General features: G+C 48.8%; 3 protein-coding genes across 3 annotated transcripts; all 3 read left to right on the top strand.

Moving 5' to 3' along the window:
• The first annotated feature begins 297 nt into the window (after nt 1-297).
• On the top strand, nt 298-81,128 carry LOC144721734 (disintegrin and metalloproteinase domain-containing protein 8-like). Its single transcript, XM_078599613.1, has 23 exons — nt 298-379; nt 6,377-6,495; nt 11,622-11,698; nt 17,111-17,189; nt 18,309-18,388; nt 20,692-20,989; nt 37,483-37,548; nt 41,479-41,550; nt 44,490-44,659; nt 47,435-47,516; nt 48,897-49,045; nt 49,251-49,428; nt 53,167-53,256; nt 56,955-57,150; nt 58,154-58,259; nt 59,705-59,882; nt 61,715-61,792; nt 62,433-62,517; nt 63,131-63,230; nt 65,868-65,961; nt 69,471-69,863; nt 72,253-72,309; nt 73,269-81,128. The coding sequence occupies exons 1-23, from the start codon at nt 313-315 to the stop codon at nt 73,332-73,334; spliced, it is 2,880 nt and encodes a 959-aa protein (XP_078455739.1). The 5' UTR covers nt 298-312; the 3' UTR covers nt 73,335-81,128.
• Nucleotides 81,129-82,122: 994 nt separating this feature from the next.
• On the top strand, nt 82,123-131,549 carry SPEF1 (sperm flagellar and cilia associated 1). The gene is made up of 7 exons (XM_078599611.1): nt 82,123-82,497; nt 84,623-84,734; nt 85,461-85,665; nt 86,388-86,424; nt 120,576-120,633; nt 123,797-123,905; nt 130,996-131,549. Exons 1-7 carry the CDS (start codon nt 82,272-82,274, stop codon nt 131,110-131,112), a joined length of 864 nt encoding a protein of 287 aa, XP_078455737.1. The 5' UTR covers nt 82,123-82,271; the 3' UTR covers nt 131,113-131,549.
• Nucleotides 131,550-184,477: 52,928 nt separating this feature from the next.
• LOC144721732 (uncharacterized) lies at nt 184,478-191,501 on the top strand. The gene is made up of 3 exons (XM_078599610.1): nt 184,478-185,818; nt 188,302-188,426; nt 188,927-191,501. The coding sequence occupies exons 1-3, from the start codon at nt 184,718-184,720 to the stop codon at nt 191,040-191,042; spliced, it is 3,342 nt and encodes a 1,113-aa protein (XP_078455736.1). The 5' UTR covers nt 184,478-184,717; the 3' UTR covers nt 191,043-191,501.
• Nucleotides 191,502-215,555: the final 24,054 nt, after the last annotated feature.

Genomic DNA, 215,555 nt, shown 5'->3' with positions numbered 1-215,555 from the left:
GGGGGTGACGAGGGCTGCAACACACCCCATCACATCCCCTCTCGTTTCTCCATCCTCTCCCACTCAACCCGAGACCACCGTGCATCGCCAGCCACTGCACTCACGGCGCAGCAACTGACTTCAAGTCTGCACCCTGGAACATCATCATCATCATCGTAGTCGTCGTCATCAGTGCTGAGGTTCACTGCTCCTCATCCTGTCGCGCTACCGAGAGGGCAGGAGCGAGGAGCGAGGAGAAGCAGCAGCAGGAGGAGGAGGAGGAGACGGGGGTCTCGGGACGGGGTCCAGAGGGGTCGGGGGGTCAGGGGGTTCATGGAGCCCCTGGGCCCCCTGCTGCTCGCAGCTGCGTGCAGCCTCTGGCACGTGGGGCAGGGGGCAGGTGAGGATCAGTGTGTGTACCTGTGTGTCAAGGTGTGTGTGTACCTGTGTGTGTGTGTACCTGTGTGTCAGTGTGTGTACCTGTGTGTTAAAGTGTGTGTACCTGTGTGTTTGTGTGTGTACCTGTGTGTCAACATGTGTGTGTACCTGTGTGTCAAAGTGTGTGTGTACCTGTGTGTCAAAGTGTGTCAGTGTGTGTACCTGTGTGTTAAAGTGTGTGTACCTGTGTGTTTGTGTGTGTACCTGTGTGTCAACATGTGTGTGTACCTGTGTGTTAAAGTGTGTGTGTACCTGTGTGTTCCATTGTGTACCTGTGTATTAAAGTGTCTCTACCTGCGTGTGTGTGTATGTACCTGTGTGTCAGTGTAAGTGCCTGTGTGTTGTGTTGCCTCTGTGTTTCAGTGCACAAGCCAACACTCTAGACCAGTGGATACACGTGCGTGAAAAGTTCAGCGTTCAATATATTTGTCGAGTTTGAGAATTCACACTTGTTTTGGCATTGTGTCGCCATGTGTTTCAAGGTGTTCATTCCCAGTGTGTGTATCTGTGTGTGTCAGGGCATGTTCCCCTGTAGTTTAGTCAGTCTCTGTTGTGTTGTAGCACGCGGACCTGGTGCTTCAGAGCTTTCACTGAACACACCTGTGGAGTTCTCTGTGTATAGTGTCGCCGTTTTAGTCTGCGACCATGTTACATGTTATGAGTGTACTTATTAACACGTCTGTGTAGTTGGAACTTGTTATTTACACCGTATGCTTTCATTCTGTTCATGTACCTCGTGAGGTTTAGGGACACAGACCTCGAATTAGGGCTGTGCAACTGTGGAGCGATTTTCACGTCCCTGAATATTTCGGTGGGAGGGGGGGGGTCATGAGTATCCTTCATCACCAAAAATAAAATTATTTACTTGACGTTCATCTTCTTGGTTCTTTCGGTAAAGTCACGTAGAAGGGAAGTAATAAAATGATAAAAACTAAACGTAATAAAATAATATAATATAATTTTTTATCATTGTATTACTTCCCTTCTACGTGACTTTACCGAAAGAACCAAGAAGATGAATCCCTGCAGTCACGAAAGCTTAAAATCGAAATTTACTTGACGTTTTGGGTAATTACCCTTTTTCAGCCAGTTACGGTGGCTATGAGATGTTAACTACCTCGCTTGGCATACAAGGAGGTCGTGGAATCGATCAAGACCCTGACGCCTGCTGCTGTATATTTCGACTTTGAACGTCTCTCTCCCCGTGGTCGCGTGGATTTTTCTCCGGTCCCCCCCCCCCCCCACATTTAGAATCACGCGTTTAGAGTAGGTGGCAGCTGCTACAAATGTGCACGTGATAAGTCACTTCTTTGAGGTATCATTTGTGGTCAGGTCGGACCTTACCTGGTAAAATAAAAGCTAAAATAGTTGAGTTTCCACTGTATATATGTTTGATTTTACAGAATGAGGCAATGCTCAAGTGCTGTGTTTTGTGATTGGGGCTTCTTCACAAACTGCCAACACAGCAGTGCCTTCATTATGTCCGTGTAGATGTTGGGGCTGCACACAGCTCTTATGTTCGAAGTACTTCACGGAGGATGTGCAAACCCAAGTTGTGCTCGCTGCTGACACCTGTGGGATTTCACTGCGACTCAACTTTCATTGTAAAGTGTTGGCACCAGCAGCAGGCCGTTCATGGTTCATGGAGCGTTCCCCACGCGGGGACTCTCAATGGCGATCAACACGACCCCACGGCACTGACTCACGGGTGTCGTCAGCGTGGCACTCTGTAGCAAGTTTTTAGATCATCGGTCCACAACTTCACCCGACTCCTTCACGTACTGCCGCAGTTAAAATCATTACCGGACCTGCTGTCTCCAACCTCAAAGATATGTATTTAAAATCAACAAAAAGATTTTAACATATATATTTCCAGTCAACCGCCACCCTTGAAATGCATGCACGTGACTGACAAAAATATCTTTAACACGTAGGCTTTCGCGACCAATATTATTCATAATCAACGTGTTTGGGTTTAGATCGGGTGGTGGAGGGTTACGACACATTTATAAATAACGCGATCTAAACCCAAAAACGTTGATTATGAAAAATATCTTTGTTTCGAAACAGTTTCCGTAATTTTCATCGGGGCAAGCTTGTGCATGTGACTCATACACGCGGTCCAACAGCGCACAGTGCACACGTCGTTGTTGTAGTGAGGAATAGACCAAGGCCGTAGCCATGGAGTCAACATTGGGGGGGACCAAATCTTCCAGGGGGTCTGGGGGTCCCCCCTTCCCAGAAAAAAAAATCTAAATTTTAAAACGAATTTCCTGCCTAAAATATTTTTAAAAAATCACTAACACATGGGATGGACGTTTTAGTAAATTTATTTACAATAATGTTTAATGGTGTATTGTATTACATTGCTCTGTTTTTTCTTTTCTTGTTTCATTGTATGTAATGGCAGCGATTATGGACTAATAAAGTACAACCATAACCACAATCATATGAACAGAAATCTATTTTATAGCCACACTCGTTTGCAGTAGGAAGTATTGTACATTGATGTAATTTGTGTCTTGCCCTTAATCAAGATTTAGTGGAATGGTATTTCTGTGTGAACTTAAAAACGGTCAGCTACACTTGCGACAACAAAAAAGATGGCTAAGAGAAAAAAAACACATTTCTCCTTGTGGCTCTCAGATGGAGTGTTTTCAACTAGAAAGCGCGATCGTGAATACTGATCAGGGCAGAGAAAATAAACGTGCACGGTGGCTCATTAATGCTTCCTTTCGCGGTCACATGAGGGTCAGTGAATATCACAAACTCAGCAGAGATGATGTGCAGTGAATTGTTTTAAAACGAGAACACGTGCAATTTTTTTGACCTATTAGTGGTGACCAAAGGGCCTTGGGTGATAACGCCGTGGCCCTGTCAGAGCACCTCCGACGAGCACGGTGAGCCATGTACGGTGCCAAAGAAGTCCAAAACACTGTGCATGAGGCAAGGATTGGCAACCAAAAAAACAAGAAGAGACATTTTTTTTCGAATTCTGTTTAAAAAACGAACTCAATAATTCAAGAGCCGCAATGATTGTGCTGACTCCGAGATGGTGGTGGTCCTTCATAAATAACGTCCACAAAGCAGCAGCAGCAGCAGTCCGTTAAAGAGAGCCGCAGTTTGCCGACCCCCGCTCATGAGCAACACGGCTCCGATCCTGGGATTGAATTGCGCGCTTGTGGGCAAGACAGACCTGTTGTAGAGAAACTAGAAATTGTGTGAATCGTTGTAGATGGCGTTGTCTTCCCGAGTGTTTGGCCAACGTGTGCGAGGATGCTATGCGACACAGTGGGCACGAGTTCACCCTGAACCCTCATTGGTTCTGAAACCCAGGGATGGGTCATGACACCAACAATTAAAAAAAAATCACGAATATATCCAAGTTAGTTTTGTTATAGAGTCTTTTCAAGGTTCACATATCAAAGTCGAAGATCGTGAGATCAAAGGGAATGCAGTACTTTGATTCTCATGCCCACATTGCCTGGAGAACCCCCACACGATGTGGACATACTCACAAGTTCAGTCAGCGACGAATCCCTGTTTTTACATCGCAGAACTAGAGAATAATTTTAATAAGACATACCTTCAGAAAACTTAAACTGTGTATAGTTTGCAATACTTGCACTCTTTGCATTAACATTTAAACAGGGCGAAGGTTTCCTCAGATTTCTTACAGCTGTACATTGATTCCGGCCGAGGAAACGTAAAAGGGTAACAGGAAGTGGCTTTCTCGTCTCATTTCAAAGCCCGCTGTAATTTGTGCAAAGATTTTGCAGAATGCAACCAGCCATTTAGTTCGTCTTGACATAAATAGGTAAATTAATGGAGCTATTTTAAGCTTGCCGGAATAACACCGCAAAGTTATGCATATTACTCTTAGAACAAACACGGGTGAAGGCAAATCAGAAAATAAATACATTGTAATGATAATAATGATTGGTAGCTTTGCTCATTTGTAGGTAATTGGACTAGCTGATTTGCGAGACTGGTTATGACCCAACGCACACTGCCCATAATGCAATGGATAGACACTGCACGACTGGAATTTGCAATGCATCTCTGCTTTATATAGAACAAACAAAAATGGCTTGGAACTTCAAACCAGGGAATAGGCGTGCAAGAATGGCAATCACGTGACAGTACTATAAAATGTCTCTGACTGGAATCGTGTCCGAAATCATCATAGCATTCGAAATGCATGACTCTTCCTACATGCAGTACAACACCACTTGAGTTGCTTCTCTTGTTTAAAAGGAATGTATAAAGTGCCTTGCACGATGCACTTTGCACAGAATTCACAACGGTACAGGTGTGTGTGTGTGATGGTGGCGATGAGGTGAATGAAATAGATGAAAGGAAGCAATTGGGACAAATCTGTGACGCGTGAATTCGGTGAGAGTGAAATTGACGGCAGTAATGACGATGAATGGATTGAATGAATTGGGGAATGAGTGAAAGCCGCATAATAAGAGTATGAAGAGGGAAAAGTAACGGTGGCGGTTATGAGGGGGAAATCAAGGGGTGGTGGGGTGAGCTCGAGAAAAAAAAGTGCTGAAAGAGGTCGTCCTTCCCACAGTGAACATTTCCCAAACACAAATGGCCAAAGAATGTCCCATGACTGCAGAGAGGACAGTGTTACCAAGAGGCACGGCGATACTTACATAACGTAATTGGGCAATGATTTAGGTTTTTGGATATGACATTGCAGACTCCGGATGCGTCAGATTGTGTAAACGAGATTGAGCATCTTTGATGTGTATCCTGCTGACGCGTTTGCGATAACATTATAATTCCAGGGGACTACTGCACTAAATAAAATAGCATTCATTCCTATATGAGCTTCTTATCGGGTAATTGTTAATGTTGCTGCCTGTACTTACATGGACCTCGTGAAATTTATGACACAAGAGGTCTTCTCTTAGGGGTGAATGTTTAGCTTCGAATTGCAGCAATTTTGTAGTGGACTTAGTAGATGGCATAGAGATTGAACAATCATGTTCATGAGATACCCACCCACACAGCGATAAGCTGCTGCTAGGAGGCAGTGTATCAAGCAGATGTTTCATTCTGGATGTGCGTGCTCTGGGTTTGGGACATTCTCAAAACCACCCGTGGAATTAGCCGACTGTCCTCAATTGTGACCTTCCTCTGTATGTATGAACGTACGTGTGTAAAAGTAACTTCTTTCGCACCGTTCGTTGCCAACCGTGCTATGGTTTGGGTAAACAAAGAATAACGATCATTGTATTCATCTGTAGCAACAGCTGTAGCGGCTGGGAGACCCACGGTTCCCTCCCTTCATCCGGAGAAGTCGTTGTGCAGGGGAAACTTCACGTCTGAGTGCCGAGCGCGTGTTTATATTTGGAAAGTGGCCCCTCCCGGCTCAGCGTGCGTGAGCGAGTGGCTGTCGGCAGGAAGACGGGGTCGGGGTGACGACGACGACGAGGAGAAGGCGTAGGGAGCGCGAGAGGAAGTCGAACAGACCTGTCTGTTGGCACCGCTCTGCCGCCGTCTTTAAGAAACAATGCCACAATCTATTTTTTTTGGTTTCCCACCTGCATGCATAGCCTCCCCACGCCTCCGTTCCTCATCTGCCTCGCTCGTTATTCTTCATCAGCCCTCTGCACCCACCCACAGGAGACGTCTCTCACCTTGCAGCAAAATCTGGGGCCTCGAGGAGCCCCGCAAATATTTTAAGAATCGACGCTGGAAATGCGATCTGACTCCTGAGCGTTTGATCTTAGAACGCGCCTTCTAATTCTAATTCCATTTTGCTTCCTTTACCTCCGAAGACTCGTTCTGCTGCCTGCGCCAGACCTGCCGAGCAAAAGATCTGAGTTTAAGCAACGGCGTTCCCACGCACACCAGGCTTGCTGCTGGCGGTGGCTGCCTTCTTGTCCTAACATTAAATTTGTACTCGGCTCTGGTTTGTGACTGCCCCCCCGGCCCCCACCAGGCTTTGAAGCTGAGAGTGTGCACAGCGGGCCGCTCGGGCGGAGGAGCGGGCGAGACGTGTTCGTCCCACGGCGCATCGGCGAGACCACCGCGCCACCACGGCTTCCCCACGTCACACAGGTAGAAGCACCGCGCCCACGTGGTATGGAGCTCCTCCCAGAGGTAGCCCCCTGGAGGTCGCAGCCGCGAGTGGCGTTTGGGAACTCGTGTGGAAGCTGGCGTGGGACGCGACGTGGTATGGTACCCGGCAGCGCGCTTGGCTATCTTTGTCTCCCCAGTGCCAGTGCTGACACATTATACCTGATGCTCATGTAAGTTCGACTCGGCAAAGGGGAGGTGCTGAACACCTTCAGATGGCTATTGCCACCGATGTACATGGCTGCAGCCTTTTTGAAATTTCAACAAATGAGCGCCATGCCCTCTTTTCTCTCCATCTGAACAAGACCGCTTGTGTTGCGATCGAAACGTCGTGGGTTTTTTGCTTAAAATTTTTAGTTTTGTTTTCTACCTACGTGACTTTACCGAAAGAACCAAGAACATGAGCGCCATGCTACTGCATCTTAAAATTAATAATGCCCTTTATTCAGCTCAAAAGCCTCATGAGGTGTCAACACATTTTCAGAAGGGTCCTACATTGGGATGTTTGGACAATTCCATGAATGAACGTTGAGCATGTTGGAGGAAACTTGAGTATCAGGCAAACATCAACACGTTCGAGGGTAGCAGTTAAAGCTCCGCACAGATATATTCAACAATTCATCGTCGCCCGGCCATCACCCGGCTAGCTCACAGCCCAAGCGTACAACACCAGGGGTATTCTCAGGCAGCATCCAATCCTCTATTCGATTGTTCGAATTTTTACTTCACCATGTTAAGCCCACTGAGCTATCAAGCTCTTTTTCAGAAGCGACCTGACCACAAGTGATAGCTCAACCAAGTGGATTATCATATGGATATTTCTAGGAGCCAAATACTCTAAACGTATGTTTCTAAATGTGGAGGGAAAAAAACGGAGGACCCGTAGAGAAGTCTGCGCAACCACGGGGAGAACATGGAAACTCCAAATATACAGCAGGCGTCAGGGTCGGGATCGAACCCACGACGTTCTGTATACCAGGCGAGGTAGTTAACATCTCGCCACTGTGGCGCCCTTATCTAACCAGGCTTAACCCTCTTTAGCTTCCGAGAGCCATCGGAGGTCGGCGTGTCTCAGGTAAATCAGGGATAGCCAACAGAAACAAAGTAAAAACACTGAAAGCAAATGGCAAGGATTACAAGGGTCTCTCCTGCCCCACTACAGCTCACAGCCAACGGGCTATTGGATCGCTCGCTGCGATCGTTACGCTCCAGTGACATCCTCACCCTAGAAGCGGCGTGCCTCTGGGAGCCGAGGAGGTTCCAACGCGCGTGCATGGAACGTGCAGCAGGGCGCGTCGCACGTGTTCCCCCAGCTGTGGGCTGATGTCACTCTTTGTTCCACGATCGCAGCGAGCAGCGCTTCGAGCGAGCACGTGGCGGCCGCGCCGTCGGCTCGGGCAGGGCGTGTGTCTCGTTTGTGGTGGGGACGGTATCCACGGAGGGGGGGGGGCACGGAGCACGCGTGCGGTGCGAGAGTGGCAGCCGTGGCTCGAGGGGGTTCCTGCAGCCGGTACTTGGTTCTCAGCCGGGCTACTCACCACTGCATTGGTACTTGGTTCTCAGCCGGGCTACTCACCACTGCATTGGTACTTGGTTTTCAGCCGGGCTACTCACCACTGCATTGGTACTTGGTTCTCAGCCGGGCTACTCACCACTGCATTGGTACTTGGTTCTCAGCCGGGCTACTCACCACTGCGTTGGCAACACAATTATACCCACGTTTGGGTTTTTTTTAATCAAGCTCCACCGTCTTTGAGGGATACAATGTGCACCTAAATTGATGGATTTTTGGAAACATCACTGTGATTGTATCATGGCGCATCACATTCTAATCTTGTATAAAGGGCCTTTCTAGCACCCTCAGGTAAACTCCCAAACAGAGTTCATTGTGCACTTCTTATAACTCACAGGCTCTGAACAGCATCATCACCATCATACCTAGCACTATAATTGTTATCACCAGCATCATCATCATCAGCAGCAGCATGGAATGACCCCAGTAGCACAGTAGCCCAGAGGTCGCAAACGGGTTTTGATTCCTTACCCGTACCCGTACCCGGCCGCACCAGGGTCGCAAACGGGTACCCGTACCCGTACCCGGCCGGGTACGGGTAGCCGGGTATCGGGTAGGGTATGGGTATCGGGTACCCGGTTGCGACCTCTGCAGTAGCCACAGCTCCAACCTCCGTCATCATCCTCCTCTGGCTTGCGCAGCCCCTTGAGCCAGATAGCGAGGCATCGACTGGCGAAGGAATGCCCTCTCACACCAATGAGGTGAAGGTTGTTATGGTTCCATGATAGTGATTTGACTGGCAGCACATATGGGAAAACTGTGATGATAAAAGCCAGAAAATTGTACTTTTAAAAACGTGGCTGTTTAGTCACAAGACAATTTCATGATTTAATGACCATTACATGGCAAGAGGAAATGGCTTAATTTGTCATCGAACGCAGCTGTGTGGCATAAATAATGATGGTATTCAGTAATCATTTTAAGTTTATATACCATCTTGATTTGAACCATGAATGAGAAAAAATACGGTTCACATTCATATAAACTTAGGCGGGCGAGCGAGCTGCCACATTGGGGTGCCTGAAGAGACGAGCGCTGAGCACGCGGCACTGAGAGCATTGAGCCCCTTGGCAGCCACCCAGCAGCAAGCCCTCGCTGCCCGGCCCTAGCAAGGTGACGGCCTCAGCCTGGCCGCTAATGGCCGCGTTAAACAACCGCCAACACAATTAACGCGAAATTAGTTCTCGTTTCCCGCGAATCAGACTGACTTGGATGATAAGAGGAAGCTTCAGCCGCAACCTCAGTCATACAGATGACGCGCGTGCACGTGTTGTGAGTTCGTGTTATGCGTCGAACTCTGAAGGGTGCCAAGGGAAGAGCTGTGGTGTCATTTCCAGGTTATTCCACGCGGTGATGTTTGGTTTTGATGTTGTCGCAGATTTCGCAACTGTGAGCGTGCTTTGCACGGGAGCATAGACGCTCACAGACGCAGTTTAGCAGTCGTTTGTGAACCGTAAGCACGCATACTCTGAAGGCTGAACGCGCTGCTGCCTGCCTTTAAGGGAAGTTGCTGGGTCGTGCTGCTCACGGAAACAATTACAGTCAAGCACTGGGCACAGGATCGCATTGGCTGTCCAAGACAAACTTGACAAATTCCGCTTGGTGAAATTGGTATCCGCAACCATTTTGATGTAAAAATAAAGAAACAATTACCGTATATATTTCTTAATTTTATATATCCAATTTTTTGCATCAAAAAAAAGGAGAGAAATGGCATGACGTGTATTTTATATTTCCTGAACCAAAGAATGCACGAAAGCAAGAGGAGACGTGCATCCAGGGATATGGGTCAAAGTTTGCGCGTGGAATCCAGCAGTGGAGGCCTGCGGTGTGAGCGTGCTTCCCAGCGGGACGCTGTCCGTGTTTCATCCTTCATTCAAGTGGACAGAGTGTTCGTGTCTTTTCAGTTTTGTGTGTTTGCCTGTGGCTCTGCGTTTCACAACCACAGCTGGGCAGACAATTTACGGCCGCTCATTCAAGATGAGGACCCGCATTGCGTTTTGATGCTCTATGAATAGAGACAGCGTTCTGAGAATCAGGGTTTGAATCTTTGGCTTTCACTCAAGAAGAAACCAGGTTCTCCAGTGTGTGAGCTTGAAGACCTCAGTTTTCTGGTTGACGAGAATTCGAGATAGAGTTCAATGTGACCTATATATGAGGGTTAAAATTATCGTGTCCAAATAACGTATGATGAACATATGGTGAAGCACTCCACACATCACAAAGGAATGCTTCCTGACGAGTATGGCGACGGAGGCTCATTGAGTCTGACAGGCCTTCGGGAAGGGCATTAGACAGTCCACAGCATTAGCAATGTTTGTGAGAGAGTAACGCAATTACATTTTGAATGGATTTTATTTGTAGATGTTGCTGAAGCAGCATTAACACGTTGTTTTATTTGTGTGATTTATTATAATAATAATGTTCGGTGCGTTGCTCAAACTTTTAGGTGGCTGGGGTCTCGTGCCTCCAACATTCATGGGAGTTGATGGCAGTAGCTGGCTGTGATGCATCTTCGACGACCCCTAATTATGAGGGTTAGAGGCAGTGATTCTCAAACGGGGGACTGCATCATGATTTCCTTAAAGTCCTTTAAGACAAAAGATTGTGCAGTATTTGTAAGCAAGTTGAACCTAAAAAGGTCAAAAGAAGTCACCGCTGTCAATGTTGTCAACGGCGCTTCAAATTTCCATCGCTCTTTCCGTTAAATCCCACAGTTAATTCCCACAGCTGCTGTGGGATTTAACCATCTGGGTTTTCTGCTTTTCCGTTGGTCACTAACCTCTCCATGCGATTAGCGCGCTCGCATCGCCAGTCTGCCCGCCTCTAACGGGCGTCCATGCCCCTCCTGTCCCAGCCACGTCTTCCTGCCATGCTTCAAGATAAACTTCAATGTTGCCCGCTCTTGCCTGACGTACAACTCTTAGTCTCTAGTCTCTACCGCATGCAACTACATTGAACATGCGAGAGGTTCATATTCCTGTTACGTTGTTAATGACATGCAATCAGGGCTTTGATTCATATTTTAAACTTTCACTGAATATACCTCATGCACGAGACCGATATTATGCCGAATCTGAACTTGTTAATTCTGATTCAGTCTCGTGCAAGAAGCGGAGTATATTGCAGGCCAGCAATCGCTCGCTCACAGCACTGCCGACAAGCCCCCCCCCCCCGGCACCTCTAGTTTGTATTTGCCGACTCTTCTCTGTTGACGTCTTGTGAGGCGTGTGAGCACCCACACTTTACCCCACTGCGCGTGCCCTCTGCCCATCGACTATAACCGCGGTCTACCCATTGACACTGCTGCGTGGGCAGAGGCGGGCGTGGGGATTTAGGGAAATCCCTCCGTTTTTTCAGCTGCCTCGGGGTCGTGAGTTCAGTGTGCTGACCAGTGCCGCCACGGCAGCATCCAGAGGAGTGCACTTGCTTTGAATACCAAAGTGAGGAGAAGAAAGGATTAAAACTTGCCCGGTTGAGTTTTGCGCGGGCAACTTTTCACCCAATGCCACATGGCGGCGGTGCGTGTGAACAGGCGGAGTTTCCAGCGGCAGCTCGGTACAGCGTGCGGGTCGCGGGACAGCCGCGCGTCCTCAACCTGCAGAGGAACAGGTGAGCAGCCGTGACATTTCAAACTCCACGATCATCTCACCGCGTGTGTTGTGCGTACGTGCGCATGTTGAACTCCGTTTGGACCGGATGTAGCCAACCGTGCTCAAGGTCAACACAAGTCGCCTGTTAAAAATTGACCAGGTTGTTGCTTGTAAGTCACCTGATCATGCATATTTATTTAACGGGATTGATATTTCTCTCCGCATCTCCAGATGGTCACGACTGGACGTCGGAACTTAACACGACACTGTAAAATTGTTGCAAAGCCTGCAGATGACGCACCATCGCATCACTATTTTATTTCTTCTGTCCAAATTTCATTAACTTATTGTCTTCAGCTTTGCTCAGGCAAGAAAACACACGGCCCCAATTTATAAGTTAAAGAGTGTTTCTATATTTCCATCTTGTGGAGGAATCATGCCCACGTCTCCACTACCAATAACAGGCAAATCTCCATGGCACAATGTCTTACCCTCCTGTTATCAAGATGTGAATCTGGCCCATACAACACAGCAAGTGCTGAAGTGATTACTCTTTGAAAAGTTGCCTTTGCCTCATGCTAATAATGATGGTGGTGATATTAATATATAGCATACGATTTTAAAACAATTGCTGTTTAATGAAAAAGCTAATAGAATGAGCAATTACCCATGTTACTGCGAGCCTTGTAACAGATTTCATTACAGATTACCTAAGCTCCAATGTAATCAGTATATTGTTTACTTTAGAAGTTTCCCTTCCAACACTGGGTTCCGTTGGCAGTGGGAACTCCTGTCCTGACTGTGTGCCTTGTTTTATTAAGTACCGATCTAATTACATGTTCAAAATGAGCATTAGCGGCGCTGTGGAGAGCACTCTGCAGCCGAGGGTTTGTGGATCGCAACAATGTTGCAAAACTCCCTCGCTGTGGGCGCTAAGGTGCCATACCTTTGCACCTCCGAATAGCATGGTTGGCTATGTGCGGTGCGAAAGAAGGCCAACGTACATGCATACATACCTTGGCTTGCAAGGAGAAGGCGGTACAGCATAGCGCGGACTAATATCAGCCGTCCCTTCTGCATGGAATAGCGCGTTTCCCCCTCGCGCGAGTGAGTTCTCTCTGGGTGCTCCGATTTCCTCCCACGTGTTTCGACCCTCATTAATTGGCTGGATGCATCTTCACATGTAGAGGACTGCAGAGCTTGGGCCATTGTTGGCACTGGCTCACCCGCCTGGCTGCCTTCCAGCTTGTCTGTGGCTCCTCGCTGATTGGGAGATGGCTATTTGCATGAACGCCGACGCTCCATACAACAAAACTTGGAGTGTTTGAGTGAGAGAAATTGATTGCACTTAAAAGTGATGGCCTTGGTTAGGAACCGTTACAGTTGGCTTTGGATATCTTTACGTTCCTATAACTCGGGTCAGAGTTGGGCATGGGAGTTATTACTAGTAGGAACCTCCTGGTTACACCAGCCCACAGGGGATTATTGTGTCCGTCCGTCGTGCAGGGAGGGGCTGGGTGGGGAGGGAGGGGCTGGGTGGGGAGGGGAGGGTGGGGAGGGGCTGGGTGGGGAGGGGCTGGTCACCCCGTGGTGCCCTTATAAAACTCAACGTTTAACCTACTCACGCCGGCTTGTGCCCACCCTCACAGTCGGGCATATTTGCGGAATACACCACGCCGCCATTGACCCTGGCCATTGACCGAGCAACCCAACGTTCCTACCAGCTCCCTCCGCAGGAATATGTTTTAGTGGCTGGTGTGCACGAGAATTAGAGCTGAGGAACAGCGGTTACGATTGCGATGTGGGGCTCGATTCGTGGAGAAGGGCTTTCGTTGAGGTGGGTTCATTGCGTGAATTATGATTGTGAAGCGGTGCCGCTGTGTGTGAGTGGCGGGCAACAGCGGCGAGGGATGGGGTCCTTGCCGTTTCGTGTGTCGTGACATTGGTCAGCAAGGAGGAGCGGTAGCGCAGTCGGGCACCATTGCACGCTGCACTCACACGGCTCCGCTCGCTGCACACCGCACCGCACGTTGCTCCGCTCGCCGCACTACCCCGCCGGCATTGATAAAAGGGGTGAAGTCACGGGCAGATTTAAAATTCAAATTTGGCACCGGGGTGAAGCGGTCACTGAACGCTAACCGTAGTGGCACTGACAAACGACGTTTTAGTGGCGCTGGGGGGGGGGGCGAGCCGCGTCGACTCGCTGGAGCACGCGGCGGTTGCTACGATGCGGCGCGGCGCAGGGTCCGGCTCCTCCTCCGCGGGGCCGTCGGCTCGGGTTTCCTTGCCAGATGTGCCGAGATTCCTGGCGCCGCCAGTCCACCAGCGAAACGAGAGCGTCATCCGGTGAGGGGCTCGCAAAAGTTTGGAGCGTCCGGTGGGGGTCTTTTGCCTGTTCGCTGACGACAGCCGCCTGTGATGTCGAGCGCAGCTGCAGCAGCAGCAGCAGAGCTCCGCTGCAAGCCACGGCATCTTCACAATAAAGCGTCGAGATGTTATGCTAGCCAGCACGCAACTTTTGTGCGTAAAAGTTGAATGGTGACATTGTTTCAATGCGAACTCCTTTCCTCTAAGAATCGATATCATCAGGTCCTATTTTTTAGGAGTATTCTTCATAATCGAACATCAGATGTGCTGTGTGATTGGTTTAAGTGCCACGTGGCCTCATTCATGCCTAGAACGTCACTGTGCTCAGACAAGAACCGTTTATCAAACAAAGCAATCGCCTCCATGCTCATGCTGAGAAGCACAAGTGATTGGAATCCACACCCAACCAGAATGCGATGCTGGTGATCTGAGAAAGACTACTGTTGCCTAGCATACATCATAAATGTAGCGTCACGACTTGTGTTATTGTCGGTGACCTGTGTGTGACACTTGCCCTGCAATGTGCAGCACTCTCCGGGTTCACAGCCAAGGAGGCCGCAATAAACAAGCAAAAATGGCTTATTTTTAATTCGACATTATCCAATGTTTGATAAGTAATACATTGAATTTGAATGACGACACTCTTACTCCCAAATTCAAACGTGACCTTGTTGCAACAAGCCACCGTGACACTTAAAAAAATAGATCCCATAACGCATTGCGTCTTGTGACATCAACAGCTGTGGCGTTATTGTTTCGGAGGTTGTGTGGGTGTCGCGTGTTCAACATTTGCCAGAAAAACGTCGCGGTTTTCCGATCAGCGCGTGAATGTCAACATTGACGCCTGCTCGCGTGCATCAGTTGCTCCCAAACGGTGCCTGGACTCGAGATCCAGACGGTGGCACACTCTCTGCTTGGTATTCAATGGGGCAAGTGCACTTTCCTCACAAAAGCTCTTACAAACTTGTTCCGCACGGCGATACGAGTTTCGGCTGGCAACGTCCAACGCTGCACAAAGTAACGAGCACTCGTTTCTCGAGGATATCCCTTCCCCCGAATCGCTCGCTCCTGCGCCAAAGGCATTGCCCTTGAACACTGTGAATCGTTCAGCTTAGAGGACAAGAAAAACAGAAGGAAGGCTTTTGGTTCAGCAGCCCCTCGTAATAAACCGCCTCGCCGCTTTGCGAGCAACAGCTGCGATGGAGCATGTGCGGATTCACTGCCACGTGGGCTGTCGTCAAGGGCAGACACCGGGAGAGTGTGGATGTTGCCATGGGTTCAGAGGTCAGGCCTCTCTGTCTGTGCTACACCTGGCCGACAGCTGTGCTCAGAGTTGAGGGTGATGATGATGATGATGAAAAGCCACCACATGGCATTCATTTCTTCCCGAAAGGAGACGGACAAAGCAATTGTGTTCGTATCTTAGCCCGGTCCAATCACAACACTCAGTGTCCCTTAATCGGCTGATAGCCTGATTAAAACAGGGCGGCGGTGTTTTAAATTCATCTAATTAATTACATTCACTGGTTGACTTACCCGTGGGCACACGGATATTCAACGAATGGTTGTGATTCGAGGTCATTATTTAATTGGATTTGTCCGTTTTTTATTCTCATTTACATTGCTTCTAGTTTTTGTTGTTATTGTTATCGTTGCCATATTTGTGCAAATAATTCAGTTGATTCATAAATGCATCATATTATTCGATGCGTAGAGTTGAGAGGGCCCAGGGTGGCAACTGCCTGCTGCTGCTGCGTACGCGACCCACAGAGAGTGGAGGAGGAGTGGGGATGGTGGCGCGCCCCGTGCCACTTTGCCACAGCGCACCGGGAGGGGAAGCACGCGTCTAGACTGCTCATCACGAGTTATAACGGGAGTCGCCGGAGGCGTTTTGTTTAGCTGGCCGACACGACTGCTTTGTTACATTCATTAATTCTCTATTCATTCTCCGCTGTCACCGCGATATTCTGCCCTGCTTCGAAACGTTCTCCTTTTCTCGGTTCTCACCCTAATTACCTCCCACGGGAACACATTATTTCAAAGAAATCTTAACTTTGGTTAAATATAACACTGTGAATGTGCGCTGTGTATTCACTTTTCTCGAGTCTCCTGCAAAGTGCAGACGCGCGACGGTCGTTGCGTGTGGAAATGTTTCAGGGCATCTGTGTGCAGCCACTCGCGATTCGCGTTCGATCCAGACCGGGTTTGAAGAAATGTAAACACCCAATGGGGTTAAACAACAAAAGTGATTTGGTGCTGCTGCATTGGCAGTGGTGCACGAGCACAATGAACAATGCAACTCAAAACATTCGTCAACAGCACTGCCTTAAAAGCACAGGGCAGCACCCACGTGATAGACCAGGAAATCACGCACGCCCATAATATTCATTAAAACATTCTGCGTGTGAATGTAATCTAATAATAACGTGTCGTATTTGGCATGCCTGCAGGACACCCATGTCTGCCATGAATACTGTCGTGTATAACGACTCCCTGCATTTCTCGTCATGGAAAAATAACATTCTGAACGCTGAAAGTGCCACACAATTTGACATCAATTCTGCAATTTCCACAGTCGGTGTTTGTGCTCTAAAATGTGTATGAGGCATCCATCATTTGCTCGGCTGGTAGTGTGCAAGTTTGCTTCGAAGTGGCCCTTTAAAATGTCCACTGGCATCATCGTCATCGTGATGCAGGTGCCACAGCATGGAACTGCATTCATGAGCTCTCGCAAAAGAGACGGTCAATATCCACGGACTCTCACCTGGAGAAACAAAGGACTTCACAAACTTGTTCCAAATGCAATCGAGGTGTTAAATCTTGAACTAGTTTCCTGTGCTGCTAATGAAAGTCTACAGATGAGCATGGTAACATGTTTTATGTTCTCCAAACCTTGCTCATATCTTAGCAATGTCGTGATTCTTACATCTGTGATATTCTTTCGAACAATGTGCATCTGTGCGTGACAGCGCACGTGGTCGAATGTGTGCGCTTACGGGTTGCTCCTCCGTGTGAGGCTGTCTGCGCGTGCGGCTTACGCTGCGTCTCCAATTGTGCGTCGCAGGGAGCTCGTGTCCCCTGGGTATGTGGAGTCCCACTACGGGCAAGACGGAATCCTCCGAAGCAGCCGACCCAACCTCACAGTAAGAATTCATCGTCTTCGAAGATCCCCCCCCCCCCCTCCATTAAGTCACGCGACTGTTGGGCCAATTTCTGTGAGTGAGGGCCCATAAGAGGACTCACACGAGCACGTGGTGTGTAACCTGTAGCACACACACGCACACTTGCCTATCTATTTCAATATATTTATACAAAAACTGATATTTAATCTAAATTGATCTCGTGGAAGCCCAGATCAGATGCAGAACCGGGCATTGAATCCAGGGATGGTCACTTTGCCAACACTCACTGCACTCGCGTGGCCCCGCACATAACGCCCTCTGTAAAAGCGGAGCGACTGTTGGGGAACTGTGGGTGGGGAGCGCTACTCATGGCCAGCCTAGAAATTAATGGGAATGTCGGGATAGGCGCAACGGCTGGCGGCCTTGATCGACGCCCCTTTCGAGTTAGACGCGATATAAATCCGTATAAGATGACATCTCTCCAGCGATGATGTTGGTCGTGCTACTCCAGTTACGTTTTATGACGAGTCGAGCTCGGTTAACCCAATTACGATCACTCGCCTCGGCCTACAGATCATTCTCACCTTACCCTAATCCTTTCCACGTGGCATCTACTCGGGAAACAAAATCCTTCTGTTAAACTACCAATAAACCTTCTTTAAATGGGAGGTCACCCCTTCTCTGCTACCCCCTACTTACGTGTGAAACACTATGTACATATATATACACAAAATATGATTAATGTGTTATAGCGTCGTTCACAATCACCAAGGAACTGTATGTATGCATTCAAGTTGAACTTTTCGCACCGTACGTAGCCAACCGTTCTAATCGGAGGCGCGCATACACGCGGGAACAATCACCAAAGCTCTGTCTTCCTTTGTAAGTTCGGGTGTTATCGGCCACCAACTGCATGTTTACATGTTTGTATGTTTGTATGTTATCGGCCGGCGACTGTGTGTTTACATGTTTACATGTTTGTATGTTATCGGCCGGCAACTGCATGTTTACATGTTTGTATGTTATTAGCCGGCAACTGCATGTTTACATGTTTGTATGTTTGTATGTTATCGGCCGGCGACTGCGTGTTTGCATGTTGGAGCTGGGCTCCAGTGGCTTTCCCTCTCTCTCCGTCACCAGCGGCACTGTTTCTACCACGGCGCCGTGGCGGGCGCTCCCGGCTCGTCCGTCTCTGCCAGCACGTGCGGCGGACGCCTTCGGTGAGCGGCGCCCGTGGAGTGGCCGCTCCTCGGCTTTTTCATCGCTCGCACGCGAAGGGAGAGAGCGAAAGTCAAAGTGAACTAAAACTAAAAGCTATTTCTGTACTTTGTCAGGTGAGGCCCCACTGAGCCATGCAGCGCTCTTTCAGAAGCACCCTGGCCGTCACAGACGATAGCTCGACGGAGTGGCTCGTCACGTCCAAATTTATCGCAGGCAAATACTCTTGAGCGCACATCGGTTCTAAATGTGGAGGGAAAAACCGGAGGACCCGGAGAAAAATCCGCGCGACCACGGGGAGAGAAACACCGCAAACTCCAAACATATACAGCAGCAGGCGTCAGCGTCGGGATCGAACCCACGACCTCTTGCACGTCCCGCCACCGGACATACATGTGGTAGCCGCTTCCCGCAGTTGCGCACACAGACGGGCACGCGCGGAAGAATGCATTCAAGTGTGCACGTGTCCACACTGGCGCTATAGATGATGGCACGAAGATGTCTCCTGTTTAGCCAAAGTAGACTGTGGGGACGAGTGCGGTTAGCGAGTTCCGATTACGACCGATAGGCAGTCGAGCGGGTGGCGTGGCCACACCGAACCAATTACTCGTTCAAGGCTGTGCCAGTCGGAGGGAAATCCACGCCACAGATGTCTTACACGGTCAGAAATTGAAAAGTTGCATTAGCCCCACTTATTCTTAGTTTCTTCAGGCAAGGGTTGTGAGCACTTGTTATTAAAATCTTACGGCTACATGTACATCGTGCATACGTCCTAACGTACTGCTATGTAATCCGCACGCATGTGCACGCTCATTCAAATACAGTACGGTATGTACGTAATGCACAAGCATATCAGCACACTCCCACTCTAACACACTGTACATGGCACGCACACATGCTCACCAGATGCAGGCATACAAAACACACACAAAGTGAGTGCAAATATTCATCTATTGCAGTCACACACACCTCCGTTATATAGATGCTAGTAGACCAGAGTTTGACCTTCCCCTGAGATTTAAACCCTTGACGCTTGCACTGCGAGTGAGTCCTCTACTACAACAACACCCTCCAGCTGAACCACTTGGACATTATTAATAATGAAAGTCTCCCCATGCCGTCTGGGTCATGGGTTCGTCTGACCATACTTCACCACAGTGGCACATCACGTGTCACTGATGTGAGCCATTGCTAGGGATCAAACTTCGGTCGCCGGACAGAAATTATTATTCGTAACGTGCAATCCCATTAAATAGACACATTTGTCCGGCCCAGATGTAATAGGGGTGGAGCGGTGGCGCAGGAGTTAGCGCACTGCGCTATCAAGCTGAATGTGGTTACCAGCCGCAGCTTGTGTCGGTGGAAAATTATATCTGAGCTGGTCAGTGTCCCCCCTTTAAACTCCCAATGACCAGCATGGTGAAGTATGGTCAAGCAACCCTCCAAGCCAAAATTTCATCTGGGTGGAAACAATCTGAGTCGGCACTGACGACAATATGGGTCTAATTCCAGGGCTCTTGCCCAAGATAAAACTGGGTTCTCAAGTCGAGAATATACCTCAATAAACCGCGAATACCAGATGTGGGTATGGTAGGTTCATGCTTACTATTTCATACCGCACTTAGTTTGGTCAAGCCCTGCTCTTACGGTTTGTTCGGCAAATAGACTCAAAGTTAAGAGCATCTTTGGTGTGCACAGATGTATGATGCAATTCAATTTTAATCCTTTAAAATGTCTACAGAAGTAACGTGACATTCAGGTCACTGTGTAGCCCAACATGTGGCGTAATCAAGAGTTTTATTTTGGAGAAGAAAACAATCATCCCGCTCTATACCAAGATGCCAAAAGCACCATTCACATAATTTGAGGTTATTAGCCAGAAAACTGAGGCACGAGGAAGTTTTTTTTTTTAAGGAATGCACGGATTTGAGATGTTTGCCCAATTTCTATTTTTGGGGACTTTTCGTTGACGAATAAAGTGGAGTTTCCACAGGAAAACTCAAAAATGTGAAGGGAAAATACTGAAGACAGTGGCCAACTGCTTGCTCACGCCACTGCTGGCAGGAGGGCCTCCACGACAGGAAGCTCCTAAGGAGCCGCTACGAGGGGGTATTTTGCCTACTCTTCCACACTTAGCCAGACATCTCGGAAGAGGTGGGAGTATCCACGCCTCACCTTGCCATGCCCAATCGTTGGGAGGGGGGGCGGCGGGCTCGCCGCTAACACCGCAGCAGCACCCTCGCACGCGGTTGACCGAAGCGTTGTCCACCTGCTGCCCCGTGTGTGTGCCCCGTGCTGCCCGCAGCGGACTGGTGGTGCTGGGCGGGCTCCCGTTTGCCCTCGAGCCCCTGGGAGTGTCAGGCACGGGGGTGATGCACGCGAGCTACCCCGCGGAACGCGCGCTCGCTCGCGACTCCCGCCGGCAGAAGAGGGGGGGGCGGCGGTGGCGGCGGGGCGCCGGGAGATCGTGCACCGTCGCCGCGGAGGTGGAGAAGTCGGGCCACAGGTGGGGCTCCTTGGCCAGGCAGGAGGGGGGCGGCAGCGCCGCCAGGGAGCAGAGCGGGGCGGGAGCGGCGGGCACGCACTACCAGCATATGGAGAAGGTAACGCGTGCACCAAGTCGACTGCTATCCCTTTCCCGTTACGATGACGCACCTGTACGTCATCGGAACGGAATCAGAAAAAAAAAATAACTTTGTCGGTATCTAGGCTCCCACAAGGCCATGCGGGAGGGTGTGTGGCACAGTTTGTCACCAGCTATCGTAGAGTGCGGTCGTGTCGCTACGGTTCTATGCGGTGGGTACAATGTCTTTAAAAACAAGGGTGCTATGCCTCTCTAAATAAAATTCACGTGGACCGCTCACACGTTTCTGAGATTCAGCGGCGAAGAAAACACCCACCCTGCAACTTGCAGCGATATCGAAAACGGTGACGACATCACAAAAGAGTGTTTCAAACAGCCTACACGACGGCCTTATGCTGCATAGTTTCAGCAGCATAGGTACAACACAAGCAAACGCAGGACCGGTTTTGCCGTTCACGTTCTCATCAGCACACCGGTGTGGAGGGATGGACGTGTATATATGTGAGGAGGCGTATTTATTTTGCTCGCTATATCCTCCGCAAGGACGCTGACGATTATTTTGTACAATAAAATATGTCACTGCATAAACATAAACACACGAAGAATGTGTAGTTAGGTTGTTATTGTTAATTATCCGCTTCTGTGTTGGCCCTTGAGACAAATGAACACTGCACGGCATACACACTTTGGCCTTGAAGCGTTGCCATCGAGGCTGCGTTTTGGTTTAGCCCGGCGTGATCAGCTGGAGCAGTGATGCACGCCAGGAACCGGAGACACTGGCCTCCTCCACAATGACAAGCCCCGGGTACACAGGAACGTAACAGACATACAACGACCTCCGTGTAGCCTCAGCAGTCTCGAGGGGGCAAGTGCTGTTAGCGAGCACCTATTAAGGCCGGCACGGCACACGAGGGGTCGCCTTTGTCTCCCCGGTACGAACGATGTTTACGCAGTGCCGGATTAAGCTAGTGCGGGGCCTGTAGCATATGTTATAAAGGGGCCATGAATTAAAAATGCATAAATATAGAAAATGGCCTTTCATGGTGAAGTAATTGTATTTTTTCATTTGATATACAGCCAGATAATACGACAAATCGCTAACCTTAAACACCCAGTCGTTCAGAAAAGTTGAAGGCAGTATAGTAATAGAGCAAAGTGCAGAATCACTGAACCAGAATTGATAGTTTGAAAGAATTTAGCGCGGGGCCCTTGAAAGTGAAGGGCCAGTAGCATATGTAGCTACTTTTGCTACTAGGATAATCCGGCACTGTGTTGACACACCGCACCAGGTGCTCGTCTATGGCTGGCTCGACCGAGGGGAGGCCCATCAACGGTTCAGACGTTCGTCACCGATGGTGACGTTGAGCAGGAATCGAACTCTGGCCGCCGTCTCCGTAGGGAATGCACAATCACGTACAGGGACACACACACACGCTGACATATACAGGAACACACACACAAGTTAACATATACAGGAACACATACAGGAACATATAAAAAGAACATTAGTAGGAAATGCGCACGTGGCATTGTATATGTGCCTGCCCCAAGCACCTGGGTTTAGCAGCCTGAGTTGCATGCAACAGTGCCCTTGACACATGTCTTGGCCTTTCGTGCAACAAACGTGGTGTAAGTCTGGTGACACCTACAACATTTTGTAAATCGATGATAGTAATAATCCTCATCGTTTACAGCCTGTTGTCAATCCGTGCTGAACGAAAGTTTCCTTACATCACGTGGGGGCGGGGGGTGTTGGTGGACTCTACCTCACCATGTTGGTCAGTGGAGATTGGCGAAGTGGTTGGTTCATAACCGTTTCAGATATTTTACCGGTTTGTCAATCTGTGGCCGGGAATCGAACGCAGGTTCCTGCGTTTATAGCTTTACGTGATCCACTGCACCATTGAATCGAGTCATGACTTAGGAGTGAATTACAATGTTGGTCCATAACCGCAATGTGCGAGTTTGTTTAAAGTTGATGTATTTTTCAAGGAAGGACGCCTGGATGTACATATACAAAGAGAAAATAACATTGTTTTAGAATTAATTTTTGAACGGCCTGTTTCTGCAGGCCTTAGAACCTGGTGGAAAAAACAACTAACCGTGAACGTGTTTTAGTAGGCCTCATTAACAACACTTCACAACATGAAGAAATCCAAAGCATGAATTGAAAAAAAAAATTTGAAAGTGCAATATTGCAGCCTGTGATTCAAATAATGTCTGTATTAGTATCCTTGGTAATAGTCTGTGAACGAATGTGAGATTTTTACAATCGGTTCCATGTTCGAGTGGCCATCTTGGACTTATTTTTCTAAAGTCTGACCCCATGACCATGAGCAGATAACCACCGATTTTCCTGATACGGTAGAATTGCATGCAGTATTGTTTTAATTTTACAAATTACGTTTGTAAGTTAAATAAAGAAACACAATTCCTGGTATAATCCATCTAAAGCGTCCCTCAGTGTGTACTGTATATTTATTAGATTTCAATAAAACCAGATCATAATTTGTAAACAGGCTGTGTGTGGGAAATTTTAACAAAATATACATGCTTAACAAAATAAACTAAGAAAAAAAACAAATTTGAGATTGCTTTAATATAACCAAGTTGGCCAACCAAACTTATGGCATAATGAAATGTCTGATTGATTGCCAAGTTGAAGTAATTGTTATTACTGCTGGAAAAATAAACTATTCATGCGTGCGTGTGATTAGCGAGGGGTCCGATCCTTAAAGTGCAATGTGTGCACTTGATATTGCACATATGTGTTACGTTCCTTGCTTATAAATCTTGTGAATGCATCATTAACATCATCCATGGGTTGACTCGCCCCACAGATGTAAGTAAGAAATATAAATTTAGACATCCCACTTGTCAGACTTGTGGACCGACAGGACCAAGTGCTTATGATAAAGATCTTGGGTTCGATCGCGTAAATGTAAACTTTATGATTAATAATATTGGTCGTAAAAGTCTACGTGTTAGAAGCAAGTTGCTATAAGTCAGTACCTATTAAGCCGTGAGATGACATGCATCATGCCTGCCCATCTTTGTCTCGCCAGGGCTGATGTGTTTTCTCTCTACTGTAACCGGGTGTTCATTTTAGATCAAGTCGACCTGAGGTGGCATGGGTCAAGGCTGATATTTTATGTTCCAGTGTTGCTTTGCATCGACAGCGATGGGCCCAGGTTTCACTGAGAATGTGGTGCGGTGATCCTCGCACCGCTCCTCACACAAGTACACACGTGCGCATACCGCGCCGCTCTCGCGCTCACTCACTGATCGAAGCCTGGAACGCTGTTGCACTGAGGAGACACAACATTAAACAGCAGGAAGCCTGCTTCGCTGTCCAAACCGTAGGTGGACTGAGACTAAACTCCAACACACATATGGCGGTTGTTGTTCAGGGCCAATTGAACTGGCGAACTGAATTGATAATGATTTCGCCTCCAGAGTATGCATATTGCAATAACTTAGATATCAATTGGCCTCGAGCCCATACCATGCTGTTGAGCAATTTCGACAGAGATACTCAATACTAGTCAAACCGTTGCCAACACTTTTAATAATATTGTGCAAGAGCTGCAATATTTTTGTTCAAGTGAACCGTTGCTGTGTGCACTTTTTGACCACAGAGCGAGGCAGACACACTGATTGGTCTCAGCCATCCATGCCCCATCCCAGTGTTTTGAATACCCCCATCATTTCGATGGCACCTGTTGGGAATAGCAGCGGCAGATGTGTGTTTGCTTGCTTGTGTTTTGACTGGCACAGCATGACTGCATATATCGAAGTGCTTTTGCAATACTTTCAGTCAGTGGCGGCTCCTGCAAAATCTCTCAGGGAGGGCAAATGTCTGGATGATTGATAAGGATAAGGACCACCCATGCAATGGATAAATTAACAGCTTAAGCATGTAAAGGCAACTTCACTTCTTTAATATTAATGAAAAATAAAGTGACTCTTACAATACATCTTGTTTGTTTCTATACTCACTATTAAAACAAACCACTCAAGTTTCTTTTATTAAAGATTCCACTAGGTGGCGACAAATTATATTGTTGGATGAAACGTGCTTACGTATGATGACGTAAGCACGTATGATGACGTAAGCACGTTAGGGCGAGCCCTCCCGGAAGCCATAGAGAATGCATTGCAGCGCCCCCGTTCGAAAAAAAACATCTTTGAATGTAAGTCTATGGGACCACTCGGGGCGATTCTCAGCCGGAGTGAAATCGCCCAAAAAGAGGCGGTACTCCACAGAACGTGACATGACGCTGATTGGACTATATCCAGAGGCACAGTGACGGCTAGCGTGACTCTGTGGTTGAATGACATTGGTGGTGCGTCGCCCAATCGCCCTAATGAAGAAACCGCCCCTGCTTTCAGTGTTGTCTGCAAACCTCTGGCATGCAGAGATGCGTGCATGTTCACTACCAACATCCTGAAGTCCTTTGGCATTGGTGAAGGGGGTGGGGGGGGGTAGAGGCAGGATGCGGAGTTCGGGGAGTTGCCTAGGGGGACGGACGAGGCTGTTGCGATCCAGGGAGCACTGCTCCGTGTACGCAGGGGGCACTCAATATCGACCCTTGTTATTATGCCCTCTGGCCACTCTAAGCCTGGGCAGGGGGTTTAATGCAAACCAGACCTTTTTTTCTGTAAAATGACCGATTCTCTGAAGAACGAGCGCACTTCCTTTGACGTTAATTCAGGCGGCACGATGCGGGCCCGCGCCGTTGGCTCACGCAGCGGCCGCAAGGAAATTCACGGAAATCCTTTAACCACCTCACGGAAATTTGCCGTGACTCTACAGAACATCTTTTTAGGGTTTTTTTGTCAGCAGGCACAAGACATCCCCCACCCCATTCTCTTGCTGGCATCTTGAGAGAAAAAAAAACAAAGTAAAACATTGGTTACATTGCAGATGGTGAGAGCTGGAGACCTTCATCCACCAGTGGGTTAACCCTGGCTACTGAACCAATTTTTTTTTGCAAAAAACACATTGTAGCCGTTGATACATTATTCATGGCTCACAATCTTCCGTAGGAATTCCAGCCCCCCCCGCCCAACCATGACAGTTTGAGAAAATCTAAACACTCATGTGTTTTTCATTCACCATGGTTTGGTGGTTCTGTGTTTATTTTCTCCCACAAGGATATATTACGACTGCCAGTAATATTTATCTGCATATTCACATTCTCCCATAAATACATGCCCTTTGGCAATAAACAACAGGTCATAACAGACAACGGTGATTGCAGAGTTCATGGCCCACAATCTATTGGAGTTGAGCTCCAACTCCATTGTTATGGGGTCAGACTTTTCGATCCCTAGCATTGGGGAATAGTTATTTCGCAGTGATGAGTTAAGGTCAAGGCTCCATATCAGCTGGGCCTGTGCAGGCCCGGCACGCCACGCACAGTGTACCTCTGTGCTTGAACTGTGGCTACGAGTCACGGACCTACTCCTATGCACCAGCGTCCAACAACCTGCAAAAATATTCGGTGAGATATTGAGCCCCGTTTACTGTAATCAGATTAGCGAAGGCAGGTGCCATAATATCACGTGATTACATGTTGGCAGCGTGTAATCAGATTATCTTGACTTAGTGTGGCCCAATTCATGGAGTTTTAGGGTTGCCGTTCTCTAAACAAAGAGCAGCTTCAGTTAATGGGCACACAATGGACCTACTTGTTTTCAATGACGTCGGAGGATCTTCAACGTTCACTTTGAAACAGATTGGGCGTATTTCATCGTTGATACATGCGCAGTGTTAACCAGGGTGAGCTGCTTGGCTTGAACCGTGAACCGCCAAAAAAAGTGGCTAACGCGCTATTGCTGGTCCATAGCTATAATGACTAATATTTTTGTTTCAAAATAGGTTTGCAAAAACATTAATGGGTTGCAAAATATATCTAATCCAAAGCTATGCATGGTATTTAGCGAGCGAAAGCTTTCTGCAGAATTCTGAGCACTGGCTGAATGTCCTCGTGGTTAGAGCATTAATCTCACAACTGGAAGTCTTTAGGTTCAAATTCCGGTCATTTGTTAATTCAACCCTTCACCCCCCTGAGGTTGATAAAACGAGTACCACTTTGGAGGTTGTCAACAATGTGTGTCCTGTGAAGTGACTGGCCCCTGGCACAGGCATTTGTAATCTCCACCAATGCCTCAGGGCAGTGAATGCTGACAATCGCTGCACAATGCTTGCTTGACTCACCAAGCCAGATCAGATTGCCTCGTGGAGAATTATATGAGTGGGAAAGAAACGTCCCGAGCAGGACTGCATGACCGTGTTGGGTTTTTAATTTGTAGCAAGTTTGGAAGAAAAAACTAAATGGAAATTAAAAGCCGATGTAGTATCTGGAAATTTATAATGTTTTGTTAGGTTAAGGACACCCAATATTTTATCAAAAACAGTGCGGCGAATCTCTGCGGTCACTGACCACGTACGTGGGAGACTTCTACGGCTCCCCTTCGGCCTGCTGCGCCGATGCGGACGGCGCTTCTTCGGATGCCAACGCCGATGAATCACAGCGCTTCTGAGGCAGGGCTCGAGCATGCAAGCCGACTCACGCCATCCATCGCGCTGGCCTGTGGTGGCGCGCCCTGGGTTTGTTCGGCGGAGGGGGCTCTGGATTTATATCTGTTTTTAATTGCAGGCGCCAACATGTTTTATTTCGGTGTGTATACGTTGTATTTTTTAAATTCCTTCATAAACAAGAGATTACATTTGCTCTGTTGGAGTTGCGGAAATTAAAGAGGTGAGCGATTATCTTTCTGGTATTTTACAAATATTAGAGGAATGTTTTCCCTTTACGATGACACCATTATGTCAGTGTCACTCCACAATGGTGTTCAGTCGTGTCTGTGATCCAGCACTGTGGAAGCTGCGAGGGTTGGTGGCTCACACCCAGTTGTTGTGAAGCTCACTTCCCGTCGGCGTCGCGGTCGACACAACAAGTGTGGACCCCATCTGTGTGGGATACAGTATCTCCCCCTCGCATGTGTGCATTTTGATTGGAGTGATCCGGTTTCCACCAACGTGTCAGCGCTTGTCAATTGGCCGATAACGACTCAATATATGTCGAGGGCCGCAGAGCTTGGCTGACTCGCCGCGTGGGCGACTCTCCCGCTCGTCCGTGGGTCCTCATCGCTCCTCTGAGTCATTCGCTCACCGAGCCTAGGCCATGAACAAGGCTAATGATGTCATGGGACCTCCTTTGCCAGTACCAAATATACTAATAGGGTTTTTCCCCTTTTTGCTGGCAACAAAACTGACACCTTTTGCAAGGAATAATGTTTACATTAACCACAACAAATTGCAGTCAAATGAAAACAAAAAACAATACTCTGATAATTTATGCATTGTCCTTGAAACTGATTTGACTACAAGTATTGTGGTTAATGTAAACATGATTCCTTGCAAAAGGTGTCAGTTTTGTTGCCAGAAAAAAGGGGAAAACCCCTATTAGTAAGGCTAATGATGCTTTGATACTTGCAGTATTGCCTTTGTTACTGTTTGTCTTTTGACGTTCTCTGGTCTAATTAAACTAATCTATAAACTAAACTGAAAGACAATAAAACCGGTGAGACAAGGCAATAAAGAAGACTCTCTTTGCTGTAGGACTAATCGTTTTCAAAGGCAATGCGTAAACTATCAGAGCACGTGCGTTTGCATGTTTTGCCACAAGTACGCGTAGCTGATGCAGACTGATGCCTTGCAATAGCCGTGCCTATATGGCGTTTAAACATCTTAACACTTCCCGTTTTGTTGCCAGAAAAGTGTGAAGCCTCTTCTTCTGTTTGTTCCCCCCCACCCTCAGCAATCATTGCACCCACATAGACATCACCCCCCCTCCCGCCCCCGTGGGCCACCCACACATCTCGTGCCAAATACTTCTGAACAGAGGCCGTCCGAGCCGAGAGACGTGCTCTGTACGTATGCACCTCGAACTTCTCTTGCTAGCCGCACATACAGTCAAGGGGAGCGGGGGGGGGGTCACCCGTTTAGACTCCGTGGTCTCCAGCCCAATCCCCCACTGATGGAAGCACCCCGCGTGAATGCGATGCGCGTGGCCTGCGCACACAGATTGTGAAACCTCCGGCTAACGCAGGCTCCTGCCAAGAGGAAACAGTCGCCCTTCTGTGTCTCAACGCTCGGCCCTGCCGCCCCTCGGTGACTCGCAGCCCTCGGCAGCGTGGCTCCCCCCGCTAGGGCTCGGCACTTGCAGCTTCCCTTGATGTAGCGGTGACTTGGGGGTCACCTTTAGGAAAAGATAACACGACGGCCGACGATTTGTAATGTGAAAAGGAACGCTAAAGAGAAGAGAGACCTTTCCCTGCTGTGCCGGGCTTGCTCATGGATCTGTTCGGCCCGCTAAAGGACGTCTGTCTCCTGAACAGTTGTGCTGCTAAGAGGAGTCATCTACAATCTATTTTATTTGGAAGTATTAGAATAAAATTTACTCATTTAGGGCTCCAACACCTCGCATTCGATTCTATATCGCTCGAGGCATCTAATCATTCAACATTACTTAGCATTTGTTATAGGCAGTAACCTGTATCCTCCAGGTTCAATTTTGCAATAAATTACGTGAGACATACGGGTTAATGATGGCACCTAAATTTTAGAGGGTCGTTTCGAATGCGTTTCTGCATTTCGAAAACACTCTTCACCGAGATGGAGGAACCTGAGATGGAGGAGCTGAGATGGAGGAAGCTGAGATGGAGGAAGCTGAGATGTAGGAGCCTGAGATGGAGGAGCCTGAGATGGAGGAACCTGAGATGGAGGAACCTGAGATGGAGGAGCCTGAGATGGAGGAACCTGAGATGGAGGAACCTGAGATGGAGGAGCCTGAGATGGAGGAACCTGAGATGGAGGAACCTGAGATGGAGGAGCCTGAGATGGAGGAACCTGAGATGGAGGAACCTGAGATGGAGGAGCCTGAGATGGAGGAACCTGAGATGTAGGAGCCTGAGATGGAGGAGCATGAGATGGAGGAGCCTGAGATGGAGGAACCTGAGATGGAGGAGCCTGAGATGGAGGAACCTGAGATGGAGGAACCTGAGATGGAGGAGCCTGAGATGGAGGAACCTGAGATGGAGGAACCTGAGATGGAGGAGCCTGAGATGGAGGAACCTGAGATGGAGGAGCCTGAGATGGAAGAACCTGAGATGGAGGAAGCTGAGATGTAGGAGCTGAGATGTAGGAGCTGAGATGGAGGAATCTGAGATGTAGGAGCTGAGATGAAGGAGCTGAGATGTAGGAGCTGAGATGGAGGAATCTGAGATGGAGGAGCCTGAGATGGAAGAACCTGAGATGGAGGAAGCTGAGATGTAGGAGCTGAGATGTAGGAGCTGAGATGGAAGAACCTGAGATGAAGGAGCTGAGATGTAGGAGCTGAGATGTAGGAGCTGAGATGGAGGAATCTGAGATGGAGGAGCCTGAGATGTAGGAGCTGAGATGAAGGAGCCTGAGATGGAGGAGCCTGAGATGGAGGAACCTGGGATGAAGGAGCTGAGATGGAGAGCCTGAGATGGAGGAACCTGAGATGGAGGAACCTGATATGTAGGAGCTGAGATGTAGGAGCTGAGATGGAGGAGCTGAGATGTAGGAGCTGAGATGGCGGAATCTGAGATGGAGGAGCCTGAGATGTAGGAGCTGAGATGAAGGAGCCTGAGATGGAGGAGCCTGAGATGGAGGAACCTGGGATGAAGGAGCTGAGATGGAGAGCCTGAGATGGAGGAACCTGGGATGAAGGAGCTGAAATGGAGAAAACTGAGATGGAGGAACCTGGGATGAAGGAGCTGAGATGGAGGAACCTGAGATGGAGGAACGTGAGATGGAGGAACCTGAGATGGAGGAGCCTGAGATGGAGGAACCTGAGATGGAGGAGCCTGAGATGGAGGAGCCTGAGATGAAGGAGCTGAGATGTAGGAGCTGAGATGAAGGAGCTGAGATGTAGGAGCTGAGATGAAGGAGCTGAGATTAAGGAGCTGAGATTAAGGAGCTGAGATGAAGGAGCTGAGATGAAGGAGCTGAGACGTAGGAGCTGAGATGTAGGAGCTGAGATGAAGGAGCTGAGATGAAGGAGCTGAGATGAAGGAGCTGAGACGTAGGAGCTGAGATGTAGGAGCTGAGATGAAGGAGCTGAGATGAAGGAGCTGAGACGTAGGAGCTGAGATGAAGGAGCTGAGATGAAGGAGCTGAGATGAAGGAGCTGAGATGAAGGAGCTGAGATGAATGAGCTGAGACGTAGGAGCTGAGATGAAGGAGCTGAGATGAAGGAGCTGAGACGTAGGAGCTGAGATGAAGGAGCTGAGACGTAGGAGCTGAGATGAAGGAGCTGAGATGAAGGAGCTGAGATGAAGGAGCTGAGACTTAGGAGCTGAGATGTAGGAGCTGAGATGGAGGAATCTGAGGTGCAGTCGCGCTGGGAACCGCCGTCACGCGTGCCTCACATCGTGAAGCGCAGTCGCAGCCGTAATGTGAACATTGAGAGTTTGCTCCAGATGAATCATTGCACGATGTCATCACATATTCTGTGTGGTCACGTTTCACGACGTGGCTCATGCTTCCCCCTTCCCCCAGTCATTTTCTGCGAACAGTCTCAATTCAATATAATTAGCAACAACAACAACAATGTTGAACAAAATGTAATTAAAATGTTCATATATCCGGTTACCTAATGGGCCAATCAGCTTCGCATCCTGATCATTCAACACTCGGTGAAAGAAAGTGAACCTACTTTGTACATCTACGTGGATTCCGACATCGGAAATGAAAAGCACGTGAAGATGTTTTGAACGTGAGCCCGAAATGCATCCAGCAGACGTCGAAGAGAAACATCTATGCCCACAAATGCTCTGCCGCATGACATCAATTGTCTCCGTGTAATCTCGGGGCTTTGCGACCTTCACCATTGACTTTTGGTCTCAGATAACGAACGCTAAGTGCCCCTGCTGCTGCTGCTGCTGCGGCAATTTGTGGAGCCCTGCGGGAGAGTGGTGGCTTCGAGACGCTCGGCCGGCTCCTCATTACGACGGATCCCTGCTATGATCCAGTTCTTGTGCATTGTGCGTGCACAGCCCATTGTCAATCCACTGCTAGATGAGGGCCTCCCCACGCCATGTGGGTCATGGGGGTTCGAGCGCACTGAAGCGCGTCGGTGCCTGGTCGGTCATGGTGGTGAGCGAATATTTCGGAGCGGAGGAGTTCAGTTCAGCGGTGAATTTGAATGCCCTTGCCCTCTTGAGTATGCTTGGCTTGTTTCTAAAGTGTTGGGCAATTTGTCAAGTTGTGATGGTGTCGTAGGATGTATTGGCCGAACCAATTACGTAGATGGTCATGAAAACAACACAATTTTTTTTAATTGTGATGCTGTCGTAACTCACCGACAAGATTAAATATTCTGCATGCTCTGTGCTTTTAGTATTGTAAACAGGTAGAGAGGGGATTGGCAGACGGCTGGTAACAATGATTGTGGACTGTGCATGTGCGCGTTTGTGTCTTTGTGTAGTTTGTGTCTTTGTGTAGTTTGTGTCTTTGTGTAGTTTGTGTCTTTGTGTAGTTTGTGTCTTTGTGTGGTTTGTGTCTTTGTGTAGTTTGTGTCTTTGTGTAGTCTGTGTCTTTGCAGCTCAGGCAGACTTCAATGTTGCTCCGAGTGATTACATTTTTTTGGAAAGCTGTGCTTTCCAAGACGCACACGTGATTTTGTACAGAAATTCCGATTACAAATGCAAACAGGAGTTTGTAACCATATATCAGTTTTATTTTTTTAAACCTGACAAATGGTGCGCTGTGGAATTGTGTGTAATTATGATAATCCCCTGGTATGTACAGTTGTGTGCACTTAGAGGCTTGGGATGATATTTCCGTACACTTTTGTAAACTGAGATGGGACGATAATTTTCCGTGCATTTTTATTAAAAAAAAGGATCAGAATTATAAGCTATGAATACTCCATGGAAGACATTCAGGAGAATGCTGCCTCCTCACACAACGCTGTAAGATCTGGGGCACAATTATCCCGGATGGATTTGTGTGTGGCAGAGAGTTCTGTTGGTGGTGGGAATCTATTAAAACTAAACTATTCAACAATTTTTATTATTTTACCAGGTAAGGCCCACTGAGCTAGTTATCTCTTTTTCAGAAACGACCTGGCCACAAATGATAGCTCAACGCAGTGGCTTATCACGTGGAAATTTACAGCAGCCAAATACTCTAAAAGCACGTTCATTCTAATTGTGGAGGGAAAACCCGGAGGACCCGGAGAAAAAGCCACACAACCACGGGGAGAGACATGCGAACTCCAAATATAGAGGGGTCAGGGTCAGGGTCGAACCCACGACCTCCTGTATACCAGGCGAGGTAGTTAACATCTCCTAGCCACCGAGTCACCCAACCTCTCTGGTGGCACCCAAACTCTGTTGTACGGCAGACGTTTGATATTGAAGGTGGCGCTATCCACACACTTCAGCCCAGAGGCACTGGCCAATCCTAAATGAGGGCTGGAGCAATAAGGGAGTTCCACCTCAGTATCATGACATCCTGGCACGGTTAGCCCGTCCCAAGGGCAAGACCGAGCGCTCAGGGCTCCTTATTCACCGTGCTGAGTGAAATGGTCCCACGAACAACAGAACCATCCAACCAAGGACGTAGAAGATACATTGGCCATGCAGTGGAACGATTCTAATTCAAGTGCCTCATCCGCTCCGCCGTGTGATTTGTTATTCCCCCGGTAGTACGCGCCGTCAGCGGAGAGAGTGTGAGCATCTGTTCTTTGGATTTAAATGAACTCCGCTTGCCAGTCTTGGCCGATAGACTTTGAAGCAAGCGTAGCGACGTGTCATAAAAAATCCGCGGAGGGCAATCGAATGCCATTTTCTGCGAGCTAGCGAGTATATTGTTTCGAGTGCAGTGGAGTACTCTTGAGCCTACCGCAACTCCTGCCTGCCATGAAAGCTCTCGTCTTGTCGGAGATTGGTCTCACAAACATGACATCGCATCGTGTAGCTATTTGTGAATCGCTTCAAGAGGCCGGATACCACTCAACACCAGATCTTCCGTGCGTGTGTCAGCAATTTGATATATTCGATAAGATAATAGGTGTTTCCCCTTTTTTCTGGCAACAAAACAGGTGTTAAGATGTTAAAACACCAAACTGAAACCTTTTACAAGGAATCATGTCTGCATTAACCACAATACTTGTGGTCAGAATGCAAACCAAAAACATCCTCTGATAATATATGCATTGTCCTTGAACTGGTTGGTCCACACCAGAGACAGCTTCCTTTCGAGCCTCGTCTCAAACGGTGTTAGACCACAGGATAATAAATGCATTGTTTCAAGGACAATGCATATATTATCAGAGTACGTTTTTTGTTTGCATTCTGACCACAAGTGTTGTGGTTAATGCAGACATGATTCCTTGTAAAAGGTTTCAGTTTGGTGTTTTAACATCTTAACACCTGTTTTGTTGCCAGAAAAAAGGCGGAAAATCTATTATCATATTTTGGTATTGGCAAAGGAGATCCCATGATATATTCGATAAGGGTTTACTCACTGACCTGGGCTAAGTTGACTGAATTTAAGACACACATTGAGTGGGTTTTCTTGATGCGTCAGTGACGAGGCTGAGGGCTACCGACTGTGCACACTTTGTGTGCTCCTCTTTAACCACACGTGGTTTCTACGATTTGAACCGAAGTCTCAGGACAAATATTATTTAACCATGAGCACCTATGAGCCACCCCGCGTGTTGCCATGTCGTGACAGTAGAGCATATGCTCTTCGAGGACAAATATTATTGAACAGTTGTCCAATATTTATTTGTGATTGTAACCACACAGCCAACACATTGTGTACGTCCTGTCTCACTTAACCGCGGCCTGTGACCCTAGCACGGGGAGTGATAGATTACACTCCGCGCATTTACCCCACATGCACTTCCCGAGGTGGTTGCTAAGTGAATAAATGCACGAGGTTACACTGTGATGAGCCTGCCTGCCTCTGAATGTGCGGCGAGTGGCGCGCGGTCTGGAAAGACGCTCACAATTATTGGCGGCTGAGTGTGGGTTTTCGGTGATTCTTAATGTCCACTGTTGCTGAGATTCCTACCCAAGTCAGAAGTGGAAATGCCTCCTTGCCAAGGTTTTACGTTCGGGTGGTACTGAGTGAGTGAACAGCGTAAATTAGACAATTTGTGGTTGGGGCAATCTCTGTCTCTCAAAGGCAAATGAAAGCCTCTCGTTATCAAGCGGTTTTAATCATTTCCTCTCGTTCTTTTGCAGTGGTTGTTATAATGTCTGGTTTGTGTTGCATACAACCTGGTTTTCGGGAAAGCCTCTTCCAGTGTCACGATGAATAACTTTGGCCAAAGTGTGTCTCCTTGTCTGACTCCTCTTCCAAGAAGTGAAACATTGGGCAAAGAAAATCGAACAAAATCTGATGAGAGTGCAGAGAAGCATGGAGAGATGTACGTTTGGAATGGCACCGAGAGACATGACGAGGAGTAGTACGGTTCAGAGAAGGAATGCTTGAGGCAAGTGCTGTTAACGAACACAAGCGGGGTGGGTGGTCAGCACCACGCCCGGCCGCCTTTGTCTCCCCTTGTGGTGCCATATTCACGTCCCACAAACTAGTATCTATTTTATCACCCGGAGAAAATATGGCCAGTCGACCTTCCACCCGACCACCAATTCAACTTGCACCCTTCCGATAGCGAGCGTTGCATTCCAATTAAAGCAACAATCGACTGGTATTACATATGATTGTGTAATTATAATTTAAATATACTGCTGTATGATTATAGAATAGTGGGTCAAACACGAGATGTTTTGCTACCGACGGACAACGTTACTGCTTTGTAAAGGCCACATCCTGATCCAAGCAACGTCACATGATTAACAACATCCATCTAAGAATGTTTTCTTTCAAAAACAGCGCACGATTTATGTTTGTAAAAATGCCATGATCCAGGATGCAAAAAAACAACAACTATTTGAGTGTTCTCATAAACAACGTATGTGCTTATTGCTCGGAAATCCCCCAAAAAATATGAAGTGAAAAGGAAAATTTTGGAAAATAAATGTTTTTCTTCGAGTGAATGTTTTTTTTTCCAACAGGAAAACAGTTTAATTATTTAACTCTTTTCACTGGGGGAATGTTTGCGTGTACTTTTCAGCTCTTGTTAATTGTATAATTGTCCCTGGTTTTCTTCCGTACATCATATCTCTCTGCCAGTATTACACTGAGAGACAGAGAGAGAGAGGGGCACGTGGATCAGGGAGCGAACATAAATCAAAGCCATCGATGATTTATCAAATGAAAATGAAAACGTGATTGTGAAGGGAAGTTTATAGCGCCAGAAGGGACGGGAGCCAAATCTGGTGACATAATGGAATGGCAGCCAAATAAAAGAATGTGCATGAGAGGAAGACCACCGCTGAGATGATGGTGGTGGTGATGGTGGTGGTGATGGTGGTGGTGATGGTGGTGGTGATGGTGGTAGTGGTGATGGTGGTGGTAGTGGTGATGGTGGTGGTGGTGGTGATGGTGGTGGTGGTGATGGTGGTGATGGTGGTGGTGATGGTGGTGGTGATGGTGGTGGTGGTGATGGTGGTGATGGTGGTGGTGATGGTGGTGGTGATGGTGGTGGTGGTGATGGTGGTCGTGATGGTGATGGTGGTGGTGATGGTGGTAGTGGTGATGGTGGTGGTGATGGTGGTGGTGGTGATGGTGGTGGTAGTGGTGATGGTGGTGGTGGTGGTGATGGTGGTGGTGATGGTGGTGGTGGTGATGGTGGTGGTGATGGTGGTGGTGATGGTGGTGGTGATGGTGGTGGTGGTGGTAGTGGTGATGGTGGTGGTGGTGATGGTGGTTGTCGTGCTTCTGTGAGAGCACTTTAGATGGTAGTATCCTGGCTTGCACTCACTTTTGCGCACCAAGGGAAAGGGAATTACAAGAACATAAACAGCATTCTTTTCGGAGACGTTTACAAAACATTTTAAGTTGTTTGTGGCCCTGTGCGGAGCGACAATTGAACTGTTTGAGAACTTGTGCGATTACAGTCGTCTCAGAGAGATGCCAGCGTTGGTTTGAAGTCAGCGCAGGTGTTCGGCAGCGGTAGAGTTTATCTCGTTCAGCGCTACAGTCACCCCTCTTGTGTTCTGAGCTCTTTGTACATTCACCAGGACGACGGATGGGGCATTACGGTGGCATCAGCTTTGTAAAACAAGCACTTTCAGGGAAACTGAAAGCTTTAGAGTTATGGTGGTTGTATGAATACCGTGGTGCCCCTTAAAGAGATCCCACATGCCTCACATTCATCACGTGCCAATGAATGTTACAAGGAGCTTTCCTTGTAAAGGCCACATACCAAAGTATCGACTCTGAGATGCGTATGGAGACGTCATGACTATAAGAGTGGGTGGTTGGTGGGGGTTCTAGTATCCAGACGTATGATTTGCTGATGTTAGTTGGTACCCTGTGTATCGTGTGCACAGGACCCCGCCTGGGTGCTGCAGGACACCAAGTATGTGGAAATGTTCATGGTTGTGGACCACACAAAGGTGAGCTGGAGACACGCACCCCTGGGGCACACGCTCAGTCACACCATAGTCACTCACCCACTCACTCACCACACTGCAGGTCCCAACACCACAGTCACTCACCCACTCACTCACCACACTGCAGGTCCCAACAACAGTCACTCACCCACTCACTCACCACACTGCAGGTCCCAACACCACAGTCACTCACCCACTCACTTCCCACACTGCAGGTCCCAACAACAGTCACTCACCCACTCACCACACTGCAGGTCTCAACAACAGTCACTCACCCACTCACTCACCACACTGCAGGTCCCAACACCACAGTCACTCACCCACTCACTCACCACACTGCAGGTCCCAACACCACAGTCACTCACCCACTCACTCACCACACTGCAGGTCCCTATAACAGTCACTCACCCACTCACTCACCACACTGCAGGTCCCAACAACACAGTCACTCACCCACTCACCACACTGCAGGTCTCAACAACAGTCACTCACCCACTCACTCACCACACTGCAGGTCCCTACAACAGTCACTCACCCACTCACTCACCACACTGCAGGTCCCAACAACACAGTCACTCACCCACTCACCACACTGCAGGTCTCAACAACAGTCACTCACCCACTCACTCACCACACTGCAGGTCCCTACAACAGTCACTCACCCACTCACTCACCACACTGCAGGTCCCAACAACACATTGCTAGGCTGTAATCACTCCCCACCCACTCCCTCAATGAATTAATTGCTATTATTAAAGTCATGAATCAATTATTTTTGCTCTTGTGCCGCACGTAGACTTTATATTTGCGTGAACTTATAGGGGCTACAATATCAAAACTATAAATAAATGTAAATTTAAAAATAATCAATGTTTACACACATTATTCAATCAATGTGTGTATGGCGAGCATAGCAATCAATTGTAATGAATGATTCATTACGTCCCTACTGGATATGGATCCAGCCCCTTTTCCAGAGCACATGGCAATGCGTTCAGAGCAAGGCGCTTACAAAATCTCGAGCCATTGCAGTTGTGACTAGAGCTATTTTCCTTTTTCTGTCCCAGTTAACCTCAATCATTCCGCTGGCTTGGTGCGGGGTTACATCACTGAATGGCCTGCAGACTGCACTCCAGCAGAAATAGCCCAATTTGGCTGAACCTTTTCATAAAATAAACACACATCATGTGCGTTTTCTTTTTTACCGTTCTCTGTATGTTATACCCATCTCCGTCACGTCCCAATTGTTATGAAGAAAGCGCCACCGCTGTCCTGAACTCCTAACACAACATCCCCCCTAGACGTTTCCCCTGGGTTAATAATAGGCAAACAGTTCGTTAGTCCAAATAAACAACTTCCCCCCCCCCCCGCTATAAAAATGTCAGTGCCCTTCCTTGATCTTGAAAAGGCTTGGGCGGCGTCTCGAGACATGGCGGCGTGTAAACATGTTCGCGCTGTTGCGGTGCGGTTTTGCTGCCGCAAGCGCGTTTCAAGGGGAAGAGGATGCCCAGCGACTGCGGAGACAGCGCGATGTGCAGGCCCCGCCAAAGTGTGCCACGGCCGCCGTGCCAATGTCAAGCGACTGCTTTTCTCACATTTCGTGCATTTGTAACTTTGGAAGTGGGGCCCACGGAACGCCGTGGCCACCGCTCTGTGTTTCACGCGGCTTCATCTGATGTTGCTCCTCCTTCGGCACTCGTCGGCCAACCTTTAGACAGTTCGGCAAGAAAGTTTGGCACACTTACTGTATATTGCCTTGCCTCTTCCGCTGCTGTTTTGACCTCTGCAAACGATTACTTATTTCTCCATCCCATCAATATTTTTAGCATTTTGTGAATGACTTTCCCGAAGCTGCGTGATGATTCTTCTCAGTGGTACCACCGAGTTCTGAGGTTTTGTATCAAAAGCTGGCGGCAAACCCAGCTCTACCAGACCTTCTAGGCCTGTGCATACTGTGGATCTACCATCCTTCATCTGGTGCTGAACCCATGCTGTCTCCCTACCATCCTTCAACTGGTGCTCAACCCATACTGTCTACTTACCGTCCTTCAACTGGTGCTCAACCCATACTGTGTACCTACCATCCCTCAACTAGTGCTGAACCCATGTTGTGTACCTACCGTCCTCTAACTTGTGCCCAGCCCATATTCCTGCGCGGGACTCCCCTTACCACTCAGTCAACTGTAGAGAATAAACTCTTCCTGTCCCTGTGCTTTAGTCAGCATCTTCAACTTCCTCTGCCTGCTCTTGTTAACAATCACTCACTCATAACCCGCCACAAGCCTCGGGCACGGATGCTGGGCACTGGGGTCTTAGCGTCGTGGCCATCAAACTTGATGCCAGTGGTTATTGATGGGTCCCAGGAACCTTCACATTTGTCAGCAAGAAGTGAGAATGTGGATGTAGTAAACATTATTTTTTGCATTTAGGAAGTGCATAACACACGGGGTTGTGAGTATGAAATCCGACTTATTGTGATAGTTTAAAGGGATTTTGACAGACTCACATGAACCACTTTTTTTAGAGAGTAGAGATGTCTGAGTTACCGTTTTGGTCAGAGTTTAACTCTAACAACGCGAACAAGAAAAGAACGTGAGACCTTTGAATAAGAGCTGGCTCAGAAACGTCGCGTGGCCAGGGAGGGTTGTTGGATATAATGCAGGAAGGAAGGAAGGGTCGTGAAGGGCCCGATGCGTGCGTAGGATGGAGGAGGGTGGGTTACTGAGACAGGCGTCGGAGGGGCTCCGATAGGTCAGCGACTGAGGGGAAGACCAAACTCCAGATGGTAGGCGACCGTGAGAATGGCCCTTGAAGGGCGGGTGTCAACTTTACGACAACTGTGATATATAGAGGAAGGAAGCAATGGTGAGGTGTGGTGACATCAAAGACGTTGAACACGATGACCTTTTGACCTCTTGTCTGGAAAGTGTGCAGTGTTTGGACAAACGTGGAACGCTGTGGTTATAGACCGAGTTACCTCATCGCTGTGTTCTGGTTCTCTCGTCTCACGTGACTCGCCCTCAGCTGTGCCCCTCGTTAAACAGCCTGACGGAGCCTCGGCAATTAACACCGAACCTTAACGGTCCTTCAGATACGTTCCGCACGCTTTGAGATGCACTCCTGCGACCGTCTGGAATGCTCTCCCTTCCGATATTAGGAAGCCGCTTGAGCTATGCACTTTTAAATCTAGATTGAAAACTCATTTTATTTCAAACTGCTTTTTTGTGTTTAGTTTGTTGTCTTTTCCCCGCACCTCCGATTAGCACGGTTGGCTATGTACGGTGCGAAAGAAGTTCTACATGCATACGCACGATCTTAAAAATGTCTCGTCTTAATTTCTACATTTTGATTGTTTGTGCGTATCGCACAGTACAGAAGTCGATGCCCTGAGCTCGCGCTCCACGCGTACTCGATGTGCGTGCTGCAAGGCCACGTTGCCTAGTTACAGGAAACGTAATTTGTACAAGACTACATTTTTACTCTGAAAGCTGCGTGTTGCGGATTTCAGAAAGAAAAACAAATCCACGTTAATTTGTTTTACTTTGTGCAGTCATTTATGAGCGGCCAGGCTAAAGGCCGTCGTACGCATTGGAAAAGTTGAGCAAAGTTTATTGAGGGTGGCTTCCTGCATTCAAAACCCAGCTGAGTGCACTGCAATGGAGTGAAAGCCCTTCAGCCACCATCCTGCCAACTCAGGAATCACAGCTGTCATGTACGGCGTTTCATATTGCTTGAGTGAATGTCTTCTTATGAAATGAAGAAAAAAATAGCAATATATTTTGCAATAAATATCGGCTTATATGGTAATGCGGACCTCTTTTGTCTGGCACTTCATATCATATGTTGTACAAGTTCACCGAAGGAGCAGCTTGTTGCTGTCACGTTTGCCGCGTCTGAGCCGAGCGCCGTGTTGCTGTTGCGTGCTCCCCACAGTACAAGATGCAAAACAGAAGCATGGAGCGGGTCCGACAGCGGATGCTGGAGGCTGCGAACCACATGGACAAGGTACGGTCACCGCTCCACAGTCCGTGTGAGTGTGCAGGTCCAGTTCGGAAGCTCCTGTCCACCACCAGCCAGGGGATAGCGGCTGCCGTAGAGAGATGCACGATATGTATGCAAACGTCTCTTCATGCGCACTCAAGCACCCTTCTCTATGCTTTACGTTAAGAATGGTGCACCACTCTGTAACACGTGGGCCACTAACTTTTGTACCATTCCTCATCGAGTGTACATCCCCACCGAGCTGCGAGAACCAGGGCATGGCGTGAAGCCATCTCCTTCCTCGACTCCGACAATCGTTGGAGCAATGTTTCACAAACTCTACTCCCGCTTACCCCCAAAACTACCGGGCGTGCGTACAACCTGCAGTTGACCTTTGGAAAGCCACGGTCACCGTGCAGAGGTGCCCGAAGCCCCCAAAAACCCAAGTGGCCGGAGACGAGCGGCACTGTCCAGAAAGCCACGTGCTGTGGCCTGCAGTGCTACGGTTGGACACGGTATGGAGGCGTTGAAAGAGTCAGTGTGGCAGACCGAGTCCTCAGCACGGGTGGAAGGAATCAAGGAGTGCAGTTCGTGGGAACGGTAACCACATGCTGCTGTTCCCTTGTGCAGCGTAATGAGTTGCCTGCCACGTGTCTGTCGTCTAATTACTTCGGCTGTTGCTACATTTACCCGCAGAACTGGAGTAGAGTAAATAATGTGAACAAAGTGATCTGATGGTTTTGTTGTGCAGTCATCGGTAACTGCTGAGACTAGCAGCTCAATACATTTCATCATCTGGTTCATCATCACACGACTGCCTGGGATTGAACCCAGGATCTCAGCTGGGCTGTTCCCTGACACAGGATATGATGAAAGCCCTGAGCCTCCCAGCCACTCTGGAAATGTAATGTACATTTATTAGTGGGAGCCAGTCTCCTTACAGGACATCAGCCCTTTGACTAAGAGAGCGTTCGTCTGCCTTTAAGAGCACGCAATCGAGTATAATGGTACATGTTTACGTACAAGGGTCTACAAACATTAGTGCCTCTAAGAGCATGTGTTGGGGCACGAAGGCCCATGTCGCCGTTTAATAAGAGGGCAATTGACTGGTACGGGACAATGTACAAGGCTCAGCCAGTGAGCAATTCCCCCAGGCAAAAGCACACTTGGCACAGTGCGTTGCTCTGTAGTAATTCCCTTCTCGTTTTCTCTCGTCTGCCACCCCACACCCCTCAATCGTCACCAGCCCCCAACCACACATCAAGCCACTGTGGTGCTGCTGTGTGTGTTACTGCTGTGTGTGTCAGTGCTGTGCGTGTCCCTGCCGTGTGTGTTGCTGCTGTGTGCTTCTGTTGAGTGGTTCCGGGTGAACGCATTGAACATTCTTTCACAATCGTACATTGTGCAACACAAGACCGTATTCCTTCTCTCTGAGCCATTTCCTGGCTGAGTGGTAGCATATATTTCGTATTGTGTGGAGGCTTACTCTTTGCCCACATCATTACTACATCCTTGAGATCCATGCTGGACGCCGTCCTCGATGTCTGGATGTTACAGCAACTGAAGCTGAATGGGACTTGCGATGTGTGTCCATCAGTGAACTTCATTCAGAGCTACTGAGAGCCCCACGTGCAAAAAAACTACGGATTTCTATTTTTTTAATATTTGGATGAAGTAGTAGTTCTGTGATATCAACTTCCACCGACCATTCTGTAACATGGCATGGTCCATTGTTGTGCAACACAGCATGGCGCCCATAGCACAGCTGAAATAGAATTGGGAAAAGGCAGAAACACAACATCCAGTGACTACTTCTCATGCCTAGTCTGCCTTGAACTCCAATCTTGTGTAAGTATCCACACCTTCCTTGCTTGTAATGATGTTTAACCTGAACAAGTTCACGTATCATCTGAGTATTAAATGCCGTATATGCATTGACACATTTCTCTCCCTCTCGGTACAAACACACTCAGCTACGTGGCATTAAATACAACCAAGAGCCAGAGATTCGCGTCTATTCCATCTCCAGAATAGCAACGAGAACGTGCCGTCCCACATTGTTGGCCCTGCAGACCGCTCCGTCTCCAGCAGCGCTCGCTTAAAACGAGAAGGGGGAAAAAAGCCGGAGCGTTTCGCCCTCTCCGAGTCTCATCAGCACGGCGTGGCCCGCGCACGTTGCGCGTGCGTGCTGCGTGTGCGTGCTGTGTGTGTGTGCTGTGTGTGCGTGCTGCGTGTGCGTGATGCGTGATGCGTGCTGTGCGTGGTGCGTGATGCGTGCTGTGCGTGGTGCGTGATGCGTGCTGTGCGTGGTGCGTGATGCGTGCTGTGCGTGGTGCGTGATGCGTGCTGTGCGTGGTGCGTGATGCGTGCTGTGCGTGGTGCGTGATGCGTGCTGTGCGTGGTGCGTGATGCGTGCTGTGCGTGGTGCGTGATGCGTGCTGTGCGTGGTGCGTGATGCGTGCTGTGCGTGGTGCGTGATGCGTGCTGTGCGTGGTGCGTGATGCGTGCTGTGCGTGGTGCGTGATGCGTGCTGTGCGTGGTGCGTGATGCGTGCTGTGCGTGGTGCGTGATGCGTGCTGTGCGTGGTGCGTGATGCGTGCTGTGCGTGGTGCGTGATGCGTGCTGTGCGTGGTGCGTGATGCGTGCTGTGCGTGGTGCGTGATGCGTGCTGTGCGTGGTGCGTGATGCGTGCTGTGCGTGGTGCGTGATGCGTGCTGTGCGTGGTGCGTGATGCGTGCTGTGCGTGGTGCGTGATGCGTGCTGTGCGTGGTGCGTGATGCGTGCTGTGCGTGGTGCGTGATGCGTGCTGTGCGTGGTGCGTGATGCGTGCTGTGCGTGGTGCGTGATGCGTGCTGTGCGTGGTGCGTGATGCGTGCTGTGCGTGGTGCGTGATGCGTGCTGTGCGTGGTGCGTGATGCGTGCTGTGCGTTGTGCGTGATGCGTGCTGTGCGTGGCGGGTGCAGCTGTACCGGCCGCTGCGCGTGCGCGTGGCGCTCGTGGGCCTCGAGGTGTGGAGTGCAGGCGACCGCGCCAACGTCAGCGCGGACGCCAACGCGACGCTCAAGGGCTTCCTGGCGTGGAGGCGCCGCGAGCTGGCCCCGCGCGCCACCCACGACCACGCGCAGCTCGTCACGTGAGGGCCGCGCTGCGAAACGTCGTGCGACGGGGCCGGCATCGAGCGTTTGCGGAGCGCAGCAGCAAGTCGCGAGGCACCGCAGAGTGCTGCATTCGGATTAAAGAATGTTTATTTGTACCGCGGAAGGAATCCGGTTAGCTCTAAAGCTCTTTGTCGCAGATGTCCAGTAGGAGCACGGGGTAAGAGCGTGACAGCAACAAACAATGCAAAAACATGGCATTGGTGCAAAGTACAAGTAAGGTAAACAAATCACCCAAACACAAACAAATGAAACTGAGCCATCGCCATCCTACCAGGCAAAGCCCACTGGGGTATTCGCTTGTTTTTCAGACGCGACCTGGTCATCACAAATGGTAGCAGCGAAACGAAGTGGCCCCATCACATGGACATTGATAACATTGCACAGCACGGCGATGTCACAGCACATGGCAGTGCGGGACTGTGAATGTGCTGCATCGCACAGCGCAGACCTGCGTTGCGTGGCACAGCACGATGTTGCACGGCATTACACACCTGCGATTAGCACGGCTGGCTATGCACGGTGCGAAAGAAGTTCAACATATTCTTTGATTCTATCGGCAAATCATGTAGATATAACAAATATAAAAATAAAGTGAATACAAATAAAAAAATAATAAAAAATAAGACACGACGTTTCGATCGCAACACAAGCGGTCGTTATCAGGACGACCGCTTGTGTTGCGATCGAAACGTCGTGTCTTATTTATTTTATTTTTTATTATTTTATTATTTTTCTATCTACGTGACTTTATCGAAAGAACCAAAGAATATGAATTCCTGCAGTCACGAAAGTTTTAAGTCAAAATTAAGTTCAACATACATACGCACACACACACGTGTGGCACTGCGTTGAAGAGTACGTACGCAGTGTACCCACGTTGCGTGGTGTTCAGGATAGACAGTCGTGCCCGTGGCGCCTGACCGGCCTAGGCTAGACAAGTAGGAGCGTATTATACATGGCTACAGCTACGTTCATATGTAGCCATAGCTTTATTCTAGAGTATACATGGGATGGCTACCTCTACATGTATCATTGGCTCCGTTTACATGCAGCCTTGCATTGGCATTGTAAGGACCGTGTCTGGGCTTGCCTCCACGAAGCCATGCAGGTACCATGGGCCATCCGTTGTTGCGTCAATACCAGCATTGGGGCGGATTCAGTCGATTAGGCATCAATGGTGAATTACCATTCTGGCTGGCTGGAATCAGTGATGCTTTGCCAAGTTAAGCATAGCCAAAGCTAAGCTAGAATCGTAAAAGATTTTCAATAGAATCTCATTCTATTCCAAGAATCTTCAATGGCAGAATTCCTGTTAGGGTCCCACGTTCAAATGTTCGTTTGAACACGGGAACGGCCCTTGGCATTCCTGTAGGAATTATCCACGGTGGAATTGTAGGCGAGGAATGACTCATGAGGGAATTACCCAGCGTGAAACCTCCGCGGCAATCCAGTGCACAAACATTGGAACGCTCCCTGCCGGCATTGCTGCTGCTGCTGATGTTATTTGACCGGGGCCGTTTCCTCTCGTGCGTGTTACACGTGGCCGTTGCGTAGCGTGCATGGCACGCACGCGCGTGCGCTCACGGCCGTGTGTTACGGACTGCGCGTGCAGCCGTCGCAGCGGCGCTCACAACATCCCGGACGCGTCGCGTCGACGGCCACAGAAATTACCGCAATCGGCGTCCTTACCCCACGAGCGCAGGACGTAATCGCAAGGCACCGCCAGCTGAAAGTCATTAGCGTGCATTTCTATGATTGCGGTTTAAATGTCTCAAGTGGCGTGTTGGTGTTAGCTTTTACAAGCGCAATGACTCATAAGTTGTTTGACAAAAGTCCCGTGCTGTGTTGGGCTCTGGCACTCGTTTATGTTGGTAAAAGTCCTTTTGCGGGGAGGGGGGGGGGGTGCATGGGGAGGCTTTTCGAAGACAGGCGTTGGAGTGGTGATGGGTCTGTGGCTATTTTGTTGGGCTGATGATATTTGGTTGCCTCGATCATGGGGAATGTATCTGTGGAAACTTATATTTCGCCAACTGTGATGAATGAGTCCATTAAGCATAGAAAGTAAATGAGCTCATGACAATGTACGTAACATTGTTATGCATACATACATACATACGTGCGCACATACGGGAACGCTGCTTTTTCCGACGTAATGTTCAGTCAAGGCTGGCCGGTCACTATTTTTGTTGAACTAAATCTTGGAGAGAAATTGTTCACCGATGGAATTGCCCACTGATGAAGCATCGACAAATGTAGTTCCACCTCACGTCACCGCGCGCCTGACCGTGGGGCATAACTTTGAGTCTGCGCGTGCCCACTCACGACCCTACGGTGCTGCTGGAGCCTCTGCCTGCACACCATCGCCCGTGAGCTGCGTGTTTGCTGCTGCACTCCTGTGCCACCAAAGTTGAATTCTTGGCTGATGCACATTCTAATCAGTGGCAATTGACATCTTAAACTCCATAAGGTCGTGGTAATATTCATTGGGTCTTTCGGTAAAGCCACGTGACTTTACCGAAAGACCCAAAGACTATGAATTTCTGCAGTCACGAAAGTTTTAAGTCAAGAAATATAATATTATCAGTCTCCCTGTCAAGTTGTCTATACAAATTGACGCAAGCGCGTTGTTTGCCTGTCCACCTCTTTTTGTTTCTTACCCTTCTAGCTTATTACTGGCAGCCCTTGTCCCTGCAGTCTATAGGCTGAAGCCAATGGCCTTAGCATGTTGCGTCTGTGTGTGTGTGTGTCAGTGGTGTGCAGTTCGAGGGCGTGACGGTGGGGCTGGCGCCAGTGGCTGGCATGTGTGGGCAGAACAGCGGTGCCGTCAGCGAGGTGAGGCCCTCCGCACTGGCGTGATGGCTCACGGCCCGCGGTGTGTCTGCGTGTGCTGCACAATTCAGAAGTACCGGGTACAGGCAGAAAAACAGAAAGGCAAGCGGACTGTCCTCTATTCAACACAGGCAATAGCCCCATCGAGGCAGCACGTTTAATTCGGAAGGAATTTATTAAGTGTTGTGTCAGATCATCAAGTCAGAATGACACTGGGACCTTCCATGGTCTCAGTGGGCCCGCCCTTGCTTCCAAATTAAGTTCAGAAATGAAATCCCACGTTGCCATCCCACTGTAAAAAACAGAATTGGTTGTGTAATGGGTTGATACTGTCAGCAGTTATTAAAGACTGAAACATAAATCATCGTATAAATGAGGCTTTTTGACTTAATTCGGTATCGCCAACAGTTGAGTTCAGTGCTATCGTGTTGCCGAGCCTGGCGACAGCTGCTTCGTCAGCAGCAGCAGCAGTGCAGAGGGAGGGCCCTGAGGCCACCGGCGACTCTCGCCAGGGGCCCTCATCAGCAGTGCGCCACGCGGTCTGTCGCTGGGCACGTCCACAGAGTCGGGTCACGTGGACCCCGGGCGTGGAGGTCGGCAGCGGATAGACCGTGCCGGGTACGGAGCTTGAAGCGAGGAAGACGAATGGTCGGGGAGGAAGAAGTGGCCGTCGATGTCTAGGGAGGACAGTTCCTCTCGCCACCTTGATCACGTGGACGAGTGCCAGTGTGACACCTGGATCACGTCGTTGAGCACCAGTGTGGCACCTTCATAACATCGACAAACGCAACATACCACGTGTGACACAGCCAGTCAAAACCGTCCATCTCGTAACGCCTTGCCTCTTCAGTCATCAATCAAATAAAAGTGTCACGTGTGCTTTATCACGCCAGTCTTATTGCTTGCTAGTGCAATTTTTCCCAACCGAAATACGTGGTCTGACACACAAGATCAATTCCAAATCATATTGGCTTCAAAAACTTACGTGTTAATTTTGTGAGATGTCAGTAGTGATTGTCATGTGGAGAAAAGCGCAACTGCAATGAAAATGTGGAATTTCCATCTCTGGCCGAAGGCCTCCAGCGGAGATGAGCAACACGTAACGCTCACTTGAGAACGGAGACAATGTGACTTGACGTTTGACTCGGGCCTACCTTAAAGAGCAGGGCACCGAATAGGGGCATCGATGTTGCAGATGTTTGCGTGGGATTTTATGTGTGCATCGTTTTTATTTCCCATTAAAAAGACACGAGACTTCCCTCTTGTGCCCACGCCATAGCCTCAGGTGTACCGTTGCCTACTTGAGCTGAGCCTCACGCTAAAGTGCAGAGCGCCTCCGCGTCTCCGTGGCTACAGAAGGCACAATGTCCGTGCGGCGAGCAGGACCACAGCTACAACGTGCTGGGCCTGGCGTCCACCATGGCCCACGAGATGGGCCACAACCTCGGCATGAGCCACGACTCGACGGAGCGCCGCTGCCACTGCGAGGCGACGGAGGAGCAGGGAGGCTGCGTGCTCGCGCCGCGGCTCAAGTCAGTTGACGCGCGGCGCACGCGCTCGCTCGCAGCACGAGTGTACACAGCACGCACGCGTCACGAGCACACGCTGACAGAATGAGTGTACGCTTCACGCACACATCACTAGCACACACGCGCACACATCACGTGTGCACACGTCACCCGTGCCATACGTCACGCGAGTGATGTTATCATAAATGATCCACGTGTGTGTGTGCAGGCACGGCTTCCCCGTGGGTTTCAGCAGCTGCAGTGTGCAGGACCTGCATGGCTTCCTGCAGGCCGGTGGGGGGCCCTGTCTCTACAACGAGCCCCTCCCGGACGCGCTCTATGGGGGGCCCGTGTGCGGAAACCTCTTCCTGGAGCCCGGGGAGACCTGTGACTGCGGCACGGTCGAGGTATGTACTTATGTGTGTACGTGCGTACGTTGAACTTCTTTCGCACCGTATGTAGCCAACCTTGCTAATCGGAGGTGCGAGAGGAAGGACAACAAACTAACACACAAAACGCAGTTTCAAAAAATTGTAATTCTTCAATCTCGCAGTGAAGCTTTCATCGTTAAAACGGTGGCGGCATCGGCACCGTTATTTCAGACTTTCAGATGTTCCACGCCAATCCAACATACAATGTCAAGAGGTCATCACGCCCAATTGCATTCCTGACAAAACTCGTGACCTCCGAGGCTTGCTCTTACGATGTCCCATCATCTGGCCTTTGGGTTTATCCCTTGGTTAGGCTACAAAACCACACTTGGGAGTGATATTGGTAACTATGATTATTGTAACAACAATAATATCCATTTCGATTTAAAGCTGTCGTGACTGCAGGGATTCACCGAAAGAACCAAGAAGAATAATATCCATATTCAGTACCATTTTCCCCATCATAATTTATCTTCAAAGGCACAGGCATAGCCATCGTCATTGTCATCACCATCGTGTCTACAGTTATCATTAACATCTATAAAATCATCATCATCATCATCATCTCCAGTCTTCATTATCTCATCAAGAAAAGGTCTTAAACTCAACTAGAGCCACATTTGCAACTGTGACATGTACTCAAATTGTAAATGTTGTGGTTTCACGCTTCAACACACCGGTGGGCTAAAGCAGTGAACTATTTGTCTTTTGTCAACGTGACACTTTTTTACTGATTGGCCGTGTCGGGTGGTGGAGGGTTACGACACATTTATAAATAACGCGATCTAAACCCAAAAATCGTTGATTATGACATGCAACTGTGTGATATGTAACAATGGATTGTAACTACGATTTGACAGCTGGGAATTTGCAAGTGCAATCTATGCTTCGTATAATTTTTTGTTACTTATCGGGTTTACTTATTTTTCTATACTCTGTTTTGTTCGCGTTTGCGTGTGATTGTCTGATGTATCTCACCACGTCACTGCCTCCGTAACTTATCTGCATTGCCGACCCCGGCTTGCGCTTGACACCTGCAACAGCGAGCTGCTTCAGAGCTCACCGGGCCCTCCCAGTTTAAATCAAACGCCTCTGTCCATCTCCTCGACCACCATTACCGTCGCCATAACCACGATCGCCGTCGGCGTCAATCCCCAACGGACCGTCATCTTCGAAATCGCGGCCGTTCCCCTGCCCTTACTCACCGGTGGCGTGCTGAAAGCCGATACCGTGATGAACGACCTTCGATATTTCATCCGCGCCGCTCTCCGCTTGCCACGGGCCGTATATCGCGCCGTGGCACCGCGTGCACGACCTCCGTGCGGGCACAACCACGCAGTTCATCGCCAGCGCCAGACAACTTTGTTAATGGGAGTGCCGCGCTGTTCACTCTGCACGTTGAAGGGTGTCTCCCCGTGCAAGGTGAGGCCGCCTGAGTTACAGCCGTTGCTGGGACCGCCACCACCCACTGCCCTCCAGTACGTTTGTTTCTTGTCAGTATTAATCTTGGTAATGGATTTTTTTTCCCAATGTATTTATGGAAACTCACTAAAAGTGTTACGCCCCGTTAATCTGTGTGGTGGGGGATGCAGACGACTTACAATCGGCAGGTCTACGGTTCGATCTCCCTGGTCAGCACTGCGGAGACGAGAGGGTGGCCGGGCGTGGTGTCGGCCACACCACCCTCTCGTGCGCCGTGCTCACCTTCTTCATAGGTGCTCGCTGACAGCACTTGCTCCAACAGCCTGTATAGGCTGCAGGGGGGATCTTTGTCTTTGGGGTGGTCTGCCCATCACATTTACTTTTTTTGCCATGATGATTAGAATCTAAACTTGGCCTAGTTTAACTCAGTCTAAAATAAGAATTTGGTGCAGGATAGGCAGCATTAGCCTTAAGGAAATAAGGGTCGGCACGACATGATGTTGACAATACCTTTGTATCTACGTATGTTGAACCTCTTTCGCACCGTACGTAGCCAACCGTGCTACCTGTTTACTCGTCTTGATATGTGCTTGCTGACTTGCACCGATATTCTACAAGTATGTGCGTGTATACGCTTCCATATGCGCGGCTGTAACCCGTGGATGCCGTTCATCATCGTCAGTCGTCAACACTCTGAGCCTTCCTCGGCTGACCACTCTCACCCAGCAGCGGCCGAGTTAACGGTGCCCTCCGCGTGGCAGCGCGGCGTCCGTGGTGCGCGAGAGCGATCGAGACGTGAGCTCACGATGCCAACCCCGCCGCCACCTCCTGCACAGGGGCGGGCGCCCATCCGTCACGAGCACGAGCGGCGGCAGCGCCTGAAATCTCATTCCGCTAAAAGCCGCTGTCAGACGCTATGGATCGCACCGTCTGGTTATTTTAGATTGCGTGGTTTTTTTTTATTCCGTTTCATTATTTGATTATTTTTTCCCCATTTGGAGTTAACGAAGTTATGGGCGAGAGGGCCTCGTGACAAATGAGCGGTCGGAGGAGCTTGAGGAATAAAGGACGCACGAAAGTTGCGTGCGGCCGTTTGTGCGCCGCTTTGTAGAACGATGGGCAGAGTCACAAAGTGGGCGAGATCGATGCGTCCGCAGAGGCAGGGCGTGCCCCACTCCCTGGCGCTACGCCTGCAGCGGGAGACTTCACGGTGCGCTCAGGTCTCAGCGAACGCATTCTCTATTCTCACACAATCAAAGGAGGACATAGACCCCCCCCCCCCCCACGTCGACTTGTGGAAGCGCCTGCTCTCCGCGAGCGCCTCGTAACGAGGAGTGCTGCCAGCCAACATTACGTCACGATCCCCCATTGCCAGCGATATTGCTTTTGCAGCTCCGTTGGAGAAATGACTTTGAATGGGCTGAAGTTGCAAAGGGTGGAATGCGAATGTGATTAAATGGTTTGTGAAATGAAAATGGGATCACGTTTAGATTGCAGTGTGTGTTTTGAAAAGTAACATCCCTCACCAAAACGATCTTCCACCACGAGCAGAAACAAGCGGCACTCCTAATGCCTGCCCGGTACCCCAAGGAGGTAGTGTGGTTGGTACGATGCTTGGCCTCCTTTGTCTCACCGGCACCGATGTTGATCGCACTACCACACCAGGTCATCATTTTAGACTGAGTGAAGCTAGAGGAGGCACGAGCCAAGTCCAGACACCAGACTTGCGTTGCACAATCACGCCAACAATCGTCATACGTGCACTGCCAGGATCACGGTTCAGTGTTAACCACTGCAACACCGCTCCCACACATGCATACAAAAAAGACAAAGATCGCCCGTGTAGCCTCAAACAGACTCGGGGCAAGTGCGGTGAGTGAGTAGCACCGATGAACGCCGGCATGGCACACGGAAGGGGTGGGTGGCCAGCACCACGCCCTGTTGCCTTCATCTCCCCAGTGGCGATGTTTACGCATCGCACCATATACTCGTTTAAGGCTGAGTCGACCTGGGGGATGCCAAGGAACAGTTATTGGTCACGAGCGGGAATCGAACCGGGGTCGCCGGGTTCGTAGCGCAGCACGCTAACCGCCGCATTTCCACTCCCCGCTGCCGCATTGCACTTACGGCCACAGATGCACATTGCATACGAGCTGTGGCGCATGGGCGTGTGCTCATGTTTTATTGAGCGTTTTCCCGTGTGCGTGTGTGCGTGTGTGTGTGCGTGTGTGTGCGTGTGTGTGTGCGTGTGTGTGTGCGTGTGTGTATGTGTGCGTGCGTGCGTGCGTGCAGGAGTGCGACAACCCGTGCTGTAACGCTACGACGTGTCAGCTGGTGAGCGGGGCGCGGTGTGCTCACGGAGCGTGCTGCTCGCACTGCCAGGTGAGCTGCTCCCCTCGCACGCTCGTTCCATGGCTCTCTCAGTCGCACGCTCGCTCGCTCTCTCATTCGCACGCACGCCACCGCGCGCTCCTGCCCGCAGCATCAGCGGAACCCTGCAAATGCCCTTCTGGTCAGGAGCTGGCGATGGGAATACTTACGGGGGCAACCCGTACATCTGTTTTTTCCAAAGCAGTATTTTTGGGTTTTACTAAAATATTTAAATGCACACGAGACTCCAAGGGCACAACCGGTGAAAAAAGCAAACAAGCGCAAATAAAAACCATCCGTTCAATCAAAGTGTGCCATCGGTGTAAATGTAAGATTCATTTGATTGTGGACAATTGTGGACAGCATGCTAAATACTTTCTTTCATATATTGCCCATGATTGAAGATATATACGAAATACGAAAAGTGTGTGTGTATATATATAAAACAAAAATCAAACACATTATGAACGCGGGTGGAGCTTCACGCGTTCATTTCAAGTGTCGCGCACGTTCTGAGCTCGCGTGTTGGGTCTGCAGCAGAAACCGCTCTGCGATTGCATCAAGGGGCATCTGTTAGAGTCTGCGGCGACCAAATGCTTTACGTACATTCAATACATTCAGTCTGTCGGAGGGCTCCCTCGACCCCCCCCCCATCGTGTAGAGCCGACGCATCCGCAGATTTCCACCAGCGGAACGTCAGAAACAGAAGGCACACACACACACATTCACACACTCACACACACACTCACACACTCACACACACTCACACACACACTCACACACTCACACACACACTCACACACTCACACACACACTCACACACACACTCACACATACTCACACACACTCACTCACACACACATTCACATACACACTCACACACACTCACACACTCACACACATTCACGCACACTCACACACACATTCACACTCACACACACACACTCACACCCTCACACACACATTCACACACTCACAGGCACAACGGCCTCGCACAGTCTCTCTCACACGCAGCAGGCTCCCGCTGCGGGTAGCGGGAAGGTTACTGCTGCACGCTCCCCTGTGTCGCACCATCTGCTAAACTAATCGCAATAAGCGGCGTATCCTTCACTAGCATCAGCTTCGCGCTTCTCGATCAATGCCACTCCACACAAAGCCCGGCAAGCACCACGCCACACAATGGGCCGCATTGTGTGTATGTTGAACTTTTTTCGCACCGTACGTAGCCAACCGTGCTAATCGGAGGTGCGGGGGAAAGACAACGAACTACACACGGCAAGAGGTCCAGCTATTCCTTCATGCGGTTCACGAACAGCCCTTGCCGCAACGGTGTACAGATGTTACACGTGTGTCCCCGTAGTTATGCTGATATTATGCACACTGCATGTGATTGGCTATCGATGGGTGAACTCTCATCAATCTTTACGTCTGCCGCTTTACTCACTCTCATCGATGTCAGCGATCCTTGCCTGTTCCCATGCGCGTCACCACTCATGCACACCATGCAGTCAGCAAAGACAAAGATCCCCCGGATAGCCTTGACAGACTTTTGGGGCAAGTGCTGTTAGCGAGCAGCACGTCTGAAGGCCGATACTGCACACGACGGGGTGGGTGGCCAGCACCACGCCCGACCACCTTTGTGTCTCCAGTAGCGATGTTTACACAACGCACCAGGTACACAACGCACCAGGTACTCGTTTGAGTCGACCAACACACACACAGTAACACACCATGCGGCCAACACACACACGAGCACACAGCGACACGCACCAACACTCATACACGCCATGCAGTCGAATGTCACCTGGCTTTCTTCAGCCGCTGTTACCGAGACTTCCCCACACGTCCGCACGACACGGTGTGAAAGCCTGAAAGAAAGGGCTTGCGTGCATGTTCAGCTGTGCACCTCCTTGCGTTATGCTGCATGCGCCAATGCTGTATATGCGCCAATGCTGTATATGCACCAATGCTGTATATGCACGCGTGTGCGCGCACTCATGCACGCGTGTGCGCGCACTCATGCACGCGTGTGCGCGCACTCACACACGCGTGCGCCTTGCTGCGTGTGCGTGATGGGACCTCGGTCGGGGGCACAATTTGTCCGGCTTCCCTGGGGGGGGGGTCGCCCCCCAGTTGTGACCCCCCCCCCCTTTCCCCGCACCTCAAGGGGGTGCCCACAAATGCTGCTCCCGCTTCCCCGCGCGGCCGTCCCGCGCACGTGGCATGTGTGCAAATATTTAGAAAACCCGCGAGCAGAATGCCCGTTTTTGTTGCTGCTAGCGGGCAAAAAAAAAACGTTAACAACGACTCCCTAGAAATGTCTGCAGGATTCCATCATTATTGAATTTAAATGAACAGAAGAGTCCAGTGTGGTGCTGCCAAGTCGCGGCACGACCAGGCGGTGTGCCGCGCGGCAGGGGAAGCGACCGTCCCGGCGGTAGTGGTGAGGGGCGCGGGGCTTGGGGCTGCTTCCCGATCTCTGCGCTCAGCCATCGAGAGGATCATCTTCGTGGCAGCGACCCACCCGCCGCTCCTTCCCCTGCGCTGACTTGGCCTAGCGCAGACAAAGCCCCTCGGCTCTTCAGGGAACAGAATGTGCAGGGCTGGGGCAACCTCGCGAGAGGCACAGAGCCTGCCTGGGTTGTCGTGGTTCCACGCTGTCGTATGGCGGCAACAGAAGCTGCATGTCAAGGTCTTCTAGACACGAAGAGGGCTTACAGGGGAGAGTTTCTGTAGTTTGGCGATGGCATCTTTGTAGTGGTAATAGCCCACAATGTAGTTTATTAAAATGCTGGAAAACCAGCCCTCAAAGCAAACCTCGATTTTGCGAAGGGGATTCCTATGCCACATCAGTATATGCAAATAAATTGGAATATCAGGATGCTCTGCATATAATAATATTATTATGCATGTGCACGTGTGTGCCTTACCGCATGCGTGCGATGTTTAAACCATCACAGATTTAGCCACAAGAGGACTCGACTGTACAAAAATACACAAATGCTCATAGTTATGGTTATACGTAGACACACACACACACGTGAACACACACGTTGACACAAAGAGATATAGCCTTAACAGACTGTTGGGGCAAGTGCTGTTAGCGAGCGCCTATGAAGGCCGGCACGGCACACGAGGGGGTGGGTGGTTAGCACCACGCCTGGCCGCCTTTGTATTTCTGTCCACGCAAGTGTGGGTCGGTGCTCACCCATTTCCAGCCCTGAGTCAATTCCATATTCATATGGCAGAGGTCAGTCTCCCCAGGATGATCATGTGTTACTTCCCACCAAAGTAGTGGTCTCATAGCAATGCTGCTACCATGATTTATTGCAGCGTGTCCTAGGCGTGCCTTCCCACCCGTCACAGTGACCTGATAGAGAAAATTAACACGAAGCAAAAACTACATGTCCATCCAAGCATGCGAGTATGTGAATTCATCAACATCGTGTGCTTGTGCCCATGTGTGCTTGGGTTCAATCACCGGCCAGCGTCAAGTAGCATATGACCCGGTTCTGGGCATCCCTTAGGTCAACTCAGCCTCAAACGAGTACCTGGTTTGCGCGCGTGAATGTCCGCGCTAGTTCTGGGGGCCACGCCACCTACCCCTCTCGTGGGGGCCGCGCCGGCTCGCGCACTGCGCCCCCAGGGTGTGCGCGCGCACTGCGTGGGGCGGCCGCGTCTCTGAGCGAGTGCCGCGGTGCGTTGCGCAGGTAGCGGCCGCGGGCGTGCGGTGCCGCGAGCGCATGCACGAGTGCGACCTGCCCGAGCTGTGCGACGGCCGCTCTGCCCGCTGCCCCGACAACCTCTACCTGCTGGACGGGCACCCGTGCCGCGGCGGGGCCGCCTACTGCTACGGGGGCCTGTGCCCCACCCTGGACGCGCAGTGCGCCAGCCTGTGGGGCAAAGGTGCTTGCGTGCGCCCACATGCACACACGCACGTGCGCACACGCGCATGCACGTGCGCACGCACACACACGAGCGTGTTGCTTGATGATCACTCGAGTCACTCGCTCTCCGTGCGGTCAGTCACCGCTTTATCGTTCTGACCCCGTGCCCCTACTGGACATCTGTGGACAAAGAGCTTTATAGCTCATCGGATTCCAACAGTATGAGTAAATAATTCTGATTCTCATACTGCTCTTCTATCGCTGGTACCGTGGTAACTGTAGTCGTGATCTTCACCCGTGTTGAGGACTCGGTCGATCAGACTCAAAGTTTCCTCTTATCCACATTTTGTTCAACCACCAGAGGTCAAAACACGAATCTCTTTCGGACTCTCTTTTCACGCTGCTCAACTTTGGAGTTCCCTCTCATCGTCTCTTTCCCAGGTTCTTGTAACCTCGCTCTTATCTATTACGACTTTAACAGCGCTGTTTGTTGCTGGTCGTTTGGTGTTTTGGCTCTTTGGGCCTGCACTCAGGCACCGTGATGAAAAAAGATACGTGGAGGAGAACGGAAATTTCCATTACTCTAAAATCTCTGCGTGGTCATTGTAGCAATATTCATAACGACGCTAGAGCGGCTGGTGGTCTGTGATAATCAGGTTTCCCAGCCACCTAGAATCTGCAGTGCGTCATATTTTGCTTGTGTATGTATAGGTGTGGAGAGTGGAAGTGTAGTGCTTAGCACGCTGGGGACCCGAATTCGACTCTCACTCAGCTAATATCGGTGACAAATATCCGAGTGGACCTCCCCTAGGTCGACTCAGCCTGAAATGAATACCTGGTGCGGTGTGTAAACATCAGCACTGGAGAAACAAAAGCGGCCGGGCGGACGTGGTACTTACTACCCACCGCCTTCGTGTGCCTTGCCGGCCTTCGAAGGTGCTCGCTAACAGCACTTGCCCCAACGCTCTGTTAAGACTACATGGGGGATCTTTGTCTTTGTTGCTTTGTGTGTGGCCAAACAGGAGCCTCACGGGCGCCCGACGTCTGCTACTTCCTGGGAAACCAGCGTCAGGACAAGTTCGGGAACTGTGGGCGCACCGAGCACGGCTTTGTGACCTGCGACCCAGGGTGAGGTCCTTCACTCTCCGTGAATATCCAGGGCCCCCCGGGTGACTGCTCGTGTAGGCGGCGCGTCGGCCCGTCGACGGCACGCTCACCTCCGGAGCCACTTTGCAAATGCACAGTCAACGGTCGCATGGCAGTGCCCAGTAATGTTGCAGAGGGCATTACGATCGTGTGCCGATTCAAGAGCCGAATGGCTCACAGGGCTATACATAATAAATTAACTTGAAATAAATTAACTTGAACTTGAGACATTTTCAATTATCATTACAAGTGTGCTATCGGCATTGTGTCACGGGATGAAAGCAATTGTATCCGGAGCATTGACGGTGAGCGGTGTAACTTCTTATCGTGTCGGCGATTGGTCCCAAAAGGTGATATCACCGCTGTCTTTTGGAGTTGAATAACACAAATTAAATAACACATACAATGGAATGCTATGGTTTTATTATGACGTCATTGGTGATCAAGCCAAGACCATCACTCCGTACACTAGGGGACATGGGTTTCGTCATGGGTACCTGAAACTCGAATTATAACCAAGGATTAAGCAGTTTAGCTTATAGCTTTGATTTAAGTACCAAGCTAGTTTGTGCTGTCTGCTGTAAAGCAGAAAACAAAGACCTTGTGCCATTATTCACAAGAGTAGAGGAGGTTTCCAGCACAACATCTGTGCGCGAGAACAAGATGATGCAGAATATTTCCGAGTTTCGTGGACCACCGTAGCCTGCCTAAGGAGTCATTGCAAACTGTCGAGTTTAAAGAGTTTGATGGTAACCTCCTGAGCTGACATGCACAGCTGCCTTGCTTTTCCATAATGCTGAGAAGCCTGAATGTTTGCATGTTGGCATGAGTTCAATCAGATGGCTACGGTGGCAATGGGAAGGTCGTGAGTTCAAATCCCAAAGTAGCCCATCGTGCTTCCAGAATCGATTGACTGAGATTCACTCAGCAGAATAGTCAATGAGTAGTTTCTCCTCTGGAGCGACTTGGCCCCGCATGAACCTTTTGCCGTTACGAGGCGTCTGCGAGTTGCTGGGTGGGTGTCCCGTTCACCGCTGAATCTCGGAACGCACAAGCAGCTCAGCGCCGCTGTCGTTAAAGACATTGTACTCACCGCGGAGAATCGTAGCGAGATGACCAAACTCTATGATAGCTGGCGCCAAACTGTGGTCACACGTCCTCCCGCATGGCCTTGCTGAAGCCTCAGTAAGGATGAAGTTACTTTGTTTTTTCTTCCGATTCCGTTCCAATGAAGTACACGTACGTCATCGGATCGGGAAAGGGTTCACAACGCTGAACTCTCACCGCCGGCTCGGCGCCGCCAACGAAAAGCGAGCACCGCCCCCCCCCACGCCCGTCTGAGCGAGGCGGCTGCTTTGACGTCGAAACCCTTGCCTCGTCGCGTTTGACGAAGGCGCCGCTTGACCACGCTGCCGTGTGCCCGCCAGGGACGTGCTCTGCGGGCAGACGCACTGCGTCGGGGGCAACAAGCACCCGGTCACGGGCGTGACGTACACGCTCACGTTCGGGCCCGTGCGCTGCAAAGTGGCCGGCACCAGCGACGGAGACGACGCCGCTTCGGACCCCGGCCTCGTGCTGCCCGGCACGCGCTGCGGCGACGGCAAGGCGAGTGTGCCGCACCTGGCGCGGCACAGCACCGAGCCGCGGAAGCCGTCCGTGTGAACGGCGGCTTTTCTGTGTTTGGTTTGTTGTACTTCCCCCGCACCTACGTACGGTACGAAAGTTCAACACACACACATGCAGCGCCGCTCGCTACACGCCGGTACCACACCGAGTATGAGCAATGTTGCTCATGCTCTATTGTTTTCCCCGCAAGAGGAGAACATGTCTTGCTCTGAAGCTAATCCTTCCATATTTATCATGCCGAACGATTTAACTGCAAGAGAGAGATACGCGTTTACTGTTTGAAACATTCCAATTATTGTGTAAAGGCATGTCCAGCTGGGTGGCATTGGTAAGTGCACAATATATTCCTTCATGAGCAAAAACTTAACAAGAATTCCGGCGTCCTTTACATAACGAGATGACATCACAAAAAAGTCACAATCTTGAGGAAGTTGCTGCCACAGAGCAGTGCGTGGAATCATAATAATTACTTTTAACGCGACAAATTTCTCTAACGAAGGGCAGAGTTCGAGTACGACTCAGAGGCGACGCGGATACCAGCTCGGCATCGGTTGAAAGCGAGCTTGAACAGGTGCGCTTTTTGAAAGTAGTCGGTAATTAATTAGACGACTATGTATCTAACGCGGGAATGGAGTTCCGCATGGTAGCAGCAATCACGGAGAAGCGACGGTCGGCCGCCGCGGTGGGCGATCGGGGCACGACGAGCCGATCGAGAGACATTCTGCGAAGCGCCGTGTCCTCAGGGACGGGACAGAAACGACGCCGAGTATCGTGGGAGGCCAGAAAAGAGGGAGCGTTGGCAAAGACTCGCAGCCTTACATTCGATCCACAATCTCGGCGGTGATGCTATTTTGACTGTTATGCTTTCCGCAATTCATCTCACGCGTTTTTTTCTGTTGTCGGCGGCTTTTTGGATCACAGATCTGCGCAGGTTTTCACAGTCGTGTCGCACAGAACTCTCCGATTGTGCTTCCAGGTTGTCCAGGCGATCGTTTAGCACGGTGTCACAACCTTATCGCTCTCCGTGCTGAGCACGTGGAGTTCCTAATGAATGTGCAAGCGCATGGAGCAAAACGTCGGATACCGTGCCTAACAAACGCGCTGCACGACCAGAAAACGCAACGCGGAGCGCAAACTTTTGTTTGCGTAGAAGTCGTCGTTCGTTTCCATCCATCTTGAGTGTATTTATTCTCGCTGTCGAATTTCCCCTTCGTCTGGAGAGAGTGCTCTCACGTGGTTTATTGTTGTTGCCCTCAGGCCGTGCAGTAAACGAGTGGAGCTGCGTGACCATAGGCCCCTCGGGCACAAGTGCAATCGCGCTCGACGACGATGGCGATATAGTACCGATTGGTCCGAAGTAGCGTGGATGAAACTGCGACGCGATTGCCTTGAATTCAGAAGGCCGTGAAGCTCAAATACCAGACGAGGGTCAACAACGCATCATTCCTCCTGGGCCAGGCAAAAATAATTCCACTTTGCGAGAAGTCCAGAGCTGTTGTCCGGTGGAGACATTACCCCCCCCCCACCGACTCTCTTGAGGAATGTGCGATTTCCACTGCTGGCTCAGTGGCGCCAACAGAGATGAGCGCCGGCCTAGCCTCGCTCGCTGAAGCCTCGCGGCGCTCCGACTCGTAGACCACCCACTCAGCGACGTGCCCGTTACACTATTTCCACGCTCGCGATGATCTTCGCCGAGTCTTCCCTCTTTCACGATACACTAATTTCCCACCTATATCCGACTCTCCTCTCAAACTCGCCAACCCCGGCTCCCCCAATCTCCCTGAAACCTCCTCCTGTCCTGCTCCTCACAGGTATGCTACCAAAACCGCTGCCAGGACGCGTCTCTCCTGGGCGCCCACAACTGCTCCGCAACATGCAGCGGACATGGGGTGCGTGCGTGCCTGCGTCCTCCACCCTCTGCTGAAAGCACACACGCACCGCTCGCCTCTGTAGCTCCTTCTGCTGGGGAATTCCAAATGAGAGAGGGGCAGCAGAGGTGAAAGAGTGACCTGCCACGGCCATAGAAATGTGGAATTTCCACCGTCCAGCCTTAACTATGTTGACGCAGCCTTAAATAAGTGATAACATTCTTCATTTTGTAAATTGCCTTTCGTAACGAAATCTGAAAGTGCGGTACAAAAAAAACGACACTCCCAAGTTGGAATACATTCTAAACGAAATACGATAAAAGCTAAATATAACATTAACAACTACACTCATAATGCAGATAGCAGGACCTACTATAAAAAAAACAATAATACATTTACACAGTTTTGGTAAAATCCTACCAAACTACAGGAAAAAGTACCCGGTGCAATGTGTCAACTTCAGCACTAGGGAGACAAAGGTGGCCGGTAATAGGTGCTGGTCTCACCGTGCACCGTGCCGGCCTTAATAGGAGCTTGCTGACAGCACTTGCCACAAACGACTTTCTGGCTGTAGGGGGATGTTTATTACTGCTGATGTGTTGCGCGCGTTCTGCGTGTCTGTGCGTGCACTACACGTGTGCGCGTGCGCGTGTGTGTGTAGGTGTGCAACAACAAGAGAGAGTGCCACTGCGACTACGGTTGGGCGCCCCCCTTCTGCAGCAGCCTAACCCCACACATGCGCACAGGTGCCGGCGCTCGCATGCCCCCCGCTCTGCTGTGCTCCGTTGTCGTGTCGACTGCAACGCGTGTGAGACGGGCACTTTGACTGTGACATTTGGGCCTAGGGTGGTGTTCACCACTCTCGGAAGCGTTCGTTCCGATCGCAAAAGCCAGCCTCGCCGGAGTACAATCACTGAGTTAGGCCACGTGGTAGTTTCATGCCAAAACTCTTGTACTTGAGCCTCTACCACCCGACAAGATTGTGACATTATTATTTGTACGTGGCCAAGGTGTGCATCAAATACTGACCAATAAAGTGGCTCTCCGGTGGCTTAAGAATTTCCATGACGAATTAACACCAATATAGTACCGTGTTTCACTCAGTCTGCTTTATATATATATGTATGTTGAGCTTCTTTCACGCCGTACGTAGCCGACCGTGCTAACCGCTTGACTACGTACGGTGCGTGTTGGAATCGAGCTGAGACAAACCACTTAGGAAGCTACCCCAGGCACAAACCCCACGATCTCGGTGGTGTCCACTCTGTTCTCTGACGTGAGCATTCTCAGTCCCCTGATCCCTGTGGCCACCGCAGGTTTTAATTCTCCACTGCTGCTCATCTGCGACTGCGTGTGCAGTGGTTCTGGCGCTAGCGCTGGCCCTGGGAGCAGCTGGAATGTTGGCGCTGGTCGCTGCCGTCTGCCACTGCCGGAGGCGCAGGAAAGCGGCGCACGAACGGTGATCATGGGAGTTGGGTATTGGCGATGGCCAGTGATACCAGCTGGTCTTCATTAATACAAATACAATGACAAAGACCCCCCACAATTTTACTTGTAGATCATCGGGGCAAAGTGCTGCTCGTGAGTGGTGTTACAGCAGACGAGGGGGCGGTGTGGCTGGCGTGACGCACGGTTGACTCGCTTTGTCTCCCCACTGCTGCTTATGAGCACACCACACCAGGCATTTATAGCAATATGAATATATGTAGGAGAAGCCTAGGCCTAGTCACATGCACATGGATGTGCATGGCCAGCACCTGAACCAGGGTCTCTATAATTGTAGCATAGATTGCTAACCGCTACACCATTGCTCTAAATACTTCACACCTGTACATGCACAGAACATTGTACACGTCACTGGAGTGTAGAATGCATGCAAGTTTGACCTCTGTTAATGGAAGTAATTTTGGGTTTTTTTCTCAACAATTATTTTGCATGTCCTCATCAGTGCGAGCAGCACAGCATAACCACACAGGAGCTTTGAGGATGACCCAGAAGTAACATCGCCAGCCTTGGGCAGGCATCCTTTAACGGTATATTTTTCCACAATCTCTAGGCTGTGTTCGACAGCTCGGAATATGATGACTTGATTCACTGCAGCCCATGTGCTGCATAAGCACTTAGAGCTGGGCTTGGTCAACTTAATACCAAAACTAATTATATATTGGTTAAGGATGGTATTTTATTAATGACCGGGCTGACATCATGAACTCAGCTCTACTTGAGAATCTGGACTACTCCCCAGTGATTACCTGGATTCAAACCAAAGCTCTTAGCGGTTGCTGGCTCAGCGCATTGACGTGGGCATTAGCCCTCTAAGCCACCCGGCCATTTTCCGGGCAACCGTTTATCTGCAGGCTGAGTGAACTGTGGCTTGCCCTTGCTGGGTCTGGTTTCCAATTGCTTGCCAACAGAAACACATTTCTTTCCTAATTAGAGGAAATGGAACCTTAGGTCAGTGCAGCTATATACCACCGCGTTGCATGGGTTTGCGCATTAAAAAAAAACTTCTTCATACATGGCACACAACAGGAAAACAGGCACACACGTAAACATTTGTCCATGCACTGGAAGATAAACGTCCCCATTTAGCCGCAAAGACCAATGTGGTAAGCGCCGTCTGTGAGCGATTGCTGAGGCTGGCACTGCGTACAAGTTGGTGGTGGTGTTGAGGCTGCCTTTGTTTCCCCAATGCTGACGTTCGCACTCTGCACACGGAACTCATTTCGGGCTGCGTTGACCTAGGGGTTGCCCACACCTACTTCAGATATCTCCCTCGCCATTGATGCTTATGGCTGAGAATCACACCCAGGTCACCAGGATTGCAGCACAGTGCTGCTAACCCCCCCCCACACTCACGCATATACACACACACATGCACATACACAAAATACACTAACATCAACGTACAGACTCAGCGGTTCCAAAATTTGCCAAGTAGATTGAGAAGATGACTATTGCGAGCGAGCATCTACTGTCGAGAACATGGGACATCAGGTTTAGCATACAGTAGCTAACACACTGCCGGGCCAGCTTTGTCTTCCATTCGCTGTTGTTCATGCAATATGCATTGTACCGTTTAAGACTGAGTTCACTTACAGGAGGCCCAGGCCACATTTTACATTGCAAAAGCCAGCATTCATCTTTGGTGTTGTGTAAAGCAAGGAATTCAATCTCTGCTTCTGTGCTTTTAGCACAACATCCTGATAGGACACGACTGCTGTTTATGGATAATAGCTATTTGTGTGCATAAATAAGCACAAAGACAAAGATAAATACCCTGTATAGCCTCAACAGGCTGTTGAGGCAAGTGCTGGTAGCGAGTAGCACCTATGAAGGCTGGCACGGGCACACGAGGGGGTGGGTGGCCAGCACCACGCCCGGATGAATAAATAAGCACAAATAAATAAGCACACATACATACATCATATACGCATTCACGTAGGCTTTCTGTATATGGCTGGCATTTAGAGATTAAACTAAAGGGGAAATGCCGCAGTCAGATCCCCACTGACCTCTAGAGTTCACCAAACCCATAATCAACATCACCTGGCCCATAAAATATAGCAGGGCCTGCCTCAGGCTTATTTGCCGATTACTGCAGACCATGTGATTCACGTTACATCGGTGCAATGCCATTGGGGAGGGGGGGGGGAGGCGGTCGGTCGGTTTTGGAAACTCATCAGAGCTGAGTTTCAGAGCGAGACTCGGGCCCAATTCTCACAGCGAGAGGCTCATTCTCATAGCCCCCCCTCGTTCTTGTTGTTTTGTATTATTATTTCGTTTATTTATCCCTAGAAAACCACACGGAGTCTCAAGACTATCTTTTTCATGGGGGGTCCTGCCACGTTTTGTTCCTAAGTGTAATCCCAGTTGAGTAATTTGCATTGGGATGTGGTTACATTGTATGTTTGTTTTTAGCTTTGGGAGGAAACTGAAGAACCCAGAGGAAACCCATCATGAACAGGGGGGGGGGGCGGGGGTGAGAACATAGACACTCCACGCAGAAAGGCGCACGAGTCGAGGATCGAACCCAGGCCCTTGTTTGGTGCGAGGCGCGAGTGCTGCTGCTGCGATGCCGTGGGTGTGTTGACAGATGCAGCTCCAAGCACCCCAGGAGCGTCGCGGGCCTCTCCAACCCCCTCTTCGCGGTGCCTGCGATCCAGGGCAAAGCGCCGGCTGCACCCGAGGTATTGTGATGCTTGGAGCGCCGCAAGGGGAAGTCGGGGATGAGTTAGCCGATGCACAGCGTACAAACCAGGAAGTCAAAGAGTCAAAGCGGATATGTCTGTTCACACGTGCCCGGAGGTGCTCGTATTCAGTGACGGCTCTTGAGATCGTGGACAGAAAAAATCCACGTGGTTTTGTAGGGGGGATCATTCTGCGTATAGCATAACCACTCTTCACTTCCCACACGGTGGTACGCATTGTATCTGCCCCCGAGAGATGATGTGCCGACTTAACCACCAAACAGGATTGAAACTTCACATCCTTTCTATTCTGAGTTGCGTACTCTGCCACAAACACCACGCTCTCAGATATGCAGTTTACATTCCGCTCGCATACACACGTCCCGAGTAAAATTATTAACACACCCAACCTATGTTCAAATCCCCATACACTAACGATCTCATTGTATATCGTCACGGTCTTGAGCCAATGCTGAATAATCTCCATTCCTATGGCAGGGACTGTACCCTGGAAGACGACTAACGTTAACCTATCGGCGAGATGTGCAACGAAATGATCGGACGAGTTGACCTCGACCCAGATTTGATCTCCTGACCTTATGATCATGAGCGCACAGCCTTCTAACATCAACAACGGTGTCATTTTTGTTCATCTGCAAATCCTTCCACAATGAATGAATATTTATGAAGGGTTGTTCAATTTAGGAACGGAAATAACCTTGAATCAAGCAATACATGTGCAAGCGTCCACAAGAATGTTCCCCGGTGGCATTTGTTTAAACAAGGGATCTTTGAATAGTTTCGACTTCAATGAGTTTCATCAGCGAGGGATGGCTTGTGGAACCATTGCTCTGCCGTGTTACTAATTAGCACTGAACTGGCACTGTTAGCCGCCACGAGACAGTGGCGGAAAGGTTCACATTCCCATGTCGAAGGCGAGTCTCACGACCACCGCTGACTTCCCACAAAGTGATTATTTTATCGTGCCAGAGGGGTGACGGACCGAGTCAAGTCTCCTACTGGGATTTGAACTCACAGCCACGTGATTGCAAGTAAGGGCAGTCTGCCACAAGCGTCACCTGTCTGCGTGGCTTGCTCCCTACTCTTCCTTGGCAAGACGGGGAGGCTCACTGCCGGCAAATGGCTACGCTCGTTGGCTATCTGGCACATTTTCTATCCACTCGGTGTAAAAACCATTGAGTCGGCTGCAGTGTGGCCTCTTTAAGAGTTCACTGGGACTGGAGGTACGGGGTGCGTTTAGCCAAATTCCGGGCAGGATGTGGGCACCCATTTAAATGAAAAAGAAAAACACACACATTCCAGGTTCGTGTTTTCATGAGGCTGATATTTTAAAATAAACACTCGGCCGCACCTATTTCGACGCCAGTGTTCCTGGAAATCCATTTTCCAAGTTTTCGCGAGATATTGGACAATTAACGAAGCGACACAGGAAAAGGGAGGTCAGGGTTTCGTGCATTAACGGCTATAAAATAACAAGCATGGCGAGCGAGTTGTAATGCAACTCGGGTCGAACCCAGGGGGCTGTGTGTCTTGCTGTCCAAGGACGTGTTAAACTACATTAACCTTGAGACTTGCTCGGTGGCTGTTTTTTTTAGTAACACATACAGCACTCTCTTACTAACATGAAGTCTTCATGATGTTGGCATGTCTCGTCAGATTGTATCGTCATGTATTCTTGTTGTTATGAAGTGCAACAAAAGTAAACCTCAACATCATCACCTCTGTCATTCAGGCATCAATATATATTTGAATAACCCACTGAGCTGACTTGGTTCCAGGCCAGAGCTAACATCAGTGGTGAGTTTTATCAGAACCAACCCTGTGCTTACAACTTCAGCAACCTGTAGAGACCAGCCTGGTGCAGTATGGGAAAGCATTCCCCAGAACTAACACGACATGGGGAGGCCTTCATTAGCAGTGGATTGATAAAGAGGCGACAGTTATTTGTTTATATTCATATTCATTGAGGTACGCACTTTTTGTAATTTACAGAAATGGAAAATATCTTTTTCACGAAAGTTTGAAATTAATTTAACCTTGGCCTGGCTCTGAAGGTTACACGGATTTGCAATTGTGATTCTATTCGATGTGAACACATAGAGAACGTAGCGTCAAGGGAAACTGTGATTTACCAGGCCTGTAGGAGAGACACATTGATTGTGTGTGTGTGCCACTTCCAAGGTTTGTTTTTCAATGCCACAAAGAGAGGTCTGCTATGTTTATGGCGTTACTTCGCCTCATCATGTCTCGATGCCAGCAATTATTTTGGATGTGATTGCGAATAAAAACACATTTTTTTAAACATTTCACACTGGAAATAAATGGCACAAACATTTGGTGCAATGCATAATATATAGAAACTAAATTTGAAGACAGAAATGTGTTTGATAAACTATTTGGATTAAGCTTGACAAAAGTAATTGCTTAAGTTGCTTAATACTTGTTTTAGTTTATAGTTTGTTCATATAAATGTCAGCTGGAATAATTTTATTTTGTATTTTTACTTTTACGTCATTTTTACTCTGATAAAAAAAATGTAACTTAAAAGCAAACACTGCGTACTTGGTGAACAAGGCAATAGTGCTTTTATCACCTTCAATTTATTATTTTTAATTTATTTTATTTTTATTTTATTTTGTTTTTGCTTTCATTTTTTTTTACGTGACTTTACCGAAAGAACCAAAAATATTAATTCCTGCAGTCATGAAAGTTTTAAGTCTATAGTCCACGTAGAGCCTTGTTTTCATCTAATTTGACTTCGTAATAGAAGCCCTGACAAATGAGCAACAGGCAAACGGTGACTTAACTCTTGGTGTTGGCTGAAAAGTGCGCCTGAAGGCCCCGTCAAACTCAACAACGGAAAGTGCGTAGGTGCAGCGGACTCTGTGGTTGAAAGGAGGTGCTGTCCAGGTCTTTTCTTGGAAGCTCTCATTTTCCTCAGCTCTCCCCCACACACCATTACCAAGCATCTCAGCCTCGGTGAAGGCACCGTGCCTCGTGGGGCTGATTTCCAAGGGGGTCAGATGGAATTTCCTGCCTCGTCAATGCTGGCGTCTGGGTCCCGGAGCAAAAACTACACGCTGCATTACGGGCCAAGCAGAAACAAGACAGAGCAGCCGGAACATCTCCAGTGCTGCCCTGAAAACCCATCAGGGCACCTTCTTCTAAGCGATCGAGCAACGAGTCGAATGGCTCGAGAGTGAAACGAGGCTCGCCAAATTAAACACTCGACACGAATAGACACTTGGCTCTCGTTCAGTTTCCTAAATGTAAAACATTTCCTGCCCTGCCGTAAAAAATCCGGCGCAATGATTCTCGACGCACGACGGGTGCCTCGAAAAGTGAAGTTGCGTTAAAGCCCAGGCGGCCGCGGTGACATTGAGCAGCGGGCGGTGTATTTTTAGATCGTAGCTCATTAACGTTTCCTTTCGTGCCCCCCCTCCTCCCCGCGCGTCCCTTTTCCTCCCCCGCCACCACCTCTCCTCCAGACGCAGCCTCAGCAGGCGGGTGCCCACGCGCCCCTCCACCCGCCGCGGTTCCCCGCCGCCGCGTTCGCCCTCCGACCCGCGCGAGCCGCGCCGGCGCCTTCCCTGCAGCCCCAGCGCGCCGCGCCCGCTCCCCCGGCGACGGCCGCCGCTTTCTCCGCTCTCGGGCCTCCCCCGTCCGCCCCGTCGCCCGCCCTCAAGCCCCGGCGGGCCCCCGCCACCTCCTTCGCTCTCCGACCCTTGAACCCAGCGCCGACCCCCGTGCATCGACCCCAGGGCTCGGCCGTGCCGCCCCCGCCGCCCCCCAAGCCCTGCAAGGTCCCCGGCCCCGGGGACGCGGCGCCGGCCACGCCGCCGCCGGCCGTGCAGCTGCAGGCCGCACCCCCGCGGGCCCCGGTAACTCGTGCGGACGTGTGCAGGGGAGTGCTCTCGCTCGCCGCTGCTCGCCCCCCACAGATATTTCTCCCCGTAGTCTTATTCGACTTGAACGATGTTTCCATTGCCAACAAAAACATTGACATTTGGACAACAGCTTCTTCAATTAGCTTTCGACATTGAGAGTCAGCTCTGTTTTTCATAAGCAGACATTTGCACGAATGTTCGCGTCTATACGCTGTATATACACACTGCACAATATTCCATATGCTTGTCATCTGAAATTATATACTTTACTTGGTTTTTCCCTCCCCCCCCCCAGCTTTTCCAGCGGCGTGTAAATGGATAGGTATCATCGCAGATGAAATATTTAAGAACATTGGCGGCAGGAAACGAGCCTGGCAAGGAGGTGATTGGCAAACGCTTCCAATACTTCATTCTGACGTCATGGCACAGCAGTCGACAACTCGCCGAGTTACTTAAATATTCACGAGGAAGCAAATGCCTCTGCCAGCGTTCTCCTGGGTCCATACTCGTGTCACGTGTCCTTGAGATCGCTATGCCAGCCAGGCGCGGCCTCTTCTTGACGAACAGGGCAACGGCCGTGCCACTTTTACTGCCTGACCCCGAGGCGTCTACTCGCAGGAGTTCTGCGAGAGGCCACGGATGGTCATCGGTTTGCGCATGTGACGTTAAATTGCGTTTAATCAGAAATAGGAACAATGTGTTTTGCAAAATGGTATTTTCATTTGAAAGCGATGCTTTACACAATGTTTTAATTGTAAATGTATCCATTTGTTTAAAAATATATACATTTACACTGGAAAGCCAATTCACTGCTTTGACTATCTTTTAAATCATGTCTCGTTAAGCCAATATTGAAATGTGTCCAAATGTACATATTCCAATTTTGTATATTCTCCTTTTTCCTGTCTGTATCATGTCACTTGCGTCTGAGAGCAGAGGCATTTCCTCGTGATTCATGAATCTGAGGTTTGCCAGAGCCCTGTACTTGTATTTCTCCTCTGTCATCTCGTATTACAATCCTCACATCCAGATGAACGTTTATTACCCAGACATTCGTTTTATTTAGGTCTGGGAATGTGGTGATCTTTAACATGAAACCAAAAACCATATTGCATTTCGCCTCCTGTGAAATACATTGCCAACATTTTCAGGTAACAGGCTAAGGAACACTGCGAAATTCATTATAATAGGATTCAAATCCAAGCCCTTATTTTGCTATTGCTTTTATGCATTTACAATTCTTCATTTATTTTCTTTGAGCAGGTATTCCCTTCTTGAGACACTGCTTCTTCCTCTCCAGTGTCTGCCATGTGCATGGGCAGTATGTGTTTTCATGAGCATTGAGGACCGCATGAGTCAGTATTGCCATCTGAATTCCTAACAGAAGCCAGTCGCCATGCCTCGTCGTGCTTGCTTCTCCATCATGAAGGTCTGCTCTTGCATATCACGTGAACATATCACCGCAGTGAGGTGGCTGTGCGGCTTAGGTGGCTAGACTTCATGTCGTCATAGCATTGTCATGCATTACTGAGGTCCTGTGCTCATATGCAGGTGCCCACCTATGATTAATGCAATCACTCAAGTGCAGTGAGGTTTATCGTCTATGCTCAGTCACTAATAAAATATAATAGTTCAGCGCCATGCAAAAAAATGTGCACAGTTGTTTTTACTGCCACGCCGGAAGATGGAATCGATCCGGCGACCTCTGCATTGCAAGTCCAGTGCACTGCTAACCATGGCACCACGACAGCATCCACAAGTCCCATAATGCATGCAGAAAATAAGGTCATCTTAAGTTTAGTTGAATTTGGAATGGCCCAAGCTGTAATGGATAACATTTAGAACGTATTGAACGATTGTCATATGGCACAGCACTCTAGATTGACGACCAGGTGGTGCTGGGTAGTCTCTGTAACGAGAGGGCTCCAGAGAGACGTCTGTGGTGTCAGCTTCTTGGGCCGTTCCTTGGCAAGGCGAGAGGCTCTGCTGCTGCTGCTGCCGCCTGGATGAGGTCCCGTAGGGTGCTTGTAGGCCTCATGAAATGACTAACAATAACCCTATTGGGATGAAATCCGTGATACATGTTGTTTTTGTAAAACATAAAATATGTATTTAATTTTAGCATAAAAATCTGACATTTATAGCGTATTGTGTGGTATTTGAGGTTTTTTATTGCTTTTTTGAAATCCCAGGTTTTATTAATCGTGTTGTTTTTCTTTATATGTATGTTGCACTTCTTTCGCACCGTACATAGCCAACCGTGTTCATCGGAGATGCATTTCTCTAGTAATGCTCCTGCTGCACTTGATGTAGTTCTGTCCCCAGATGTTATTGGTTCTGCTGTAAAACTCTGGTGTTCATGTTGATGTTTGTGATTCCACAGGCATGCCCACCTGCTCCTGGTCGCCCTTTGCCTCCAGTAAAGGTGAAAAACCTGCAGGTGATTATTACCCATTGATATTTATTTGCTCATTGAATCTTCTCTTATCTTTCAAAGTGTTGCCGTACGCACAACAACAGCAGGATTATCTAAAATGTAAACGTGACGTTTCTTTAACCAAAGCCTTGAATTGTTACCTCTTGGCGTAATGGGAAGAACGAGGCAGAGCAGTCAATAGAGATCAACTCAGACAGATGGTGCCAATAAGAGAGTACAAATAAGGCAAACAAGAATCAATGCTGGAATAGAATATTGAATCATGGGTCCCAAATGACGATAATCTGTCAACTCGTGAATCTTCACATGCCTCACCTGTGCCTCTTGAATAATTACCACACAAACTCCCCCCCAAACCCTCCTCCCACGCACCCTGACCCACCAGCCCAACTTCCAGGCATTGTATTAGAGGTGTGCACGACTCCCACACCCAGCATGACGCCGTATCGCTGTCATTCGCGTGCCCTCTGAGATGTGTTTCAAGTGTGCGGTGCAGTGTTGGCGCCGTGGTTATGGTGCTCGACTCACAATTGGAGTCACAATGCCGTGATTTCAAATCTTATATGGAGGACCAACCCAGCCCATCCTACTTCTGGGGTTGGTAGTAATGAGTGCCTCTTTGTTGGAGGTAGCCAGCCTATGGGATCTATCATTCCCTGCTATCGGTATTTGGAATATTAACCGCTGGCTTAATTCAAACCACGCAAGTGTTTGAGCAAATGACACTTGGACTTGGCTATGAATTTAGTATTAGATTTGGATGAAAAATATTTCTACGAATGAAAATCGTCATCGTTTGTGGTGGCATAAGAGGGAAAATGAAATAAATAAAATGTTGCTAAATCCGATAATTTCAATGGCACGGTGGAACCATGCCAACAAGCCTAGGGGTGACGTTATTGACCACGATGCTGTCCATCTGCCATCCAGAGCACGGCACTGTCCTTGCATGTGGCTTGTAGATTGTGGCCCAGCTGCAGGCTGCGCTACAGCAGTCCCAGGCCCAGCGTCCTGCGAGCCCCCGGTGACTCATCGCCTCCTCTCCATGAGACGCCCAAAGGGGAGCGACTCCACGCAACTACCAGCAGCCGTGGTGGCCTCAAGGTTCAAGCGGCTAGCCTGCCCCACCAGGGTTTCCTACAATCACTCGTACCGCATAACGTGTGGCCGACTGAATTGACACAAAGCGCCGGCGAGTGCCGCTCATATACACCCAGCCACGCGTGGTGACGTTACCCCCGTAGTCCAGTCACCTGGAGGTAGGATTTGTTGCTTGAACGGAGATGGAGCCTGCATCAGACGACTGCTGAGCAGTAAAGTTCCCATATGATGCGTGCAACGCAAAAATAATGTTTTGTGTCCAACTCTTATGAGTTTTAGTTTTCATCTGTCATGTGCGTGGCTTTTCTCTTTCGGCAGTTTCCTCCCATACCTGACAGAAATGCAATAAGGGAATTTCCAATATCGTGAAGCAAGACATTGCAGATGAAGTCTTGAGGCTCAGTGAAATAGTGAAATATTATCTTAGAATTTAATTCTAGATTTGAAGCTTTCGTGACTGCAAGGATCCATACTCTTAGTTTTTTTCGGTAAAGTCACGTAGGTGACTTTACTGACTTTCCCGAATCAAGTGAGGCAGGGATTCCAAGAATCCCTGCCTCACTTGATACAGCAAATCTGGCTGTGACGGTCCCACCTGATGCCGGAGACTTGCGTTGCCTCCGAAACGTCGTGATTTTTTTTTATTTTTTTTATTAATTTTAATTTCATTTTTTTACCTACGTGACTTTACCGAAAAAACTAAGAGTATGTATTATCTTAGAATGCCATTTTTGTTTTACTCCACCTGATGGTGTAAGTGTTTACGTTTCGTTTTGAATGCTTGGGCAGATACACCTGGAAGAAATTGGACCCCTGAGCTTTGTATGACATGAGCACCCAAAGCTCACGTTGTTTGAAAGTGGTACTTGGACAACCTCCTCTTGTATCAGCCACTCTCAAATCTCCTCCTGCACTCCAACGTGTGCCTTCACAAGAGAACACGATTGACGTCATCTCAATACAATGTTGTTTAATTTCTACAGCGGTGAAGAAGACATTTACTGTTGCCATATGTGTGTACAGCCATACCTTAAGCTGTGTAAAACAAAACTGTTATACAGTCTCCACACTTCCACAGCACAACACATCGCACATTAAACATCTCACCATGGTAGCGATGGATATTTTGTTTAAATGAATGCACCGCATGTGTTGTAGGTTAATAACTCAGGTGGCATAAAAGGCAGAAATACAGCGCCCTTCAATGGTCTATCTCATGCAACGAAGGGGCTTTCTTATGACAGAGCTGGGGTTGGATTCATTGTAAAACCACGTTTTTTCTTATTTTGTGCGGCCATCGGTTACTCAAATAAATGAAAAGCGTTCCCACGCTCTTGCAAGCGTTGGCTGGGATCATCGTCATGGGTGATCCTCAGCCAGTATCAGAAATTCCACAGCGAGAGGGGAGCAGTCTCGCTTCAGAAAGACCACCACTTCCCAAAAAAGTGGTGCTGATTCTAACGACCCTGCAGGGATGATGGACTAAATTGATCTCCAGCCAGCATTTTCATTCGTGCACTCTGATGGCGCGTCTAGCACTCTACCCGCAGCTCCACCCGGCTAAATCATTTGTAACTCGCCCAAGAAGGATGAACAAACACCCATGGGGGCATCGTGGCTTCGTGTTGGGCTGTGTCCACAGATCAAATGTGAAGTCTCAAGAGTGCAGGCTCAGTGTTCTCGCGTGCACGGAGCGTGAGCCGTCCCAGCCAACCAATCACCTCTGCCTTGATCAAAATTTTATATTGTTTATTCCGGCGCGTGTTTCCACTGCAAACACCAATTTTACCCAAGTGCACCTCCTCCTACGTGACTGGAGCTCGTAAACCCGTCCCTGGTGCATCGCATGCCCAATTGAGATGAGCTCAGCACACTGACACACAATGTGCATTTGTAGAATTGGTAGTCCTGGTTCACACCGCTGTGGAACTGCCGTGATGCATCTCACATGCCGCGTGGATGTGACGTATCGCACGCGTAAAGTTAGATTATAAAAGAGCCACGTTTTAACAACAGTGTTCCAGTTGCATGAAGAAGATTTATCTCTTGACGGGTTTTAATTCGGGTAAACATTTCACGGCGCTTGTTGCTAAATGGTTGCGATGGCTGCCAAAGAAAATAACCACTTTCAATGAAATTTATGGAGCGATTTAAAAGAAAATCATTCTGTTGCTGTTGCTGCTGCAGATTTCCATCAGTCTCAACATCCATTGGATGTTCGTTCTGGTTAAATGTGCAGGCTCCAGCATAGCACATCACAAAGGTGATTTAAAGGGTAGGGGGAAAAGACATCCTTATCATTGTCAGACTGAGTGCAAATGGAATTTCATCCACATTCGGATGTGGAACAGGCATTGCTATATGGTATTGCTATACATGTAAAATTTCAAATTGATTTAACCTGAGGGTTAACCATTGAACAGGGAAATCCAAACTCCACTAAACATGCCTCTCCAGGGTGCCATTTGACATGTTTTACTAATGCAGTAATTATAAACTTGTTTGTAAATAGGCTGCAAGAATGTGTTCATTGGTGAATATGAAAAAAGATGTAACGTCTAATATTTGGGGACGGATTCTGGAGCATTGGTTTCCGGCGTTTCGTGAACTGTGAACACTTTGAAGTCGATGCCGTGTCATCTCAATGACCTTCAATTTAAAACGGTGACTCAAGAGTAATGCGATCTTGTGATCTCAATTCAGCTAATGACAGAGCTGTCAAATGGATGGACGTGCAGACATCGTGTGCATATGCCAACTGCTTGTTCATCCATGTATTGCTCTGTAACTCAGCATGCTTGTTTGGAGTATTTCTGTTCTATTCGCATGAGTGCATACATATAGTTATAGTCCTTTGTGGACTTTCAGAGCCCCCCCCTTTGGGAACCAATCTTCTAAAAGATAAATTAACAGTGTTTATTGTCTCAGCCCATAAGAAGAATAAGCGATGTAGTCATATAAGAAAACCTCACAGATTCTCAAGGCTTCTTCAGAAGTGACGTTGCTTATGTTAGGCCAATTTCTCATTATGAGTATTATGCAGATTTATCCCTAAGACAACCACTGCTGTCTCACCACAAAGTGATACTCACTTTATTGAAACCAGGGGGTCATGGGTTAAGCCCTGACCATTCAACTTTGTCACATTGTTGTCTCTGCCATGTGAATGTGGAATTTCCACTGCTGGTGCAGGGTCACTTCTGGTCAACCGATTTCTCAATTGAAACAGGACAAGATTTGTAATAGAAAGGACACTTATGGACAAATAGTCATAAAGACTCAGTGAGACTTTCCTCGGTGATGTTTAAACCTCGACACAAGAGTGAGACGTAAGCTAAATGTTTAAATGTTGACGGTATTAAGTGTGCACACACAACTCACTCGTGCACATTCAGTAGAAGGCTGACGCAGTGTAGGATTTCAATGGGCCGCGCAGAGCACCATATATCGCAGTGTGACTCACATCCGCAATTCCCCCTGAACCCCTTGTTCTCTTCAACCCACCATGTAAATCTGCTAACTATTATTTACCAAGACCGCGTGCTTTGATTTAAGTGTCACTGTCCGTTTTATTTTAATATGGCCGCCTTTCATGCCGTAATAAATGGCTTAAACATGCACATATAACGTAGATCATCACATCGGTGATTAAACCTCTCGATAAGCGATGGTGCAATCTACAGATTCATATTTCATATTGTGCCCGGGAAACTAGACTACAAACAAAAAGTTAATTATGAAGACGTAATGGAATAAGTCTACAGTATATGGTGCAATAAACGTAATGTTTCTATCAGGAAATGTATTATTTTTTGGCACAAGTTTAAGTAAATAAAAAAAAATAAAGTAGAAAAAAACACAATTTTGGTTACTCTAAATAAATACAACTAATGCAACTGTCGATTAAAAAAATGTTTAAATGTGACCCAATCATGTTATTTCATGGGGGAATACATCTGTATATCTCTATAAAATGGCGGAATGGTGTGTTATAAATTAAAGTATCTTCAGCATTTTAACAGTTGTTAACTTATGGGTTTTTATATGAACATGACTTGATTAACATTTTCACTCAGATTTATTATAAAAAAAAATACTTACGACCATAATTTAGATATTTTCTTTATAAAATGGCATAATTTGACAACCTCACTAATACGATGTTTCAGGCGCCCGCGACGAGTTAGTCGATTAATCAAGTTAAGTGGCCAAGTCTGGCCCAAACACGTGTGAGTGATCTCACTTTTACGAGCACGGGGAATCGGCCGTGAAGTACACCGTCTCTAATTCTGCCCATTCAAAGAGCCATCCCATCACAGCTGGGTGCTTTCAATGTCTTCTCTGTGGCTGGTTCCGCAGGAATTATATGACCTTCACTTAACATGACCAGTGGACTGTGGTGGTAATGACATTCATGTATCCTATCCATTGTCAAGCAGGAAATATTATTCCGTAGTTAAATACAATTGATTGATTTTTACAAATCGATTATATTTAATTGTACTACTCTTTGATCTACCCCAAATTACTAAATGCATCCATCTCCCCCCCCCCCAATTGTTGCACTATAAAAAGCTCATAACACAGATGGATGAGTTGTCTTGTTATTTGTGCTGGCTTGCTGCAGTGTGCCTGCCTGGTGTCTTGTTAGTGTCTTCAGTGATCAATGATCGTGGTTGTTTATTTTACATGGTCTTATTCAGGTCTGCCTCGCGCAAAAGGAAAGGAAACAAATACCAGACTACCGCAATGCACCAGCACCAAACCCTTGGCCTGCTTGCGAGGAGCATATTTTGATTTATCTAACTGACGGCAGACAATAAAGGGAAAGTGAGATCGTCAGCAGTAAACTTGCTAAGGGGGATGCTGCTGTCAGACCTTCCTGTCTGTTTGCAATAGCTACATTAATTACGAACTGTACAAAACAGATGGCTGTTTACTCTGGGCAGTTCAGAAGAGGGTAAAGGTGATTCATAGCAACTGGGTGATGCACTGCACTCAAGTTACTACTCCCAAGTCAACGTTTGCTTCTATAGCCGGTGTAGAACAGCTCAGCTGCTCCATATACACAAGGTCAACCCAGCTTGAAATGATTAGTACTGTCTTGATGAAAGCCACCTTGAGATTGACAGCCTGACATTAATGCATGGTGATGACCACTCAGAGGTGAATTGTATCTGAAGGCCTCCTCCAGGTAGACCCACTTTCAAATGACGAACCGTTGCCAGTGATGGAGATGCTGTAAAGACGTACTGACAATTCAGTGGCACATGGTTGAATTCCTAGTTCGGGATTCCAAGTTGTGTTCCTAGTTAGGGTTGAATCGCTTGTGCTGAAGTACTTGATGGGAGCCTGTTAACAGATACTTAACCCAGTTGACTGTTTTACCACAACTTCAAACCCTGGAATTGCCATGGTGTTCGCATAACAAACGTAGCTGGGCAGAGGTTAGCCCAGGCGCTATATTTCTCGTAATGGCCTTACCTAGGTCAATTTCACCACACGCAGGGAATTGGGTATTGTCGAGCTCATGTGGCATTGACCTTTAACTCTTTACATGACAGAGAATTGAGTGACTGCTAGCAGCCTTGCCCTGGTGGCCCTGTCATTGTATCACTATAAGGTTGTATTTCGAGCTCCATGTGTTAATGCGACACTCTATCTACAGCAAGACCTGCAACTCAGGTATGATGCCAATAGAGTAGAGCAGAGTGAGCCATGCACCATGGTCTCTTGTATTTTGTGATGTAAGCTAGTATTATAATTGTAACAAATTACGTTGTATGCAGTGCCTCTTAATGCGCCTTCTGCTTGAAACTAACGAAGCCCCCGTGTGTTCTGTGGAGGAATCTTGTTTTTTTTAGACGTCGTCTGCACTAAATGTCGTAGATTGGTCCTGTGAGCTTTTAACCCTAGCTTTAACCCCATGAATTTACATTAAAATATTGACATATTGATTGGTTAGAAGGGAATTCAGTCACTAGCCCCTCATTGCCACTCTACTATTTTATGGTAAATTCATTAAAGTATAAAGCACTGTAAAGCATTGCAAAATACAGTTAGTACCTGCTGATTGATGTGATCTCATCATGTTACCGTTGCATGAGTGTTCTGGTTAAAAATCAAGCCTACTGCAGTTTTACACCGCCACACTTATGTAATGTTGTAATGAAATGCAATAATGAGCACTCTTTGACCAATTAGGCGTATATGGGCCATTTACATGGTTGCTCAGTTTGTAAGTGTATGTCTCTGGTATAGATGCATTTTGCACTGGTTAAACTGTTTGAATGGGCTCTAGTGTGCTAGTCTTGTGCCTACAAAATTGCAGCTTCAGCCGTGCCTAATAAAAGCTGAAAATGCATCAACGTACTTTGTGACCGTTGAAGAACACCATCGCCGTGCCGCTGTGTTTGCTCAGCACGAGTGCTTGCTTATTCTGGCTAAAATTCAACTTTCCTGTTCATCTGGGAATGAACCTTGGGGCGGAGCGCGTGTGCACAATGATGGGTCATAACGATCCGGCAAACTTGAGCGTTTTGTCTGTAACGTTGCCAGGACTTTACCCAGTACCCACCGTTCACGTCTCGTTTTGTTTTGTTGTCACACTCGTTGCAGGAGTGGGTTGACCAGGGTGAGATGATGGAAAGGAACATAAAACGTTGCTGCCTTATGGTTATTACATTACAGAAAGTAATGTGAGCAATTGTGTTAACTTATTAGGAGTGTCTTGGATAACGTGTATTCCGTGGCAAGCAGTTTGTCTGTTTATAGACTGCATTAGGTCGAGTTTGCTTAGACAACAGTATTGGAGGGCTTGTTGGACCTATTGGTGGAATTTGTCAAATCAACATTACAGTATTTGGAATAAATGTACTGCTTTTTTCATTTAAACAATAATTACACAAATCAAATACGAACTGTCTTCTAAGACTAACGTTTCACTGACACTGCGAGCAGGCAGAGCGGCATCAGTTGTGAACCAAGCGACGGATTGGTTGGCCGTTTGTGTGACATCACGTGCCCCTCTGTCAAGCAGGTGATTTGGTCAGTAAAATTAATCATCCAAGCTTGGTAGCAACCTCTGCCAAAAATACATGCAGTATGTAGAGTGAGTGTTCCAAGTGAAATGTTAAGAGTGAGTAGCCATCGATTGCGAACTCGGAGAGAATTATATAATTTAAAAAAATATATGGTGCATGAAGGATCGGTTACTCCATATGGATGTCTTAACATCTGCTCCAGTATTATATTTGACATTATTGCAGCTGGGTTTACCAACATTTCCATGAAGGTACTCGTTATATTTAAGCTAAAAATGAGTAATCAACAGAGAAACTAGCTCTTTTTTTACTTAATGTCAATGCTTTATTTTCAATGTTTGTGCTCTGACTTCTATTAATTTGCAGCTGTAAACATGTAACTATTACACAGCCATGTTAAACTAGTGTTGAATGGATTATTCATCCATAGACCTTTTAGATATTTTTCAAAACTAATATTTGCTTGAGAAAGATTTTAGCGGTTCAATTTTTTACTTGATTCATCCGATGAATTTTTTACAATTAATCTTATTTTTCCTTGTTTAAATTTTTTTTGTAAAAAAAATATTACGTGCATTTTAAACACCGATGCTGTGCTGGCAAATGCCCAAGACTTGAGAAAAATTGTGCAATTGTACTGTACAATAAAATGGACAAACCGTTGGTTTGTGACGAAAACACACTTGTCCAGTTTTTTTTAAAGTGACACTTATCACGCTGTACCTGTCACAATGTGTGTGCTCATTTCCATATCTCGGATACGTGTGCCGCTTTGCAGTATGTGGGTGGAGCGGTAACGTAGTGGTTTATTAACGCTCACACACACCAACATTCGCCACTAAGTGGCCTGTGCCAGGCCAGGTGTCGAAGGCTCCCTGACAGAAGGTCACGGGACAGACCCAGGTGACTGACTGAGGTGACTGGCAGACGCACCAGTTGTGCCCCCCACTGTGCCAACTTGCTGCATTTTATACGCCCGGCACTCCGCTCGTTGTTGTGAGCGTCGCTCCTTTGCCCTCCGTTGTTGTTGGAGGGCGACTGCCTCCAACTTGCCCAGTAGCAGCGTCCTTCACGAACCTCCTCCACCGAGGTCGATCTTGACACCGCTGGTACCAGTCTTCGGCAAGTCCACTCAGCTCCACAATCCACCCGTACCTTATCGGTCCATCTCTTCTCCAGCCCGTACACATGCATCACACAAACACCGACACGTACACACACACAACACCCCTTTGCGTACACACAAATACAAAGATCCCCCATATAGTCTGTAACAGACTGTTGGGGCAAGTGCTGTTAGCGAGCGTCTATGAAGGCCGGCACAGCACACGAGGGGGTGGGCGGCCAGCACGACGCCCAGCCGCATTTTTCTCCCCAGTGGCAATGAGTTTTACACACCGCACCAGGTACTAATTTGATGCTGAGTCGACCTAGAGGAGGCCCAGGACCGGTTCAGATAATCGTCACTGTGTGTGTTGGCCGTGAGCGGGAATCGAACTTGGGTAGCCGGGTTCGTAGTGCAGCGTAGCGCTAACCGCTACACCACCGTTCCCCGTACACACGTACACATACACCTATGCATACACACACACACATCCCTATGCGTACACACACTCGCAACGCACGTGTCCCCCACCCGTCTCCATAGCGACGCCGCGTAAACAAACGCGTTGCGCGCCGCACTCAGTCGGCTTTCTGGGCAGCGGACGAGCTCACAAGCACCTGGGGCAGTTCGAGGCGAGCTCTGTGTGTCCGTGCGTGTCTCTCTGCCTGTGTCCGCCTGTGCGTGTCTCTGGCAACGAGCTCATCACAGTTTGTCCCATGGCCACAGTAAGCCAGCAGCAGCAGCAGCAGCGGCAGCGGCGGCCTGGGGACTGCGCGCTGCCCGGGCAGCAGGGCTCCTCGTCCTCCTCGTCCCTCTCCTCGGGGCTGATGGGGCCCGAGGGCGGCATGGACGAGGAGGCGCTGCAGGAGCTCTACGCGTGGATCGACACCGTGCCGCTCTCTCGGCCCAAGCGCAACATCGCCCGCGACTTCAGCGACGGCGGTAACGCTGCGGTGGCGAGAGGCGTGGGGGGCCGCCCCCCCCTCCCCCGACTCGCGTGTCCCCTCCACTCGGCTTGGCCCTCGCTAATTGTGGAGGGGACCCGAGTCAGGACCGGTGCTTGACGGGGCGGCTGAAATCAGGATGGGAATTTTTTCTTGAGACCGCAGGAGGAATCCGATGAGCTGTGAAGCTCTTGGTGTCCGGTCAGGGTCGGGTCCGAACGTCACAATGATAAAACGATGCAAAATAACGATAGGAGTGCAACGTATAGGAAAATGTAATCAAATCAGTAAAACAATCAACAAATAAAACAAAACTATTTTTTATCTTACCAGGTAAAGCCCACTGGGCTATTGGCTTATTTTTCAGAAGCGACCTGGCCACAAATGATAGCTCCACAAAGTGGCTTATCGTGTGGACATTTATAGCATCAAAATAATCTAAATTACTGGGGTGAGCCCTGCACTGCAAATGTCCCTTTGGCACCACCCAAGTTCACTTGGTCGACCCCCACCCCCACAAATCCGAGAAGAGCTGGAGCCGGGCCTGGCACTGATATTTGGGGTTCGAATCCTGGCAAAGGACGGCTATGACGAAATCGGCTTCTTCTTCAGAGCAGCGAGACACTTTTTTTTTAATATGGACACTAATGGTGGCTCAGAGGGATTGTGTCCTGGAGTCGAACTCATGTTGCCCGATTCAAAGCGTAGAGCACAACCACTGTGTCCAGGGTGAGATTTGATTGGAGGGATGTCCAAAATGTTTTATAGCAAAACTAATGGAGCAAAGCACTTTCATAGAGCTTTAGACCAGTGATTAATTTGAGGGTAGCATTACTGCACGGTCGTGTGCTTTGCAATGCTTTCATCCCTCCACAGTAATGTGTCTGTATAATATATTGCGTGAAATGAGCGGACAACATTTACTTTGTTTTTGTAGTGTGCTTTAAACAAATAGAAACACATTTGTGCCAGGCCCATATTTGCCGTGGCATTATTACCTCCCCTTATGTTTACACCCAATGGTCGGAGTCCAGACTTTCCATCCTGTTCCTGGCGTTGGAGTACACTTGAGTGGCTTGTCGAGCCGAGTGCCGCCCAAGTGCATGAAGACTCAGCAGCAGCCGCTCTCGCCGGCCTCATTAAGTGCTGGCCAATATGTTCACTTGCCCTCGTGTTCGCGACATTGCAGGTGCAATGCGATATTCATCTCACACGCTCCGCAATGACATCATTTGTGTAGCTCGCGAACCGAGGCTTGTGCTTACGCATGCACATGTGACCACAGCAGAATGACATTTCACATTTGTGTGAAAAAATTTGGCAACAAATAGGCAGAGAACAATGTAGCCCCCTCCCTCGCAGTGAGTTAATTAATTGTCAAAGTCTGCGGCCATGATTTGATTCAAGGTTTAAATTGAGCCGTCACATTTGTTTTACGGTTTTATTTTTGTGCTGTTTGCACGGTTTTATCCATCCCACGGGGCAAATTGTAGGAGGGTTTTATTAGCATGTGATTTATACTTTATAACGCATTGCTAATTGATTTTCACAAGCACAATTGATGCACGCATTGAGAGTCTTAAGAGTTTATTTAAATCAATAAGTGCATAGTTACATGCCGAGTGAAGAGTCCAGTGGGTTTATCTTACTGCTCAAAATGTGAATAAATTACTTTGTTACTTCAAAAGCCATACTTTTTGAAATCTACAAATTTGTCAGTCATACCGTTACATGATAGTTTGTGATTGAGAAAAGTATTTTTCACCTACATTTCTTCCAATTGTTGCATACTTTGTGTTAATTGCATTATCCCCAGTATATACAGTGAATAGAAAACAATGCTACATTATGCTGTCCACATTCTACATCAGCATCATCATCATTATTATTATCAATCATGATATATTCACTGCTGGATGAATGCCGCAACATCTCATCATCCAACAATGCAACAATCCATCTAGAACCTGCACATTAACTGACCACCGTCTATTGTCCCATCTTGAGACGGGCCCTGCCCAAGTCAACTTCTCTTTACAGTTCTTATGATGTCACATCGTAAAACCTCTAAAACGTTGACCCTCGCTGCCCATTTTCTCGCGCCCCTTGTGCGTGTAACGCAGTGATGGTGGCTGAGCTGGTCAAGCACTTCTTTCCACGGATCGTGGAGATGCACAATTACATCCCGGCCAACTCAGTGCAGCAAAAAATCAGCAACTGGAATACGCTCAACAGGTGTGTGCAAGCGTAGAGCGACGACTGGTGACTCTCGCCAGGTGTGGCGCGCAGGGATGATGGACTGAGTCAAGATCTAAATGGGTGCCCTTGTAGTCACGAGTCTGCTGAAGTAACAGCCAAGGTATTCATAATTCGGCAATTTATTCACTGAATTATTCATATGTAATTGCATCAAAAATGAAACCTAACGGCGATTGCATTGGCAGAACTGCATGCACGCTGCTAAGTAGGGTTGAGCCTGGACATTGCTTGGATGGACGACCACGAGGCACAACCAGTTGTAGGGCTACGAGGTGGGCAGCAGACGGTAGTGCAGAGAAACCCCATTGTTGTACTGTACTCTGTGTTCATCGCCTTCACCACCTTCGGAGGAGCGACGCTCACAACAACGAGCAGAGTGCCGGGCGGATAAAATACAGCAAGTTGGCACAGTAGGGTGCACAGGTGGTGCATCTGCCACTCATCTCTGTCATCTCAGTGAGTCGACCCGTGGCACCTGGTTCTGCCTCGTGACCTCCTGCCAGCGGGCGTTCGACACTTCACGTGGCCTTAACGTGCACATAGCCTGGCACAAGCGCCGTGGTAACGTCACCGCCACTTAGTGGCGAATGGCGGTTGTTGGCGGTTGTATTAGCTAGTGTACATGTGTATTGGTGAGTGTGCGAGTGTATTCGCGAGTGTGTTGGTGAGTGCTCGTGCTTGTGCGTGTGCGTGCGCGCACAGGAAGGTGCTCTCCAAGCTGTGCGGAATGCACGTCCCGCAGGACGTGGTGCGCAGCGTGACGGGGTGCAGCCCCGGCGTCGTGGAGCTGGTGCTGCACTCGCTGCGGCTCAAGCTTCAGGAGAAGACGCAGGACAAGCAGCAGCGGCGCCAGCAGCAGCAGCATCATCATCAGCAGCAGGGCAAGGGCCCTATGAAAAATGGGCAGGTGCCAGCTGCTGCTATCAAACACTGATTCCGCTAAGCACATCGTCCCCTTCTATTTATGAGCGCGATATTCTTGACATGAGATATGTGGCCGGATTCATTCGTTGAAGGAAAGATAGCTCCAACCACTGTATTGAAAAAATGATGTTAGCTGAAAATATTCGCAATTTGCTCGTATTTTTCACAAAATGTTGGCTCAATGGAGCAGTGTGCATCACCATTGGGCGCCTTGAGGCGGTTGTGGAAATTCCAAGAGGTGCGGTGGGCTGAGTCGACCCGTGACCACGCTTTGAACTTGCAAACTTCCAATTAGATGCCAAGTGATCTAATTACAGCACCACCTGTCCAAATACCTTCTCTGGGATCTAATCTAAGTAAACGAATTTAACTCTTTGACCAGGGTAAAAGTTGTCTCCGATTTGTACAGTACCTTGTGGCATAGTGAAACTACGTTATAATGAAGACTGTAATTTGTATATTAATGATGATGTTAATATATACTAATGTAGAGTTCATTGCATTGCTGCTACAAACATAACATTTCATCATGCTGCATTGCAAGAAAACGTAATAATATTTGTACAGCACACCTGCAGCACCACTGTAAAGTTCAATGTTCTCTATCAGCCCACTGCGAAAACAAGCAAATATGTTGTGGTTGCATGTTGTGTTTAAAAGTGTTCTAATGGCAGTGTGTGGTTTCGATGTGTTTGTGTTGTGCAGGATGTGGAATACTACAGTACCAACATGCAATCTCCAGGTGAGTAAGTGCTTAATTTATTCCTAAGCTTGGTTGGATAAATATGAGCTAACGTGATGTTCAAGTTGTACAATCCTTCGAGTACAACTTTTCAGTCTTCTTTATTCATTTATTTAATCAGTTCATATAATTGTCATTAGTTTCTAATTGTCCTCTATAGGATGACAATTTTATCAGCTAAATACAAATCATTCTCATAATTCAAATGCCTGGGTATTGTGCAGATAAACAATAGATATTCACATTTCTCACTGTTGTGAAATACACTCAGCTTGTCTTAAACGTTTTGTATTGAATTTAAATGTACAGCAAGACTGCTGCTTATATATAAGTGATTTTATTCCGAATCGAATATAAGATTTATTACAGCCATATGTCTCTTTGAAAACACTTCAATTTCATGGTAGATATAATTTACAATCAACAAGAATGCTTATGTGATGAGGACACCTTGAGTCTTTGAATGTGATGCCAATGCTTTGGGTGCCAATGTTTTTTTTTAACACACCTTTAAATAATGGCATCTTAAAGATGCATCTGTCTCCAATGGTTGTCTCCAATACAACTAAGTTCATTATTATATTTTTATATTCCCAGCAATGATACCAGTAGTCTGTAAAGTAATTACATCATAAACTGTCATTGCAATGGTGATTGTAACTTTTAGCAGGATAACATGTTTTACACAATAGCACTAGTTTTTCACGTAAAACGCCCATCCACAAACCATTAACGTATCTACATTCATAACCACAACTTGCCACTGCTCAAAGTGAGTAATGAATGAATGGATGGTGGTGGTACTCCTCGCTGGGGGCCATCCTCTCCACATGGCACCAACTGTTGACTCACACCAAGGGGCACTCTTTATTAACAACCCCAAAGAGTGGACGACGGGCTGAGTTCACCTCCAGACTTGCATTTGAACTTTTGACTAATTGTGAGTTGCGCTCTTTGGCAGCAGCACTACTCGCCACATGCCTTTTTTTATCGCACAAATTTACACGCCCACTCTGACAATGTGCCACATACTTTTTGCAGGATAATGAAGATATGCTCTATACTAACAGTATGCAGTATTGGTGGAAACATGCAATACTGCTTAATGACACACAGACACGTACTGTGATTGACATGAACCCAAAATGTGAGATTAATTTACCCTTTCCCACCCACCTACTTTTCACCCCATCTGTCCCGGGGCTTTCTGGAGAGTGAGATTGTGCGATAAACCGATAACGAGTCAAAGTCAACAAGGACATTTTTTGGGTGCTGTGCGGCTTTCTCGTCGATGACCTGGTGGCAGATGCATGACATCCCACTGGCACTGTTTATTTTCACCGTATTACATGTGCAGAGCCTGTCCCAATGCTGCAGGCAACTGACATCTCTCTCAGTCAGCCGCTGAAGCTTGAGCGCCTAGGCAGCTGTCGTGCTAATTGTTGGCACACCTCAAGTGATTGTCTATAGAACATATCGCTTGCTTGTTTTCCCTGTGAGCGTTAGTCTGCCTTTACATCTATGCGTAGTTGCTTTCGAATATTCAACGATTTCTCTAAAAATCCCTTTCACCGAGGTGGCTGAACAACCCAGGCCAGTTGGGGGGGTTTACTGGCCATGTAAAATGCGGCAGATATCCTGGCGATACATTCCAGAGGGACATTTGATACTTTGATAGTTTCATCTCAGCCTGTAACAAAATCACCCTGATTGCAGATCTCTGAAACGACGCAGGGTTGAGCCTAGTTCAGACTTGAATTGCACTCGAGTGTTTGTATAAATTAGGGTTGTTAATGAGGTGGCTGGGTGGGTCAGAGGTCGGGGCACTGAGCTTGTACGCCTTATAACGGAACGTGGGTTCAAATTTGACAGCTGCCCTTGATTAAACTAGGTTATCTAGTATAAGGAGTGATGGTTTCATCACTGGTAACAGATCTGTTTGGGGAATTAGGTTGGCACTCCCCTTAAACATTTGCTTTAAAAAAATCCCATTAAAAATCCATTTGCAAAACATTTTTGGTTCAACAAAACAGAAAATGAGTGGCTAATTTAGTAATTTTCTCAAGCTTGTTTTTCTTCTCGGAAAAATGCACCCATAGATAACAGAAGTATCCATGGTTCTTCTTTAGTGCCATGGATAACACGATTTGCGGATAGTTTCACTGTAGTTGAGAAATGCAAACAGCAGCAAGCACGATTTGGAGTGACTTCCTGCAGTGAGAAGTTTCAATGTGTCGAGATCCGTAGCCAGTGCTGGCGGTATGCTCTGCCATAGTTTGATGGAGCTTAGCGTCAGCATCATCATCATCATCATCGCTGGGGAAACAAAGGTGCCGACATCTTGCGTTCTATTCTTGGGGTGATAGGTGCTCGCAAACAGTGCTTGCAAACAGCAGTCGATCCAGACTACAGGGGGGATCTTGTGTGTGTTGGCTCATTTCAGTGGTAGTAACACCACAGGCTTTTCTCAAGATCCACTCTTTAATTCTGTCATTGTTATTTTTGGTCATGAATGGTGATGGATGTTGTATTGCCAAAGCAAGAAAGGGAAATTTATTCCAGCTCCGTACACTGGGGCCTTAAGAAAAGCCTGTGTCGGTTTCTTCCTGGGCCCAATCCTGTTTTGATTACACTTTGCCTTTTGATGGAATGAATAATTGAAATATTTTCTTCACTTTTTTTTACCTTCAATAAAAAAAAACACGTGCAAAGAAAAATAACCCCACGCTTAGCAGTGGAACACTGGATGAGCCAACGTGGCTTACGTCAGGTGCACAGCGCCACCAGCGGCGGTTGTTTTGGGAAGAGCCCGGGAAGGTGTCGGCCGATTTTAGAGGCGGTAGCCACCACGCCGCTTCTGTAGTAGTCGCAGCACATCTTGTACAACGCGAGCTGCACAATCTGTCCGTGATGCACACGTTATTCGTTTGCCCAGATTGGGTGTTGTTTTAAGCTTCCTTGAGATGCTGTGCATTTTCAGCATTTTGTCCCTAGCCTCATTGGCGGTATAGTAACAGGAAGGTGATCAGCGTTAAGGTGCGCGAAGCCAAACCAATTGATTGCCCGTTGAGGCTGATGTAGTAGAGGCTTTTTTGGCCTTGTCAATTTGTTTGTGGGTAAAATTGACGATGGCACTGTCACAAAATGAAGGTGGCTTAATCAAATGTCACGTGTGTCTGTGCTCAAATGAGGATTGCGCACGGATACTCTTTGGTAGCCCTGAGCAAGGGAAAAGCAACCACTTTTGACTTCCCGCAAAAGTGGTAATCATGGTCTTGACCTCAGAGGGATGATAGGTTACCTTGACCCCTAGCCCAGGTGACCCCCAATGGATTAATACCAACTTAGCTTCTGATTGTGAGTCAAGTACTCTAACAATAGCATCGCTTGGCAGAATTAATGCTACTCTAATGCCTTGGCTTTAACATTCACTTCACGGGAGAGAGTACGCTTGTTGTTAAATAGCAGGCAGCTGCAGGATCAGAACTGCTGACCACGTGCGAACTTCTGGCTCAGCGGCAAGCACGTTGACAACTGGGCTGCCCTGCCCTCAAAATTGAGGCTCTGTTTACGGACTAAAGCCAGTGGAGAATGTGGAGGTGCCAATGTAGGATATTGGTGGAGGAGGAAGGGCGAGAAGGAGATCTGGCAGGCGATGGGAATTGAGGTGGGGGGGGGGCATTCTTTAGACGTGGAGAGGGAGAGAGTGGAAGTGGCAGAAGATGGTGTCGGGGCAAGCTTGTGGATTAAGGCTGCCTTTCAGCCCGCGGGCAGCCGCCAAGACAAACGTCACACCAACCGGCATACCGTGTGAGCGGAAATTCCTCCCCGCGCACGCCGGGAGGGGCTGCCTGGGAACCTGGCGTGGCGAACGAGTGCCAGTCTCTGTCGCCGGAAGCCGTGCTCCAGCCCCGCAAGGCACTGACAGACAGGCTCGGGGTGACCTGAGAGAGAGCATATTGATTCAATTCTCTTGTTTACACGGTGAAGGAGTGAAAGTCTGGTAAGATTCATTCTCCCTTTTGCAATGGAGACACAAGTAGCCATAGCTCAATAAGGGTAGTATATATGTATGTACGCCAGAAGAACAAGAAATACGCAGACACAAAATATTTTCGAAGAGGAACTTTGCGACATTAATTCTATTTGTAATATCAGGTATTATAAGTCACAGATACGATGACCATTGGATGAAAGCTTTGCGTATATTCAGTTTTATGAAATGCATTTGGGTTGTGGTTATGAATGTAGTTTTGCTCGAAGTTGCTACTCTCTAGCACCAAGGGGTTTATCACCGTTCGCGTTTAACTGTTTCCACTCGTGCCTCGGGTGCTCCAAGGCACTTGGGCTGCACCATCCCACATTTCAACGTCACCAGCTCCGGAAATTGCCGGGACATGTTTATTACATCAGGAGGGCTGGCACCCATCAATTTATTGCACTTTACATATTTTTGTTTGGGTTTTACCGAACTCTGATATCCGTCAAAAAGAGGAAAAACAAAGAAACAAAAAAAATCTATCCCTAAAGAATTCCGTTTGAAAATAAAGATTCTGTTTTTCTGTTCATTTTTCTGTTCTCGTGTGAAATGTTTGTGCAATTTTTTGGTGCAAAGTAAAAAAAATTGGCGGAATTAATTAGTCAGGGGCTTTGATGGCTCCGAGAGTTATGGGGTGGGCGTCATCTACAAACACTGTTCGTGCGAGTCTAGTATTTTTGTTCATTATTTAAGAATAGATAACAACACATTAGCAAGACATGCTGATGTTGTTTTAACGGGAGTGCTTGCACTGCTGCGTACAGATTTGGCAAAGTTAACATTCTGCATCGAGCAAAGAGGTGGTCCTTTTGCATGCGTCATTGCCCATGCTTCCATCACAGTGTCAGCAAACTGCTTATATCTCTGCTAAAAGTCACGTAAAATACCCAGATAGTCCTTCCAAATAGCAAGGTTGTTAAATGAGCAACATCCTCCCACAAGGCTGATGTCACAGTTTCCAGTGACCTTTGTTGTTGCTGCATGGCTAATGAGTGTACAGCAGACACGCTAATTTGATGATCTATCACTCATTGAGTCACACGATTAACTCATTCACTGGCGTTCAGTCACCTCCTAGTCACTCTTTCTTCCCAACTATCACGGCTGCTGTTCCCGTCAACTTCAATCGTTCATTGCTCCAGCCATGTTCAGGACTTGGTCCATCATACTGCTCCAGAGCCCATTCAACCAACCACGCTGCAGGTGGCAACACTTCTCTTTCTGCTGATTCCCTCTTACGGCCTTGGTCAATTAAAGAAACATACTACTGCTAGTGCATGACAATATTAATAGTGCTGTTTGTTGCCAGCCACTTGGTGTTGAGCCTCTGGGCCGATGCTCAGCAACCGTGATTAAGAAAAAAGTGAAGTGTTGTGTTTTTCCACAGCAGAGTGGCTGTGGGCAGAGCATTCGACTCAAATCTCAGTGTGGGTGAATTAAAGCCATGAGCACCAACATGGATAAATAATTATTTTTATTTATTTATTATAATTATCGTATCATTGTTGAGACTGACCGTAGCCATAGCGATGTGGAATTGCCATCACGGTCCACCACTGCAACACATGACCATCTGAGCAGTGGGAACAATGATTCACCGTCATGTCTTTATGTTTACCTTCAGTGTCTTCACCTCGTTATCCTTTTCTTGGAAATGATTTTCTGTATTGAAATGATAACAAAACAAAAAAACCCAAAATAAGTTATTTGTATTTTGACGTAAAATAATTTGTAGGGCGAGCCAAGTGACGTCACGAGCTCCTGCTGATGAGCCACAGACTGTTACAGGACTGGCACGTGTATTTAGTCACGTGGTACATGTGACGCCCCACGTCATTGACCATCAACAGCAAACAAAACATGTGGACATTTAGTTTCATTATTGTCAAGCTGACATTGCTCTGCAACAGATTTTTTTCATTATTATCTTAAAATAACTTTTGTTTGTAAAACTAACCCAGTGTGAATTGCACTTGATGGTCCAAACACAACGTATTGGTATTATTATTTGCAGCCTATTGTGAGTCCCCTGCTGGATGAAGGCCCCCTGTGGCCATGTCAGTCATGGGGGTTGTCTGGCCAGGAATCAAACGCAGGCTGTCTTCTGCCATTGACCAAGTGCATTATACTGCTAGATGAAAATTGTGAACACATTTAAATAAGCTATTGCGTTCCTCTTTTGAGCAAGAGGCAACGCTCACGCAGTCATCGACGTTATCTTCCAAAGTCGGGATTGGTGCCTTTACACTCGAGCTATAGTTGTCGTTACAAATGCACCACTGCCAATGCAGCATCAGCGAAAAATAAGTTCCATCCCGTAAAATACAACGCACTTCGGGATGCGACCCCAGCATTGCACATTCTTCTGGAATAGACGAATGCGTGAGATGGACAGCGGCATGGCAGTGGATCTGAAACAGCCCCCCCCCCCATCCCTCCCCAAACAGTTGGAGGGGGGCGGTGGTGGGGAATCAAATCATGAAATTAATCACTCATCAAAAGGTACATTTGTAGCAGGTGTTTATTCATTTGACAGCACATATTTTCTAATCAATGTATTATTTTCACTCAGGCAGGGGGAAGAGGCAATTGAAAGTAGATCTGCTTTGCGAGAACTTGACTACCGTGTCATAGGGCATGCTTTTTCTTATTGACCTACAGTCACGTTCAATGTCACATTTCTGAATCGTGCATTAAAGTGGCACCCAGCGGCCTACCACCGAGCAGAAGACCTAAAGGCGGATGCTGAGATACTGTTCGTGATAACTTTGCTGGTTAGGTACCAGCTTTACAACAGTGTTTGGGTCTTGCAGAAGAAGGAAGTGATGTTGCGTCCTCGTATCATTGGTGTTGGGATGCGATAGTCTCTTGTTCCCTTTGATATGTTGATCTTTAAAGTCAATTCACTTTTGGCAATTCTTCAACCAACTATTCAGTTCTGGATATAGAACCATGAACTCACTGCAGTACGCGGCAAGTTTAAATCAAACGTGTCTCGTTCTCAACACGAAATAAAAGCATGTCTGCTCCAGAGCTATCAACGTGTGACAGCAGAAACTTAATTCATCTCATGGCTTTTTCTTTGCTAAATAAAGAAACGCTACAATTAATCCTGGCAAGAGAAGCCGTGTGCATTATACTCTCGTATGCTTTATACGGGTAGTAACTCATCCAATAAAAGCACTCCTCCCCCCATTCATACTTAACCGAACGCACGCCAAGACTAAACATGGGAAGTGTCTGAGTCTAATATTACCAGCCCTTCAAGAGCTTGGCTCCACTTATTCGCAGGCAAGAGAGCGAGGCTTGGGCAAGGTTACAAAAACTGCTTGGGTGTGACAAGGTTAGCCATTTCCCATGCTCCGCGGTATGTAGCGGGCTTCCGCCGTGCGGTGTGGCTGCTGCCTGCCGGTGGCCTGGCACGGGGGCCCCGGGGTGGCTTCCTGGGGATGGGTTGGTGTGGAAGCGTTGCTCCATGTGAGGTGTTATTCAAAGGAAGAGGGTTGAGCCCACTGTGGAAATGGACTCGCAGCGCCCCAGTGCCATTTTGAGATCTGGGTAGTAGTTTGTTGTCAAGGTGTAGTTCAAGTGCACGCATGCATGTATTCATGCATGTATTCATGCATGAATACATGCATGTATTCATGCATGTATTCATGCGTGCATGTGCGATGTGCGTATTTAGATAGATGGTATAAATCCGTCAAGAGCGTTTGTTTGAAGAAAAAAATACTAAAACTTTGACGGTTGTGACTTCAATCTTGGTCAGGTATCAAAGCAGCACATTATCTCTCCAGGGTTGATAAAAAGGATAACACTTTGTGAGAAGTCAATTGGGGGTATTCATTAGAATGAACGGGACCCTGCCATAGGAATGTCGAATTTCCATCACTGGCTCAAGGTCATCAATGGACATGAGTGCCATCCCAATTTCTCGGTTCGAGATCTTGAACCAGTTGTGGTAATTCATCAGTTTTAGGACAGGGACCAGTCTCTCCATGGCACAATGCTATTGGATTTTACATTTTAACTGCTCCACATGCAAGCGTTTAATCCAGTCACTTTATTAAATGGGCTATTAGAGAATGCATTTATTTCGCAAGGTGAAAAAAAATTACATTCTTTACTTCTTTCGCAAGTGTGACCTAAGCTACTGGAATTCCGACGGAAAGTATCTGATTTTGGTAATATCGTACTGCATTTGTGGGTTCTGACTATGATACTGACACACTCTGACAAAGGTTTGACAGGTATTTTGAATATCTACTTCACGGTAACTTACACCAAAAATGTCGAGTCGGAATTAATGGAAAGCTGTGGAAATTAAGCTTTTAAATATATGAAAACGAACTCAGTCAAGAGTGTCGGCCTTGCGGCTAGACAGTGTAAGTGATCAGGTACATACAAGCCTTTGTTTCGTGGCCTTAGGCTCCCCCAGTCAACGTGGGAGAAGCCCAGGCTAGGATACTAATTGGCATTGGTGTTCATGGCCGCAAATTATTCTTACATATTTTCACTTGTTTCCTCAAGAAAGCCTTACCGAGTCTTGTGACTTGTTTTCAAGACATTTTCGACATTTCCTTCGAAGCGATTTGCATGTCAAAGGAAACAGAAGGGACCAGTGAAATCCGTTACTATTGAAATGATAATCTGAAAATTCCTTACATACGAACTATGCTTCAACCTGTCTTCTCTCATCGCTCTGACACGGACCTTAGTGCCCCCTTCAGATGCCTATCCCATGCATATGACCTCAGCGCGATACACAAACTGTTCATTACATTAGGGGTGTGGGGCAGAAAAGTGGTAACCGCAATGGCATGACTACACTGTAGCGCGCATACTAATTCTAGAGAATCTCCCCCCACCTCCGGGTGTTTTTCGTACTCTCGTTAAGCGAAACGACAGAAAACTGCAGCGACAGAGCGACCGCTGTCTAAACAGCTTCACGATCCATCACGCACGCGTCTAGCGGAGTCCACTTGCTGGGGCTTGATTCCATCAGCTGATTAGAAAAGCCTCGCAGCTCACCAGGCCCCATGGACGGCCACGCGAACGAGCGAGCCGCCCCATGGCCTCCACTCGCCCCTGCAGGCTCGGTCCCGTCAGTCGAGCGGGCCCTGCCCAAGGACGATCCCGAGCTGACCCTGGGCTCACGGCACGAGACGCCACGGCTGCCGGATGCCTTCCGCGAACAGGAAAGCGCAAAGCCGCCGCTGCTGCCATGGCCTGGAGGGCTTCACGTTGGCTCCGTCGGGGATTTGTTTGGCACCGGCGGCATTTGGGCAATGGAATTATTTTACAAAAAAGTGGCGTTTTTTTTGCATTCGCTAAAGCATGGTATTAGAGGATTTGGATTTATCTCAGAAAATCCAAAAGCTAAAACAAATTGAAAATATTGAAACGGTTTTCTTTCGTACGGCTGATGTAGATGGCAAAGCAACAACTACAATTTCACATTCTTTTATATAGCTTTGTTTTTGTATTCCTTTATTGTTTTTCAACGGTTACATCTCTGATATTTTTCTTTCTCTATGTTGTGTGTGTCTCTCTCTGTGTCTCTGTGTTGTCTCTCTCTGCTTGTGTGTCTGTGTCTCCGTGTCTGTGTTTTGTCTCTCTCGCAAATTTAGTTCTACCTGATGATGGTTGCTTGTGTTGCAATCGAAACGTCAATTTATATTATTTAATTTATTTTCTTTCTACGTGACTTTAGAGTCACGAAAGCTTCAAATCATATTTGATATTCTTTAAGTGTTTTTACCGAATTCAATCCTCACCAGGTAGCATCATGCATTTCCACACCCACTGTTGATACAATTCCCTCCACCCCTTCAGATCTTTCGCTGTCTTCTCTGCCTGTAATCATCATTAGACCCTATTGTGTCATGTCTCTCTCGCTGTGTCTAACTATATGTTCCAATGTCTTCCTGTTTTACATGTGTTGGTTTCTGTTGCAATGATCTTACGAGGCACATTTCATATTATTGTATGTATGTTCAACTTCTTTCGCACCGTATGTAGCCAACTGTGCTCATCGGAGGTGCGGGGGAAGGACAACAAACTCAACACAAAAAGCAGTTCTAAAGGAATGCGTTTTAAATCTCGATTTCAAAGTGCATAGCTCCAGTGGCTTCCTAATATAGAAAGGAAGAGCGCTCCAAACGGCCGCAGAAGCGCATTTGAAAGCGTGTGATGCGGTGAGCGTCTTTGTATGATGGCCTACCGAAAGCCGCTGTGAGGATGACCGGAGTTCGCGTGATGGTTTATGCTCCTTGACGAGACGCAAAATCTTGCATTATTTGCCTTCATCACTCCTGTTCAAAAGTTCGGTTTTACACAACCACCATGGCTACACAATCTTCAGCTATGCCGAGCAGTCTGTGTGCTGCCTCCTCAGAGCTGGGCAGGGGTGGGGGATTAACCAAATTAATTCCAGAACCAATTTAAGATCATAGCCTTTTGATGCTGTCACTGGGGACTGGACTGAAGTCATCCTACGTGCTCCAGATGGTTGTTTTGAGGATGAGAGTCTGGCCTTCCAACCCAAGATATCCATGCAGCCGATTCACCAACGTGACACATGGTGGTATTATTAGCATTGGCAGCATAAGCACAACAGGACGTGTTATTCAGCAGTGAAGGAGAATGGCTGATAAAGGTACTGCCGGTCACAAATGCTCCTCATGTTGATGGTTTGTTGTACTTGAGTTGCTGTTAAACCGAAAATGTCAGTTTTACATCTGACACACCAGCATGTGCTAATGCTAAAAAAAACAGATAAATACAAAAGTTGCCGTGTAATATTTCTACACCGAAACTTGGCAGAACAATAAGGTCTCCGCAGTGTTGTTTTGCAGCCAGTTCTCTGAAAACTGGTCACGATCGCGCCCTGAAAGACGCATAATGCTGAACAGCCCCGAGGTTCCACGATGGGCGGGGAACGTTGCACATCCAGACATCTGGTTTGCTCATTTTGTAACACAGCAAGCGCCCAGATGAACCACATCGCCTCATTGTGTTTGTGTAAGAATCCACTCGGGAGCCAAGGGACATTAGAAATCTGCAAAAGCACGGAGGGCTCGATAGCTCGGGGCACTTGTGGCCTCGTCTAGGGCCCTGAGGCAGCACTGCTGAGCAGAGCCTTGCTTTCAAGTGTTGGGAGATCTCTTAATTTATACCATATTATTCAGTGCTGTATGTTAAGATAATTAGTGTCGCCCGTTACTGACTGAAAAACATGCAATACAATATTATTTAGCTTAATACAGTCTGGTTCAGCCTAACTCGGAGGATAATTTTTAAATATACGTACACTATTGGATAATAAATTGTATACCAAATCACATTTGGCACTTTGTGAAGCAGACCAATTTTTGTTGTTGTGGGAAAAATGTCCTGTTAACAAGAAATGAAAAGTGGCTTTGTGTTTTCTTCCAGGATTGTTTTTCATTGAGATTGTTTTTCGTTGTTGTGCTTTATGTAGTAACTTAACAAAATTGATTGCCTCTTGGGGAGCAACGTTGATTTTTGGACAGATTGAGATGCCCAGTAGATTGCTATATTGTGTTAGCAAAGATGAAAAACACTCAGAAAGCAATACAAATGTTTAAATGAATATCCATTTATATTCTCAGAAATATGGAGCTTATTTTACCCAAGTAAACTATAAGTTTTTGCTGTCATTTCAATATAAGATAACTTCATCAGCCTGCATTGACCAGCAGGGTGAAGCATTGTCTAACAACACCCTTGACTGATGTGGCAGGGAGGGCTTTTATTCAGCAGTGGATTTACCAAGGGCTGGACATTGTTTTTGTTGTTACTGTGTCACAGTGAAACCTCCCAATGCATACACCTACTACGTCGTCACCGACGGAGAGCTCCTGATCAGGAATTGCATGGATGTCGTTTATCTTATCGTGGGAAATAAAAGGCAGTCTGTTACCGGTATATAGGGAAGTGGTGTTTTAGTGCTGTCACAAACATGGTCATTTGAGTATAAAAGCCACTCCTACTTTTGATACGTTAAATTGGAACGTACTGCTATCCGATGTTGTTTTACGAGATACACATACAAGGGAGATTCTCACTTTGATAGACTATTTAATTCTACAGATATAATGCAGTGTCTGCCTTACTCTCGACAGCGTATTACCTTTAAAAAAATGTGTGGCTTCATTGAAGACATTTGTCTCGTTATTTAAATGTCCTCATGCGCTGTGAAGCAACCTCGTTCACGGTCAAGGTCCTTGTAACCTTTATTGGAAAGTTAAATCATCCTCGCGTTGCTTGCGTGTGTGGGGTGGTAGTGCTTTTGTGACGAAACGTAACATTTACAACACACTCACACGGGCACACCCTTACAACGGAGTGGTAAAGCGTATGCCCCTTCTTAAAACCTCCAGGGATGCTCAGCTAAGTTTGTTGTTGTTGTTGAGTCCGATCTTCCTCGGATTTCTCCTGGTCTCGCAGGCGGCTCGTGTGCATTGCCTCCAAATGTTTTCGCGTTAAACGCTGCGACGAACTGTCTTTTTGTGGCCGCTAATCAAGCCCTCTGAGTGACGACGGCAAGAAGGCCAATGAAAACAATGTTAACGATCTCTGCAGTTCTGCCCAAGTGTGTTCAATTCTTGACGCACAATGTGCAGTCATATTGGCCAGCGCTGCAGTTTCACTGTGGCCGTTAATCATTGGGCGCGTAACTTATTTGCAGGAGGCGTGCACGCTCACATACTTGTAACAACAACAACAAGTGCCCTCGTGCATAGGGAAACCATCAGTGTTGCTGATTATGACCACTGGTGACACTTGTGATTATCTGCTCCTGGAGAGACAAGATGCACATGCCCCTGGAATTAAGTTCTGCAGACCTTTGTGTGAGTGTGGTGTGCTGCAGTCATGGTCGATCAAAGCGACGTGGTTTTGATTGCTAACCAAGCACAAGACCAACGCCAGTCCTCATTTAAATCTGGCCTGGGCCTTCCCCTTTAAATGTGGCCCGAACCGAGCACTAAGCAGACAAAGGTTCGATGGCCATAGAACTGGTTTCACCACTATCAGGTGCTGTGTGGCCTCAATAGGTGTCCACTAAAAGCAATTTCCCCAGTACAATAAGATATTATTGAGATCTTTATGCACATACCACTGTAATAAACCTTAGCTTCCAATCGATTTATTGTTCACAATCTTCTCATTCGCTTTTTAAAGAGAATCCTAAAAGACTTATTTCATGAGCATTTTTTATCCGCACTTGTTAAACCCAAACACGTGTTCATGCAGCATGTTGGGTTACAAATGCTATGATGCAACATCTGCTTTGCTGCTTTTGCATGGTGATGCAGTGATTTTTAGAAATGGATGTGACAAAATGGCTGCTATTGCATGATGGCATGACACGGCTCTGTGATGTCGCACTAGGAAACGGCGTCCGGCCTGTTGAATGGTTTGATGAGTTATTTAGGTTTGTATAAGGCTCGATGGGCACATGTGAATAGCCTAGCACTTGAGACCGCTTTACAGGCCAGCCTAACCAATGGCTTTCCTTCTCTACCTACACTGATGTCATGCTTTACAGGCCAGCCTAACCAATGGCTTTCCTTCTCTACCTACACTGATGTCATGCTTTACAGGCCAGCCTAACCAATGGCTTTCCTTCTCTACCTACACTGATGTCATGCTTTACAGGCCAGCCTAACCAATGGCTTTCCTTCTCTACCTACACTGATGTCATGCTTTACAGGCCAGCCTAACCAATGGCTTTCCTTCTCTACCTACACTGATGTCATGCATCTGTGCAATAACGTATCCACGAAAGCAGCTGCACAGTGTGAGCTTTGGCATTGGATACTACAACAACCTTTGCAAGAGTAGCGTTGCGCATGTTTACACGTAAATTAGAACACTAATGATGTGTACAATATATCTGATTAAAGAAATACATTCCAAGCATTGACCCTTTTCAAGCCGAGTGGTAAAGCAGCGTAGCACTACTTCCATTCACTTAAACTACTTTTAATTGTATCATAAAATTAATAAATAGGTGGATAAAACTTAATTGGAGCATTACTCGCGCTGTATATAACCAATTAGGGATAGAGCGTCTTTATGATTCGTCGAGTACTGGGCCGTATCAATTTATGTTGGTAGGTCCAAGTCAGTCCCATGGCCGCCTTTAGATGACTCACCTCAATCAACTTCCCTCAGCAAGTGGCGCTCATTGTGAGCCTGGAGGAATGAATGATGATTCTATTTGATTCAGGCTGGAATTTGAATTCATAGCCTCTGCAATGGCTTACAAATCTTTCGACTGCTACCTTCTGCTGAATAATTTATTGATGAAGCCAAATGGATTGCCTTAGTTTAAAATAACACGAACCGCCCAAGCATAACTGCAAGCAATAGCATTGCAAGTACAGTAAGTCCATTGACTATTTCTAAAAGGTTTCTATGTTGTAGGCTCAGCGACTGTGGAAACCAGCTCTATCTCTTAGTATGTGTTCTATGTAATGGTCTTTGACCATGCAATTAGTGTTAAAGCTATTGAACTGTAGTTTAACACTCAGATTTTGACTACATCATTTAAAAACCATCAGTGCTAGAATTAAATGTGTGAGATAATACACCTAAATACATGGTAGACGTTTCAATTTGACAGCAGGTTAATTCCTCCAGACATGTTGGACTGTCGCTGGGTGACTCGGATGGTTGTCTCGTCATTGCCTTTTAGAACATCGCACTCTTGATTTTCTTTTGTCCAACAAAAGTGTGACTAGCATGGCTTGGCGTGCCCCCTGTCAATATGCTCATGAGTCATGCCTGTTATGTCTTATCAGGGCACAATACTCGACTACCCCACAGCCATATGCACAAATTCTACCAAGAAGTGTGTCACTAATGTCTTTGTCCCCTCTTGTTGCGTTGTTATTCTTGCCAAGACACTTCAGTTGACCATCGGATAGAGCCATCTGTTTAAATGAGTGAAACTTGGGCAATCATATTTTGTCATAAGTAAAAATAAGTAAAAAATGTGTGAACCAAATATAAGGTGAGCATAACAGAAAGCGCTTAATGGGCAAAACCTGCAATACCTTGCAGCCTCAATCGCGTATTTAGCAATACGCAGAAATACTGTGGATTATGCCGCAAGCGTGATCTAACAATGAATGCATGTTTCATGAAAAAATATATATGACTGCACCACGTATCATTACACATATGCTAACATTGTGCCAGAGTGTTTATATGTGAGTTACTATTAAATTCAGCGGCGCAAAGAGTGAAAAAGCTCTGGAGTTACTTTTTGTTTTTAAAATATGTTGCACGCGGAAGTTCGTAATGCCATATCTGGCCGTGCAAAAATAAAAAAAATCCCCTTAATTTAAACGACCATTAAATCCGATGAAGTGTTTTATTGATACGCTCTGCAAAAGTGCTTCAGTCAACTGATTTCTCAACCAACATGCGTAAAGTGTATGCGATTGCACGGCCATATTTCTTAAAGCAATTATCTGCTTTTGTAAAAAAAAAAAACTTTACTGTCAGCAAAGGCAGTACACTTCATGCTGCAAGCAAGCCTAGCACAATTCACACGTGGCTTTCTGTGTGGAAGGGCTGCATTATTTCTGGCATTCAGCCCACCACCAGCAGATCTAATTACATATGTATGGCTGCTGCGTCATCATTATCATCACATGTTATAGAGATGTTTCTATTTATTGGTTGACCGTGTTAAGTAAACTTAAGAATACGTTTTCAAAAACATTTAAAATTTGCAATTGGGAGTAGTAACATTGTATTTTGTATTGTTTGGTATTACTTATTATGCCTTCAGCTCTCAGCGAATTCGATGTACTGGCTTGCAAAGTTTGTAATCTGGTTGTAAGTGGATATGAGGCCTTACTAGTGAGGCTGATTGAAAACCAGTCAATCACACGAGAATCACTGAGTTTGTTCTCTGTCACAGCATCATTCCGTGTAGAAACGTGTCCTGCCCAAGGCCACTTTCGTGTTTTAACTATCAGTGTGTTATCTTTAACTTACTTTAACATTTTAGTCACTGATCCAGGCACTCCTCCAGTTGTTTCTAAATATGATAAAACAGTATGTACAATCTTAATTTTAGAACTTTCGTGACTGCAGGAATTATTATTTGGTTCTTTCGGTTAAGTCACGTCTAAAGATAAAATAATAAATTAAATTAAATAATAGAATACGACGTTTCGATTGCAACACAAGCAATCATCATCAGGTATAATGAAATAGCGACATAAAATCTAACCAGAAAACTATAGACAGACATATTAGCAGACAGATATCACCAAGATACATAGCGAGAGCAACACAGGTAACAGAGAGGGGTGATCGTCTCTGTGTGGTGGCCTTAAATAGACAGAGGGGGGCGGAGGCAGAGAGAGGGAGGAGGGTTAGAGAAAAAATTAGCATATCAATGAGTGGTCAACAGACGTGGTGCTGCGAATGCGATGGCACGGCAAGCAACTCTGAAAATCAGGAGAAGGACACACTAAAATTAAATAACCTAGTAAAATATCGAAATGTAATGTAATACATCACAAAGGGTCGGTCAACACACAATTAACGCATAGCCTGGTTGATTACGTATTTCAAAGATTGCTAAGTTAGAATGTAAGTGTGAACAATCTAAAGAGAGGACACAGGCAGAGAAAACAAGTCGTCCTTCTCCTGATTTTCAGGCTTGCTTGCCGTGCCATCGCATTCGCAGCACCACGTCTGTTGACCACTCATTGATATGCTAATTTTTTCTATAACCCTCCTCCCTCTCTCTGCCTCCGCCCCCCCTCTGTCTATTTAAGGCCACCACACAGAGACGATCACCCCTCTCTGTTACCTGTGTTGCCCTCGCTATGTATCTTGGTGATATCTGTCTGCTAATATGTCTGTCTATAGTTTTCTGGTTAGATTTTATGTCGCTATTTCATTATACCTGATGATGATTGCTTGTGTTGCAATCGAAACGTCGTATTCTATTATTTCATTTAATTTATTATTTTATCTTTAGACGTGACTTAACCGAAAGAACCAAATAATAGTATGTACAATGGCACTAGATTACAGTGATATATACAGTACCACACTACGCCAGGAGTTCCCACTGCTCTAAGGATTCAAGGACCTAAGATCTTCTATTCTTGGCTGTGGCTGACATCAGTGATGATTGACAGCTGATGTACCAGTTCTGCCCTCATCACCAATTTGTCCATTGGCTTCATCACCAATTTTCATTGACCACCATAGTGAAGTATGGTCAAACAACCTTCCGTGACTGACACAACTAGGAGAGGCATTTATCCAGTGATGGACTCACAAAGGGCTGAAATTAACTTCAGTAATTGTAAAAGCCACAATGACTTTCCATTTAGTGGTGGGGTCCATGAGTTATTGCGGAAAATTATAAACCCAAACGAGATGAAGGACTGAGATTTGAACTTGCAACCTTCTGATATATGCAGGTTAATTAAGGTATACAATACAATTACAAATTGCAATGGATATACTTAATACACTACACTGGATATAATTAATACACTATATCATGAACAAATAACACAATGGCCCTATTTCGTGTATTGATGACAAACATATTACCAGACAATTCCAGTAATGTGGTTAGTTTTTCCACCAAATATCGGTAGGAACTGCCTTTCATCCAAAACTTGAAGTAAGCCCATTTTAAAAAAAGATCTATTTTAGTGTTATATAACAGTGTGTAATTTGTATAAAGAGTACAAATGTTTCCATGCTCAAATCATTGTTTGGCGCAGGCTCATTTGTGTTGGCAGCCCTGAGGTGGTTGTGAGAATGCGACATTCCTTTTGTAACACCTTATCAACCAGGCAGGGATGATGAGTCAACCCCAAACTACAATTGGAACTCAGATTTCCAAGTGTGAGTCAAACAGTCTAACCGCAGTGCCACCCTGCCGGATAATCAATGATTACTTTGGTTTTTGTTTCTGAAGTTATTTTTATGAAGGTCTGAATGACCCGATGTCAGTACTGTTTTGTGGGACCATGGTATGGCAGAATAGCCCTGATTGACCGTCTCTCTCACTTACTACGTCACTCTTCCTCACTGTCATGCAGGGCAATATACCACAACATCATTGTTGTGGTGCAGTGCTCGTTCTGACCATGTCTTATTTAATCCGCCGCTTCTCCCTGCATCACAATGCTCTCTGGCACCATCGGATGAGATCTGTGGGCGTGGAGCCTGGTTATTGCAAAGCTCGCAGCTTTCCACAGACTGCGGTGGCTGCTGCAGGGCAGCTGTGAGCTGAGCGACAACTCGCTGTTGAACTTGGCTGTGAGCACTCCTCCCCGCCTGTGTGGGACCAACGTTGAACATCTCTGGTGGAAGCCGCTTGCTCTTCTCCACACAGCTGCAGCGAGTGCGTGCGGTCGATGCTCTATGGGTGCGTGTGTGTGTGTGGGGAGCGGTAGTCTATCGGTTAGCACACTGCGCTACGAACCTGGCGAGCCGAGTTCGATTCCCGCTCACGGCCAACACCAATAACGGTTATCTGAATCGGTCCTGGGCCTCCCCGAGGTCGACTCGGCCTCAAATGAGGACCTGGTGTGGTTTGTAAACATCACCACTGGGGAGACAAAGGCGGCCCGGCGTGGTGCTGGCCACCCACCCCCTCGTGTGTCGTGCCGGCCTTCATAGGTGCTCGCTAACAACACTTGCCCCAACAGTCTGTTAAGGCTACACGGGGGATTTTTGTGTGTGGGCAAGTGTGCACATGCCTGGGCATTGCAAGTGTTAAGGTCTCACTGGAAAGGCACTTGATCCAAGACCTCCCACACACATGGAATTGCTCGTATTTCAACGATCATGTCAAGACATGGGCACAGAGCGATAGAAGCGTACAGATAAACCCCGCATGAGCAGCCGTAGCGCACGAGACTGAGCTCTCTTGCGGATTCCAGTATTTGGAGAAATTGTGCAGCCCTTGCAGAGGAAAGCTTGAGTACCCTCTGGCAATATAAAAATGAAAGGGGACATATAAAATACGGTGTAGATTAACAGCACGGGGAAATTATACGGCGCACCATATATTTCTACCATGTTATTTGAAGGATTCTTGAACAAAAAATGTTAAACCAATTACGTCCCAATCGTATTTTCCACACCTAGGTTTGGAGTAAAGGTTTAATTCCTTTCTAGTCCAGAATGTGCTTCAAAAGCAAAGCCACATCGTACAATGTTGAACAACCCGGAGGTTAAATAGCAGACCCTCACTCATTAGTATTCAATGGTCGGTTTTATGCAAGCACCAATCTTCGCGTGTCTTGTTTTTCTTTCAGTTTGCAAATGTAGAGGATAAGCACTCAGAGAAGGGCTTGTCTGGCATAGGCGCCCACGCAAATGTAATTCTTCATGCAGTTATTGACGGCTGTAGTGACACCAAAACATCTGCTACGTATGAGAACCGATGGGAGATGAATATATGGAAGGTGCGCTTGAGTTGGACCCAATAGCGCAATGGTTGCTGGCTCACTGCTTTATTTACATCCTTTATATTAAGTTCGCTTGCTTGCTTGCGTGCTTGCTTGCTTGCGTGCTTGCTTGCTTGCGTGCTTGCTTGCTTGCGTGCTTGCTTGCTTGCGTGCTTGCTTGCTTGCGTGCTTGCTTGCTTACGACCGTGCAAATCTTTCGGTCGTTTTTTAACCTACTTCCCGTGATCAAATCGAGCTGACATGTTCCACACAGACTCGTTGTGCGAGACAATTGATGTTCGTGAAAAAACATTTCTAAAATTGTACACTTTTTAGGCAAAGAAATTTTATTTTACATATATTCAAATAGAACTCATTCATGGCTTTGGCTGAACGTCACAGTATAAGAGCCCAGAGCGTAACCCCTCCACAGGCCGTGGCGGAGTAGCGCAGTTGGTAGCGCCCTCGCTTCCCATGCCAAAGGTCGCGGGATCGATCCCCGCGTCCTCCACAGGCGAATATATTTTTAAATCCTTTATATTAAGTTCGCTTGCTTGCTTAGGACCGTGCAAATCTTTCGCTCGTTTTTTAACCCACTTCCCGTGATCCAATCGAGCTGACATTTTCCACACAGACTCGTTGTGTGTGACAATTAATTTTCATGAAAAATAATTTCCAAAATTGTACACTGTTTAGGGAAAACAAATTAAATATTTAATTACCAATTGCTTAATACTGGCAGACAATCATCTGACCCATAGGTGGCAGCCATCTCAAGCCAGAGGACGAGAGGACTCTAGCCGCCACGCATATAAAGGATTTAGAGTGAAAAACTTTGTTTTTACGGGTTTACTTGTTTATATTGATGAAATGAGCTCCTTGACATGAATGTGGCACTCACCATCTGCAAGATCCTCCGTGAACTCACCACGCCTGCCGACCTCTCCTCTCTCTCATCTCACTCGACTCCTCGGCATCTTGCGACGCGGTCACATTCGGATGCTATGTAAATCCAAAATGTATTGTACCGTACTCTGAATAATGAATAATGTAGTTGGCTAGTGCTGTGGTCGAGCGCTTTGATTCGCAGTCGTAAGCTCAAGTCAGGGTTAAGGCTCGACTCAACCCATTATTTCTCTAGGGCCGCCAAAAACAAGTTCCACCAGTGGTTCCATGTAGAATGTGGAATTTTCCACCTTTGGTTCAAGTTCATCCAAACAAATATACAACCACCCCCGCAACTGATGGGAACACGGGGGTTGTTTATTTTTACTTTAAATATCAGGGGCTTCATCAGTACTGTTATTACTCGGATTACTCTATTCATTACATTACAGTACTGCACATTACTCACATACGGTGGCCATGTATCCAAATTGTCTATTGTTTTCTGTGAAATACAAAGATCTCCTTTATACACCTCGTGACATTGTTGGCGCATTTGCAAGCGCCTCGTTTTGAGAGCCAAAGTCCCGGGTGCCTTCATTTCCCCAGCTCTGGTGTTGACACACTGCACCATTCATTTTTATATTTTTGGCTTCATCTACCTCGGGGAAGCTCACGGCCCAGTACAGACATAAATTGTCACTGATGTTTATGACCAGGAGTATAACGCTAGAGCAGTTCGGATCTCACTGTAACACAAAAACAAGTATCAGCAGTTTAGCCGCATTGACTATTGTGATCGTGTTGTGTTATTGAACACCAATTATGACTGATATGAGACATGATCCTGTGCAAGCTCAATCTGGCACTGACAAAGTACTAATTAAACATTTGAAAGTTTGTGAGTTCAGATTTGGGTTTGGGGGTTCAATCAAGCCATAGTTCCTCTGGGGTTGATGAAACAAGTAGGTAACCACTTCGTTGGGAGACAACAAAACAACGTGGATATATGCAGCAGATCTCTTCTATAGATGTCCTCTAGAAAATGAGTTCCACATTGTAGGAGTGTGCAATATCCACCACTGACGTTGGTTCTCGGATTAATGTGAGCGCTGTCACACGTTCACCGGAGCAGGGAGATGCAACGACGCTCCATGATGGCACCTGGGCGGTTGTGAGGCCAGCACTGTCCTCAGACAACTTTTTGCAGGACCACAATACACTACACATTCATTTTACGCTGATTTTACCCAGAGGATACACATACCAATTGCTACTGGTCGTATGCATTTCCAGGAATTAAACCCAGATCACCAGGATAATATTGCAGTTTTGCTAACAACGCTGTCATACCTCACCCATTCACTTGAAATTTGAACTTATATACTTCATAATTTTTTTATATTTATATTTTGTTGATTTGCTTAACTTTCCAATACTTTGCATTGCTATAGTTTTTTGTACTTTTTGTTGTTGTAACTTTCTGACCTGCCCCTACTGGACATCTCTGAAAAAGAGCTTTATAGCTCATCGGATTTCCCTAGGATAAATAAAGATGCAGATTTTACATGCACCCCTGCATTCGCAGGTATTACAACAGTTACCTTAAGATTAAAATTAAGTTATTAAATTCCCAGGGCAGAAAGTTCGGAGTGCGAGAAAATGCTCCGTCTCTTTCATTCTGCGTTTCCGGTGGAGGGAATTTAACTTGAGCTGGCGCTAACTTCTCCTGATCCCTGCGAAAGGGGCTCTTGACAACAACAACTTGAGTGTGAAACTTTCAGCGCAGCAATTCCCATCGCTGAAGTAAAGAATACAGAGAAGTGTGTGGCAGTAATGTGCAGCCTCCCCCACCTACCCCTCCCACCGGGACACCCTGCAGTTGGCTCGAAAGCTTACATGGGCCAAAGGAGCCCTTAAGAGGCCTAGTGTGTGGGGCTTTATATGGATCACACTTTTTTTTCAAAAGCCTCTTTGTTTCTACCTCTTTGTACGACACTGCATCAGTTAAGAATTTCTCTGTCTGGAGAGGAGCCAGATTCTAAGCAATGCATTGGGAAAAGCATAGCACTGCATTGATTTTGGACGCTTGCATGCGATTGGTTTGCAAGCTCCCTGAATCCACTCACCTGGCAGTGCTGTTAATGTATTCGCTCGATCCATCTCAAGCAATTGAGAGCTGCCTGCTCGTGTGCTTTGGTAGTGGAAGGGTCCGGCCCTGCATGTTCTGCCAACAGAGAAACACAAGGAGCAGCAGCAGCAGCTTCAAGGGTATATAAATAATTCAGAGGCTGCAAATTCTGCACATAATGGATAGTGTGGAGGGGATAGACTCCTCCTCATGTTTTCCCATTCTTGCTTTAGTTTCCTTCGACTTCAATACTTGCTGCGTGTAATGCCTCATCTTTATGAGCCACTTTTCCCACGAACTCAAGCGGTCTAGACGTAATTGTATGGTTTTGTAAGTGGACAGAATGTAGATGTTTTTGTTTTGTTCACATTTGGACCCATAGACGCCTAGTGACCAGCAAGAGAGAAAACTGTCTAGATGTAATAGTTGAGAATTGATTGACTTCTTGCATCGTCTGGTCGTCTGAGGTTGGAAAGGCAGATGAGGTCCACAGTGAATTGTGCAAAGAAAGAAGAGGATGCATCTTTCATCCTGCAGTACAAATGAGAGTTGTTGGTTAAGCACATATCACACGTCATAGAGATTGGAGGCAGAATCAAGACACACAGCTGCTGAATGAAACACGCGTAATCGCAGTAGAAGAGAGACGAGGCAACACATTGAGTGGTTTTCGGTCACCAAGTATAGAAACGTCAATCACGTGGACAGCTACAGGCAGATAGCTTGCTGGAGCTCTATCCGACATATGACCGCTGGACTTGCGCGTGACTTAGCAGTGGACGCTGATCTGGCGTGAAAAACAACTCGGCACAGTAAATAAAACCAAGATTTTTTGACAATTCCTTAGCTCGATCAGTGACATGCACTGTTGCATATTGGAGCTATCTGCAGTTCAAATCAACCAGTCTTTTTTCGTATGGCAAGGTGAAATTAGCAACATTAAATCACTCAAGGTCATAAAATTTAAGCAACGATAATTGTTTTCCGAATTTGACATCGAATTCTACACGCATTTCATCACACTTCCATTTGCTCGTCTTCTGAATCAAAATACTAAGTATTGCATTAATTATGTAACTTTGTCTGAATATGGACAGCACTGAAACTGTGCACCGTGTCAGCGTGTGGATAAAGCTTTGACGAGCAGAAGCACATTTCGAAAGTTCTGTTCTAATGAGATAAGTACTCGACTTTACACATGATAGCACGTTTAATCTGCCTTTGCTGCAAGAAATTTAAATATATTTCTAGCACACACGACGAGGTGGGTGGTATAACCTTTACGACAGCTGTTGGATGGACAAATGTAAAATGAGTTGAAGCAAGGGGGGATTCATGAGGATATAACAAGAAAATAAATGGTAAGGGAAATTATATATTAGAATGAAAACATCTACTCATACTAGGACGTGCTTATATAGACAGGCCATACGTTGGATTGCAGTACAGAGGCAATGTGAAATTTTACTACATTACTAGTCATTCTTATCAGTTTATCAGCCAGCATTCCAGCAAGGACATACATATGGCATGAACTTCACTTTATGCATTGCACGAGAGTTAGCCACTGGACAGGTGACCTCAGCTGTATTCAGTCCTCATTCATCATTGCATTGACCCAACTGAAATTCTTCCATGTACTGTTATATTAAGGTGTTTTAATAGCTAAAAAAGTAAAGAAAATATCCATAACTTACATCTTCTTTGTTCATGCACAACTATCGTCTATAAAACATGACGGATTATTTTCCTCTGCATGGGTTTAGCACATTTCCTAGGCGACCTAAGGTTTTAATAAATTCAATACCTTTGTTCATTTAATTGATTGTGAACAGGTGTTCATCTATATAGACATAAATGGGGTTAGCTGTTATTTTATACATGATTGAGATCTCGAAGCAGATGCTTTAAGTTTGTTGATGAATGTGGCATTCCTAAGCTAGTGTCAGTTTAATTCCACGGCTTACTTGAATGGTTTGATGTTGCAAACGGAGTGTGATGATTCTTTGTCATCTCATCTCTCCTTCATGGGTGGCAAAATACTATTTTTAGATAAGAGCATCACATTTGGCGAGAGCCCTTTGGGCTTTCTGGGGGTGACCTGTGTGCTCGCAGTTACTATAAAGTTAATTTAATTGCAGATAAAACTTGGGGTGCATGCTAGAAGCCATTCTCACAAGGGCCTCCTCTTACAGATGATATCACGGGGTCCTTAACCTTCAATACACAACAGGTGACAGGCTTTGTTAAGTTGTAGATATGCCAATGATTAGTCTGTCCATCTAGCTGCCCTTTAAAATAATATTGGAATTTCTGTAAATTGATTTTCATGAGCATGTGATCATTAGGCATGTAAAGTATTAATCGATTAATCATCATACACATGCCAAATCATGGATGTGTGTATCAATTAATTACAATGTATTAAACAATTTATATTACGTTTACATTTAATATTAGTAAAAATTGGATAGAATAAATGGTAACAATACTGATGTGTGCAAACAAGAAAAATTGAAATTATTATTAAGTAAAATCGCAACCCCAAATGATGACAATCAATGGAATCATCAGTGGGGGAGTGAATTGATGTATGGTCAGTTATCAAGCTGAGGCTCTGGTAGATGCTTGACGCAGGTTAAAACCATGTGTGGGCTGCTTCACATTAACCTGCATTCCATTCAGGCCTGGTCCCAATGGATACCAGCCCAGAATGTTTGGTGAAGGTGTCTTTCCACTCTCACCCAATATTTTGCCAGATTGGTGTTTAGGTCGCAAAATATTACATTAGGATTCAAAATTGGTCAAAAAGACTGTGCTAAGACTGCACGGCATTATACAATCATCTCACTGAGTCTATGTAAAAGTGCCTTAAGTCGCCAAAGCATGGGGCAATATTCATTTTGACTTATGGCCTTGAAAAGTGGTGGGAATTCCTTGTACATACTATGATGGGGCCCAGTCTATTAATTACACGACCTATTTTCACATCCTACCAAGTGATGCTTATCTTTTATCAATGAAGCGAGTAGTTAAATGTTGAAGCTGTTCGTTTCTTGAAGCTAGGAATATTAAGCTTCGTCACGACTGATACAACCCCTTCTGAAAATACTGCAGTTGCAGGCATGTCTCGGCCTCAAAATTAGCCTCCGGTGAGTCGCGGCTGCCTCATCCGTGGGCCCATGTTTTCTCACCACTTTATTCGTGGACGTGTTGCACGAGAGCAGTGGCCCAGACGTGGACTCATCTCACGCAGTTTGGAGAGAGAGAGAGCGAGCAGCGCGATTCACAGGAGTGGGCACTCTGCACAGTCGCAGTGTTAGAGGTCACCGTGACGAGGTCCTAATGTCAGGCATAGGCAGACAAGTCACGTTAGCAAACAGCACTTGGCCAATTTACACATACAGGCTGTTTAAGCAGCCAGGCGGCACTGTGGAATGTATTGAATTCAAATCCCATTCAGGGAAGCGAATCGGTCCATCATCCGCAGCAGTTGTAAAACTCAAGGAGAAATTGGTCTCCCTCCACAGGATTGTGGAAATGCCATTAGTGGATCAAGACCAACGGCGCATATGAATACCATCCAACGCTTGTTTGGATTGAGAAAGGCGGCGTAGGGAAAGAAGATTGGGAGTGTATATAGGGATATTTAGTGGCACGGTGAACAAACCATGAGAGGAGTGGGACATGCAGTTGCTGGAAACATGGGGCAGGGTCATTTCGAGCACAGCTGCGGCATGCTTCAATCGAGCAGTGGAGACATCGGCTCAAGGTTCCGATCTTCATGGCCATTGTTCCTCGAGACCACGCATCATCACGCCACTTCTCCATTGTTCTCTGGGGTCACTCACAACCCGTGCCAATGGCACACCTCTACATTTAATTGGCATTATATCCTTGATCAATAAGAGCCCATTAAATAAATGTTGATATAAGACTGCAACGAACACATAATAGAAAGTTAAAGGTATTATACCAGCATGTTGTAAATCGTTGAAGTCAGTTACTGTATATCCCTAATTTTCTTCACAATACAATATTTATTTTTTCAGAAGCTAAGCAGGTTTGAGCCTGAATAGTGCATGAATGGGTGAGCCCCCATGCGTGGGACAGGAACGATCGACTGCCGCGGGGCTGCGTCGTCAACAGGGGGCACTGATGGCATCTATCGTTGTGTGGCACCCATCAGCAAGGCCCATGCGCCGAGCATTCGCCAGTCCAGACTGACCAGCGTGGTGAAGTATGGTCAAGTAACCCCCGCAAGCAGCAAGGTGTGCATGGGGGGGGGGGCGTTATCCAGCAGTGGATTAACGAAAGGGCTATACCATATTTACGTTTGTAATTTATTTTTTAATTGGGTTTCTGTATTGACTTTTCTTTAAGTTAAACGATTGTAGCAAGCTTACATGGTGTATTCATGTTTCAGCGAGTGCATGGTTTAATTAAAATATAAAAACACACCGGTCACATGCATGGTTATTTACAATGCAGTACAGAAGTGTATTGTTATTTTAAATACCTTTATTCATATAGCGTATACCCAGTAGTGCTTACAACTGTTTTTCTCAACACAAAAGATGCAGATACGCAACAATTTCTTTAATCACAAAAACAGCCAAAGTATCCATAAAAAAAACAGCTCAATACCCATGGGTCAGTTTAACGTCGCATGTGGAAAACAAATTCGGTGAACCTGCATTGATAATAAAGAAGTACTTATCATTAAACTGTCAGGCAGCAGCGGTGGCAAGGGGCATTTATAAACACATTTGTTTTGCTGGAAGTTGCACAATTTGGAAGCGTGCTCGTGCGTTCTTGGTGAACCACATTTCCCCTTCCCCGACTACAGCCCACCCGCAACCAAAATACCAAGAAGAAACTCTTCTTCTTTTTATTTACCAATTTGGTGAAGAAACCCACCCCCCACCTCAGTTTTTAAAGAGCCGCGTAACACGTGCGAATGACGTCACGAAGCAGCAGCGCTTCAAAGAGCCGCGGCATGCGGCCCCGCAGCTGCCGATTTGCCAACGCTGCCCTAGTACACGAGGGTAGCACACACACACCACACACACCGCACACACACACCCACCACACACACCACACACACACACACCACACACACCACACACACCCACCACACACACACCCCACACACACCACACCCACACACCACATCCACCACACACCACATCCATCACACACCACACACACCCACTACACACACAGCACACACACACCCAACACACACACATGACGGTATGAGCTTCCCCTGACTCTGCACCGTGGTTGTTTTGCTGGCTAGTAGCGAGTCTTCGCTCACACTGTGCAGTGTTCTTGCCATGCTAAGTGTTTAAACAGGCCACTGAAGAGATGGCAGGGCGTCTGGGGGAACTCGTGCTGTGTCAGAGTCCTGCAGGGAGCTAACAGGCCTCTCTCTATTCTGTGCCTCGGCATCAGGCCTCGCAGCCCACATGACCAGTGCGCTTCAGCTACTGTAACGTTGTTTTATATATGAAAAAGAGAAAATGTATTCCATTGCCACCAGAACTTACCTCTTAATAGACAGTGGCTGCCAAGCTAACACTCTATTGGCATATAAAAAAAAATATTTAGAACAGAATGAAAAAAAAATGTGTCTCCCCATTCTTGACTGAGAGTTGGGCGGTGATGTTTTCCAAAGTTTGTCCATTAGCTATTTGTGGAAACTACTTGTTACTAATTCAGGGATGTGTCTATTAATAGGGGAACGATAGCAACTTACTCTAAAGTAGTATACATTAAGTGCTGCTCATTTTTCTTTACATTAGACAATTGGCCCAGTCAACAAATCTAAGCCAGGAATTGTTTACAGTATTTATGATTTTTCCATCAACTAAAATCTCTCATTCCCTAACATTAAATCACCCTTACATCTAAATAGTTATATCCTATCATTTAAAAACCAGGGGATAATTGTCATGAGAATTGGTTAACGATGGTGAGACTCTTTAACAATGTATATAATAGTCAAAGTGTCTTCCTTCTCAACATGAGGAATGGGACAGCAGTCACAATATGTTGATGGCGCTGGTGAAATGTGCACGGCAAGAAACCAAGTGTCCACATCTCTGCACAGGACATAGCCCTTTCTTACCACAAAGACACGACTGCAGTTCTCCAGCTATACAGATGAATCGTTCGATTTGTGTCTAACTCTAAACTGCACATTACCACTTTGCGGGTGAAGGTGCAGTGCAATGAATGGCATTGTGGAACTAAGAAATATTTGCTGAGGATTTGATAATCCATATATAATAGTGGTGGGTTCCCTGGGCATTACAGTGGTATATCTGCACTCCACAATACTATACTGGATCACTGCTTGGCCATGGGTCTCAGCCTCTAAAACCATCCAGCCTTCTCACCCATGTGCAACTTTAATACCTCATCTTTGTGTGCACACATTTTAAGTCTTAACTGTTGCCAATATTTAGGACAGAAATAACTGGAATACAAAGGTCTCTCGTCTGGCAAGAGCACACATCTGTAAAAGAAAAATAATCTCGTGGAGCCAACTCTGACTTGGCTCAGCATCCACACCACATATCTGTGGCTCCGCTGTCATGGCACGTCATTGACAACTCGTGACTCCCAGGCACCTCTGTGTGTATTTTATATTCACCATGGTAGATTAAATTAATCTAAACCCTTTCATTTTTCTTCATGAGTTTGTTTTCTTTACTATGTACTGGTTAAATCATGGACCGTCATGCATGAGTACCGGTCTTCCGAGCGTCTCTGGAACTTGGAGCATTATTCGGCATTTGCAATGCACGGTCCAAAAATATACATGTGCCAGTTTCTAAAGCCACATTCTGCTGGTTATATTTATAATTTATCCTTCATTCGTGCATAATGTATCGAGTATATCTTTACAACGAAAATCCAGTGATGCGGAAGTTATGTGGTCAAACCACCTACGCCATCATTCTGGATTAAAACTTTAGCTGAAATACTGGAGTAGAAATGTCCCCAAGTACTGTGAGGGTTATGCATATATAGACAACTTAGCCCGGTTGTGCTATGCTGGTGCCACAATATGATGTGAAAAACATTCTTTCTGGAACTCCTAACAGACAATATATTGAGAAACAATCTAGGAGATCTTGATTTTAATCTTGATGTGAAGCTTTCGTGACTACAGGAATCAATACTCTTTAATTCTAGGAGATATACCACGACATAATTTCTAGCGTCTCCTCAAGACCTCTCTCACTACGGCCACAAAGATGGTGCTCCTTTATGTTGATTGGCCAGTGAGTTTACTTTGAATTTGTCATGTTTGTACAATCACAATATATTCTTAGGCCTTAGATTTGGGCTTACCATAATGATACATATATGAAATAAAATTACCGTTATATAATAGTTGTTTTGAGACATTGGTAATAAGATTGAGACCATCAAACTTGGTTTTAGTCTGGTTACTGCAGATAAAAACCCAGAATATCCAAAAAAAACTATTACCCACAACTTCAATTACGAGAGCTCTAGGGTCCACAAAAACTCCTATTATCTGCGGCCCAATTCTTCCAATAATCTGCCGTCATCCGTCCGTGATTTTTTCCACAGGTCATCACTGACCTCGTGAGACATGCAGATCTGGCTTGGGGCCCAGCAGGGCCAGGGAAGCTAAATCAGTGTGTGTGTGTGTGTGTGCGAACGGGTATATTAGATTCTATGCGTGTGTATGTCAGTGTGTATATCCATTGTTTCTGTGGGTGTGTGCTTGTGTGTATTTAATATTTTAAAATCCCTTGGATAAGTGGAGTAAATTCACGGATAATATCATAGAGAATAGGGTCCATAGTATTGCTGCTGACAACAACAGGAGTTCTTCTCTATGGACTTGGGATTCTAGTCGTGCGGGTTCGTTGCGGTATGGTGGACACGGCAATACTCGTACGATCCACTCAGCTCGAGTTCCTTATGCAGTGACTGATGTCTTTACATTTTATTTGACAACACAGAACGTAGTGGGAAAAACACTTCAGCGGCTTAAGAGAGATCTATAAAGGTGGCGAATGTTGATCAATTGTCATTTGTCTCCATGCTATGAATCTTCCTGGGCACAAGGTGGTTGATGAAAAAAATGGGAAATGAGCTTGCCTCCACAACTGGCACTGATAAACAAATGGCAAAAAATATATTTCATGAAAGAGCACGGAGAAAAATGTACACAATCAAACAGACGTGTCAAAACTTGATCTATGATTACAGTTCAAGGGTGACCAATATTCTTGCCCTGTGGCCAAAGCTTGACGCACAAGCAGAATATTGAAGAGCTCCGTCTCACCTGAGCACCTCCATGTTTATCATTTGAGCAACAAAACACGTCAACTTGCATTGGTCAGGCCTGTTGCACGAGGCATGTGTTTTATCCATTACCTCCGGTTTTGTCCCACGTGTAAAACACTGTAATTCATACAGTTTATAAACATCCTAATGCAGGAACCGCTTTAACAGGCGTTACTGAGACCGATTGAGGCTCTTTCTGGATAAATTACCGTTATCACGAAATGTCATTAAGTTTGCTTGGTCAGTCCCGCGCCACAAAGTATTCGTTTAGGAAGCACGGGAATCGAGCCAGAGAGGTTTCTTCATGAAGGCGCCACAAAGCCTCGCATGTCTGCACCGCATGTAAGAATATGCTTACTGCAGCAATATTACGGGATGCCCCACATATGACCTTCATAACGTGAATGTTCCATCGCATGCAATCCCTACTGCTTCTAAATGAGTGGCGTGAGCAAGCATTGCTTGGGGGCTACCACTGCAAAGCTAGGATCAGAGCCGAGATCGCACATAAATCACCAAGACAAGGGGTGTTTTCCTAAGGACCTGAAACACATTTGGGAAATGTCTTCAAAAGGAAAACAGCAAGGGTTGGTGATTGGCGGTAAATTGATGCAGTCTTGTCTGGTTGAGCAGCAGTCGTTCCGTTTGAGATATACACTTGTACAATTAACGATAGGTCAGAGGGCCTTGCCAGAATGCTGATGTAGCCTGCATTGAAGGTCACTCACAAATGCACATGCCCTGAGAGTCGCTTCAGTGCATCATTGTTTTTAACATATTCTTGGTTCTTTCGGTAAAGTCACGTAGAAGGGAAATAATAAAATAATAAAATTAAAACAACAAAATTCTCACGGATTATTAATTTCCACGTGATAATAAGCCACTTCGTTGAGCTATCACTTGTGGCCAGGTCGCTCCTGGAAAAGAGCCGTCTAGCTCAGTGTGCCTTGCCTGCTAAAAGAACAAAATCGTTGTGTAGTTTTAGTTGTACCGTATAAAGCTCCCTCCCCTTTGGCGTCGAGGTGCCCAGTGGCTTCCTTGCCGCTTGTCGGTGGTTCCTCATCGCACCTCTGAGCCGTTTTCTTACTTTGAGAGCAAACGAAAGCCGTGCGCGTTTACAAGTTGAAAGTATTATTGTTGTTGTTGTTGTTGTTGTCCAAGTGTGGCTCCTCCCGCCTCTTGCAGGAGATGTGGTCAGCATGTAAGAGTTGGTGGAACACCCTACAGAGGGGCACTCTCGTTGTCCCTGCGGTGTAGGGCCTTCCACCAGCAGCAGCGGTGTGTGCAGGCAACTCATTGTAATAGTACAACTTTAACCTGAATTAGAATAGTCAAGAACATTTTTTATTTATACATATCTGATCAAGGTGAAGCATATGTGGGAAGCATGTTCAAATTGGGTGGGGGGGGGGATGCTGGTTGGCACTTATTAGAGATCATGAATAAAATAACTTAACTCGCGTTTGGAAAGTTGTGAGTTTAACTCCTGGACCGGGTCCACTGCTCATCTTCCCTTTATGGTCAATATATGGAGCTGTGTACTGACCCCACAATGGGAATGTGGAACGTGGCCCAGTGGAGATGAGTGTGGCCCCACTGGATGCCATGGAGACTCTTTGTGGGTCGAGTTTAGGACCCCGCACCTGTGCGTATGCTTTATATAAAACAGCCCTCCCTCCCGACATTTCGTTGGAGCCTCCATAAAGAAGGGGAGTTGGCACAGCCGAAGGGGCTTGTAACACGAGGCAACACCTTTTCCCAGCCGATGAAAACCCCATCGGCAGGAAGTAACAGCTAAAGTTATCACCCTGTGATTTACATATGAAACCTCTCGTAATGTCTCGACAGTGCTCTCACACGTGTGGAATTTTATTTTTCACGACACTTAACGCATCATTATTCACACGTTAAGCAGCAAAGCTTTGTTTGCTGCAAAAAAACCCAATTACTCACGATGATTTCCCCATTTCGGAAGCTTAATGAAGCATGTATAATTCGCTTGCTAATGATTACATTTATGCCATTTAATTTCAAAGAAAATAACCATTTAAGCATTACAGGGCACTAAGTGTATTGCGGAATTGTATTTTGAACAAATTGGTGACGCTGCTGCGTTGGCCGTGGTGAACAAAGCCCAATTAACAACAACTTAGCACATTTGTCAACACGAGAACAATACCTGAAAATAGAAATATATAATAGGTGAAGTTTTTGGGCAATGTCCTTTCTTCATAGCACAAGAATAGAGAGGTAAGAGAGATAGAGTGGATGATAATACGAGTTGGAGAGTGTGAACTTCGCAGTATGAGGCCTGATGAGCTACAACACACTCTGTTATTGTTTGCTAATGTCCAGTTATTAAATTAGCATATTAATACTGTAGTTACCTAATATGAGCTATTGGGTAACAGACAAGAGGGTAAGATTTCGATTTAAAGCTTTCGTGACTGCAGGGATTCATCTTCTTTGTTCTTTTGGTAAAGTCACGTAGAAGGGACGTAATAAAATAATAAAAATAAAACATTATTAAATAAAAAATTATCACGAAGTTTCGGCCACAACACAAGCAGCCGTCCTCAGGTGAAGAAACAGAGCTGTCGGAAAGACAGCGTCCCACCCCTAGTTAGACTAAAACTTAGATTGGCAGCGGCGTATCAGGCACATTATTGACTGCTGGTGAACACATGATCAGTTACTAATATTCCTGAAACTACTTCACAGCATAAGAACTTTGTTAATAACATGTGAATATCGACCGTCCTATTCCAATGTGCTCTTCTTTCTTTTATCATCATCATCATTATTATTTTTCCACTTGTTTACCCAGGAAAGCATCTCTGCGTCTCATGGATCGTTTTCAGGAGGGTCTTGCTAAGTTTGTTTCACAGTGCGGGGCGATGCTGTCGATGTATGATCTCATTTGAGGAATTTTGCGGGTAATTCAAATATGGCAAATTTGCACCGTGATGTCGGCACACAGTGACCTCCTCTTGGGAATGGCGTCACTGGATCTTTAACGTCTACTCTGAAGCGGACGGCGCGTATTTATACTGTTGACACATCTGCAGTAATAACCAGGGGGAGGGGTCGCTGGGCGGTTGAGCCATGAGCCTCTGCAACGAGCGGCGAATGTGGTATCACTGGGCCACGTCGCCACTCTTTAGAGTCTCATTGTCGTGTAACGGGATCCCGCGTTGAATGTTAAAGTAGCCAGCCACCGTCGTGCATCCCAAGTGTTGCTGTTTGGTGTTTACAGCTGCGCGTCTGTCTTGTTTGCTTTCAGCCCGATCCCCACACGTGCCAAGGGGAGCAGGAGGAACCAGCAACCCCGCCAACCACCAGTGAGAGTCCATCATCATCGTCGTCATCTAATTAATATTTATATATTAGAAATGTTAATGCTCACGGTTTCCGTTCACTCTCAGGGAGCGGGATTGATTCTGAGACACGGGAAACCAGACAAGTGGGAGAGCAGCCGGCATCAGCACCATGATCGTGTGGATTTTTCTCCGAGTTCTCCGGGTTTCCCTCCACAGAACTAACAAGCGTGTAGAGTATGATTTGGCTGCGATACATTTCCACGTGAAAAGCCACTTCGTTGAGCTATCATTCGTGGCCAGGTTTCTTCTGAAAAAGCTCTATAGCTCAGTGGGCCTTACCTGGTAAAATGCAAATAGCTTAGTGTATCTTAATTTTGGAGCTTTCGTGACTGCAGGAATTACTCTTTGGTTCTTTCGGTTAAGTCACGTCTAAAGATAAAATAATAAATTAAATAATAGCTTAGTATATCTTCTTGGTTCTTTCGGTAAAGTCACGTAGAAGGGAAGTAATAAAATAAAATAAAACATAATAAAATAATTCTCACGACGTTTTATTATGTTTTATTTTTATTATTTTATTACTTCCCTTCTACGTGACTTTACCGAAAGAACCAAGAAGATGAATCCCTGCAGTCACGAAAGCTTTAAATCGAAATTTAGCTTAGTATAGTTTAGAATAGAGATGGAAATCTATCCACTTGCTGTACTGCTGTCATACACTGCCAAGCCAGGGTATGCCGACCACGGCGCTCACGGCTATGGAGGAATGTGTGTGATCCACCAGCCCTCTCCTCCACAGTGCTGATTGCGGGCTTGGCTAGCCACCAGAATCAATGAGTGCTGTGTCCCTGTTGTCAGCCTACGGGTCAACATGCTTTGTAGCTCGCTCAGGTGGACAAGTGAATGATGAAGAGTGAATGTTAAAGAACCCGTAATATGAATTGCAAGACAAGAACTTTGTGATGCTATGGGAGTTCAAATCTTGAATAAAAATATTAGCCAAAAATGCAGTAGTACAATATCTGCAAACATGTTGCTAGAGTTTGATAGGGCTGCCTTAAAAAATATATCATAATGGACACTCCATTTTAATCGACAAATGACATTATTGTTATTATATTTTGTCAAAGCATTACTGCCAGTGGTAGCGCAGTTGACTGACCCACTTTACCCACTACCGCTGAGCCAGCTGCAGACCGCATTCCGTTCACGAGGCGTCACAGCATCGCCTGCTTCCATCTGCACCGCACGTCGGCACCTGCCTATTGGTCCTCCCTTCTGCACGTGTCACTAATAACCGGGACGGCCCGGTAAAAACGCACACGTCCCGCGCCGCCTTCATGCCGTGCCATGGATTGTGCACATCAACACATCACGACTACGAGACAGTCGTTCGGTCACTTTGAAAAACAACTGTACTCCTCTGCACGTGTTCGCCAGCGTGTAATGTGTGTGCTAACCACGGGGTTCATGCCAGATCTTGTTTTTTATTCCAGGTGTTTTTCACTTTGGGGTCCTTGTGTTTTCGTTTACATTTTTCCCCTTAACGTATTGAAAAAAAAAATCTAAATTTTGCCATTGGAATCTAAGCTCAGAACAAAGTCTGTTTGCATTCCGGAAACTCCTAGTACAACAGAGTCAAGCACTTAAAAGTAAAGCCTCAATGCCACGTTCCCATGACCGCAGAGGAACGAGAGCGGCCCTCCAGTTCACGAACCGGGCAAGTGGACTCGGCCCACGTTTCCCCAGTCGCGCTGCCATGCCAAACCAACAGCAACCCTTCAAAGTGGGCCACGTGGCTCGGCTTTCCTGAGGCGGCTTTACACGTTCGCACCAGGCGGCGGTCCTGGTGCACGCCGGCGATGTCACGGGGTCAACGCGCCAGAGAGACACCCGCCGTCAGTGGCATGCGTCGCATCGGGCAACCTTAGGGGCATGGTTTTGTTTAAAAAAAATAAACGGATGGAAAATTACAAAAGTAGTATAACGTTACTAATAATAGCTTGGCCTTTCCCAAGCATATGAGAACCGTTATTTAAATGAGGGTTTTTTTCCTTCAATTGCTACTACCCTCCAGCCATGAAGGGTAGAGAGGAGGATGGGGTTGGAGGGACCCCGAGGGAGGGGCCGTGCCCACGGAGCGGTGCGGCTCGTAAACTGTGCGGGTGGACGACCTGAGCCGCCGTGCAGACCCTGCATCACGCGCGGGAGCCGTAGCTGCGCTGCGCAACCTGCTTCACAGTGGTCGTCACAACCAAACGCGCTCAAATGAACACGGGGCAATGGACTGGTGGTCACACTACATTGTGTGAATACATTATCTGGATATGCATCGCAGGCTGTTATTCAACAGCCTTCAAAAGGTCTGTTTTATGGAGCAGATAAATTGCAAGGTTTTTTTTAAAGCTGCACGCATGATTAAGTGGCTGGCTGTGTGTGTCGAGCTACAGAATAACCTCCCAGAGCTATGTTTAACCAAAGTTAGTGCAAAGTCACACGGAACTTTGTGCAGTCATATGTGACTGGCTTTATGCCGTCGAAAATTGCGTGACTTTGAGTGGTTATACAGTGTGCTATAAACCCGGCTACCTGCGTTTGATTCCTGGGGACACCAGGGGCAAGTGATACCAGAACCGGTCCTGCACCCCCCCCCCCCCCACCTTCTTCTGTTCTGTAATCTCTACGAACTATCACGGTGAAATATGGTGAACAAAATAACCATGATCAATGTGACGTGGGGAGGTCTTCATCCGCTGGTGAATTAAGAGTAGCTGGATTAATTTTTTGTGACATAGCTTAGCATTGAGTGGCTTATTAGGACAAAAATGTAAGATCTCAGGTCAGCTCACAGGTATCGCCCTAAAACGCTGCTGAGTGTGGTGGCGTACATCTGCAATCTTGTTCTCTTGTGGCGCGAGTGTGGCAGCCTAAGGGCCCTGGATGCCTGAGAGCATGACCACCGCGGAGATGGAGCGAGATAAAGTATTCCCTCTCGAGACCATGAGGGATGGCAACAGCTTGTGAAAGTTCTCATCCAACTGTGGATAGATCAAGGCAGATGATGATGATACGAAATATAACAAGCCTGCGAATGAATCATGAAACTCCAATATGCGTATTATTATTTACGGTGATAACATGCACTCCCTGCCATGATGTCTGTCCCTCACCGTCCCCGGTAAAGGTCACCTGGGACAGGGCCTGACACCTCTCAAGCACGGCTCGACCCCGAAGCGAGACTTCTGCTACAAGAACGAGACCAGGCACTGAGGGCAGCCCAGGAGACCGTGCTGGTACCGCCCAGTGCACACACACACACACACCTGTGCAAAGACAAAGATCCGCACAATAGCCTTTAACAGCCTGCTGGAGGCTAATGCTAGTAGCGAGCACCTATGGAGGCCAACACTGCACACGAGGGGGTGGTGTGGCCAGCACCACGCCCAGCTGCCTTGGTCTTCCAAGTGCTGATGTTTACATAGTGCACCAGGTACTCATTTAAGGCTGCGTTGACTTCATGGGAAGCCCGGGACAAGTTCAGATGTTCACCACTAAAGTTGGCGAATATCTGAGCAGGAATTGAATTCACGTCGATGTGTTTGTAGTGCAGCATGCCAACCACTGCACTACCACTCTCGATGAGACTGTCCCCAACAGATTGAAGAGGCTATATGGGGCATATTTGTCTTTGTCTACACACCTGTGCTCACACTGACACAGACACGCACTGACCCCCATACATGCACATACACAGCCAAAGCAACTACCGTTATCATTCCCCATTAGATGGCGGTGACATAACTACAGTAGTTTGGCTACACTCCCTGGCAGGAGGTCAAGGGATTGGTCCAAGTTCTTTTTGGGGTTAATAAAACGTGGGTTGCTGGCAGGCGCACCACCCCCACCTGTACCCCCCCCCCCCACTGTGCCAACCTGTCAAACACAGACAAATACAGACACATGGACACCCAGACGCTCCATCACCACCAATCCACTTTCTTTCCATTAACCATCCCGGGCCGATCTTATATCCTGTTTAATTAGGAAACTTTTCCTGACTTTAATTGTATGTGCTGTTCGTCAGGCCAGCCAGTTTAAATGTGGATTTTTTATTTTCCCTCTTAATCTATGGACATTATTCCTTATATATAAACATTTGTTAATTTATTTCTAGCCTTCCGGGATGGCCACGATATGGACTACCCTATGCCACAGTGCTCTCTGTCTTTGGCAGTTCTTGTGAGTTTTCCCACACTGAGCCCCGAAAAAGTGATGCTGAAAATACTTTATTGTGCGGAATGAGGAGCTGAGTTGATCTCGACTGAAATTTTAACTCTTCGAGTTGCTATTACAAGCAAATTATTCAAGCAGCGCAGCCAACTCTCACAGCAATAAACGTAGAGTATTTACAACACACACAGCCTTTATTTATTGTTCAGATAGATATTTGACCTCTCTTTTATCTGAAGAAAATCTTAAAGCAGGGATTAACTTTGGGAACATTAATGATTTCCTGCTGAGAAAATTAGATTATTTTTTTCCCCAAAGTTATAATTCCCTCCAGGGCTTCATCCTTGTTATACAAGCCTCATTTTCCCCAAGTTAAAAGCCCTGCCTGCTGGGAAACAGAGACAGACTCCAAAAAAAACCATCGTCATGATTGATCAATGGATGTAAAACCATTAATGAAAACACGTCTTCTTAACGGTGATTACATGCTGCTAATATATATATTAAAATGTTTTATATTTATTGAAAGAATTTCCCAATAGGGGTAGCGAGGTGCCCTGGGGGCTAATCCCTGTGTCAGCACTCTCGTGAGGCACAACTTAAGCTCAAATTCCTGGTGCAATTAAACCCTATATTAAAATTTATATTCCAAAAAATACGAATGTATTTTATGTGGAGGGGGAGATACGGCAAGGAGGCATTATACTATCTGCTTCTTATTTTGTTACTTATATTTTCCACGACGAGGCTAATGATTATATTGTCGCATATTTTATAGTTTTGCGTCAAACTAGGACCCACATCTAATACAGAGGATCCTTACCTCGAAACATCTGGCAGTTCACCAACGTCGGTTGAAGCAAAGCTGACTGTGCTGATGAAACACTTGAAGGTCAAAACTGGGCCAGAGGTTGCTAGTTTCAAACCAATGCTGCTGGAAATTCACTCCCTGAAGGCCGCGTGGCCAATGGAATGTGTACTCTAATAATTGTATTCCTCATCTGCAGAGACAAAGGAAATGGGAAGGAAGTGTACTGTCTGCTTATTCATTGTGTTACTTATATTCTCCACAATGACACAAATTATTATTTCGTGCTGCGTATCATATTTGACGACATCAGCGGTCTCAGACCGGCCAGCAACAATGAACAAAAACAAAGCAAGAGTTACATTTTTACGTGACAAACAAAAAAACAGCGTCGAGATAAAGGAATAAATCTCTCAGCAGAGCAATTTAGATGTGCAGATAAACAGTTGAAGAGATAACAGACACAACTCTGCAATGTCTCTTCCACGGTCATTGCTCATGACGTGACAAGATTGCTGTCTGTGAGGGCACCTTGATGGGCATGTACTTTGTGCTGTAAATACAACAGTATGAATAAACCCAACTTTCCTGTACATTTAATCAAATCATTATCAGTGGTTTCCCTCTGCAGAGGCCGGCGACTGCCGTAGAAATGTGGAACCAGAAAAAACAGCCGGGTTAGTGTCTCCAACTAAAGTGCAAGATGCATTGGTAATTAAACCTGAAAACACATTTCATATTCCTGAGGGATGGGATCGACGGAGGAACCCTCGGGTGAGAAGGTTACAGCTACACCACAGCACCTGCATTTGCCCTTCACCCCACCGTGTGCTCACCCCTGCGCCCTGCATGCCAACGTAAAAGCCTCTTTGACGTGCCACAAGCGATGGCGCATCTAGACGTGCCTGCCGCACGCTGTTTTCCGGAGGACTTTTGAGCGATTTTTGTTCACAAAGCCTTCGGCGTTCCCGCTGAATCCCAGTAATCCTAAATCCCCGGGAATTTACGGCCAATGTTATAATAATACAAGAGTCGTTCTTTATGTACCCAGAGAAGCCGCGACGATTTTCAGGCAGGGTCTTGCTTGAAATGTTTGGCCGATTGATTAGAGGTGTCTTTGCTTGCAGGAGACGTGTAAATGCCCAGAGAAAAGCTGCACGTATGAGGAGATAACACAAAATCTGGAACAGGTTTCCTACCTACTTGGGGTACTGCTTCCTACAGGTTTTTCTTTGCCCTGTAGATATGTGCCTCACACACAATGACGTCACCAACCCTGCACTCAGATTGCTGGATGACGGACACGTGCCGCCAACACACGGCTCAGGATCTGACTTTGCCACTTTGCGCCAGGCCTCCATTACACTTTAGAATTATCTTGACATTAGATGATTATGGCAGTCTGGTGATGACAAACGATGTCCTTACGTGTGTACTCTGGCGAACTCAAAGGGTCTTCCTGCTCGAATCAGTGGGGCAGCACTCATCTCCATCGGCAACCCCAGCCGATGGAGATGGCAGGGACCAGTCTTTCCACAAGATGAACACCGTTCAGTTCCAACAAATTGGACCCCCGAAAAAGATCGGAACTTTCAGCCTTAAGAATTGCGGGTCAATTGCTTTAACCACAATGCCACGCTGATTGGAAACAATCAAATTAATTTGAAGAATGCTGTCCTTTGAATTGCCGCATAAAAAAAATGTTTCACTGAAGGAATTCATTCTAGCAGGGCGTTGCAGCACAGCATGCTTTAGTCAGGCCCGTAGTATTGGGTGATTGATTAACACTGTTGTGTGTGACCTGCGCTAATTGTATCAACTGCACCTGACCTTGTACACTTCAGCTGGATGTCGGGGAGACAGAGAGCAGGTTATTAAAGCTCTGGGCTCCGTTATCGTTTCATGTTTCACCGACAACCTCATAGAGCCTTTAAGGCAAAGCCAAACAGTATCATCATGGCCCGCCAACCTGATTAATGTTTAAATGGTTGGTTACTTTAGGTAGGTGACCAACATCTACATTGTGATTGATTTAGAGCATACTTTGGCTTTCCCTCCAGTACACAGTTAAGACCACTAGCCAACCTTGTAATCCGATGTGTTGCTGACACACAGTTACACGTTTCCATACGGTGCCTGGATAGCCCAACATCACGCTCGCCTCTCACCCCGGCTGTGACAGGGTTAGGATTCACAAAAGCAACTTGCTTCACCGCCTTTCAAACTTTTTTTTTTAATCAAATAAAAAATGCACGAGTGAAGGGCAAAAAATATTAATCACGGTTAGATGATGTATGTTTCAATTCTGGTAACTAAAAGTGGTACAGTGATTTAATTAACTTATTTTCAGTGGCCATACTTAAGTGATTTGTCCCCTTGACAAATGGATTTGTCAAGCACAGAGTAAAACTGCTTGCCAGGCCTGATTCATGGCTTCCCAAAGTACAGAGCCATGCTAATTCGGTAATTATTCTCATAGTTATTATTTTTATTGCCTTGTTTATTTCCTGATTTAAACACTGGCCGAACATGTTTTTTAGGTTATCATGTTCTGGAAATGCTTTTTCTTCAAGTACAAACTGTGTCATGGTATTAACATAGCCCTTAAGTCTTAATAATGCATAATTAAGTATGCCTCATTCTATTTAGCCGGTGATTCCATTCAAACGAACGAGACGCATGTGCCCGAGTACATGCTTCAATCCAAGCATTTAAATAAGACCCACTCATTATCTTGTAAACGCACCACAAGACTCGCTCATAAATGTACCATAAATATTATACGAGCCAAATGCAAATAAATGATCGCACGTTTTCAAGGGCAGGATGCAAGCGTGCGAGGGGGCAGGAGATGGTTTCGTTTTCAATGTCGTAATGTACATCGTGGAAGATGTTGTGAGACGGGTCAGAATCATCATGTTCGAAAAAACAAGCAAATTTTTGAAGACAATGCAAGTTCAAATTCCTGTCGAGGGTTACCACAGCTTATCATCCCGGCAGGGTCGATAATACGAAGGCGTTGATCGTTTGAGGCCAGCAGTGATTGACCTCGATGGGAGAGTATCCCCCTACGACGGAATTGTAGAATTCCCTCGACGGGTCGAGGCTGGCAACTGCGATGAAAGTCTCGCGAGGACTTTGTTCTGAGAGGAGCGGGGATGTATGCGGACTCTTCTGACTGGGCCATTCACTCTGTTTGGGCATGGGGAATGCTTGGGAAGATCCTTCATCCAGCAGTGGATATATCGTGGCTGACAATGATGATGACTTTTTACGAGTTTGCTTTCGTGCTTTCATATTTGTCTACGTTAACGTAAAGCGCATTGCTCGTTCAATGATCGTGAGTAAAATAACTTTCGCCAACGCTTTAGGCCTTCGGCGTGAATGAATGGGAGAGGATTCTCGTTGTGTCCATCGGCACACCGTCCCGTGGGTGTGCACGCTCACGCACGACCTTTCGGCCTTCTGCCACAAACTCACCGTAAACATTCGTGGCAGTTCATTGAAACTATGTTTTGTCAGGAGTCGAAAGTATTGAACCATCTAGCCCATAGAGATCAAAACCTGCCCGCCTTTGTCGAGGGCTTATCTACTTATCTTTTTATCACTGTCTGTTATCGCACTTAATCCAGCCCCAACGTATTTCCTGCTGTCAGAACCGCTTGGCCACTGAGCCCTATGAGGAGGCAGCGGCAGCGGCAGCTTCGAGCGGCGAGAATTATAACGGGAATCGGCGTGAGGAGGCACGCGGGGTTGGCTGGGGCAGTGACCGGATGACTTTAATCTAAATTGTCTTAGGGTTGTTATTGTTTGACTTACATCACACTGGGATTTTTGCACACAGCGTTGTAATACGGTGGGAATTTCTTCTGGTTTATCCAGGATGTTTCTGTTGCGCGTCGTCGCTTTAAGATGTTCTCCGTTCATATTTAGTTTGTTGCGATTGCACCCGACTCAAGAGCCGCATGGCTCACAGGGCTACACCTGATACATGGAACTTGAAACTTCAAACCTACGGCAGTAGCCGCCTGCAGAGGGAGGAGTGGCGAGCAGTGTGAAGATGGACAGCGAGAGAGCAGGAGAGAGCGGGAGAGAACGGGAGAGAGAGCGAGACGGCGGGGAGAGAGTGAGACGGCGGGGGCGCAGTGAGAAGAACAACACGAGGATGAGAGGGGGAGAAATATAAATAGACGCCGAGGTAGTCAGCGAGGGGAAATGACGAGTTGGAGTGTGGGAGGCAGGGAGATTGAGAGCGTGGAAGAAAAGGTCTCGATATGTGGGAGAGATAAGAGGGGTGTGAGTGTGTATGTGTGCTGAACTTTGTTCGCACCGCACGTAGCCAAACGTGCTAATCGGAGGTGTCGTGGTATGAGGTGGTATTTTCGATTTGCGAGAAGCATCCAAGAGAGAATGAGTACAAGGGAACATTGTTAAAGGGAGGGAAACGGCTGGGTGAAGCAGCTGGATGAGGAAATGAGCAATTTCAGGGATTTACCTCGACTTACGTTCAAGATGAAACACATTATTAGTATTTTCTGCTGCTGCAGTGGTGCACAAGCGTCAATAACTAAACTACTCAACACGTCTTTGTCAATGACACCCTGGGCCGCAAAAAGTAACGAGTGTTTCAAAATCAACAGAATTGTTTTACCGATCTTCCCTGTTTTATGTTTTACTGCATTTGGACTAGTTTTGCAGCAATTAATATTACACGGTTTACTTTCTGTGGTGTTATATTTCACGCATTTTGTAAATTGCAAGACTGGCTTATAGCATATGCAACTTTCAGCTGTGTTTGCGGAGGTTGTTCAGAGGGACCTGCATTGTACATCAATAATAACGATAACATCTATAATATTAACTGTGCCCTTTCAATACTATCTGGGACAATGTGACATCACAGACTGTGTGACACCACACAACATCTGGCAGATATCACAATCTCATTTGTATTGTTTCACTTGTATATTCTCTGCATAAACAGTTATGGAGAAATTATGAATCTCTTCGCTTACACACACACAGACACGTTCACACCAAATGAGGCAAATAATCCAGAGGCAACTTTAAGATTCCCAGGGTTCAATGATAGTCTCTGAGGCTCACAGAGTCAGACTAAGGCAACTTTTGAGTTCCTAGGGTTCAGTGTGAATTCAGAGTTGAATGCTCAACTCCATGAATAATACTAAGGCTCCTTTAAACTTCTTATGGTAAAATAAATGATGGATGTAGGATGATGATTAATTCTGCCGATTAACGAAAGGAGTCCAGTTACTTCTCTCCCGTGTTGCTGCTCCTATCAATGCCTTTGGCCCGTGCTCACCTGGTTGTGCGCGCGCGTGCAGCTGCTGCAGGCGAAGGTGCAGCGGCTGGAGCAGCTGGTGCAGATAAAGGACGCACGCATCGCCGAGCTGACGAAGACACATCCTCCGGCACCAGATCGTCGCCTTGCCAAGAGATGATGACATCGATGATTCTTCCAACTCCCCTGCCGCTGGGTAGCAGCTCTGCAGTCAATGCCCTCGCCACTCAGCCAGTTTGCACAGCATTGACAGTTCATTTACCACAGTGGGCCTGTAATTTATACAAGTAATTACCAAAGCGTCAAACACTACACGCTCAGCTGATTGACACGTCGGGCAAGGTGACATCGTGGGAATATTGAGATGCCATGAGGTCTAAATGTGTTTAATCGGAGCATGTATTCGTGTTTGCCTTGCTCTTTTCTCAGCTGATAGAGATTTATATTGGCTAAAAATGATGAAAACGTGAATTACTCAAGTGTCTCTTGTGATGTAATGTGGATACGAAACACTTGATATATTCTGTAAACAAAGGTATACAATGCGTAATTTAAAATGTTGTCACGTGTAATGAATAATAAAATAATTTCCCACAATGAGAGTGCTCGAGCCTTATCCTTGGAAGAGTTAAGAGTGAATCAGCAAGCACGCGCTTGGTGAGAGGCGGGCGTCGTGGCACAAGCTTGTAATGTCTGTTGAACTTCTTTCGCACTGCACGTAGCCAACCGCGCTAATCGGAGGTGGTAATCCAGCACAAGGAGGTAATTGACCACTTTGGAGTCAAAAGACTGGAGGTTTGTCTCGATTTATAAGACACCTGGATGGCCTCCGTGGAGATAGAGCGATGAGACACGTTCATTCGCAGATCCCAGATGGATTGTTGATGCAACAATTTATCCATGATTATGAGAGGTGGTGGATTGATCATGGCTAATGATGATGCAGAAACACGCTTGGCTGTGAGGTGGGCCGTGAGATGGAACATTATCGAATCTGTCTTTATTGACCTTTGGGCAACGTCTTCCCTGAGTGCGTGAGCTTTCTCCAGGTACTTTCCTTTCCTTCCAGGTGCAAAACACTTTTTGGAAAAAATTACTGACCAAACAATTCCAAATGAAGGATCCTCCTGAAAAAGAGTTGCGATTAAATGAGGCTATTGTGGTTGAACAAATACAATTAATTAGGTGACTATATTTGGTTTTATTAAAGCTGAAGCACAGGTATTATGTTGACGGACACTAAGCCTGCCTCACACGTAACCTTGGGGCCAAGTGACAATGTTTTTCAAGCAATTCAGCCGATACTAATTTTTGTGTGCGCATGATTTCTACTTATCTTTCGTAGAATTACATAGCGCCTTATTTCAAGGCGATTTGCTAACAATATATATATAATTGTATATACGGTGATAGTGGTTAAAATAAAGGGTGGGGTTATAGCAAGTTGTGGTGTCGTGATGGTGACAGTAGAGCAGGCGAGAGTGGCTAAGGAGGGAAAGTGATCGGGTGAGTGATAGGGGTTGGGGTAGTGATCGGGTGAGTGATAGGGGTTGGGGTAGTGATCGGGGTGAGCGATGGGGGTTGGGGTAGTGATCGGGGTGAGTGATGGGGGTTAGGGTAGTGATCGGGGTGAGTGATGGGGGTTGGGGTAGTGATCGGGGTGAGTGATGGTAGTTGGGGTAGTGATCGGGGTGAGTGATGGGGGTTGGGGTAGTGATCGGGGTGAGTGATGGGGGTTGGGGTAGTGATCGGGGTGAGTGATGGGGGTTGGGGTAGTGATCGGGGTGAGTGATGGTAGTTGGGGTAGTGATCGGGGTGAGTGATGGGGGTTGGGGTAGTGATCGGGGTGAGTGATGGTAGTTGGGGTAGTGATCGGGGTGAGTGATGGGGGTTGGGGTAGTGATCGGGGTGAGTGATGGTAGTTGGGGTAGTGATCGGGGTGAGTGATGGGGGTTGGGGTAGTGATCGGGGTGAGTGATGGTAGTTGGGGTAGTGATCGGGTGAGTGATGGGGGTTGGGGTAGTGATCGGGGTGAGTGATGGGGGTTGGGGTAGTGATCGGGTGCGTGATGGGGGTTGGGGTAGTGATCGGGGTGAGTGATGGTAGTTGGGGTAGTGATCGGGTGAGTGATGGGGGTTGGGGTAGTGATCGGGGTGAGTGATGGTAGTTGGGGTAGTGATCGGGGTGAGTGATGGGGGTTGGGGTAGGTTTGGTCAGCTGGCACAGCTATGCCAGATGACACCAGCCAGAAGATGAGCATAGAGGGAACCAGTCACCTATACAGCTAAAGAACATATCACTTTTGGAATGTGGCATCTGTTGTAGCGGGTTGTGAAATGGACTACGATTTGCTGTGCGGCTTGATGTTAATTTCACAGTTGCTATGTAGGTGTCCACAAAATGCAGAATATATCCAGAGCACAGCATTCAAGCCACATGATCGCGTTTTGCTGGCACGGCTTTATTGTTTGTGACCTTGTGCATGGGGAGTAGCGCAGGAGGGAGAGAAGCCTCGCGACGACTTCCTGCAGCCAGGGCGCGCATCGGCGTTGCGTTCAGCCGCGTGCCGCCTTCCCTTCAATTATTGATGTGCGTCTTATCCATTTCGGGTTTTTTTTGTTCGTGGCATTGAGCACAACAGTTGTGCCGTTCAACCCACGACAGAGTGGGGGGGGGAGGGAGGTAGAGGCCAGGCGGTGTGTTGGGGAGATAGCAAAATGTCCGTCAGCTGTGCCAAAAGATAACAACCGTCTGTCAGCATCTGGGGATGTTCAGGTCTGTCGGCGGCGTCCGCGTGAATGCGATGGGACGTTTGCCCAACGGGGGGTGACGCAAGCGGCAGTGCGCTGCGGACGAACAGCTCCGCCGTTCTCTTGAAGTCTCGGAACGTTGCGATGTTCGCTCGACAGCAATCGTTCGTGTCTGGAAGTGCGCTTTCCTGCTCGATAGCGGGAACAAAAAAGATGCAGAGGATGTTGTGAGACCAGACAAGTGAGCTGCAACCACAACAGCCCTCTGCGATGGGAAACGTGATTTTGCCATGCAGTCAACAAATCTCTTGTGGTCTGAAGTGGCCTGTTCAGAATGTGAGCAATCTGATCCGAGCAGCATGAGCCACACATGATGCTGTTAGTGATCGGCCAGCTGTTGCTGGCGGTGCTTCATTAAACGTTTGACATCATTTCATACCAGCGCCTTCCCATAACCGGGCGGGTCTAGGGGGTTGTTTTACCATACTTGCACCGTGTTGGTCAGTTCGCTGCGGAAAGTCAAAAGTGATTTTTCTGTTGTGTAACTGACCTCTTCCATGGGAATGTGGACTTGCCACCACTGGCTCAGGCCTACTCACTGCACCATGGCTCACGTAAGCAGACGGGAGACAAGTTGACCTTCGAAACAAGATTTAATGTCCCAGCTTGACACGGCGCCCTTGCAAGAGAGATGTCAATTAGAACCCCTCTGGAACTATCAAGGGCACTAACAGCTGTACGCTTCGGCAGCGTGTGTCATTGATTTGCTCCACCATCACAATATCGTAAGCCTTAAAGGCTCATTAAAATTGAGTTGAAATAAACTTATTTGTTAGCTCAGTATTGATTGGGCTAAAAATCATCCAATCTATTTTACTCCCCTTTCCCAAGATTAATCTCCTACCCAAGATGAAACGAGAACCCGATTTCAACTCACTTGGGAGGCCAGCATTGCCAGAGCAGACTCTCCATCAGCTGACTCGGGACTCTGAAAGGGCAAATAATTTGCCCTCCAAGTCATCCTGCTACATCTGTAATTTGGCTAATAATTCAGTATTGTTAAAATCGCATTGTTCATTCTTAATGCAAGTTTTTTTTTTAAATAGGATCTTAGCCGATTGTGATTTTATTGAGCATTAACAAGACAATTATGAGGACTCTTGCATTATAATTTCTTTTGTAAGGTTTAGTGATTGCGAGGTTGATTTGGAATAAAAATGTGCATGGCAATGAGATAACATGAATTGCTTCACAACTGATTATCTTGTTACTCAATTGTTTGGTGAAGGTCTTGGAGAAGCTTTCATCCAGCAGTGGACTGATCAAGGCCGATGATGATGATCTATATTGTCCCAAGAGTATAGTTATTAGACAGGTTCATTTGTGTGTGTGGATATGCATTTGTCAAGTGCGTTAGTAGAGCTGTGTCGGTACGCCATAACTGGGACAAAGGATTGACAGAGGTTATGAAGACAAGTTCAAGTTCAAATTTCAAGTTCAAGTTCATTTATTGTGTATAGCCCTGTGAGCCATTCGGCTCTTGAATCGGGTGCAACCGCAACAAACAAACAACAAAACCATGAACAAGAAAACATCTTAAGTGACTATGTGACTATGTGAAAACTGAGAATCCAGGAAACAAACCAGCAACAATTCCAGACAAATCAACTTCGTTCAATATTGGAGAATCCCTGCTCTTTGTATTCTCCAGCAAAAGTTGTTTATATATCGTGAATAATAAGGCGTTTGTGTATGCGTATGGGCAGAGACCCCAAACACAATATCGGGCGTGCCCCCTGGGAAATTCCGAAGAAGGAACTTTCTTGGCCTCAGGACTGTGCCTGTTAGCTTCACTTCTTATTTGGCATCGTTGCTTGTACCAACCCTGCTGCATTCATCAAGTGAAAGCATAATGAATGGTATCAAAACCGATGTATGCGCTCTATGCAGAAAACGCGTTCCCGTTTAGACTTCGCCCCGGGCCCGCCCAGTTGCCTGCTTTCATGCCACGGCTGCTGCCACAACACGGGGATTGTAAATCGCTTTTGTTGTTGTTGTTGTTGAGAGATTTACTTGCCACCATCACCCCTAAGGAGCAGCTGACGAGAGCCGCTGGGACTTTTAAAAGCCAGCAACGCAGGAATTAACTAGTTTAGTCTAAATCGGTCGTATCCTGCTCCTTAACAACTTGGGATAATCCTAATTTGATAAACACATTTGCCTTTTTTTTTTAAATAACAGTCATGCCAATTGTATCTATGCAGGGTGCAAGCGTAACAAATGTTGGATAGCTTTATACAATAAAACCAAAAACTTCTTCTTGCACGGCAAAGTAAGGATGTTGCAGTCAGTGAGCCATCGTCCTCCAGCGCCCTGTCGTATAAAGGCCATATCCTTGCAAATCATTTCAGCTGTGCACATAAGAGACTCACATCTGCCAAAGGATGCCTACGAGTTAGACTATACAAAATTTAATGCAAAATCAAACTATACTTTAATCTAGAATTGAAGCTTTCGTGACTGCAGCAATTACTATTCTCATTGGTTATTTCGGTAAAGTCACGTATGTAGAAATAAAATTTAAACCAATCACAAATAAAATAAATTTTCAATAAATTTTAACATTTATTTAAATTGTATTTTATTAGTGATTTATTTACATTTTAAAATGTATTTAAATTGTATTTTATTCGTGATTTAACTAAATTGTATTTTATTTCTACATACTAAACTATACTTTGTTTGCGTGCAGTCATCAATTATTCGACTTAGACAAAATTTGCCACAGGTGAAGAACAGGTGTGTCGGAAAGACAGACGCTGTCTTTCCGACACACCTGTTCTTCACCTGAGGACGGCTGCTTGCGTTGTGGCCGAAACGTCCTGAGAATTGTATTTTATTATGTTATATTTTTATTATTTTATTATTTCCCTTCTACGTGACTATACCGAAAGAACTAAGAAGATGAATCCCTGCAGTCACGAAAGCTTTAAATCGGAATTGACAGCTTGAAAGCATTTAGCGCGGGGCCCTTGAAAGTGCGGGGCCAGTAGCTGCTACATGTGTAGCTGCTACATGTGTAGCTACTACATGTGTAGCTACTACATGTGTAGCTACTACATGTGTAGCTGCTACATGTGTAGCTACTACATGTGTAGCTACTACATGTGTAGCTACTACATGTGTAGCTACTACATGTGTAGCTGCTACATGTGTAGCTACTACATGTGTAGCTACTTGTGCTCCTAGGATAATCCGGCATTGTGTGAAGCGGCTTCATTTCTCGCCACGCCACCTCATCACTTCCCATTCACAATCAGAGGATATGTTTTCCAGTTGTACCACCACCTCAACAGTTTTTACGCAGCCGCATGATTAACCAGAGACTCGCATCAGAGACGAGACTTCTCTCCGCGTGAGTGCCTCTCCCCCGCTCTCTACGCGTTTTCTCTCCGGCGTGAACTTTGTGCTCTTCCAAAGCGTGGTCTCTCAGCCCTGGAGACCTGCTTGGCCTCTGCCCAAGATGTCTCTTTGTTTGTCCACTCGACTTGGACCGCCTCGACGGAAGGCTAAAATCAAATACAGATGAAAACATTGCTCGTCCCTCGCGTTGGTTATAGATGCACTCGCTGCGGACGGTTCAGTGTGAGCCCAATGCAGAGGAAGACCACGTCTTTCTGTCCGACTTACGCTTGGTCGGCCGTTCCGTCACAAGACGCCATCGAAGTGTCGTCAGCCAGTCTCGGGACGTTCCTTATCGGCAACACGGCTCCGGATTTCGTCGGCCAAGCTCGACTTTGCTTTGTTTCACCGGGGAGGTGATAACTCGAGAGGCCAGCGCTGGGGTTTCATTCGCACGAGTGACCTGGGGTCATCAACAGCAAAAAATTACAACAACAAAAAACAAAGTAGGACAATGAGGTGAAGAAAATTCAGAGCAAAAAATAAAATTGAAAAGCTAAAGTATCACACGAAGAATAAAAAAAAAATTTAAACAACAGATCTCGATGTTAAATCCACGATATATATTCCATTCACCGCAGTGCAGATTACCTCCAGATATAACACAGCACAGATGACAAAACTAATCTACAGAAACATGAAACAGATATAGTTTGACTATCGTACTAAGATGTAAACAAACAGGGATATATTTATGAACCATATGGTATTGGAAGGTTATGCCCAGGCATAATGTTGGCACTGGTTTAAAGCCCCATATTCTATCCTGGAGTTAACTGTTTTCTATTTCAAGGACCAATCAGCCTTGTCGATTATTTGGGTCAACAATCCTTTAGGACGCAATTTATCCACTTCGGTGGTTATCTACAATACAGATCCCTCGAAAAGAAGTCGGGACAACTGATGAAACGTTCTTCCCAGCAACGAACGACAGTAAGAATTAAATAAGAAATATGCCTTTTACATTCTTTACGCCAAATTTGGAGCACATTTCCTCACCGCGACGTGGGCATTCGCCACTTGAAACATCGAGTCGCTGCGCGGTCGTATGTCGTTTACGTTTTACCGAGAAATCTCTTTGGCTTCGTGAAAAACTGTGAATAAACGAGCACACGTGCTTTTTGATTGTTTTGGCTAACATCAAAAAAGGGGATTGTTGGGTCTTTCGCTTTCTGCCGAATTTTTTTTGCGTCACCATTTTGACTTCTCGACATGGACTGCGTCTATCGGTTCGGCCGCGGTTGGTGAATCAATGTGGGCAGAAGCTGCATCGGTGCCAGGCACGGTTCGCTCAATGCGCGTACGACATCCAGACGGGGACTGTAACAATGGGAGGCCCCTAGACAGGACAGAGAGGCAGACACCCAATCGGGCAAAGTGGAATGAAATCTAATCAAAATGTATATATTTTTGAATTTAATATCCTTAATGCTTTCGGGGGGCAAAGCGCGGATATGGCAAAGCTTGATAACCGAATGTTTGTTTTCTTATTGTTATGTTTAATGGCCTAAGTGGAAACATTGCAAAGGTTGCCAAATTAATTTTTAGGTTTTCCATTTGGCTTTTGCTCAACAAAGCATGACGAGGAATAGAGAGAGGGCATAGAGGCGGCAGGCAAACGAGTCGATGTGAACAATTAGGTTTCAAAGCCTCCGCATCCATTAGCATCTCTAATGGATGAAACGTCGTGGCATGCAGCATCAGTGTGCAGCGCGAGGCAAGTAAGTGCTTATTGACACTTGGGGGAAAAATTGCCCTGTCCCCAGAATGAAAATGAAGCGAGCGCAAGAAAGCAATGCATTGTGGAGACTGCACAATCCCACGAATCACCGAATATGAATTCGTTTATTTATTTTGTTTAATTACATCTAAAAGCCAACATATTTTATATATTTTTTAGACCTCATAGGGAGGCTGGTGACCTTCGGAGTAAACCAAAGCGGGACAGTGCTCAGCAATGTACGGTACATGTGAAGGTCTAACGCAACAACGAAAAACGTGATAAAAGAGCAACGTTTATAACCAGACGGAGGGAGGGATACACTCTTAATGTAGCGGTTCTTTTTGACAACGCAGACAAGAGAGGGAACAATCACCAACGGCGACGCAGTCAAGTGGCTTTCATGAGCGCCGAGTGAAAAGTCTCATGGAAAGGCGGCCATGGGCATGCCGCGTGCCGCGGTGGTGGTGGCGCGTGTGTGACCCCTGCCCTCTGCTGGTCGCCACGGCTCTCACAGGCACAAGAGCCACGGATTCACGGGGGTGGGGGACTCATTCCTCCGTTCCGTCTCCTTGGAGGCGCATTGCCCTCTTCTACAGCGCGGAACGAACAACACAGCAGAGCAGCGTAGCAACAGGACAGACCCAAGGCGGCTCCACCGCGGTTACGAATGGTTCGGGAAGAGAAGACGTGACGGGTAGTGGTGGAGCTGTGCTTTAGTGCTGCTCGCCTGGGGTCCTTCGACCTGGATGCTAAAGCGGCAGGGTGACCTCCTCGCGTTAGGCAGCATCCGAGGCACCGTTCACCTGGGTCGCTCAGTAATGGTGCCCGGCTTTGAAACGTCGTCATACTTGCGACACTGGCGCAGCGGTGACCGGGTGCTTAATTCCCTCTCTGCCCTGCTTTGTCACGCTGCAGAAGCCAGCGCCAGGCTGCGTCCTTGTCCAGGAAGCTTCCCCAGGGGGCTCACGCGCCTCTGAGAGGCGTGGCGTGAACATGGATAGGTCGTTCGCAAACCCAACGAGTCACCACGGCACTGATGTCACATCAGTGGGTTGTGCGGCATCTCCACTGATCTTGTCTGGGTGAGATTTCAAGCCTTTCGAGGAAAAGAACGTGTGCATGGGAGCACAGGCCTCCTTCACCTCGAATTGCAGCTCTGTCAGGCTGAGCGTGAGCATCACTCGCATGCAGCGATCCCTTGGGATTTCCTCAAATGGCTGAGGGCCGTCGTTGGAGATAGAAGCCACTCTCATTTCACTTGAACTCTGCAACTTGTCCCGAGCGGTGTGCCTCAAGGTGCTTTGCTTTGCGAGGAAAGTGTGACACAGACACACACAAATGTACAGTATCAGTGGATTTCCAAGGTTGAATGTATTTTTATCTAATCTAGGGATTTAAGCGCATTTTCATTTACACAGCGGTGGTGAAAAATACGTTCGCAAAATGTGCAGAAGTTTACAAGCTGCATTCAGCGCCCGCAAAAAATAATTTACTCGAAAACTTAAAACACTGCTCCAGATAGTTGCGACATGGTTAAGGTTGGTGCGAGACTGCTGAAGATTATTTCGATAATTTTGGTGCAAAAGCAATGTCCAAATAGTGGGCCACTTTGTTGAGCTCTCATTTCTTGACCAGGCAAAGCCCACTGGAGTTAACACCTCAGTGGGCTTTGCCTGCGAGGATGGTGATGGATTAGTTTTATTTCTCTGTGTTTGGGTTATTTGCTGACCTTGCTTGTACTTTGCACGACTATCGTGTTTGATATTGTTTGTCGTTGTGACGTTCTTATCCGCCCCTACTGAACATCTGTGAAAAGAGCTTCATAGCTCTTCGGATTCCTCCTGTACTAGAAATTAATATTCTGATTATGATTCTACTTGGCTCATTCTCTCCGCAGCTGGTGATGGTCTCGTGGTACTGCACACACGCGGCTGCTGCTGCTGCAGTGTCACACCTCATGCACAGCAGCGCTGCATATTTGCTGCAGTGCAGTCATGACCGTGTGTGTGTGTGGGAGCGGTGGCGCAGCGGTTAGCGCTACGCTGCGCTACGAACCCGGCGACCCGAGTTCAATTCCCGCTCAGGGCCACCAACACCGGTGACGATTATCTGAACCGATCATGAGCCTCCCCTAAGTCGACTCAGCCTCAAATTAGTATCTGGTGCGATGTGCAAACATCGCCACTGGGGAGACAAAGGCGGCCGGGTGTGGTTGCTGGCCACCCACCCCCTCGTGTGCCGTGCAAGCCTTCATAGGTGCTCGCTAACTGCACTTGCCCCAACAGTTTGTTACAGGCTACACGGGGCATCTTTGTCTTTGCTTTGTGTGCTGCTGAGAGCCCTGCAATAAAATGTATGTGGGTTGTAAATTGCAAGTGTTAGAGGAACTATAACAGAGGGCCTTTTATAGCCCCGATGTGCCGTGTGGATTGTTCATCAGCTGCGGCGTTTGTGGTGGCTGTGAGCACTGTATAGAACGATGGGAAAACGAAGCCACGTTGGAATTTTAAGCCGGTTTACACCTTTGCCAAGCAACTAATTAATACATTATGAAATTAAATAAAAACACTCAAAGCACTGCCTTGAAATTAAATATATGTAACCGACAATGTGCTGGGCAATGGTCCTTATTGTTCACGTGCTCTGAGTTGTTGTTGTTGTTGTTGTTGTTAATTGTGCTTGTGCAGCACTACCACCGCAGCAGCATCGCCATACACTTCTCTCACATTCGTCATCTATTGAACAATGCCGTTTTTGAGAGAGAGAGAGAAAAAAATAAAATGTTTGCATTGAACTGTTTTACCGTTACAAAAATTATTTTCCTAAAAAATATGTTGTATTTACTGCTTGTGTCATGGTAGCAACTCAGAAAACGCATCAACGTTGAGTCAACGTTGGCATCTGGTTGGGACCGTTGGCCCGACATTGGCCCGACGTTGATCTAAAGTTGGACCGAAGTTCCACGCTTCCTAGGGAAACAACAGCACACATTTCCGACTGATCTACTACCGTTTACGATGTATTTTCGAAAACCATTTCAAGGTTGCATTGTCCACGTCGCACTGCAGCTGTGATTATATTCACAAGCAACGGATTGTGCCTGTAAAACTGTTTTACAGTCGATTCGTATGTGTTACATGTGAGTCTTGCAGCCCAGCAGGGGAGACATTCACCAAAATCCCAAAGCGAATCGACACTTGAAGGGAATATTTATATCGCATTGCAAGGAAGGGGAACGGGGGTGGTTATTACTTCTTTTCGGTTAAAAGTCAAATTATTGCACGGGCCTGACTGCTCAGATTTTGTTTTTCCATGAGCGTCTATTCTCGGTCACAAAGGACAATGTTTAAGAGAGACGTTACATTTGTACCACATTTGTCATTTGCATTTAAATTATTTTCACAATTAGAATTCACAAATGCCTCCCGCGGAACATCGGGTAAATATAACGCGGAGAGAAGATGCACACGCGCACTGCCAAAGGCCGCGTGCACGCATTGCATTAATCAACGCCGTGGCCTGTTCACGTGCAGCGGTGGGGTTGCCGGAGGCTGCGGGCATCATGCTCCGGTGCTCTGAGCAGGTAATGTGGCAGGACCATGGAACACAGCCAACCCTCCAACCAAATGAAAACGACGAACAAATTTCAATTTGAAAAAACGCATTTAAAATGTATTTGTTCGCCGGGGGGCCCGAAGGTTAATACCCTGAGTCGGAGCGCCGAGCCAACGCTGCTACTAAGATTGTGGCTGTCACGGCCCATGGCTCCGACTTGATCTAAGAGCCCAGGCTTCCTTTCTGTATGGAGGAATCTCAACAGGCCAGTGTGTGGGTGTATGCTCGAGTGGTTCTATGTCGATATTGAGAGTCCTGAGAAAGTGGTGAAAGTGTTACATTCCTATGGCCAGTTTGCTGTTCACAATCGCTACTGCCGGGAACGGAAGTTGAAGCTATTTTCAGATTAAGAAGCTCCCAGTACGAAACGTCGGACCTCAAGCCAAACAGAAATGTAATGCTCACCTACAAACAGTCTAAATAGTTACACCACCAGTAGCTTTACAGTACCTACAGCCATCACCTTTACTGCAATTTCCTCCAATGGGAGAAATGCATCATCATCATCAACAGCCATGCTCAAGCCGCAGCTGGATGAAGGCCTCCCCAAGCTTCTGCGATGTAATTATCTATCGAATACCCGCACACGAGCTCATGTCATCGTTCCGCATTATTGGTGGACGTCCTTTTGGACGCGTCCCATTCCTTGGATTCCACTGCATCGTTCTTCTTGACCATCGACTCTCTATCCCCGCCAGCCACGTGTCCTGCCCCAAGCTCGTAAGTTCACGACCAGTTTGGGGTGCGTCATTAACGCGCAATGAGTTCTCCACGTTCATCGCTCAGTGCTTTTGTTCCGCGATAAGGTCTTCTCAAATTCCTTCCCGTTCGGTCTTCCCTCGCCTCCGGCCCCCTGGTGGTGATGGTGTAGGACAAGCGATGCTATGTCATGGGGGAAAAGCCCCGAGGCCACTTGGGCCACCTCTGCCCTGTTCGATTTGTATCGATTCCGAACGGGAGCGTTCAGGAGTTGGTGATGACGATGGTGAAAATGTAACCCGAGAAATCCTCGTGTCACCAAACATCCGCGCACTTGATCGCCGTCAAATCGCCGTCAACCATCGCTTTCCGACGGCAGCGATTAGTTCTAAGTGACGGCGACTGATGACGGCTCAGCGATATCAATGTGCTCTGTTGGGCATTGGGAGTAATGAGATTATGTTCTATCAGACAATTGGAGAAAGAGCCTATGCTGCACAGACATCATTGTGCAGACTCGCCATTGTCCAGACACCATTGTGGCGTGCCCAGACTCGACGAGCGTGCGCGGGGGTAAATTTCGGTCGTTTTACTGATTAAGGCGGCGAATGCTTTTAGCAAACCCGACTCGATCGAGGAACAGTGGCTCCGAGAGACGGGCGCGCAAGAAGTGCGCGCCTGAGCATCTGCCGGCGCATGGCTGCCCGCACTGGGGGCTGAGTGTGAATCTTGATTCGAAGCTTTCGTGACTGCAGCAATCCATACTCTTTGGTTCTTTCGGTAAAGTCACGTAGGTAGACAAAATAATAGATCACGACGTTTCGATCGCAACACAAGCAAAATCGTCATCAGGTGGGACAACCACAGCAAAAAATAACTGCTGTGGTTGTCCCACCTGATGACGATTGCTTGTGTTGCGATCGAAACGTCTTGAGCGATTATTTCCCTACCTACGTGGGTTGAGTATGATCGACAGAGGCACGGACAGTCAGGACGATGATGCTGAGTGTTGTATGCCCGTGCTTGTACATTAAGAGATGCGTGACTGTCTAATCTGGGTCTTAAGGCCACGCTTCTGGCGGATAACAAAAAAACAAACACCACATTCGTCAACAACACTGCCCAAATGGAGCAAAATTAATCGGATCTACCGTGGGCCAAGCGACATCACCCCAAACAATCTAGCTGTCCTGCTCTCTGCTCAAACGAGCAATCAAAGTGGTGGCACTTATCTCTTTAGTTTTCCTGAGTCAGTCTCTTCGTAATAGGTCGGTCACTGATGACATCCCACAAGATAACACTCATATTATAAAGTCCAGGAGGGTGATAGGCTGAGGCTTACCTAACGGGATTTAACACTGTGAGTAATGTCACCCTTTTACAACCCTTACCACTTGGAATCCAAACTAGACCAGCAGACTATGTGTCTCCATGTACCTGTCACTCCACGTCAACAAAAACACGTGTTTTACCCGACCCACCAGGCCCACCTACCCGCCCGTATGAGCCATAACACCAGCAGGAGTGACTCCGTGACTCCGTGCCGTTCAGTGGCCGATCCACTCCCCCCCACCCTCCCCTCTGCATTGGTCGCGCGTGCACAGTCAGGCGGCAGCAGCAGCAGCAGGCGGCCGTCAGCCCCCACCCCCGGCCCTCGACTCCCTCGTCCGCACATGCTGCCTTGGGCAGACGCCGAGGCAAAGGCACGGCGATTAGACGCAGAGGCACACACACACACAGAGACATATTCCCATATGCAGCTCTGCTTACCCAATAAACATGGCAAAAACTATCAGTAGGCTCTCTCATAGGCAAAAGGAATTTGATAGATTTTCACTATAAAATGTACAGTGTAGTGCCGATTGTTGCTGACCGCTTTGCATTTTGACGCCTTCAGCCTGCGCTCAGCAAAAATGATAAGCCAAAAGCTCTTGTAATTGTTTTTCAAGTATCATCTACTCTCTTGAAGGTAACGTATTATTCTTATGATTATCCTGCAATGACTGTAACCACTGCCATATGTATTTACTATTACTCTCTATATTTGTCCACGTTATGGGAGTAATTATTATTCCTTGTGAGTGGGGGGAACCGAGGACTCGATCGACCGGCACGCCGCGTGTGCGATTTAAAGCGGCCTCCATCGATCGCCAACTGTGCTGATGAGCCAACTCGCACCCAACTCAATCAGCGTGCACCGAGCACAGAGACAGACGTTTCGCACGCATCCCTCCCCCGTCCACTCCGACCTTCCCTCGTGCCCCGCTCCACAAACTTCCACGTCCACTGCCCCCACCACCCATCCCACCACGCGCCCTGGTAACCCCCCGGTCCAAGCTCGCGAAGCGATTGCTTCATCGTCGTCGTCGTCGTCTGTGCGTCCTCTTCATTTGTCCGCGATTCTCCGAGAGGGAGGCCGCTCGTCAAAAATAAACATCGGAGTTTCTCGTCTCTCAACCTCGCGGTTTGACATTTTTCAAGGGTCCAATGCGATGCTGCGCCATCATGCTGAGCCTGACCGAGATCCTGCGCCTGAATCGTTGGCTCCCACCAGCGCTCACGTGCGATGCGTATCATGGTCACAGCTCAGTCCACCCGAGGGATATTGAAAAGTCGTCGTCTCAAAGTGCCCGCGTACTCACAAGAGCGCGGCCCATCGGTGCCTGCGTTGGTCGGCACTGCCAGAGCGAGGGCACAAACCGAGTGGGCCCAACCCTTGCTACTCGACGATTCACTGCTCTCAAGGGCAACGTTCTAAAGAGCAAGATTTAGACCCTGACAGGACGTCACACCTGTGATGGCATTACAAAGTTGTTCCCCCGGTGCAGGTATCTGGCTGTGGCACCACAGAGGTGTGCGACTTGAGAGAGAAAGAGATGAAAAAAAAACACACACAACGACATCAATCTGTAAAACTGCCAATCACACGATTGTGATAGAGCCGTAACGTAACAGCATCATCTCTGCCTTACCGTAGACAAGACGCCCATCGCAACTGGGTGGCTGTGGGAGGAGGGGAGTGGGGGTTGAGCGAGGGGGAGAGGGTTGCAAGGGCTCTCTGCACGGGAGAGCGAGTCTGGGCCCAGCTCCCGGCCGTGGTGACACGGCGAGACAATTCTATCGGAGCTGCAAGGCGGCCGCGCTGATGGGGGGTGTGTGGGGTGCGGGGGAGAAAATCCCCGCTGTAAAAAGAACATAGATTTTGTTAAAAGCAATCATGATGTCCTCACGTCGTAAATAAGCACATAAATAAATTACACAAATATCAATGCAATATTTTAAAGGTTGCACGGACATTTGCAGTGTTTCGCCTTATTTTATAGATGTGCAATTTCGAATGCGTTCCATACTGAGTGAATGCTAATATCCTAACGCCATCTGGTAGGTCGTAGAACATAGCAGTGGTGTGTTCAGAGTGTCTCCATTCACAGCAATGGAAATTCGGCATTCCCATGATGGGAACCGGTACCATTCATAGGAGCACCACAATTTACTTCCCACAAAGTGCTATGACTAATTTCATGACCCCCCAGATATTAGATGAGCGTTGAAAACGTCTGATCGGGGATTGAACATGAAACTCCTATGTTACCTTTGTCTTCAACAGTAACCCTAACCCCTAATACTATTCAATCATGCACTAACTGCCTATCATCATCATATCATAATCACATCACACACATGCTATAATTGAGCAAGTGTGTGTTTCTCCGTTTACTGTCCGGATTTTTTTAAAGCCCATTTTTGAGCGCATAAAATGAGTGTAACATGAATATTTCATGAAACATTGAATTTATATACATTTTAAAAATGTGACCATTTTCTTGCATATGCTATTTTTTTAATGCTTCGCTTCTTAGAAAGATATTATAAATGTTGGACACGTTCCGGGGATTATTTCGTCATCGGCGATTCTTGTGAAACGCACTCAAACTTTAAAGCTGGGTGCAGTGGCACACGCACACGCACTTCCAATGAGCACGGTTGGCTACGTACGGTGCGATAGAAGTTCAACATACATACAATATATAATATCATCCAGCAATGGGGGGAGCCAGGCATGGTACAGCATGCAGATACCTGCCAGCCTACGGTGTGGCCTCCAGGTGGTAGTGCCGGAAGAGGATTGCTGATCTATCCGTGTGGATGTTTAAATCCATCTCTCTGGATGTTCGTGTGTATGCGTGGACTTTTCTCGAGGAACTCTGGCTCATTCCCCCACGTAAAACCCTCGTTTGAGAATGTGTGAATGTGTGAAACAATCTAATGCAGGACCCTCCAGAAAGAGTCGTGAGACTCAGTCTAGCGGCCCTGCTCTCTGCTCAAACGAGCAATCAAAGTGGTGGCACTTATCTATTTAGTTTCCCTGAGTTAGTCTCTTCGTAATAGGTCGGTCACTGATGACTTCCCACAAAATAACACTCATATTATAAAGTCCAGGAGGGTGATAGGCTGAGGCTTACCTGACGGGTTCTGACCCTGTGAGTTAATGTCACCCTTTAACAACCCTTACCACTTGGAAACCAAACTAGACCAGCAGACTATGTGTCTCCATGTACCTGTCTCTCCACGTCAACAAAAACACGTGTTTTACCCGACCCATCAGGCTCACCCACCCGCCCGTCTGACCCATAGTTCCAGCAGCATTGACTCAGTACAAGATCACGCTGGACCAGTCTCGACATGCAGCGTCTCATCAAGCACAGTCGACGCTAGCGAACTGCATGATGTAATAGACAAGGACGCTCCCGTTAACATGCGGGGTCCGGGTCCAGTGCTAAATTATACAACGCATAACGCCTGGAATCCAGTTGTAGCATACCAATGAGCCTGCCCACACGCAGGCCCGAATGTGTGCGGTGTAAGCGTGGGAGTTCGGGCCTCGCAACTCCCCAGGGTCGCCATTCTCCACGAGGTCGCTCCTATTCATGACAGCGCGTTCCGTAGTGAATCAAATGGAGAGTAATTTTTTTGACATTAACGTGCCGCTAATTGTATCATGGCCGACGTAATAATAACAACATTACTTGCTCGGCTAATTAGGCAGGCGATAAGGAGTGTAGGCTCGGAATTGCCTCGTATCGTCGCCCGCTACAGAACCCATCGGTTCCGGCTATAATTGGCTTTCATTTACCTTGACATCAGCAGATTTGCGATGAACCTCCCGATGACAGGAGGAGACAGGCGAATGTTTTTATTTTATTTTTTATTTCACCAACATTGGGCATTACTTTTTTTTATTTGTGTGCTAATGGAGTGAAAAACATTGTTGTACAAATAGGATCAATGGAGTTTACAAACAATGCAATTGAGATCATAAAAAACTAAAATGAGCCAAAAAGTTTTGGCCTTTGAATCGAATCTCGACCAAAAGTTGTGACAATTTATGAAATTGGTGAGGTGTGAATTATTGTCGATTCGTAAGGGGGCTTATACTTAAATGTCTAATGCAGACTGTTTGACACTTTCAGAACCTGCTGAACACCCATTAACCTTTCAATGATGCCTGTGGATCGCAGGATGAGATTCACTGCTGCAGTTATCAGTGGGATCACCATTGAAGCTCGTAGCGTGGAGCTGATGGCTCGGTTCTCAAATCTGCCCAGTGATGTCTGTGAGCAATGGCTAGAGAAAGGCATCTGAAAACTCTCAGATAACAGTCAGCATCATTCGCAAGAGTGAGCCGTGTTATGCAGCAGTGCCACTGCCCTGTACCTGTCAACCCCTTATTACAGACCGATTCAGACCTTATTGGTCACCCCGTACCCTTTATAAAGCTCAACGTTCATCCTACAAAGGCCCATCACAAGGGATAAACACAAACAAATGGACACAATTTGTTGCCCGTATTGAAACGGCTGTACGCCGTGTGGACCTGAAAACTCAATCTCCCTGGACAAGAACGAGTGTGGTAAACCGTGCGGGTTGATAGATGTGCTGCCCCAAATCGCAACTCTTGCCCCGTGTCGTCATCTTTGCACGACAGACAATCACCTTGGGCCTGCAACCAGTTAAATAAAGGGCAGCTCAAGTCAACCCAAAGCGTCTCCCTGTAAACACGAGTAATGGTGGGAATGGTCATCTCCTGCGGCTGCCGTTGAACAGTGGTGTACATTTGACATGAATATGATGGGGGCCAGTTCATCCCTAGAACAATTAGAACTATCGGCGCTGACCTACAACAAAGCGGTGCGCTAACTTTATCAACCACGGAGTGATTCTTTTGAGTCGACAGCTGACGATAATTTTTACTTATGAATAAGCACCGCTATCGCTTTGAGGTGGTTTAAATCTAAAGGTGAGCAATATTATTATTTGCTTATGTATTACTTTATGCTGATGCATTACCCCACACCTCAATATCTCTGAGCAGCCTGACACTGATTCACGTGCTTTATGAGTCCACTTTTTGATTCATGCAGCCGTGCATCGCTCCCTTCACGCCGCGTTAAAATTACAGTCTCCGAGTTATGCACGTAATACAAAATGAGCCTATTTATCAGCACGGCTTTAACAGAAATGACAACGCCCCATCTGCCGCACCAGTCTCCGCCAGCAACATCCTGCCAATCAAGAGGCGAAAGTTGGCGTGTGGCCGCATCTAAACGAATGCTGCCTGCTGCGTGTGTTTGATTTTATGCGTTTAATACCTGACATTGAATACACGGGAAAGTGCAACTTCTGTCGAGCACCGCCCCTTTCTATTTATGCCCCACCCCTCACTCCTCAGGCCCCCACCCCTTAGTCCTCAGACCACACCCCTTAGTCCTCAGGCCCCACCCCTTAGTGCTCAGGCCCCACCCCTTAGTCCTCAGACCACACCCCTTAGTCCTCAGGCCCCACCCCTTAGTCCTCAGGCCCCACCCCTTAGCCCTTAGGCCCCACCCCTTAGTCCTCATGCCCCACCCCTTAGTTCTCAGACCCCACCCCTTCCTGACGATGCCCCGCCCCCTTTGGACCTCCCTGCGCATTTCCTTCCTCAGGCCCCTCCCCCTTTCTCTTTAGGCCCCTCCTCCTTTCTCTTTAGGCCCCTCCCCCTTTCTCTTCAGGCCCCTCCCCCTTTCTGTTTAGGCCCATCTGCCTTTCTCTTCAGGCCCCTCCCCCTTTCTCTTTAGGCCCTCCCCCTTTCTCTTCAGGCCCCTCCCCCCTTTCTCTTCAGGCCCCTCCCCCTTTCTCTTTAGGTCCCTCCTCCTTTTTCTTTAGGCCCCTCCCCCTTTCTCTTTAGGCCCTTCCCCCTTTCTCTTTAGGCCCCTCCCCCTTTCTCTTTAGGCCCCACCCCTTCCTGTCGGACACGCGGCATTGGGTTTGGTGAATGTTGTTTATACTTTGGGAATGTGAGAAAGCCGTCCCTCGAGTCTCAATACTAATTATCAGGAGAATTCTGGTTTGGGACAATTATTACTTTTGTGCATAGAAGATCGGGGGGGGGGGGGAGGAAACAACCCAAATTCCACTCAAATAACAAATCGCGTACAGCAGGCATGAACTTGTAAAATATTTAATAACTGCACGGATATCCGCACGCATTTATTGTGAGCAAAAAGAACCTCGATGTGAATGGATGAATGATTGCAGCCCGATCCTGCAGGCATTCACCACGTCCCAACTATGGGTCGGGCCTCAAGCGCATCACGGATGCATCTCCGTGTGACCCACCAACCCCGCCGCAGTGGGCTGCATTGCAGACGTCTGCCACCATTCCCAGACCTCGCCCCTCGGCCACCGCTACCCTGAGCCACCGGGAGTTTGCTTCGCGTGGAAAGAGCCTTTACTCTTGGTCTGGCACCCAAAACGCAATGGCACTGCGTGACGGACTCTGAAGGGTTGTTTGGTATCACCGGAGCACAGAGGCTCGGTGCAGGGTCACGATGAGTGGTGCTGCTCAGGGGAAAAAAATAACTATTTCCTAAACTCAATAACCTCGAGGCTTTCTGGTGCCTGGTGTATTTTTTTATTCTGTTCTGTTTCAATGTAAAGTCATTCCCGTTACAGTACCTGCTGTAAAACGAGGACAGTGTTCTAAGCTGTAGGGCATCGTTTTGCACGGTGCGTGTGTACGTTGAACTTCTTTCGCACCGCACGTAGCCAACCGTGCAAATCGGAGGTGTTCCTGCTGATGCGGCGCGCACTTCTAATGCTATCGAGGGTGTCAGTCAAAAAGCAAAGTGGGTTATGTTACGCAACGGAGCTGCTGATGCTAAGATTGTGATGTGCACGGACGGGCTGTAGACTGCTGCTGCTGTGTCCTTGAGTGGCCCTAATGCGCCAACCACACCCCCACCTCACCCCCCCCCACTATCCCGCATCACCATCTCTCTCCACCAGCCCTCAGCACCCCCTTACTCCGACAGAATTTAATTATTCGTGTCCCTCGTTTGTAGACGTCGCGTCTGACCAAGGAGTGTTGTGTGTAGGCTGTGTAGCGTTGTACTTAGCGTTGCGTGAAGCTCATGAGCTCATGAGTTTATCAATCCCAGACACTGCGACAGCAGGGCCACACTGCGTTTGAATACTTTTTCCATGATGATCCTGCTACAATGGGATGATTGACTAATACAATTAGGTTTTATAGCATAAATTGGGAGGAAACTGGAGAATCCAGATGAAATACGTACAGAGCAGGAGGAGAACATACAAACTTCGCAGCAAGGCACCCCAGTCGGGAATTGAACCCAGATCCTTCTTGCTGTGGAGCACGTGTGAGTCACTGCGCCACCTCGCCACCCCGCCTTGTGGAACTATGGAGCGGCCAAGACAAACCCGTCTTTACCAAACCGCACTGACCGGCCTGAAGCGTGGTGAACAGTAACCCCCACGACACACAAAGCAATGGGAATTCCATCATACAGCAGTGGATTGACAAAAGGCTGCCATGTACAAAGAGGGGTCATCGTTTGGGTGAATGGTGTATTCCATGGTAATGTGGAGTTTCCAACTCTGGAGAAAGGGCCAGCGAGGAAGATGGGCACAAAGCCACGGACTACTCGAACAAGAAGACAATTTGACTTTGAAGTTACTTTGTATATACGCAGAGAAAGCAATCGGACACAAATAGTAATGACTGCTTTGGGGACTGACCTCATTCAGGATAATTTCCTGTAATATATATAAAGTCAGCTGCAGGGAATGTCACGTCGATTTTCCCTCCTCATGAATCAAAAAGTTTGAGGACCAGTTTAAAGCAGAGGTACAAACTTGTTCCTGTTTTTTAATTCAAAGTATTCAGGCCACCACCAAAGTATTTTAACTTGTTTTATTTATCTGGCCTTCCCTATTAGAACCGGCGCGAGGCAGGGAAGCTTCCTGCGGCAGCGGCACTCTTCTTTAGCTGTTCCCCGTTACCCATGCCTCCACCAGCATTGCACGTGGCGTGGGTAGCGGGAATGTGTGTGTAGGTTGAACTTCTTTCGCACCGTACATAGCCAACTGTGGTAATCGGAGGTGCGAGAGAAGGACAACAAACGAAACACAAAACGCAGTTTTAGAGAAATGAGTCTTCAATCTAGAATATGAGATTTCAGCCTTCGACGTCTTGAAGGCAAAACAAAAGCGAGAACAACACCAATCACTGAACTCCGGTACACTGATGGTGCTTGGAAAGCCGAATGGAATTCACAAGAAGTCACTAACAAACACCTCCTCGTGAAAGAACCGGCACAGAAATTACCTGGCTTCGATCCACAGTGAAGCTAATGGGCGCAACCCTAAACCACATCCACACAGAGCATGGCACGGCAGTCGATGGTGAAACTTGACTCAGCATTTATCATTTAAAAACTCTCCTGTCTGCGACTGTGGTCACCCAGCACAGAGCGTGGAACCTCTAACGACTCAATGTCGGATTCACAAATCGGAAATACTGTAGGCATCACCACGCAGGGATGCACCATTCTGCTTCTCCTGACGCAATCGTCTTGCTCCACCGCCTGCGGACAAAGCAGCAAAGAGCGAAACGTACGGATAATTCATGCAAATCTCATTCAGAATGTTTCTGTTAAACATGTGTAAGGAATCTGCTTACATGGTCACAGCGCAGTCAGTCATGAGTCAGCTCCAAAACTGCAAGTGCGATCTGAAACGCGGCCCTCTGGGTTTATTACGTGCAAGCGTACGCGATGTTCACGTTGACGTCGATTAACCCGCTGAGAACTTTCGTGGCCAGGATAGTCTCATTGTCACGAGCGACCTGGGATGTGAGACACGCAGAGGGAGCCAGAAGGAATGCTGTCGTTCACAAATCTTGCTTCCGGCTGCAAATTCAGCCCGGTGTTCCTGAGATTTATTTCCTGCAGCATCTCGTCTGTCTTGGAGTGAATCAGACAAGATTTCCCACTGGGAAAGCGTGTCCATTCTCAAGAGCAACAACAACAACACTCGCATGTTGATTTAATGGACCGCGTGCCACACACGCACGTGGGTTGAAATGTTGCAGCAAATGCTTCTGTGCGTCGCTTTCTGAACCATCTCACAGTCGACACTGGTGTCACAGCTTCATTCGTGAAAATTGTTCAAATGAATCCAATAAAATGTCTGCTGGTGAGAATCTACTGATGTTTTTTTTATATATATAGTATTGCAAATATAATTTGAATCAAACGAGCATAAGGAAGGTAGTGTTTATCACCTATGACAGCCCTGAGGAATGTGGAAATTCATCATTTATATGACTGGAGAGAGATCATTGGCTGAGAGAACCTGCAACTGGAATTTGAATTTAAGACAATCCTAAATTTTGACTTAAAACGTTCGTGACTGCAGGAATTCATATTCTTCAGGCGAAGAGATCTGATGAAGACCGCTTGTGTTGCGATCGAAACGTCGTGGTTTTTTTTTGCTTTTATTATTTTCAATTTATTATTTTTATTTTACATTTTTATTTATTTTATTATCTTTTATTTTTATGTTATGTTATATCTACGTGACTTTACCGAAAGAACCAAGAATATAAGACAATCCTGTTGATCGTGAAATGCTCTAACTGCAGCGCCACCTAGCCAGACCTCCCACAGCGTAGTACTTCACTTAGCGACATTGACGGGATGATTGATATGCGTGATTAGCCGTGCTGTAGGGACATTACCCAAACCAAGTAAAGATCAAGTTGACTATATTCAAGGAGAGAAACAATTACTCTTTTGTGAAGCACATTCGTCAATAATACTGTGGCATTAAAGAAGGGAACAAATATGATAGGCGACGTTGAGCAATGGCCCGTCTTCACAACACCTTATTGTGCTATCAAGCATAGTGCATCAATGTGCAATGCAGAAGGGGCATTGCCCGAAACGTTATATCACAATGATGTGCTATGAAGAACGGCTATTGGCTAATACGTCGCCTATTTTCATATTTGTTTTTTTAAGGCCGCAGCGCTATTGATTGAATCGTTGCGGGTTTTGTCTGTCGTTGTTAATTGTGCTTGTGCACCACTGCCGACGCAGCAGCAGAATCAGCGAATAACGTGCATCATAAAACGATCAGCGTTTTCTTATTGTAAACCCTTGCAGTATTCAGGGACGACAGTGTGTCTGTCTGTGTTTGTGACACCACCTTGCGAATGAAGCGGTGTGGGAGGAAGTACAGCAAATAGGACGATAACTATCAATTGAAAGGATGATTGTGATTACGTCTCAATAGCATACTCGCAATATCAAATACTGTAACCGGGACAAATAAACATGCAATGTTTTTTCCATAAAAAAAAATATTTTTACAGCAAGTTGCACACCAACTTTTACAAAATACGTTGCTGACCTCATAAGACCCACTGCGATTATACATGCGCGGCGCGCGCTGCTTGTCTAAGCGCGCTGCTGGCACGCTGCGGTGGGATGGGACGGCCGCCGCCTTCACGAGTCCCGGGCGCTTCGTCGCGTTCGGCGGCAGTCAGCACCGTGGACAGCGCCAGGGGAGGGCGGCGGTCTGGCGATGGGTGGCGGGTGTGGCAGTGACGCTCTGCTCGGTGCTGGAACGAGGAGTGGAGAGAGGCCGAGGCTGAAATTTCTATCTATATTTATATCTATATTTAAAATCTGCAGCCCATAAACACGAAGCACAACGACACAAGGCGATGGACAACAATACACCATAGAGAGCGGTAGAAGGTAACGGTGCGGCATTGCAACTTCTCATTCACGTCGACGCTGGCAGAAGAGCCTCCACTCTGGAGGTAGCTCTAGAGAATTAACTCCCGAGGGTATTTGGCCTACTTCACCATGCTAGCCACACGTCTTGGAAGCCGCGGGAGTCACGTAAACTTGACTGCGGTGTGCCCCTTTATTCACATCCCATGTCGACACTAGTCCAACATTTGCTTGTACTGAATCAATGCTGCTGAGATGATGCACTCTCTGGCCGTGGCGCCAAATTAAGTAACAAACTAACTTTAACGATGTATTTGTGTGTGTGTGTGCAGTCATTGGCGTTCGAGCTGAGTCGATCAACTCACGAGGCTTGCTAACTTGGCTTAATCACGGGGTGGCTGAAACGCAGAGTCAACCCCAGGGTGTCAGCAAGTCTGGCTCTGTGCTCTGACATTCTATTAGCCCTCTGAGCCAGTTGGGCCTCTCCGTGCATGCAGCATTCCAAAATCTGAGTGATTCAATTTCCACACTGGCTCTAATTCTGTGGGGCATTAATATCTAAATGTGCAATCTGTGCGCTGTAACATTGTCATTAACCGAAATCCCTTGTTGCCGGCTGTGTGAAAGTAGACCATTATATGCTGGTATCATGGTTCACACTTGACTAATTTGAAAAGGACAATTTGTTAATTAATTGTAAGAGAGCGAGGTTTACCAAATTGCAATATGATCTGAAAGTCAAGGGCTAAAGTGTTGTCCTGCTAAAATTATCTTTGGTCACCGCTTATCTTTATTGGAGCAAGTGGTAGAAATTCCACATTCCTATGGCAGTGCCAGTCCATCTATAGGGCAACCACTGTTGACCCCCTACAAAGCGTTGCGTATTTTAGGCACTACTGGGATAAGGGAGTTGGTAACGCAGGGAGCTTCGAGCTGGAGTGAGAGAGAAGTGTCGACTAAACGCGACGTGAACGATGGCTGAGATTACTGAATGCGGGATTTTCTCTGCAGCCGCGTGAAGGGTGAGCGTGGGGGAGCTGTGGGGAGTCCGAGGTCTGTGCAGGAGGCGGTGGAGACTCGCGAGGGGGTGGCTGAGTGCGCGTTGAGCTCCCTCGTCACTGCGCCACTCTCTGCCGCTCCCGGCATTAATTACAGCCACTGCGGATGCCTAACAAGGCGACACGTGGACGGTGTCGTAGCGAGTCCATGGCCCTGTGAGCCCACCCCACCCCCCAGTTGGTCTTGAGCAGTCCCTTGTTTCGGCGTAGTAAATGCGAGGTTCATATTCACGTGGACGCTGAAGGAATTCGATTATTGATCATGACCGATTTGGTATTTTTTTGTAACTGATCATCGGCTCATGTTTTTTTTTATAGATACAGTCATCATACATACTGCACACAGATGCATAACAGTCAATTAACCCTTTATGACAAGGAGCAAGCAATGTTTAGTGGACGTAATCAACCTTTAATGTATAACTGGGTAACAGGCAACGGAGACAAATCAGTATGCACGTACAACACATGCACCCCGAATGCGTCGTCATCGTCATCATCAAATATGCAAAATAACGATGCCTAATTAGTTACTTTTTAGTCAGATCGTGCAGGTATAATGGCAATGTTTAGCGTATAGCCTATGCAAACCGACAAAGCCAATCAAATGAAGTTGTCAAATGGGAAATGTGCAAATTGATTTGATTTATCCGCAAACTGGGAAAATGTTTAAAAGCAAAGCAATGTTGACGTATTTATTCTTTCAAAACCCCAAAGAAACTAAAAACTGAATAAAAAAATTGGTCGTGAAAGCCTATGTATATAAGTAATTGGGAAAACGCTGTAATGCAAAATTACTCTATGGGCATACACCAGAGACAAATTGAGATTTCCCTGCATGCAGACCTCCTGCTACTATTATTATAACTACTACATAATTCAAAAGAATCATGAGCGTCGTTGTGAAGAAGATGACGCGAATCTTTATTTTGCTTTAGAATGTTGCGTTGAACTTTGGAACCCATTGCATGAGGGGAGGTTCCTTGCCTTCAAGAGCTGACACTTCACCAGAATTGATTTCAGCGAGCCTGACTGCTGATGAGACACTGCGTGCCAAAACCATTCCAGAGTTAGATTTTCTTGAAAAAACACTTCAGAAATGACGCACTACCAGGAGGAAAGCTGTAAGAAATACTTTTATTTTGTATTTGGAGAGACGGATTGTATGTGAAGGAGGCATTATCTGCTGATATTCTCAGTCACTCTTCATAGTCGTTGCATGCTATGAGCCCCCCCTGCCAATGAAACATAACGCATTGCCACTAACGGAGTTTGGCACTGCTCTGTGATCATTTGGGGGCATGGATGCAATTAGACTCTTAACTTTCCACAAAGATACTGAATCCCAATGGGGCTCCTCACTATTATTCACATCGACATTTGCATAATAAGTCACCGATAAGTCTCAAAAGTGAATGCTGATGCATGTGCGTGAGGAGCAATGGTGGAGTGCAATCGTCCGCGCCATCTGGCTTCAATTCCTCCCCACGAATAACATCGGTAGCGCGTGATATCTGCACCTGTCCTGGGCCTCCCCTAGGTTTACTTCGACATAAATAAGCATCTGCAGTCACGTGAGAGAGTCAGCGCTAGGAAGAGAGTGGCGGCTGGTTGTAGTTCAGGTCACTGACCCCGACAGTCTATAAGGCTGGATGAGACAGCTTTCATATACGTATGTGTACATGGATTCTTGTGAATGTGTGTTTGTGCAATTATGTGCATATTTTGTGCATGCACGAATATGTCTAAGTGTGTTTGCGTGTGTGTGTGTAGTTGTCTTTGTGTGCACGGATATATTTGTTAACGTGTTCGTGTATGTGAATGTAAATGCGCGTGATTTGTTTTGTGTGTGCATGGATTTGTGCGTGTGCCTGTGTGAATGTGCACGCGTTTGCGTGTGCACGACGGCTCGTGCGTTTGCGTGTTTACGCGTGCGCACGTGTGCGTGTCTTTGTTTGCCAGCGCGTGTAAACACCACTCACTCTGTAGTCCGTGCCGTGCCCTCTACTCGCTATCTCCTTCCCTCCCTCCCTCCTGCTTTATTCAATGCGGGGTCACGTGGTGCCCTGCCCGCATCGGGCGAGGCTGTGACGTCAGGCTGCGGCACGGCGAGCGTGAGGAGCCGCTGCTGGGGAGTTGCCGCAGCACGCGGACTCGCATCCCGGCGGGCCGCGGGGAGAACTTCATCGTTACAGCCCCTCCCTCCATCCCTCTCACTCTCCATCACTCCCACTCAGCCTCCCACCCACCCTCCCACTCACCCTCCCACTCTCCATCCCTCCCTCCCTCCCACTCTCCATCCCTCTCACTCTCCATCCCTCCCACTCTCCATCCCTCCCACTCACCCTCCCACTCACCCTCCCACTCTCCATCCCTCCCACTCTCCATCCCTCCCACTCACCCTCCCACTCACTCTCCCACTCACCCTCCCACTCTCCATCCCTCTCACTCTCCATCCCTCCCACTCTCCATCCCTCCCACTCACCCTCCCACTCACCCTCCCACTCTCCATCCCTCCCACTCTCCATCCCTCCCACTCACCCTCCCACTCACTCTCCCACTCACCCTCCCACTCTCCATCCCTCCCTCCCTCCCACTCTCCATCCCTCTCACTCTCCATCCCTCCCACTCTCCATCCCTCCCACTCACCCTCCCACTCACCCTCTCACTCTCCATCCCTCCCACTCTCCAACCCTCCCACTCACCCTCCCACTCTCCATCCCTCCCACTCTCCATCCCTCCCACTCACCCTCCCACTCACCCTCCCACTCACCCTCCCACTCTCCATCTCTCCTTCCCGCCCCCCACTCTCCATCCCTCTCACCCTCCCTCCCACTCTCCCTCCCTCCCACTCTCCATCCCTCCCACTCTCCATCCCACTCACCCTCCCACTTTCCATCCCTCCCACTCTCCATCCCTCCTTCCTGCCCCCCCACTCTCCATCCCTCCCACTCTCCATCCCTCCCACTCTCCATCCCTCCTTCCTGCCCCCCCACTCTCCATCCCTCTCACTCACCCTCCCACTCTCCATCCCTCCCACTCTCCCTCCCAAATCCCTCCCACTCTCCATCTCTATCTCCTTCCCTCCCTCCCACTCTCCATCCCTCCCACTCACCCTCCCAAATCCCTCCCACTCTCCATCCCTCTCTCCTTCCCACCCTCCCACTCTCCATCCCTCCCACTCACCCTCCCACTCTCCATCCCTCCCACTCTCCATCCCTCTCTCCTTCCCTCCCTCCCACTCTCCCTCCCTCCACCACACGCCCTTTCTCACAGTCTCCATCTCTCATTCAGCTCCCCATACTCTTCTATCCCCTCTTTCAATCAGTTATATCTGTGGCTCTGCTTGCATTGCCAGAACAATAAATTTCCAAGATCCTTTAGATGTTTTTCCTACTGATTTTTTTCATGTTATTGCAATACTTTTAATTTGCAATTCATTTGCAATGCATTGCATCTACAATTATATAACAATTACGGTATTGGAACTGTGTTGTCATCAGCTGATGAAATTTTTATTAGGAGCTCTCACAGTCAGCAGCGAAACATCAAACACAGCCAGGGAATGACCCTGAAATATAACACCACGAGGGATATAACGCCACGTGGGATATAACACCACGTGGTATATAACACCACGAGGGATATAACACCACGAGGGATATAACACCACGTGGGATATAACACCACGAGGGATATAACACCACGAGGGATATAACACCACGTGGTATATAACACCACGTGGTATATAACACCACGAGGGATATAACACCACGTGGTATATAACACCACGTGGTATATAACACCACGAGGGATATAACACCACGTGGTATATAACACCACGAGGGATATAACACCACGTGGGATATAACACCACGTGGTATATAACACCACGTGGGATATAACACCACGTGGTATATAACACCACGTGGGATATAACACCACGTGGGATATAACACCACGTGGTATCTAACACCACGAGGGATATAACACCACGTGGTATATAACACCACGTGAGATATAACACCACGTGGGATATAACACCACGAGGGATATAACACCACGTGGGATATAACACCACGTGGTATATAACACCACGTGGGATATAACACCACGTGGAATATAACACCACGTGGTATATAACACCACGTGGGATATAACACCACGTGGTATATAACACCACGTGGTATATAACACCACGAGGGATATAACACCACGTGGTATATAACACCACGTGGGATATAACACCACGTGGAATATAACACCACGTGGTATATAACACCACGAGGGATATAACACCACGATGGATATAACACCACGAAGCAACTTCTCAAGTTACCTCGACCGGCTTCTCGTCCATACCGGACAGCGAACAGTGTTCATCGCATGCCACCGAGGCTACAATTTGTATTCCTCGGCGAGAGAAACAAATAAAAAAGAACATTGAACGATGTGGTTCGTGCAGCTGTCGGTGGGAGCGTGTCTGAGAGAACGTCCACCAAGCAGATGGAGCGATGCTAATGAGTCGTCTCGCGTGCAAGTGCGAGGCGGCTTCTCGGTGCTGCAGGTTCCAAGAGAGATGGACGTGGAGTGGCGGGGACATCCATGCGGCAGAGGTTGCGCACGGCTGGTGACCATGATAACGACTGGGAGAGCAGAGCTGAGCTCATCCACTCATCGCACTTCTACTCGCGGCTCGCTGGCCCTGGCCAAACTCGGTATCTCAACCGTGCTGGCTCCGCGCTCTGATAGAGCCATCATAAGCCTCCTGAGCAATCATACACACGCGCATCTACTGCATGTTGAACTTCTCTCGCAGCGTGTATAGCTAACCGTGCTAATCGGATGTGCGGGGGGAAGGAATACACACATAATCACACAATCATACACACACAATCACACACACACAATCACACATAATCACACACACAATCACACACACACAATCACACACACATAATCACACACACACAGAATCACACACACACAATCACACACACACACACACAAGTCACACACACAAGTCACACACCGACGGTGTCGCCACGAGATCACGACACACGGCGAAGCACCCCATGAGTAACGAGATGTTGTTTTTCCCGAGCTCACATCGATTCTCCGGGGTAGTTTCAGAACTGAGAACTGTTGACTCGGTGCGCCGAACGTGACAACTCCGTGCAGCTCGCCACCGGTAGCCCGCGGGCATCAGCGGCTCTCGGCGGCGACGCCAACGCGCGCCCCGTGCCACCCTGCGCGTGGCGCGTCTGCGGTGTGGACTGGGCACGCCTCGTGGCGCTGCTGGCGACGGCTCTGAGCACGGACAATGCGTCTCGCTGCAAATCCGCTGCTGCTGCTGCTGCTGCTGTTGTTGTTGTTCGTGCTGCGACAACTGCGAACGGGCAGATAGCCGTGACCTTGACGTCTTATCGCACGCGATGGCGGCCCGTTCATTCTTGACTTAGAACGCATTCGCGTTACGTGTGGGGGGTCTGTCGGCGTCGTCGTCGTTGTTGTTGTTGTAATGGTTATCAGCAGCAGCAGCAGCAGCCAGCGAGAGAGTGCACAGGTTCGCGACTGCGTGTGGGTAAATCCGCGTGGAAAATCCCAGCGGCAGTTTGTGGCAGATCGCAGTGAGAGAAAAACGCACGGGGCATAACCCCACTGCGCATACGCGCCAGGGGCGTTCCAGACGCCGCCCGCGTTGTCATTCAGTTTTGCTTCCGACCTGAAGCAGCATTTGAATCCCGATGATCTCGGCAGCGAAGGGGACTCTCGGCTCAGTGGCTGCAGACTTTCAGCTGAGGCGTGGCGGGGCACAGGAGGTGTATGGCTGCAGGCTGCCTGATGTTCGAACCGCACCCGTCTGCAAGAATAATAATAAAAAAACACCTCGAACGGAGTGCATTGTTTGACCTCACCTGGTGAGAAACCCGGCTAGCATCGATGTCAGGTCGCGGGTCAAAAGTTGTCTCCCTGCTCAAGCGAGCGTTGGCGGCGCTCTTCTCAAATTGGATCCCTCAAATCAGTCGTGGAAATTCCACGTTCCTATGGTATGGGGGTATATCTGTAATGCTTGCAGAAGCTATTATCAACATTCGTTTTTGGTTGAAGTTATTTATTGAGAGACTGATCTTAGAGACTGTTAAACTATATTTTTATTAGATGCAAATATTTGTGTTTTATTCTATCATTTAGATGCTCGCACGATAAACATTTGTGATGCGAGGCAAGACGGCAGCTTAGAGGGAGATCGCTCAACTCATGAACAGAATGTCAAATCTAGATAGAATGTTGGAGGATCAAATCCCTTCAAGGTCAATAAAATAAGTACCACTTTGTGAAATATCAAGGGTGGTTGTCCTATGTACACACAGCCCCCCCCCCCCCGCCCTGTTAGCAATGTGGAATTTGCATCGTTAGCTTACGGAATCCCTTCCAGAGGATTCCAATTGTTACCGGACTCGTGGTGCTCTTCTTATTTTGGGAACTTGCCACTGCCATGAGTCCATCCTGGCTGCGCAACCTTCACTACTCCACCTCCGATTAGCACCGTTGGCTATGTATGGTGCGAAAGAAGTTCAACATACATACACTCGGCCCAGACGTGCACCAGCAGCCATCCTCACCCACTCTGCCTTCACCTCTCAATCCCTTAGCCAAGCATCACATCTCCAGCCCTGCCATCCAGGATACAGCCCTAGGCCTCGCGATTTGTATTTGACATAGAAACGCTGCGTACATTCAGCGATTCATATTAATGGTTGTTATACAGTACGCCTATCTTCTTTGTCTTTGCATGTGGGGAGCGGTAGTGTAGCGGTTAGCGCGACACTGCGCTATGAACCTGACGACCCGGGTTCGATTCCCGCTCACGGCCAACACCAGTGACGATTATCGTAACCGGTCGTGGGCATCCCCTAGGTGGACTCAGCCTCAAATTAGTACCTGGTGCGACGTGTAAGCATCGCCACTGAGAAGACAAAGGCGGCCGGGCGTGGTGTTGGCCCCACCCTCGCATGTGCTGTGCCGGCCTTCAAAGGTGATCGCTAGCAGCACTTGCCCCAACAGTCTGCTAAGGCTATACGGGGGATCTTTGTCTTTGCATCGGACGGTACTCGTGGAATTCCATTATTCCAATTGTTTGTAGATTTGAGAGTAATTGTGGACGTCAACGCGACGTTACGGCTCACGGGGCGAACACCAGTGTACAGACAAGGCAACGATTCATGAGAGAGACGGTCAAAAATAAATTAACAAAAATAATCAGTGCTCGAATTAAATCACAACCTCGAATCAGAACATTTAATCCAATCGCCTGGGGCAGAGTGGTGAATCCTGCCCATTGGGTAACACCACGCACCTCATCCTCGTGGTGTTTAGCCAATGGGAGACACACCGATTTGCGCATGGGCTACTCATTACGAAGCAGTCTCGTAAAAGAGAAGCTTTTTTAAATTCTGTGCATGTTCAGGTTACTGATTATTATTATTATTATTCTCTCACGTTAACTCCCATTGAATCGTCGGTTAATTTTCCCATCGCTAGTTGCAGTTTTTCCGGGCTGTTTCGGCCTTTGTTTATATTTGTACATTTTCAGAAGCTGCTTCGCTTCAATATTTCCCAGTGTCTCAAATTCCTCGAAATGTAGTTCCCCTGGCAAACTTCACACCTTAACATGTTTATACACGCGGGGGGAAGCCGGATCACCCGGAAAAAAAACCGACGCGTGCGAGGGGGAAACACGCTATCCCCGCACAGAAATGAGAGATGGTGTCGGTCGGAAGTTCGCTGTCGCGCCTTCCCCCTCCTAGCCAGGGTACGGCTCCACCTCGACGCCCGCGGGAAAAGAGTTTCACGCCATCTGTGCGGTGATCCACCAACCCTCACGTCCTCACAACCGCCTGGCACGTCAACTCCCTGAGCATCTCAGTCACTCCCCCAGCTGATATCGATACACACCGACAGGTGGTCAGAAAAGAACCCAGATAGAGGAAGAACCTCAAGAGGCGCCACGGTGGCTAGGAGATGTCTACTACCTCGCCTGGTATACAGGAGGTCGTGGTTTCGATCCCGACTCTGACGCCTGTTGCTGTATATTTGGAGTTTGCGTGTCTCTCTCTCTCCCTCTTCCCGTGGTCGCGCGGATTTTCCATCCGGGTCCTCCGGTTTCTCCCTCCACATTTTAGAAACGCGCGATTAGAGGCTCCTATAAAATGTCCACATGTTAAGCCACTCCGTCGAGCTGCCATTTGTGGCCAGTTCGCTGTACCCGGTAAAATAACAAATGTTTTATCGGTGCGCATGGTGGGCACGATAACTGAGCAGCAGCAGCAGCAGCAGCGAACAAACGGTGCCCATGAATAACGCGCCCGCCCCCGTCAATTTGCCGCTCGGCTGTCCGCTCCCGAGCTTGCCCGCTCGCTCCTGAGCAATCGTGCACTCAATCGACGCCACCCCCACCCCCTACTCTCCTCTCCGCAGCGTGCCACGCGTGCACAAGTGGCACGGACGAGTGGGGCGGGGGGGTGGCGTTGGCGACGCGAGCTCGTGCCACGGCTGCATTGAACGGCGCAACGAATTTCAGCGGCGACAAGAATTTGGGAGGCGATGCGCGCTCACGTGCGTTTCGCGCGCACGCTTCTACGAGACTGAGCCGTGCGCGCAAGACGGAGAGGCGTCTGTGCTTTCGTAGCTTTTGCATGCAACGCCCTTCGTTTGACCGGCCGAGAATCCATTTGCGTGTATTGCGTATTTCGTGCGGAATGCCGCAAAAGTGTAAAAAAAAAAGGTCAGCGCTTCTTTTTGCTGAGACCCGCGGGGGCGGGGGGAGGGGAGGGACGGGGAAGGGGGAGCTTACATTCACCCATACGCGTGTTGAATCTTGACTTAAAGCTGTAGTGACTGCAGGAATTCATATTCTTTGGGTCTTTGGGTAAAGTCACGTAGATAGGTTCAAAGAAAATAACAAGAAACGACGACGTTTCGACCGCAACACGAGCGGTCGTCATCACAAGCCGTCGACCGCTTGTGATGCGATCGAAGCGTCGTCGTTTTTTCTTATTTTGTTATTTTCTTTGAACCTCTCTACGCGACTTTACCCAAAGACCCCAAGAATACCATACGCGTGTTGTTTCAGACAGCAGGGAACACTAACATATGAACAATAACAATAACATGTGAACAACAATCAATGTATAGCCCTTCGTCAAGCCACTGCTGAACGCAGGCCTCGCCACACCGTGTCGTTAACGGGAATTGTTTGGCCATACTTCACCGCGCCGGTCAGTGTGGGTTGGTGAGGTCAAGCGGATCATCCAGTTCAGATGTTACTGACCGCTGATGTCAGTAGTCATGGGCCGGAGTTTAACTTCGAGTAGCGGGGGGTTCATAGTGACGTGATTAACCACCTGCGTAACCGCCCCACCACCCTCCATTGCCCCTCCCCGCCACCACCTAACCGAAAGATGTTCTGAAAACACAATTAAAAGAACACGCGCAAAAACGTAATTAGTAAACAGAGTTGAAATCCCAGCCAAGTCAGACGGGCGCCACAAACCGCGAGCGGCTATCCACTCCCATGACTCCATCCATCGACAATCAGCGCGACTGTTTGCCGCTGTTCGTATGCTTCACCTAAACAAGAGAAATGGCGTGATGGGACAAAGGTTACTCCTGGAGTATGCTGCAAGAGAAAAGAAGGGCCGGAGGGGAACCTCTGACTTGTGTCTTGTTAAACTTAGCCACGTTTACAGATAACTGTACAGGGCTTGTTATTGCACTTAACGTGGCTCTGGTTGAAGACAGTGCGTCTAGTAGAAACGCGTCCTCCTTTCACGATGTGGCTCGTGCTGTTACTTGTACCGCGTGTGTGTCAGATGCCGCAGGCAATGTTTTATTGGACAGGGCAGGGAGCTTGCTGTGGACATGCTAGAATGTTAATGGCAGGATAGGTTAATAAACTTGTGAGTTCAGAATGTCAGAATAGATGTGGCAGGTAGCGATGCAGAGGGGGTTGTGATTGGCAGGGCATGTCAGACATGTCAGGAGACGTCAGGACTTCAGGACAGATCAGGACAGGTCATCAAGACAGGCATTTGAGTGTAACCCAGAAGTTAGCCCTCACACTAGACGGTGGTGGTGGTGGTGGTGATGAGACTATGAGACCAGACCCGGAGGTCAGGTAACAACAATTCAACAGCTGCAGGATCTGGCAGACCTCATGACCCCTTGACTGCAGAGTGCGGCCGGAATGTCGGAATCGCGCCGCGCGTCCCTGACTGGGGCTCCTGCGCGCTCAGCGTCAGCCATGAAAACCGCTGCACGTTGTCGCCTGCACCAGTCGACGGCTACAGCCAGGCATTGTTGATGCCAGGAGCCCAGCCAGCCCCATCCACTCGTCCACGCGGTGTCTGTCCGCCTGCCATGCAAAGTGCCCCCATCACCCCACCGTGTCTACCGGCTTCACCATCTCTACCCCCCCCCCCCCCACCGTGTCTACCAGCTTCATCATCTCTACCCCCCCCCCCCCACCGTGTCTACCGGCTTCATCATCTCTACCCCCCCCCCCCCCCACCGTGTCTACCGGCTTCACCATCTCTACCCCCCCCCCCCCCACCGTGTCTACCGGCTTCATCATCTCTACCCCCCCCCCCCCCCACTGTGCTACCTGCTTCATCATCATGACAGACGCTCGCTCGGGCTAAGCGCGCAGCTGCCGTGGGGGGGGGGGGGGTGCTAAGTGGCTGGACTCGAGACGATGCCAGCTCGGCCATTTCATCACGACCGCGTTCCCATCGCGCCTCCCCCCCCCGCACCCCCCCCCTCCACCCCCACCGCACCCCCCACCGCACCCCCCACCGGCTGCGGTGGCCCTCGCTCACTTTGAGAGTTCGCAAAAGATGATCGGAGTGGGGGCGGGGGGTGACTCGCGTCAATGTCACGGAGCCCTCGCCAGCCGACACCTTCCACTGCAGCTCATGGGGGGCTCCTTCTCCTCCTCCTTCTTCTTCTGCGTCGAAAGCAGTCACCGATCAGCCGACCGAACGGTTCGCTCGTAGCGAGCGGCGTCACCTCGTGAGCAAGCCGACATCAACTTGCTAATCGGATCGGTCGCCAATTAGCTTGTCTCGGCGTATTGCCGTTTCGCGATTGATTTTGTGAATTAATTTGAGGATGTCCCGCCCCCTTGGTGAAGTGGTTGTGTCAGCAGCTTGGGTGACCATGAAGACAACAAGAACTGCAGCAGCAGCTGCAGCAGCAGCAACAGCAGCAGCAACAGCAGCAGAAGCAGCAGCAACAGCAGCAGCAACAGCAGCAGCAGCAGCTGCCACGGTGACGGAATCTCAGCACGGGACACGGATCCTCCGGACAGCCACGGACATACAACTCAGGCATCGTTTGGAGCTTCTGTCGATGTCAAGCGCCAGTAGGCGACAGGCGGTCACGGTGCGTGACACAGCCAACGTCACCTGCCTTGCTCCCAGGCGGTTCCGTAACCGTGAAATCGCCCCGTCATTACGCGCTCCCGTGCAACGCGACGCTTACAATCAAAGCACTATTTTAGATTTTCTTCACCTACGTGACTTTACCGAAAGAACCAAACAGTATGGATCCTTGCAGTCACGAAAACTTCAAATTTAGAATGAAATAGCAAGAGTCATTTGAAGAGAGCGATTCTAAAAGCCGTCAAGTAAAGCGAGTACAGTACATTATTTAGAAAATACCAAGCACGGAAATATATGACTTTAAACACTAAAATAATCATGAATGAGAAAATGATGAGTGATTCTTTTGGTTTAAAGTGACCCTCGCCGCACTCTCTGTATTCATGGATGCAGGCTGCTGTCATTGTCAACTAACGCGCATTCGATTGAATTGGCATAGCCTAAGGTGACATTGTTCTACATTGTACATTACACCGGGATTTAAAGTCAGCAGTTGAATTGCTTCCAAACTGGAGTGAGTCTGGCGACATGCTCCCTTCTGTTTTAGTGACCTCGAGTCGTTTTGTTAACATTCCACTTTTCTGTGGCAAGGCACACGTCTAAACTAAAATATATATTATTTTACCAGGTAAGGCCCACTAAGCTATATAGGTATTTTTCAGAAGCGATCTGGCCACAAACGAAAGCTCAACGGAGAGGCTCGTCACGTGGACATGTGTAGCAGCCAAATCCTCTTAAGGCGCGATGTTGATTCTAAACGTGGAGGGGCAAATTGGAGGACCCGGAGAAAAACCAACGCGACCACGGGGAGAGAGACCATGCAACCTTCAAATATACGAGCATCAGGGTCGGGGTCGAACTCACGACCGCGTGCCCTGACCGAGTGACCGGCGCAGAACATTTATTCCCCACTCGAGCTGCTGCTGCTGCCGCTGCTGCTGACCACCACCACCACCACGTGTCACGGCCCACTGCGTGTGTTGGTGGACAGGGGCTGCCACCCTGATGTCGAGTTCTCGCACCACTGCTAGCGGAAGGGTCTCCACTTGAAGAAGCTCTGGAGAAGCCATCAAGGGTGGCCTACACTATCGCACTGGCCAGAGGTCTTGGCAGCGGCAGGGGAGTGCACACACCTTACCCCACCACACGCAAACTGTCCATCAACAACACTGTGATGTGCAAGCGAGATACAGTGACTCGTTATAAGCCAACGTGGAGATTAGCGTGGATAATAAAGTGATCTGGTTGATTGTTCACGATTGTCAGTTGGCTTTATTGTGACGGATGTGTGAACGGTGTGCATATTGTGAGGAACCTGCAGACGGCATAGCCAAAGTATGGTTCATTATTACCACAGTTATCGGTGCTTTACATTTTATTGTTTCAATTTTGAAAATGATTTATGGTATGACTGCTGAATATGCCTTGGGGGCCATACGAGCCCATTAAAGTGTATGTTTATTTGGCCGACACAAGCTGAGACTTTGAAGATCACTGCAGATCCAATCTAGACTGCCTGTCCACATCCGAACCCAGGATTCCGTTGCTGCTGCTGCTGCTTCTGCTGCTGCTGCTCGCTGACTCGTGCCAACTCTGCACTCTGACAAGGGCATTGCATCCCTAAGCCACGGAGCCATTTCCAATGTGTCTTTAAATATAGTAATTCAATCTAATGCATTCCCTTAGGCTCCCGTGAGCTGGAAAATTCATCAAGCATACAGACAGTCACGTATATCATAATGACAGGTTTATGCAATTGTGTATCTGCAACGTTGGGATGAAACAGCTGTTATAAAACAAACTATTTTTTTATTGCGCCGTTTTAAAACCAATTGCATCCCAATTGTGAAGACGCACGAAGTTGTGGTGCACTCCCGTGATCCCACGCTTTCTTGACGTAACAACTCGACATTTTCGTCACTAACAGTGTGTGGCCTTAAAAGTATAAACTAGGCACATGGAGAGACCAGAGAGATAGAGTCATTGTACCTCTCTGTGTGCTATGAATAAGGGCCAGTGCGCGAAATGTTGACTACCATATACTTTCTTTGTCCTTTTTAAGACCACGATGTTATTGACAGACGTGTTGAGATGTTCTGTTGTTTCTGCTTTGTGCAGCACTGCCAATGCTGCAGCAGCAGCAGCAATGGATTTGTTTCACGTGGTAGACCGTTCTCGGCGTCACGCGAAGATGCTCGCTGTGCACTGTGACTCCGCCGTGGAGTTGGACCCGATCTCGTGTGCGGAAACTGGAGCAGGGGTTGGCGACATGCAGCTTCGGAGTCGCGTGCGTGCGGCTCTTGAACGACTGCAGCTGAATTGCGGCTCTTGAAATACTGAGTTTCTTACCGAATTACACAACTTAAAATGCCTCTTCTTGTTGTGTTGGTTGCTGTGTTAAACTAGAGGCACCGCTAGCACTGCAGGACTATAAGAGACGGCGAGAGCTTGGGGAGGCATTCACGCAGCAGTGGATTGAACATGGCTGCGGCTGATGATGATGCTGATTCTAAGTCGCCCAACCTGCTGGACTGCAGGGTGGACTCATTCCTGTCTACGAGGACTTTTAGACATTGATATGCTGAGTCGACATTTGACCAGGATTTGAACTTACATTGCTTCCACTCGTGAGTCGAGCGCACTGCTAAGAGCCGCACAAACATGACGGAAAATAATGCAATACAATTTAACACGTAGGCTTTCGAATCCAATGCAACAACGAGAAGGAGAGCGTCAGTCCACTGCTGGATGACAGCCTTCCCAAGCCGCTACCATCATCTCTCGAAATCCTGCGATTTAGATCCACCTAGCAGCTGGCAGCACGTGAGACGATTCCATCGCTCCATCTCCACAGTGGACGCCGTTCCTTGGTCTCCGCTCAATAATTGTTCTTGACCAATTGAGTCAAGAATCTACAGCATTGAATGACACGCACAGTGTCACTTGTTGACTTCACCAATAGGAGCTAGATTTAGCAAGACTACAGCTGTGTGTGTGTGTGCACCCGTGGGGAGCGGTAGTGTAGTGGTTAGCCAACGTCAGTGACGATTATCTGAACCGATCATGTGCCTCCCCGAGGTCGATTCAGCCTCAAATGAGTTCCTGGTACGGTGTAGACAAATCGCCACTGGAGAGACAAAGGCGGCCGGGCGAGGTGCTGGCCACCCACCTCTTCGTGCGTCGTACCGGACTTCATAGGTGCTCGCTAACAGCACTTGCCCCAACAGTCTGTTGAGGCTACACGGGGAGGGATATTTATCTTTGACGTGAACCCGTTTCATCTTTATCTCGCTCTGACTAATACATACATCAGCCAGGCTGATGTACAAGCAAAATTATACTTGTATAAATCTCGTTGTAATGACGGCGCGGTAATGAGGTCTGCGCTGCGTGGTGGCGGAGGGGGTGGGGGCTATGGGGCTATCGACCCGGGTGTGTCCACACTTTAATGCGCCTCCTAAATCGCCCCTCCGCGCCCCCGCCCTCTCTCACCCCCCCCCCCCCAGCGCTGGGACTGTACGAGGAGCAGGAGGAGGAAGAGTAGGAAGAATATGAAGAAGTATCGATTGACAAATGGATGAACATGTCCCTGTCATAGGAACGTGGAATGTTCGACCACTGAAATAAAACCGCCAATGGTGATAAGCAACTTCCCAGTGTTTTACAGATGATAGGAACGTTTTTGTTTATGTGCCAGTGCTTCTGAGTGAACTACGCATGAGCAGTGAACACCAGTGCCTCACGTGACTAACGGTGCTAAAGTCGCGGGGCAAAATCAGCAACGGCCTCAAGGCACCAGCTGAGCCAGAGAGAGAGACCCTCGTCAACGCCGACGCACAGAAAAGGCGCGAGCCCTCCTCGTGCATGGCTCGTGTTTGTGCGTGTGCATGCGTGTGCGTGCGTGCGTGTGCGTGCATGCGTGTGCGTGCGTGCGTGTGCTTGTGCGTGCGTGTGCGTGTGTGTATTAAGCTTCTGTCGCACACCGTGGCGTAGGCAACCGTGATAGTGAGAGGTGCGGGGGAAGGACAACACACTAAAGACAAATAGCAGTTCTAAAGAAATGAGTTTTCGATTTGCATGGAGTAGCTGAGCGATATTTAATTCATCGGCGGTGTTGCTACAGAAACAAGCCGCAGGCATATGGAGAACGTCTCAGGAAGGGAAAACAGAAGGGCTGGCATAATTAAAAGGATATTCATTTGCATAACGATTCCATCCAATTAGCCCGACAATATATACACGTGTATTGTTGTTGAGGTTTTTTAAAGCCGTGAAATACCCACTGAGTTTAGAGACTTCCTGTGTTTGGATATTTGGGCAATTCCATTTGAATGGATGCGTTGTGCCTGCAAGGAAAGTTAAATAGCGGGAGACAACCCATGCATACGAGGGAATAATACACAAAAGTTCCGAAAACAATATGCATTAACGTGCAAAACATATCATACACATCTCTCCACATGTCTTACACAATGCACCATCTGCGAGTGCATCATTGCAGCAGCACTGATTCAGCACAAGCAAAGTGTGGACTGGTTTTGACACACGGTGTCTCATCAGCAGCAGCAGGCTTGCTGAACCCATGCTGATGAACTCGCTGATGCTCTTGGCAATGACCACGCTCTTTAAGATATGGATCCTATTATGCATCAAAAGTACATGGAGATGAGTTCACAATCCCAATTCTTAAACTGCCATCACCTGGGCACCTTGACCACACAGCCTGATTCCGAGATGAACAGATCACTGCCTACGTGATCCAGCAGCCCGTACCTCCAATGCACTGGGTGGCAGGTGTGACAACTCATGTCAAACACGTTGACGTTCAACACGGGAGCCTGTTGACTGAGAGGCAAACTAGATTTGAAGCTTTCGTGACTGCAAGGATTCAGACTCTTAGGTTTTTTTCGGTAAAGTCACGTAGGTAACGTACAGTAGGTAAAACATAATTATGTTTTTACCTACGTGGCTTTACCGAAAACAACCTAAAAGTATGATAGGCAAACTCCCTTGGTTAGCGCTTCTTAGAAATATGTTCAGCTGCGAGGCAGCGCTAACAACGATCATCATACTCGCAACGATTTAAACTCGCAACGCGCCTGCTCCACGCTGAGAGAGAACGACTCCGAGACGGAACACCTGCACGTATGGACATCGACATCTGTGAGCAAAGAGCTTCATAGCTCATCGGATTCCTCCAGTGTGAATACATTTTCTGATTCTGAGGCGCGAGGAGGAACCACAGACGAGAGAGGCGGCAGCCGCAGCTGGCAGTGTGGCTTCTCTAATGCCACGTGACGTTATAACAATTCAACTTAACGGTGGAATTGTATTTCACACGATCCCACGTGTTGGTAGGCCAACGAAGCCTGCGAATTTGCATGGATGCAAGTAATAACAAAGAGATAGTGCGCTACTCCGACCAATTAAGTTGTATTCACATAATTAATTCGATATATGTCTTTAGATATACTCACTTTTCAATTAAAATGTCTTGAGAGGGGGAGATAATAGTTAATGAGGCTTTGTAGATTCAGAGTAATGGGTAATAGCTGGAGACATATGATGCCTCTGGAGGTTGATGATATCTCTCAGCAACGCATTCATCAATGTGCAAATGTATCGACACCAACGCAAGATTCAAGGAGCAGAGGGTTTTGGTGAGCGCTTGCAGGAGAACGACGTGAATGACGCCAGGGTTTTATGTTAACGAGTCACGATATGAGATTAGTCGACCCCTGATGAAAGACTTTCTGATTTCAGCTGAAATTGCACGCTGCAACAGTGAAACAAGATGTAGTGGCGGCGGGCAAAGATAAGTTACTCAAACGTAGCGTCAGTTTCTTAGCGCGAGAGACCGCGCTCGCAAATTACAAGTGTGGGGATAGGAATCGGTGCAAGGGCGGGGGTGGAGGGGCGGGATGGAGGGACGGGGGGGCGGAGGGAGTTCTCTGGGCGGGGGGGGGGGATGGAGGGGCGGGGGGAGTTCTCTGGGCGGGGGGATGGAGGGGCGGGGTGGAGGGGCGGGGGTGGAGGGGCGGGGTGGAGGGACGGGGGGGCGGAGGGAGTTCTCTGGGCGGGGGGGGGGGTGTAGAGGGACGGGGGGCGGGGGGAGTTCTCTGGGCAGGGGGGGGGAGCGGGGGGAGTTCTCTGGGCGGGGTGGAGGTGCGGGGGAGGCGGGGGGAGTTCTATGGGCGGGGGCAGGAACGGGGGGGGGCGGAGGGAGTTCTCTGGGTGGGGGTGGAGGGGCGGGGAAGGTTGGAGGGGGAGGCGGAGATGAATTTCACTGAGAATTATGGATCGGCGGGGCCGATGGCTGCGTGATGATGATGATGGTGGTGGTGGCTGGGATTGGGCCGGCCTTGCTGTTCGATCCGCACGGACGCTTTGCAGGTGACTCACAAACCCCAATGGCGAGAGCGACCACCGAGACGGCATGGTCCCACGTGGCGTCTCGACTCGCATCGCCGACTGGGAGCTGGCCACGATATGGCAGTGCAGTTGCCGCTAGTTGTTTGCTTTTGGTTTATTTTGTTTGGCAAGGGTAAACCCCATTGGGCGACAAATGGCTCTTTTTTCCGATGTGGACCTGGCTAAACCATAGACACCCGCTTACTCCGGCAACAAGAATACGAAGACAAGCGAATGCACACACGAAGTGTACGCGGATCAAGTTCCGAACGGCGGGTCCGTGAATCCACCCGGCGCAGACAGCGCAGCGAACACAACGAGGCCGGGAGGGCGCATCCCGTACACAAAGCATCGCGTCCAAAAAGAAGCGGTGAAGATCCGTAAAATTGTACAAAAAAAATTATGTTACTCCACCTATTTGGGCCTTGCGAACCTCTTCTTCATACACACGGGGTTTCTATCGGCGGTTTTGAACAAGTGGTGAGCTTCCACATTGCTATGCCAGGGACCAGTCCATCCGTAAGATATCCACCGTCGACATCCCACTCCGTGGTGCAGCCTCACCAGGAGATGTCTATTTTACCGACCCCCAGAGGGATAATGGTGATGATGGGCTGGTGACCTAGTGGGGTGGGATTAAAACTGACATACGGCTGAGGGCCTTTGTTGAGCTACCAACTGAACTACATTTCAGCATACATAGCCACAGCTCGTGTTATTATAGCTAGCGACGTTCAAATATTAGCATAGTGACATCAGCAGTCGATGGATGACTCTTGAGGGTAATGCCCAAGGGTCTTTAAGGCCCAAAGTTGTGACAGATGGCACGCATTGGTAAACCCTGGCAGGAAAATACCGGCAGGGCAGAGGGAATTTAACGATGACGGCGATACAACCTGGTTACCCAGCCACCGATTATATTATATAGCCATGCACGTGTCTATGCATAGTGATTGTTCCATGAAGCATCACAACAGTACCGTGTGTGAGTGTGTGTGAGTGTGTGAGTGTGAGTGAATGTGTGTGTGTGAGTGTGTGTGAGTGTGTGAGTGTGTGTGAGTGTGTGTGAGTGTGTGAGTGTGTGTGAGTGTGTGTGAGTGTGAGTGAGTGTGAGTGAGTGTGTGTGAGTGTGTGAGTGTGTGTGAGCGTGTGTGAGCGTGTGTGAGTGTGTGTGAGTGTGTGTGAGTGTGTGAGTGTGTGTGTGTGAGTGTGTGAGTGAGTGTGTGAGTGTGTGTGAGTGTGTGTGAGTGAGTGTGTGAGTGTGTGTGTGTGAGTGTGTGAGTGTGTGTGAGTGTGTGAGTGTGTGTGAGTGTGTGAGTGAGTGTGTGAGTGTGTGTGAGTGTGTGAGTGTGTGTGAGTGTGTGTGTGAGTGTGTGAGTGTGTGTGAGTGTGTGTGAGTGTGAGTGTGTGAGTGTGTGTGAGTGTGTGTGAGTGTGTGAGTGTGTGTGAGTGTGTAAGTGTGTGTGAGTGTGTGTGAGTTTGTGTGTGTGAGTGTGTGTGAGTGTGTGTGAGTGTGTGTGAGTTTGTGTGTGTGAGTGTGTGAGCGTGTGTGAGTGTGTGAGTGTGTGTGTGTGAGTGTGTGAGTGAGTGTGTGAGTGTGTAAGTGTGTGTGAGTGTGTGTGAGTGAGTGTGTGTGAGTGTGTGAGTGAGTGTGTGAGTGTGTAAGTGTGTGTGAGTGTGTGTGTGTGAGTGTGTGTGAGTGTGTGTGAGTTTGTGTGTGTGAGTGTGTGTGAGTGTGTGTGAGTGTGTGTGAGTTTGTGTGTGTGAGTGTGTGAGCGTGTGTGAGTGTGTGAGTGTGAGTGTGTGTGTCACCGAGAGTGACCTTGACCTGCTTTCTGTCACTTGGCCCACCACACTCCGCTGGGGCTCATCGACTTGCCTCACTTCATCACTTCAGGCGAAGGCCGCACTATGAGTAAAACTTCTCACACTACTCACCTTCTTTTTTGTTGGGGCCCAAATTAGAAAACGTTAGCGGGTTTTTTCACATTTGTCTAGTTATAACCACAGGATCGACTACATTTGTGCCGCAATTGACATTTCTGGCCCTTCTAGACCGCCGTTAGAATTGACGTGTCCTTGTCTGTCGTCGATGGAGATTGGCGGAGCAGCGGTGAGCACCGTGGACTTTGACCCAAATGACCTGGATTCAACTCCCGCAACGTGGATAACATCAGCGGCCAAGTTGTATCATCTTACACCGTCTTGGCCACCTCCTGCATTGACTCGGGCTTAAATGGGCGCCTGGTACATTGTGCAAACATCAGCACTCGGGGAGACGAAGGCGGCGGTGCGTGGTGCGGGCGACATCAGCGTGACCTCAATAGGTGCTCGCTAACAGCACTCGGCTCTCTACCCTCTAATAAAGCTGAGCGGCGGATCTCTTTGGCTTGGCCTTGCTTTCATTTTATCAACGCATTTCAGAAGGCGGCTGTGCGTGGTGGGTGAAAACATTGGATGTGTGTGTGTTGTGCAGGGCGTGGTGGGCGGTGATGGGAGGCAGTGTGGACTTGGCCGGCGTGAGAGACGGTCAATATCGGCATCAAGCGAGAGAGGGAGAGAGGAGAAAGAAAATGCACCGCAGAGCGCTGGGCGCGTCGCATGCAGGGCACACGCACGGGCGGGCACCGCGCTCCGAGTGAAATGCAGCAGCAGCAGCGGCATCAGCACCACGAGCACGTGGTCGCCACTCTTGAGTCGGCTCAATGCGGCTTCGCTCACGTTGCCCCTTTTGAACCAGCGGGTCTGCAATTCCGCATTGCCATGGTGGTGGTGGTGGCGGAGTGGAGGGATGGAGGCCTTTCATAGCATGGCCACTGCAGACTTTACCCGCGCGCTGGTACTTATTTTATTGACCCTGGTGGCTTGAAGTCCTGACTGTGAGTCGAGCATGAGAACTGATAGTGAGTCGAGCATGAGTACTATCCACAGCTTACATCGCAGGATCGTGAGAGATGGCGACCGCTTGGAATGGCCTTCATTTAGCAGTGGAGTGATCATGGCTGATGAGTATGATGACGACTGCCCACGCTTTGCAGTATAAGCAGCCTAAACATGCAATGCACAACATGCAGCATGTTCCAAATATTAATTTGGCAGAAAGGCATTCAAGGTGAATGTACCACGCAGGTGTCAGCATCATTATTATTTTTGGCAATTTGCGTAACTGGATACGACTTGCTCATGGGGACTCAAACTAAACTCCATCCGGCTATAGCGCATTGCATATTTTGTCGTCGTATTTAAACAAAAATGCATAGACAGGATTTACATTCATCCGGAACTACTGAGTCGGCACGCTGATATTGTGGGTTCGGACCTGGGCCCCCAGAGTGTATCACCACACAGTGCACACGGCGGCTAGCGAGGCGCGCTAGTGCCGTGAATTCACAAGCAGTTGTTCACTCATCTCCACCGTAGTTGTCTCGACCACAAGGTGGTGCACTGTTCGCTGCTGCTGCTTCTGCGAGCGTTCGCAAATCGTCACCGACAGCGCAATCCCGAACGGCGATAGCGAGGCAAGCATCATTCAAACTGAGAAATGCATTTCAGAAGAAAGAAAAAAAAACTCCCAATTGATCATGAAAGGTTTCGTGCTCGCATATCGATCTTTCTTTAAACGTCAGCGAATGCTCCTTTTTGTTAGATTCATTTAATCTGGCGGAGTATTCAAAACAACTACTCAGGTTGAAGGCGAATTATTCCGCGGGCTCGCGTATACCCCCCCCCACCCCCCGTCCTGGTTACGACTCCACCCAACACTGAACGTTGACCCAACGTTGAGCGTGAATTTCAGCTGCACGTAATTCAACCCGTTTTACAGGCCAGTCGGACTTACTCTGGCAAATGTCCAGCTACGAATAAATCAAATGTTTTATTGTTACTGCCATGCCAGCGGCGTATGCCTCCGGCAGCGTGAGCAGCAACGCGACCCCTGAGTGGCGTCTTCTCCATCCGCGGCCCTCGTCCTGCCAGTCCCGAATGGATTCCTCGTCCGCTCGAGATGTCGAGACGTTGCTGCTACTGCTGCTGCTGCCCAGCTCAACACACTCGATGAGCATAGCGCCTGTGCTGTGCGGAAGGGCGATTGCACCGAAGCGTTGCCGGGTTTATTTGTAACTTGTGAATGTTGCGGATTTACTCTCCAACACACCGGTGGGCTGAAGTAGTCAACTAAATATTCGCTGCCAAGCTTGGTCGTGTTCATTCAGACGCTGTCTTTCCGACAAACCCGTTCTTCACCTGAGGACGGCTGCTTGCGTTGTGGCCGAAACGTCGTGAGAATTGTATTTTATTATGTTTTATATTTTTTATTTTATTATTTCCCTTCTACGTGACTTTACCGAAAGAACCAAGAAGATGAATCCCTGCAGTCACGAAAGCTTTAAATCGAAATTTAGTCAACTACATTATACACTACACTATACACTACACTATACACTACACACTAGTAACTAATTGGCGCGTTTTGTTGACGTGACAAACCTCCTTACTGGCTGTGTCGGGTGGTGGAGGGTTACGACACATTTATACTTCCGCGAATATTCCTGTCGCTACGTTAAGGGGACAGCGTTGTCGGCTGAGTGTTCGATTCATCGTGGCACGAGGCGCGTGCAGGACGCAAGAGCACACCGCGTGACGTGTCGCCGGGTTCCTCCCAAGAGATGATGGGACACCTCCACTGCCTCTCTGCTGTTTGTGACGGGCGCGGCGCTGTTGGCAGTGGCGCCCTAGAATCTGTGACGGGTAGCTCGTTAACACCTCGTTCCCTACATCGTAAATAGTAACAGTGCTGCGCTCATTCGACTCAATTTGAAGCACGGTTACGCATTTGCGTGAACGTGTGTACGTTGAACTTCTTTCGCGCCGTGCGTAGCCAACCGTGATAATAATCGGAGGTGCGGGCGGAAGGTTAACGAACTAAACAACACACAAGTCCACTGTGACAGGCATCGCACCACGGCGACTCGCCTAGATGGACGTGCCTCACTCATTGTTAAACCAATCGAGAGACAAAAAAAACCTAAGAATATGAATCCTTGCAGTCACGAAAGCTTCAAATCGAGAACAAAAATGGTGCTTTATCCCCCCTGGCGAGGCGAACCGATACGATGGCTGCGTTGCGATTGCGTGCGATGCCCGTGCCTACAGAAACGAATCAGACTTTTTGAAGCACTCCTTGCTTGCAATCGCTGCCTTTCGAGGACTGCTATTAAGTGCATTCCTCCCATGAAATATTCACAGTCGCCGTCACATGGCTCTCATTGCGGTTTGCGGTGGAGCAATGGCGCAGAGGTTAGTGTCCTTCGCCTCCCGACTTCCATTCCCGGTCACTGCGAACAGAAGTGGTGAGTGGTACCTCGCCACGCCAACTCCATGTCCTCCCCCCCTCCCACACAAACCCCCCCCCCACCCCTTCCACCCAAACTCCTTCACCAAAGCGCACTGCCCAGCCCGGTGAAGTATGGTCAAACAATCCCCGTGGCTGGCACGATAGCCGGGCGGTGGTGGCTATGCACGTGGCTGGTGGGTCACACGCAGATGGAGTTGTGAAACTCCCTTCTCGTCGGTGTCGAGGAGGCGCCACAACCCTGGCCCGTCAGCAGAAGGCCGTCCAGCAAGGTGGACTAATTGCCATCTGTTCCCATCTGTACGGGGATGGAGTGTTGCCAGCTGGCGCAAGGCGCGTGGTTTGTCCGTGGACTCCGGCTTCCTCCCCACGTGTTTACTAAACGTTACTCACCATTAATAGGCGGACAATGTCTACACATTAAAAACCCAATTGCAGGACCCTCTTGTACAGGAGCGCAGTACTATGCAGTACTATGACTCAGTGTGGCTCTCCCGGATAAATAATTATATGATTATTATATTCAAGTATTGTTATCATTACGTGGCTAAGCTTTCATCAGTGTATTAACAAGGACACAGTAATTTTTATAGATATAAACTATCCATATATATTTTTACTATTTTATATTGTAATATAAAGTGAGGAGGATGTCTGTTCAACAAAGCAACTGGGCCGCTGTTAAGTTTTTACGACAACATAGACGACAGTATCCTGTGCATGCAGCCAACGCCGATGGCATCGCGATGCAATTCCAGTGATTAAAAACTTTCGATGTCAAGTTGAAGCTTTGACTTGCGGCGCATTAGCGAGGCTGGCCGCTCTCGCCGACGATGACGCAACGGGGGTCTTTAACGTCTCGGTGACTGATAGCCAGAGCAGGCACCGAGAAGCGGTCCTGGAGCGAGGAATCCCACCGCCAAGTCCGCGCTGAGCGGTTCGCCACCGACGAGCGAGACTGACGAACAAAGACAAAGACCCCCACCCCCCACGTATAGCCTTAAACAGACTGTTGGGGCAAGTGCTGTTAGCGAGCACCTGTGAATGGCAACAAGGTACAGGTGGGGGTGGGTGGCCATCACCACGCCCGGTCGCCTTTGTCTCCCCAGTGGCGATGTTTACTACACAGCGCACCAGGTACTCATTTGAGGCTGAGTCGACCTCGGGATGGCCCAAGACCGGTTCAGATAATCGTCGCTGGTGTTGGTGGCCGTGAGCGGGAATTGAACTCGGGTTGCCGAGTTTGGTACACGAATCCACAGACATTTGTCAATCCACTGCTGGATGACGCCCTCTCTCACGCCGTGCGTGTGGGTCACGGGGTTGTTCGAGCAGCCATACTTCACCACGCTGGTGCACAGGTCCTTAGTGAGGAAGTCAGACCCAGGACAGGGTGCAGATATCACGAACACTATTACCGAGTGTAGCCAAACTCACGCGTCACAGTGCGCTAACCGCCGCGCCACCACTCCACACGTGTCTATAATCGTTTCAAATTCAGCGAAAATTGCCGTCTCGCAGTAACGAGCCTTGAATGCACTCCTCCCTGATCGCGGAACCCGAGCCAAGCGGTGGACATTCCACATTTTCATTCCGGGAGCCAGTCTACTCACCGAGTATTACCGCATGTATCGCCCCCGCAGTGATGATTGGCCTTAAGGGATGCGTGAGTCGTGAGCGTTGACCGCAGCGTCACCGACGCGGGGTTTGACCCCGGGACTGCCCCCTCCCGTCCCCATGCATTGCCTAGATCTGCAGAGAGGGTCGCTTTAAGCGATAGTCCACGATGCTGTTGGTGAATGTTCTTGGCGATGGCACGATCTGTGTGCTGATAACGCAAAGTCAGCACCTCCACCACCATCACGGGGCGTTGCTGCGGGGGCTGGGAGGGGAGGGGCCGCAGAACTGCACTCACGAATTTAATCACTCATTCGTTCGTTCATTCGCCGACTCAATCGCTCATTCATTCACCAACGAATTCTCTCATTCCTCCACCCACTCATTCGCTCATTGATTCACCCTAACAATTGCTAATGTATTATACACACTATCTCGGTTCAGTTATTCACTCATTTTATGATATACTACATAATTAATTGACCAACATTGTATAAGTATTTACATACGCACGTGTTAAATCATTAATTCCTTCGTTAACTCATTAATTCAGCCGCTATTTACTCATGCGCGTATTTTCTCACTCGTTCCCTCACTCATTCACTGGTTCATGTACTGACCCCCTCGACTTACTCACTCATTCACTCTTTCACCCACTTACTCATTCATTCACTCAGTCACTAATATAATAATGCATTCACATATTCGCACAATCTTTCCATTAGCTCATTCACTCCCTCATTAAGATAATCATTGATCGGCTCGTTCGCTCTCGCACAATAACTCATTCGCTCATGCATTCTTTCTTACTCATTCTCACCCACTTATTTGATCAAGCATTCACCTGCTCACTCATCCATTCATTCATTTCCTCATTCACTAAATATAATCACCCGTCCGCTCACTCGCTCATTCTATCGCCCATTTAGTCACAAACTCACTCATCCCCTCACCCATCCATTCACCCACGCACTGACCGACTCACCCTACTGCACCATCCATCCCTTCTCAATCACTGTCCCATGCACTCATTTGTTCACTCACCGACCAATTAATTCACCATTCCCCCCACCTTAAACATTCACTCACTCACCCGTTCACTCACCCGTTCCCTAACCCATTCATTCTCTCACTCAATCGCTCATCCATTCATTCCCTCACTCATCCACCCACTCGCGCCCATGCAGCCGCCTTGTCTACCCGCGATGCTGAATAATTGATGCGTTCGCTTCCAAGACAGTTATCTGGGCCAGCATATCTTCCATCGATCCACGTTTCATAAATAACCTTGCGCATAAATGAACTTCATAGCAACCAAAAACAACCACTACTTTTACAAGTTGTATGCATTGCTTAAAACGCCAGTTCAGAAGCACAAGTACGAATAGAGTACAGGGCCTCGCAAACTAATCCCACACTCAAGGGGACGCATCACGAATGAGTGCTAACCCGTCATGGCATTTCAAGTGAATCTAGAGCGATGTCCATTGCATGCTCTGTATTCAAATACATGTCCTCCCAGAATCACTTGCGGTATGAGCCAAACGCGATGCACTGAATAGATATAAACACGCAATAAACAAATAAAGATCCCCCGTATAGCCTTAACAGACTGCTGGGGCAAGTTCTGTTAGCGAGTAGCGCACGAGGGGGTGGGTGGCCAGCACCACGCCCGGGCGCCTTTGTCTCCCCAGCGACGATGTTTACACGTCACGCCCAGTCCTCATTTGAGGTTGAGTTGACCTAGGGGAGAACCAGGACCGGTTCAGATAATCGTCACCGGTGTTGGTGGCCTCGAGTTGATGTCGACTCGGGTCACACGGGGTTCGTAGCGCAGCGAAGCGCGACACTGCCGCCTCCTACACGAGGCGACTGCATGGGCACGAGTGGGTGGTTGAGTTAGAGAATGAATGGGTGAGTGGCTGAGTGAGAGAATGAATGGGTGGATGGATCAGTGAGAGGATGCATGGGTGGGTGGATGAGTGAGAGAATGAATGGGTGAGTGGATGAGTGAGAGAATTCATGGGTGGGTGGATGAGTGAGAGAATGAATGGGTGAGTGGTTGAGTGAGAGAATGCATGGGTGAGTGGTTGAGTGAGAGAATGAATGGGTGGGTGGGTGGATGAGTGAGAGAATGAATGGGTGAGTGGATGAGTGAGAGAATGCATGGGTGAGTGGTTGAGTGAGAGAATGAATGGGTGGGTGGGTGGATGAGTGAGAGAATGAATGGGTGAGTGGATGAGTGAGAGAATGCATGGGTGAGTGGTTGAGTGAGAGAATGAATGGGGTGGGTGGGTGGATGAGTGAGAGAATGAATGGGTGAGTGGTTGAGTGAGATAATGAATGAGTGGATGGATGAGTGAGAGAATGGATGGGTGGATGGATGAGTTAGAGAATGAAAGGGTGAGTGGTTGAGTGAGAGAATTCATGGGTGGATGGATGAGTGAGAAAATGGATGGGTGGGTAGATGAGTGAGAGAATGAACGGGTGAGTGGTTGAGTGAGAGAATGAATGGGTGGGTGGATGAGTGAGTGAGAGAATGAACGGGTGAATGGTTGAGTGAGATAATGAACGGGTGAGTGAATGAGTAGGTGCGTGAATGAGTATAAACACACACACACATACACTCACTGTCGCATAACGAATAAAACATAATTCATTTTAAAGCTGAATGTCTTAACCCCGAATATGATTTAACTCCCAAAGCCGTTTTGAATTCTTTGCGCGTTCAGATCGCATCGCATTATTTCCCACTTTGTCCATTCATTTCAACGCAAGACCACAGATCGCCTTCCCGAATCGTAATCCCTTCCCACAATGTACGACATTACAATTGTCTGCTTGCAACAACAAAAAACATGACCGCTCACGTTGCTCGGCGAGAATTAATCAGTCGTGACCATTCCACATTCCCATGGCGCGCACGGCGTTGGGGATGGGGGGGGTGAAGGGACTGCGGGAGGATAGAGGCATCCCGTTCCGTAGAACGATCACCACGTAACCAACAATATCCAACTCGCTGTTCGTATAATCCCGCGTGGCAAAATACGCGACTGCCGGTCACCTTCAACAAACAATGCGAGACCTCTCGGCACGGTCTGTGGTGCTCCGTGCGCGGCACACCCCTGCGGGCAGAGAGGAGCGACGGCTCCGGACTGAGAGCGAGTAAAGTGAGAGACGTGATGAGACGCTGTCGGGCGGTGAGGAGGGAGGGAGTGGGGGAGGCGGGGAGGGGGGAGGGAGGGAGGCGTAGCCGCGAACGCAGTTCCAGACGCGAATCCGCAATGTGGCCACGTGTGGCTTGCAGTCAGCTGACGCGTGATGCGACACGCGCTGCGCAATTGTGCTGCGTTCGGCACAAAGGCGCCTCCGTATTTAAGGAGCACCCGGCGGATGGAGAGATACAGCGGCCTGTTCGGGGCCGGCAACGGGCTACGATACCACCACCACCACAACAGCCACAGCATCAGCAGCAGCATCACCAGCAGCAGCAGACTCCAACAGCACCACCGTTCCTCCTCCTCGCACACCACCACCACCCACCACCGCCACCATGAGCTACACAGAGTCGAGCGTGAGCTCGTCCTACCGGCGCGCGTACGCCGACGCGTCCCGCGGCGGCAGCAAGCGACTGCTGAGCACCCCCTCCAGCGGGTTCCGCTCGCAGTCCTGGTGCCGGGGCAGCAGCGGCGGCGGCAGCGGCGGCGGCGGCTCCGGCTCCCTGGTGTCTCTGCAGAGGCGCCCCAACTACGCGAGCCTGTCGCACGGCTACAGCACCCCGGCGCTCAACTCGGCGGCGGACAGCCTCGACTTCATGAGCCAATCGAGCGTGTTCAGCGGGGACTTCAAGCACTCGCGCGTCAACGAGAAGCAGCTGCTGCAGGACCTCAACGACCGCTTCGCCGGCTACATCGAGAAGGTGCACGACCTGGAGCAGAAGAACAAGGAGCTAGAGACGGAGATCTCCGCCTACAGGCAGAAGCAGTCGGGTCCCGCGCGGGGCGGCGGCGTGAGCGACGTCTACGAGCAGGAGATCAAGGAGCTGCGGGAGCTGATCGAGCACATCAACGGCGAGAAGACGACCGTGCAGATCGAGCAGGAGCACCTGGACGAGGAGATCCAGCGCCTGCGCGAGAAGACCGACGACGAGGTGCGTCTGCGCAACGAGACGGAGGCGCTCATCAACGCGTTCAGGAAGAACGTGGACGACACGTCGCTGGTGCGCATGGAGATGGACAAGCGCACGCAGTCGCTGCTCGACGAGATCACCTTCCTCAAGAAGAACCACGAGGAGGAGGTGGACGAGCTGCTGGCGCAGATCCAGTCGTCCACGGTGTCGGTGGAGAGGAAGGACTTCGCGGTGCCCGAGATCACGGCGGCGCTGCGCGAGATCCGCGGGCAGCTCGAGGGGCAGTCGGCGCGCAACATCGAGACGGCCGAGGAGTGGTTCAAGGGGAAGTTCTCGCAGCTCACCGAGGCGGCCGAGCAGAACAACGACGCCATCCGCTCCGCCAAGGAGGAGATCACGGAGCACCGACGCAAGCTGCAGATGCGCTGCACGGAGCTGGACGCCTTGCGCGGCACCAAGGAGTCGCTGGAGAGGCAGCTGAGCGAGATGGAGGAGCGACACCAGGGCGACGTGGGCAACCTGCAGGTACCTGGGGGGGGCGGGGGGAGAGACGAGCCCCGCGGGCTCCACGTTCAGCCCCTCGACTCGCGGGGGGAGGACGGGGGACGCGCGGAGAGACGAGCCCCGCGGGCTCCACGTTCAGCCCCTCGACTCGCGGGGCGAGGTTCTCACGGTCCCGAGCGCCTGTTTCGCTTATCCGATGCGAATGTTTCAAAAAAAACGTTGGTCAGAGCGTCAGGTTGTCGATTGCTTTTGTGGGACGAATTGGCTATCCGGGAAGCGCAGGACCGGTTCAGATGATAGTTTGTCACTGGCAGGGAATCGAACTTGGCTCGCAGGATTCGTGACCCAGTCCGCTAAGACACTACACCTCGGCGTTTAACGCACGCACGCGCGCATACACACCACACACACCACACACACCACACACACCACACACACCACACACACTTCACACACCACACACCGCACACGCGCACACACACACGCGCGCAGCACACACACATACACTCCACACACACGCGCGCACACACCGCACACCCCACACAAACCGCACACACTTCACACACACACACGCGCACATACACCACACACACGTTCACTACACACACACACGCGCACACACACACACCACACACACGTTCACTACACACACACATACACTTCACACATACGCGCACACACACACCACACACGCACCACACACACACACGCGCGCGCCCCTTCACGCTGGCCGCAATGCCACTGCGCACGAAACGGCACAGCTCCTTCACAGGGTGCCGACCCTGCTCAACCCTTAATCTCGCCCTGGTGCCACTGGTGGAAATTCCGCATTATTATCCAATACATCGTAGGACAAGAGTCGACTTTCCAACAAAGTTGTACCGCACTTATATTTTATAGAACGCATCGTGAGATTGCCGCCTTCGCGAGTCGAGTCGTCGACTGCCAGCGCGACGAGTTTGTGACCGCTGGCGCAGCGTGTCGGGAACATTTCCACAAACTCCCGACCACTCAAACCCCGATGGATGCGGGGCGGGGGTGATTCCGCCTGTAAAAGTTGCGAGCGCACGACTTGGGGAGGGTTGTTCACGAGAATTGAGAGGAAATTTAGGGAGTGAAGCCAAACAGCCACGCGGCTCGCTCCAGCTGATCTCAGCGTCGTCACCACAGCGACCCGTGTCGCATAAGCCGCAAGTCGCAGTGCAAATCTGTAGGACGGCATAACAGGACGGACACGTGGCGGGGTGGGGGTGGACGGAGGGGGGAGCGGGGTGGGGGGGAGACTGCGGAAGAATACGGCGAGCGAGCGAGCGAGAGCGCCGCTTCCCCGCCGCGTGAATCCACGCGATGCCTTTGGAGACATCGATTGTGGGCTGTTTGAGTTGCTAATTGCTCAGCACACGGCGGCTCAGTTGCGCACGGGAGGCAGCGCAAGTCGATGGAGCCAACCTGGGCCCCATAAAGGGACTGCGCGCAGCCTAATGGCACATTAGCGAGATTTAGTGCACGGTCAGCGATTTGAAGAAGCACTTTTGCCAATGCATATTTACTTCTCAACGAAAATGCATCGGTTTATTTTCTTAACCGGCAGACGTTAATAGAAATGCTATGATGTACATTCAATGCAACATATATTTATATTCATCGCCGCAAGAATGCGAGTTCGATGCTGAACACGCGGTGCTCTCAATGCGGGGAAACCGTCCTCGGTGTGACGTCACTGGCGCTTGATTGGCTTAGTGACGCGTGACGTCACAACACAAGGTAATCCCATGTTCATTGACGTGACGATCTTAACCATTGCCATGGAAACATGTTGAGATTTAGCCATCTATTTGCCATCTATGACACAGTGTGCAATTAGTATTTCTTTTCAGTTTTGCTGTAAGTAGGAGCCACCGTGATAAGGACACATGAATGGGGGAAACCTTTATAACCCACATTGTCTTCATGGAAAAACTTGACCTTTCACTTTATATAATCTTCCCATAGTTAATGTAATGCAGCAATGAGCTAATTAATTCATTGCCTGTCAGCAATAGCCTTCACTTAGGGACAACGATCTCCCCTTCCGTGCCGGCCTTCATCGGTGCTACTCGCTACCAGCACTTGGCCCAACAGTCAGTGTGTGCGTGCGTGTGTGTGCGTGCGTGTGTGTGCGTGCGTGTGTGTGCGTGCATGTGTGTGCGTGCGTGTGTGTGCGTGCGTGTGCACGTGTGTGCATGGGAAGCGATGGTGTAATTGTCAGCGTGCTGCGCTACGAATCCGGCGACCCGAGTTTGAATCCCGCTCAAGGCCAACACCGGTGACGAATTATCTGAACCGGTCCTGGGCCTCCCCTAGGTCGACTCAGCCTCAAATTAGTACCTGGTGCGGTGTGTTCACATCGCCACTGGGGAGACAAAGGCATGTGCCGTGCCTGCCTTCATAGGTGCTACTCGCTACCAGCACTTGCCCGGACAGTCTGTTGAGACTACACGGGGGATCTTTGTCTTTGTCTGCAGGATGCAGCCCAGCAGCTGGAGAACGAACTGCGCAACACCAAGTGGGAGATGGCGCGCCACCTGCGCGAGTACCAGGACCTGCTCAATGTCAAGATGGCGCTTGACATCGAGATCGCAGCCTACAGGTGGGCACCACGTGGTAGACCCCCGCCATTGTCGACGACAATGACGACAGCAATTACAACAATGACGACAACAATTACAACAATGACGACAACGACAATGACGACTCACGTTCACAGATTTAACTGTGGGGGGGCTAGGAGGCAGTTTTGTAATGTAGATTATTTTATGAGGTAATTTTACTAAAGGGTACGTAACACAGACCCCTCTGCGTTAAAATCGCAAGCAGGAATTTATCATAGTTTGCATGCCAGAACTAAAAATTTCAGGCAATTTGTAGATATTGTAGATAGATCTGTCCTCAATTAAATGGTTATAATAAACCGATGGCCGCTCACTTTGTAAACAAATATTTTAAGCTGAATCAGTACAAAAACGTGCACATCAATGTGCCAGTAATAGCAACACGACTGGCAGATGCAACCGATTGACCCTTGCCCGGATTCATTTGCGTAAACCGCCGTGTCCTCGCCCTAACAACGAACGCCGTCGTCTCGCGCAGGAAACTCTTGGATGGGGAGGAAATTCGCTACAGCAGTGGCCCGCTGCCGACCCCGTCCAAGCCGCCCAAGGCCCCCTCGGCAAAGCCCAAGGCGGCCAAGGCCGAGAAGAAAGTGGTGAGCAAGAAGCCAGAGATCAAGGTGGAGAGCGAACCAATCAGTGCCCAGCTTGACACCGACCTGGAAGACCTCGCACAGGAAGAGGTGATGGAAGCAAAGGCAGCTCCAGTAGTCAGTGCCGAGAAGGACGAAGAGGAGGAGGAGGAAGAGAAGGAGGAAGAGGAAGCCGAGGCGGAGGAGGAAGAGGAAGAAGGAGCCGAGGCTGAAGAGGGAGAGGCTGAAGAGGAGGGGGAGGCAGACGAAGCTGAAGTTGAGGAGGCTGAGGCGGAGGAGGCAGAAGCTGAAGCAGCTGAAGACGAGGAAGAGGCCGAGGAAGAGGCTGAAGGCGAGGAGGCAGAGGAGGCTGGAGAAGTTGAAGAGGAAGCGATTGAACAGGCAGAAGCTGCAGAGGCTGAGGCCGAGGTAGAGGAAGAGGAAGCAGAGGCTGGAGAGGAGGAGGAGGAGGAGGAAGAAGCAGCAGAAGAAGAAGTTGAAGCTGAAACTAAAGAAGAAGTCGAGGCAGAGGCTGAAGAGGCTGGAGCTGAAGAAGAGGACGAAGCAGCTGAGGAAGAAGAGGCAGCAGAGGAGGAAGAGGCAGCAGAGGAAGAAGAAGTCACTTCAAAAAAGGCCAAAACACAAGAGGCTGAAGTTGAGGAAGAAGAGGTCGAAGCAGCAGAGGCCGAAGAGGCAGAGGCCGAAGCTGAGGAGGAGGAAGCTGGAGAAGAAGCTGGAGAGGAGGAAGTTGAAGCTGAATCCAAAGAGGAGGAAGCGGACGCTGAACAAGACGACACAGAAGCAGAGGAGGAGGTTAAAGAAGAAGAGGTCACCAAGTCAAAGGCTGAGGCAGCTGAGGCTGAAGCAGCAGAAGAAGAAACTGCCAAGTCAGAGGAGGAAGAAGCCAAAGATGAAGCCGAGGAGGAAGAAGTAGAGGAGGAGGCTGTTGAAGAAACTGAAGCAGCAACTGAAGAAGCTGAAACGAAGGAGGCCTCAGACGATGAGAAACCCGAGGAAGAGGTGAAAGAGGAAAAGGCCCCTGCTGCACCTGAAGCTAAGAAAGCCCCAGAGCCAAAAGCAGCTCCCAAAAAGAAGGCACCCGCAAAGGTCGAGTCGCCCACGTCTGAGCCAGAGGACGAACCAAAAGCAGAAGTTGTTGAGAAGAAAGTCAAAGCTGAAGCTCCAAAACCCAAGGCCAAACCTGCAGCTGCCAAGAAGGAAGCCAAGCCGGTGGTAAAGGAAGAGGAGGAATCCCCCACTGAGGAAGAACCCAAGACACCTGCTGCTAAGCCTGCCAAGGCCCCTGCCAAGCCCAAGCCCGCTCCCAAAGCAGAAGCAGAAGAGAAACCAGAACCAGCGAAACCCGCCCAGGCAAAGCCTGCGCCTGCTGCCGAGGAGGAAGAGGATGAGGAGGAGGATGAGGAAGAGGTGGAGGAGGAAGAGGAGGAGGAGGAGGAAGAGGAGGAGGAGGAAGTGAAACCTGAGGAAACCAAACCCGTCAAGGCAAAGCCCGCCCCGGCCAAAGAGGAGGAAGATGAACCCAAAGCCGCCAAACAGCCCCCCAAGCCCAAGGCGAAGCCCGCTGCTCCTAAAGAGGAGCCAGAAGACAAAGCAGAGCCGGCGAAGGAAAAACACTCTCCGGTCGAGGAGGCGAAGCCCATCAAAGAGGTCGCCAAGCCTGCAAAAGCGGCACCGGCCAAGGCTGCCAAAGAGCCAGAAGCGGCCGAGTCCAGAAAGATCGAGGTGAAAGTGAAGAAGGTGACGAAAAAGGTGGTGGAGGAGATCGAGCAGAGCACGCAGGAGCAGGAGGAGTCGTACGAGGAGATCATCGAGGAGACGATCGTCTCCACGAAGAAAGTGGAGAAGGCGGCGGCCCCGAGCAAGGAGCCCAAGAAGGCCGTCAAGGTGAAGGAGGCGCCCAAGGCTGTGGCCCAGGTCGAGGAGTACGAGGAGATCATCGAGGAGACGGTGGTGTCCACCACCAAGAAGCACGAGAAGGGCAAGGCCCCTGCCGATTCTAAGTGAGCCCCGGGAGAGGATTCGATGCCATTAGCTCATTTACTGAGCATTGTCCAAAAGTGCAATACCGAGCCATGACGACAACAACAACACAGAACCCAGACCATACCCTACGATAAGAGTCAAACACTTGCACTATTAAGTTTACTTTTTAATCTATTATGCTGCATTGATGTTTCTGCTCGTAATGCTTGCAGAGACCACCGTTACATTATGTGTTGTGCATGTAATACATTAAAAGTCAATTAATATTAAGAAAACAGAATGTTAAAGAGAAAAATCAACGTTAATATGATGGAATGAATATCATTGAACAGATCTGCATGAATGCAGACTTTTGGCAGAAACAGCATAAGGGCATTATTCAGCCAAAATAGCACACAGGAGGATCTATGGTGGTGCTATTCACTCTGCTGCTGGAGTAGGCCCTACTCACGCTTCCAATAAACCAAACGTGCCGCAGTATTATGTCTCCTGGTATTGCTTCGTTTCCTGTCTTGCTGCTGCTTTGTTTCGTCAATAAATATCATCATCCGAGGCTTGATGTGTGGGCTGCCGATACCCCGCGGGGAAACGTTGCCGGAGGCTCGGGGATTTAAGTTGGGTGGCCAATTTTCTCTCTCCATCACCCGAGCACCAATCCCTCCTTCTGACAAGTCACTCAGAGATTCTCGTCAAATGGCGCTCAAGCATTACCTACAAGAACCCCATTAGTCACTCTCATCGTTCATTAAATTCCACCCTTAGAGACAATCCCCCTCAGTCATATCATCATTCACTCTCATCATTCACTACATTCCACCCTTAGAGACAATCCCTACTCATTCACTCTCATCATTCACTAAATTCCACCCTTATGAGACAACCCCCTCAGTCATATCATCATTCACTCTTATCATTCACTAAATTCCACCCTGATGAGATAACCCCCCTCAGTCATATCATCATTCACTCTCATCATTCACTAAAGCTCACTCTCGTGAGAAAGTCCCGCGCTCACATAGAAGCCATTCCACCTCAGTCAAATCACTTGTCTGGGAATTCCCCAGTGCACTAACGGAGTCCAGCAAAGGGGTGGCACATTGCAGAGTGTCCGGCCAGGGTGAGATGGAGGTCCCGTGCCACTCTTCTGCTGGTGCCTGAACGGTGGAGGACGCGAGCGAGAAGACGCACGGAACGAACTCTCCGCGTGGACATCACATCGCACCACACGCACCGGTGCAACTCGAGGGGCCAGACTCACATCTAGATGATGGTCCTTGTCATCAAACCTTCAGCAAGAACTGTAACCATTGCCTCTATGATTCAAAACGCAGCCATTCGTCAGCAACGATGCAGCCAACGAAGTGCAGCCAACAATTTGAAGGAACCGCCACCTCCACGTGCACACAGCGTGAACAACATGCGCCATCTGCTATCAAGGGTTCACGGGCCTGTGGGAATGAAGCGCTTCAAATGTCAACAGTGTGACATTTACCTTGATTTTTTTTTTAATTAAAATAACAGCATCGATAATGACAGTCATATTTGTACAATATCACCAGGTACAATGGGCACCATTTGATGGAAAGTAAGTGAACAGATTCATCCTCGGCATGAGAATGTGGAATTACTACTGCTGGCTCTGGGACACGACTAGAAAAGATCATTATGGACACTGGCCTGGTTGGACTTTGTTACGTTGGCGCAAAGCGCAATTAACACAACACTCAACACATTCGTCAATTATACTGCGGCCTTAAAGGGAAAAATAAATAATCGCTGGCGTTTCGGGCAATGTCCCTTACATGACTTTGCAACAATAACTTCCTCAACCATCAAACTATCATCACACACTGAGTTTCGAGTTGCTGTAAAATCAATAGGTTGGGTTAAAACAAATAAACATCCTTTAAACAAAATACCCTCCTCAAGATCGGCACATACATTCGAAATAATAACAATCACCAAGGGCCCTTTGTCCATGCTTGCCAGACGAAGGCCGCTACCGGTAGAGGCAGTGGCCCTCAACGATCGTCGACTGCGGCTCACAGCGCAGAGTGCGCAGAGCGCAGCGCCACCGCTCCGCCGAGTGGTGAGCGCAGCGCCACCGCTCCGCCGAGTGGTGAGCGCAGCGCCACCGCTCCGCCGAGTGGTGAACGCTGCGTCTCCACTGAGGGCGATGTTGTGCCCCGTGAATGAGAGGAGAGAGAAGCGCTCTGAGTGACTTCGCCTCCTTCTGATTGCAATTACCTGGCAATTGCCTAATAAATCCAAATATTACAGAGCAACAATTAATGGACTGCGGTTGAGTTTGTCACTCACATTCTGTGGAAGGAAACTGTTCTGATAATCAATTAAAAACTTCTCCTCAATAGAGGTTTTTGGGTTAGTTCGCGTAAATGTAAATGTGTCGTTAAACCCGCCACCACCCGACACAGCCAACTTAGTAAGGTTTGTAATGAAAACAAAACATGACAATTCGTTACTAGTACGGCTCACCGCTTGTGTGTTGGAGATCAAATCCACAACATTTACAATCTGAGTACAACGTTTCGCCAGTCATTGCAACTAGCATCATAAGGCGGACAGCCAGATTTGTAAAAGCCCTACGTGTTCAACTCCAAAATGCGCAATTGTCAGCTTACAGAAACATGCAGGCATAGCTGTTTAAGAGCCGATCTCTAACTAAAACTCAACATCTCACTAAAACTCAGTCTCTCACTAAAACTCAACCTCTCACTAGAACTCAACCTCTCACTAAAACTCAGTCTCTCACTAAAACTCAGTCTCTCACTAAAACTCAGTCTCTCACTAAAACTCAATCTCTCACTAAGGGCCGTTGCCCGACATGGCAACGTATTACGTATGCTGTATTACATGCTTTTTACATTCTGGTCCAATGCAGTGTTAATTCGTATTGTTTGTGCGCGTTAAGGACGCCGCTTTAAGCGACGCAGGTGCATGCATTCAATCACAGGGAGCAGCTGCTCCGCCACAGGAGGATTGGAATAACATCATCACTCGGAACTCACCAAACCGGCTATTGTCTATAACTTACACCATCTCTGTATACAGACACGGGTGGTGGGAACGGTCGGGTGTAACGCAGTGCCGGATTAAGCTAGTGCGGGGCCTGTAGCATATGTTATAAAGAGGCCCTAAATATATTAAAAAAACACATTTAAACACGTACATTTTTAACTTGCATAGTTAAGTAATTGGTATTTTTTTAATTTGCTATACAGTCCGATAATACAGCAAATTGCTAACCTTAAACACCCAGTCGTCCATAAAAGTTGAAGGCGGTATAGTACTATAGTAATAGAGCAAGTGCAGAATCACTGAACCGGAATTGATAGCTTGAAAGCATTTAGCGCATGGGCCCTTGAAAGTGCGGGGCTCGTATGTATAGCTACTACATATGTACAGCTACTATATGTACAGTATAGCTACTACACATGTATAGCTACTATATGTGTAGCTACTTTTTCTCCGAGGATAATCCGGCACTGGTGTAATGTCGAGTCTGGAAGCGAAGAATATCCGAAGACGCCGTCCGTATGGTGGAAGGGAACACGGCTGCCTGGCTAGCTGCTGTGTTGTGAACGCCCGCTGGTATCCACATCACATCGGAGGTGAACACGACGCGGTCGCGTGATGAATGGGATCACTTCTCACGACGCCGATTCTCGCCACAGTTTGAGATGTAGCGCAAATCCAGACCGTGCAATATTGATTTGCACCGAGTGTGAGTGTGTCTATGGAGCGGTAGTCGGGATCGGGAGTGTTACGGGGAGCGCTGCACTACAAACCCGGCGACCCGAGGTCGATTCCCGCTCACGGCCAACGCCAGTGACGATGATCTGTACCGGTCCTGGGCCTCACCTAGGTTGACTCAGCCTACAAAATGAGTACCTGGTGCGATGTGTAAACTTCGACACTGGGGAGACAAAGGCGGTCGGGCGTGGTGCTGGCCGCCCACCCCCTCGTGTGCCGTGCCGGCCTTCATAGACGCTGCTCTCTAACAGCACTTGCCCAAATAGTCTGTTAAAGGCTATACGGGGGGTCTTTGTATTTGTTGTCTATAGCCGTCCCTAGGCAGAACGTGCTGCCCTGTGATGTGTGCACGTTATACTGGTAGGAACCTCCTGGTTACACCAGCCCACAGGGGATTATTGTGTCCGTCCGTCGTGGATCCAAAAATGGGAGAGGTGGGGCTGGGTGGGGCTGGGTGGGGCTGGGTGGGGAGAGTGGGGCTGGGTGGGGGTGGGAGGGATGGGGCTGGGTGGGGAGGGGCTGGTCACCCCGTGGTGCCCTTATAAAACTCAACGTTTAACCTACTCACGCCGGCTTGTGCTCGCCCTCACAGTCGGCCATATTTGCGGAATACACCACGCCGCCGTTGACCCTGGCCATTGACCGAGCAACCCAACGTTCCTACCAGCTCCCTCCGCAGGAATGTGTTCCACAAGCACACTCGTTCCCACGTCTTTATATGGCTGATGTTGTTGTTGTAGAGCGACCGCTTTCATTTGACATTGAGGTGCTTGGCGAGCCAGATGATCGCGTTGGCAGTAGCCGCTGTGGCGATGCCTCCTCCCTCCACGTGTGTGTGTGAGACAAGTGAATACGGACCTTTTAAACAAACACGGTAATTCCTCGGACTAATGTAGATGCATATTCTCACACTATCGGCTATTGAAACTGCTCAAATACAGTGCGCAGCGGCAGTTTCAGTGTTGCGACGGCACTCCGTGTGGGTTACCACGCTTCGCTAAACCCGCGGAGACTGCAAATCGATCAGGAAGCTTACGATAACATTTGCAAAGACCTGACGCGTGTCCGCTGCTTGCTTGACCCCACAACCACCTGCGGGGGAAGGGGGGGGTTACAAGAATGGCCACACATCCAACTCTGTCTCGACATACAGATCTCGCCCTCGTGCCCACAACTCAACGCGTGACTTGGTTGGTGGTGACGACGCTGCTGCTGCTGTGTTGTCAGTGATGCACAATCAGCAACAAAACAACGCGACACGGTCGTGAATAGGGGCCGTCTGTTATTACGCAATGGCTATTGTGTCAGATTTTCGTCACCAATGTTGACCGTGAAACTCGGGTCGACGCTTTTCGTAGTGTATAGTGCGCTAACCACTGCACCACCGCTCCCGGGCACGATTTTATTATTGCCAAACAACCTCCGTGTCCCAGACGACATAGGGGGAGGGAGGCCTTCATCCCGCAGTCGACTGACCCAAAATTGGCGAGGCCTCACCGTGATGATTATATTCGGTGTCAAGCTGACACGTAACAACAACAACGATGATGATGATGATTACTCTGTGGGGCCGTGGGCACGGCGGTGTTCGGAACACGATAATCCATTGGCGTGGAGCGGGGTGCGTGTTGCAAGGCGGGGGAGAGCTTCTCTCTCTCTCTCTCGTGCGCATGAGCACCGATTTCTCCCAGCCACACTAAAAAAGAAAACGGCAGCGTCAGCTCAACCGCGGGCCTCCCATTTTTAAGCTGCTCGATCAATCACGGACTCGAATCGATCAACGGCATAACCGATAAAACGGTACGATTCGGGCGCAATCACGTTGCGTGGAGCATGCATTAGAGGGCCCTTTAAACGTTGCTCTCTCGCGCTGCGTTCGAGATAATTTTTTGGGGCACTGCTCGTATTCACCAGCGACCTTCATCCGGTGTTCGGAAATTCCACATTCCTATGGCGGGGAAGGGGGGGAGAGGCAATCTTATCCCATAAGACTTTTAGAGTATTTGCAAAGTTGTACCTAATGTTATCGACTTGAGCCCCAGTCTATCCAGAGGACAATCACTGCTTACTACACAAAAGTGGTACGTATTGTATTTCTCCTCGTGATGGGCTGTTAACCTCCCAAAGTGACATTTTATCTTTCTGCCCTTTCTGGCTCTCGCGTGCTCGCTACGTTGTTGAGCTGCTGGCTCTCCGACTGGCTCATGGGGTCACGGCGATGAGAGGACCCTGCTGAGATCCTGGATTACATTTCGGGTGCCAAACGCGCCCATAATTAAACCGGCCCGCCCATAAGTGCAGGGAATTAATTGGTCGTCTCATCCCAGTCACCAATAGCTACACAAGAAATGCCCGTGTGAAGTAGTTTTATTTACCTAAATTTAGCTTTAGACCAGCTCTCGGAATTAAAAAGCACGTGTTTGAGAGAGTCATGCAGCAGCAGCAATCACAATGCAGTGTGTGGGAAAGTGCGCCCCCTGCTGTGTCAAGGATGGAAAATCCACTTGAAGGATTTTTCTGAATAATTTCTGTTTATAAATCTCTTGTGCAGCTGTTCCCTGGCAGTAAGCTACTTGCTGTGTCGCATCATGAAGGAATCTCGCTCGTTAGCTCCATCTCTGTGTGGCCCACCTCTCGGTCGCTTTGGAGCCAAAAGTGTCATTGCTCCAACTAGAGTGAAAATACTCATCTCTATTCAGAATCAGAATATTTATTCATGATTGAGGAATTCGATGAACTATAAAGTTCTTTTTCACAGATGTCCAGTAGGGGCGTGGGGTCAGAACGTGACAACAACCAACAGCACAACAACACGATCGTAGTGCAACGTACAAGAAAGGTAAACAAATCGCCCAACAGCGTCCAAATAAAACCATCCCCATCCTGCCAGGTAAAGCTCACCGAGGCTGAGGTATTCACTTTGAGAAGCGACCTGGCTACAAATGATAGCTAAAAAAGTGTCTCATAATTTGTACATTACAATGGAATTGCACATTGCTTTGAAAAGAGGCAGCTTTTTTACAGGGCAACCACTTGATGTTTTGTCACGTGGTATTAATTTGGACGAACTTATGGTGATGACACCTTTAAATAAAAATTGTCCTTATCAACTAGTGCATCATTTAAATTAATATCAAGTGGGGTGCCATCGTTGTGATAGTAATGGAAGTGTGATCAGCCCCACCGCCGATGTTGCACAAGTCGTCAACATTCCACATGCCTATGGCTGAGACAAGTCACGACCAAATCTATTTCCCATCTCGACGGCAAGCTTATGGTAGCGTGGTGCCACAAAACAGCAGCCAAAACACATTGTACGTCCAGTCCATGGTTGCAGAGTTTTAGATCGTTGCTCCAAACACACTCGGGTGGAGGCCAAACACCCCCCCCCCCCCACACCGCCCCCGATGCAGAATAATCCTTAAAAAATGTTTTAAGAAGGTGCCCCGAGAGTCGACGAGCCTTTCCTGGCAGTTCACGGTGACCGCGGTGTGTGAAGTTATTCTTGGCAGCAGCACGGAAACAGCACGGGCACTAACATGGGGAGATTGGGCGTGAAGGCAAGCGCAAGGATGGGGTTCAGCCTGAACAGACGGCATCGTGTCTGGTAGGCATTGAAGGCCGAGCCTACCGACCCGTAGCAGCTGCCGTCCTATCGGTCCCAATAAATAAATACATTTGCCAACAACGAGCTACTGACTCGCTCGTCCGGCACGGTTTGCACCAGAGGCGGCACTCCGCACCGATCGGCCTTCGCAGTCGGTGGCGCCACAAAACGGAGCACCTCCGCGCGCTCTCGGGGGGCTCGGCCGCGACTCCTCGCCCCGTCGCGCTCGTTCACTTCGAGGCGGCGTTTGAGTCGCGGTGCAGAGGTCGGACACGAGAGGCGGCAGGGAGAGGAGCCGCTCTGTTACCTGCCCCGCTGGAGTTCGGCAGCGATCCCATTGTGTCTGCCCCCTTTTTTCTTTAGTCTACCAGTTAGGGCCCACTGAGCTATTCGTTATTTTTCATGGCCGCGAATGATACTTTCTGAAGAAGTCCAGTCGGCCAACGAGTTAACAAAGCTCCTTTTCTTTTCGCCGACGGTATTAAAACAACTTCGCTTATGAGTTAACCCGTTATTGTTGTTATTATTATTGTAAGTCGGATGAGCGTCTCATCCTGACAATCACAGCCTGCCGCTTGAAGTCCCCGAACGACCTTCTCCAATGGCAATAACTCACGAGGCCTGACGCGCGTGTGTGTCTCTCTCTCTCTCTGGGTCTCCATCCTCTCGGTCTCGGAGCGAGGGGTTTCACTCCCGCGTGGTCCCACTTGAGCACAAACATCGCCGTGACCCCCCCCCCTGCCGCACGGTTCCTCCCCGCCACGGTGCACCTCATCCGACACCGCCGTCTGGGCAGATTGAACCGCGGCTCGCCTTGCCCTGCGGGCACAGCGTCCACAGAAGATGTGGCACGAAGCCCCAGGGGACCCAGGGGAGCCAGTGGCCTCGCGCTCCGTGATGCGGGCCGCGCCTGGCTGATGGGTGGCGCTTGGCTGAGAGGGACACGGATCGCGACGAGTCGGAGGGACATTCGAAATGGCCACATTGATGGCTTAGTGCGGCGGCGGCGGCTACTGCCGCTGCCCAAGGGAGCCCCCACCCTAGGTGTATGGCCTGCTGTAGACATGCATCATAAACCTGATGACGGCAAAAAAATAAAGTGTTCCGCGTATTTGCAGAAGGTGAATGGATTGCGGCGTTGCAGGACCATGAAGGATTGTGACGACGAGGAGGAGAGGCCTTCATACAGCAGTGTATGTACATCATGGCTGATGATAATAGCGAGGAAATTGCAGTCAAGCAATATATATATTTGTGAAAATATTTGTGCAGCTTTGAATGTTACGCTCCCGTGGAAGTATTTTTCTCTCCAATCCCATCCCGCATGCCACTCAAGCGAGCGTTGCGTGCGTGAGATTTAATGCGATACTCAAAAAACCGTCGCGGCGTTTCACCGACGCTGCAGACGATCTGTCGCTGTGATGTCCGCGCATCCACGCGCCGTGTTCACCGCATCGACCCCGAGTCGCGCGGGTGACGAATGCATCGCGAGTCTCTGGGTGCGTGCGGGTTGATTCGCTACTCTCGCCGTGCTCTGCACTCGCCAGGTGAGGATGATGCGGGGGCAGTGAAACCCCTCGCTCGGAGGCCCAGAGAGAGAGAGACACCGAGAGAGACAGAGAGAGAGAGAGAGACACCGAGAGAGACAGAGAGATACACACACGCGCGCGTCATCCCTCGTGAGTTATTGCCATTGGAGAAGGTCGTTTCGGGACGGCAAGCGGCAGGCTGTGATTGTCAGGATGAGACGCTCATCCGACTTGTAATAATAACAACAACAACAACGGGTTAACTCGTAAGCGAAATTGTTTTAATACCGTCGGCGAAAGGAAAAGGAGCCTTGTTAACTCGTTGGCCGACTGGACTTCTTCAGAAAGTATCATTCGCGGCCATGAAAATTGACGAATAGCTCAGTGGGCTCTCACTGGTAGAATAAAAACAATGTTTAGTTTTAGTTTACGTATTTGTTTTAGTGATTTGCCTTTCCTTTCCAATACTTTGCACTCCTGTTATATTTTTTTTTATATTTTATCTTTCTGAACCGCCTCTACGGGACATCTGTGACAGACCTTCATAGCTCATCGGATTTTTCCAGGATAAATAAAGATTCCGATTCTGAGGTGTACAGGAATGTGAGGATGCTGCCCGGATGTAAATAATAGCACGGATATCGTCCACCACTTCTACCCAGCCCCATCCAGCAACACCAAGCCGCCTTGTAAACTTAAAATAGTCTCGAAGATGGTGAAGTCTGACATCACAATGGTCTGAGGTGGGCTAACCAAGTTCGCTGTCCTATACAATATGACAAACATTTGGCTTCCGTTATTGATCGCAATATTGTCAATATGTAAATATTGTCAATATGTCAATATTGTCAATATTCGCTTAGGCATGTTACAAGGCGTAGCTTCCAAACGGACACAAGTTGCACCCAAACAATTGAGATGAACAATCTCATTAAAATAAAAAATACCTTCAAACTTGCGATTTATACAACGATGTTTATCACGTGATGATCCGATGATGATGATGATGATGGCGATTCTAATATCACACGTTGGCAAATGGGCGGTGTTGCAAGTAATTTTCAACTTTTTTGTTGATGGAAACAATAATGAATCAGTTGCATGTTGTAATTTGTCATATAGATTATCGGGACATGGGAAGGGTTAATTTTTTGGAGTGCAACTGTGCATGATAAGTTTATCACGTTGGCTTTTTGAGACCCGATTGCCTTTAGACGCTGTTCACATTGAGCTGTCATGCATATTGACTTATGATAATGTATGTTGAACTTATTTTGTTCCGTACGTATTGGTAGTAATACTAATACCATTTGTTCATCAAGGTAAAGCCTCGCCGAGTCGTAAAACTCTCCCGTATTTCAGAAAAGCCCATTCAAATGGGAGCCTTTTCCCAATTCAATTTCAATAATTCTTGACACGTCAAAAAAGGAAACCGCTAGTTTCTCGCATGAACCCCACCGCGGATTTGTGTTCAAATGAAGATAACGGTGGCGATGATGAAGATGACGATGGTTTGTTACCGACTATCGCTTGGGTGTGGCTCGGTAGGGTCCCTGGTGCAGGAGGGAGAAGGAGGAGGCTGTACGTGCGCGCTACGGGTTAATCGGTGGGAGCGCTCTCCTCGTCTCGCACGCGGCCGGGGCTGCTGCGCGCTGGGGTCGTGTGAGGCCAAACTCGCGGCCTCCTTCCTCGGGCTCCTCCGCGGCGGCGGCGGAGGAGGAGGCGCGTGCACGTGGCTGCGTGCGTGCGCGTGCACGTGCCGCATTGCAGTACACTCGCGCCACGTGACCTGCAGCACGCGCCGCACCTGCACTGCGGCGCGCGCGTGTGTGCGCATCGATTCATCATCATCATCACACTCGCCATCATCGCCACACTCATCGTCACTTTAATTACACGCTCTTTATTGCGATTTCCATCATCGAGTAATTGTACATTTATGAGTAATTGTACATTATTTCATGTAATTTTGCTCATCGTAATCCTCGTTATCATCTTATATTTTTCATTTTATTTCAAAAAATCGTCAACATCGCTTCTGCCCTTATACATCCAATCAATTCGTTTTTATCAGCGTCGTCACCAACAAATCAGACTTGTAATTCCCATTATCCCCATCATCATAACTAATTTACATACACATTAAACCACGTGTCATAACCTATCTCTTACACGTACTTTCATTTTATTTCAATAATTTACAACGCGAATAATGCAGTATGAGGATTAACGGTTAGGATATTAACATAAGTACAACCATTACAATAATCGATTTATATATATTATTAATAATAACCATTACATCGCCATACAAATTTGCTTCCACGATAATCGTCTGTAAAGCTCTCGTAAATTACAGCTGCCACTGTTTCGCGAGCGTTATATCACGACAATGCAATCAATGCCAGAGCATTGGGAACAGTCATGAAAACATCGTAATACTGCACGCGTTAACCCATATACAGGACGACATCAATGTTGTTCAATATATTTATTGACGTGCACAACGCCTAATCAACCTTGAAGGGTAATTAATATTACAATCCGATATACACGTTGGCGGAACGTCATCAGCACGTTGAATAATATTGTTCCGTGCTGTGTGTCTGTGTCTCTGGCTCACTGGTCATCACTCTGGGCCGATAAAAGAATGTGGGTAACAATGCAGCGGCGAGTCTACATCGGTGGTCCAAGCGGACAATTGACATCGCGATCAGAATGTAGAAGTCTCTGCCACTTTCTGAGTAGTGCAGCAGCAGCAGCAGTAGCACTTCGTTTACACGTGCACTGCTTCCACCCCGTTAACATTTGTAAAGTGTCGGGGTTTTTTCCTCAGTTTCTTCCCTTGCTCCGTGAGACGTGTTGTCTCATCGGGCAAGCCGCTTGCCTGTGTTAAACAAAGCGTTTCGAACTCAACATCTCTAATGCCTATGCACATACATCGAAGCGATTAACCGATGTGATTCGTGGCTCCATCGCGGCGTCCAGTTCGGGAGGTGCCCACCCATCACGTGGCCCACCCCTCACGTGGCCCGACTCGGCAGGCAGCAGCTGCTGCTGCTGTATCAGTGAGGGCGAGCAGCAGTGACAAACACACCAATTGCGCAGAGGCGCAACAAACGCAAAGACCCCCCCCCATGTCCGTAGAGCCTTCAGCAGACTCTAGGGTCAAGCACAGTCAGCGTGCGTCCGCGTGAAGGATGGCACGGGCGCACAATGTACTCTTTTGAGGCCGAGTCGACCTAGAGGAGACACACAACTGCTTCAGATAATCGTCACTGGCGTTGGGCCGTGAGCGGGAATCGCACTCGGGTCGATTCCCGTCCGTGGCGCAGCGCAGCGCTAACCGCTGCACCACCGCTCCCCGTGAACGACAGTCGAATGGAGCCGCGTGCGAGCGAGGCGTGCCCCGAGCTGGGCAGGGCTCTTCCCTGTGCCGGCTCCCTCCCGCCCGGTCACCTCCACCGCCTCCTGCGCTCCAAGTTCGATTTCAAAGACTGCTAACTGAGGGTCAACGCAGCCCACCGTCTCTCCCCGAGTCGATGCCGTCGTTATTTATTCACGTCTTCAGCGAGACATCGACAGCCGCCGCGCAGTGATTGTGCAATGCGCGGCATTCTCCCGGAGCTGCGGTCGTGCAGTGCGGATAGCGGCGACTCGCGACGGCAACGATCCGTAGAGCTCACACAGACAAAGATCCCCCGTGTAGCCTGTAACAGACTGTTGGGGCAAGTGCTGTTAGCGAGCAGCACCTATGAAGGCCGGCGCGGCACACGAGGGGGTGGGTGGCCAACACCGCGCCCGGCCGCCTTTGTCTCCCCAGTGGCGATGTTTACTACACACCGCACCAGGTACTCATTTGAGGCTGAGTCGACCTAGGGGAGGCCCAGGACCAGTTCAGATAATTCGTCACTGGTGTTGGCCGTTAGCGGGAATCGAACTCGGGTCGCCGGGTTCATAGCGCAGCGTGGCGCTCCCAGTTACCACACCACCACACACGCGTACAGCGCGCGCGTGTGTGTGTTGCGAGGTGCGACCGCTGTCGTGGCCAAGGAGTCGTGCCCAGCGGTGGCTCGGGGGGAGCCGCCGCTGCTGCCCAGGCTGCTGCTGCTGCTGCCCAGGCTGCTGCTGCTGCCCAGGCTGCTGCTGCCCAGGCTGCTGCTGCCCAGGCTGCTGCTGCTGCTGCCCAGGCTGCTGCTGCCCAGGCTGCTGCTGCTGCCCAGGCTGCTGCTGCCCAGGCTGCTGCTGCTGCCCAGGCTGCTGCTGCCCAGGCTGCTGCTGTGCGCAGGGCGGGGGGGCGCGAGGGAGCCGCGCGGCCGCTTCACGGCCACCGCGGGCGTGGCTGACAAATGAGCGACACGCAGAGAACGGCAAGAAATCTGGGAGCGCTAAATCTCAACTCCCCCCCCTCGCACTAAATCTAATCGCGAGCAGCGTTTAAAACGCCCCCGCTTGCTCCTCCTCCCTCCTCCTCCTCCCCTTGAGTGCGCATCCCGCGTGGCGGGATGCGGCCTGCTGCTGGGAGGGGTGGGGATTGACGAGGGTATTGATCATCAATTAATCAATCCATCAATCACGTGCTTTATGGAAGTAATGTGCGTTATCTCGATGGGGGTGTTGGGGGGAGGCTCCTTGAGCTCGGCTTTGGTACCGAGAGGAGTTCCTCTGTGCAGACTCGAAGCTGAACAACGCTCCGCGTGAGCCCCGGCAGTTCTAATGCCGGCGGTGGAAATTCCACGTTACAGTGGCCGGAGATAGCCATCTGGTGACGTCGTCACCATCCCGCACTGACCAGCGTGGTGAAGTATGGACGGAACGTGACAGTAGCGAGCGCTTATGAAGGCCGGCGCGAGGGTCTTCGCCTCAACGGTGTTGATGCTGCCCGTCGCCGCTCCAGGTCTAGGTGTTGACCTCCAGCGTTGTTGACCTCCAGCGGTGATGACCTCTAGCGGTGTTGACCTCCAGCGGTGTTGACCTCCAGCGGTGATGACCTCTAGCGGTGTTGACCTCTAGTGGTGTTGACCTCTAGCGCGCGATGTGTCCGGGTCGTCGCGCGCTTGGCGGAGACGACAAACCGGGCGTCGCTGGGGTCTTGGCGCAGCGCCGTCACCACTCGCAGCTCTCCGTGGAGACGTAAGCCTCGTGTCGCCCACTTGCCCCGAACACGAATAGTCCGGGGCCAGCGTTTCAGGTGGTCGTGTGAAAGCGTCAAATAAATCCCCGATGTGGCGTGGTGAGCGAGCTCCCATTCACGCCTGCGTGGCACACACGAGCGCGTGGACCCGGCCCTCGTTCACCTCCCCAGTGCTCGCGTTTACTCGCCGCGCCAGGCCATTCATTCGGGCTACGTTGACAACAGTCGAATCCCAGGAGCGGTTTACACGCCACGCGTTTCTGATGTGCACCGTGGCCAGGAATCGAACCTGAACACCAAACGCGTTGTTCGCGGTGTTCAGGACTTGGCACCTGATTTGCTCACAAGTGACGGCATCACGTGTATCTCTCTTTCAGAACGAAACAGGAGGATTTTTCCACAATACTGCACGTCGCCTGATGGTGCTCGTTGCAATTACTGGCGAAACGTCGTACTCGCATTGTAAATGTTGTGGATTTACTCTCCAACACACCGTTGTGCTGTACTAGTAACGAATTGGCACGTTCTGTTCACGTGACAAACCTTACTAAATTGGCTGTGTCGGGTGGTGGCGGGTTCATCGACACATTTATATTTACGCGACCTAACCCACCACCACCTCTTGTGGACAAACACCACGTGTCCTTCGTCTCGACACCGCGTGGCGACTCGGGTCGCCCCGTCACCGCGGCAGGCGCGTCCGGGCCCACTCCTCCACTCCGAACACGTGCCTTCTTCATTTCCTCCTCTTATACCTTGCCGATGAACTACAAACCCTCTCCGATGGAGAGACGCACCCATTACGCTGCCAACTCTCCGACCCCCCACCCCCATCCCACGCCCGCCCCGAGGCGATGCAGGTGAAGTGGGTAAGGTCCTCTCCACGGCACTCCCCGTATCTGACTCCCAATGACCCGCCACAGCGGAGTCGCTTCTGCACCTTGATCACGGCTCGCGCGAGGCTTGGGCAGTGCTGCTGGTCTCTTTCGGCGATCCTGAAGAGCCGCTAACAGAAATGCCGCACGAGTCCTATGGCGGTGGGTAGTCTCGACACAACAATGCCCCCGTTGTTGACGTCCAACAAAGTGGTACTTGTTTTATGCACCTTGAACTGTTTTAGCACCGCACGTAGCCGACCGTGCTGATCGGAGGTGAGGGGAAGGACAACAAACTAAACCCCCAAAAATCAGTTCTGGAGAAATGAGTTTCCCACCCAGAATGTATCGGCGCTGCGTGGATGATGGGCTGTGTCGGGTTGACGCTGCGTATGTCGCGTTCACGTAGTCGGCCCCTCCTGTCGGTTCAATCCCTCCGCGGCCTGGTGAGATGTCGGGATGTACTTTAACGCCCTGCAGCATCACACCACGCGTGTCACCCAAGAGCCGGTGTCACGGCGATGGCTTTTTGAAATGCAACCCCCTCCCAATTATACTCCATTAGTAACTCCCGCGGCGAGCGATTCTGATAACGGCCTTGAAATACAACATGGCAGGGCCCCCACGTGCGGCCACGTGGGGTGCATCGTTTACATTGGCGCGCGCTCTCGCCGTGTGCCTTGCCCAGAGAGCTTGGAGCAGGCACAGTCGGTGAGTATAAAATAATTAATCAGAATTAAATGGCAGAAAGAATTACCAACACACACTTAAATTTAGTTTAATTACACCCAGATATACTTAATGTAGATGTATTGACCGTAGCAGCCAATTACAGTAAGCATCAATGTACGTTGAACTTCTTTCACACCGTACGTAGCCAACCGCCGCGCATCGGAGGTGACCTGGCGATAGACGATGGTGTGCCCAATCTAAATTTGAAGCTTTCGTGACTGCAGGAAGCCATACTCTTTGGTTCCGTCGGTAAAGTCACGTAGGTAGAAAAATAAAATAAAACAAAAAAATATATCACGACGTTTCGATCGCAACACAAGCGGTCGTCCTCAGCAGTGGAACTGATGGGTGAGTGTTGCCAAGGAGCCTGTCCGCTGTTTCGACTGCTGCAGCGGAAGATGGAACCGGCGACGCATGGACTACAAGTCTAACTGTGCAAAGCATCGCGCCGCGGCAGCTTCACCCAGTTTAGAACTCTCCTGAAAAGAGTAATGAGACTCGGGCTTTACTTAATAAAAGCATTAGAATATCATCATTATTATTTGATCAAAGCAGAGATGGGAAACCTCACTGGGATCTCGCCTCGTGCAATCAGTCGCTTGAATCTTGCTACCCCGGGGAAGCGGTAAGTGCTACGCGTGCATCGTGATATGCGTCCGTGATATCCATCAGAGCGGGAATTTATTTGCAGCCCGTGGCATCTGCCTTGAACACATTCATTTTCATTCCATTCAATCCGCCGCCTCTGTGTCGATGATTTTATGTTTAGATGAAGTGATTTGTAAATTTCAAACAACCATACGTTCTTGCTTGATTAGTTCACTTCTAGTACATAATCAGGAAAAAGTACTAATTGTTCTTGTATTATTGTACGTGTGTTTGACACCATCTAAAATAGACTTGGGATACTGCTATGGTTAAGGGGGCACCTTGTTTTGTTTTACGGTGTGCATGTGTAGTGGGTTCACTGGAGACACACTTGACTTTGCAGGCAACACGTTTATTCCAAGACCACAACGGGGTTACTACATGACCGGGTCAGGTCAGTACCACCCACGATGCCGAACGTGACGACCAAAGCCCGAAGATCGAAGAGACGTAGCACGGCGGGGTTCATTCCACAAGACAGCCCCGGTCGGCTCTCGGACCTCCCTCTCATGCCCCTGAGCGTGGCCTGGCTCTGCCCTCGGCCACGCCCCCTTCTGGATCCTACCAGAAGGTTCTGGGCCATACATCACGTGTCCCTTATCGCCCCCTCTTGCCCCCCCCCCCCCCTCATTATCCTGTCCAGGTGACGTGCCCTCTCGGGTTCACCTACGTCTTCAACTGCCCTCTCTCTCACAGTCACCAGTACCATGCCCCCTAGGGCCCCCTTCCATGCCAGAGAGAGGCTCTAACACGCACAGTTTCACTCTTCTGTCAGTAGCTGCCGCTAACACCGCAGTGACCCAATATACGTCACTACACATGTAAAGCGGTCGTCCTATGGAGAGACAGGCCCACGCCGTGGAACGTGAAATGTCCACTGCTGGCTCGGAGCCACCAGTAGAGAGAATGCATCGGCACCGCTGGTGTCGATCATGGGCATTATTGAAATAGGCGTGGAATTTCATGAGAAGGATAGAGTCAACAAATCGGAATATCGGGAATGGAACGTTGCAGGAGAGCAACGTAAATGTAATCTGGAAGAAGAGGTTGCGCCGATGGGTGTGACGTATGCAGAGGATAGAGGAGGGCAGGGTCACCAAGAGGAGCATTGCAGGTGAAACCAGGAGACCGACAAAGCCAAGGGGAAGACCTTGGCGGTTGGCATGCGACTGTGCTGGACATGGCAAAAGGAAGGAGGCGATGTTGTTGGTGGCATGTGTCTACCACGTACGTCTCCCGAGCGCCTACTTTCTCACGGCGCAATCCGTGTTCAGCGCGCACTGCCTTCTCATCAGTAACGCGCCGCTTCAGCCGGGGACGCGGCGGACTGAGTTCGCGGTGACGCAGTGAGGGTCACGCGAGCCGTCGCCGGTTATTGACTCCAGGAGAGGCGTAAAACCCAACAGGCGGCACAAATCGCGGCGAGACGACGTCGAGAACGGAATGAAGAGCGCGGTTTTATTGCGCCGAGAGAAGCGAGAGACGTCGGTCAAACCACGCGGACACAGCGCCGCTCTCAACGCGGCATCCTTCGTGGGATTGCGCAGCTCGAGTGTTCAACCCTGCGCGTATTGCCATGGTTGTGTGTAAAGCGATTTGAGACATGTATTGTGAAAAGTAATAAATGTTTGTCGGTTTGAATGTGTATCTGCGTGTGTGTGTTTGTCCGGAGAACATCTCTGTCAACGAGGTGAGGAGTAATTCGACAGCTGTGTTTTAGTTTATGTGAACGAGGTTGAAGTTGTGAAACGTTTTGACTTTTGACCCAACAATTCGGATAATTCGGTTTATCAGAAGCGGTGCTGCTTGACCCACTCTTCCGTTGACAATTCGCCCAGCGCGTGTCGCCTGTCACGAGTTAAAATCGCAGCGATCTCTACCAACTGAGCTGTACAGTGCCTTGATTGCCAGTGCGCAAGAAATGATCCATCATAGTTGAAGCAATTACATTCCACCAGGGCTCGCTACGAGCACTTCGTGCTACAGCACCGCGCGGCGGTATTTTTAAGAGCGCTCCAATGCACAATCAAGACTCCGGTCTGGGTTAAGCTAAGCCCATCATCCTTTAGGGGCGTATACAATTACGGTAAGTACCAATTGTATGGGAAGCGAACAATAACTTGCGCTCTTAATAAACTGTTCCCGGCCAAGGTAATTGTGGAATTTTCAACGCTGGCTTACGGCATCTTTAATGGAAACTCAAATGATGCTGGAGCCTGAGTGATGGCCTGAAGCCCCTTTTACGGGAACCCAGAAACCCCTCGAACTGACTCGGAGTCACCAGCAAAAAGAGAGGTGCTCGATGGGGCACGGTGGCTCTTTTTAACTTTTAATCTTTGGGCCTAAATGACGACGCATCGTACGGTGCCGTGTCGCCTCGCACGCGCATGAGAAATCCATGGGAAATCCATGGGATCGTTTCCAACCCCGCCCTAGGACAGATCGACCGTCCGGGTCAATCACCGTGGGCACACGGAAGGCTCTGCAGGGGTCAGTAATACCAGCGAGCAGAGCAGAGTCATTAGTATGGACAACTAGGGCACAGCATTGTCCAGTCAAAAAGTCAATACTGTCCCCGTTCTGAAACAAATACACGCAGATGAATATTCAGAAGACACGCTCTGGGCCATGTCACTAGACATGGCCTGCATGGCCACAGAAAAAACTATTGACTTGTCTATATGGGCGTACAATGTGTGTGTGTACAATGGGGAGGAGTGATGCAGTGGTTCGTGAACGACCCTATGCACCCAACCACCTGCCTTTGATTCCTAGCCACGGATAACATGCGCGGTGAGTGATGTCTGAACCTGTGCTTAACTAGGCCTGTATTAGGTTAACTCAACCTTCAATTGGTACATGGTGCGGTGTGTACACTTCGGCCTTGGGAAGACAAAGGTGACCGGGCGAGGTGCTCACCATAGCATCCCCTCGTGTGTCACACAAATTGCATCACCATCCATCGAGATGACGAAAGCAGCTCAAGCCTCCCGTAAACCACGTGGCTTGTGTGCAGCCACCCTCACTCTGAACCCCTCCCCTCTCCCCGCCTCCTGTGAAAACAGACTCTGCTCCATGACGCTCATTTCTGCTTGCTCCTTCCCTCTCCTATTCCCTCTCTTCTATCCCCCTATCATCGTCGTCTCATCCCCGACATCTTGACCCGGTCATTCCTTCTCCACCTCCTTCACCGGCGCTCCCCCTCCTCCTCCGTCCCCGCTGCTCATCTCGAGACGTGCATTTTTCTTTGTCCCTATCGGGGACTTCCGTTTCCTTTTGCCGGTCATCTTGCGCGCCCCCCCCCCCCCGCTTCTCCCCTCTGCTGCCCTTTTGAGCAGCTGACTGACTCTTTACTCCCTTTACCATGGGAGCAAATGGGGCACCCTGATACACGAGAATGGTGCAGGCAAGAAAACCACGCGTTTCAACGAACACACAAATGCGTAAAAAGCACGCACCTGCCTCGGTGCATGATGCAACAAAAATATATGTCCTGCAGCATTTCCTGAAAAAGTTCAATATGGTCCTCAAAAAAACTAAATACATTCGAGCAAATGTGAGCGCGTGTATTGATGGGCACAAGTGTAATACATTTGGCAGGAACGAACTAAAATAAATCCCGTAACTGTCAAGTCCGTTCCATAATTAATGAACCGTAAAACTCGCGTGAACATCCCGTGACATATACAGCCTGGGCCGGTATTGGATGCGTCTTCCTGTAAGTACAGGACACTGATGGGCTAAATAAATAAATAAGACGCGGTGGTGGTGGCGGTGGTGGCGGTGGCGCGAGAGGGCGAATCACAAAACGCCGAATCCCGTCTGCCCGCTGCAGGCGGTGGCCTCTGCAGACACGGGGGGGGGGGGGGTGAAGGAGGAGGGGGTGAAGGAGGGGTGAAGGAGGGGGTGGAGGAAGGGGGTGAAGGAGGAGGGGGAGGGGTGAAGGAGGAGGGGGAGTGAAGGAGGGGGAGGGGTGAAGGAGGGGGGGTGAAGGAGGGGGGATGAAGGAGGAGGGGGGTGAAGGAGGAGGGGGAGTGAAGGAGGGGGAGGGGTGAAGGAGGGGAGGTGAAGGAGGGGGGGTGAAGGAGGGGGGGTGAAGGAGGGGGGATGAAGGAGGAGGGGGGTGAAGGAGGAGGGGATGAAGGAGGAGGGGATGAAGGAGGAGGGGGGTGAAGGAGGAGGAGGGGGGTGAAGGAGGAGGAGGGGGGTGAAGGAGGGGTGAAGGAGGGGTGAAGGAGGGGGGATGAAGGAGGAGGGGGGTGAAGGAGGGGGGGTGAAGGAGGGGGGATGAAGGAGGAGGGGGGTGAAGGAGGAGGGGATGAAGGAGGAGGGGATGAAGGAGGAGGGGGGTGAAGGAGGAGGAGGGGGGTGAAGGAGGAGGAGGGGGGTGAAGGAGGGGTGAAGGAGGGGTGAAGGAGGTGGTGAAGGAGGGGGTGGAGGAAGGGAGTGAAGGAGGAGGGGGGGTGAAGGAGGGGGGGGTGAAGGAGGGGGGATGAAGGAGGAGGGGGGTGAAGGAGGAGGGGGAGTGAAGGAGGGGGAGGGGTGAAGGAGGGGAGGTGAAGGAGGGGGAGGGGTGAAGGAGGGGAGGTGAAGGAGGGGGGGTGAAGGAGGGGGGGTGAAGGAGGAGGGGGGTGAAGGAGGAGGGGGAGTGAAGGAGGGGGAGGGGTGAAGGAGGGGAGGTGAAGGAGGGGGGGTGAAGGAGGGGGGATGAAGGAGGAGGGGGGTGAAGGAGGGGGGGTGAAGGAGGGGGGATGAAGGAGGAGGGGGGTGAAGGAGGAGGGGGGGTGAAGGAGGAGGGGATGAAGGAGGAGGGGATGAAAGAGGAGGGGGGTGAAGGAGGAGGAGGGGGGTGAAGGAGGAGGAGGGGGGTGAAGGAGGGGTGAAGGAGGGGTGAAGGAGGTGGTGAAGGAGGGGGTGGAGGAAGGGAGTGAAGGAGGAGGGGGGGTGAAGGAGGGGGGGGTGAAGGAGGAGGGGGGTGAAGGAGGAGGAGGGGGGTGAAGGAGGAGGAGGGGGGTGAAGGAGGAGGAGGGGGGTGAAGGAGGAGGAGGGGGGTGAAGGAGGAGGAGGGGGGTGAAGGAGGAGGAGGGGGGTGAAGGAGGAGGAGGGGGGTGAAGGAGGAGGAGGGGGGTGAAGGAGGGGTGAAGGAGGTGGTGAAGGAGGGGGTGGAGGAAGGGAGTGAAGGAGGAGGGGGGGGTGAAGGAGGGGGGATGAAGGAGGAGGGGGGTGAAGGAGGAGGAGGGGGGTGAAGGAGGAGGAGGGGGGTGAAGGAGGTGGTGAAGGAGGGGGTGGAGGAAGGGAGTGAAGGAGGAGGAGGGGGGGTGAAGGAGGGGGGGTGAAGGAGGAGGGGATGAAGGAGGAGGGGGGTGAAGGAGGAGGAGGGGGGTGAAGGAGGAGGAGGGGGGTGAAGGAGGGGTGAAGGAGGTGGTGAAGGAGGGGGTGGAGGAAGGGAGTGAAGGAGGAGGGGGGGTGAAGAAGGGGGGGTGAAGGAGGGGGGATGAAGGAGGAGGGGGGTGAAGGAGGAGGGGGGGTGAAGAAGGGGGGGGTGAAGGAGGGGGGATGAAGGAGGAGGGGGGTGAAGGAGGAGGGGTGAAGGAGGGGGGATGGAGAAGGAGGGGGGGTGAAGGAGGAGTAGGGGGGTGAAGGAGGGGTGAAGGAGGGGGTGAAGGAGGGGGTGAAGGAGGGGGTGGAGGAAGGGGGTGAAGGAGGAGGGGGGGTGAAGGAGGAGGGGATGAAGGAGGAGGGGGGGTGAAGAAGGAGGGGGAGAGATGAAGGAGGGGGGGTGAAGAAGGAGGGGGAGGGGTGAAGGAGGGGGAGGGGTGAAGGAGGGGTGAATAAGGAGGGGTGAAGAAGGAGGGGGAGGGGTGAAGGAGGAGGGGGAGGGGGGTGAAGGAGGAGGAGGAGGGGGGTGAAGGAGGAGGAGGAGGGGGGTGAAGAAGGAGGAGGAGGGGGGGTGAAGAAGGAGGGGGAGAGATGAAGGAGGAGGGGGGGTGAAGAAGGAGGGGGAGGGGTGAAGGAGGGGGAGGGGTGAAGGAGGGGTGAAGAAGGAGGGGGAGGGGTGAAGGAGGAGGGGCAGGGGGGTGAAGGAGGAGGAGGAGGGGGGTGAAGGAGGAGGAGGAGGGGGATGAAGAAGGAGGAGGAGGGGGGTGAAGGAGGAGGAGGGGGGTGAAGGAGGAGGAGGGGGGTGAAGGAGGAGGAGGGGGGTGAAGGAGGAGGAGGGGGGTGAAGGAGGAGGAGGGGGGTGAAGGAGGGGGGTGAAGAAGGGGGGTTGCTTCGTCTCTGCCGCTGTCGCCGCCGGCTGAATGTGAAATGCCCTCTCTCTCTCTCTCTGTGTTGACGCACGAGCGGTGACAGCGACCACGAGGCCGGTGCCAGGGTCGAGGCGGCGCTTGTGCGGCTCCTGCCTGCCGGTGGCTCTGCGCCTCGCAGGACGGGGGGGGGCCGGAGAAGGGAGCGAGTCTGGCTGGGTGGGTGGGAAGACTGCAGAGGGAGGATGGAGCCGTGGAGGCTGTGGAGGGAGCAGGGTCAACTAAAACTCTTCTTGATGTTCCCAGGCAAGGCCCACCGAGCCGTGTCGGGCTTTTGTCAGGAGCGAACTGGCGGTCGCAAATGCCAGCTCGACGCAGTGGCTTCTGGCGTGGACATTTACAGCAGCAGATATACTCTCAACGCACGAATGGATTCTACATGTGGAGGGGGAAAACCCGGAGGGCCCGGAGAAAAAATACGCGCGACCACGGGGAGAGAGACACGCAAACTCCAAAATATACAGGCGTCGGGGTCGATGGGTATGGAACCCCCCACGACCCGGTATGCCGGGCCAGGTAGTTCACGTATCGCCACCGTGCTGCTCTGTGTGAGACTGGTGGGCAGCGCAATGGGGGAGATGGCAAGGGGAGGCCCCGCGGGTGGGTAAGGAGGAGGAGGAGGGAGCTCATTGGGCAGCTGCTGCTGTGGCTTCACTGCGGAGTGGTGCGGGTCGTTGAGTGCGCGAGAGGAGGAGCGAGCCTCGGACGTGCGTGGGCTGTGTGGGGGGGGCTGTGAGGAGCTGTGTGGGAGCTATGTGGAGGCTATGTGGGGGCTGCATGGGGGGTGTATGGGATGCGTGTGCGTTCGATTTTCACTCACGATCCAAAAAATATCACACAATTACCATTATCCGAACTGGTCCTACGCCTCCATTAGATCGACTCGGCCTAAAATGAGTACCCGATGTGATGTGTAAACATCGCCACTCGGGAGACAAAGGCGGCCGGGCGTACACGTCTACGAGTGCAAGTGTGTCTAAGTGTACACGTGTGTCTGTGAGTACACGTGTGTGAGTACATGTGTCTACGTGTGTAAGTACACGTGTGTCTGTGAGTACACGTGTGTGAGTACACGTGTGTCTCCTCCGTCAGTGCTCCCGGCTGGAGGAAGGCGGGAGGGGAGGGGGTGGGGAGGGGGTGGGGGAGTAGGGAGGGAGGTGGGGGTGGGAGGGGGAGGGGTGGGGGCTGCTGCGGGGCTCTGCAATGCGGACCGCGGCCCGGGGCGCGGTCCTCCGCCCCGCGTCGTCACCAGCAGCAGCAGCGGCGGCGTCGTCGTCGCTGTGGACACGGCGACAGCGAGAGACGGAGAGAGACGGAGAGAGATTGTTAACAACACCACCACCGCCACCAGCACGCCCCGCGTGCCGGGGGCCGGGGACCGATGGCGTTCATAGCGAGACGCTGTGAAAGGGCCGGGGCGGCGGCGCACGAGAAGTTGCCGCGGGGCCAACACGAGGCCCGCGGCCGCCTTTGTCTTCCCCAGTGCTGATGTCTCGCACAACGCGCCAGATGCGCGTGTTCAGGTTGAGTCGACCTAGGAGTGGCACAGAGCGGGCACTAGCGCCACTGATGTTGGCCGTGAGCGGAAATCGAACTCGGGTCACCGGTTTCGTAGCGCAGCGCGCGAGCCATTCCGCTACCAAAGACAAAGGTCCCCCCCCCACGTGAAGCCTCAACAGACTGTTGGGGCAAGTGCTGTTAGCGAGCACCTCACGAAGACCGGCACGAGAGCCCCCCCCCTGCCCCCCGCCTTGCGCGACGAGCAGCAGACACGCAGCAGACACACAGCACACACACAGCACACACACACACAGCACACACACACACAGCACACACACACACACACAGCACACACACAGCACACACACACACAGCACACACACACAGCACACACACAGCACACACACAGCACACACACACACAGCACACA

This window comes from Lampetra planeri, chromosome 12 (genome assembly GCF_965212315.1).
Source record: "Lampetra planeri chromosome 12, kcLamPlan1.2.h2, whole genome shotgun sequence".
In the NCBI taxonomy this organism is placed as follows: domain Eukaryota; kingdom Metazoa; phylum Chordata; class Hyperoartia; order Petromyzontiformes; family Petromyzontidae; genus Lampetra; species Lampetra planeri.
The sequence above is the reverse complement of the archived record's forward strand: the minus strand, read 5'-3'. Positions and strand labels throughout refer to the sequence as shown.

Coding starts and splice junctions, on each gene's coding strand:
- LOC144721734 (XM_078599613.1), top strand. CDS start 313: ATGGAGCCCCTGGGCCCCCTGCTGCTCGCAGCTGCGTGCAGCCTCTGG. Junction 18,389..20,691: donor ACGTGCGGCGGACGCCTTCG/GTGAGCGGCGCC, acceptor TGCTGCCCGCAG/CGGACTGGTGGTGCTGGGCG. Junction 61,793..62,432: donor CAACATGCAGCGGACATGGG/GTGCGTGCGTGC, acceptor GTGTGTGTGTAG/GTGTGCAACAACAAGAGAGA.
- SPEF1 (XM_078599611.1), top strand. CDS start 82,272: ATGGCCACAGTAAGCCAGCAGCAGCAGCAGCAGCGGCAGCGGCGGCCT. Junction 84,735..85,460: donor AACTGGAATACGCTCAACAG/GTGTGTGCAAGC, acceptor GTGCGCGCACAG/GAAGGTGCTCTCCAAGCTGT. Junction 86,425..120,575: donor TACCAACATGCAATCTCCAG/GTGAGTAAGTGC, acceptor GTTTGCTTTCAG/CCCGATCCCCACACGTGCCA.
- LOC144721732 (XM_078599610.1), top strand. CDS start 184,718: ATGAGCTACACAGAGTCGAGCGTGAGCTCGTCCTACCGGCGCGCGTAC. Junction 185,819..188,301: donor GCGACGTGGGCAACCTGCAG/GTACCTGGGGGG, acceptor CTTTGTCTGCAG/GATGCAGCCCAGCAGCTGGA. Junction 188,427..188,926: donor ATCGAGATCGCAGCCTACAG/GTGGGCACCACG, acceptor CGTCTCGCGCAG/GAAACTCTTGGATGGGGAGG.